Consider the following 264,757-nt stretch of genomic DNA (forward strand, 5'->3'; position numbering starts at 1 on the left):
CACTTCGAAATGAATGCTATTGAGTTGTATTTTCTTTTCATAAACAAATTCATGTACTTTATCATTAAAATAAAATGTCGACTAATACACATCGTGGAAGGCATCGGCAACGCACAGAGCCAACAATTTTGTGGCGGCATAATAATTAGTGTAGGGCAAAATTATAATAAAAGAGCTGCGAGTGAGCGAAGCGAATAATTATAGCCTTTCTAATAAAAATAAGTCGGTGACAGGTTTCTACATAATCATTCTCCTTCCCTCTTTTTAATTGGCCGTGGATCTTTTGGACGGGCAAGCCCTCAAATACTGTACACCAATGGACGGTATATAAGCTACCCATATTCTAAGGCCCTTTTACATCTAATTTTGTGATAGATTTGGGCATAATAGTATTCTTTTCCCTCCCTTTGTTGTAATTCACCGTGGTCCTGGAACTTTTCGGGTCCGATACCCCCCTCAAGCCCAAGACCCACATTTACTCTAGCGATTGCCTATCTCAGATAAGGAGTGAAAGGTGTCGGCCTCTTTGAAATAACAAAACGCTGCAATAAAGATACATAAAGAAGATCTCTCAAATCCATTGAGCACAATGACGTCATCATCACCTAAGGTGTACAGATACGTTAAGAAAATCGATAAGATATATATAAAAACGTTTTGTTTCGCGGAGTTCAGCAGCTTTTATTGGACTTCTGACACCTCAAGTGGTTTAGTGGTATATAATCGTCGATATTTTCGTTTGCAGTGTGGATTAGAGAGAATATGTGTGAGGATGAAAAAGGGATGTTGCCTACTTTTGGATTGGTTTATTGAAAGAAAACAAAGAACAAGAAGTTCTGGGTGTAAGCGACGAAGAGAAGCTTCTTTGATTGTATTTCATGTGAAGAGGTCCGTTCTGCGTACTGCATGGGGATCATCATGGAAACGGCAAACAATGTGATTGCCCTATATAGCAATTAACTCAGAAATAAACAAAACAATAAGGTCAATAGGGGGCGGTGTGCAGTTAGAAGAGGTACAGGAGAAAGTCGAATAAGAACCGTACAGGTACAGGTATATTGTAACCACATCAGGGATCACCCCCAATCGAAGGTTGTTTGGATGGGGCACAAATATTGAGGCCACTTCGTTGTGTCACTGGCTGTAGGTCAGTGATTCGGACTCGTATCACAAATATTTTCGCTGACAAATGTTACAAGCTACTGAAAATTTGTAATACGAATCGTTTCATGTATCATTGTTCCCCTGATGTAGAATCTAGACGTGTCCGTCGATAAAGGGGGGGGGGGGTGAAATCTAAACAGAATGCATGGGAACATAATAGTCCTTTCCCTGAGCACTGGGTAATGAAGCACAAAAATGTTGAGGGGTCTGAGCGTTGGGCTATATATAAGTACAATTATTTTTTAAATTAAATATTCGAGTAAGAAAAGGAGCAATTAAGCAGCCCCATAAAATATGTGAAAAATGCTGCGACTTTTATTTGACATGTAAAAGTCTCATCACTCAGGCATTTATGGAGATATTCTAAGAAAATGTTTATGGAGGAAAATTATTTTTAAAATGGAAGAGGGGGCTCCAGTGTCCGAAACTTACGCGTTCCTCTGAACTGATGATAATTTTCGAACTTTTGAAACTAACGACTAAAAAAATATCATGCATAAGGCTTATTATGGCCTTAAATGCACTTGAAGAAAAAAAACAATAATTGAGGATTTTCAGTCGTCAGGATATAGTTATATTTCCACATAAAGGAGAGTAATTATGATAAACAGAGTCATGAAAATGAAATTATCAACTTTTTAAAACAAATTTGCTTGCAAAAAAATGTTAACAAATAAATGAACATCAAGTAATTCTAGCAACACTTTATGAGTGAAAAGCAATTAGAGAGTAGAGCATATAAATACATATCATAATTATCATCCAAGACCCATTTCCTTACTTAAAGGCATTTTTCAGGATTTTTCAGTATTCTCTGGCTCGCCGCACCGGTGCTGTGGCGCGGATTCGCTTAATCTGTTGTTATGCGCATCTGCAGTGGTGTGGGCGTGCTATATAGAGAATGCTGAAAATTGGTGGAATTATATACTGATATTTTTGTACTGATTATTTATGTCTGTATTTTGTATGTATGTTGAATAAGTGTTGCCATGTAAATTTTAGTGCCAGCGGAGTCCGAATTTCTGTGTTTTTACAGACAATAAATATTTGAATCTTGAATCACAAAATTAAGATGTAAGAATTGTTAGTATTTGTTCATTTATCACACTTCCACTGACATGAACATAAGAGGAACATACTTTAAAATATAAAAATGTGGTCAGCTATCGTCGGATCTTCATAATTTTGTAAAAACACTTTTCTTGCTCGGCTAATTGGTAAATCATTCAACTGATCGAAACTCGCATTGTTAGATCGATCTCGATCGGACTTTCTTTGACTTTTTTTTCTAATGTGCTGTATGTATGCACAATGTTTGACAAACAAAATCAATCTGAAAATCGATATATCATGATTCGGAACATTAAATTCGACACAATGACTATCGTGTACAGTTGTTCCCACATTTAATTACTACGTGATGCATGCTGGGTAGAACTTGTGAGAAATGATGTCAGAATGACTTCAGGGGCGCCGCCAGGATAACTTGACGGAGGGTTGCGCCCCATTTTATCATTTGAATTATATAGGTAAATATGGAGTTACAAGACACATATACCTCTGTTTTTTATGTTTTTCTTTCTTCACATTTCTCTCTCCTATTTCCTTCCTCCCCCTTTCTCCTTTTGAAAAGTTGTTTCACTTCTTGATAAATCATGGGGAGGGTGGGTGGGGGGAGGGGGTTGCCTCTCCTGTCACCACTGTAGCGTGTGGCGCCGCCCCTGTCTGCCTTCATTTATTTTTCATACATTTCCTATTCAAACACATGCTAAATAAACAAGAATTATTGAAGATCGGAGAACAAATTCCAATGAATAAATTAATGATAGTAATGGATCTTCTATATTGCGTTTTCATTTTTTATTATCATATTATTATTAATGTGATAATACAGGATTACACGTCCCAAACTCAATGACATCCCCATTTTTTGATTCACCGGATTTCGTTTATCTTCTTAAAATTACGGGGGGGTGTCACACCTTGCCACTCTGTGGCAACGCCCCTTAGATTTTGTTGCAATTAAATTCAAATTCAATTCATACAAGCAGAAACAATTAACATTCATGGAAAGCGGGAGCACATCATTGCACGGGGGGGGGGGGGGGGGTGGGGATGTAACGACGAGTGAGCAAATCGAGTGAACAACACAAATTTAGAATTAAGAAAATTTAAATAAAATATTATGATTTACATTTTCCTTTGTATTCACTTTTTCTTCTTTCATTCCCTCCATTTTCTTGGGCCTGACACTTTTGGGTATATTGCACATAGTCCCCCTCTATACGCCAGTGATGGAAATGTAAAAGTGGGACCATCTGCAAGTAATATTGCCATGTAAACCATCGTTAAGTTAAAATATGGGCCTAAACTATTAAAATATTATTTTGTTTCGTTCTGCATGGGGTTCCCCTATAAAATTAAGATAAAATTGCCAAAATCGTTTAAATAGTTTTCATTGCCTTGTATATAAATGCTATATTATGTATACTAATTTTTCTACACTAATTGTGTTTGAAATTTATATAATGCTGAATATATTCCGCATGTACTAGGATGGGGGAGGGATGTCATAGCAGCATACAGACCTTCTAACATCATCCACATGCATTATGAATTTTTAGGGGTATCAAAGTAATTGCATAAAGTTAATAATTCAGCATCAGCAATATACGGAAGAGAAGATAGTCCTGTAAGTCTTTCGGTCGCTTAATTTATCTTGTTTGTTGATGTAAAATTTTAACTAGTGTTATTATATATTGTACTTTTCACCTTTGTGTACACTTATTGTTAAAACCAAATTTTTTTGCATGTGTACATTAACCAATAAAAGAATCTTAATGAATCTTAACGCAACGCAGGCTGCAGTTGCCGCCAGATCAAGTTTGATAATTTACGTGATTAATGTTTTAAATTTGAGAAAAGGAGAAAAAAAATGAAACATAGGCCCATGCTTTCTGTCGATTGAAAGTAAGATAGAAACAGCCGGGTCATATAGCCCATATACTGTAGGTCTATAGCCATGGAATCATATTTTTTAATGCATAGGCCTATTAATTATCAGACTGCTTCAGATAGACTGTAGTGTCTGTCATGCATGGAATATGAATTGCATATAATTATGATTCTGAATTACAATATGAGGCATCTTTGTGAAGCGAATACAAGAAGACTTAAACACTCAACCCCGGCACTCAACTGACCAAGACACTTTAGGAGTATTCGTTCACGGAATGAAAATCAACTTAGTAACATTTACGCACGGATTGTTTACTTTAGTCGTGTGGCCTGTATGCACATACCTCCGATTATAATCCAATAAAAGAAAACAATATTCACATCAGGTTAGCGATGATCAGTCTTCAATAATCCAGAAAATAATGTCAACTTTCACAACAGAATAAGTGGCTGTCTGTGAACCATCGTAAGATCTAGAATCCGGGTCTAGAATTATGAAGACGGTTGTCTTTTACGGACAGGAAATCAATGTACTCCGAAACATCAAACCACGGGCAATTAACTTTTCGAGAATGTCCAGGCCGCAATGTGACCTCTAGTCTCCCCCAGTTTTACAACGAATCCTCCTTTCAATGTCCTCCCAACAACCTATAAACCGACCTCTACATCTTCACGGGTAACGAAGTTCAATAATTAAAAACGTCAATCATTCCTAAAACAAATTTGATAGTGACAAAATGTGTTGGTCAGAGAGTCGACTCCACACGATAAATTTCTGTTTGCACTGAAAACTCAATAGCACTTGTATTATTTGTTCTGCCACAGGCTCTGTACTTGTTCTGAGCAATAGTTGGAATGCACTCAGGCGATAATCTTGTTTTTTGTTGTTATTGTATTATCTATTGAACTCATCGACTTGTCTATACAGCGTAATTCTTTTAGAATCCGTTTATTACTCACAGCCGACCTTAGAAACGAAAAGTATCTGCTGGAAAACACACAAAAGACGATCCGAGAGATAATTTGATATTTTGGGTATAAAACGGTCACCAAAACGCAATAATTTGTGAAGTTACATTGCAACAAACCTCTTTGAAAAGATATAAAGAAAACAAAATCGCAACTAGAAACATGAGAAATTGAAAATGCTTGCGTCATTAACCATGACAACGAGTTCAGCTATTGTATCACGTTTTAACAATCTAATAAGTGATATAAATATTCCGAAAAATCGATTTCGTCGATAAGTTATACATCAAAATAAGCTTTAGGAAAACATAATGCTGACATTTTATTCAGGTGTAGACTTAACCATGGTAACATCTTTAGATTTAGGAATAAAACTTATAGATTTTATCACTCCGAGGAGATTGCGCACATTTTGATTTCTTTATGATCACATTTCGATTGCATATATCTACTTTAGATGTCAACTTATCATGACTTTTAGTGGCGATTTACCTCGTTTTCTTTCACTTTTTTTCTTATTGTGTGTTTAACTAACGATCAGGTACTTATATCTGGAAGCTTATTATTTGAGTATTTTAATAGTAAAATATATATTTTTTCTATTAAACTCAGTTGACTTTTCCGTTTGCTTTTATATGATATTGGTAATTAAGTAATGGGTGTACATATAAAGTATTAGAAATGGATTAAAAATCCTTGAATCCGTTGCATATTTCATTTTAAACTATCCAGGTGCCTGCTAACCCTATATTGTGCATAGATTATTCATGTGAAAGAAATCTTATCAAGTTCACTTAATTTTTCTAGTTAATTAAGCTTATGATGATAATCAACTATAATTGCTCTTAAGTAAATTAATTATGATTATGAAATGTGATTACAGGTGAAAGAATTAGGGCATTCGACTTTGAGCATTATTGAACTGCGATTATTTTTCTTTTTAGTTAGCTCGTGTCAGTTATTCACCCCCTAGTTTATATCAAGGACGACGCTGAGATAATTTGATGGCGCGGAGGGGGGGGGCGTGGGTGAAGTCATTCTTAATTAGATTATAGAGGTATTATAATGGCTCAGGTGTCTCTTTTCATACTCTTAATTCTTTCCCCTTTATCTTCCCTTTCTCCATTTACGTTCCACCCGCACCCCTCTTTCTGGCGTATTTTTTTTTTACAAATAAGCGGGTGGGGTCGTCGTCCCTGCCCCCTCTGTGTAGCACCACCCCTAGTCTATATAACTGTGTATTGTTACAAACTGTAACAATTCTAATGAAAATGGTGAATTCAGTCTGCACCCAGCATGAACTGAAAATCTAAATTCGCCACTTCTCGACCGATCAGGATTCTAGAAGCTTAAAGTATCCATTCTGCTTTTGATGGGTGTCATTTCCTCGCGAGTTGCATTTCTTTTACGCTTCATCAGGAAAAAAATAATCCTCAGTGCTTACTGGTCGATAATGTAATCGGATTCGAACGTGATGTAGGTGAGCTCTAAAAACATGCCATTAAAATACATGCATGGCTGGTTCATCGATGTCCTTTGATTTTATATTGACCCACCCCCCAAAAAAAAAGATCGAATTTGAGAATCAGGATGGGAATATTGCTCAGTTCCACAAGACAGTGAAACAGACTCCAGACTGACAAAAGCGTTTTCCAATGGCATACCATCAATCGGATTGGAGTTGGTTTCATTAGTGGGAGTGTAGGACTGTAGCATAAAAGAGTGTGTACTGCAATGCCATCTCGTTGAGGGGGGGGGGGGGCTGAGTAATCGAAATGAAAGCCCTTAATTACCATACTTTACTGTCTGCCAAATGCTAAACCCAAACATAATATTGAAAGGATATTTCCTAAGATATGCTTCGCAAGTGGCTAGTTAGAGAAATATTACATCAGCTGTATTATATACACTGAATCGAACTCTGGGACAATAAATTCTACTTTGATATCAAACCTGGTGATTTTACAACCTATCCAGTGCGTCTCCATGACAACGCTCAGAGCGCCATTGTCGCGAGTACTTATTCCGGTACTAATATTATTGTACGATTTCAAGCCTTCATTCAGCTTTCCCTATTCATAGACACACTAATAGGCGCTGTCCAGAAAAGGAAAGACAACTTCTATTGTTAAAAGATCGATAAACACGTTCGAATGGATAGTTTGGCCCAAAGTTTGGTGGCCTTTAATAGATCCATTGGGAAGGATTGACCTGTTGTGTGTGGTGACTCGAAAAACTTTCTTTGTCTGCTGCCCCACGGGTACGTGTATTAAGGGTCCAATTAATGGAAGGTTAGAAAGTCACAGTAATCCTTAGTTATTATAAAGAGGATTTCATGGATAAGGGATCGACCGCCATGTTTCCGCTTAAGTTCATGAAAGGAAATGTTCAAGTGCACTTATCAGAACAAAGTATTTTTAATGGAAATTTCAACTGAAGGGATTGATCAGATGGTATAGTGGAAGAGCTCGCCAGAAACCTAAGAAGTGTGCATGGGAGATAAAAAAAATGAATGGGAAAGTGAGGGCGAGAGTAATGAGGGGGGGGGGGGGGGGGTAGTCTGCAGGCATAGACCCTGGTTGAAACTTTGATCAACAAGTGTGTCTCCACGCAAAGACTTAGCACATACAAAACTTGCTGAGGGAGAGGGCCTTCAGTACACAAGGCATGAGTAGGCTGCAGCAGAATGGGGGGGGGGGGGTAGAAGGAAGGAAAGATAGAGATGGATGGACTGAGAAATTGTGATTAATATATTCAATCAATCCACAAGCAGTTGGTCTATGGATAGTCTAACACTTGGGGTAAACCCATTTGTCCTACTATCGTTTCGTCTACACTTTACTCTTCTGAACATTATTTGGACGTTGCAAGAAACCAGCAGCGTCAACATCTAAAATGCACGTTCGTTCAAAATATCTTCTATGATGTATATTCATACATTCACTGTTCTCTTTGTTTTACAAAGGACATTGTGCAATATTCCTGTAGAAAAAATTATGACATTGATGGATTTCCATAGAGTTATGATTGATTAGATCAATCACAACTCTTTGTAAGACAGGACCCAGGTGGGCGTTTCACAAAGCTATTTGTAAATTATGATAGACTTTATGATTGACTGGTGATCCTTTCTTAGGAACTACATCAACACCAATGAAAATCAGGTGTATCATTTATCACAAGAAGAATCACCAGTTGTGTGTAAAGTTGCTTGTTACTTGCGAACCGTTTAATGAAACACCCATTAGGTATAGCCCAACTGGGAATTACACGAAACTAGACAAACTGGCTGTAGACGAATAAGGATTAGGCCATCAGGATTAAGACGAAATGGAAAGAAGACAAAGCTGGTCTTGACCAATCAGAATTTTACCCCTCCTTCACCACTTTTCTCGCTTTATTCTCATCTCTCTCTCCCTCCTTCCCTCTTATCCTAATCTTGCTCTTATTTTCCCCCTCACATGCCCCCTCCAATTAGCATATTTCAAATACTTATCAAATAGTTCACAATTTCTTTTACAATTTGATATCGAATGTATTATATACAGTTCAAGCGTTGGTGAGCAATAGGAGCTTGAAATTCCAATGTGAAAATCAAGTTTTGGCGAAATATTTGTCAATGTTTAGGATGTAATGGCTCATTAATATTTCTTATTTGTTATGTTTCTTAAACTGAATCTGTAAAATTAAATTCAAACTCAAGTTTATGCATGCTACGTTTTATCAGGTCTCAGTTTTAAATTGGTTTTAATCTGCTCTGCAAGATGAATCTACTTTATCTCAAACTAAACTTAAATTTATCTTTCAGTGGTAAAGAACCATTTTCAATATTTTAAATAAACCAAGAATTCAACCGAAAGAGAAGCTGTTTTGAAAGAGAAGCTGTTTTAAAAGAAAAATAGTACAGTATCAAATAGGTGAAAGTTTCAACAAAAATTGACCAAAATTAGTCAAGAGTTTTTGGAAATTTGTAACTACTCCAACAACGGGGGTTTGGTTGCAAATAAGCCATATAGGCAATGTAATTATTATGTCAAGTAGGGAGTACTCTTCTATTCACTCCAATACAGAAAAATGACTAGATTTCATTCTTCTTCAGAGTTTTCATTCAGAATTGTATTTTTCTTTTATGGGGACATACAACTATATGCTATCTATTTGATTACTTACTCTGAGGGAGATGCTTAATAGAAACAATCAGACTTTCCTGATGATTAAGTACATGGGACGTTAGTCCAAATTCCATATTCTCAATATATTTAATTCATTGCCCATATGAGAAGTGTTAATTAGTGATCTATTTTCTCAAAAAGCCATATTCCTTTCTTGCAAACTTTCACCATTCTGTTTCAAAAATTCTCCCCCTTTCAAACAAATCATTTTATTGCAAACTTTCACCATTCTGTTTCAAAAATTCTCCCCCTTTCAAACAAATTATTCTATGACCAAACTTCGATTCCCTCTTAACTTTACAAATTTCTTTATATTGAAATGCACAATCCCTGATTCATCATTATTCAAGGCACAGACAAGAAAAGCAAAGTACAAAACAGATGATTAAGAAATTTCAGTTGCAATTCTATTGCTAGAAAAAATGTCATAAAATAATTCTACATAGCTTAGAAAATAAATATACATGCATTCCGATAATCACACACATAATTGCACTCATAAATCTTGTTATGTATACATACATAATGTACTGAACATAATAGCAAGGATATTTGGTAGCAGAGAGCATATCAGTGCCCAAAGTTATGAGGTAATCTTAATGTCATCCTAATCCTTTCCTTTTATTTGTCTTGGTTAACATGAATTAAACAATACAAAATCTTATTTCATGGTCACAAATCATCTTCGGAATATCTTCAGAATATTTGAGCAAATAACAGACACTGAAAAAGCAATAGACATACATGTACAGGTGAGGAATTCCATCGCATTCAATATTGAAGTTTATGACTAATGATGGTCGCTAGAGAATAATTGGAATACAATTAATAGAAACTGTCTTGTATTTTCAAAATTCCACAAAAACCTCCATGCAATACATAATCTTAGAAATCAATGATGTAATCTAGTGAATTTTTCAGTACATGTAAAATAATTGAAATAGTGTATAATCTCAGCCCTACTTGCAAAAACATGAGAGAAAAATTGAATTTGTACCTGTCATCTTCAACAATTAGTTGAGTTATACATTATGCAAACAAGACATAAATGAAAAGCTGAGGAGTTTGGTTCACATATTGTGGTTAACTCAATTTGTAATACTCGACAATTTCTGAATATGAACTAACTAGTACTACATGTATATTCAGATTATCTAGTTATGATTGGTATTTTTTATTGGTGTCCATCATCCACAATCTGATTCCACATGTACAAATAAATGCCAGATATGGGGTGGAAACTTAGCACATTGCACAGCCTTCCTATTTGAAGCCATCAGGGGGGCGTTTCATGAAAGGACTTGTCTGACATTTTATCCGACAAGTACCAGTTTAGCTGACAGTTACCATGGGAACAGTGCCTCTCAGCCAATCAGAATCAAGGAAAGATGTCAGATCTGACAACTTGTCAAACAAAAATATTCATGAAACACCCCCAGGCCTCTTTGGCTACATTGCTAATTGAAGTTAGGGTATCGGCGGAAGTGCGACAATGGTTTGTGGCATGCCACAATGATGCACAATCACAATCTATGTTGTCTATTTTGATCATAAAAATTATCCTTCAGTGGCCAGTAAACGGAATCTAACATGTAACATCAATTGTTAGCTTAATATTTATTTTTTCATTTATTTTTTATTTCATCTCTGTGATTTTACTACTTTTGAACTGTTTTAAATAATTTTCAATTACCTGTAAATATTGTGATTAAATGTGATTTTGAATACCAATAAAACACAATTAAAAAAAAAAATTGTTAGCTTAATAAGAACCAAATCTCATTGAATCATTATTTTTTTTTTTTAGATGAATAAATACCTACGGATATTTAACCCTTCTGGACAAAATATTTATTACACAACATAATGAATAATAAGCAAAAGACCTTGGGTAATTCCACAAAGAATAAGTGCGACTTGCAGTCTAGCTTAAATTCCCAGTTGCGTGTGGTATAAAAGGCATTACCGCAATGGTAAAATCATACTAAACAGATGCGCCCAACTGCGTATTCATTAATAAGATGATGCATAACATACCATAGGTGCGTTGGCAGCTAAGCGTGACTATAAGTCACATTTTAAATCTTTGAGAACCATCCTGCACATATACCTTTCATAGACAAGGGTCTTTAGCATTATGTATGAAATAAATTCTTTAAAATTGATTATTAGATATGGAAAAATATGACTGTTCAATCCGAGTCAGAGCCACTGGAAGAGAGGTTTGGTCCATTCATCTGGACAGGCCTTCTCTTCAACAATGCTTTCCCTTTGTTTGCCCCTCCCCTCTTTCCTTTCCCCCCGCTGTGTACCACCACCTATCTTTGGTACTGCCCCGCCCCTTCCTTTACCCCTCCTCTCCTCCACAAAATCTCTATCCAAGCTAGAGTTATGAGATCCTGATTTTGGTTGAGAGCTGGAACTGTTGCTGATATTCCTAAGGTCATAGGTCACGTTATGACCACTTCTTGGTTCGTCCATCAACGCGGCCATCTCCATGTCCTCCGCGACGTCCAGGAGGACTTCATCAGGAATGTCCTCATCGTAGTCATCCATCATCGCGGCGTAATCCACCTGAGGAACTTGACGCTTTTCTCTTCCGTTCGAGTTGGTTTCAGCAGTCTTCCCGTTCTGCACCCTACTCTTTTTGCTTAACACTTTCTCCTTTTCACTCACAGGAGACTTTGGAGCATTCTTCGTCTGAACGCTGCCTTGATTCAGCTCTTGCATTGGCTCTTCATCCTCCTGGTTGAGTGCTACCTTTTTCTTCCGCTTAACTCTCTTCTTCACTTTCTGCTGAACTTCACCCATTCCTCCTTGCTGAGCACCTTGCGCGGGCTTCTTCTTTCTTTTCACTCTTTTCTTCCCAGCTTCGGAAGAAACCTTTTTCCTTTTCTTTGGTCTTCTCTCCTCCTCTTCTTCACTCTCGCTCTCCTCCTCGTCCTCTTCACTTGATGATCTCTCCATCTGCATCAGAGCATTCCTCATTCGCTTGCTGGCGATCTTCTTCCTGTTACCATGGTGAACGATGCCAAAGAATGATGTCATCTTGCTTTGAACCTTGAAAAAAAAATCAGGTATATCATTAAAGATCTTCTCATAATTGATCCAATTACAAATATTCTCATAATCTAAATAGGTCATAGCCTTGATAAAATGACCAATCTTCTATAATTCAAAGGCCTTGATACAATTTGTGTGTGTCATAATTCATACGTTCAAGTTGTGTCCTTCTACTGTGACATCATTCCTTCATGTTAATCCTAGGAGATTGGTTGACTGCAGTGTACTCAATACCATGCATTAATCACAGTCTTTCTCTTTCAATGTCATTACAAACCACATTTAACACTAAATATATCCTGGGCTCTCATTTTAAAGTTCAACTGATTGAACACAATTATTCACTGCATTTGGGATTTGTCGTTCAGTTGAATATTTCTTTACTTGTTGTTATTAACGCCCAAGTTCTCATTTTTTTAAACATTCGGTTCCAAGTTGATTCTGGGCTTTGTAACACAAAAGTTTGCGATTAATTGCAAATATGAAAGAACCACACTGATTGGTCCCTGGTCATTATTTTAAACCAAATGCGCGTGTAACTTTGATCTTGATTGGTCAGTTCATTTAGCGAATGCTCGCTAATCTTTGTGTTACGGAGACCTGGTGATCCTTCTTGGGTCTGGTCCCTTCTATTCTTATCTCTAACAATATTTTACAAGGTCTCACTGCCTTTCAACATGGCAAACGTCTTCAGATATTCTTTTCAAAGTCTCTCCCACTCTATGGATGTACATGCATCATCTCATTCTGCCTTGCCAGCTCACAATGCTTGTACTTCTCCACTCAATGGGGAGCATTCCTCTCTCTGTATATCTTACCTGTTTCTCATTGAGCCGCTTCAAGACTGGGAGGAGGTTTTCATCAACCTTAGTCCTCATCCAACCAAATCTCTCACGAGCATACGTATGACATACCAGTCAAGGAAGATAACATGCAATAATAGGTGCATTGTTTTAGCATGGATTAAGTTTCTATGTTACCTTTAATAGACTACCCTTTTCTCAAGTATCACTGCTCCAATCCACTTGGTCCACAACTACATGTACTCTGTTAACTTCCCATTTGGTCTCATCTAACATGGTCTAATCCCACATTCCCAGTTAGTCTACAGCCAGTTGGTCTACTGACCGTTTGTTCTAATTGCCATTTAGCCTATTTATCACTTTATCCAATTTCCAGTTATGTTATACCCGGTCCATCTAATACCCATTTGGTCCAACACCACTTTGTATAGATGATTGGATGAACTATTGTATGGACCAAATTTGATTTGACAAAGTACAAACCCATACTTCCTTATGCAGTATTACAAACTTCCTGGGGGCCATTTCATACAGCTGTACGCAAGTTAAGAGTGACTTTAAGAACAACTGGTGATCCTTTCTTAAGTGCTAAATAATCAATGAACATTTAATAGTGAATATCATTTACTATAAGAAAGGAACACCAGTCGCTCTTAAGTTACGATCAGCTTTATGAAACACCCACCCGGACAAAAAAAATTGTAGCATATTCACAAATATATGTAAGTGAGCATTTGTTTGTTTCCGCCTTTTTAGAAATATTTATTTTGTAAGTAAGTCTGAAAAGGATATTCTCTGAGTAGACCAAGATCAGGGGATCCCCATTGGAAGCCTTCATCAGATTCATCGATGACTGGATTCATGTAGGCCTTGGCAATTAGAGGATTTGGGAACTCATCCGGTAGGACCAGCTTGCACCATTTAGACCTGACAGCATTCATTCCTGATGGCAAGACCCGGTTCTGTGATCTGGTCCACCAAGATCTAATGATGAAAAGAAAGCATATAGAGGATTAAGGAACTCATTGGGTAGGACCAGCTTAACACTATTTATACCTAATGGCATTCATTTTCAAATGAACGATCAAGGGTAAAATCAATCACTTGATGTAAGATACATAAATCTATCTTCCATAAGTTGAAGTAATTTTAAAATCCAGATTATGCAAAACGCTTTGCTAGAACATACATTGAGAGAAGTTTTCAGTTGAAATTTTTGAAGTCGAACAGATTTTGTCCTGATACTATACACTTAGGTTTATGCACAAAGAGTTCGAGGAAAATTATTGGGATTTTAAAACAAAGACATGACAAATACACAATAACATTTAATTGGAATAAACAGTAATCAGATGTTGTTTGAAGGTTTGCAAGGTGGCGTATACAATCGCTGATGTGAAGACGGACAGTCAACCTGCCCGAAACGTCGAGTCTCTCTACTGCTTCCACTCATCAGCTCTACTCGCTGACTCGAGCCAGCATCACCTCATCCGCCCTACTACTCACGCTGTTTTCAACTCATCATCTCTCCTGGTTTGCAGTCCTTTTCAGGACTATTTTCAAGAAAGAATACTCTACTCTCAAAGCTTTACTTTCTCGCCTATCCATTTCCTTTCTCTTCTTCTATCCACAATTTCTATAACACTCCACATGGTGTACCGTAAACCACATCAGCGATTGAAACAGTAATCAATTGCAAAGTACACTCACTTGAAATCCTTGAGAGTCTTTATGCCTTGACCTTTGAACTCGCCCATGATCTCAATGGCGCCCACTGACCCGATGCCTTGGATACCAAGGGTGTAATCACTGCCCACAAGATAGGCAAGGTTGATCAGCTTCTTACGGTCCAGCACTGTAACAGTAAAGAATATAAAATGGGACATTTTTCGAAAATAGCATTTTAAAGGTAGAATTCATAGATTTCCAAACTTTTTTACATTTACTAATCAAAATCTATGTTGTTTATGATTTGAATAATGCCAATGGCAATAACCATTAGAAAATGTCAATAAAGAGTAAAAAAATAGTATGAAATCAATCTATCAATATGTAGGAAATTAATCTTGATAACTTGATTTTTTAGTAGTACATTTGCTAAGGCAACAAAGAGTGTGTTGAAAGAGAAAGTCATCGTATTGGGACCTTATTTCTTGATTTACAGTACAATTCTGTTGTCACGCATACATCAGTTAAATTCATCACAAAAATTAACTATACAATTTTTTGCAGATAATGTCTCGGGCTACACACATGCCCAGTCTACTTAGGATCAATGCTACAAAGCAATGACTGATTGGACATCAGTAGCAAACTACTCACAGAGATGCCTTTCAATGTCTCCAACCTTGAAGTACTCCGGGTCCTTCTTCTTGGAGAAGAAATGCCTGAAGACTCGCTGACCACCAAACAGCCAGATATCACTGTCATCTGTTATAGTACCTTCCGTCTGATTGGTCAGATCTAAGAAAGCACACTGAGCTTCAGCCTCCTGGGGACTCTCGATGTAAGGAATTCCAAAGCATCGAAGCATCTCCTGAAAAATACAAATTAGGATAGTAAAAAGGGCTGAAAAAAGCTGAAAATGAAAGATTTCTTGTATAATGTTGTACCGACGAAAGCTAAAATAATCTGAATTTAAGTTGCAAAAAAAAAAAAATAGCTGATGTGAGCTTAATTAATACAATCCCAAGTTCATTCAACCATAGTCGTGTTCATCATCATTATATTACTCAGTAGCATTAGGTGAGTGTTCATCAACATTTGCCATCTGATATGATTTCAGATCTGACAACCCTCCTTAATTTTGATTGGCTGAGGTGTCGGACTGTTCTTGCGGTAACTGTTGGATAAAACGATGACACAACATTGATACAGAGAGGCTAGATCAGTAGGTGCATGAATTCGCAAATACAGGCAAATCTGAATCTCTTTGACCTTCAGAAATCTTTTCAATTCAGACATAGTTCGCTTGGAATATATAGATAATAATGCATGCTTTGCAAGACAAGAGCCTCTAAACACATGGCAAAGCAGTGATAGAGTAAATTACTATGATCAATTGAATTGGATGAAAGTACAATCTATTTGTGACTTCTTGAGCTTGATTATGACTTGCTAACTTTCTAGAATCAACATAATAATAATAATAGGCATTTATTTAACACCATCTATCTAGAAATAATCTATTCCATGGCGCATCGTTTATTATCATTATTACACTGGCTTTAGCTCAGCTGCCTTTCAGTGCTCAGTGCATTCAAGGAATTAATCCTGCCGGGCACCCATTCACCTCTCTTGGGTTGAGTGCAGCACTGTGCAGTTAAATTTTTCTTGAAGGAAATTACGCCATAGCTGGGATTCGAAGCCACGACCCTCTGTTTCAAAGTCAGAAGACTTATCTACTGGGCCACAACGCTCCACAACATATATGGTGGCCATCTTTCCTATTTTATGTGCTATCCACGCAAACTTCATCAAGTTTCTCAGATCATCACGATCACTTCAATTTCCTACCTTACTTTCCGCATACATGGTGTCTGTAATGGAGTATGATTTCTTCTGATCTTTCCGCCTTGCTTTCTCGAGAGCAATTCTTTCAGCGTGGAGCTTCTTCTCCATCTCATTCATCTTATCCTGTCAAGAAAATCACCCAGAGCAGAAAAATCATTAGATCACTGAACAGATCCATCTGATTGGTGTGTAGACATGAGAAAACATTATTTTATCCACAATCATGAAATTTTACCTGTTGTTTGGTAAGCTATCATTTGTGAGGCTGCAAGCTTTGTCAGACCTTCCTTCTTCGTGCTGCTCCAGCAACAACACCAGCTACGACAAAGGAAGGTCTGATGAAGCTTTCAGTCTCGCAAGTGAAAGCATATCACACAGGTGAAATTTCGTAATTGTGGATTAAAAGAACATTTTTCCGAGAAAAAACATTGGATTGGAGAAAGACACAATGTAAGGTAGTCATAAAAGTTTTTATTTTCTTAAAGCAGTTGGTCTACTAGTTAACATGGACTTAATCTAATTAGGTCTCCTGTCAATTTGGTATAATTTCTGTTTGGTCTGCACCAACTTTGGCCTAATACACACTTAGTCTAATTCTCATTTGGTCTATTGCTCAGCAGAGAAGCCAAGATCAAAGACCGGGGCCCGTTTCATAAAGGACTTGCAACTGCTGTAACTTTGCCATAATGGAACTACCATGGTAACAGGGCTCAGCAGCCAATCAGAATCAAGGTTTCCAAGGTAGTTGCCATAATGGCAAAGTTTCAACAGTTGCAAGTCCTTTATGACACGGCCCCAAGACATGCATGTGATTTTATGAGACTCTGCATGAGATCACAAGCATCGGGTATAATGTATATGGGGATAGACTGTGATACCGGTGTGAGGAGATTTGGAGAGGATGAGTAAGAGTCCCAAGGGCTTGAGTAAGAGGCTTGATACAGTTGATCTAATGTCTACTTTGCTTATTATTCTTTACTTTGTCAAATAAAAACTTGGTTGATAAACAGAGAACACCAAGCAGGCTTGTGACTAGTCTGCTGTGCAAACCCTTCCCTCAGGTTACATGGTCCAAATAAACAGCCTTCACCGACTTGTATACTGAAGGCCCTCTCGCTCAAATTGAAACAGCAAGTTTTATATTTGCTAGTCTTTTGTTAAGACCAACTTGTTGATCAAAATTTTAATTCAGCATCTGTGCCTGAAAATTTCTCACAGGTGTTTCACAAAAATATAAGTACAGTATAGAGTTGCACTTAAATGCAGACACATACATGATATGCACCGCACAATCTCATTGATCAATATGCAGTAGTGCGCGTCCTCTTGGCATGATCTGACCAATACGGTCATGTCTTTTATACCCCACCCAACTAGGCATTTATATGTGCCATTAGGACATACTAAAATATTTGCGAACCTCCCCTTATGTATAAGAATAAAGAGTAAAATGATGGTGTACTCTTACCATGTACAATCCCTGCCATTCATCTATCTCAGGTTCCTGATCAGATTCTTGCATGCTGAAACAAAAACACCTTGAAATATGAGACTTTTTAAATAATTCTAAGCAGTGATATTAAAGGGGAATCCAACCCAAATAAAAACTTGTTTTTATAAGAAAAAGAAAAATCAGACAAGTTGATAGGTGAAGGTTTGAACAATATTGGACAAACAACAAGAAAGTTATGAATTTTTAAAAGTTGTAAATATTGGTGATCACTTTACCCATGGAGACTTCAAATTGGCCGCATATGTGATGTCATAGTGATGTAAGGCAAGGACTACTCTTCCATGGACTCCAATACATATTATGGCTAAAATGTCATTTTTCCCAAAAGTTTTATTTCAAATTATATTTTTCTTTCATGAGGACATAAAACAATATACTACCTGGGTTATATTCAGATTACTGCCCCGGGGGAATGGGTACTTAGGAGAAAACCACAAATCCCTGATAATAAAGTACATGGCCTATGGGAAAGTTGTCCTTGCCCCTTGTCATACCCAGTTGCCAATTTGGAATCTACATAGTATTAGTGATTTCAATTTTAAAGTAGCTATAACTTTCTTACTGCTTGGCCGATTTCTTTCAAACTTTCACCATTCTGTTTAATTTATTTTTCTCCTTCCCAACACAACTGTTCAAGGCCAAGGCTGGATTCCCCTTTAAGAAAACTTCAGCAGAATCTACTTCCTTCATTACTTTATCTTAGGGGGCGTCACAAGAAACTTACATCCTATTGCAAGTCTACTTTGCTTACTTAAAATCATCCATATGTTTTGCTAATAATTGGAAATTTGCACTTGACTGCTGCCCTGGTTCATTGGAAGAAGGTGCATGAATTGGTGTTCTTAGAATTGATCTATCAGTAAAATTTCTACAAATATGCGCAATTGATTGCAAACATTTTCTTGCAACACCCCTCCGTGCGCTACGCAAACCCTTTTGTTTGAGAAAAGAGGTCTTCTTTTGGAGCCTAAAGGCCATCACTGGGACTTGTATACTGAAGTCTTCCACCACCCAGGAATTGACAATTTGTATTTGTGCTAGACTTTTCTACAGACCCACTTGTTGCTAGAAGTTTCAATCAGGGTCTGGGCGAACAGATGTAAAAGTGTAAGCCTATGTATGCACAGTGACATATAGATGTTCTGAAGACCATGTCATGAAACACAATTTTCAGACCATTTAATGCTATAATCAGAACTGCTCAAACTGGATCAGAGCAATTCTGATTGAAAAATCACTGAATTTCTTTTTAGTATATTCAAGGCTCACCAGTTCTTCAAGGAAAAGTGTTTTTGCATTGTGCTCACAAGCTGAAATAAACAAGGATTACTCACTAGACACGCTGGACATCATCATCGCTATCCACTTGGTAAGGTGTTGATGTCCATTCTGAATCGAGTGAGGTTCTTGTCATAAATGAGAGATCTGATGAAACAGGACCGTCTGAATAAAAATCGATAAAACCAGAAAAGCATTTCATTGAACAATTAATGACTTTTTAAGAAGTATTGTTATAAGCTACAGAAACCCTTTCATCTGACTTGATAATTTTGTCACTGAAAATCACTATTTGTTTCATAAAACTCTCCCAAGATCCTGTTTCACAAAACCTGTTTTCAATATACAGGTACAAGTCGCTAAAAGTATGTATTGATATTTTTTGTTGTGTTAATATTCAGTTCTCTCTGCAACGAGACTCTGATTGCTCTATTTTTGCCTTCAAACTGGTAATCACAGCTAAATATTGTTTTGCAACCTAAAATTTGTCCCTATTTTTCTCTTGCTTTATATCCAAACATCATTCTTTTACATACCCTTTTCCATTTGTTTACTCTTCCCTTCCACTTTTTCTTTCTAGTTTGAAGAAATAATTATTTGTAATATTCTAATCATGATGGTTATAATTTTAATCTTCACAGAAAGATTTTAATATTGATCCTGCATCCTCAGATGTATTCTTGTGTGTCATGTCACTTACCAGAGTTCGCTTTTTGTCCAATCTCCTGCAAGGGCCTATCAAGCGTGATCTCAACAACAACCCTCTTTCCTGGATCAAGTTCTTCCTTCTTGTCGACTTCCGCGTTGGCACCAATTTTAGCAGTGACCCCTGCATCAGCACCAGGATCACTTGCAGTCTTTGCACTGGTGACATCAACTTGAACAGACCCTGCACCAGATGCAGTCTTTGCTCTTGTGTCTGCATCTGCTGAAAGAACTGTCTTTGGACCTACTTCTACTCCACTAGAAGGCTTTGCACTAGTGGTCACATCTAGAACTGCCTTTCCATCAACTGGAACTGGAACAGTTGTTGAGCCATTACTTTCTTTGACCTCATCCCCAAGAGAAACTCTATCAACACATGTAGAAATCGTTCTTCCAGTGTCATCACTTAACTTTAAAGGATTATCGGTTTCTTTGTCAATCCCTGGTGTAATTTTGTCATCAAATGCTAAATCATCATCAGGAACAATTGGAATGTCAAAGTCACTCATCCGACTCTCAAAGGCTTTTAGCATGTTCTTCATGTCCTCTTTCTTCTTCTGGAGTTGCTTCAGGATATCTTGCCTTTGGGTCGTAGCCGTATCGGCAACCCTGATTAGCTTGCCTGGACCAGCTATTGATGGATTAGTGATAGTCCTCTCTGCAGTCTTTGAAGCCAAGTCTACAGTGTTCCCTAATTCTTCCACAGGGTTAGTCCTATTCTTACCACTGTGCATTTCATATTTCTCTTTTATTGTCTGATGCATTTCCTCTGTGACTTCCTTCGTTCTATCACTCTTGGCTGCCTTTGACAGTTCTTGAGAAAGACGATCCTGGCCTGAAGGACCACAAATGTCAAGTTCTAAAGGCTCATCTTCTATTCTTTCCTGTCTTTCTTCCTTCAAAGTCAAATCAATCTTTGCAGAACTATCACTAACTATCTCAGGGATTTTTAATGTTCTTTCATCCTTGATGATTTTTGTTGACTCGGGTTGAGAACAGCTTTGTTCCTGTCCAGGTTGTACTGATATTTCTGGAGTTGAGGTAAATACGTTTTCAAAAGGCACTTCTTCATCAAGGTTATGTACTGTAGAACCGGCTTCCTGCTCCTTTACCTTTGTTGGTGATATCTTGGCATCAAGCTGATCAAAGAATTTCTTCAGTTCTGCTCTCAAAGCCTCATCCTTGCTTTCCTTATCTTCACACCTAGTCCTTTCCTTGTCTTCCTCACTCCCAATCACATCATCTCTCCTCTTTTTTCTTGCAGGGATGGAATCCTCATCAAGGACAACCTCAATGACATCTTTAGAAGATGCTGCTTTGGTTGCTGCGGTGGTTACAGCCCCTCGTTTTCTTGTTGCCTTTGCCATCTTGAGATCCATACTCGTTGAAAAGCCAGCCCTCTCGGCGTAGGACGCTACCACGATGTCATCATCGCTTTCATTCTCGGAATCTTCATCACGTTTGTTTCCCTTCCGCATCAGGATGTAGTGCTGGGTGTCTTCGGAGGCTACACGACCTGCATCTACCTACAAAAACATAAAAATGCAATGTACTCCTTCATAGGTGATTAATTTTCCATTGAAATAGGACTAATACTAAGAAGTTACAGACATTCATCAATAAAACTATTCTAGAGAATTACATGGATGTAGAATAAGACAAAATCTACAATAAATGGAATTAAGGATACAAGAAACTTTCATTCAAGGAAGACTTAGGGAAGTGAAAAAAATAGGATAGATAAAATAGAAAGGATATAATCAAAAGGAAAGGGAAAGAAGGAATAAAGATAGATACCAATATACATGTAGATAGAGGAGAGAGAATGGCACACACATAGGTAGAGAGAAAAAAAGAGATTGAAAATGAGAGTAATATTGAGAGGAACATAAGAGAGAGAGAGAGAAAACAAAAGAGAGAGAAAGGGATATATACATATATAAGTAGGTCTATGGAGAGATCATGAAAAAAAAACCCAGAAAGAGTTGATAGAGAAAGAGGGAGACAAAAATAGACAGAAATTAAGAGACAATTTCACAATTCTTAATTGCTATCACAGGAAAGAGAACAAATGCAATTGAAAAAGGGAGATAACCAAACGGAAACAATACAAGTTACCTGACTACTTTCATTCTGTGCATCCAGTAATGCGGTCATAGACAGTGACATCTTGGTTCTCATTTCCTTCCTGAGGTCATCGAGTCTCAAACTCAGCTTACTCTTGTTAAGAAGCTTCTTGACTTGGTACTGGGAGAAATCTTGAGATGCCTTGAATGGTGTAACAGAAAAGAACTGGTGATTGAATCAGTGACAATACTAAAGTAATAATACAATTGCACAAAAATGCATATAACAATGACGACAGATTTTGCAAAAAAAAGGTAAAGTAAAAGATACCCATGTAAAAGTCAAGCTAGCTTTTACAGTCTTGACTTGGTACTAAGAAAAATCTTGAGATGTCTTAAATGATATAATAAACATAAGCCTGATGATTAAAATGGTGACAATACTACATAGAAGCATATATCTGGAACTACAGACTCACGAAAAAAGAGTCGTACAATAGATGCAAAAGTCAATCTTGCTCTTAACTTATTGACTTTGTGGTGTCAAAACCCTGAGATACCTTGAAAGATATGTGTGTCAAGATGACACTTTTGGTGATAATGCTCATAAACAATATCCTGTTAATCAAGTAAGAAAGCAAACATGAGGGATTGACAAAGAAATTAACAAAATGCGCCTTTTCCATACAACACCAAAACATAATAAAAAGCTTGAAGAAGCAGAGTTCTGTATACCTTGGGTAACTGGTGCATCCTGGCCCAGGAATTCTTCTTGGAGGACTCCTGGATGTCACTGATCAGTTCATGTTGGACTTCGATGGGTAGAGCCTTGAAGGATTCTGACTCGATGTCCACCTCTCCCAAGTCTTGGTAGGTAGAAGCCATCTCAGCTTCATGGGCTGCCATGGCAACGGAAATACCACCATCTTCATCCCCATCCTCGGATCCACTGAAAATGTAAGAAAATAATAATAATCATAATGAGAATGATGAAAACAACAACAACAACAATAATAATACTGATAATAAATAATATGATAATAATGATAATAGTTGGATTTATATAGCACTTTTCCTACAGGATACTAAGTGCAACTATACAGTATTACTACCCTGGCAAAAGGAGAAGCTGCTGCTATATCAGCAGCTCTCAGTGCATTCAGAGAATTAATCCTACCCAGTGCCCTTTAACCTTACCTGGGTTGAGTGCAGCATAATGCAGATAAATATCTGGCTGAAGGCAATTATGATATATGAAAACATAAATGAATCATCTTTAATATAAACTGAATAAATATATTGAACGAATATACGATACAAGTGTGCAACTACATGTGAGCTATACTCTAAATATGACATTTCACTCTGCTGTATCTCTTGACATGAAAACTAAAGAGCACCTGGTTGAATACTTGAGTGCCTGTCTTTATGGGAGGTTGTGTGTTTAACCATTAAATCAGAAGTAAAGAATGTTCAGGCCTTCTATTTTCTAACCATGTGCTTGGTATATGAGAAAGGAGAATGGTAGCAATAGCATGGTGTGTTACACAGAGTCTAATGCAAGACCAAGTGGTTATATAAATCATCATGGAATTGTTGAAATAAAAATATGAAAAAAAGAAGGGAGAAGGCAAAAATGTCAACTTACCTATTCCTCTCTTGAAGATCAGTTGACAGCAATGGTGGAAGCTCAAATAAATCAGTTTCATTCTTTCTTGGGATATGCAGGGGAGGCAATTCCTTCGAGGTACCCTCACTGTATAGAGAAACAATGGAATATGATTTATGGACAGGGACTTGTTTCATGAATTTATTTATGTTAACACATGGACAATGTCTACAACAACTTTACTATCAGCCAATCAAATTGAAGGATTCAGTAGCTTTAAATTGTTATGGCTGATCTCTATTTATGATACATTTTGTGCAATGTGGTTCCCTTGTCCCACTACACAATAGACAGTTTTACACTATGTCACAACCTCTGTGCAGGAATGGGGCCAAGGCTGGCCTCAAGGTCAAACTTTGCCATCCAACAGTCCCAAAAAGGAGAACCAATGCATGGCGAACCGTTCACTACTTCTACGTTATCTGTACCACTATGTAAACCTAAAGTATTACCGGAAAGAGCATAAGAGAGGCTCCAAATGAACTTACCCACTTTCTTCAATTACAGCCTGGATGGCGTGTGATTTGAGGTAGTTAGTAACAAGTCTCTCCGTGGTCTTCTCTGTCCTAGCAGCAGCGAGATCCTTCCTTTGCCGTCTAGCAGCCTAAAGAATCAAAGAAAAAAAGTACCCATAGTATCATGGTGTATAATGAAGTTGTCACTGATCCTTGTCATAGATTTAAAGAGCTCTGCTTAAAATGTTGGAAATTTAAGCCAGCCAGTAAGGCAGCTATCTTGAAGAGGAAGAGTCAAGAACTGAATAGGCCCTAGGTAACAAAAGGTATACAGTGATACAATCAAGATACAGCATGCCTTAAAAATTTACACCTATTCAACTTTAATGGGGCTATCGTTACAGGATGCCTTATAGTGACATATATTCCACTAACCTAATACAAATAAATGAATTGAAACAAAATATTTTCCCATGGTTTTATTTTGGATTTTTTGTTAAAGCTCTTACCAATGTTTGTTTCTTGAGTTGAGGTGGGGCTCCATCAAAGACAAAGATTGGTTTGATCCGATAGAAGAGGAGCTTGCAGATGCGGTTGAACAGGACCTGAAGATGAGGATTAGTGATGCCGCTACCATGGACACCTAGAACAGCCTGGTTCAACCAAATACTTACATCTATCAAGAACAGTGTGTCAAGGACATATAACATTAAGTCGTTTTATTCCAAGGCCTTTGCACCTTCCACAAGTAACATAAAAAAATTCATACTTATTTTGAGACTGTACACTTAGGCCTACTATTGGGGAAAGCTAGAAAACTTCAGTTTCTCAGATCTTACTTCTTCATTTTACTAATGAATTATTGCCATGATAAACTCTAAAATATATTAATATTTTTGTCCTCTGTAGTTATTCTTTGCACATTTTTTTTCAGAAATGAAAAAGAACTTTCAGACCTTGAGAATGAAAAGGCAAAGTTCTTCTCTGAACTGCCAATTTTCAGTAATTGTGAAAATTTCCTGCAAATCACTAGCATAATAATTGATGGGCATGTTATAGTTGTATTAATCCTATCTAGCATGCAAAAAAATAAATGTATTGGGGGCTACTTTTCACCACCTACTGGGAAAATTTGCAACATAAAGCTTTAAAATCTACCAGAAGACCAATTTCTTATTACTATGCAATTTCTAATTTTTTCTCCATTATCTCTTGACATAAATCTTTCAAAATAAAAATAGAATGGTTGGATTATACAGGTAAACTTCCAGAGGTGGACCAACCAGAAGTGACAATTCAAATATTTGCCCAAGTCAAAAGAATTTTTTCACCAGATTATGCCTCTTCTGAGTCTAAATTCTTCCAAATTGAACAGATTTCTGTGGTCGACCTAGAAAAGTGAGCTGCCTGTTAAAATTTGAGTATTTTTATCAGATTCTGTAATCACTATCTGGAAGTCAAATCAAAGAATACATTTGCCCAAGTCAAAATAATTTTTTCACCAGTTATGCCTCTTCTGAATAAAAGTTGTTCCAAATTGAACAGATTTCTGTGGTCGACCTAGAAAAGTGAGCTGCCTGTTAAAATTTGAGTATTTTTAATTTTTATCAGATTCTGTAATCACAAAGGATACCAACAGCAAGCACTTTGCCTTCAAGTGATTCCAGATTGACAGGCCTTCCAGTTGATTCAACCAATTGCCACAATCCTTGAACTCCCATTGTGACCTACAATTGGCCTACTGCGAGAAGGAGAAGGCCGTTTCATTCATCCATCACTTTTCAGCTATCACAACAGATTTGGTTCCATGAGCTAAGAGCTTCTTTCCTTAAAAAAATAAAATACTTATGTTAGTGTAGATCAGATATCATACTATAGATTTAACACCAATTCTTTATGAAATTTAGTTCACTATTCTCTGCTTTGTTTCCCTCTTTCTTTCTTTCTCTCCTGCTTTCTTCCTTTCCTTCCTTCCTTTCTTTCTTTCCTTCATTCTTTCTTTCCATCTTAAATAGTCTAAAGGTAGACACTCAGAATATGTATTTATTCTTTACCCCCCACATCATCTGCTACTTAACCCATTAAACAACCAGGAAAATGAGCACCAAAACCAGTCAGCAGGTGCAGTATCATTCGCTCCCTCTTCAAGTCCAGTGACTCGCACCAAACTGTACACAAATGCAGCACGATTGCTCCGATCACCAGCCCGCCCGGGCAGCGGGAGAGGAGAGCTCCGAATGATGTAGGCTAACGAGCAGCGATGGTGACATTATACAATAAAAAAGACGTGCACATTATACCAATACAGCCATGGGTTAACATCACAGGAATCCCCTCCCAACAATGGTTTATGAAATATCAAAATTCAAGTGCTATCATAAACATCTTACCTGAAAAGAAAGCGGCAAATTCCCGGGCAGAATGCCAGCAGAAGCTTGATCGAGTCAACATGTACGTCAACCGGTCAAGCAAATTGCTGTAGCGCCCTCTTAGTTTACGAAAAAAATAAACCATATAGGGCACACATGAGTAATACAGACCCCCATTCACTCACGTGTTATATCATAGCTCATAAAAAAATCATTAAAAATCAATCCCTCGATAGATTTTGCTTTAATTCACTGACATTAGTAACAATTAACAGTGCATTAAGACTTGATATGTTAATCAGGTACTTGACCAGCTCAATCAAAAGTTAAATGGCCTGAAATAAGACTAACCATAATTTCGGCCAGTTCATCGCCAGAAAAACCAGAACTGCATTGTGGGTAATAATGATTAAAATGAAATACAAAAATGCAGTCTAGCCTTCCCAAACGCCTTGATTATGAAAGAGTATGAACATAGCATTATGTCTATCGTTTTTCTTTTGATATACAAACATTTGATCTATTTTTAATGAATTATTTTAATCAACAAAGTCATGTGATCTTTACTTACGCCTGTCCGGCATGCATTGCGCGCAGATGAATTACACTCGTGTGCCCTATACTGTGGGTCAAATGACGAAAAGTTGAAAATTTTGGTCTCAAAAGAAAGAGTGAGTTCTCCTGAAGAGATTGATACCTTGCATTTAATACCTAATCTGACTAAACGCGTAAAAGAAAAGAAAACGTCTCATTAGACACCCCTCAATTTAATGTAAAAATGCAGTGTTCCATTCATATATTTTGTGCGCTTCCTATGGTATTGCAGCTACAAGTTCTACTTGCTTGATGTCCATCAATTGGCTAAATATGTATTGTGTGGATTTACAACTTCTTGTGTACATGTTTAATTTCGTTCGAGGTGATTTATTACCTATGTATTCGCATAAGAATAAACAAAGTAAATAAAAGAAAATTGATAACAAACAAAGATTGTAAGCATTACTTTTGCTCATTCGCCACTCTTCCCTATTATAACCGTTAATTTGGAGGAAGAAGGGGGGGGGGGTGTTATAGGCATCAACCCCGCCCTGCTTTCAAGCCAGGAGGATGGGGGTATGTACCCCGACTCAGCACCCCCCCCCCCCTCTCCTGTAGCTTTCAACGAAGTGAATAGTATTCAAGTGCGCAATCTATGATGTATCTGACTGAGACAAGTTTATGTATTTTAATGTTTTGTTCATCTTTCTTTCTCTGCGTGCTCTAAATATTGAAAATAGGAATCCTGATGATAATTAGAAGTTATTCATCATTTTGAAGTTCCTACTAGTACTTGTTTCATTTCACACTCTCAAACCAACCAGATCTCCTATTGGCAGTAGAAACTCGCATTTCTGCATGATAAATGATAAGCATTGAATATACATTTGAAAGCGTCATTCCAGCATAGTAAGCGATAAATGCACTAAATGCCGAGTAATATACTTATCATCTGTTGTTAAACATAACCTATATCACTTGACATAAAACTGTTTGAAGCATTCTCACCACCGATTTCTAGCAGACGACGCCCAGCCATAGCAACGACAGTGTAGAAGTGTAGTCGCGATATACTGTGGGTCAAATGACGAAAAGTTGAAAATTTTGGTCTCAAAAGAAAGAGTGAGTTCTCCTGAAGAGATTGATACCTTGCATTTAATACCTAATCTGACTAAACGCGTAAAAGAAAAGAAAACGTCTCATTAGACACCCCTCAATTTAATGTAAAAATGCAGTGTTCCATTCATATATTTTGTGCGCTTCCTATGGTATTGCAGCTACAAGTTCTACTTGCTTGATGTCCATCAATTGGCTAAATATGTATTGTGTGGATTTACAACTTCTTGTGTACATGTTTAATTTCGTTCGAGGTGATTTATTACCTATGTATTCGCATAAGAATAAACAAAGTAAATAAAAGAAAATTGATAACAAACAAAGATTGTAAGCATTACTTTTGCTCATTCGCCACTCTTCCCTATTATAACCGTTAATTTGGAGGAAGAAGGGGGGGGGGGTGTTATAGGCATCAACCCCGCCCTGCTTTCAAGCCAGGAGGATGGGGGTATGTACCCCGACTCAGCACCCCCCCCCCCTCTCCTGTAGCTTTCAACGAAGTGAATAGTATTCAAGTGCGCAATCTATGATGTATCTGACTGAGACAAGTTTATGTATTTTAATGTTTTGTTCATCTTTCTTTCTCTGCGTGCTCTAAATATTGAAAATAGGAATCCTGATGATAATTAGAAGTTATTCATCATTTTGAAGTTCCTACTAGTACTTGTTTCATTTCACACTCTCAAACCAACCAGATCTCCTATTGGCAGTAGAAACTCGCATTTCTGCATGATAAATGATAAGCATTGAATATACATTTGAAAGCGTCATTCCAGCATAGTAAGCGATAAATGCACTAAATGCCGAGTAATATACTTATCATCTGTTGTTAAACATAACCTATATCACTTCACATAATACTGTTTGAAGCATTCTCACCACCGATTTCTAGCAGACGACGCCCAGCCATAGCAACGACAGTGTAGAAGTGTAGTCGCGATATAGGGCACACATGAGTAATACAGACCCCCATTCACTCACGTGTTATATCATAGCTCATCAAAAAATCATTAAAAATCAATCCCTCGATAGATTTTGCTTTAATTCACTGACATTAGTAACAATTAACAGTGCATTAAGACTTGATATGTTAATCAGGTACTTGACCAGCTCAATCAAAAGTTAAATGGCCTGAAATAAGACTAACCATAATTTCGGCCAGTTCATCGCCAGAAAAACCAGAACTGCATTGTGGGTAATAATGATTAAAATGAAATACAAAAATGCAGTCTAGCCTTCCCAAACGCCTTGATTATGAAAGAGTATGAACATAGCATTATGTCTATCGTTTTTCTTTTGATATACAAACATTTGATCTATTTTTAATGAATTATTTTAATCAACAAAGTCATGTGATCTTTACTTACGCCTGTCCGGCATGCATTGCGCGCAGATGAATTACACTCGTGTGCCCTATAGGGCAAACATGAGTAATACAGACCCCCATTCACTCACGTGTTATATCATAGCTCATCAAAAAATCATTAAAAATCAATCCCTCGATAGATTTTGCTTTAATTCACTGACATTAGTCACAATTAACAGTGCATTAAGACTTGATATGTTAATCAGGTACTTGCCCAGCTCAATCAAAAGTTAAATGGCCTGAAATAAGACTAACCATAATTTCGGCCAGTTCATCGCCAGAAAAACCAGAACTGCATTGTGGGTAATAATGATTAAAATGAAATACAAAAATGCAGTCTAGCCTTCCCAAACGCCTTGATTATGAAAGAGTATGAACGTAGCATTATGTCTATCGTTTTTCTTTTGATATACAAACATTTGATCTATTTTTAATGAATTATTTTAATCAATAAAGTCATGTGATCTTTACTTACGCCTGTCCGGCATGCTTTGCGCGCGGTTGAATTACTCTCATGTGCCCTATTATACTGTGGGTCAAATGACGAAAAGTTGAAAATTTTGGTCTCAAAAAAAAGAGTGGGTTCTCCTGAAGAGATTGATACCTTGCATTCAATACCTAATCTGATTAAACGTGTTAAAAGAAAAGAAAACGTCTCATTAGACACCCCTCATTTTAATGTAAAAATGCAGTGTTCCATTCATATATTTTGTGCGCTTCCTATGGTATTGCAGCTACAAGTTCTACTTGCTTGATGTCCATCAATGGGCTAAATATGTATAGTGTGGATTTACAACTTTTTGTTTACATGTTTAATTTCGTTCGAGGTGATTTATTACCTATGTATTCGCATAAGAATAAACAAAGTAAATAAAAGAAAATTGATAACAAACAAAGAGTGTAAGCATTTCTTTTGCTCATTTCGCCTCTCTTCCCTATTATAACCATTAATTTGAAGGAAGAAGGGGGGGGGGGTTATAGGCATCAACCCCACCCTGCTTACAAGCCAGGAGGATGGGGGTATGTACCCCGGCTCAGCACCCCCCCCCCTCCTGTAGCTTTCAACGAAGTGAATAGTATTCAAGTGCGCAATCTATGATGTTTTACATCTGACTGAGACAAGTTTATGTATTTTAATGTTTTGTTCATCTTTCTTTCTCTGCGTGCTCTAAATATTGAAAATAGGAATCCTGATGATAATAAGAAGTTCTTTATCATTTTGAAGTTCCTTCTAGTACTTGTTTCATTTCACACTCTCAAACCAACCAGATCTCCTATTGGCAGTAGAAACTCGCATTTCTGCATGATAAATGATAAGCATTGAATATACATTTGAAAGCATCATTTCAGCATCGTAGTAGACAAATGCACTAAATGCCGAGTTACATACTTATCAAATGTTGTTAAACATAACCTACCACTTTGCATGAAACTGTTTGAAACATTCTCACCACCGATTTCTAGCAGACTACGCCCAGCCATAGCAACGACAGTGTAGAAGTGTAGTCGCGATATAGGGCACACATGAGTATTACAGACCCCCATTCACTCACGTGTTATATCATAGCTCATCAAAAAATCATTAAAAATCAATCCCTCGATAGATTTTGCTTTAATTCACTGACATTAGTCACAATTAACAGTACATTAAGACTTGATATGTTAATCAGGTACTTGACCAGCTCAATCAAAAGTTAAATGGCCTGAAATAAGACTAACCATAATTTCGGCCAGTTCATTGCCACAAAAACCAGAACTGCATTGTGGGTAATAATAATTAAAATGAAATACAAAAATGCAGTCTAGCCTCCCCAAACGCCTTGATTATGAAAGAATATGAACGTAGCATTATGTCTATCGTTTTTCTTTTGATATACAAACATTTGATCTATTTTTAATGAATTATTTTAATCAACAAAGTCATGTGATCTTTACTTACGCCTGTCCGGCATGCATTGCGCGCAGATGAATTACACTCGTGTGCCCTATAGGGCACACATGAGTAATACAGACCCCCATTCACTCACGTGTTATATCATAGCTCATCAAAAAATCATTAAAAATCAATCCCTCGATAGATTTTGCTTTAATTCACTGACATTAGTCACAATTAACAGTGCATTAAGACTTGATATGTTAATCAGGTACTTGCCCAGCTCAATCAAAAGTTAAATGGCCTGAAATAAGACTAACCATAATTTCGGCCAGTTCATCGCCAGAAAAACCAGAACTGCATTGTGGGTAATAATGATTAAAATGAAATACAAAAATGCAGTCTAGCCTTCCCAAACGCCTTGATTATGAAAGAGTATGAACGTAGCATTATGTCTATCGTTTTTCTTTTGATATACAAACATTTGATCTATTTTTAATGAATTATTTTAATCAATAAAGTCATGTGATCTTTACTTACGCCTGTCCGGCATGCTTTGCGCGCGGTTGAATTACTCTCATGTGCCCTATTATACTGTGGGTCAAATGACGAAAAGTTGAAAATTTTGGTCTAAAAAAAAAGAGTGGGTTCTCCTGAAGAGATTGATACCTTGCATTCAATACCTAATCTGATTAAACGTGTTAAAAGAAAAGAAAACGTCTCATTAGACACCCCTCATTTTAATGTAAAAATGCAGTGTTCCATTCATATATTTTGTGCGCTTCCTATGGTATTGCAGCTACAAGTTCTACTTGCTTGATGTCCATCAATGGGCTAAATATGTATAGTGTGGATTTACAACTTTTTGTTTACATGTTTAATTTCGTTCGAGGTGATTTATTACCTATGTATTCGCAAAAGAATAAACAAAGTAAATAAAAGAAAATTGATAACAAACAAAGAGTGTAAGCATTTCTTTTGCTCATTTCGCCTCTCTTCCCTATTATAACCATTAATTTGAAGGAAGAAGGGGGGGGGGGGGGTTATAGGCATCAACCCCGCCCTGCTTACAAGCCAGGAGGATGGGGATATGTACCCCGGCTCAGCACCCCCCCCCCTCCTGTAGCTTTCAACGAAGTGAATAGTATTCAAGTGCGCAATCTATGATGTTTTACATCTGACTGAGACAAGTTTATGTATTTTAATGTTTTGTTCATCTTTCTTTCTCTGCGTGCTCTAAATATTGAAAATAGGAATCCTGATGATAATAAGAAGTTCTTTATCATTTTGAAGTTCCTTCTAGTACTTGTTTCATTTCACACTCTCAAACCAACCAGATCTCCTATTGGCAGTAGAAACTCGCATTTCTGCATGATAAATGATAAGCATTGAATATACATTTGAAAGCATCATTTCAGCATCGTAGTAGACAAATGCACTAAATGCCGAGTTACATACTTATCAAATGTTGTTAAACATAACCTACCACTTTGCATGAAACTGTTTGAAACATTCTCACCACCGATTTCTAGCAGACTACGCCCAGCCATAGCAACGACAGTGTAGAAGTGTAGTCGCGATATAGGGCACACATGAGTATTACAGACCCCCATTCACTCACGTGTTATATCATAGCTCATCAAGAAATCATTAAAAATCAATCCCTCGATAGATTTTGCTTTAATTCACTGACATTAGTCACAATTAACAGTACATTAAGACTTGATATGTTAATCAGGTACTTGACCAGCTCAATCAAAAGTTAAATGGCCTGAAATAAGACTAACCATAATTTCGGCCAGTTCATTGCCACAAAAACCAGAACTGCATTGTGGGTAATAATAATTAAAATGAAATACAAAAATGCAGTGTAGCCTCCCCAAACGCCTTGATTATGAAAGAATATGAACGTAGCATTATGTCTATCGTTTTTCTTTTGATATACAAACATTTGATCTATTTTTAATGAATTATTTTAATCAACAAAGTCATGTGATCTTTACTTACGCCTGTCCGGCATGCATTGCGCGCAGATGAATTACACTCGTGTGCCCTATAGGGCACACATGAGTATTACAGACCCCCATTCACTCACGTGTTATATCATAGCTCATCAAAAAATCATTAAAAATCAATCCCTCGATAGATTTTGCTTTAATTCACTGACATTAGTCACAATTAACAGTGCATTAAGACTTGATATGTTAATCAGGTACTTGCCTAGCTCAATCAAAAGTTAAATGGCCTGAAATAAGACTAACCATAATTTCGGCCAGTTCATCGCCAGAAAAACCAGAACTGCATTGTGGGTAATAATGATTAAAATGAAATACAAAAATGCAGTCTAGCCTTCCCAAACGCCTTGATTATGAAAGAGTATGAACGTAGCATTATGTCTATCGTTTTTCTTTTGATATACAAACATTTGATCTATTTTTAATGAATTATTTTAATCAATAAAGTCATGTGATCTTTACTTACGCCTGTCCGGCATGCTTTGCGCGCGGTTGAATTACTCTCATGTGCCCTATTATACTGTGGGTCAAATGACGAAAAGTTGAAAATTTTGGTCTCAAAAAAAAGAGTGGGTTCTCCTGAAGAGATTGATACCTTGCATTCAATACCTAATCTGATTAAACGTGTTAAAAGAAAAGAAAACGTCTCATTAGACACCCCTCATTTTAATGTAAAAATGCAGTGTTCCATTCATATATTTTGTGCGCTTCCTATGGTATTGCAGCTACAAGTTCTACTTGCTTGATGTCCATCAATGGGCTAAATATGTATAGTGTGGATTTACAACTTTTTGTTTACATGTTTAATTTCGTTCGAGGTGATTTATTACCTATGTATTCGCATAAGAATAAACAAAGTAAATAAAAGAAAATTGATAACAAACAAAGAGTGTAAGCATTTCTTTTGCTCATTTCGCCTCTCTTCCCTATTATAACCATTAATTTGAAGGAAGAAGGGGGGGGGGTTATAGGCATCAACCCCGCCCTGCTTACAAGCCAGGAGGATGGGGGTATGTACCCCGGCTCAGCACCCCCCCCCCCTCCTGTAGCTTTCAACGAAGTGAATAGTATTCAAGTGCGCAATCTATGATGTTTTACATCTGACTGAGACAAGTTTATGTATTTTAATGTTTTGTTCATCTTTCTTTCTCTGCGTGCTCTAAATATTGAAAATAGGAATCCTGATGATAATTAGAAGTTCTTTATCATTTTGAAGTTCCTTCTAGTACTTGTTTCATTTCACACTCTCAAACCAACCAGATCTCCTATTGGCAGTAGAAACTCGCATTTCTGCATGATAAATGATAAGCATTGAATATACATTTGAAAGCATCATTTCAGCATCGTAGTAGACAAATGCACTAAATGCCGAGTTACATACTTATCAAATGTTGATCAACATAACCTACCACTTTGCATGAAACTGTTTGAAACATTCTCACCACCGATTTCTAGCAGACGACGCCCAGCCATAGCAACGACAGTGTAGAAGTGTAGTCGCGATATAGGGCACACATGAGTATTACAGACCCCCATTCACTCACGTGTTATATCATAGCTCATCAAGAAATCATTAAAAATCAATCCCTCGATAGATTTTGCTTTAATTCACTGACATTAGTCACAATTAACAGTACATTAAGACTTGATATGTTAATCAGGTACTTGACCAGCTCAATCAAAAGTTAAATGGCCTGAAATAAGACTAACCATAATTTCGGCCAGTTCATTGCCACAAAAACCAGAACTGCATTGTGGGTAATAATAATTAAAATGAAATACAAAAATGCAGTCTAGCCTCCCCAAACGCCTTGATTATGAAAGAATATGAACGTAGCATTATGTCTATCGTTTTTCTTTTGATATACAAACATTTGATCTATTTTTAATGAATTATTTTAATCAATAAAGTCATGTGATCTTTACTTACGCCTGTCCGGCATGCATTGCGCGCAGATGAATTACACTCGTGTGCCCTATAGGGCACACATGAGTAATACAGACCCCCATTCACTCACGTGTTATATCATAGCTCATCAAAAAATCATTAAAAATCAATCCCTCGATAGATTTTGCTTTAATTCACTGACATTAGTCACAATTAACAGTACATTAAGACTTGATATGTTAATCAGGTACTTGACCAGCTCAATCAAAAGTTAAATGGCCTGAAATAAGACTAACCATAATTTCGGCCAGTTCATCGCCAGAAAAACCAGAACTGCATTGTGGGTAATAATGATTAAAATGAAATACAAAAATGCAGTCTAGCCTTCCCAAACGCCTTGATTATGAAAGAGTATGAACATAGCATTATGTCTATCGTTTTTCTTTTGATATACAAACATTTGATCTATTTTTAATGAATTATTTTAATCAATAAAGTCATGTGATCTTTACTTACGCCTGTCCGGCATGCTTTGCGCGCGGTTGAATTACTCTCATGTGCCCTATTATACTGTGGGTCAAATGACGAAAAGTTGAAAATTTTGGTCTCAAAAAAAAGAGTGGGTTCTCCTGAAGAGATTGATACCTTGCATTCAATACCTAATCTGATTAAACGTGTTAAAAGAAAAGAAAACGTCTCATTAGACACCCCTCATTTTAATGTAAAAATGCAGTGTTCCATTCATATATTTTGTGCGCTTCCTATGGTATTGCAGCTACAAGTTCTACTTGCTTGATGTCCATCAATGGGCTAAATATGTATAGTGTGGATTTACAACTTTTTGTTTACATGTTTAATTTCGTTCGAGGTGATTTATTACCTATGTATTCGCAAAAGAATAAACAAAGTAAATAAAAGAAAATTGATAACAAACAAAGAGTGTAAGCATTTCTTTTGCTCATTTCGCCTCTCTTCCCTATTATAACCATTAATTTGAAGGAAGAAGGGGGGGGGGGGGGTTATAGGCATCAACCCCGCCCTGCTTACAAGCCAGGAGGATGGGGATATGTACCCCGGCTCAGCACCCCCCCCCCTCCTGTAGCTTTCAACGAAGTGAATAGTATTCAAGTGCGCAATCTATGATGTTTTACATCTGACTGAGACAAGTTTATGTATTTTAATGTTTTGTTCATCTTTCTTTCTCTGCGTGCTCTAAATATTGAAAATAGGAATCCTGATGATAATAAGAAGTTCTTTATCATTTTGAAGTTCCTTCTAGTACTTGTTTCATTTCACACTCTCAAACCAACCAGATCTCCTATTGGCAGTAGAAACTCGCATTTCTGCATGATAAATGATAAGCATTGAATATACATTTGAAAGCATCATTTCAGCATCGTAGTAGACAAATGCACTAAATGCCGAGTTACATACTTATCAAATGTTGTTAAACATAACCTACCACTTTGCATGAAACTGTTTGAAACATTCTCACCACCGATTTCTAGCAGACTACGCCCAGCCATAGCAACGACAGTGTAGAAGTGTAGTCGCGATATAGGGCACACATGAGTATTACAGACCCCCATTCACTCACGTGTTATATCATAGCTCATCAAGAAATCATTAAAAATCAATCCCTCGATAGATTTTGCTTTAATTCACTGACATTAGTCACAATTAACAGTACATTAAGACTTGATATGTTAATCAGGTACTTGACCAGCTCAATCAAAAGTTAAATGGCCTGAAATAAGACTAACCATAATTTCGGCCAGTTCATTGCCACAAAAACCAGAACTGCATTGTGGGTAATAATAATTAAAATGAAATACAAAAATGCAGTCTAGCCTCCCCAAACGCCTTGATTATGAAAGAATATGAACGTAGCATTATGTCTATCGTTTTTCTTTTGATATACAAACATTTGATCTATTTTTAATGAATTATTTTAATCAACAAAGTCATGTGATCTTTACTTACGCCTGTCCGGCATGCATTGCGCACAGATAAATTACACTCGTGTGCCCTATAGGGCACACATGAGTAATACAGACCCCCATTCACTCACGTGTTATATCATAGCTCATCAAAAAATCATTAAAAATCAATCCCTCGATAGATTTTGCTTTAATTCACTGACATTAGTCACAATTAACAGTGCATTAAGACTTGATATGTTAATCAGGTACTTGACCAGCTCAATCAAAAGTTAAATGGCCTGAAATAAGACTAACCATAATTTCGGCCAGTTCATCGCCAGAAAAACCAGAACTGCATTGTGGGTAATAATGATTAAAATGAAATACAAAAATGCAGTCTAGCCTTCCCAAACGCCTTGATTATGAAAGAGTATGAACGTAGCATTATGTCTATCGTTTTTCTTTTGATATACAAACATTTGATCTATTTTTAATGAATTATTTTAATCAATAAAGTCATGTGATCTTTACTTACGCCTGTCCGGCATGCTTTGCGCGCGGTTGAATTACTCTCATGTGCCCTATTATACTGTGGGTCAAATGACGAAAAGTTGAAAATTTTGGTCTCAAAAAAAAGAGTGGGTTCTCCTGAAGAGATTGATACCTTGCATTCAATACCTAATCTGATTAAACGTGTTAAAAGAAAAGAAAACGTCTCATTAGACACCCCTCATTTTAATGTAAAAATGCAGTGTTCCATTCATATATTTTGTGCGCTTCCTATGGTATTGCAGCTACAAGTTCTACTTGCTTGATGTCCATCAATGGGCTAAATATGTATAGTGTGGATTTACAACTTTTTGTTTACATGTTTAATTTCGTTCGAGGTGATTTATTACCTATGTATTCGCAAAAGAATAAACAAAGTAAATAAAAGAAAATTGATAACAAACAAAGAGTGTAAGCATTTCTTTTGCTCATTTCGCCTCTCTTCCCTATTATAACCATTAATTTGAAGGAAGAAGGGGGGGGGGGTTATAGGCATCAACCCCGCCCTGCTTACAAGCCAGGAGGATGGGGATATGTACCCCGGCTCAGCACCCCCCCCCCTCCTGTAGCTTTCAACGAAGTGAATAGTATTCAAGTGCGCAATCTATGATGTTTTACATCTGACTGAGACAAGTTTATGTATTTTAATGTTTTGTTCATCTTTCTTTCTCTGCGTGCTCTAAATATTGAAAATAGGAATCCTGATGATAATAAGAAGTTCTTTATCATTTTGAAGTTCCTTCTAGTACTTGTTTCATTTCACACTCTCAAACCAACCAGATCTCCTATTGGCAGTAGAAACTCGCATTTCTGCATGATAAATGATAAGCATTGAATATACATTTGAAAGCATCATTTCAGCATCGTAGTAGACAAATGCACTAAATGCCGAGTTACATACTTATCAAATGTTGTTAAACATAACCTACCACTTTGCATGAAACTGTTTGAAACATTCTCACCACCGATTTCTAGCAGACTACGCCCAGCCATAGCAACGACAGTGTAGAAGTGTAGTCGCGATATAGGGCACACATGAGTATTACAGACCCCCATTCACTCACGTGTTATATCATAGCTCATCAAGAAATCATTAAAAATCAATCCCTCGATAGATTTTGCTTTAATTCACTGACATTAGTCACAATTAACAGTACATTAAGACTTGATATGTTAATCAGGTACTTGACCAGCTCAATCAAAAGTTAAATGGCCTGAAATAAGACTAACCATAATTTCGGCCAGTTCATTGCCACAAAAACCAGAACTGCATTGTGGGTAATAATAATTAAAATGAAATACAAAAATGCAGTCTAGCCTCCCCAAACGCCTTGATTATGAAAGAATATGAACGTAGCATTATGTCTATCGTTTTTCTTTTGATATACAAACATTTGATCTATTTTTAATGAATTATTTTAATCAACAAAGTCATGTGATCTTTACTTACGCCTGTCCGGCATGCATTGCGCGCAGATGAATTACACTCGTGTGCCCTATAGGGCACACATGAGTAATACAGACCCCCATTCACTCACGTGTTATATCATAGCTCATCAAAAAATCATTAAAAATCAATCCCTCGATAGATTTTGCTTTAATTCACTGACATTAGTCACAATTAACAGTGCATTAAGACTTGATATGTTAATCAGGTACTTGCCTAGCTCAATCAAAAGTTAAATGGCCTGAAATAAGACTAACCATAATTTCGGCCAGTTCATCGCCAGAAAAACCAGAACTGCATTGTGGGTAATAATGATTAAAATGAAATACAAAAATGCAGTCTAGCCTTCCCAAACGCCTTGATTATGAAAGAGTATGAACATAGCATTATGTCTATCGTTTTTCTTTTGATATACAAACATTTGATCTATTTTTAATGAATTATTTTAATCAATAAAGTCATGTGATCTTTACTTACGCCTGTCCGGCATGCTTTGCGCGCGGTTGAATTACTCTCATGTGCCCTATTATACTGTGGGTCAAATGACGAAAAGTTGAAAATTTTGGTCTCAAAAAAAAGAGTGGGTTCTCCTGAAGAGATTGATACCTTGCATTCAATACCTAATCTGATTAAACGTGTTAAAAGAAAAGAAAACGTCTCATTAGACACCCCTCATTTTAATGTAAAAATGCAGTGTTCCATTCATATATTTTGTGCGCTTCCTATGGTATTGCAGCTACAAGTTCTACTTGCTTGATGTCCATCAATGGGCTAAATATGTATAGTGTGGATTTACAACTTTTTGTTTACATGTTTAATTTCGTTCGAGGTGATTTATTACCTATGTATTCGCATAAGAATAAACAAAGTAAATAAAAGAAAATTGATAACAAACAAAGAGTGTAAGCATTTCTTTTGCTCATTTCGCCTCTCTTCCCTATTATAACCATTAATTTGAAGGAAGAAGGGGGGGGGGGGGTTATAGGCATCAACCCCGCCCTGCTTACAAGCCAGGAGGATGGGGATATGTACCCCGGCTCAGCACCCCCCCCCCTCCTGTAGCTTTCAACGAAGTGAATAGTATTCAAGTGCGCAATCTATGATGTTTTACATCTGACTGAGACAAGTTTATGTATTTTAATGTTTTGTTCATCTTTCTTTCTCTGCGTGCTCTAAATATTGAAAATAGGAATCCTGATGATAATAAGAAGTTCTTTATCATTTTGAAGTTCCTTCTAGTACTTGTTTCATTTCACACTCTCAAACCAACCAGATCTCCTATTGGCAGTAGAAACTCGCATTTCTGCATGATAAATGATAAGCATTGAATATACATTTGAAAGCATCATTTCAGCATCGTAGTAGACAAATGCACTAAATGCCGAGTTACATACTTATCAAATGTTGTTAAACATAACCTACCACTTTGCATGAAACTGTTTGAAACATTCTCACCACCGATTTCTAGCAGACTACGCCCAGCCATAGCAACGACAGTGTAGAAGTGTAGTCGCGATATAGGGCACACATGAGTATTACAGACCCCCATTCACTCACGTGTTATATCATAGCTCATCAAAAAATCATTAAAAATCAATCCCTCGATAGATTTTGCTTTAATTCACTGACATTAGTCACAATTAACAGTACATTAAGACTTGATATGTTAATCAGGTACTTGACCAGCTCAATCAAAAGTTAAATGGCCTGAAATAAGACTAACCATAATTTCGGCCAGTTCATTGCCACAAAAACCAGAACTGCATTGTGGGTAATAATAATTAAAATGAAATACAAAAATGCAGTCTAGCCTCCCCAAACGCCTTGATTATGAAAGAATATGAACGTAGCATTATGTCTATCGTTTTTCTTTTGATATACAAACATTTGATCTATTTTTAATGAATTATTTTAATCAACAAAGTCATGTGATCTTTACTTACGCCTGTCCGGCATGCATTGCGCACAGATGAATTACACTCGTGTGCCCTATAGGGCACACATGAGTAATACAGACCCCCATTCACTCACGTGTTATATCATAGCTCATCAAAAAATCATTAAAAATCAATCCCTCGATAGATTTTGCTTTAATTCACTGACATTAGTCACAATTAACAGTGCATTAAGACTTGATATGTTAATCAGGTACTTGACCAGCTCAATCAAAAGTTAAATGGCCTGAAATAAGACTAACCATAATTTCGGCCAGTTCATCGCCAGAAAAACCAGAACTGCATTGTGGGTAATAATGATTAAAATGAAATACAAAAATGCAGTCTAGCCTTCCCAAACGCCTTGATTATGAAAGAGTATGAACGTAGCATTATGTCTATCGTTTTTCTTTTGATATACAAACATTTGATCTATTTTTAATGAATTATTTTAATCAATAAAGTCATGTGATCTTTACTTACGCCTGTCCGGCATGCTTTGCGCGCGGTTGAATTACTCTCATGTGCCCTATTATACTGTGGGTCAAATGACGAAAAGTTGAAAATTTTGGTCTCAAAAAAAAGAGTGGGTTCTCCTGAAGAGATTGATACCTTGCATTCAATACCTAATCTGATTAAACGTGTTAAAAGAAAAGAAAACGTCTCATTAGACACCCCTCATTTTAATGTAAAAATGCAGTGTTCCATTCATATATTTTGTGCGCTTCCTATGGTATTGCAGCTACAAGTTCTACTTGCTTGATGTCCATCAATGGGCTAAATATGTATAGTGTGGATTTACAACTTTTTGTTTACATGTTTAATTTCGTTCGAGGTGATTTATTACCTATGTATTCGCAAAAGAATAAACAAAGTAAATAAAAGAAAATTGATAACAAACAAAGAGTGTAAGCATTTCTTTTGCTCATTTCGCCTCTCTTCCCTATTATAACCATTAATTTGAAGGAAGAAGGGGGGGGGGGGGGTTATAGGCATCAACCCCGCCCTGCTTACAAGCCAGGAGGATGGGGATATGTACCCCGGCTCAGCACCCCCCCCCTCCTGTAGCTTTCAACGAAGTGAATAGTATTCAAGTGCGCAATCTATGATGTTTTACATCTGACTGAGACAAGTTTATGTATTTTAATGTTTTGTTCATCTTTCTTTCTCTGCGTGCTCTAAATATTGAAAATAGGAATCCTGATGATAATAAGAAGTTCTTTATCATTTTGAAGTTCCTTCTAGTACTTGTTTCATTTCACACTCTCAAACCAACCAGATCTCCTATTGGCAGTAGAAACTCGCATTTCTGCATGATAAATGATAAGCATTGAATATACATTTGAAAGCATCATTTCAGCATCGTAGTAGACAAATGCACTAAATGCCGAGTTACATACTTATCAAATGTTGTTAAACATAACCTACCACTTTGCATGAAACTGTTTGAAACATTCTCACCACCGATTTCTAGCAGACTACGCCCAGCCATAGCAACGACAGTGTAGAAGTGTAGTCGCGATATAGGGCACACATGAGTATTACAGACCCCCATTCACTCACGTGTTATATCATAGCTCATCAAAAAATCATTAAAAATCAATCCCTCGATAGATTTTGCTTTAATTCACTGACATTAGTCACAATTAACAGTACATTAAGACTTGATATGTTAATCAGGTACTTGACCAGCTCAATCAAAAGTTAAATGGCCTGAAATAAGACTAACCATAATTTCGGCCAGTTCATTGCCACAAAAACCAGAACTGCATTGTGGGTAATAATAATTAAAATGAAATACAAAAATGCAGTCTAGCCTCCCCAAACGCCTTAATTATGAAAGAGTATGAACGTAGCATTATGTCTATCGTTTTTCTTTTGATATACAAACATTTGATCTATTTTTAATGAATTATTTTAATCAACAAAGTCATGTGATCTTTACTTACGCCTGTCCGGCATGCATTGCGCACAGATGAATTACACTCGTGTGCCCTATAGGGCACACATGAGTATTACAGACCCCCATTCACTCACGTGTTATATCATAGCTCATCAAAAAATCATTAAAAATCAATCCCTCGATAGATTTTGCTTTAATTCACTGACATTAGTCACAATTAACAGTGCATTAAGACTTGATATGTTAATCAGGTACTTGCCTAGCTCAATCAAAAGTTAAATGGCCTGAAATAAGACTAACCATAATTTCGGCCAGTTCATCGCCAGAAAAACCAGAACTGCATTGTGGGTAATAATGATTAAAATGAAATACAAAAATGCAGTCTAGCCTTCCCAAACGCCTTGATTATGAAAGAGTATGAACATAGCATTATGTCTATCGTTTTTCTTTTGATATACAAACATTTGATCTATTTTTAATGAATTATTTTAATCAATAAAGTCATGTGATCTTTACTTACGCCTGTCCGGCATGCTTTGCGCGCGGTTGAATTACTCTCATGTGCCCTATTATACTGTGGGTCAAATGACGAAAAGTTGAAAATTTTGGTCTCAAAAAAAAGAGTGGGTTCTCCTGAAGAGATTGATACCTTGCATTCAATACCTAATCTGATTAAACGTGTTAAAAGAAAAGAAAACGTCTCATTAGACACCCCTCATTTTAATGTAAAAATGCAGTGTTCCATTCATATATTTTGTGCGCTTCCTATGGTATTGCAGCTACAAGTTCTACTTGCTTGATGTCCATCAATGGGCTAAATATGTATAGTGTGGATTTACAACTTTTTGTTTACATGTTTAATTTCGTTCGAGGTGATTTATTACCTATGTATTCGCAAAAGAATAAACAAAGTAAATAAAAGAAAATTGATAACAAACAAAGAGTGTAAGCATTTCTTTTGCTCATTTCGCCTCTCTTCCCTATTATAACCATTAATTTGAAGGAAGAAGGGGGGGGGGTTATAGGCATCAACCCCGCCCTGCTTACAAGCCAGGAGGATGGGGATATGTACCCCGGCTCAGCACCCCCCCCCCTCCTGTAGCTTTCAACGAAGTGAATAGTATTCAAGTGCGCAATCTATGATGTTTTACATCTGACTGAGACAAGTTTATGTATTTTAATGTTTTGTTCATCTTTCTTTCTCTGCGTGCTCTAAATATTGAAAATAGGAATCCTGATGATAATAAGAAGTTCTTTATCATTTTGAAGTTCCTTCTAGTACTTGTTTCATTTCACACTCTCAAACCAACCAGATCTCCTATTGGCAGTAGAAACTCGCATTTCTGCATGATAAATGATAAGCATTGAATATACATTTGAAAGCATCATTTCAGCATCGTAGTAGACAAATGCACTAAATGCCGAGTTACATACTTATCAAATGTTGTTAAACATAACCTACCACTTTGCATGAAACTGTTTGAAACATTCTCACCACCGATTTCTAGCAGACTACGCCCAGCCATAGCAACGACAGTGTAGAAGTGTAGTCGCGATATAGGGCACACATGAGTATTACAGACCCCCATTCACTCACGTGTTATATCATAGCTCATCAAAAAATCATTAAAAATCAATCCCTCGATAGATTTTGCTTTAATTCACTGACATTAGTCACAATTAACAGTACATTAAGACTTGATATGTTAATCAGGTACTTGACCAGCTCAATCAAAAGTTAAATGGCCTGAAATAAGACTAACCATAATTTCGGCCAGTTCATTGCCACAAAAACCAGAACTGCATTGTGGGTAATAATAATTAAAATGAAATACAAAAATGCAGTCTAGCCTCCCCAAACGCCTTGATTATGAAAGAATATGAACGTAGCATTATGTCTATCGTTTTTCTTTTGATATACAAACATTTGATCTATTTTTAATGAATTATTTTAATCAACAAAGTCATGTGATCTTTACTTACGCCTGTCCGGCATGCATTGCGCACAGATGAATTACACTCGTGTGCCCTATAGGGCACACATGAGTAATACAGACCCCCATTCACTCACGTGTTATATCATAGCTCATCAAAAAATCATTAAAAATCAATCCCTCGATAGATTTTGCTTTAATTCACTGACATTAGTCACAATTAACAGTGCATTAAGACTTGATATGTTAATCAGGTACTTGCCCAGCTCAATCAAAAGTTAAATGGCCTGAAATAAGACTAACCATAATTTCGGCCAGTTCATCGCCAGAAAAACCAGAACTGCATTGTGGGTAATAATGATTAAAATGAAATACAAAAATGCAGTCTAGCCTTCCCAAACGCCTTGATTATGAAAGAGTATGAACATAGCATTATGTCTATCGTTTTTCTTTTGATATACAAACATTTGATCTATTTTTAATGAATTATTTTAATCAATAAAGTCATGTGATCTTTACTTACGCCTGTCCGGCATGCTTTGCGCGCGGTTGAATTACTCTCATGTGCCCTATTATACTGTGGGTCAAATGACGAAAAGTTGAAAATTTTGGTCTCAAAAAAAAGAGTGGGTTCTCCTGAAGAGATTGATACCTTGCATTCAATACCTAATCTGATTAAACGTGTTAAAAGAAAAGAAAACGTCTCATTAGACACCCCTCATTTTAATGTAAAAATGCAGTGTTCCATTCATATATTTTGTGCGCTTCCTATGGTATTGCAGCTACAAGTTCTACTTGCTTGATGTCCATCAATGGGCTAAATATGTATAGTGTGGATTTACAACTTTTTGTTTACATGTTTAATTTCGTTCGAGGTGATTTATTACCTATGTATTCGCATAAGAATAAACAAAGTAAATAAAAGAAAATTGATAACAAACAAAGAGTGTAAGCATTTCTTTTGCTCATTTCGCCTCTCTTCCCTATTATAACCATTAATTTGAAGGAAGAAGGGGGGGGGGGGTTATAGGCATCAACCCCGCCCTGCTTACAAGCCAGGAGGATGGGGGTATGTACCCCGGCTCAGCACCCCCCCCCCTCCTGTAGCTTTCAACGAAGTGAATAGTATTCAAGTGCGCAATCTATGATGTTTTACATCTGACTGAGACAAGTTTATGTATTTTAATGTTTTGTTCATCTTTCTTTCTCTGCGTGCTCTAAATATTGAAAATAGGAATCCTGATGATAATAAGAAGTTCTTTATCATTTTGAAGTTCCTTCTAGTACTTGTTTCATTTCACACTCTCAAACCAACCAGATCTCCTATTGGCAGTAGAAACTCGCATTTCTGCATGATAAATGATAAGCATTGAATATACATTTGAAAGCATCATTTCAGCATCGTAGTAGACAAATGCACTAAATGCCGAGTTACATACTTATCAAATGTTGTTAAACATAACCTACCACTTTGCATGAAACTGTTTGAAACATTCTCACCACCGATTTCTAGCAGACTACGCCCAGCCATAGCAACGACAGTGTAGAAGTGTAGTCGCGATATAGGGCACACATGAGTATTACAGACCCCCATTCACTCACGTGTTATATCATAGCTCATCAAAAAATCATTAAAAATCAATCCCTCGATAGATTTTGCTTTAATTCACTGACATTAGTCACAATTAACAGTACATTAAGACTTGATATGTTAATCAGGTACTTGACCAGCTCAATCAAAAGTTAAATGGCCTGAAATAAGACTAACCATAATTTCGGCCAGTTCATTGCCACAAAAACCAGAACTGCATTGTGGGTAATAATAATTAAAATGAAATACAAAAATGCAGTCTAGCCTCCCCAAACGCCTTGATTATGAAAGAATATGAACGTAGCATTATGTCTATCGTTTTTCTTTTGATATACAAACATTTGATCTATTTTTAATGAATTATTTTAATCAACAAAGTCATGTGATCTTTACTTACGCCTGTCCGGCATGCATTGCGCACAGATGAATTACACTCGTGTGCCCTATAGGGCACACATGAGTAATACAGACCCCCATTCACTCACGTATTATATCATAGCTCATCAAAAAATCATTAAAAATCAATCCCTCGATAGATTTTGCTTTAATTCACTGACATTAGTCACAATTAACAGTGCATTAAGACTTGATATGTTAATCAGGTACTTGCCTAGCTCAATCAAAAGTTAAATGGCCTGAAATAAGACTAACCATAATTTCGGCCAGTTCATCGCCAGAAAAACCAGAACTGCATTGTGGGTAATAATGATTAAAATGAAATACAAAAATGCAGTCTAGCCTTCCCAAACGCCTTGATTATGAAAGAGTATGAACGTAGCATTATGTCTATCGTTTTTCTTTTGATATACAAACATTTGATCTATTTTTAATGAATTATTTTAATCAATAAAGTCATGTGATCTTTACTTACGCCTGTCCGGCATGCTTTGCGCGCGGTTGAATTACTCTCATGTGCCCTATTATACTGTGGGTCAAATGACGAAAAGTTGAAAATTTTGGTCTAAAAAAAAAGAGTGGGTTCTCCTGAAGAGATTGATACCTTGCATTCAATACCTAATCTGATTAAACGTGTTAAAAGAAAAGAAAACGTCTCATTAGACACCCCTCATTTTAATGTAAAAATGCAGTGTTCCATTCATATATTTTGTGCGCTTCCTATGGTATTGCAGCTACAAGTTCTACTTGCTTGATGTCCATCAATGGGCTAAATATGTATAGTGTGGATTTACAACTTTTTGTTTACATGTTTAATTTCGTTCGAGGTGATTTATTACCTATGTATTCGCATAAGAATAAACAAAGTAAATAAAAGAAAATTGATAACAAACAAAGAGTGTAAGCATTTCTTTTGCTCATTTCGCCTCTCTTCCCTATTATAACCATTAATTTGGAGGAAGAAGGGGGGGGGGGGGTTATAGGCATCAACCCCGCCCTGCTTACAAGCCAGGAGGATGGGGATATGTACCCCGGCTCAGCACCCCCCCCCTCCTGTAGCTTTCAACGAAGTGAATAGTATTCAAGTGCGCAATCTATGATGTTTTACATCTGACTGAGACAAGTTTATGTATTTTAATGTTTTGTTCATCTTTCTTTCTCTGCGTGCTCTAAATATTGAAAATAGGAATCCTGATGATAATAAGAAGTTCTTTATCATTTTGAAGTTCCTTCTAGTACTTGTTTCATTTCACACTCTCAAACCAACCAGATCTCCTATTGGCAGTAGAAACTCGCATTTCTGCATGATAAATGATAAGCATTGAATATACATTTGAAAGCATCATTTCAGCATCGTAGTAGACAAATGCACTAAATGCCGAGTTACATACTTATCAAATGTTGTTAAACATAACCTACCACTTTGCATGAAACTGTTTGAAACATTCTCACCACCGATTTCTAGCAGACTACGCCCAGCCATAGCAACGACAGTGTAGAAGTGTAGTCGCGATATAGGGCACACATGAGTATTACAGACCCCCATTCACTCACGTGTTATATCATAGCTCATCAAAAAATCATTAAAAATCAATCCCTCGATAGATTTTGCTTTAATTCACTGACATTAGTCACAATTAACAGTACATTAAGACTTGATATGTTAATCAGGTACTTGACCAGCTCAATCAAAAGTTAAATGGCCTGAAATAAGACTAACCATAATTTCGGCCAGTTCATTGCCACAAAAACCAGAACTGCATTGTGGGTAATAATAATTAAAATGAAATACAAAAATGCAGTCTAGCCTCCCCAAACGCCTTGATTATGAAAGAATATGAACGTAGCATTATGTCTATCGTTTTTCTTTTGATATACAAACATTTGATCTATTTTTAATGAATTATTTTAATCAACAAAGTCATGTGATCTTTACTTACGCCTGTCCGGCATGCATTGCGCGCAGATAAATTACACTCGTGTGCCCTATAGGGCAAACATGAGTAATACAGACCCCCATTCACTCACGTGTTATATCATAGCTCATCAAAAAATCATTAAAAATCAATCCCTCGATAGATTTTGCTTTAATTCACTGACATTAGTCACAATTAACAGTGCATTAAGACTTGATATGTTAATCAGGTACTTGCCTAGCTCAATCAAAAGTTAAATGGCCTGAAATAAGACTAACCATAATTTCGGCCAGTTCATCGCCAGAAAAACCAGAACTGCATTGTGGGTAATAATGATTAAAATGAAATACAAAAATGCAGTCTAGCCTTCCCAAACGCCTTGATTATGAAAGAGTATGAACGTAGCATTATGTCTATCGTTTTTCTTTTGATATACAAACATTTGATCTATTTTTAATGAATTATTTTAATCAATAAAGTCATGTGATCTTTACTTACGCCTGTCCGGCATGCTTTGCGCGCGGTTGAATTACTCTCATGTGCCCTATTATACTGTGGGTCAAATGACGAAAAGTTGAAAATTTTGGTCTCAAAAAAAGAGTGGGTTCTCCTGAAGAGATTGATACCTTGCATTCAATACCTAATCTGATTAAACGTGTTAAAAGAAAAGAAAACGTCTCATTAGACACCCCTCATTTTAATGTAAAAATGCAGTGTTCCATTCATATATTTTGTGCGCTTCCTATGGTATTGCAGCTACAAGTTCTACTTGCTTGATGTCCATCAATGGGCTAAATATGTATAGTGTGGATTTACAACTTTTTGTTTACATGTTTAATTTCGTTCGAGGTGATTTATTACCTATGTATTCGCATAAGAATAAACAAAGTAAATAAAAGAAAATTGATAACAAACAAAGAGTGTAAGCATTTCTTTTGCTCATTTCGCCTCTCTTCCCTATTATAACCATTAATTTGAAGGAAGAAGGGGGGGGGGGGTTATAGGCATCAACCCCGCCCTGCTTACAAGCCAGGAGGATGGGGATATGTACCCCGGCTCAGCACCCCCCCCCCTCCTGTAGCTTTCAACGAAGTGAATAGTATTCAAGTGCGCAATCTATGATGTTTTACATCTGACTGAGACAAGTTTATGTATTTTAATGTTTTGTTCATCTTTCTTTCTCTGCGTGCTCTAAATATTGAAAATAGGAATCCTGATGATAATAAGAAGTTCTTTATCATTTTGAAGTTCCTTCTAGTACTTGTTTCATTTCACACTCTCAAACCAACCAGATCTCCTATTGGCAGTAGAAACTCGCATTTCTGCATGATAAATGATAAGCATTGAATATACATTTGAAAGCATCATTTCAGCATCGTAGTAGACAAATGCACTAAATGCCGAGTTACATACTTATCAAATGTTGTTAAACATAACCTACCACTTTGCATGAAACTGTTTGAAACATTCTCACCACCGATTTCTAGCAGACTACGCCCAGCCATAGCAACGACAGTGTAGAAGTGTAGTCGCGATATAGGGCACACATGAGTATTACAGACCCCCATTCACTCACGTGTTATATCATAGCTCATCAAAAAATCATTAAAAATCAATCCCTCGATAGATTTTGCTTTAATTCACTGACATTAGTCACAATTAACAGTACATTAAGACTTGATATGTTAATCAGGTACTTGACCAGCTCAATCAAAAGTTAAATGGCCTGAAATAAGACTAACCATAATTTCGGCCAGTTACTTCCCACAAAAACCAGAACTGCATTGTGGGTAATAATAATTAAAATGAAATACAAAAATGCAGTCTAGCCTTCCCAAACGCCTTGATTATGAAAGAGTATGAACATAGCATTATGTCTATCGTTTTTCTTTTGATATACAAACATTTGATCTATTTTTAATGAATTATTTTAATCAATAAAGTCATGTGATCTTTACTTACGCCTGTCCGGCATGCATTGCGCGCAGATGAATTACACTCGTGTGCCCTATAGGGCACACATGAGTAATACAGACCCCCATTCACTCACGTGTTATATCATAGCTCATCAAAAAATCATTAAAAATCAATCCCTCGATAGATTTTGCTTTAATTCACTGACATTAGTCACAATTAACAGTGCATTAAGACTTGATATGTTAATCAGGTACTTGCCTAGCTCAATCAAAAGTTAAATGGCCTGAAATAAGACTAACCATAATTTCGGCCAGTTCATCGCCAGAAAAACCAGAACTGCATTGTGGGTAATAATGATTAAAATGAAATACAAAAATGCAGTCTAGCCTTCCCAAACGCCTTGATTATGAAAGAGTATGAACATAGCATTATGTCTATCGTTTTTCTTTTGATATACAAACATTTGATCTATTTTTAATGAATTATTTTAATCAACAAAGTCATGTGATCTTTACTTACGCCTGTCCGGCATGCATTGCGCGCAGATGAATTACACTCGTGTGCCCAATAGATACTATAGTATTGCACAATGCAGCGCAATCTATTCAATTATAATCAAGGGAGTGTTTCATCAAGTTTCATCCAACAACTTTCCTTGATTTTGATTGGATGAGAAGCAGTTAATATGACAACGCAACTGTGCTGTCAGACTTGTCAGATAAACGTCCGACAAGTCCTTTCATCATGAAACGCTAAACGCTCCCCAAGGATCAATTACCGATCAACTTATAAAGTTATAGGAAGTGCATGGGCTTTTTGAATTTTGATTCATAACATGCATAATTATATTGACATTGTATTGTATAACTAGACAATGTGACTTCATGGGAGGCATGGGAGGGAAGGGTGGTGCATCATCCGGCCACTCACTCTGAAGGGGGGGGGGGGGGGGAGGGGTAGGGATGAACTAAGCTAGAGTTGGCATATAAGCCCAAATTTTGAATACTATACACTCTAAAAACAAATCAGTCAAAAATGACTGATTAATAGGGTCAGCTGGGAGCAACTGTTATTCTAGTCATATTTGACTATTTTCTAGTCATATTTTACTAGAACAGAGTTATTTCTGACTAGAATGTATGTCAGAAATGTGAATATCAGTGATTGCCATATCAGTTGCTCCCAGCTGACTACGGGTCTAGTCAATTTGACTGATTTGTTTTAAGAGTGTAGGGCCTTTGATGTATAGGGGAGAACTTAATTTAAATTGTTTGTACTTTTCACAAGTCCTAGTATCATGAGACAAAATATACACAATTTCCTGTTTACTATCGGCCTACCAATACGATGTAGGCCTACAATAATGAAGAAACAGTTGTTGTGTACGTATTGCGCAGCACCAAAAACACTGGAGTATAGGCCTATGTAGTAGAAACAAAATATGGAGTAAGGGTGAGATTATCACGGCAAAGGCGGAGCTTGATCACCCTGAAATTAATTTGTATTCGTATGATGATTCACAGAAAAAATACATAAATGAAAAATATGATAGGTCCATCATGTCTCCATGACTCTTTCTTTTACATATTTTTTGGGGATATCTTTCCAGGCTTTCTTCTTTAAATTTTAATTTTCATATCAATTTCTCTTTTTCAATTTCCCTTGAGAGAAAAAAAAAATCAATTTCCTGACAGCTCACCCCTACGATATCAGGGGGGGGGGGGGTATTGCTAAAAAGTCAGGTTTTTATAGAATTATATTAGAACAATAATGGGGGGGGGGGCGGGGTGATCTTTGTCTCATTATGGGTCTAGTCCTAGTTCGTCTACAATTAGCGTCAGGTCGGCCGCAGAGAGACGTTGTTAGCCTAACAGAGCGCTAACAGTAGGCCTAACCCCCATCATCTTTCGGATTGTCAAATCCAAACATTTATTTCAATGTGTAAGTAATGCATTGTTGTAGCATTAGGCATTGCTGTCACATTACCGGTTGTGAGATAATGCATTATTTAACTGGCAAAATACCACAAGCGGTGCACCTTTGGAATTGAATTAGGGACCGCAGAATATGGAGGGGGGAAGGGGGGGTGGTTGGGCTTCAGCCCCCACTTTTATTTCCAAAACCGTGTACAAAAACGTAAAAATTATTGTCTGATTGTGATTTTTTGCATGGTCAGCCCCGATTACTTTTGGCTCAGTCCCCCCTTCAAAACCATTCCGCGGTCCCCGTTGAATTAGATTTGAATTATATACGACCGATCGTATTTGGGGCCTGCTAGGGTCCTGCATGGTGACGATTTTTGGAGAAGGGGTTTTGGTTTTGAAAAATAAATTGACAAGCCCCTCCCCCCACAAAAAAAGTTTTTACTCCAAAATAAACGTGATTATGGTGAGAGAGAGAGGGAGAGAGAGAGAGAGAGAGTGAGAGAAAAAAGTTTTTGCTGGAAAATAGAGGCGATTTTGGTCACATATTATACATTTTGGTATACCAGCCTCATTTCTATAGGTGCTGCTTATGGTGTATAATACTACGGAGCACCCCCAGCACCACCACTTCCCAGGGCAATGTTCGGGGCAAGGGCTTTGAGTGCCTGATTCGGGGAAAACCCGATGATTTTATTATGCATCATATAAAACATTCGATATCAATCTTCCTTCTTTTCTTCCTTTTGGGTGCAAATATTTGTTCTTTGATCTACTTCAAACATTCTGCGCTATCTCCTACATTCTCCGTGTATTGACCCATCACCCGATAATTCGATCTGATTTTTAATATTGAGGATTTCCGAACTTGCTTTTCCTAAGACGATTAGAGATACTCTTGTTAAGATGAATTAAAAGCGCTTCAAGATATACAATTTCAAGATTCGGTTGTGTGTATGTGTGTGTATCACTGCATACTGCAGTCTGCATAGGCTTATATCCTATCAGGTTGACTTTTTAAATTTTGTCATTCGTAGTAAATGGAGTCTATAAACTTTAAATTACTTAAATTATTTAGATGTCATAATCATGAGCAGAATGCATCTAATAAGTTTGCAATAGTTAATGTTTCCATACCCGATCGAATAAATGCCGTATCTTGGTCAGGTCGACGCTTTACATACCCAACAGAATGATCATTGTCACTAGCTTTACTCAGACATTTGTACTGATTTATATCGGGGGGGGGGGGCTCCCCCCGAACCCCACCCCGATATCACCGACAACACTCTAAAAATATTGGGTAAAAGTGTTCCATGGGAGGTAATTATGTGTCCAACCAACATGGGGAATTTCTTTCGGGCACTTTTATTTATCCAGTGTAATGAAAATTTTGACCATTCTAAAGTAAATGCTGCTCACTATTTAGCTTTCTGGAAAATATGTTTCCCGCATTGGGTAAAATACTGCCCACAATTGGTTGGACACATAATTACCCTCGTGGTGGTAAAAAAAATTTGCTCAATATTTGTTTTTACAGTGAATGACTGGAGGAGATTGCTTTTTAACTTTCTTCAATCTGCACAGGCTTATTGCTGCATGCTTCTCTCTCAAAATGGCAAAACAGTGGTGTAGCTACGGGGGGCCCGGGGGGGGGGGGGGACGGGGAGCACGTGCCCCCCTGGGATTTGGTGTACCCCCAGGTGCCCCCCTGAAAAAATTGGCAGGGCAAAAAGGGGGGGGGAGAAAGAAATGAAAAAAAAAGAAGGGGAAAGATAGAAGAAAAAAGAATAGGAAAAGAAGAGGAAGATAAGTGAATAAAATAAGGTGAGGGGAAGAATAAAAAAAAAACTTTCATGACAGCCTTTTTCGCTCACGCTTTGCGCTCGCATTGCCTGTTCGATGATATTCATAATTTTGCTCAATATAGGCTGATATGGAGCTTAAAATATCAAGTTTTGAAATCAATATAGAAAAAAGTGTTTTAAGCTCGGATATCGAGCTTTCATTATTTTCTTTATTTACAAATTGTTTTTTCATGTGCTCTGTAAAATGTCCGCTTTATGGTAAACATTTTCAGCTCAGGCTGCGCGGTCGCATTATTTGATATGCCAAGTTCCCATTGTCTTCGTGTATTCCATACAGTTCTCAAAATATCCCTTTCAGATGTGATTGTCAAACCGTAGTGCTGCGCGCTGGCATTTTGATTGGTGACTTATTATAACTCTTTATCAATTCTATAACAAGCTACATAAAATCCGATTTTCATTACAGTTTATTAAAAAAAAATCGGATTCGCATTAATGTTAAAAATGTATTAACCCATGCATCCTATTCATTACTACAAAAAGCTTGGATGTTTTTTGAAGGTTTGCACGATGGCATGTACAATCGCTGATGTGGTTTACGGCACGCGAGGATCCATGGGGGGGGGGGCCGAGGGGGCCTCGGCCCCCCCCCTTCGGCTAAAAAAAGAGAGAAGGAAAGAAAGAGAAAAAGAGGGGAAGAGGGGAAAGAAAAGAAGAAAGGAAGAAGGGAAGAAAAAAAGAGAGGAAAAGGGGGGAAAGAAAAGAGGAAAGGAGAGAGAGGAGAGGGGAAAAGAAGAGGGGAAAAGAGAGAGGAAGAGGGGAAGGAGGAAGAGGGAAAAAAGAGAGAGGAAAGGGGGAAGAAAAGAAGAAAAAGGAAAGAGGGGGAAGGAAGGGAAGGAGAGAAAAAGGGGAAAGAAAGAGAAGGAAAAAGAGAGGGAAAGGAAAAGGAGAAAAAAAAGAGAGAGAGGAAAAAGAGGAAAGAAAAGGAGGAAGAGAAGAAAAGAAAGGGAGAGGGAGGAAAGAAGAGAAGAAAAAAGAGAGGGAAAAGAAGAAGGGAAAGAAAAAAGGAGAAGAAGAGGGGAAAGAAAGAGAAAAAAGAGGAAGAGGGGGAAGGAAGAGAAGAAAAAGGGAGGGGGGGAGAAGAAAAAAGAGGAAGAGGGGGAAAGAGAGAGGAAGAGGGGAAAAGGAAAAGGAGAAAAAAGGAAAGAGAGGAAGAGGGAAGAAAAAAGAGGAAAAAAGAGAGAGAAGGGGAAAAAAGGGGGAAAGGAAGAGAAGAAAAGGGGAAAGGAAGAGAAGAAAAGGGGAAAGAAAGAGAAGAAAAGGGAGGGGGAGAGGGGGAAGAAAAAAGAGGAAGAGGGGAAAGAAAAGGAGAAAGGGGAAGAGGGAGGAAAGAAAAAAAAGAGAGGGGAAAGAAAAGAAGAAAAAAGGGAAAAAGAAGAGGGGAAAGAAAGAGGAAGAGGGGAAGGAAGAGAAGAAAAGGGAGGGGAGGGGGAGAAAAAAAGAGGAAGAGGGGGGGGGGAAGAGAGAGGAAGAGGGGAAAAGGAGAAAAAAGAAGAAAGAGGAAGAGGGAAGAAAAGAGGGATGAAAAAAGAAAGAGAGAAATGGGGAAAGAAGAGAAGAAAAGGGGAGAGGAAGACGGGGAAAGAAAATGATGTTCGAACCAAAAGGGCGCTGAAATAATGTTCGAAGAAATGTCAAAATGCTGTTCGAACGGGGCAGAATTGATGTTTGAACGGGGGGGGGGGGCGTATTGATGTTCGACGTAGGGGCGCCAAATTGATGTTGGAACTAGGGGCGCCAGATTGATACTCGAGCTGGGGGGGGGGGGTGGCGAAATGGTATTCGAACTAGGGGCGCCAAATTGATGTTGGACCTACATGGAGGGGCGCCGAATCGATGCCAAAGGGATGCCAAAATGATGTTCGAACTGGGGGCCAAATTGATGTTCGAATGGGGGGGGGGGGCCAAAGTGATGATCGACCTACATGTAGGGGCGCCGAAATGATATTCGAACTAGGGGCGCCAAATTGATATTAGACCTACATGTAGGGGCGCCGACTTGATATGCGAACTAGGATGGCGCCGAAATAAAGTTCGAAGGGATGTTAAAATAATGTTCGAACTGGGGGCGCAAAATTAATACTCGAACTGGGGAGGGGGGGCCGAATCGATGTTCGAGCTAGGGGAGCGCCAATTGATACTAAAACTAGGGGGTCGCCGAATTGATGTTCGAACTAGGGGGGGGGGGGCGCAAAATTGATACTCGAGCTAGGGGGGGAATGATATTCGAACTAGGGAAGGCAAAGTGAGTTCGAAGGGATGCCAAAATGAAGTTCGAACTGGAGGCCTAATTTATGTTCGAACGGGGGGGGGGGGGGGCCGAATTGATGATCGACCTATATTTAGGGGCGCCGAATTGATATTCGAACTAGAAGGGCGCCAAAATGATGTTCGAAGGGATGCCAAAATGATGTTCGAACTGGGGGCCAAATTAATGTTCGAACGGGGGGGGGGGGGGGCACATTGATGATCGACTTACATGTAGGGGCGCCGCGCCGTACTGATATTTGAACTGCCGCCTTGTTGTTGGCTCATTGTTCCATATATTGAAAGTTTTTAAATGCCTTGGCCTTGAGGTTTTTAGGCCTTGGGGTTCCATGCCTTGGCCTTGGGGATTGAAGCCTTGGTCTTGGGTATTAAAGCCTTGGCCTTGGAGGTTTGAGCCTTGTCTACAACACTGATGGATATATTGATAGATATTATTTACAGAAAGTTTGAAGTTTACTTGCACACACTAAGAAATAAAGGTTTAGAATTGAACCCCAAAAGGCTGATGCAAAATCAGCACCCTATGGGTTCAAAAATTGAACCCCTGATTTGGGGTTCAAAAATTGAACCCTGCGGTTGGGGTTCATTTTTGCACCCTGCGGGTTCAAAACTGCACCCCTAGGGTTTCAATTTGAAATTTAGGGGTGCAGTTTTGAACCCGCAGGGTGCAAAAATCTTGGTGTGCAATATGTAAAAGAATAAATGAAACATTCATTGTAAAGGTGAAAGTTTCGGATGCGTGTTTTATTTTTTGACGAATCGTCAAATACTCAAATAACTGAAATAACTGTATGGTTTTTATCGTTCCTATATTGTTGTTTCATGTAGTAATGCGTAAAAGACAGCTATATACAGTTCATGATACGACACCTTTTCGTTTCCAACCTACAGTGGGAAATCACGTTTTATTATTTTTTAACGAATTCCACTGAAACTATACACAACAAAAAAGTAAGTCCCCCTTGAACAAACATCAATAATTTCCGAACCAATGCGAGTTTTTAATATATTTTTACATGAGCGTGTAAGTAATTTTATAAGCTTTCCTCTGAGTAAATGTTATGGACGTATTTTACGTCATGCTTTAGTGAGCACCGTCAGAAGGCAAAAATGTCACTTTTCAAAAGTCACAAGCCAAATATCATTACTTTGATTCCATTTTATTGGAGCTAATTCCACATTCTCATCATGAAAAATGGTCAGAAGGCTTGTAAAAGGTACTTTCTAAAAGATGATACAACTTTTTTGACTAAATTTTACGGTTGAATAAACACAAGTCCAAAATTACTATAATTGAATTTTGTACACATTTCTATCAATAAAAATGATAGAATATGATGACAGTTATTTTGGGGGAGAGCATCTTCAACAATAACCATCGTTTCACGGTTCAATGAATATTTATTGAAAACAAAAATACGATTTTATAAATATCATAGGCATGTATTGTTTCATTTTGGTAACTGAAAATTATCTTTTCTCAACTTTTTCGTTATGTTCATGACCAATTAACATGCTTCAATGATTCAAAGGCGTTTAATTACACATTCACGCTTGAATGAAAATGTGGAATGTGATCAGCTTGTTTTTACGTTATTAGAAAAATGCAATTTGTAACTATGTATATATTTCACAAACCTCCTTGCATAGTTCATTTGGTTTGATTCTTATGAAAATCCCGATGTTTAATGCATCAGTGAGCACACAATATTTGAAAATTATGCAAATGAGAAGAAAGTTCTAGGCCTTTGCCCCACTCTGTGCCGTATCGAATGATTCTTTTGGTGTGCGCAGCTTTTAGATAGTGTTACCTTGAAGCCATGTGCGAAGTTTCATGAAATATTTGTTGGCAGAAGTAACAAAAACCGTCCATGACACAAACCCTCATTTCATATTTGTTAAAATTTTGACTTCCTCTCTCATAGACTTGTGTACATTAAAGGTGCATATATTTAAGAATAAGTAAGCCCTTATTCAATATGGTGGAACTTTTTTCACGGCTGTCTTTAGCAATGTCACTTGGCAGTAATGTTTATCAACCTATGGGCAATCTTTCTGTGCAAAAATGAAATCGATTTGTATATTCATGGATGAGCGAGCACGCATCAAAGTGGGAAAATTTGTATTTTCAATGTCAAAGACTCATTTTAAAGGGTAATAAAGTGAATATTGGGGGCAAATTCGGTTTCAAATGTGACTTTAATTGCTGTTGTCTTATCATCCATCATTTCTATCACTACACACGTTCCGAACTTTAAATATTTTCATGGTTGAGCGAGCACATTCGAAAACTTAGGTATGAATACTCTTTATACTGCATAAATGCATACTTCCCTAACAATTTCTCATGATCAGTTTAATTTATGGACAAAATCAGTCCAGAATTTCGAAATGGGGGAGGGGCCTATAATCGGGGAAGACATCAACATTTCCAAATTTTAACATGATCTAACAAGTTTTAGAGGATACTACCATAAACCCCTATGATGATACGTCACAATACAGGGGCCGCGGAACGGTTTTGAAAGTGGGAAGGGGGCTGACCATCCAGAAAATCACAATCGTATGATCATTTTTACATTTGTGTACATGCTTTTGGAAAAAAGTGAGGGGCTGAAGCCCCCAGCACCCCCCCCGCGGCCCCTGCAATACACTGTGCTCACTCAACCATGAACATACAATATCAAAATTGTGTGTGGAGTGGCTAAATGGATAGTAAAACAGCATAACACCATGAAATTCACCTAAAAACATTTTTTGCCCAACTTTGCATATGCACAATCTAAAAATCGATTCTTTTCAAAAATAGTCATTTTCAATTCAATATTTAAATTAATCACTCATGCATGACACAACCGAACAATCTCATTTTCACCAGGAGTTGCTAAATGAGTGTAGAAAACCACCTACGAAATATCATATCTCAAAATAATTCTGTTCAAAAGTTACAGCAATTTGATTTAGGGGGGACTTACATTTTTTGTGTATTTACTCAGGCCTAAACTGCATTGCTATCATTTACATTTATTGTTACATCTTGAACTAGTTGATGTATACAAGATACATGGGACCTTGGAATTCATGTTTCGCTAGTATCGTATGAAAGAGAGAGATTAGAACTTATCGACAAAATGATGCGAACTTAAGAGCATTGTTTTCATATTTATAAAGACACTGATAATAAAGAATATTTTTACAGTATATTTATCTTTAGTATCTTATTTTCTATTTATATACACCGTTTACACGCATTCTGTTTCTTTTGAAAATCTATTTGGAGTATATAAAATTTGAGCAAGATTATAAGATACATAACCTTTTGATACTTTATATGATTTTTGCAAGAGCGGAAGAGCCAATGTTTGTTGATTAGGATTGACAAGACAACTCATTGTTTTGAATGGATTTCAAGCGAATAATGTATAATAAATCCAAACACAGATCTAAGTAGGCAATGCACTCCCAATTAGTAAATGCTGAGTGCTGACTACGGAGTCTACCTCAACTATATAATAAAAAGCATGTTAATTTATATCTTTTGAAGAATATCTTACCCAAAATAAAATATTAATTTTCTTTCATGCAGAATATGCAATTTAGTTATTGCACAACCAGTTTTCATACGTGGCGATACAGGGGTGTCATCCCCCTAAGATTTTTCAACCCTGAAACAAAAAGTAGAAAAAAAATGGGAGTACCCACAGGAACGAAGAATGCCTACAATGCAAGAGAGGTTTCTGTGAGAATTAACTGAACTAGACATTACCCATTCGGCAATGGGAGTCAATATTTCGGCACGATTATTACTTGACTTGAAATTAGGGCCCCCTAAGAAATCCTGGATCCGCGCCTGGCTCCTGCTCACATAATTCTAGCAGGGCCTACTCTGATGAGAAATTTAACGAAATTGAAAGCATCAAATGGTTAAAATACAAATCGCTCGAGTTTCCCGCTCGCATTGATTATTTTTATAAGTGATATTACATTTATTCATGAACACATCATTATAAATCCATTATTCATTTGCCTCTTCTTCATGCATAGGCGGATCCAGGTGGGGGCCCGAGGCGCCCGCGCCCCCCTATTGGTAGAGCAAAAAAAAGGGGAAGGAAAAAAAAAGGAAGGAAAAGAAAAGAGAGAAAAAAAAGGAGGAAGACGAATGAATAAAATAAGATGAGAGGAAGGCTTGGAAAAAATATTTCATGTCACTATATAAAATTTTCGCTCGCGCTTCGCGCTCGCATTGCCTGTTAAATGATCCACATATCTTGTTCAACGTGGAGCTTAAATATCAAGTTTGGAAGTCAGTATACAAAACATATTTCTCCTTGGAAATCGAACTTTCATTAATTTTTGTGATTTACATATTGAATTTTAAAACGTGCTCTGTAAAAATGTCAGTTTTATGGTCTGAATATTAACATTTTCCAATTGCGCTGTGCGTTCGCGAATTTGATTTATCAGGTACCTATTATTTTCATGTATTCCATAAAGTTTTCAAAATATCCCTTTTCAGGTCTGATTATCAAAACGCATCAGCTAGCGCCGCTATGTTTGCATTTATGATTGGCGGGTTATGTATGTCTCAATATTGATTGTATAACAAACTACCTAAAATCCCCTTTTCATGACAGTTTATCAAAAATTTCGGCTTGCGATTTGCGCTCGCATTAATGGTTAAAAATATATCAACTAATTAATGATGCATCCTATTCATAATAAAAAGGTGCTTGAATGTACAGTGTTCAGGCCATAATATCATCAGATTCCGCGCCCTCATTATGCATGTATAATAAGATATCAATTTAATAATTAAATTGTCCCTTTTTTAATCTCGCGCTTAGCAAGATGAATAGGAAGATATATAGTCATCATATTCATATGATAACATGTCCTATAAGGATGGCAAGGTCCTATGTCTCAAAATTAAAGTAATAATGAAACATATCCGCTCTTTATCAAGTGCGATTTATATCCACCTTACAAGTTTCCTATAAAGTGTTTGAAATATCAGATCGGAATATCAAATATTTTAAGCTCGCGCTTCGCGCTCGCTTTTATTTTCATGATAAAAGATTATGTAGAATGCCTAGATTATAGGTCTAAATCTGAAACACGCGCGCGCATTTTCATTCACTTATCCAGTGTCAGATCACAATATAAAAAAATTCCGCTCGCCCTTTGTGCTCGAATTATTAATGTAGGAAGATCCCCTTTCTCATCCCTTTCATGATTTAAACATGAATAGAGTATCCCGTTCAAGGTCGAAATCACGATTTTTTTTTACGCTCGCACTTTGCGCTCGCATTATTAATATAGGAAGATTCCATTTTATTCATCTTTTTCATGATTTAGGAAACAAATCTAGAATTTTTCCGCTCGCACTTCGCGCTCGCATCAATCGATTTGATTTGATTTATTGTTTTCTTCTGCATCCATAACATTCGTATAATACATTTTTCATAACATAATAAACATAATATTAGCATTTTTGGCATGAATCATAAATAAAGAGTACTAAAAAAATAATTCCAGACAAAATTATTAACTATATGATATTCACAATTTGCGGGAGAAGGATTGTCATCATAAGCAGATTGCTTGAAAAAATGACAATCCCAAACTTATACTAATTGAATTAATACATTTATAAAGCAGAATGGGCATATATTTTCAAATACGAAACATGAATTCATGCAATATCATAGTGTGAAGATGAAGATGATAAAGCTGAAGGTGACGGTGATATGATGATGTTGTTGTTGTTGTTGATGATGATGATGATGATGATGATGATGATGAAGGCCATGGAGATGATGGTGGTCATGATGAAGATATTGGTGATGACTAAATCGAAGGAGGAATAAATTCACGATAAAAAGGATACGACACAGAAATTTTACTTCAAATATTCTGATAATAACATAGATTTAACGTTAGCCTTAAATGAGTGAAGAGACGAAGATTGTTTTACAGACTCTGCTGGTAGAGAGTTCCACAAATCTGGACCATGGTGTCTGATGGATCTCTGCGCAATAGGCAGTTTGGGGTTGATTAAATGGAAATTTGAAGAGTAACGGGTAGGGTATGAATGAATAGATGTATTAAGAGTATAAAAATTGTGGAATGAAGGTGGGAGCATGTTATTTACGTACTTAAACATAAGTAGTAAACTTTGAAGTGTATTATGTCAAATACTGTTAGAGTCTTTAGTTTATGGGATAATGGATTTGTGTGTGATAAATATTGGGAATCAGTACAGATTCGAATTGCTTTTTTCTGTAATAAGTATATTGTATTAAAGTTTTCCATTCTTTATGTAGAAATGTCAAAAATTTTCAGCTCGCGCTTCGCGCTCGCATTATTTGATTGATGAAATATGTAATGTCTTCATGGCTAAATGCAAGCAGTCCTTAAAAGGCACCTTTCGATCAGTTCAAAACGTATACAAACATTTTCTGCTCGCGCTTTGCGCTCGCATTCTAGAATTCTCGCAAATCTAGAATTTTTCCGCCCGGACTTCGCTCTCGCATCAATTGTTAAGTAATACTGTATAGCTATCCTGTTCATGATTACAAAAAAAATTAAAAATTTTTATGTAGAAATGTCAAAAATTTTCAGCTCGCGTTTCGCGCTCGCATTATTTGATTGTTGAAATATATCACGTTTTCGTGGCTAACTGTATGCAGTCTTTAACAGGACTGGTAGGCCTACCTTTCCGATCAGTTCAAAACGTTTATCACAAATTTCTACTCGCGCTTCGCGTTCGCAGTAATTATTGCAGGCACATCTTTTTTTCAGAAAGTTCAAATTTTAGGAAAAAATTCATGCAATTTAAAAAAAAATTGCTCGCGCTTCGCACAGGCATTATGAAATAAGGATTATGATATTATACATTTATGTTGATTTAAAGAATAAAGCTAAGATGTGACTTGTAAGACTACCCCCTTCAAAGAAACAAACCCCAAAAAAATCTTCGAGCGGCCGATCGGGGAAAATATGGCTGAAAAAAAAAATTTGGGCCCCTTTATTGGCGAAAGCTGGATCCGCCCCTGATTCATGTGCCTATGAAATAAGATAATTTAACATGCATTTAAGGCACTTATGATTGCCTGGGGAGGGAGGGGCCGCCATTTTTCCGAAAAGTACACAGGGGCGCCAAAATCAGGTCGAATTTGGGCCCCCCTCCCTACGAAATCCTGGATCCGCGCCTGGTTTACGGTACGCCATTTGGAGTGTTATAGAAACAGTGGATAGAAGAAGAAGAAATTGATAGGTGATAAAGTGGAGATTTTGAGAGTAGAATATTCTTTCTTGAGAGATTGATGAGTTGAGAAGAGCTTGAGTAGTAGAGCTGATGAGGAGATGCTGGCTTGAGTCGGCGAGTAGAGATGATGAGTAGAAGCAGTAGAGAGACTCGACGTTTCGGGCAGGATGACTGTCCGTTTTCACTCCTGAAGACGGACAGTCAACCTGCCCGAAACGTCGAGTCTCTCTACTGCTTCTACTCATCATCTCTGCATCTTGTTCAGGATCACAAACATTGCCCAGAATGTTAAATTTTCAGGACAAAATGCATGAAAGTTAAACAAAAAATAGCCTTGCGCTTCGCACTCGCACTTTTTATATAGGGCTTATATGAGATTATAATCATAATAGAATAAAGCTAAGAAGTGACTGTCTAGTGTGAGGAATACCCCTTCAACTTTGAGGTGAAAGCTGGATCCGCCCCTGTGACACATACAAACTCAGAAAAAATTGTTGTCCCTCCCCATGAAAAAGCAAGGACCCCGCAGTGCCCCAAGGAAACTAATCCTTGCTACGCCACTGTGGCAAAATCAATTGATTTATTGCAAAACCTTTATAAAACTACATAGATGAAATTCATATGCAATCAATCACTTACACAATTATTGTTATAAAATGTTGTCAGGGATTTGCCAACATATTTTGATATCGACCACAATGTAGGTGTGTATAGAAAAGGATTTGTATTCCAATCTTATCAAAACATGAAACGACCGGAACCGGAAACAGTTGGCAAAGGTTTGGGGTGTCAATTGTCTGTAGGAAGCTGGAAGTAATAAATTGCTGCTTTTAAAAACACACCAATGTCCCACAAACATATGAAAATGTAACTATGTCAATCATACGATCATTTTCATCATCAGTGAGTGACTGAATATGTGTGTCAACCATAATAAAGAAAGAATGAAATTTCCTTTTTTTTCACCCTATGGAGATTTCAAACTATTGAGACATTTTTAAAAATTACTATATAAATTTCGCATCGGTTTCAGACATGGGAGTTATTCGGCACAAGTGAAGGCACTTTCTCCGGCATCCTATTGGCCTTTATTTTTAACATAAAGTTTTAAAAAATAATAAAATTACTAGTTTTGAGGGAGTTAGGATTGGAACTGAACATTGGGATTCTTTGAGGTTTAACAGAGGCTCAATTACTTGATTGTCCATTTTGCCCGACTTTCCGTGGGCTAACGTCAAACTCCCAGAAAAATTATTTTTCTTCATAACTGTGTATTAGTATCGTACTGTGCAAAGTTAGACTTAATTTGAAATGAATCCAAATTTCTAAAGGTTTTATAATTATCAACCATTTCTGCGAAATTCTGATTTTGGGGGAACTTTTTATATTTTTTGGTCTCATTCTGACCTGATCGACGGGGACCATGCGACAGGAGGTGCGTTTTCGAGGGGCGTTGTTATCTCTTTCCAACCTTCGAGCCCATCAACGTTTGATAAAGTGGTCAGCAATATTTCCAACACCTTCAGCAACTCGATATAATCTACTATAGATTTGTTAAAAAGGTACAGTTTAGGGCAGTCTCGCTATTAATCATAAGGGTTCACTACAAAATGGAAGTCATTTGGATTTATAATTCTCCATTTTTCGCACCATCAAGAATTCGAGGGGGTGCTGCCTACGGGAAATAATACACGCAGCACCCCCAAGGAAAATCTTGGGTGCTTGAGCACCCAAAGCCTTCAGTTCAGCATTCCCAGCACCCTCGCTTCCCAGGACCATGCTTCTGTTTAAAAAAAAATAGAGATGTGTTTCCGACACTTCGAAGTAAATTGTGGCCAAAATGATTATTGAGGTCCGGTGTATTTTGAAATTAATTTCTGGTTTTTTTTTTATAGTTATACAAGAGAGCTGTTGATGGCTTAGCTCTGTGAGCGTCTTTGTACGGTGTGAGCGCTCTACATATCTACCCAATTATTACTATTCAAAAAGGTTTGTTGTCAATCATATTAGTCCTAAAAAATAACATAATCTTGTATTATTAAGTTGTATCTAAAGCCATCGAAAATGATTCAAATCTCACTGGTCTGTCAAGTAAAATCATATTGATTCGTCACATTTACATGCAAACTTCACTTCATAAATTGTTTTGTGAAACGAACTCCGATATCGATTTCACATATTATTTTGAAAGCCGTGAAGAGTTCAAAGGCACTTCCTGGTTCTTGACAAGCACTGTTGCCCCGGGCGATTCCCTGCAAAAGTGATTATTAAAACCTGTTGCATATTTGATGTATTGTGTTCCATTATATATGTAATATAACAGTGTTTTGGTAGAGTCTAGCACGTCACCATTGTGTCAATAGCACGAATAGGGAGTCTTCGAAATCGCAATTGGGATGGATTCAAAAACATAGTTAATGTTTTGGAAACGCCCGTCAATTGACAAAAAAGAAAAAAAAACCAAGGGAGGTCTTTGTCGAAAATTGGTGAACCGGAACAACAGTTTCGTCCCAAGTTAATGAGATGACGAAAAATTGTAAATATGTCGTTTGTCCAGACTCCAGGACGAAACTTCTGTTTAGATTCACCAACTTTCGACAAAGACTTCTTGGATGTTCATTGTATTGAAGGGCATTTGGCAACGGTGTTTTTGAATTCTCCGTCTGTACGTCACTGTGCGAAAACCTCCTACTATAGTGTTATATATATAACAGTTGTAAGATCAATTACATTCATTTATTTAGTTATTTCCTCTTTAAGGATATTCAAAGCATATAGTGATCAAGGATATTCCAGAATGTCTCAGTAAAGCTTTGTTAGGCATGCCTATTTAATAGGCTTAGTAATTTTTGTTATTTCTGGAATGTACAAAGATAGACTGCTAAGCAATAGAGCCTGCCAGCAGTGGAAAATCACGATGGGATTAGCTATGTTGTTTACATTGCTAATTTCACTGAGGTCATTCAAGAGTCTTCTAGAATTTAACTGCTCTGGAAAGGAGAATGTTCTTTTTAAAGGCAATACTAGAAGCTTCCAGAATAGTAAAAAATTATATATAAGCTTGCAGTTTCTTCATGAGATCAGAATTCAGAGTTTCACACCAGACTCTCATCGAGATCATCAACCTATTTCAATGTACGCTTTTCAACCCATGGATTGCTGAAATTGACTGTTAATCATCATCACCATCGTCTTCACAGACATTTCAACTCGTTAAAGTAACTCTTATTACTCATCGTGTTTTAACATCAATTTTTATCGTCGCCAGCATTGTGGACATTCGTTTTAGGAACCTTTGCCAGCCAAGTTGGATATATATAAATATATCATTTGGAATATACATGCTAAGCAGAACTGACACTTCCAGAGATGTTAGATTGTTATTTTTGTTTTGTTTAGTGTACGATTGATCTATTTCCTGTAATAAAAAGGAAATCAAATTCAAAACTAAATTTCATTGTTATTTGTTGCAGTATCATAACAAGAGCTCAACGACAAGTTGTACTGTATTCGAAAGAACATGTGAAACCGAATTGCGTCATCTGGCTTCTGAAAATAGGAATCGGACACCATCATGATTAATGATTTGAAGAATAGTTTAATAGTGCAGAAAGTGCATAATAGCTCATGTTCATCAGACATTGCAAGATATTTTTATTTGCTGTATTAGGTATGCCCCTTTTAAAAATTAAGAAATTCAAAGAAAGTCTTATTCCTCCCAAGACGGAGCGAATCTTTGGCCTGAACGTATTAAACGGGGGTTGATCACAGTTATCAAGGCACATGTATATTTTCTTAGACAATGAACAAAAAATGAGATAAAAAATAAGTTTAAAACCAGGAAAACAATTGTATAAACAATAGAAAAAAATCCGGGCTAAAATTCAAATTAACAATCTCAGTGTGATACCAATAAAGCAAGAACTTGATTGATAACTCATACACAGAGGACCAGCATCAGGGTGTTTGGATGATGGGGGGGGGGGGAGGTTTGGCAAGACGTCCTGAAGGTTATGATTTTTTTCCTATGTTGAATAATACGGGTAAAATCTCCTTATAATATGCTCTTCTTTCTATTTTCTTTCCCTTTCTTTTATCCCTCCTCTTTTTCATATATTTTCAAGACTTGAAAAATGGGGGGGGGGGGGGTCAGTCATCCATGCCCAAACCCACCCGTGACACATCCTCTGCTCAGAACTTGCATATGGTTTCTGTTTGGTTAGGTCAGGGGAAATGTCAATAGATATGTCACCCCGGAAATTCCGCCAAGGCATTCAGATAAAGAAGTGCGACTCACTTTGAGCCGTGAATAGCGAGTTTTTGCACCACGATGCAGAGCGCTTTTAGGAACACAGAAAACCTATTGTAAAATGCCCTTCGTGACAATGAGTTCCGAATGAGTCTTTGTCCCAAATTGGTGAATCAAACTTCACTTTCGACCTGGACTCCGGATGAACGACTGATTTGCAATTTTTCGTCAGCTTCGAAATCTTAGGAAATCTGCTCTTCCGGTTAACCAGTTTACAAAAAAGACCTCTTAGTGGTTCATTGTGATTTTACTAATATTTCAATACGTAAACTGTGTTCTTGAACTCGTCCTGTATGGCGGTGCGAAAGCGCGCTATCAATAGGCCTTAAACTTTGGAAGTGAATAGTAGCTTGTACCTCAGTCACACCAACGATGTCGATTCCAAACCGACCGTTGATACGTCATTGAAAATAAGGCAATAGGTTGTTTGGTCGGACAGGAGTCAGTTCCGACGGTGAGACTGTAACTCTTGTGATAAAACGAAACAAATCATAAAATAACATATGATAGCTGTTAGTACAATATATTTTTACACATTCATTTTAATGAATTAACAGTACAAACAAGCAACAAAACACAACAACAACAAAACCAGACAAAAAAAGGGGGGGGAATTACTGGGCATTTTCTTAATGACTTTTTCTTTCAACAATGCATGAAGCTTCCATATCTGTAGTGGTACTTTCTTTGCATGATGTTATTGAGGGAATAGGTGTGGTAAACTCAACTAATGTTCACTTGAGTTCTGGGGAGCGTTTGATCAATATTTTCATCCGACAAGTTGTCAGATCTGACATCTTTCCTTGATTGTGATTGGCTGAGAGGTACTGTTACTATAGTACTGTCGGATGAACTGGTACTTGTCGAATAAAATGTCCGACAAGTCCTTTCATGAAACGCCCCCATAACTGACAGGAACTGTATTTCTTAGTTTTGATGGGTCGTGACAAATGTAACGTATCAAATATAATTGTATCGGTCTACATTTCAATGAAAATTGAAATTTTTGGACAGTTTTCACCGAAGAATTAAAATAATCAGCACTTGGTTAAGGTAATGGCAACAGACACTTCATGAAATTATTGTTGCTTTAGGTAAAAGAGACAGGTAAGGTTAAACTGAACCAACGCCATGATAGCACCAAGGTTGCAGATGAATTCAATATACATCATTGATAAAATTTACAGAAGTGTGGGAAAGATTAAAAAGAAAATTGTCCTTCCCGATACGTTTAGTTTCATCATATATGTCTTGATGGCAATCAAGTCCTGGGCTCCATAACATAAGGTTTGTAATCAATTTGTAAATGAACATGACCAATCAAGATCATTGTTTTATGCACACTCTGTCCAAAACACTGACAAGGATCCAATCAGAGAAATTCTTTCATATTTGCAATTCTTCCTAAACCACAATATTACTGTACTCGAAAAATGTGGTTATCTACTATACGACTTCATCCTTGTAATGCCCAAGTACACGCAATATGCGATAATAAAACATATTAAACAAGAATCACCAAACATTTCTTGATAGTTTATGTTTTGCAGAGCCGATTTCTCTAATATCAACCAGACTTTACAGAGTAACTGTCCCAAAATAATACGAAATTGCCACACATGGAAAATTTAGAAATATCAAACTTTTGATAAGCCATGTTTCGGAGAGTCCATTCCTCTATATCACTAAGACTTCACACAGTATTCGAGTCAATGCCATTGAAACTAGTCGATTCGGTCATCTTCGCTCTGCTCTCCCGAGTTCTCCGATGCCACTTTCCCTTCATCAACATGTTCATACCCTTCTTGAACTTTTGTAACCTGAGAGCGTAGATGAAGGGATTCACGCAACAGTTCAAGAACGCCAAGGTCACAGTGATATGATACCAGGCACCGGTAAAGTTCAGAGGTCCTCCAAAGTTGAACTGCAAGAATGTGATCTGGTTGGGCGCCCAGCAGAAGGTGTATACGGCGAAGAGGATGCACAGTGTCATGGTAATATTACTGGAGGGATGCACAATCTTGGAGGCTCCTCTGTTAGGCATCCTGGTAGGGGTGCTTGTTGCACTTGGTGGATCTACCAGCTTCTTCTTCTGTTGCAAGGCCATTTTCTTTTTCCTCATCTCCGTAATGATCTTGTAGTAGACAAAAGCCATGATACAGACAGGAAGGACAAACTCCCAGACAAACAAGACTAATCCCAGGACGATTCCTGCAGCTTTGGACCAAGATTCCTGGAAGGCACAGGAACCGGGACCACAGGTGTACTGGAAAATCGTTGGGACATACTGCATGATGGGAGCGATTAGCCATATCAAACCCATCATGATCATGGCGCGCCGCTTGCTGAAATTCCTGGAGTACGTCATCGGATGAAGGACTGCGAAGTACCGTTCAATCGACATCACCGTCAAGTTCCATGTCGAGATGGCAAAACATGCAAAGAGGAAGAACCGCGACCACCAGAATCGACACAAGAATTCCGCCGTCGACGGAGAAATGTAGAGGAAATGGCCCGTAATGCTGGAGGTGTTGGTGCCATTGCCGACATCGATATCCTTTTCATAAGCCATGATTTTCGGTCTGAACACGTTGACGACTCCGAACAGGATGAGCAACACGGAGGTGCACCCGTCAATGAGAGCCTGGTCGAATATGAACATATTCACCTGACTTTTCTTCTGTGTTAGCAATCCGAAGACTATCATCACAAGTGTGTTTCCGATGATACCGAACGTCCCAATGATCACGTACATGACGATGGAGACGATGTCGTTTGCGCTCAGGTTGTGTACCACCTCGATTGTCCCGTGAGTGACGGGTGTTGATACTGACACGTTATCCATGATCGTTTCAAGATCTATCAAATAATCCTGTTTTAAATATCCACACAACACAAATCCCTTCTTCTGTTCTGCTTAAGAAGTTCCAAATGTGACAAGGTTTGCAAACAGTTTATGAACCAATTTCACCGGGCTCCTTCACAGAGATATACTATTCCAGGAAACTGCACAGATGATATATAAATGTACCCAGCTTATGTTCGCAATGTATATTATTTTACATGCTCCGTTCATCTAATAAACACGTGTTGTCGAGCAATAAATAAAACTCGTGCACATTTTTCTTGGCATTAAGTCACTACTGATATCGAATCCAGTGATTGTGAGAGGTATATCTTCCGCGGGAGGCAAGTTAGAGAGTGACAAACGCAAACACCGATCAGTATCACTTTCTCCATCGATCAATGTCGTAAATGTCGTAAAATAAAATTACGAATGTATGTAATTTTCATATACACATACCACGATCAGGTCAAGAGCTATAAGCAGGTCGGGGGTAACTCGATACATGATATTTTGAAGAAAGTGGCGTGGTTCGTATAAATGCTCGGTGACGAGGAAAAATGCGGGCTTTTAAAGAATGCAGAACCTCTACGTGTGCGTCTGAGCAGCACCAAGCTCGCGTCACCCAATATCCTTCGTTCATGTCATTCTGGTTTATATGTCACATATTAAAAAAAGTCAATGACGGTCTTTCTTTTTTTTGGTAGGCCTAGGGACTGATGAACGCCCTTAATCCTTTTAGTGCTGTAGTAATGTTTCCGGATATACACATGGTGTTATCGTTATATATCAGGTGCTGGTGTCCGTTCTGGAACCATGCGGGTTAATCAGAGAAGATATAGGTCTGGAAGCGGTGGAAACCAAGGTTATATTATCCGGCCTAGCTCCTTCCGCTGCATCATGGGTTTGGTATAGTGTCAGGAAATGGTAGTGTTTTGAAGTGGAAGACATGCTCTGTGGATTAAACAAACGGTCACATCCATGGATAAGATCATTATACTAACTTTGACAGTTGACAGAAATGGGGGTTTTGTGTTTTAATATAAAATTAAACATATTCATGTACCACCATTAATGAATGAAACATCGGATATTGGCCACACCTTATTTTGAACTGGAGTTTAAAAGGAAATGATAACGATTTCTGCATGCATGGTTGTATAAGATTGAGCTCTTATATAGAAGCAGTATCAGATTATGGACATTGAATATTGAAAGTGACTAACGCAATAAATTAAAATTGTTTAATAATAACAATAATATACTAATTTATATAGCGCAGAAACTATGTGCATATATTCGACTGCGCTGCAATTTAGAGCTGGTGAAATGCTTGAAAAACAAAATTAGAAAAAGGGGGTAAAGAAATGTATGGGAGTTATTTGAACAGAGAGGTTTTCAATTTAAGTTTGAACGTTTCTATTGATGGACAGGATCTCACAACATACGGCAAACCATTCCATAACTTTGGGGCTGCACAGGCAAAAGCGCGATCTCCCAAAGTTATCTTTGTTTATATCTATATTTGAGAAATCAAGTTATAAAATGGATTTACAAAAATCAACGAAATAATAAAATGTTGATTCTACCATCCTGGAGTGATGCATATTATACAAAAAGTTGCTTTGTCGGGCAAGCCTCTTGTAGACTATACCATGTCTGTACATTCACCCCGAATACCTTCATGCTAATATCCACATTTGTTGATATGTCTACTATCTATTGATAAACCATCTAGTCTTTAAAGGTCAAGTCCACCTCAGAAAAATGTTGATTTCAATCAAAAGAGAAAAATCAGACAAGCACAATGCTGAAAATTTCATCAAAATCGGATGTAAAATAAGAAAGTTATGACATTTCAAAGTTTCGCTTATTTTTAACAAAATAGTTATATGAACGAGCCAGTTACATCCAAATGAGAGAGTCGATGATGTCACTCACTCATTATTTCTTTTGTTTTTTATTGTTTGAATTATTCAATATTTCAATTTTTACGAATTTGACGCATAGGACCTCCTTGCCTGAAGCACAAAATGTTAAAATAATGGAATTCCACGTGTTCAGGGAGGAATGAAACTTCATTTCACATGACAATGACGTGAAAATGAAAATATTTCATATTTCATATAATAAAATACAAAAGAAATAGTGAGTGAGTGATGTCATCAGTTCCTCATTTGCATACCGACCGAGATGTGCATATAACTGATTTGTGAAATGAAGCGAAACTTTAAAATGCCATAACTTTCTTATTTTACATCCGATTTTGATGAAATTTTCAGTGTTCTGCTTGTTGAATTTTTCACTTTTTATTCAAATCAAGTTTTCGTTGGGGTGGACTTGTCCTTTAATCAGATCCTACATGTGTAAATGCAAAATCCATTATTACAAAATAAAATAAATACTAATATTAAAAACTTTAGACTACAAGACGATATGATGATAAGTTGAAAATGAACACCCCCCCAAAAGTCAAGTTGATTGATTTCAAGTGAGTTTTTCTTTAAAAATTCAATACTCCAACTATTGTGTTTCCATACACGACTTATAAAACTGTATAAATCGTGATTCAATTGTTGATAATGACCCACTTAAAATGCCGTTACAAACAATAAATCACAACTGAGATAATTATAACGTCTGCTATATGAATGTGTTTAGGATATTTATATCAAAATGATGACTAATAGAAAGGAAGAAAACACAGAAATCTATGATCTGTTCTTAACGCTTGAAAAAGAGGATACAATAAGAAATTGCGCATGAGAAATTTTCAAAGAAATAAAAAACACAGACAGGGGATGTGAATACATAAATAGGTAGGTAAGTATCGGTCGATATTCAACTAGTTAGAGAGGGAGAGAGAGAGAGAAAGAGAGGGGGGGGGGGGGAGGGGGGAAAGGAAGAGTGCGGGAGGGAGTTATGAGTGAGGGTGTGTGGAATAAAGGGTCGATTTGGGAGGGAGGCTGTGTGAGATTGAAGTTCGAGTCGGGAGTAACGGTGTGTGAAATGGAGGGGTCGAGTCGGGAGGGAGGGTGTGTGTGAGAGGGAGTTAGTCAGGAGAGTGTGTGTGTGAAATGGAAGGTAAAGTCGGGATCGAGGGTGTGAGGGGGAAGGTGACAAGAGGGAGGAAAGGTGTGTGAGAGGGAGAAGTCAGGGTGGGTGAAATGGAGGGTCGAGTCGGGAGGGAGGGTGTGTGAGCGGGAGAAGTCAGGGTGGGTGAAATGGAGGGTCGAGTCGGGAGGGAGGGTGTGTGAGAGGGATGTGAGAGGGAGAAGTCAGGGTGGGTGAAATGGAGGGTCGAGTCGGGAGGGAGGGTGTGTGAGAGGGAGAAGTCAGGGTGGGTGAAATGGAGGGTCGAGTCGGGAGGGAGGGTGTGAGAGGGAGAAGTCAGGGTGGGTGAAATGGAGGGTCGAGTCGGGAGGGAGGGTGTGTGAAAGGGATGTGAGTGGGAGAAGTCAGGGTGGGTGAAATGGAGGGTCGAGTCGGGAGGGAGGGTGTGTGAGAGGGAGAAGTCAGGGTGGGTGAAATGGAGGGTCGAGTCGGGAGGGAGGGTGTGTGAGAGGGAGAAGTCAGGGTGGGTGAAATGGAGGGTCGAGTCGGGAGGGAGGGTGTGTGAGCGGGAGAAGTCAGGGTGGGTGAAATGGAGGGTCGAGTCGGGAGGGAGGGTGTGTGAGAGGGATGTGAGAGGGAGAAGTCAGGGTGGGTGAAATGGAGGGTCGAGTCGGGAGGGAGGGTGTGTGAGAGGGAGAAGTCAGGGTGGGTGAAATGGAGGGTCGAGTCGGGAGGGAGGGTGTGTGAGAGGGAGAAATCAGGGTGGGTGAAATGGAGGGTCGAGTCGGGAGGGAGGGTGTGTGAGAGGGATGTGAGAGGGAGAAGTCAGGGTGGGTGAAATGGAGGGTCGAGTCGGGAGGATGTGTAAGAGGGATGTGAGAGGGAGAAGTCAGGGTGGGTGAAATGGAGGGTCGAGTCGGGAGGGAGGGTGTGTGAGAGGGAGAAGTCAGGGTGGGTGAAATGGAGGGTCGAGTCGGGAGGGAGGGTGTGTGAGAGGAATGTGAGAGGGAGAAGTCAGGGTGGGTGAAATGGAGGGTCGAGTCGGGAGGGAGGGTGTGTGAGAGGAATGTGAGAGGGAGAAGTCAGGGTGGGTGAAATGGAGGGTCGAGTCGGGAGGGAGGGTGTGTGAGAGGGATGTGAGAGGGAGAAGTCAGGGTGGGTGAAATGGAGGGTCGAGTCGGGAGGGAGGGTGTGTGAGAGGGATGTGAGAGGGAGAAGTCAGGGTGGGTGAAATGGAGGGTCGAGTCGGGAGGGAGGGTGTGTGAGATGGATGTGAGAGGGAGAAGTCAGGGTGGGTGAAATGGAGGGTCGAGTCGGGAGGGAGGGTGTGTGAGATGGATGTGAGAGGGAGAAGTCAGGGTGGGTGAAATGGAGGGTCGAGTCGGGAGGGAGGGTGTGTGAGAGGGAGAAGTCAGGGTGGGTGAAATGGAGGGTCGAGTCGGGAGGGAGGGTGTGTGAGAGGAATGTGAGAGGGAGAAGTCAGGGTGGGTGAAATGGAGGGTCGAGTCGGGAGGGAGGGTGTGTGAGAGGAATGTGAGAGGGAGAAGTCAGGGTGGGTGAAATGGAGGGTCGAGTCGGGAGGGAGGGTGTGTGAGAGGAATGTGAGAGGGAGAAGTCAGGGTGGGTGAAATGGAGGGTCGAGTCGGGAGGGAGGGTGTGTGAGAGGGATGTGAGAGGGAGAAGTCAGGGTGGGTGAAATGGAGGGTCGAGTCGGGAGGGAGGGTGTGTGAGAGGGATGTGAGAGGGAGAAGTCAGGGTGGGTGAAATGGAGGGTCGAGTCGGGAGGGAGAGTGTGTGAGATGGATGTGAGAGGGAGAAGTCAGGGTGGGTGAAATGGAGGGTCGAGTCGGGAGGGAGGGTGTGCGAGATGGATGTGAGAGGGAGAAGTCAGGGTGGGTGAAATGGAGGGTCGAGTCGGGAGGGAGGGTGTGTGAGAGGGAGAAGTCAGGGTGGGTGAAATGGAGGGTCGAGTAGGGTGGAAAGTGTGAGAGAATCAGGAACAAGGGTGTGTAAAATTAAGGCTCAAGTTGGAACTGTATGTGAGATGAATAAGGAAAGAGAGAAAGGTAGAGAGATAGATGGAGACAGAGATGAAGAATGAAAGTGAGATGGAAAGTTTGTAAAATGGAGGGTCCTGAGAGAGAATATGCGTGTGTATAGGATAGAGAAAGTTAGAGAGAGGGAGAGAGAGAAAGAGAGAGTGAGAGAGATGGAGAGATAGTAAGAATAGGGTGGGGTAGGAAGAAATAGGACAGAATTGCAGATTCTCTTTAAAAATATTAACAAGAAATTTCCAGCTAATTTATAACTTCACGTGAACATGGTGAAGGCACAATGTCATAAACCATTTTTAATAAAAACACGACATTCGTCTATTGTGAGGGGGCGCGGGGAGCCTTTTCAATCTCAGTGAATCAGAGGAAGTCAAACGAGCTTGACACGAATGTTTTAGATTAAAAATTAATTAATGATCAGCGTGTGAGCTAGACATCTGTTTGAAGAGCTTTTCACTCCACTGGTCATGTATTCAGTGTGCTGATGTGACATGAATGCTCCAAAGATCCTTCTCTAATTAAAGGGAAAGTTCGCCCTGACAAAAGTTTATTGCAAAACTTGCAAGAAAAATAATAACACATAGTGCCGAATGTTTGAGAAAAATTAATCAAAGAATAAAAAAGTTATTAGAATCTTAATAATTTGATTTGTGACGTCATATACGAGCAGCTTCCCTTCATATCGTACAGTAAAAAAAATCAATGAAAAGTCACTGTCTCAGAAAATTGAAAATGCTTTTTATTGTACCTTCAGTATATCAATAGACAAATCATTTCACACCCGTTCCTAAAAAAAACAAAGCAAAATAAGTCCTCACGAACCATAAAAAAATGAAATTTATGCATTTTATATTATATTACATACGGGGCAGTTGCTCGTTTATGAAGTCACAAATCCAAAACTTAGAATTTTTAATCTTTTTCAATCTTAAATGGATTTTCTCGAAACTTCACCCATATTTTTCCATTATTTAAATACTTTTCAACAAACTTTTCTACAGGGACCCGTTGCATAAACCTTTTGCCATAAAAAAGTGCCAGAGTTTTTTAATGTGTAATTTTCAATGGCATACTTTTGTTTGCCAGATTTTCTCATGGCAAAAAGTTTTATGCAAGGGTGTCCAGGTTACAGTCCCACCAACGAAACCTACTCCAAACCGACCGATGGTGATCGGTAACTACCTGTTGTCGTGGTGTGTAATCAGCCTCGAAGGTCTGACTGCAGCAAAGTTTGTTCTTTTAATGTAAATAAATGAATATGAAAGAGTCTAGTAATGAAAAGGCCCTACTTTAATCAACTTATACTGTGTTGGTATACTATGCGTGACCATACATGTGTTGAAAAAAGCTCCTTGTAACTAAATTTAGTTCTGACCATTAGTCCAATCAACATAATTCAATAGAAACCAAGGGGTACAATGATTATGCCAATACAAAATAATCATGATAATGACACAAGCATTCTGAACGTGAATGGGCTTTATTTGCTTAGTTGCGTAATATATATATGTTTTCTTTATTTATTTATCTATCTATTTACCTATTTATTCATTTATATCATTATTATCATTATTAGTATCATTATTATTGTTATTATACTACACAGTAAAAACTGTGGTGTTAACCAGTGTACATAGAGGACCACACCAGTTATTTTACACCGGTGTTAAATTTGGTGGTGTTAGTTTTACACCTATAGGTGTTAATACAACACCATTTGTTGTTACATTTACACTTTTTGGTGTTATGTTTAATCTCTAGGGTGTAATTTTAACACCTCAGGGTGTGGTCCTCTATTAACACCAATTGGTGTCAGTTTTAACACCGCAGTTTTTACAGTGTAGTTATCGACAGAGAATTCGCTAATTAATGATGCCATACAGTTACATCAACGAAACCCGACTCCCAACACTTTTGCAAGTGTAAACTTTTTGTTGTCCTCCTTTTCTTACAATGATATTTCTTTATACGAATCTACAATTTGATGATGTTTTTATTATCAAGAATAAATTGAATTTGAACTGACTACTGGTACATCATTGCAAATAACGTAGATTTTGTATTTCTGGAGTCTGATTCACCGATTTGACTGCAACGCGGCATTACCAAGGAATATTTTGAAGAATATTTTTTTGTTTTGAAACAATTTTTTAAAATTTAAATATATTCATAATCGAACAAATCATATATGTATCACAAAACTATACGCATCCATTCGTTACTCTGAATCAACCTGTTCCTATTTCTGGAGATGAATTTCCAAGGTATTCCTCTCTTGTGCAATCTTATATTCCTCTTCCCTATATTTTCTACAATGTTTTAGTATGGTTCCAACAGATGAAAAAAAAACAGCTTCCTGCTTTGCAGAATAAATCTCTTTTTTAAAGGTCAAGTCCACCTCAGAAAAATGTTGATTTGAATCAATAGAGAAAACTCAAACAAGCACAATGGTGAAAATTTCATCAAAATCGGATGTATAATAAGAAAGTTATGACATTTCAAAGTTTTGCTTATTTTTAACAAAATAGTTATATAAACGAGCCAGTTACATCCAAATGAGAGATTCGATGATGTCACTCACTCACTATTTCTTTTGTTTTTCATTGTTTGAATTATACAATATTTCAATTTTTACGAATTTGATGATTAGGACCTCCTTGCCTGAAGCACAAAATGTTCAAATAATGGAATTCCACGTGTTCAGGGAGGAATGAAACTTCATTTCACATGACAATGACGAGAAAATAAAAATATTTCATATTTTATAAAATGAAATACAAAAGAAATAGGGAGGGAGTGAGTGATGTCATCAGTTCCCTCATTTGCATACCAACCGAGATGGGCATATAACTGTTTTGTGAAATGAAGTGAAACTTTAAAATGTCATAACTTTCTTATTTTACATCCGATTTTGATGAAATTTTCAGTGTTATGCTTGTTGATTTTTTCTCCTTTTATTCAAATCAACTTTTTGTTGGGGTGGACTTGTGGACTATCAAAATCGCTGTATTTAGACATTCTAAATGATTATAGTAGTGTGACACTTTTAGTCATGACATCTTCCGTGTGGTCCCCGTAGATTCCCCTTTTCATTAATACGGGGAAAGAATGACACCCGATATTACGATTCCCAATTATACCAGCTTATCAAATTTAAAAACATTGGACATGGTAACCTGCATTATTTATAGGGGTACACTTTAAATAACACTGGAGTGTAACATTACAATGTAAACCTTGAACACGTATGACTGTGAAAAGTACATTGGGAAATGCTTGCTAATGGTGATAATTTTATCCTAAATGCCATTAAATTGTGTTACAAAGTTTGCAAAGATTTTTGTTCTTGTTTGAGGATAAAATCAATAACAACAACAAAAAGTAATCCCCAATAAAATATTATACATCCATACATGGGCAACGTCAGCGTATTTTGATGGGGGGGGGGGGGGAGACGAAGAAAAGGGGACTTAATTTTTTTTCCCTCAATCGAATATAAAATAATGAGTTAAACGATGCAGATCTTATTGATATACTTCTGTATATATAAATTTATATATTTCCTTCCCTATTTTCTTTTTTCTCATTTTTTCCGAAATAAAAAAAAAAACCAAATGTGTGTGGGGGGGGGGGGGAAAGCAATTTTACTCCCTGTATGGTACCAAAAATGGTGATTTATCATTGAGACTTGTTGCCGTGTAAGTTAACTTGACAAGTAACAATAAAAAACCCACAAAAACATTGCTCTTACATCCACGAATTATACCTTAATTGCACGTTAATCATCCCGGTTAATCATACACCCCCTCTCTAGCTGAATCAGACACCTTCCGCGGAAGGAACTAGCTGAATCTATATCCGAAACCCGTCTCATCCCAATGACAATAAAACAAAAATCGACTCCTTATTCGGTGTAATACTTACCCAGCTAATTATGAAATGACGACGATTAGCTGAACAGGATTTAAAATGAACTGACAATCATAACCATGACCTTCCTATGAATTAAGATTAATAAGCAACGCGAGCCCGGACCAGTGCTATGAACTCAACCGGACCTAGATTTACATGATGCAACCCGATCCCTCAAGAAACAGAATATTAAAAGCAACTTGAACAGAAAATCATTTTATCCACAACGCTTGTGCCAGCTACAAATGATACTGCAGATTCAAGCAAACATTGAAATTTTACAAGCCTTAAGAAACCGTATACAGCTCCTATCATTAGAACACAAATTCGCACCCATTCAGTGCATGTTGAAATTTGATGCTTATTTTCGAGTACTTTGAACTCTATACGCACCCCAATCCCATTCAATCGCTTTTTATTTAAACAATCATTTTTGCTAGAGTAATGTGTCTTTCTAGATTTGTAAAGTTTGCTTCATAAAGACCCCCAAACCAGCTCTATTATCGACGCACAATCGTGTTTTGTCGCAATTTCGAAGTCGTCAACATCTATTGTATTTTTGATACCTACCAACAATTTTCAAAATGCGACCTTTGGCCATGAGGGTATTTTAGTTTAGTATTAAGTTTTTATTGCACATAATGTGAACGGATTTTGTTTCTGGTGCATTAAATCATGACAAATTTTTAGTTAGTTCAACTTATTCATTTTCAGTTTTAAACCACCGACCACGATCGTGCGAGGTGCTTATTATCAGAAGAGGTATAATGATACTTTGTTACGGGGTATGACGACCCATAGTGGATGTCCTATTTCCATTAAATGAATTATACATTTATACCATTCTTTCTGCCTTCTTCCCTTTCTCCATTTCCCCCCTCCATTCCCTCTTTTTACAGTACTAGAAAATCATGGCGGCACGGGCGGTCACCCCTGCCCCAACCCCATTATAACTGAAGTTTAAATTTGCAGACAACAATAATATTTTTGGCGAAATCCATTTAGTAACAGTGTGTTGGACCTAAAAGTGGCATGCCTGTGACTCACAGTCGTGCAATAAATATGTTATGCTCACAAATTGGTTTCGCATTGAAAAAAAAATTCAATCACAAAAATGCGGACGATGTTTAAGGATACATGCTAGCGAGCTTCTTTAAAATTTTGATTGAAGGAACTGGTCCTCACTATAAAGAACATATTGAAAATTGGTTCTGGCTCATGTAGGCCTATATAAACTTTACATTCATAATCGAACGAGTATGATGACGGACAATCTCTGTACCGCCTCTATCAAGAGGAATGATCGAGCGACCAGCATATACCCAAGTTGACCTTATTCACTGTAATTAATATTTACGACAAGATATCCTGTGCTTGATTTTGAATGCACATACAAGAAAGAAAAAGAAGCGCGCTCGAAAGCAATAATTGTCCTCGATATCTTTAACTTTTATTACTGTTTGAAAGCAATGCAGATCTGACTGAAAATATTGTACGCAGCGGCACTCTGATAACTCGCTAAAATTAATCGTTTCAAATCGCAAAAAATGTTCAGGTTAATTTTGAAATTTAATCAAAATTACACGAAAAAAGTGAAATGCAATTATTAAAAGCAGAATAAGTTGAACCTTGATTTTGTTGTTAATGTTCCATCATCGAAAGCTCATGTTTTGTTTCTAAATTATTTTCTAAAAACAAGGACCCCGTATTACGAATAGTGATTGATCAACCTCAACTATAGAAACCAGCAACCACGTACACATCTAGAATGTATATGGCAGTTCAAAGTGTTTTTTAGTATAATATTATATAGGCCTACTCATCATGACATGATAATTCACTAGAGAATTCCATGTGCACCGTTTGTGTTTTTAACGAGACGATGTGCAAACCTCCGGTACGCACATCGTTGAGGTCGATATGATTAATCGCAACTCTCGAGGTGTGTAGGCCTACCGTTGTTCAGGATGATTATAAACATGATATGAGGATATACAAATATTGAGATTAAAATTGCCACCAAACCCCAAAAACATCACGTACATATTTGTTTGTGTGAATGCGGATTAGTCATATCGCACGGGTATGTAGCCCTATAGTCCAGGTTACTTCCTCATTATTGGGTTTCCTGCAGAAATATCACCTTTAAAATCAAAATCATAACTTTGGTATAATATAAAAGTTATCGAGTTACATCGAGACTCCAAGTTCATCATGTTCATAGAGATCGAAGAACAATTTCTTATTTAAGATTGATTTGCTGTTTAAATTCCACTTGTCGACACTTATCACTTATCAGTCATTAAACATTTGAAGAGCCTTTTACTTAAGCTTTACATGTCAAGTCTCAAGTCTGTCATGTCTGTCAGGAATGATTTTTTCATCTGATCTTACAATATTTCGTTTTCGTATAATTTTCCGACTTTTGGTTTGTCTAACTCCCTTCATTATTCTATCTATCTGTATTTTCTAGCTCTCATGCATCTTTCTTTCTCCCTCCCTGCATCTGATTTGTGTCTCTTTTCGTGCCCCTCTCCTTCTGATCGGGGGGGGGGGGGTCCCATGCCCTCTCCCTCTCTCAAACTCCCTTTTCATACGATTTAAGTTAAATGTAGTAAATATCTTATTATTTAGATTTAATTCCTGCTGATAAGTGAACCAAACGAATATGTAACATCATATACAGTATTAATAAATGCTTGAAAGTAGATCAATAACCCGGAACAACGTCAAGGAGAGAAGATCCACCTCGGAAGATCTAACATCCTATGGTAAAGATTTAATTCCAAGATAAAAACGAAAATAAAGGAAATAAGATTCTATAATCACGATAAAAACAAATGGTAAGAAGAAACGTTGATCGAGTACTTTGTTGTGAGAAACAACGCCTTCTTGGTGCGATCGGAGATAAAAAATGAAGAAATAAATAGATTCGATAATCACAAATGGTTAAAATAAGATATCCCAAATCGTTTGAGGAAAATGTGACGCGTTAGTAAAAAAAAAAGGAAATTAACTTATGTGGTGTGCTTGCAGGAACAAAATTACCCGAAATGTTGTCGTTTGACCCTTGATAGTGCATTCTACATGTTCTATATAAAACCAAAAAATAATGAAAAAACATTAATCACAAATGGCCAGAAAAATGTACATCACTATATAGATCATGATTATTAAAATCTCTGTTTCTTAACATTCAATGAGGAAGTTACACAGAGAGAGAGAGAAAGAGAGAGAGAGAGAGAGAGGGGGATAGAGTGTGTGTGTGTGTGTGTAAGGGGGAGAAAGGGGGGAGTAGGAGGGAAAGAAAAGATAACAAAAATGAGGTGGGGGAGGACGAGGAGAAAAAAAAAATCGGTGAGATAGTGACAGGGGATGAAGGAGAGAGGGGAGAGATAGAAATACAATTATTTCCATGTGTAAATCTCTGTTTACATGTTTTTGATTGCTTTCAAACAATATTTGATTCGATTGTTAGCAAAAAGGGTTGTTTAAATGCCATGTTACGGTTGAGTGTCTAAATAGACCTGGCGAGTTCAAATATTGTTATTGGTAAAATTGGTGTGGTATTTTTTGCACTAACGATTGCAGATAGGCCCTGTTCATAAAGGATTTTAAATTTGTTTTAACCTTGCATTATCGCAACTACCATGGAAACAAGGCTCAGCAGCCAATCACAATTAAGGGTTCATTGCGGGCAGTTACAATAATGGCAAAGTTACAATAGTTGTAAGTAGTTATGAAACTGGCCCCCGAGGTGTCTAACTTTGCAACAGAAAGGGGAGGAAATTGACACTGAATTCATAATTTTATATGGGATGATGTACCAACTGAAGCTCTTCGGTCGGGCTTTGACTGCTAAAGAAATGAAAAACACAAAATCCTTGTAAGCAGGGGAGCGTTTCATGAAAGGACTTGTCAGACGTTTTATCCGACAAGTCCCATTTTATCCGACAGTTGCTATAGTAACAGTGCCTCTCAGCCAATCAGAATCAAGGAAAGATGTCAGATCTGACAACTTGTCAGACAGAAATGTTGATGAAATGGTCCCCAGGTCTTTCAGGCCTTTTGAATTGTGCTTCACAGATCAGGTTTAACTTAAACTCAGGTTTAAAGTTGTGGTTTAAATATGGATAGCCAATTGTTACATAAATCTCTAACGGTAGAGATATCACATTTCAGCTCATTTGGCTCTCAAATCATTCATAATTGTCTATCAAGTATAAATAGATTATTGTCTTCACCATCGATGAATCAGGAAAAGGCACAGTAAACATAAGAAACGTTCAACTTAACAAAAAAAAATTGATACTTTTGGCTTCCCATACTTTAACCACAACTTCAAACCCGAGTTTAAGTTAAACCTGACTTCAGAGTACGGGCCAATTAGTTTTCTTTGTTTGTTTCAGTAATTTGTCATTTGTTTATACATTAATGTTTCTAAGTATTATTTCAGGGATGAGATTCTTTGTCTACCAGTCCGTATATAATTTATGTATATAGCCATGATAACATTCAAAATTGTAATTTGTATTTATGTTGTTTATTTTGCCTATTTGGCTTGTGAAATTAAAGCTAAAGTTGAAATCGAAATGAACATACACAACATCGGCAGTTTGTTCCCTGCTTTTTTATGGGGCGATTCTTTGTGGTATCAGTGAGTATCTTTTCTGAACATTCAAAGGTTTCTTTGTAGGCCAATCCCTTCTATTTTGGAACCACCGCTGAAAAAAAGATATTTAAAAAAAATGAGAAGACTACAGATATTCATGGTAATTGCCTTCGCAGTGTAGAGATATATGTGTCGCCGAGGAAGTAATATACAACTAAAATCTACCCCATTAAAAGCCACGTCCTTCAACTAAAAACTGTCAATGGAATTTCCATATCAGGATTGTCAAAGCATCTCCGATGATCTCCCCCCATATTCTTTTCATTTGACAACCCCATTTTTTATTATCTTTTTGGTCGAGTACACTCGAGAGATGTGTCAACAATGCTGCTACCACATAATAGGCTGGTAGCATGTAATATCGTGTCGCAAATATAATGCCCAGTCACAACAGCCAAATTGAATCCAGATCGACTAAAGATATTACGTTATTTCCATTGATATATGATCGGTCTGTTAGGAGTCGGTTGCGTTGGTGTGACTGTAGCCATGAGCTGAATGAACAACGTGTCTAGATTTTTTTTGAATTCCCGTCCGATATTATGAGATGTATGCTAATGGCTAATGGACTATGATGGGGGTTTAGAAGTGATTTAAACCACACTGTGACGATTATCAAACCATGTTACGCTCCATTTATACAGTGGTGTTGTGTTGTATGGATTATCAATATTTACATGTTGCTGTAGAATTTTCTGGCATTTTTGTAAGCTGACATCATTTCGGCCAAAGCCATCGCGGAATTAGAAACCCTATCCGACAGAATGAAAGGTATATCACCAACCTTCGGTCAAAACCAAGATTTCACAGGAAAACCATATTGTAATTCAATCTTCTAATATTTCAGGTAAGATGTTATTGACATATTTTCATATCACAGTTGCACTTTGTCCAGGGAGTCAAAAAGGTCGTATTTTTACAAATATTAAAGAGAATGTTTGTAACTATAGAAAAGTGTATTATTACCACCGAATCCGACAAGGTAATGTGTCTAAATAGAGATCTCTGTCGGTAAAACATGGAAATCATATCACAGGAATGGCACAAATCCGGAGGGGGGGGGGGGTGGTATCCTCTCCCCGAAAATGTGCCCCCAACTTTCAAGAAAAAGAGTTTAAATTCTGATATCTCCAAATGAGTGAAATCACTGTTAAAACTGTGTTAGGCTTCCACTTCGAATACTGTTGTTTAATTATCAAATTAATTTCTAACATGCTCTGGCTTCGAGTTGGTCGCCAAAGCTTTAACATTTACATTTCGGAAACAAAATCATCAGTTAAAAAAAAACACAATTATTAATCAATTTAAAAAATGATATTCACTGCATCATGACAGTATTTTTGCCATTATCAAAGTTTTGATTGTGTAATTCTACCAACTTTTGCAATCATTAATTAAGCCTTTAATATTAAAAACACAACACATGTCTCTTTTACATTAGCGCAAACATAGAGAGTAGGATGGGGGGGGGGGTGTAAATTATACTGGTACATTCGAGGAGGGTGATTACCTGTACAAAAGTAATCCCATGCTTCAAGGTAAATTTATAGTCATAGTGTAATAGTATATAATTGTGAAGCATTGATAATTATACTGATAGTTATAGATTGAAATACCGAGAAACATATTAGTAATATCTTGATAATACAGGTACATGTATTAAAAAAACATCAATAATCGTAGCCAGATGGCTGAATTATCTATTTCTTTTTTATTTTTTCATCATTTGAAACATGTTATTTTCTCCACATTGTTTGTGAAAAAAAGTTTTGATCTACCCTAAACATGACTTTTGATGGAATTACCATTGTTTTAGCATGGTGTGGTTCAATGAAAACGATCCTTACTGTCATATTTGTAAAAACTGAAATGTTTTGTAATAAAAAAGCAAAGGAAACAGTGAGTGACACGTCGTTGGGTCGTACTTTGAACTATTTTTGCGAAAAATAAGAGAAAGTTTAAAAATGTCATAACTTCCTTATTTTAGTTCCGATTTTGGTGTTTGGTGAAGTTTTTTTTTTGCACTAGGCTTGTTTGATTTTCCTCTTTTTATTCAAATCTAATTTTAGTTGGGGGTGGACTTGAACATGAGGTACCCTAGATGGGATCCCCTTTTCTACTTCAAAGCAATGAGAATCACTCATGTGAGGAAAGCGGTAGTATTTTAGATGAGCATATTTGCAAACATTGCGCGGCCAAATATCCAGACATTAATTAAGATTTGACGAGCATGAGTAAATCAAAATGGGATTGATAGAGAGAGGGAAGTTTATTGAATGAAAACAGACTGTATGTTATGTGGAGGACGGAAATGAAAAAAATTAAGGGAGAGGAATAAAACAAAGAATAAGCAAGCAATTAAGAAAGAGGGCGAGAGTGTGATAGACCATTAGATAGATAGATAGATATGATCATAGATAGATAGACAGACAGATAGATAGACAGACAGACAGATGAATAGATAGATCGTTGGGTAGATAGATTGATAGAGAGAGAATACAAATCGAGTAAATATTTACAAAAGACAAAAAAGAAAAGACAAATGAAAGAAAAAGAGGATTTTTGGAAGACGGGATACAAAATATCAAATCAATGCAAGAGAAATGTAATAAAACCATTGACAAAGGAACAAGGAAAACCAGAATGTGAAATATTATTTACCAAGTGCAGCCAATTCAGCTCCAAAAACTGGTCTTCCAGCGGGCCCAGCTATTATTATTACCCCCGGCCTTTGCTCCGTTACCGAGGAGCTCAAGCATTCGAGGACTCTCTTCCTACTAGCGAGTACCATTCACCTCACCTGGGTTGAGTGTAGCACGATGTGGGTATATTTCTTGCTGACGGAAAAGATGCCTTGGCTGTATAGGAATCGAACCCATGTCCCTCAGATTGAAAGACGACTGTCAAATCAAACCATCACCGACTCAAAACCAACTGATGGTACATCATTGGAAATAACGTATGGTCTGTCTGAAATCAGTTTCGTTGATCAATAACGATTCAGGCAATCATCATTTCTAAAATTGGTGATCCATGCCTGCCGTCCTCGCTAATGAAAATCAAAACAGTCTTGATATTCATTCTCCTTATAATATATTCATGAAGTGTATCAAGGTTTCTAATTTAGTAAATAACTTTCTTCTACTCAGCAGATCTGCCCTATTTGATTAGCATCGTCTAATTATCGTCCATCTTCGTTTAATCATTGCCCGAATCATTGTCCTTTTCCATTAAGGCGTGAAGGGAACTAATTAGGCTCGGGAGAATTTGATAAATGACGTAGGGCTACGTACTCTTTGCTTCGATGGGTTCCGCACCGAAGAACACACTATTTTCTTCTTCACACAACATCATCATTATTGTCATCATTTTGATAATCATTGTCATTAATACAGCTACATAACAGGCGGTAATAATGGTAAGATACAAAAACAAAACTGAGGATATGGGCGTCGTACTATTGTACAATTGTGAAGTAAAAATTAGATATCTTGATAAATTATCATATTGTTACTGTTATCATTTTATGTTTTTGAAGGGGAATGCTTTCTTTATCATGTAGTCTTGAAATTCTTTTTTTTTTGGCTCTTGATAATTGCACACACGAAAATTAACTAATCCTAATGACAGACACATATTTTCTTAGCAATTTTTGTTCTTCCAGCGGGATGGTAATGGGGCATTTAACATATTAAATTCTACCATTTGCATACGAAATTGCTAAGTTAAAGTGCAATCCATTCGATAGACAATGAATAAATGAACAGCTGGACAATATTATGAATAAACAAATATCATAAATTCATGATAAAAATAATGATATAGGGTATTTATAGTGCGCACATATCCACCTTGTTAGGTGCTCAAGGCGCTCATATATTACCTGGCTAAGCTAGGCGTTCATAGCGCACACAGTTTTTCAAGGAATTACTTCCTACCGGTACCCATTTACCTCACCTGGGTTCAGTGCAGCACATTGTGGATCAGTTTATGTAGTAAGAAACACTACAGTCTCTTTGAAGTTATTCAAGGTTAACGAATCATGCTAATGTGCATTATTTTGATATGACACATACATACGATCTAAAAGTGTTTTAAATATCAATTCCAAATCAACGAGTGATCTGTCACTTCGATTTTTATAGGTCTATAAGTACTTCGATTTCTATAGGTCTATAAGTTGAATAAAATAGAGTGAAGTTTCATTAAATTTAACTGAAATTTCATTTGAATGCTGCGAGGGGTGTAGATTGATTTTAAAAGACATATAGTTATATTGAAGCATGATCTCTCTCTCTCTCGCTATAAGCATTTCAATTGTTGTTTTCGCTTTTAAATGCTCATTATTACACATGCACTGTACGTGATATGGAAGCAACTGAAGTAATAATGGTTTAAGTTTGATGATTACCTTCTTTATAAATTTGTAACCATGACAACGGAAAGCCGACGCTGCATCTAGGGCAGTAAGCGTGTTCATAATCTACACACATGCTTAAAGGACGAATATGCAATTTGCAGAGTGAATTAACCTGTTGCCTACCATGGCCAACAGGAACCGAGTATCCCATGTACATACTCAATGGAAATAAGAGAATTTGGTATTCAGGAGGTTAAGGTGAACAGAGGCCCGTTGCAGAAAAAGTTGCAATCAATCGCAACTCTAAAAATCATGTGTAACTTGATGTTCAACCAATTAGTGTCTCTCCAAGCGGCAGTGTAATTAAAAGAGCATGAAAATACATCTATGGTACGATAGTACGATATAATCCAGTACCCTCTTGCTTTTAAAGTCTCGCCTGCAATAGCAGAGCGAGACTATAGGTGCCGCTTTTCCAACGGCGACGGCGTCGTCAACATTGAAATCTTAACCAAGATTAAGTTTTTGAAATGTCATCATAACTTAGAAAGTATATGTACCTAGTTAATGAAACTTGAAAATAAGGGTAAACAAGTATAACTAAACATCCTGTCTGAGTTTCAGATCACATGACTAAGGCCAAAGGTCATCTAGGGTCAATGAACTTAGACCATGTTAGGGGAATCAACATCGGAATCTTAACCAAGGTTAAGTTTTTGAAATGTTATCATAACTTCGAAAGTATATAACCTAGTTCATAAAACTTATACATAAGGGTATTAGTGTACCATCTAAGATCTTGCCTAAGTTTCAGGTCACACAATTGAGGTCAAAGGTCACTTTGGAATAATGAACTTTGGCCATGCTGGGGTTATTTGAGGAATTGTCATCATATCTTAGAAATTTTATGGATCTAGTTCATGAAACTTGGACATAAGAGCAATGAAGTATCCTTGAACATCCTTTGCGAGTTTCAGGTCACATGGCCAAGGTCAAACGTCATTTAGGTTCAACAAACTTTTGTAATGTTGGGGGTATTTGTGGAATCGTCATCATACATTTAAAAGTTTGTGGTTCTAATTCATGAATCTTGGACATAAAAGCAGCAATGTATTCCTGAATATCCTGTGCGCGTTTAAGGAACATGGCTAAGATCAAAGGTCATTTAAAGGTCGATGAACTCTGGCCGTGTTGGGAGTATGTGTTGAATTGGCATCATAACTTAGTCAGTTTATGAATCTAGCTCACGAAACATCGACATAAGGAAATCAAGCATGCACATGTCTTAGGTCACATGATCATGGTCAAAGTCGGACACAATATCTTATTGTCATATGAGTATTTTCTTCTGTGAATAATTCATAAGCTGTTTGCAAAGGCAGCACTGCTGCTACATCGCATTGCCTAATGCAGGCGAGACTGCCAGACGCGTTCCTTTTGTTAAAGGTCAAGTCCACCCAAGAATATTGTTTTTCAGAATAAATAGAAAAAAATCAAACTAGCATAATGCTGAAAATTCCATCCAAATCGGATGTAAAATAAGAAAGTTATGGCATTTTATTGTGTCATGCAAATGAGACGGTCGTTGATGCCTCTGACTCACTATTTCTTTTGTTTTTTTTATTGTTTGAATTATAATATATTTCACTTCTTACAGATTTGACAATAAGGACCAACTTGACTGAACCATATAGCATTAAACAATGCGATTTCCGCATGTTCAGGGAGGGATTAATCGTTGTTTCACTTGACAATGAGGAGAAAATTAGAATATTTCATATTTCATACAGTAAAATACAAAAGAAATAGTGAGTGGATGACCTCTCCTCATTTGTATACCCACCAGGATGTGCATATAACTGTTTTGTGAAATTAAACGAAACTTTAAAATGTCATAACTTTCTTATTTTACAACCGATATTGATGAAATTTTCAGTATTCTGCTTGTTGAATTTTTCTCTTTATTCAAATCAACTTTCTGATGGGGTGGACTTGTCCTTCAATAATACATAACATAGCGTGGTTAGAATATTAGAATATAGAAATAATCCAAGCATTCGCATCTTATTTTCAAACATCTTTGTTATAATTATGTTGAAATCGATACCACAATCATTTTTAATCATTCCTTGCTTGAAAAATAATGTCTACAGGTTTGGACAAACGTAGGCTCATCGCACATTGACTATGAATGCAACTTCAAGGATGGCAACTACTATCGGGTTGAATGACTCTTACACGACAGACACTGTAATCAACCATTCCTGCACCTTCGTTTTTCTTGAAGACGAATGCGACCTGACTATTCTTCTTTCCACCATCATGTTTTTCGTCACGTTGTTCAACATCATCTTCGGGGTCATCGCCAACGTTCTCGTAATCGGTATCATTCTTGCGACGAAAGAAATGTGGACGATTCCGAGCATGTACCTTGCGAATCTTGCAGTTACCGATCTGATGGTGCTACTGTTTGTAGCAGGGCTTAATTGCTACGAGTATTATATCGGGGCTTTCCAACCAACGGAATACCACATCCCACAAGCTTTCGTATATTACATGGAATTGGTAAGATTAAAAAATAAAAGATTTCAACCTTTATTGACGAATATGAAAATGTCATCATCACTACTACAACTGTCATCATCATCGTCATCATCGCCCACGTCATTACCACCACCAGTCATCGCTATTATAATCGTCAATATTCTGCAATGTGGGGATAATTGTTCATTCCTAATTTTTTTTTGTTATACTCTTCATAATACCTTTGATGATTTTGTTCTTTATTTTCTTTTGGCAAAAGAGCCGGCCCAAAGTGAAACAAAATAGAATATATACTGACTTATTAATATCAGACATTTCTAAACATATTTTCACTTGGTCTGACAAACCCAGGATTTATTTTGTCAACCATACACTGTTCAAAACCACTGAAAGGAGAAAAAAGGAGATTTTGCAAAAAGCAATAACAATCATTCCGTAAATTCATAAAGCAGGATTTTCTTCAGCAATTTAACAGAACAGGTCTGTTTAAAAAGGGGATAAGGGTGTTTTATTAAAGGAAATTTGTAAGGTTCCATACACCAAATACCAATTTCCTGTAAGATTACGCAATCTGGTAAGATTACAGGTGTTCTCGAGACTGCTGCAGGAACTTCTTTTATTTTCAGCATAAATTTTCTAAAAGTGTATGATATGCATAACGAATTAACAGTGAAAACTGATTGGGTGAGTAGGGCATCTAACAAAAAAAAATATATAAACTGGACACGGAGAAACCCAACTAGATTATAATGTTCCAAAGTCACAAGCACTTAAGGTTTTTCATTAGATGATTGCAGATTTCATACCAAACAAATACCTAAAAATTTGATTTGGTAAATGTTTCATTTTACTTTTGGTTTCAGTACAGATAAAGCAATTCAGAGCTGTACACATTCTAAATAATGAATATAATATAAGTCGCATCATATTGTTTAGCTCTTTTTTGTAGGCCTACTTTCTTTAATGAAAGTACAAAAACTGCTGTAGCTCTCTTTGTAGAATATAAAACAACAGAAGAAGCTTTTCATATTGAAAAATATTTTGATATGAGTTATTTATTACACTACCGTAGATAATTAGTTGTATTTAGCCATTTTTATTGCCTTCACTAGTATTTACAGACTGATTTGCGTGAGTAATTGACATCATTTAAGAGAGGGATCAAAATAAAGGTACACTTTAAAAATACAACAAAGAGCAAACAAAATTGCAACAAAGGGAAGACGACAAGATATTTCAGAAATTATTGTATTGACATTGTAAAATTGAGGTGGCTATATACAGATCGAGTTCAAACTAATAATATAATTGTTTGCATTATAATTTTTCGGTATTGTTTTATAAACAGAATCGTCAATGAGGAGGAGGAAAGGATAATGATCATTTAAGTACTCAAGATCATCATCAACATCATATTCATCACCAGCATGGTTACATTTATCTTCATCTGATCATTATCATCACCATCATCGCATTTCCAATGCCACGATCATCATCATATTCATTATCGTCATCATTACCACTAACTTACTTATCCTTCTTTTCTCCACCACCATAATCATCATGCTCATCATCATCTTCAACATCATCATCATCATCATCATCATCATCCTCATCATCATCATGATCATCATCACCACCACCACCATTTCCATCATCACCATCATCACCATCATTTCCATCATTATCATCATCATCATCATCATCACGACATTAAAACTATAGTACTGGTGCCAGCAACTAACATAATATATATCACTTCCATAATTTATAAAAATGTGAAATGTATTACCATTTTCTATTAATCAATACAACAGCTTGACATCGTAAAAATTGTGAATACATTTCAATTCTTTAAAACTTGAATTGAATATTCTAATTCTATTGACTTATTCATTTTTTTCCAGGTGACTGCCTGTGCAACCGTTGTGATGATGATCGCCCTTACCATTGACAGATTCTTTGCTATTGTCTATCCTTTACGATCCAAGAAGTTTCGGACCAAGAAAACTGCTATCGTGGTTTGCGTTGTTGTCTGGATTTGTAAGATATTAAATTTCATTTCAATTTCGTTGCGTTTATTTAAATTTCCAATGATTACAATTATTATTGCGTAAAAGATTTACGGTACACCATGTGTAAAGTCCTGCTGGGTATTTGATAAAGTCAGGTGCTCGTAAAGCTACGCACAACTTTACGTACGACTGGAATATGTTCTTATGTCCTAAATGAATGACGTAGGGGTGTATCATCTAGCGCAGGAAGGGGTCACCAGTCGTGCGTAAGTCATTCGAATCTTACGGACAGCTTTATGAAACACCCACCTGGAAGGACTGAGATAAGAAAAGTGGATAGAATTGGAGAAGAATTGGAAAGGCGAGAAAGTGGAGGTTTGAAAGTAGAGTATTCTTTTGGAAATTAGTGTATAGTCCTTAAAATGACTGTAAACCAGAAGAGGAAAACCTAGTAGTAGGCAAGCATGAGTAGGTGAAAGAAGGCTGGCTTGAGTCGGCGAGTAGAGTGGTAGCAGGGGCGGGAGACTTGATGTTTCGGACAGGTTGACTGTCTGTCTTCATCCTGAAGACGGACAGTCAACCGCGATTGCTCGTACCACCATGAAAACCTTCAAATATCATCTAATTCAATTTTTCTATTTAGTTTATCTTGATATAAGCAATGAAACATATAGAACATTTCTTCGTAAAAAATATACTAAAGATTAACATACAAACAGGTAGGGAATTGAGGAGGCTGCTAAAAACGGAGCTCGTAGATTGCAGACTCCTATATTTTTTGTATTATAAATATTATAGATAAAACATACACCCACACACAAGTACAACAGTATGGCAACTTGAGCATACAACCGCTTAAATGGCACAGATAGGTGTGGTACTTGTGTGGGTGTGTGTGAGGATATCGGATTATGCCGTGTGTATGATTTGTGTGTATAGGAGAGTGCGAGTATGTGGAAATGTCCGGCGGGGGGGGGGGGCACTTCCATTGACGAATGGATACCAGGCGCGACCATGGGGGATCGAAAAGTACCATGAACAAGTATTTTCCATATTCTGAAAATGCATCTCTTAACAAGTATTGGCGTGTGAAACCCTACCCTCAACAAGTATTGGAATCAAACCCTTGACGATTATTCCCTGAATTGACCCCCTAAACAAGTACAGCGATATTTAATGCCATTTTTATGTCATGGACGTAGTCACGGACGTCGGCTATACCTTTACTTACATTGGCTTCAGTACCGCCCCCACCTCGCTCAAATCAGACTATAAACACGTAGTGTTGGGGGCGAAAAGTATGTCCTTTATACAGCATTTTTTATATCCTCGCAAAACACGTAGCTTTCCCTAGCGAAATACACACCCTTTTCAATATTTTTGACACTCTTATTACGTTACGTAGGTAACGTGCCCAATCTCGAAAGAGATCCTTTTTATGCATTTCTTCGTCAATGGATGTGCCCCTTGGATAAATTTAGACCGTGCGTGTGTGTGAGAGATGTGCGTATGATATACAATGTAGGTGAGTGCGTGTGTGTAAAACTGTGGATTGGAAACAAGTGGGTGGGTGGGGCTAAGGATTGAGTGTGTGAATATTTAATGTTGAGGGTGTGAATGACGATGTGTGGGATGTGTGTTTGTTAGAAGTGCCAACAATATTTCATGTAACATAGAATTACTTAGAATTAGAGTAACGTGTTTTAGTCGGTGTTCGCAAAATCAACGTCACTGATGTTTTGAGAAGAGAAAGCGCTCTCTATATACGCCTTTCCTCGTCATAATTGGGGAGCTTCTTGAAGACTTTTCATGATTCTGTATGAATTGCTGTTGTATATAAATTATTATGTCGTTTTCCTACTCTGAAGATTTTTTGTGATAACTTATCGAATTCAGATCTAATACGGGAATTTACGAATGCCACAGAAGAGTTGACGGACAGATCAATAGGTCGACATGACTTTACGAAAGACCTCTCGGCCTAAAATTACATCTAAAAAAATATGACGATACTGATGCGCTTACCCACAGTACGCCAAATTAACGCTTGATGCTATGGTTAAGCATCTTATTAAGGAATCCACTTTTCAAAACAGTGGACTCATGAATAAAATGGCGTACTCAACTAAGGCAACAAAAATGTGCTTTTAGAATTCGCTTTATTGTTGGACTACCAATCTATATGTGTATGTTCATATCTTCATTAGATTGAATATCATATACCTCTCTTATTTGGAAAAGCGCTAGGAATAGACAATAGCATTTTATGAATACTGATCATTATAAAAGCTATGATTATAATGATTGATGATGATAATAACTAGGATACAATAATACTACTACTACTACTACTAATAATAATAATGATAATAACAACAACAATAATGATAATAAATTATTAAGCTCGTTCAATAATTATGCAGATTTTAGAGTCAATTTGGCGCACTGTGACAAAGCACGCATCAGTAGTGGATTTTTTTTATTATACGAGGTATGTAAGCGTAATTTGTTTAAAAAATCTGCATAAACCATGGGTTCGACCAATGGTTTTCGAACACACCTTTGTAAATTCGGGCCAGTTATCTCAATTGAAGTTTCGTGTTTCTGTTTCCTTACATGTTTGCAGTTTCGTTCTGCTTTGGAGGGTTATACTTTGGTGTTCCATTTGGAGGTAACGCTCTTGAAGCGTGGAAGGAACCAAGAACAAGATATTTGATCCCATTTGGCTCTGTATTCATGTACGTCATCCCCCTACTCATCATCTTTGGTTGCTACACGGGAATACTTTACACAATTTGGAAAGAAAGGGTTGCAAACGAACGCGTATCTGACGCGACGCGCAAGATACGCACCAGACAAAAGCACGCCGTGCTACGCGCATCCGTGTTTGTTGTCTCCCTGTTCGCGATCATCCAGGGATTCTACATCGCTTCCTTGTTGTGGATCGCTTTCGGAGGGTCTCGTCTCGTGGAGCCATCCGTCGTCATCATCGAGTTCCACGTCGCGCAAGGTCTGTATCATCTAAACAGTCTCATCAATCCGTTCCTGTACGCTCTCTCGCACGAAAAGTTTTATCAATCTATCTGGCATGTTCTTTCCTGTGCAACTTCCCGCAGCAAGTGGAAGAAATCTATGGAAATTCACCAAGCTCAAACCAGGAAAACAAACCATCCAAACGGTGCAGGAAAACCATCTACACTTTCTGACGTCATTTTAACAGAAGACTGGAAGTCGCAAGGGGTCTATAATCTTGCTTATGATGTCACCAGGGCAGAAATCTCCACTAGATTGTAACGGAAATTTTCTTTGGACTATAATTAGGCTAGATTGACGGTATAAGTGACGGAAGTGGCGAATTGAAGATTTCAAAGCCATTAGCATACTGTAGTATGCGTTTAAGCACTCGCTTTGATATAGACCGACAAGTTTTATTCTTTATCATGGTTGATCTTCTATATATATTTAGGTAATCAGAATCCACAAATAGATCAGTTTTCTAGAACTCTTTCATTATAGGCCCCATGCCCATATCTAGAGTGTAGGCAATGTGTATTCAGGAATCATATGTATACCTCAGCAGGCTTTCAATGCAATTCTGGAGCAAGATCTACAGGGTGTTTTTAAAAAGGTAACCGAAATTCAACATGTTCAAAGGTCAGCTCTATCAAGGCTACATCACATATTCTTGATTTTTTTTATATTTTACATGACTGAGTAACTCACCATCTTTTATTTGACACCTTGCTTGTGTAACTGTTGTCACGGATCACAGAGATATGCTCTATCAAAGGTAGAGGGTACAAAACCTACTTTTTCCAAGTTATGGGTTTTGATGTATACATGCTCGAACCCCACTTTGTTGTACGGTTTTGGTTTCATCAGAGTTTTTCCCTTCAATTTAGAGAAATGCTATCCCATCTCTTAACTCTTTGTGTGTACTGGCACTGATATATCAACTGCCTGCCTTCAATCCCTGATGAACCCATTATTCCTCAAAAAAGCTTTTGCACCAACGCATTCAACGTTTCCACAGTACCTCCCCAGTCGACGTTGCATTTCTTTCATTGCTCTTCTTAACATTGTGGGATTGTGACGACGAATATCTCATGCTGAACATGAACCTGCAAGTCACAATAAGGATGTCACCAACCAAAGTTGCAGCGAGACACCAGTTATGTTACATTCACTTGCAAAACATATCAGAACGGTGACATTTCACTAAAATCTGCAGGGAAAAACTCCGATAAAACCAAAATCTGTATTTTAATACCCAAAACATGGTAAAAGTAGGTTTTGTACCCTTCGCATTTGATCGGCCATAACTCTGACCCGTGACAATTGTGAGGGAAACAAGGTGTCAAATTAAATTTGATGAATTAATTACGTGAAATATAAACCACGAGTGTAACATATGTATTCTTGATATAACCTACCATTGAACTCCTTTTTTTAAGAAACACCCTGTATACTATCATTTAATGCATCTGGTTTCATGGACTTCCTCTAATTAACCTGTACTTAAAGCCAATAAACAAGCCAACAAAATTTAACAATCATTTTTCTATCAGTTAAGTTCACGAAATTTATTATTCTAATTACATCAGGCAGATCCCTTGGTGCTTTCTATTTGTTGCAATAACAATTAAACGTGGCTTTTTTGAAGTTATACTTGGACGACATGGCCCTGGGAAGCGGGTGCTAAAGCACCCCCGCGATTTTTCTTGGGGGTGCTGCGTGCATCAGTTTCCATAGGCAGCACCCTCAGGAATTCTGGAGGGTGTGACAAAATGACCCGGGGGGCCACTTACAATGACGAGTGGATACCATGCGCGACCAAAAAACCACGTAAAAGGATGTCGATCTTTTCACGATAGGGCACGTTACATACGTAACGTGATAAGGGTGTCAAAAACACAAAAAAAATATTTCGCTAGGAAAATTACGTGTTTAGGGTCGAATTTGCGGGGATGATAAAACAAAATCAAATGTTTTATAAAGGATGCCCTTTTTGCCCCAGCACTACGTGTTAGAGTCCGATTTGCGCGAGGTGTAGAAGGTGGGGTCGTACTAAACCAAATAAGGTAAAGCCGACAACCAAAGGACCCGTAACAATAAAACATTCCTGTACTTGTTTAGGGGTTCATTTCAGGGAATATTTGCCAAGAGTATCGTTTTGTTTCTAAGACCTTTTCGAGACCCCATGGTCGCGCATGGTATCCACTCGTAAATGGAAGTGGCCCCCCCGGGCAAAATGACCTACATTTTTTTTTACAGAAACCCTTTTTTGCTTGTCAAATTGACATTAGCACCCCTAGTCAATAAATCGTTCCAAGGGCCCTGTTGGACGACCGGTATCATGCTGTTTCATTTGATAGTGAAGGTGGGAACAGTGATTTTGGTTTGCTTTGTGTATACGCGGGATGCCAATAAGAATCTTTCATTATTACTTGTATCAAATGTATGACAATGAAAGTTACTGCTTGAAAGTACGACTTAGCACGTCAGGTACGACCTCAAAAAAGGTTCTAATCACCTATGAGCACCACTGAACACCACTTTTAAAAAGTGTCGTAAAATAGCAGGTGCTTGAATCCCTTTACATATCGAGGAATAAGTGAGAGTGTGCCCGAGAAGAATAAACTTATACATTTGCCTTGTCAAGCTTACTTATAAATAATCAATTTATTCCTTCGAATTATTCTTAATATCTTCGAAGCAGATTTATTCAATGTTGTATGCTGTCACTTATTTTGTATTTTGACTCGGAATAGGCATTGGAGTTGTGTTTCTTTTTTTAATAGATTGGCAATAGAATATAGAAATGACTATGTAGAATGGAAACAGCGACATAAATGGGTCCATTTTCAGTGTCTGGACCCATACAACAGCACGTCACACTTAAGTATAGAGATTGGCTTGAACTCACATATCTATCAAGATTTTTCCACCTACAATATTTGCAGATACCAAAAGGTAACTTTTCGTGTTGTCTACTTCTGCACCATATAACATAGAAAATATCCATGACGAAATTCATAATAATAATGAGTCTAATAAATGGGGTTCTGTTGACTGACTGAACATCAAAATAAATCTGGAGTGTTAATATTTTCTTTTTGAAGACCTTTTTGTTTAAAAATTCCAAGATTTTTGCAAGCCCCTATATGCCCTGAAACCTCCCCTGAGCATGGCACAAGGAATTATAAACGATTAATTGCAGAAAATGCCACTCGAGAAGTCAATATCGCATGTAAATCAATACATTTCGATGAGCAAATAAGGTACAATTTGAAATCTACTTCACCAAAAGCCGCGGCCTCCATATCAAAATTGTCAATAGGACTTGAATATTAGGATTGTCAAAGAAAATCTCCCCTCACAGTTTGCTACATTTGACAACCACCGCTTAATGTTCAGTCGAGAGAAATCTACAGAAATGTCACCACAATCATGAAAATACAACGTCATTGGTACCGATCAGATCACATACAAGCTGTCAAGTGTAATTACGTTTTTGTAATAAAAAACGGATCAGTGTCTGTTTAGATTTTTCATTCCCCCGTCGAATATGATGAGATCTATTGGTTAATGGCTAAAGGACTGCGATTGGGATTTGAGAGTGATTCGCAAAATGACGATTATCAACCATCATGTCTAGGTTTCTCTCTTGATAGCGGGGTAGTGTTGCTGTATCGTTATCCATAATTCTGAAGAACACATTGGTTAACCGGAGATATACTGATGATTTAACAAAGAATTTTTTGCCGATTTCGAGGTATAGACAAATGCATTCAGGCTTCTGAACTTTCAGGTGAGTTTTTATTGATCTAATTTCATTTCATGATATTCGTGGAGACCCAGGTCTATTTTTTTTTAAAATGATGGAAATAAATGTTACGAGAATAGAACACCGTTACCATGACTACAATCAATGCCTAATTTGAACCCCAATGTTCCGGATTACAGTGCCAATGCAGCACCAACATCCTTTGGTGTAAAAGTCGCTGTCTACATTTGCCACTTTAAGAACAGGAAACAAATGCTTCTCTGTTACATCATGAAACAGAATGGTTAAAACTTATATTTTGATGAATGCTAAAATTGCTTAGGCCTATGTTACACCTTTGGTAACATTCGTGTGACGACTTTACTAATTTGATATTGCAGGATGTTAGTGGTCGCATTTTGTTTTTACCAACACTTATAACGACTGTACAGAATGTAAATGAAACATCAAATTCAGTACTAGTTCCTTTTTTATCAGACCTATAATATATTTCAATAAAAGGAATACTGACATCGCTATTTATGATACGAGTTAAAATTACTGACATCGCTATTTATGATACGAGTTAAAATTTTCATCTTTACAGGATTGGGCAAACATAGGCTCATCGCACATTTTCAATGAATGCAACTTCAAGGATGGCAACTACTCTCTGGTTAAACGAGTCTTATACGACAGACACTGTCGTCAACCATTCATGCACCTTCGTTTTACTTGAAGACGAATGCGACCTGACCATTCTCCTTTCCCTCATCATGTTCTTCGTCACGTTGTTCAACATTATCTTCGGGGTCATCGCCAACGTTCTCGTAATCGGTATCATTCTTGCGACTAAAGAACTGTGGACGATTCCAAGCATGTACCTTGCGAATCTGGCAGTCGCCGATCTGATGGTGCTACTGTTTATAGCAGTGTTAAATTGCTACGAGTATTATAATGGGGCTTTCCAACCGAAGGAATATCACAACCCACAGAAATTTGTATATTACATGGAGATGGTAAGATCAAATAAGAAAAGCTGACTAACATTGTCCTTATCATTGTCGTCATAATCACCATCATCAACAATATCAATATTTCCACCACCACCATCATCATCATCATCACAATCAACAAAAACCAACAAGCGATTAAACATGTTAAAATATCCTCCAGATTCTTACCCATCAGGCACTCGGGGCGAACCAATTTTATATTCTGCCATTAAAAGCTTGATTTTGATTAGTTGATGAATTCTGGTGCGATGGTACTCACCACAATTCTTTGAAAAAAGAACCCATTATGAATATATCATGACAGTTTTTTTCCATGATCGCAAGTTGGGCTGGTATGATCCCGAAATATAATTTATACTTATGAACTTCATTATTAGAGATTAATTATGCACTTTACAGTGCATAAGAACGAAGAATCATAAATGGAAATATTCGAGTATAATAATTTGAAATTACTTAGAAAAATATTTGAAGATCACTCTATTCAGCGCCACTGATATAACGGGTCTGTACGTTATTCCCAAAAGCCTAATGAACAATGTACACGTTTGTATATTTGTAGCCAGTTTTCAAAGTAAGAGTCGATTACTCTTTAACCTACTTAAATAATATAATATGTAATATAATTGTCTAATTTCTCCCTTTTCATTTTTATTTGAAGGTAACGTCTATGGCAACCGTAGCGATGATGATCGCCCTCAGCGTTGACCGATTCTTTGCTATCGTCTATCCTTTGCGATCCCAGAAGTATCGTTCAAAGAGAACGGCAAGAAGAGTTTGCGTGGCTGTCTGGATTTGTAAGTTAGGCCCAGTTAGGCCGTCTCAAGGGAAGTCCGCCCTCCTCATGTTAACATGATTGTTTTCATAAAATCAGATAATATACAAAGTCATGTCACATTGCAGGTTCTCCCCAAATGAACCAAAGAAACAGAATCTCTTTTTTTAAAAAAGCTTTTGATATTTTGACGTTGCCTGCAGGCAGCTATTTCTAGGGATTTATTCGTTTTTTTTTATCTTCATGTTCTCGCTTCCAGTTTAGAATTTGTTTGAAAACCATTTTCAGACTATTTTGAACGTTCATATTACTCTGCCTGATAAAGGTATGGGACTTTGCGTATACGCCTGGTGTTATTTCAACTTCTAAACAGAATTTTATTGACACATTCTGAAATAACTACTCTATTTATCTATATTATACAAAAGTTGTTCACTATTTTTTTTCTTTGGCAGTTTCGTTTTGTTTTGGAGGAATATACTTCTTATCTCCATTTGAAGACAACGTTCTTGAAGCGTGGAAAAAGCCTAATTCTGAATATCTGATCCCTTTTGGAGCTGTCTTAACATACGCAATTCCCCTAATAATCATCTTCGGGTGCTACACAGGAATAATATATACTATATGGAAGGAAAGGATTTCTCAAGAACGCACATCTGACTCGACACGCAGGAGACGCGTGAGACAAAAGCACGCCGTGCTACGCGCATCCGTGCTTGTAGTTGCCCTGTTCGCGCTCATACAAGGATTCTTCGTCGCTTCGTTCGTGTGGATCTCTTTCGGAGGATCTCATGTGGAGCCGTCCGTCATCATCATTGAGTTCCACGTCGCGCAAGGCCTGTATCATCTAAACAGTCTCATCAATCCGTTCCTGTACGCTCTCTCGCACGAGAAGTTTTATCAGTCTATCTGGCTTGTTCTTTCCTGTTCACCTTCCCGCAGCAGGAGGAAGAAATCCAAGGAAGTTCACCAAGCTCAAACTAGGAAAACAAACGGCGTAGGACGACCATCTACACTTTATGACGTCATTATTAGAGAAGACTACAAGTCGAAACGGGCCGATGATGTTACGGGGAAAGAAATTTCCACAAGATTGTAACGGAACTTATCTTTGGAAAAAAATACTTGAAAAATAGTTATTCTTAGTCTTTTAAATTATATCTATCTTCAAAGCAGAGTTCATTTTCGTCGCCAGCAGTGCTGACTTTGAATACTACTCTAACTCGCACAAGATGTTCAGTGATACATGGTTACTCTTATGTCCACTTTTTATGAACTAGACAATAAACTTACAGAGATATGATGGTTATTCAACAAAAAACCCCAACATGGCCAAAGTTCATTGACCTTACATGACCTTTGACCTTGATCATGTGACCTGAAACTCGCACAGGATGTTCAGTGATACTTGATTACTCTTATGTACAAGTTTCATGAATCAGATCCATAAACTTTCAAAGTTATGATGGTAATTCAACAGATACACCCAATTCGGCCGAAGTTCATTGACCTTTGACCTTGGTCATGTGACCTGAAACGCCCACAGGATGTTCAGTGATACTTGATTACTCTAATGTCCAAGTTTAATGAACTAGACCAATAAACTTTCAAAGTTATGATGGTAATTCAACAGATACCCCCGATTCGGCCAAAGTTCATTGACCCTAAATGACCTTTGACCTTAATCATGAGACCTGAAACTTGCACAAAATTTTCAGTGATGCTTGATTACTATTATGTCCAAGTTTCATGAATCAGATCCATAAACTTTCAAAGTTATGATGGGAATTCAACAGATATCCCCAATTCGGCCAAAGTTCATTGACCCTAAATGACCTTTGACCTTGGTCATGTGACGTGAAACTCATGCAGGATGTTCAGTGATACTTGATTAACCTTATGTCCAAGTTTCATGAACTAGGTCCATATATTTTCTAAGTTATGATGACATTTCAAAAACTTAACCTCAGGTTAAGATTTCGATGTTGATTCCTCCAACATGGTCTAAGTCCATTGACCCTAAATGACCTTTGACCTTGGTCATGTGACATGAGACTCTAATAGGATGTTCAGTAATACTTGATTAACCTTATGGCCAAGTTTTATTAACTAGGTCCATATACTTTCTAAGTTATGACGTCATTTCAAAAACTTAACCTCAGGTTAAGATTTGATGTTGACGCCGCCGTCGCCGCCGGAAAAGCGGCGCCTATAGTCTCACTTTGCTTCGCAGGTGAGACAATGAAAATAAAATGCGCATGCATATCAAATAAAAGTAGACATGCACCGATCTATTTACAGCAGGTCGGACCCCTAACCAAAAAACATCATCACAATTAAGTAATCTATATCAACTTGAACTCATATATTTTAATTAAAATTTTCCACTTACAATTATTGCAGATGACAAGGCATAACTCGTTGTGTTGTCTAATTTTGTACCAGATAAGATGAAGAACATCCATGATGAAAAACATGATACTAGTCTAATAAAAGGTGATCCTTAGAAGGACTGAACATTTGTATAGAAATCTGGAGTGGTTATCGTTTTTTATAGGTCTTTTAGTGTCAGATAATTAAATCTAAGTTTTTTTCTAAGTCATTTTCCCTTGAAACTCTGAGAATGGCACAAGGGATCATAAACGATTAATAGCAGAAAAGGCCACTTTACGCAACCAACTTCGTATGTAAATCAATACATTTGCATTTGCAAATAAGGCAGAATTGGAAATGTGCTTTACCAAATTAAAAACCGTGGTCTCCATATTGTCAATGGAACTTTAATATGAGGATTGTCAAAGAAAATATCCCCTTACAATTCGTTCAATTTGACAACCACCGCTTAATTTTGAGGAAAATAAATGTCACCACAATACAACGGTACCGGTCAGACGAGTTAATAAGCTGATAAGTGTAATTACGGTTTTTTGTAATAATAAACGAGATCAGTGTCTGTTTAGATTTTTCATTCCCCCGTCCAATATGATGAGATCTATTGGTTAATGGCTAATGGACTGCGATTGTGAATTGGGAGTGATTCGCAAAATGACGATTATCAACCATCATGTCCAGGTTGCTCTCGTGATAGCGGGATAGTGTGGCTGTGTCGTTTATCCACATTCTACGAAGAACATTGCTGAACCAGAGATATATTGATGGTTTAAAACAGAAATTTGTGTAGATTTCAGGGTATAGACAAACGCATTCAATCTGATCTGAACTTTCAGGTGAGTTTTTATTGATCTAATTTCATTTCCTGATAATCGTGGAGAACCAGGTCTCATTTTTTTTTTATAAATATGTGTAACAATAGAACACCGTAACCATGACTACAATTCCTTCACGTGTACATACCAATTTATCTATGACTCTCTTATTACGATGCTGTTTATAAATGAATTGTTTTAATTGTTATGTTATGTACACTCTCACACACTCTAAAAACGGATTGGTCAAAATGACCAATATGTTGGTTAATATGTGTCCGACCGATAAAATTGGTCAAAAGCAACCAAATGATTGGTTCAAATCGACCAAAATTTTGGTTGATATTGACCAATTTTATCGGTCGGACACATATTAACCAACTGATTGGTCATTTTGACCAATCTATTTTAAGAGTGCAGGGCCCCATGGGAGACCGACACATTGTTGAATGGGCTTCTATTCCCTGTTTTTTAAACAAATAAAAAAACTAATAATAAGTAAATAAATACAATCAATGCCTACTAATCCACAAGGTTCCGGATTACAGTACGCGCCACTGCAGCACCCACATACTTTGGTGTTAAAGTCGCTGTCTGCATTTGCCACTTCAAGAGCAGAAAACAAATGTTTTTTCTGCGTTACATCATACAACACAATGGTTAAAACTTATATTTTGATGAATGCTAAAATTGCATAGGCCTATGTAACACCTTTGGTAACATTCGTGTGACTACTTTGCCAACTTGATATGTCAGGATGTTAGTGGTTTCATGTTTTACAAACATTTATAACGACTGTACAGAATTTCAACAAAGCACATCAAATTCAGCACTAGTTTCTTTTTATATCGGACCTATAACATAATTCAATAAATATATAGGACCTACAGTCGTTACGGTAGTACCTAAATAATTTTGAAATTAAATCAACCAAGCTTTTAGATTTTAAAACGATATTGAAACATCAATCATTTTAAGATTACTGACATCGCTACTTATGATACGAGTTAAATATTTCATCTTCCTACAGGATTGGACACACGTAGGCTCATCGTACATTGACAATAAATGTAACTTCAAGAATGGCAACGACTGTCGGGTTAAACGACTCTTACACGACAGACACTGTAGTCAACCATTCATGCACCTTCGTTTTCCTTGAAGACGAATGCGAACTGACCATTCTTCTTTCCACCATCATGTTTTTCGTCACGTTGTTCAACATCATCTTCGGGGTTATCGCCAACGTTCTCGTAATCGGTATCATTCTTGCGACTAAAGAAATGTGGACGATTCCGAGCATGTACCTTGCGAATCTTGCAGTCACGGATGTACTGGTGCTACTGTTTGTAGCAGGGCTTAATTGCTACGAGTATTATGTCGGGGCTTTCCAACCGAAGGAATATTACAACCCACAGAAATATGTATATTACATGGAGATGGTAAGATCAAATGAGGAAAGCTGACCAACATTGTCCTTAACTTTGTCGTCATAATCACCATAATCAACAATATCATTATTACAGTCATCATCATTCATTCATTTTCACCATCATCATCAACATCATGATGATGCTCATCATCATCTTCATCATCTTGATAATCACCATCTTGATCATCATCATAATCATCTTCATCATCATCATGATCATCATGATCATCATCTTCATCATCATCATGATCATCATCTTCATCGTCCTCTTCATCCCCATCATCATCATGATCATGATCTTCATCATCATCATCATCATAATCATCTTGATCATCATATTGATCATCATCATCTTCATCATCATCATTCATCATCACCATCATCATCATCATCATGACCATCACCATCATCACCATAACCATCATCATCACCATCATCATCATCATCAGCGCAGGCACTTATCTGAGTTCCGCTGAGCGCGGTGGCTCGGAGAAAAGTAGGTAATTCAAGGCAAGTAACCGTACTTTGCCAGCTCAGCGCATAGATTTTGTTTATAAATTATTAAAAGTAGGATATAAAACAAATATATCAGGCGTTTTATTCGAAAGTATAGTGGGAATTATTCATCCTCGGTTGGACTGGCAAAACTACTATATTTAGTAATTGCCAGATCAACCTCGGATGAATAATTCCACTATACTTTCTCAAAGCCTGATATATTTGTTTATTGTAAAATACAGGGCAAAATGACCAATTGAAAATAGCATCAGATAAATGGATAGAAAAGTATATATACAAGTGAGGCAAGTAGAGAACGAGCGCTTAAACATGTTAACAGTTCCCCCAGATTCTTACCCATCAGGCACTCACGGCGAACCCATTTTATGTTCTACCATTTGAAGTTTGATTTTGATTTTGATTAGTTAATGAGCTCTGGTACCATGGCAGTCACCACAATCTTTGTGACAAAGAACCCCTTAACTACATAACATTTATGAATATATGATGACAGTTTTTGCCATGATCGCAATTTGGGCTGGTTTATGAAGAATACTTCTTCTTCAGGGTAGACCTATGTCCTCCACAATTGAAGATAATACAGGCGAATACATATGAACTTTATCATTCTTCGGGATTGGTTCCATGACTTTGATTTGGTTTAATTTACCGTATGAAAATCAAAACAATGCACACCTTATTTTAAGAACGAAGAATCGCAAATGATAATGTTAGAGTATAATAATTTATGATTACTTAGAAAGAAACATGACAGATCTCTCTATTCAGCATCACTGATAATAACGAGTCTATCTTCCTAGAGGCCTAATGAACAATGTTCATGGTTTGCAAATATTTGTAGCCATTCGTCAAAGTGTGGGTGGATTAATCTCTAACCTACTTTAATCTTCTAATTTCTCCATTTTCTTTTCTTTTTTTAAGGTGACGTCCATGGCAACCGTAGCGATGATGATCGCCCTCAGCGTTGACCGATTCTATGCTATCGTCTATCCTTTGCGATCCCAGAAGTATCGTTCAAAGAGAACGACAAGAAGAGTTTGCGTGGCTGTTTGGATTTGTAAGTTAGACTTCTTAAAGGCGAAGTCCGCCCTGACATTAATTTACAAGGTTGGTTTATGAATCACAAAAATCAGATAATATACATGTCGAATTGAAGGTTTCCCCCAAATCAACCAATGCTTCTAATATTTTGACGTGTACCTGCAAAGAGCTCTGTATAGATCTGTATTGAGTCCATACCTGTCATCCATTTCGCTTATTCATCTTCATGTTCTCGCTTCTAGTTTGGAATTTATTTGAGAAACATCTTCAGACAATTTTGAACATTTATTTATTTATTTTATTATCTATACATTGTAAATCTTTATCTGGAGTAGCCTGTTCAGCTTTATACCAAAAATGTATCAAATTACACAATATGTACAATGAAAATGTTCAATAAAAATCACTGGTCTTCAACAGGGCTCTGCATTATTATCTATTATATAATAAAACATATAATTCACAAAATAAAGAAAATGTTAAGACAGAGAGAGAGGGGGGGGGGGGAGAATGTGAGATACTGTATGTCGAGAGAGTCGAGAAGTGAAAACAAATTCTGTAACGTTCATATTACTCTCCTGATAATAATATGGGAATTTGCGTATACGCCTATTTAAGCTTCTAAATTGAATTTTGTGGACACTTTCTAAAATAACCATTCTCTATATCGTTCTATATATTTTTTCAGTTTCGTTTTGTTTTGGAGGAATATACTTCGGATCTCAATTTGAAGGCAACGTACTTGAAGTGTGGAAGGAGCCTAATTCTGAATATCTAATCGCTGTTGGAGCTGTCTTAATCTACGCCATTCCCCTAATCATCATCTTCGGTTGCTATACAGGAATAATATATACTATATGGAAGGAAAGGATTTCTCAAGAACGCACATCTGACTCGACAAACAGGAGACGCACGAGACAAAAACATGCCGTGCTACGCGCATCCGTGCTTGTGGTTGCCCTGTTCGCGCTCATACAAGGATTCGTCATCGCTTTGTTCATGTGGATCTCTTTCGGAGGATCTCATGTGGAGCCATCCGTCATCATCATCGAGTTCCACGTCGCGCAAGGCCTGTACCATCTAAACAGTCTCATCAATCCGTTCCTCTACGCACTCTCGCACGAGAAGTTTTATCAGTCTATCTGGCGTGTTCTTTACTGTTCACCTTCCCGCAGCAGGAGGAAGGAATCCAAGGGAGTTCACCAAGCTCAAACTAGGAAAACAAACGGCGTAGGACGACCATCTACACTTTCTGACGTCATTATTAGAGAAGACTACAAGTCGAAAGGGGCCGATGACGTTACTGGGAGAGATATTGCCACAAGATTGTAACTCACACGGAACTCACATTATCATAGGATTAGCAGAGGGCTTGGATAGGGGTAAGGTATACCATGTAAAAATGAGACCACGGTAAACATGGCAGATGCAAAAATGCAAGAGAACACATGACATGCATGAGAAGAGGTGAAAATCCGCAGAGACTAACATTCTTTATTTTGTGAGACTAGCACAATTGTGGTAGTAAAATACATGTATATTTAAAACTCTCAAATTAAAGGAATGGTCCGGGCTGAAAGTATGTATAGCTTAATAAATAGAGTAGAATTCACTGAGCAAAGTGCCAAAAATTTCATCGAAATTGGATAACAAATAACAAAGTTATTGAAGTTTAAAGTTTATAGCAATACTTTTTGAAAACAGTCGTCATGAATATTCATTAGGTGTGCTGATGATGTCACATCTCCACTTGTTCTTTGGTATTTTATTATATGAAATAAGGTCTATTCAATTTTTTCCCTCCAAGAACGAGAAAAATTTGATTGAAAACTGATCTAGTGTATTAGATTTTTTTTTGCTGCAACTTATTTCATAATAAGGGAGACATATTATTCATATAAGAAAGAATAAAAAAAAATGTTTCTTGTAATAACATAAGAAAACGGAAGTGGAGATGTGACATCATCAGCACACCTAATGAATATTCATGACAACTGTTTTCACAAAATATTGCTAAACTTTAAACTTCAATAACTTTATTATTAGTTATCCGATTTTGACGAAATTTTCGGCATTTTGCTCAGAGAATTCTTCTCTATGTATAAAGATATAAATATTTTCAGCCCGGACCATCCCTTTAATAACTTAAAAAACTCAATTTGAGATGACAGCGTCTCATTAAAGTTTTCATCCGATAGCTACCAATTTCTAAATATTTTTGTTGTAGATCATCAATCCAAGAGCATTCTTATAATATCGAAAGCAAAAGGAGATACGTCTATAGCAGCTCAATGGGAGAACAAACACGGGTCAAGTGCTTCAAGATTAAAGAGATAAATCAAAGAGAATACATGTATAAAGAATAGAAACTAAGGGCGGCGCCGTGGTACTTTGAACGAGGGGGGAGGGCGATGGGAGAGGTGCAAGAAGATCTAACGGATTCGCAGTTTATTTTAAGGAAATAGTTGGATTTATAATAGACCTGCATTTTGAAAACTCTTCTTCTTCTCAAGTTCATATTTTCCTTCAGGGGCCCCGTTGCAGAAAGAGTTGCAATCAAACGCAACTCTAAAAATCATGCGCAACTTGATATTCAACCAATCAACAGCGCGCATTTGGGACTTGCGATTGATTTTTTGACTTGCGTTTAAACGCAACTCTTTCTGCAACGGGCCCCAGAATCACTTGAGGCATATGGGGAGTTCGAAATTACCCCGTGCATTGTCATCCAGAAATAAACTAATATTTAATTGCAGGTTACTATCAAAGCAATAAATATGTTTTGTGTCAACATGCTTGATATAAAGTAAGAAGCAATATATGAAGAGTTTCGTACTGGAATGTGATTGGTAAATACAAAAATATCATAACAAAGATGGAATAATGTTAAAATAAAAAAATGGATTTGGTTTATTACATTCCTCTTTCTATATTAATTCTTTAACATTGGTTAACTTAAGGACACGTTGCACGTATTTTCATCTGGTAAAATCCCAAGTACTATTGAAAGTGAAATTTTACTTTCGATCACTGGATATGGAAGGACACGCATATATTTATGTCAACTTATCGTGATAGTGCACTTGCCCGTTCTAACAAATTGGGCTTCAGTCACACTGCAATTTTAAAAAGGTTCCCAAATTTACCTAAAACATCTCTGTTTTCGGCATGAAATGAAGAATATACACGTAAACGGTGATGTCATCCAACAATTTAAAACTGTACTTTTTCGTTTGATAAACAACCAATTGCGTAACTTTATATTTTGATAACCACATATTATGTTTAAAATCGAAAAAAAGAAAGAAAGCTAATATTCGATCATCAAATCCTTTCCACCTGTTTTTGAAACCAGAAAATATTATCCTCCTGAAACCGTGAGAAAAATGTAGACAAGACGCTTGAACTTTATGACAATCGAAAATATAAAACTTACAACAACAGTGTGACATGGGTTTGGAAAAACCATAGCGTGTAGTGTTATATACCACAGCCTTTCTTCGTTCTTCATATTTCTCTTTCGATCCTTCTCAAATACAAATCCATATCTTTTTGAAAGGTTGTATAGGCCGATATCTTAGTTTCAGCTTCGATATATCATTCAAAGGAGGTGATGTCCTTATTGACTGGATTTTGGTGTTGGAAATAACAGCACATGAGATATAGAACTTCTTGTAAGTTAAATATTCTAATAAAATGTAGCGTTTGAAAATCCTAGTATGTTGATTTACGTTGTGTAGTGATTTTACGCCTGATGTAGGTTAATCATTATCGCATAATACCTAAACTTAGTTATTCTATTAGCGACGATTATCGAAAAGCGTGTTATATATCGCAAGGGATGATAACGTCTGAATTAACCACCAACGGGTACGGATATCAGTCACGACAAAGTTTGAATCTTCCTGAACTATGAAATGATATGCAAACATTTCAAGCATAATATTTCCTGAAAATAAACGTACAACCACTAGTAGTCATAACCCACATCTGAAATACACCATTGTCTGTATGTAGTAATTTACAGAAGCATTGCACAGACAGTAACGTAACGCTGTAGAATTTTCATTTAAATTCTTGTCATTCTTCCGCAGATTTTTGCTTTTCCCTTCAACCACAGCTTGGCTACAATGGATATAATACATCAGCTATCTGCAAGTGTTTTAATGACATTGGTGGGGTTGCTTGTAACGGACGTTACCATGGCCTCATTCAGAAGGTGCTCTACGACCAATGAATCGATAAACTGCTATGGCAGGAACCTCAATCGCATACCAAGGATACCTTCTTCAGTGACGTTCGTGAACTTGGCAAATAACAATCTTGATAGTGTCCTGGGTGAGAGTTTTGAAGGGGCCGTTTCTCTGAAGGTACTGTCCCTCGACAACAACTCGATTCAGTATCTCCAAGCTGCCTGGGGGAGAGACGTCGGAAACCTTTTCCGACTGTCTTTGAACAACAATCTTCTGACTGCGATGCACAACGCAACGCTCCTTGGACTCGGTGACTTAACAAACATTCTTCTGTGTCACAACAAAATCAAAACCTTGTTTCGAGGATGGTGCGACGGCGCTGAAAATATCTCACGCATAGACTTGTCCGAAAACCAAATCTCTTCGATTGATTTCACAAATTGGTGCTCATTTTCGCGCCTAGAATACTTAAACCTTTCAAACAATAAAATTAAGCACTTACATAGCAATTGGACTGAAGGAATGGTTAATCTCGAGTATCTTGACCTGCAGAATAACAACCTTAAAGTATTAAGGTATGTTTCGTTCAGTTTCCTGACATCGCTCTTTGATCTGAGAATCCGTAACAACTCTATCGAGACGATAGAGGTTGGCTGGGGAAGGGACCTTGGGAAGCTGGCGACTCTACAACTTTCGAAAAATAAACTCAGGCGCCTCCAACCAAGTTCATTCTCTGGAATGACCAGCCTAACCCGAATCGATTTGCAATCAGCGAATGTAAGGACAATACAAAATTCCTTCAATCGTTTGGAAGGCCTTGAGGAACTGTCATTGCAGTATAATTCCATAGCTATCATCCATGAAGGAGATTTCTCTGATTTGAGGTCGGTGGAAACATTAAGTCTCCAATCCAATGCGATCTATCATCTTGAACCGAGATCGTTTCGGGGAATGGATTCTCTTGGTAGCCTCTACCTTAACAACAACAAAATAGTGACGCTGATGCCAGACACCTTCGCCGGACTTCGTATGCTAACACACCTATATCTCCAGAACAACAATATTGGTTATTTGTCTGACTGTTGGAATATTGACCTCGACAACGTGGTCTTCATTGACATGGGGAGGAATAACCTTACCAGCATAGATACCGAACTGTCAAACTGTAGCCATTCTACAACTCCAGGTATTGACACCATTTGGACTCTCACTTCTCTGGAGATACTGTATCTTTCCAGGACCCGAATAGAATCTCTCCTACATAGGGGAATCTTCCAAGGTTTAGTCGAGTTGCGTTCCTTGATATTATCATATTGCGATCTTCAATCTATCGAAGAAATTTTCTTTGAAGGCCTTCAATCCATGAAATACATCGATATATCAAACAACTATATTGTTCGGTTAGATTCGTTCGCATTTAGATCCGTTCCTTCGTTAATAGGAATAAATGCAAGATCAAACGAAATTTCTTCCATGGGGTCTTATACATTCAGCGGGAGACGGTTGTTATTTGTTGATCTACGAAAAAATGCCCTGCAAACACTCTCTCGGGATGTACTACCGAATAGGATTGGTGAATTCGAACTGCGTCTGTCTCAAAACCCCATTCAATGTGACTGCAGGGTAGAATGGTTACACAAACTAATAACAAACAATCGCATTCGAATGGTGGACATTTCTTTCTTATCGACGTTAGACCTTATTTTACCGCAGGGCAGGTCTGACGTCACGAACATAAAGTGTGTAAACTTTAAAAATAAGCGACTGACCTCAATTCCGATAAATTTCCTCCCTTGTGATCCATCATGGAAACTTAAGAGTAACGTAACCACGCCGTTGACATCTCATTTTGATGTCCTACCAAAGACTACATCCTCAAGGCAACTGCCGTTGACTAAACTGTTGACCCAAGGCAGCATGTCTACAAATGACCCAACAGTGCCATCTTTAGGTGATGTAATCAAAGGAACAGGGGAATTACCGAAAGGGGATAATGATGCATTCAATGTCAGAGGATCATCTCCATTAATATCTAATCTCACGATTTCCTTTCTTATTGTTGGACTGATTTTGGTAGTCGTCCTTAACGGAGTCAAACTTTCACCATGTGGACGAAACTGCAGAAAAATATCTATCAAGGCAAGATCAGTTATTTATCAAGATATCAACAACAGTCTGGTAACGGAACCTGTGACAGGGCCTCATGAGGATCTTGAAGATGACGATCATAGACAAATCAACAGAAACTTCCCTGTGTTAGGTCACATTCGTTTATCACAACGTGACATCAGACCCGATCATCCTCCACCTCCCATACCCCCACGGCCTGAAGACTTGGTGCAAGCATTCGACCGGAAACATTTTTCAGATCCAAATATTCTACAAGCGGACGATAATGTAGTTCTTAGCGAGATGGTGGTAAAACACACATATTTATGCAGAGGCAAAGGACATGTTGTAGGTAACCAAAGAAAAGACCGCTTGGTCACAGCCCATGATCAGGAGGCAGGAAGTCGCGCGTGTGAGACGTTGACTAAACCAATGATCCGCCACATTTATCATCGTAACCTCGTCCCAGCTGCAGAAAAATGTCCAGAAAGAAAGGGTATCCACATTAATGCAAATAATCGTGTCGTCACAGAGGCATTGATTCACGCTGAAGCCCCGGGCTCGAGATTCACCAGAAGTGAAACGACAAGATATCCACAAGAACTGTCTGGAGTGTTTGCTGCTGTTACCCATCAAGTTCTGGCAAAAAGACACAATTTCTTTGATCCACATCGAAGCTCATACGAAGCCTCAAATGAATCGTCATTTATACGGGCGGACGATTTTGAGAGAGACTGTGAAAGCCACGAAAACAGTTACGACGATGGCGACTCATCTGATGCGAGTATATATAATGCAAATCACGACGAATTGCATCGTCAAACCATTGATCCTTTACCTACTAATTCAAGTGAAGTCGATTGGAGTATTCCAACGATTGAAATAGACAATGACATTGATAGTGACTATGGCGAAGGGACATTTCAGATCCATGGTGAAGAATCAAGCAACGGGTGTTCGTTTGGTATGGTTGATAGAATTAGTGAGTTAGAGTTAGGCAATATCGATGAAATTATGTCCCGAGAAACACCTGTGTGAGGGGGGGGGGGGGGTGAGGTGAAATAAAAAGAACCCTCAATAAATGACCCTTCTAACATATCGAAAACTCTTCAGATGCACAATGAACATTAACGGGACTAATTAAGCAACATCTGATAGCATAGGAAAGTTGCCAATTAATCTTTGCTTTTCTTAGTTTTATAGTATACGGAATTTATAATTCGATAATTTGATATTGATTGGCGAAATATTGGTTTGTTGAATACCATACAAATCACATATCGCTGAGACGCAGCCGAGGTTGTACAAAATTTTTCAGTAGTACCGAGTTTCGAAAATGTTCGAGTGAAATGGTGTGTATTGACAATATTTTGTCTTCTATATTCTTCATGTCACTCTCCTCTTCACCACTTTCTCTTTTTCTCTCTACCTCACTCAATTTTCTCTATTTGGAGTTCATGCCCCCCTCTCTCCCCCTTTCTTTCCATTACTATATTTCTCTCTTCCTCTGTGCTCATATCTCTCTTCCTCAAACTTCTATTTATGAGATACATTTTTTAATTGGATTTTTAAAGGACAAGCCCAACAAAAAGTTTATTTGAATAAAAGGAGAAAATTCCAACAAACATAACACTGAAAATTTCATCAAAATCCGATGTAAAATAAGAAAGTTAGGACATTTTAAAGTTTAGCTTAATTTTAATCATGAAGTGATTTTTTCATATCAAGAATTAGAAATCAAGCAATAGGAATAATTATATCTTATTATAGTAAATAGTGGTAGTAAAATACGAGCTGTGATTGGCTGGATTTGTACCACGTGACCTCCCTTCAAAAAGTTATATTGTACATATGTACAATATAACTTTCGATTTTTGGATGGCAAAATCCATGATGGGGTCTTAGATTAAGGGATCTATTTACTATAATAAATAGTGAACGTTCTATCATACAATATTACTGGACTATATGAACTCCAAATATAAAATTATCCCTCGTGCAAGCCTATTTCACCTCGGCCTTCGGCCTCGGTGAAATAAATCTGCACTCGGGATAATTTTATATTTGTCGTACATATAATCCAGTATATTGTACAATAGATTGTACACTATTTATATAATATATACATTATATATATCACATATCGTGTCTCATTTATTCAATGAATTACGAATTCCACAATTTATGACAATGTAAAGACCCTTTTTATATGGTGCATGATTTGCGATATTTAAATCAGGTTCATGTCAAGAATAATAATTTTCAGACCGAAATTATGGCCACATTTGAACGAGTCGGTCGTAACAGCATAGGTTTATTGACCAAAATCAAGGATCCTTCAGGCACACGCATATGAATCAGTATTAGGACTAGCCTACTATGGATTCACCCCCCCCCCGTGGCGTACCTAGGATTTTTCACCGGGGGGAGGCAAATTCGTCAGCCCAAAAATTTTACAAGCAAAAAAAAAATTCTTCAACCACAAATATAAGATTTCGTAGCAGAAAAAAAATGCAAAGCCAAAAAAAGAAAGGTTTTCAAGCTCGTCAGAGGGGGGGGGGGGGGGGGTTGGGCAAGGACACGTCCCTTGCATGGGTTGTGACTCGTCAGGGGGGGGGGACAGACTGCCCCCCATAGGTACGGTGGTGCCCCCCCCCCCCCCCCCGATAGGAAGATTTGTCTACGCCACTATAACCTCCTCAAGAGTGACACGACTGGTAAAGCTGGTAATTCCACTAGTGTGTGGAATTTATATCGGAGCAATTATCGCCGGAGCAAATTTCATGGAACCGTCACAAGATTTGATATACATGTATAATAGGTGTATGTATTTCTGTGCTATTGTCTTTACTTTCACACCGTCCACAAGAAGATTCTTTCATTTCCCTAATTAGGGATACTTGAGAAACGTGCTTTTAAATCAGGTTTGTTCTGATAAATCAGACAATTAAGATGGCAATAAAAGACGAAAATTGATAAATATAGAGTTCTGATCATACATTCTAGGTGGTTTATCGTAAATCGATGGGGTTTTTTCACAAGAGTGTATCGAATAATGTGTCTATACCTCTTCAATGCAAACCTTATACCAGGTGCTGATCCAGCATCGCCCAAAATTGGGGTTGGGAAATGTGGGTTATCAATATTTCATTTCATTTATTTATTTTCAAGAAAAAAAACCGGTGAAGGACAATCATAAGAAGCCGATATCATAAACAATATACCAGGTCATTATTAAGTCGACTATGTGTAAAGGACAATATCTGTAATTTGTGAAAATTGAGGATCCCACTTTAACACCATGGTGGGGGGCACTTCCATTGACGAGTGGATACCATGCGTGACCATGGGGTTTCAAAAAGCACCCTAAACAAGTATTTTCCGTGTCTGAAAATGCACCCCTTAACAAGTATTTATGTATACCCTTAACATGTATTGGAAACAAAACAATAACCTTGACAAGTATTCCCTGAACTGACCCCATAAACAAGCTTTAAAACGATGTCTTAATTGTGTCACGGACATCGGTTTTACCTTCACTTTCATTAGGTTTAGTACCCACATCTCACTCAAATCAGACCCTAAACACGTAGTGTTGGGGCAGAAAGTACATCCTTTATAAAGTATTTTAGTCATTTTATACCCTCGCAAATTGGACCGTAACCCGTAGTTTTCCTAACGAAATGTATACCCTTTATTGACACCCTTGTACGTAACGTACGTGCCCTATCTTGAGAACAGGGGCTGTGGAACCGGGGGGGAGGGGGGCAGGGGGCACTTGCCCCCCCCCATTTCCCTACAGGAAAAAATTGCTCTTTTATCAAAATGGAAAGTGTTTTTTTTTTTAATGATATGTGCCCTTTTTCAAAATAAAATACCTTTTTTGAAGTAAAACATAACAAATTTTAGATTAGAAAATCACAAAATTTTTGGCTCCCAATTCGCGCTCGCATCAATTAATGTTTAGTAAGGTAGTCATTCTGTGTTTGGTTACAAAATGTGCTTAGAATGTCAAGTTATCAGATTGGAATATCACAAATTTTCAGCTCGCGTTTCGCGCTCGCATTATTCGATTGGGGAGATATGTATCTTACTCAATGCAGTCCTTACCAGCGCGACTATTCTCTAGTAAGATACACATCTTTTCATAACAAAAACTGCTAGGAATGAGCAATTTTCTTATTAGTTAATGAAATGTCCATAAGTTTGAGCTCGCGATTCACGCTCGCAACATCTTGCAAGGATGCCCTTTTAACAGTAATTTGCGGACCAAAAAGTGAGTTTCACAACTTCAGATTTTAATTTTTTTGTCAAACTGCTCGCTTGCCATACTCGCTCACGAAAAACAAAGCCTAAATATATATTTCCATCAATCAGAAATCACTTCAAAAGGCTTTACTCAACTACTTAACGCAGATGATAATCTCTTGGTCAAAATATCCCTTTGCTTTGAAATGCCCTTCTTCGGCTTTGCCCCCCCCCCCTAAACAAAACACGTTCCGCCGCCCCTGCTTCAGAAAGAGATAATTTTTACGTGTTAAGTGCCTCCCCCCTTCCCCGGGTTTAACATAAATCATGGTCGACTGATCAAGGAGCTAAAACCCAGATTATGGCTTAGGGGTAGGTAGTCATTATGGAAGACTCGAGTTTGAGCACTTTTTTATATTGCTTTATTTCAACGAACAAGATTCTGTATCTCAGATAAGCTTAAATAAGGAGGCTGCTAATCAAACGGGGTGGACCTGAACTTAATCGTTCCTCTAATCAACCAGAAGCATGATGTGCCAAATATTACATTTTGGCCCTGTCATATAAATGATCAATCGCAAAAATAATGTTTATTTAACGGTAAGTACATGTAAAATGTACAAAATATTCTTAACACTGATTGCATCTCACTTTGTTCCAGCTCCCGCGGCGAATTATATAGTCACAAAATATTTGAACATAACAGAAATCATTAAAGACACCAAAGCATTTAACATAATATAAACACAAACACATTCAAAGTAGAAATTCGGAGATCCGTTTTATTTTCACTTTACATTATTTATTCTGATATAACAAAAAAAAATCACATCTCAGAACAGATCGATTTTTCAAAAAGAAATCATGAATCAAATTGGTAATATTCAGAACTTTGACGTAACACAACCATCATTGGTACTGACACCTGTTTCACACAACTTGCGTCGATAACATATTTGTAATAACTGTTTAAAGCTACTGAAATCATTCAATTTGATTTGGTGACAGTCAACTTGTTCTAGAAATTTTGCACTTCTTATCTTAAAACAGCTCTTTGTGAATCTAGACCCTAATGTGTGTTGGGATCTGATTCTCAACATTTAAATAAATCTGAAGCAACTTAAGACCATAATTTATTGATGACCTCAGTGTTTCCTGAAATGGCCATTGACATTTTTGTGGCCTTATTATCCCCCTCCCCATTTGTGCTGTCATATAAAAACATGCTCTTTTGAGCAATATCCTTTCCCAATTACAATATTGAATTTTCAAATTGACCCCCCCCCCTATATCCTGGCCAGAAATAGCCCAGATAAATTAGGTTTAAAAGGAAAATAAATCACATCTTATAGAGAATTTATCTCCTAAATTTCACATACATTATTCATACCAATTCTATGAAAAAGAGCAGACTTCCGTTAATGAAGAAAATGTATCGAAAATCAATGACAACAATTCACAAAGGAAATTTGAAACTATTCTGTGAATGACTGTACCTAATTTTGTGGTCTAAAAACACTTGATATGAGTGTATGCACTTGGGTCTAATAATGAATGCGGAAGGGTGATTTTTTAGTGCAGGTTACTGCTGGGCTCAGCCGTTATGTTTGAATTAGACATTTATTTGCTCAATTACTTCTTGATCTAAAGTACCCCAACTGGACCTTAATCTCATGGTCAAGACCAATTGATCCAATCAACGTAACTGTATGGAAATCCATCAGTGTCATAATTTTTTCTACAGGAAATTCGCAAAATGTCCTTTGTAAACAAAGGATAACACATCAAATTGTCAAGAAATAAATTAATTCATGGCTATACAGTCATATCTAGAAAATTTGTTTGAACAATCATGCCATTATATGTTGACTTTGCTGGCTTTCCATAGTTGCCATTGATTGGATCAATCCTATTTGTAAGATGGGGCCCTGAAAAAACAAAATCAATATTCCCCCCCCAAAAAAAGAAACCTGGGGGCCGTTGCAGAAAGAGTTGCGTTTAAACGCAAGCCAAAAAATCGATCGCAAATCCCAAATTTGCGCTGTTGATTGGTTGAAAATCAGGTTGCGCATGATTTTTAGAGTTACGATTGATTGCAACTCTTTCAGCAACAGACCCCTGGCCAGCAAAAAGACGATCCCTGTAATGAATTTGTTGAGTTGACATCAGGGCCCTATCTTACAAAGAGTTACGATTAATCTAATCAATCACAACTACTTGTATGGAAAGCCAGCAACGTCAACATCTAAAATTCATGTTTGTTCAAACATTTTATAGAAAGGATGTCTATTCAAACATAGTTTTCTTGAAAAATTAGTGGGCTTCTTTTTGTTTTCAAAGGACAGATTTTGCAAATGGAAAAAAAATGAAGTTAATGGATTTCCATATCCTTGAGGTTGATCGGATCTATTGTAACTCTTTGTGAGAAGGGGGCCTGATAACATGGTGAGCATGCGAACCACACACACACACACAAGTTCATCCACGTGCGTGTACCACTTATTTCATGTCTGGTGTTTCTTGTATTAGAGCGAGACATGCAGAGCATTTCATCGTTGAAAATCTGACAACTTTACCCTATTTTGATAATAATAGTACAACGTTGCTTGTATAGCGTATATCACTACCCATGGGCGTCTCTATGCGCATAATAGAAAAATAGACAAAGAAGAGAGAGGATTAAAGCTATTTGTAGACTGTCTCAATCATAGAACCGCTTAAACAAATAAGTTTTAAGGCGACTTTTGAATGCAGAGCATGTAAATGCCTTCTTTAATGGAAGAAGGGATCGTATTCCGAAGTTTAGGGGCCGCATGACAAAATGATCTCTCCCCATAGAACTTGGTCTGAACAACTGGACACTTAAGCAGATATCTCTGTGAAGATCTCAGATTACGTGAAGGCTTAGAAGCACTCTTACTGTGGTAACTGTCAGATAACACATTAGACAAATCATTTCATGAAACACGTCCCTGCAGTATGGCAGGGGCGTCCTATTCACCAAAGTTGCTTTGAGTCAGCTCACAATCTAATTGAATCACCTTAAAAATGAATTGAGAATAAATTGTACACTCTGACGTACACATACAGGCAAGCCAAGATTCAATGACAGGGGATACAATTTATCTGCAAAGCCCTATGTAAATTGGAAGAGTACTATCATTACATGTATTACAAATGTTCTCATTATTTCAGGGATGCCAGTTAGTTTGACTCACTGGGCCCGAAAAGGAGCCAGACCATGTTTAAGCCCAATATGTGCTGGACAATATAAAGCCTGGAAAAATACCTAACCCTGAAATAGCAAGTTCTCAAGGCATGATATCAGGTAAAATGCCTGAAATGGGCATCTCAGATTATTTGATCTTTCAAATTAGGTGCAATTGGCTCACATAAGCAGCAGAAATGTGAAGAAAAGTTATATGGAGGTTCTGACAAGATAGAAGTTGAAATCAATCATGTAGAAGTGACTAAAAAGCTAAACCGTTATATGTGTTCCTTTCTTGTTAGGGTCCATGTATACTTTGATAGGTGGGAGGGGCTTAATCTTACGGCCGGCCCATCCTCCTTTCCTCTGCCATAGACCACTGCTCGGTCGTCTCCCAAACCAACGATTCCTACCAGCCTTGCCTGTAATATGGAAAAAAAAATACAAAGAGAGAAAACAATAAAAATGTGGAAGGAAATGATGATGGAATATATAACATATATGAAACAGAAGAAATGTGATCATTATCATTTTTTTTCCTTGAATTGATACTCAAATCCTATAAAACCCCCATCCCTCCATCTCAAAAGTGCGATGTCTGCATTGCAAAAAAAAAAATTACATATCGAAAGGCCAGGCACTGAGTATTGGGTGGTGTAGAAGAATTGGGGAGTTAAATGGGCTTCAGAGCATAATATAATAACTGATTAATCAAATCATTATTGCTTTCTCATATAATTTACAATCATTCAGCATGACTACTGATTTTGCCACAGCTGTAAGCAAGAGAGTAAATAATTTAAATCCAATACGATCAAAATTATAGAAGTAGGCAGCGAGTTAATGTAATCCGGGCCCCGTCTTACAAAGAGTTACGATTGATCCAATCAATTGTACCTCTATGGAAATCTACATGTATCAGTGTCATAATTTCCTCAAAACAAAGAGAATCACACTGAATCTTCAAGAGAAAGATAAATGTATGAATGTACATCGTATCTAGAAAATATTTTGAGCAAATTTGCATTTTTAAACGTTGACGTTGCTGGCCGTCCATAGTTGTGATTGATCGGATCGATCGTCACTCTTTGTGTGACGGGGCTGAAAACATTAAGGAGGAGGAGAAGTATATTGTCACGTTATAATTGCCACTTGGTCTACACCAACTTAGGCTTCTTTCTGTTTGGTCTAATCCCATCTAGACTAGTTCTAGTTTCTCCAACCTGGGGCCCGTTGCAGAAAGAGTTGCAATCAATCGCAACCCTAAAAATCATGCGCAACTTGATTTTCAACCAATCAACAGCGCGCATTTGGGACTTGTGATTGATTTTTTTTTACTTGCGTTCAAACGCAACTCTTTCTCCAATGGACCCCAGTTCAGTTACTGACCAATCAGTCAATTGCCATTCAGCCCATTTACAATTTTGTCTAATTCCAGTTGGGCTGTGCCCATTTCATCAACATGGTCTAATACCACATGACCTCTACTCTACAAATTCAACATTTATGAACCAAATTTAATTTTGACAACAAGTAACAAGCTGAAAATGCAACAAGGGGGATTAATAATGAAGGGTAGATATCAACCCTCACCTATGAACATTCTATTATGTTGGTCTCCCGATGCCCTGCCGACGGTTGCCATGCATCTCTCGCTGACGCTGACCTGCAGTTTGGACGGCAGCTGGAGGATGACCTGCCCGCCAACCTTTCTCAGGATCTGAGCCGACGTTCCTCCCGCCCTGACCCGAATGGCGCCCTCTCCAGGATAGAGCTCTACACAGTGCACCAACGACCCGATGGGGAGCGCTCCCAGGGGGTACGCATCACCCTCATTAGCCACCACTGGGGAATTTGCGAAAAAAACATATTTGACTTAAAATATGATTCAAGACAACATGGTGTCAGTTAAGAACAAGGAGTCAGTTGGCGCTAGGTCAGGCAGTCTGTTTCACACAATCAAAACACCGACACATTTTTAACACCTACATGAAACAACCAATGTTTACCTACATGTTATCACATCAATATATCCTGGAATCCTAGTTTTACATGAGCTGTCTTGAAGAGTGTCTTGAAGTCTTGACTCACACAATTAAAACAGACACTGACACCGACACCAACACCAAACAAGAAGCACCCAAAGTGGCTCACCTGTCATCCTGCCAATGTGCCCTGAAGTCTTGATGATATCCCCTGGCTCCATATTAGCTGATGCAATGATGTATCGCTTCCTGTTGCCTCCAGCTACGATGGCAATGTTTGCTGTCCTGTTTGGATCATACCTACGCAGAGACAAAAATACATGGAAACAGAGTGAGGTTGACCTCTAACAATTTCTGTGATTTCAAGAAATGAAAGACAACATAAACCATAATTTGAGGAAATCTAATTAAACCAAACTTTCAGGTTGAGAAATTTTAGTCGCTGAACTGAATCCAGACAACCTGAGGACCACTGAACATGTGAGACAAAACTTTGACAAAGCCTGGTTGCAGGCATATTGTACAATCATTTAAGTTTTCTTCTGAATGAATTTTTGGCATGTTGCATAAAAAGTCGAGTCGTCTTATTTTGGGATTATTTGCGAGGGATAGGAAAATAGTTCACAAAGGCGGGTGGGGGGATCTGAGATCTGAAAAACGGTCAACATGGAGATACCTTGGTTGAGTGGTTTAACATGCCTGACCCAAGACATGAAAGTCATGGGTTCAATCCAGCACATGGTACCTACATGTCGTACTCCTAACCTTGAGCAAAGGCATTCATTTAAACGTACATCAAATAAGTGAAAATACAGTAGACCCTGAATAAGTGGACAATCCAAAAGCCAAATAGCCTTACTTGAAGTATCATTTCAGAACCATTGGGGTGATTCACAAAGATTTTAAGTATGACTTATATGCAAAATCATCAATATTCATGAGCTGTGTGATAGTCCAGGGTTAAGGCGTTAACCCCGGCTAAACAAATAGTATGGGGTCAAGGAAATGCAGTGTGAAAAGCATATTAGAGTCGCAGTTAAATGCCGAATTGCATTCAGTATAAAAGACAAGACTGCATTGCACTAGCGTACCTACGGGGGGCAGGACGGCATACATCCGTAATTCCGAAGCTTCGTAATTCCGAAGGTTCGGTTATTCCGAAGGTTCGTATTTCCGAAGGTTCGTAATTCCGAAGGTTCGTAATTCCGAAGGTTCGTCAATCCGAAAACGAAATAAGGTTCGTAATTCCGAAGGTTCGTTAATCCGAAAACGAAATAAGGTTCGTAATTCCGAAGGTTCGTTAATCCGAAAACAAAATAAGGTTCGTAATTCCGAAGGTTCGTTAATCCGAAAACGAAATAAGGTTCGTAATTCCGAAGGTACGTTAATCCGAAAACGAAATAAGGTTCGTTAATCCGAAAACGAAATAAGGTTCGTTAATCCGAAAACGAAATAAGGTTCGTTAATCCGAAAATTAAATAACGTTCGTATTTCCGAAAATGAAAATAATTCATTTTGGTAACAAAAACGATGTTGTCATTACAAGATTACACGATATTATGCAATGATAGTAATAATGAACGATGATGTGTGTTGGGGCCAAAGCATGTATTTCATTAAGAATGGCGCCCTGATCAAGCATAGGCTAATTTCGATTTTATCTGAGCAATTGCTGCCTATAAGCAAATGGTTTAATTAAAGATGCAGGGGATCAAGTGTGTTGGAAGCGTGCGAGCAACCTCTAGATAATAGGATTTGTATTGGAGGGGATGTCATTTTTAATAACAGCTTCTGCTGGTAATAAAAATAAAAATAATACTAATAATGATCCTTGTGAGATGTTGAAAGCGCGAATCGCAAGCTCAAACTAGTAGACATTTCATGTAACAAGACGTGAAGTGAGCATTCGGAGCATTTTTTGTAATCGTGAGAAAGATGTGTATCTTTCTAAAGAATTAATGCGAGGGCGAGTTGTAATTTGTTTATATACTGACCTGGGGCCCGTTGCATGAAACTTTTTACCTGAGAAAACTCAGGTTGTTTTTACAGGAGTTTTTGCCCTGTGCTTAAGTAATTGGCGGAAATCAGACTAACCTTAGTTTTCAGTTTTTACCGGAGTTTTCTCAGGTAAAAAGTTTTATGCAACAGGCTTCAGAAAGTAATCTTTTAAGGACTGCATTTAGTGACTCATGAATAGAATATATATCTCATGAACTAAATAATGAGAGCGCGAACCGCAAGCTTAAAATTTGTGATATTCCAACCTGAAAACTGGACATTTCATACTTCTTTTTTGTAACCAGGAATAGAATGAGTTCCTCAATAAACAATACTTGATGCGAGCGAGAAACGTGAGCCAAATTTTTCCGATTTTCCAACCTGAAAACTGGACATTCTATAGCATTCTTGTAAAAAAAAAAATAATAGCTGGGAGAATAGTTTTCAGAACTGAAGTGGCTTCCCTGGGTAAATGATATCTTTATCAATATCATCATTCTAGGCCCACATGAAATTTCCAAAAGTTTGAGCACGTGATTCGCTCGCAAGGATGCCCTTTTCACAGTATTGACCAAAAAGGTGAATTTTACATCTTCAGATTTCACTTTTTCCCCCAAACCGCTTGCTCTCTACGCTCGCAGAAATGAAACGTAAATATATAACTTTAGCATGTTTAGTGATCACTTAAAAAATTGTGCTCAATTTAGTTGTACTACAAAAACACACAACCTCTTTACACAGATGATAATCTAATGGTGAAAATATCCGTTTGCACCAAATTGCCCCTATTGGCCCCCTTTTTTTTTTACTTTGCCCCCCCCCCCCAAAAAAAAACGTTCCGCCGCCATTGGCTAAAACACGACCGTCTTCATGGCTAACTGCAAAAAGTTCTTAAAATGTCCCCTTTAGATCAGATCAGAGCTTATATATTTAAAAATTCTGTTCGCGCTTCTTGCTAGCAGTTATTATCTAAATTTAGTTACATAGGCATCTCGCTTTGAAGATCACAAACATATTGCCCATCATATTAACAAAAATATAGCTCGCGCTCACATTATTTAAAAAGGGTTTATCATGTTATTACATATTTACTTTATTTTATAAGGATAAAGCTAATTATTGACTGTTAGAACTACCCTTTCAAAGAAACAAACAAAAATCAACTTTAAACTGCCGATCAAGGAAAATATGGCTAAAAAAAGGTTCCCCCCCCTCTATTTGACGAAAGTTGGATCCGCCGGGAGGGAGGCAGGGGGCATCAAAAATGGAATAAAAAACAGGGGAATTAATATTTTCCAAAATGGGAAAGTTCCTTTTTCAAAAATAAATATGCCGTTTTTCATGTTTTTTCGAAATAAAATACTCTTTTTAAAGTATACAAGTTAAGTTAAGTTTTCAGGCTGGAATATTGAAAAATTTCAGCTTGCGCTTCGCACTCTCATTCGATTGGTGAAATATGCATCCTAAAGAGGTCACTAAATGCTTTCTTTAACAGGTTCCTTTTCTGGTCAGTATGTTTAAGCTCGCGTTTTGCGCTCGTGTTAATTCTTTAGTTAGATGCACATCTTTTTAATGACAGCAGAAATCTGCTCCGATTTTTAAAAACTAATTTTCATTTTTTATTGAAATAACCTAAAGTTTAGCTTGTGATTCACGCTCGCAACACCTCGCAATAATGCCATTTTAAGAATAACTGACCACAAAAAACGTTATACAACTTCACCTTTGAATTTGTTTTACCAAGCCGCTCGCTCATTATACTCTCTCCCGAAAAATAAAGCCTAAATATACATTTTGCCATGATAAGAAGTCACTTCAAAAAAGTTATTCTCTACTTAATCACATTCAAACAGACAATGACTTCAAGCAGATGATAATCTTAAGGTGAAAATATCACCACAGTCCCAATTTTGACGTATGAGTTTCATTTTTTGGCTTTACCCCCAACGAAAATTCGTTCGGCCGCCCTTGCCTTCCCATCCTCATATGATAATTGAACGGCAACAGTGTCCCCCGCCCCCCTCCCCTTGCCTCTGCTTTCCCGGTTTTCATTTTTCGGATTAACGAACCTTATTTTGTTTTCGGATTAACGAACCTTATTTTGTTTTCGGATTAACGAACCTTATTTCGTTTTCGGATTAACGAACCTTCGGAAAAACGAACCTTATTTTGTTTTCGGATTAACGAACCTTATTTCGTTTTCGGATTAACGAACCTTCGGAAAAACGAACCTTATTTCGTTTTCGGATCAACGAACCTTCGGAATAACGAACCTTTTTTCGTTTTCGGATTAACGAACCTTCGGAACAACGAACCTTATTTCGTTTTCGGATTAACGAACCTTCGGAACAACGAACCTTATTTCGTTTTCGGATTATCGAACCTTCGGAATAACGAATCGTCGGAATTACGCCACAAATGTTCGGATTAACGAACCCTTTTTCGTTTTCGGATTAACGAACATCGAGGTATAGGCAATTTACGTGTTTCGGAATTACGAACCTTCGGAATAAAGAACCTTCGGAATTACGAAGCTTCGGAAATACGAAGTGTAACCGGGCAGGACTGCCCCCCTGACGAGTCACAACCCATGCAAAGGAAGTATGCCCCCCCCCTGACGAGCTAGAAAGACCTTTTTTTTTGCTCCCCCCCCTCCGACGAGCTTGAATACCTTTTTTTTCTGGCACAATATCCTATATTTGTGATTGAAGACCTTTTTTCTTTGCTTGTCAATTTTTTTGGCAGTTTTGCCCCCCTGTGGAAAATCCTAGGTACGCCACTGCTGCATTGGTCTGATCATACCAAGAGGATAAGATTGTGTGTTACACACCACATGCCCGTCACATTTAAGCATGACTTTAAGTCACACGATAATAACTCTTTTTGAAACACCCCCCAATACACTGGCATACAGATATGGGGGGGGGGAGGTTTCACGACCAAGAAAAAAAAGAGAAAAAGGAAAGAAGTGGGAAGGTGTAAGAATGAAATATGATATAATTTTCTGAAAATTATGTCAAAATCTAGCACAAACTTGGATTTTAGATGATACGCAATCTTTACACAGTGCGCGTCCTCTTGGCATGATCTGAGTCATCTGACCAATGCGGTCATGACTTTTATAATGCACACATATAGGCATTTAAGTGTGATTCTACGTCATACCTAAATCATTGTGAAACACCCCCTCTACTATTGAAAAAGATACTAGTACTTGTTCAAAAACAGAGTATAACAAAGAACAACAAAACAGAATTCACTATTACCTTACTTCTAGAACCTTTTCCTCCAAAGGCGGTCCCTCAGCTGGTCCAACTCGTTTGAAATCCACCATACGATAGTTTCGCTTTGCGCCCCCTCCTCTTCTACCCGACACTATCCTCCCTGTTCAACAAGATGAGGGGGGAGGGGGGTGGTTAAAATATGTGGAAAACATCTTTCCTACTTCATTCTGCATTAAAATTGGCATAATTTAGAACTTTGACTACAGCTCAGAAAAGCTGTATATCAGAATACTGGCAATGGTGGCAGCCGTATATTGTCAGATTATAATTGAAGAATTGTCACCACAGTGAGTTGTACGTCCATTTTTAAAATAAAAATTCTCATGTATTGCACATGAACGAATGACAAGATTTTACATCAGTTTGGCCTCCTAATTCTTGTAGGAAACACTTTCTTGGCAAAAGAAGCTAGCCACTTGTGTCATCATTATTAGGTTTCAACAGCACACCAAAATTATACACAGGAGTAATTTATGTGTGATATGAATCCACTAAATGACCATAGCGTTGAAATACATATTGTAACTTCAATGGAGTATGTAATGAAATTGAGAAATTAGGGCATAAATCCATTTACATGCACATTCAGTTTCTTCATAACCTTGTACATAGCATCTACATGTAGCTGGGTTTTTTTCTCTTCATTTTATTATCAATATCTTACTGATTCCTGAAGAAGTCTCCATAAGTTTAGACAGCTATATGGATAAGGGAGGATTCTGAATACGTAATATACACAATCCATGTTGATACAAAAAAGGACATTTAACCCAACACGAAGCAGGGAAAATACAAAAAATAAGTAGATCCTGATAATTGTAACTTAACCTAACCTGTGTGATCCCGGCTGGTAATCCTCTTCTTTCCAAGTGGTCTAATTGTGTACTCAGGTGTATTCTTCCAGGGTTTGAATTTTTCTAGCACTGGGCTTGTGTGGAACTCTCTATGACGTTCCCTTTCCACAACAACTAAAGTCCTTAAGGTAGATGCTCTGAGTAACAGAGCGGAAAATGACAACTTCTGGCTCAAGGTGGTGGAGTTATCACTGGAAAGGAGGGATGAACATCGAGTGGGGAGACCGCTTTGAAGACGCACATTTTTACATGAAGAGATGGTTATAGTCCGGAAGATGTTACACAGTTGTAAGATTGAGTGTTTTGTGTTCATCATCCCTGGTTATCTATCCTCTCATTTATGTTCTTTATACAGCAGAATTGCGAGGATGCTCATCTGAAAGAAATGAAAATTGACAATACCATGATTAGCAAACCATGAAATCCAAATACTTCTCTGTCTTGTCCCTACACCTGATCCAATCCTACCTGACTGTGCTAATAGATACTTAAAGGCCAGGGCCTACTGGCCGACGGATACAAAACATATTCATAAAGGACACAGAGGACAAAAAAAATTTTGCGAGTGGCTCCATGGATCCATTTTCAACAGACTGGAACCTCAAAAAAATGAAGCTGATTTTCAGATCACGTGATATGCGTAGTCTTCACCTGATCGGTCGGTTATCCTTTTTGAAAGACGTCAATGATTATAAATTTTATTACGAAATTTATATAGGATAAAAATTTGTTAGTTGTCCCTTTCGGCATGATATTTTATATATCTCTACAAGTACAATTAAAAAATACTCTGTGATATTTAACAAAATATGTATAAAAAAAACACCTTGAACACAGTGCAAACACCTAACGATTTGGCCCGCGTTGTTATTAACAACTATTGTAAGGGGCTCTCCATTTATAAATAAAGTTGAACGTGTAGTTGTCTACCGCGATACCGTTTGTCACAAGACTTTCGTTAGAAACGTGAGAAATTGTCATAAAATTAAACGAAAGAACCAGTGCGGCGCGGTATCGATTTTAATAAAAATATTATCAGTAGAGGCACACAGGCAATATGGGAGACTCTATCCAATATGGGAGACAATCTCCCATATTGGAGACTTGCTTTGCGAAAGGACAAAAAAAGTAACACCAACAAAAGCATGATTTTTCCACCCAAAATTTTGTCTTGAGTAAGAAGCACATTTGTTTTGTATGTGATCGACAACCAAGGTGACCAGACGTCCCGTATTTCCCGGGATTGTCCCGTATTTTGCTCCTGTGTCCCGGCGTCCCGACAAACCCTTCCCGGGACGCCTATTTGTCCCGTATTTCAGAATATTGAACAAAATGTAGTTAATACATTTAAAAGTGACGAACTTTCATTAAATAACCAACAGCTGACGAAGCAGGGACAACAATTAAATCGATATTTACCATGTTTACTGTAAACTTTTGCAAGTTCTGCGGTGATTTCTTGCTAACCCAATACATCATGTACATTGCAAACGAACTGGCCTGCTGCCTGTGTGTGGCAGGCTACTATAGCTAGGCATGTAGGATCGAAGCAAATTCTCAATGGTGAAAACAATCTCACATGATAAACAGTTTTTCCACCAAAATAATCACAAAATCGGCGGGAAATTCTTATAATTATGCTATGGATTCTCAGATTAATGATTTGGAGATGTAATCGGAGGAACAAGTTATTGACTTTTTATAGATCTAGTTGTTTCAGCTTTCGTTTTGAGTCTTGGTGTGCCGCGGTGTAGTTTTAAGTTTAACAATATAAAAAAACAATATAAAAAAATATATGTTTCAATTTGAAATTTTATTCATTTCTAAAATTTTAAATTTTAAAAATACATTTAAAAAACACCAAATGAAATTATGAGTTTTATTACATGATTGGATTTTTTTTGTTTACTTGAAGTTTGAACATTTTTTCCTTTTTCTTTCTTTTATATATAGCCTATCCTTTCTGCTTGCCCTTTTTTGTTCCATCTATCATTATTTCCAATACCATACTTTATCCGTATTATTTATTTTGTAATTATCTGTGTTATTGTTTGAATATTTTTTGTGTCTTTATTAATTATGAATACATCGCACTTCGGCCTTAGCCGCGATGATGTCTTGATTTTTATTAATAAACCATTTATCTATCTATTTCCTATCTTTCCTAGACATTTTCTTTTCTCTCTCTATTCGTTTTTCTTTCTTTCCTTCTTTCTCTTATTTTCCTTCTTTATCAAATATCCTTTTTTATTTCCTTCATTCTTTCTTTCCTTATAATTACCTTGGCTTCCTTCTCTCTTCGTCTCCTGTTTCTTTTCGTTCTTTCTCTCCTTCCATTATTTTCTCTCTTTTTTCGTTCTCGCCTCCCTTCATTCTTCCCTTCCACTCTTTCTTCCTATCTTTATTTTTTCCCTTCTTATTCTTTTCCTTTATTCTTTCTTTTTATCTTTCCCTTCCTTCCAGGTTTCTTTTTTCTTTTAAAGAATGAAGAAAACATATTTATTTCCTTCATTATTTCTTTCCTCCTTCTTTTTCTTATCCTTTTCCCCCTTTAATTCTCTCCTTTATTGCGTCTTTCAGACATTTATTCATCTCCCCTTCCTTTCTTTTTTTTTCTTTCTTTCTTTCTGTCTTTCTATATTCATTTCAAAGAATGACGGAAACCTTTTTTTATCTCTTTTATTATTTCTTTCATCCTTCTTTTATTCTAACTTTCTGTTATTTTTTTCTGTTTTTCTTTATTTTCTTTCCTTCTCAATCATCTCTTTTCTTTCTCTCCTTCATTCTTTCGTTCTCCTTCCCATCCAGTTCTTTATATTTTTTCACAAGTCTAACACTTTGTGTGGGCTTCTTTGTTGATCTTCGTTTGTCAATTGTCCCGTATTTCATTTTGTGAAATCTGGTCACCCTGTCGACAACATAAATCCTTATCAAAACAAAAGTAGCCACAGGCTGAATGGTGAAAAGGGGAAATTTTTCATGAAGAATCTGCTTATCACATTTTTATTTGCCGCCAAGGTAATCCTTTTGCAGCAAACGTAAACAAAGGAAATTGGTCTCAAAAACTGGAGACTGTCTCTGAAATTTGATACCCAAATTCTTTACAAAAGTCTCTGATATTGGAGATGATCTCCCACATTGCCATATTTGGAGACAGTCTCCAATATATATTGGCCGTGCGCCTCTACTGATTAGGCCATGAGAAGTAATGTATTAGATTTGCATCCAATAAATGTTCAAATGACATGAGACTTTTTTTCATTATTCATTATTTACATGACGTCATCCAGCCACTGTCGAGAGCCAGTTTATGAATGAAAATATAGTAAGCATGCGCATTGCAATCCTTCCATAGTCCCACTGCACACAGTAGACCACCAAAACAAGTGTGCAATTCTCTATCACTTCGTACCAAAATCGACCTAGAATTTCACTTTCCTATATTTTATATGAATTACGAAAGGTATTCTCGGAGGATCTATTTTCTCACCGATACTGCACAGGTAAGTGAATTTTGATTACTTCTTGCTTTTCGGTCAAAATCTTATGAATTAGCGTTGATATGGCATCGTGTTCGTTGGAATTTGTAGAGTCTATCGCAATGTGTACAAAGTCAATTGATTTCCGGGTTTCAGAGCGTCACGTGAATATGCATGAAATTGCCAAATCTTGATAATTTTCGATCGATACTGGAGCCATCTGATTGCGAACCAAGACCATTTCCCGCGTAGACAATGTGACCGGATATTATTATTGCTATCGATACTTTCGTACGCAGTCCGAAGGAATTATTTTGGCGACACGTAGTCATGACGTGATCTGCGCGATTGGCCAATCAGTGATCTCCAATTCGCTGAGCCGAGACGGTCTATCCGTTGTACAAAGTCTATTGACAATTTGCCACTGTGCGAAGATCGAAGGTGCGCTGCAGTTACCATATCATATGCACGTAGTAAGTGCATAAATATAACCTTTTCCTGCCCTGCGATGATTTGGAACTCGTAAATTCGTGAAGTAATACAATTTTTTTTGAAATAATGAATTTTTCATGCGGGCGGTTTGGAGCATGCGGGCGGTGGACACAAATCTAAAACTTTCATTCTCTTGGCCTGGTTAATTTATTCAATAGAATAAATTAGGCCTAACCTTAACGTCGTCAGACATGGTAGAATAACAATTTCTAGATATTAATGCTTAATTCTAAGCTAGCCTAGGGCGACCCAAATGCGCATGAACCGAGTCCCAGTTTTTTAACACGGTCTTATAGGGGTGTCGCCCGGGCCAAGAGTGGGAACAATTATGGTTAGTTCCCCCATGTCTGCACGGTCTCCAAACAAAGTCTATGCACCCGCGTATCTGTGCGATTCTAGTAAAAGAATATACGCAACGAGCACGAACTTTAGTCTTACACATGCAACACATACAGAGAGGTATTCATAAAAATTCAAAATAATGGAAAAATAATTAATTTAGGGCATTTCATGTGACGGCCTCTACATGTAAGTGCACCCTTTTTCATCAAAATCCCTGAATCGTGTGCAAAGTGAATGAGTGCGCAGACATGGTGGGGTAGAATCTACATGTACCTTTTTTTTCAATCTGAAAATGACTGCCCAAGCCAAGGTTTTTTCAAGAATATCTTACATTTTCTTTTATTTTTTATGAGAAACTTAGTACACTTACTCTTAATAATATGAGGAACACTAATAACCAAAAGATTTTGTGAAATAAGAAATTCATGTTGAATCTTAACTCAAATTGTTTGGGGCGCAGACTTGGGGCCCACCCACCCATGGTTTCAAATCATCCTGCATGCGAAGGATTCATATGCACCTGTAGACCAAAAGCTTCAGTCTCTGTATTTTGGTTGTTCCTCTGAACTACGTTGGCTCCACTCACCATACATAGACTGAAGAGCTTAGGGGCCCGTGGTTACAGACAACGTATAGTGAACTAGCGTTTTATAGATCGCGATTTAAAACTGTGTTTTTGAGCGAAATTTACAGTTTCATGGTTTCCATTATCATTGAAATATAAATAACTTAAGTAATTGCATTATTTGCATACCTTGGACCGGAGTTATTGAAAAAAAATCCACTGGATGATTGAGAAATCTGTCATCTAAGACATTTTCTCCTGACCCGATGGTTTTTCTTGCAATTTGCCATCTTGAATGACGTCATTATCGTTAATGTCTCAATATATCGCGATTATAACTAGTATCGTTTGTCTTCGTGTAGTGTATCGTATCGTATTATTGTATTCGTAAATTGCCTTGTAGGTGTGCTGGTGGAATGCTGGAATATCGATATCACATTCGTAAATTGTTGACGCCCTCTCCGTTCGTTTGTAAATATTTCATAGTTTGGCTGCCAATTTGATCGATTTCGCTGTGCTTTTCCCAACTAAACATGGGTGAAGTATAATTTTCATGCATTTTCATCTATATCTTTTAAAGTATTTTTATGTTTAATAGTTCTATATTTTTAATTTGTAGTTTATATATCCTTAGAGTGTAACTTCGATGTGTAATATAGCCCAAAAGTTTGGACTCTGGATTGAAAAAAGTGCTGGTGTTATAACAAATGCGAGCCCACACGGACACTTTACCGTCGGTGAATGGGGATTACAGTAAAATGTCAGAAATTGTTGAATAAATCCCCAGAAACGACGGTTATTCCTGTCTTATGCACCTGGTGCACGCGAATCTTTCACACCCTTTTTACTAAAATAACTATGACTTTACATCATAGCTAAGAATTCTAATTGTGCTATGACACTTACCGCACCATATGGATCGTTTGTTGACTTCTCTTTGCTGTTTTTTAAAATAAAATAAGAGCATTTTTCGTGATCTTCACGTAGATACATGTACCGTACCTCCTGCTCAGCATGGATATAAATTTTTGCCTAAAGAGGGCGCGCGATATTATTCACAAGCCGGTTTGTTTACGGTTTTTGCAACTTGTACTGCTAGCTGCATTCCAGGCGATCAGCATTATTTTCTTGCTCGTTCAATCCACTTTCATCATCATCTTGTCAAAAGATGGTGTACTTTACCAATAAGTATATAGGCCTACATGATGACGAGATGCAACCTGTTGATTTTTGGTACAATTTCCTATTATGCGCTGATGACTTGAATCGAGAATGTTCGATAGGAAAAATTGCTTTTCGATTGTTGTTTGCGTACTTTCCACCGCAGTATCAAGGATAAGCAAGGACAGATCGAACGGAGTATCCTGGTTGAGACTTGGAGGTAAGCGATAAAAACACTTTTATAAATAATTTTTAATTCCTTTTTAATTTAAAACAAACTTAAATCATTCAATAAAGATTACCATAGTGGAGAAATACTGAAAAGTTTGGCGTGTTTTATTCCCTCACATTCGTGTGATGAATGAAAACGTCAAAGTCCACTATGAAATCACATGCGTTGTGCGAGGTTAGTATAGTGAGTGATTGTATTACCGACCGGCCTTGTATTACCGAACGCGCGCATCAGATGCGTCTGGATCTGGATGTAGTACAGTGCAGGACCGTTAGGTATAATGCACCGGGTTAGGAGAGGGCGCAAATGAGTTTAGTCGAAACGTAGGTGGCTTTCCTCGATCTTGGCTTTAAACACCTCTGGTGATGTACTGCTGACAATTTCGTTAGGGAGTTGATTCCAGGCCAACGTTGTATTCACAAAAAAAGAAAACTGCTCTGTGTTACAATGTCTTATTGAGAAACACTTAGAATTATTTGTAACTTGTTTCTCTACCACATTAGTAGCATCAAAGTTTACAAATTTCTTAGCTTTGATATTACGTTTGGGTCTTGCTTTAATAAGAAATTTATCAACAGGAAGGGCAGGAACCAACCCCTCGACCACTTTGAAGTAGGATGTAAGTTTCAGGACTTGGCGTCTTGAGGCAAGAGTAGGCAGGTTGAGATTCTCTCTCATCTTGGTAATCGAGCCTGGTTCTCGAGAGCTGTAGTCGCCACAGATGAACCGTACTGCTCTACGCTGTGTTTTCTCCAGACATTGAATGTCCTTCTGAAGATAGGGATCCCAGACACATGCACCATATTCCAGGATAGATCTGACTAGTGCAATGTATGCTGTGCGTTTACAATTCTCTGGGCAGAAACTTAGATTCCTTCTGAGTAAAGCAAGGACAGAGTTTGCCTTCCTCACAGCTTTGTTGATCTGGGGTGACCATTTCAGATTGTCGGCTAGTGTTTACTCCAAGATATGAATGTTGAGATACATGTTTGAGTATACTGTCATTTATGGTGTAGAAGTATGAGGTTTTGGCATTTATACTCATAACTTGGCACTTGTTAGCATTGAACCTCATTCCCCAGGTGGATGCCCAGCTTTCTAATGCAGTAAGGTCCTGCTGCAGCGTCATAAAATAATCAAATACGCTCAAACCTTTGCAACTTCCTTCCAAAGGGAACTTAAATAGAAAAATTATCAAAAACACAATTTCGAAGTCTTTATATACTCAAAACAATAAAAAATGGTCAAAATAGCTCATCAGTGACTTTGTTGTTTTCCCAACTTTTCCCATAGAAAACACACGTTCGGTAATACAATACCTTTTCAAGTGACCAAAATATTTCACTTGCGAAGAGGGGTCCGATTCGATTGGAAGCTGATGTCGTAAAAAGGACAAACAATTTCGGCAAAATTTCTGCATATTTATATTTTGTAGGTATTTGTGTATTTATGGTGAAAGTTTGGTGAATTTTATTGGAATAATGTGTTTGATATGATCAAATTCATGAAAAGTGTTCAGTAATACGATCCACTACCATACTAACCTCGCCTCGCATGTTGTGTGAGTGGTAGACCAAAAGCTTCGGTCTCTGTTTTGTTGGTTGTTCAGCTGAACTTCGTTGGCTTCACTCACCAGGAGAAATATTTTTTAAAAATGTTAAAAAACTCCTCGAAACAGACGGCTGCCAGCTGTCTATGTGAGTGGGGCCCACCATCATACTAGAAAACACAAATCTTATCGTATGGGACCGTGCAATTTTTGAAAAGTTTTTCAACTCGTCGAGCCCCCGTGTATACATATACACGTGCAAGTATAAGGTTAGATCTACAGGTCTCCCTCAGATATTCACAAATCGATATTCAGTCAAGAGGTTTCAAATGATAAAAACTTACCAGATCAGATTAATCACAGACAGCGGACAAAAATTAATTCCGTGCTGGGTCAGATAGTGTCAGATCGGTATAGCTAGAGCGCAGTAGAGCAAAAGAGGGCAGGCTTGTGAACTTCATTTTCGACACTACCTACACAAAGGGTACCAGCAGTACCAATGAACTTAAAGTCAAGTCCACCCCCCCCTTTTTTTTAAACATGTGCACACCTAGTTACCATCAATGCATACAGCATTTCCATTTATTTGAAAGCAGGATAAAAGAGCATCGCAGATTAAATGCCTTGCTCATGGGCATAGGTGCCACGGCCGGGATCGAACCCCGGACTTTCCATGTATAGCCAGGCGCCTTAGACCACTCGGCCACGGCACCTCCACTTTTTTTGTATTGAGTAGTTTTTATTGACAACTTCAATAAATTCATATACAAAATGAAATATATATAACAAATAGAACTTTGAAACATACTATTTTCATGAATGTTACAAAAAACCCAATGTCAGACATCTTCCAAATATAAATAACATTGATGATAATTATATGCATCAACAAGAAACTTCTACAGAAAATTCCAACATATTGATTTTTTTTTCCAGTGTCAAATAAAAAACATAAGAGAAATTTTCCAAATACAAAAATAAATAAATAAATCCTCAATAAAACCTAAACGAATTGAAGCCATCAGCATATATATTTTTGACCCATCACCTCGGCCTCTTCACCCAAATAAATTCAAACACAAACTCAGCCCTTGTCATTACCCCCCACCCTCCCTTGAACACCCCCATCCCCTATCCGGTGGAGAACTGGCTCTGGGCTCCAATACATGGTCTATATTTAAGTTTTCCCATTTAGAGAAATGGATTGTAAGAGTCTCCCTCTTTGTTGCTAATTTCTTTTCTTCTCTTTGATCCCCCATAATACTATTTTTTATTTCAATCAATGAAGGAGGTTTTTTTAATTCTCGGTTTTTGTAAATAAGATATTTAACTAATATCAAGACATGATTAATTAATTGATATTAACCTTTACTTTTCTCCTGCTTCCCGAAAAGCATTTCCTGCCAACTAAATTTATTTATTTCAAAATTTAAACTTCTTACATGCACATAGATCCCAAAGTGATTTTGAAAATAAACAAGTATAAAATAGATGTTCATACGTTTCTTCTTCCTTTTCACAAAATGAGCATAAACTGGTCGAAATAAGACCAAAACGGAAAAGGTGGTGGTTAGTGTATAAAATATTATGCAAGAGTTTATACTGGAACTCCTTTAATCGACTATTCAGTGTGCAATATCTTAGTCTTAAAAATATATTTTCTATTTCCTTATTGGTAATATCATAATTCGTTCTAATTCTGTCATAAATAGAAGGTTTGTTGATTTGAATCGATAGAGAAAAATTGACAGATTGCTCGTAGTATATTCTTTGTCTGGGTGCGCTGAGTGGGCGAGATTGGGTGTGAGGCAGTCCGCTGTACCCACCTGGTTGGGTCTGTTGCAGAGAGGAACTGAGGAGATGGAGGGGGGGGGCGGGTGTTGCTTGTGTTGGTGGTTTTGAGATGGAGTGTTCGTGTGTGAGGGGGGGGGGGTGCAGCGGATTGTCTCATTCTTGGCCTGGCCCATCAACCATCTTATGGTATAATTTTTTCTTGCGCCGATGAGACGTTTTTGCTTTTCTCCTTTCCCGGGAGCCCAACAAGCTTTTAAGATTTTGAAACAATTCGTTCTCGAGGTTTTTGCTTCACAGGTTGATTCATTTTAGATAAACTGTTGTTTATTCTATATGTACTCTGCCTTGCTTTTATTGTTATAATGACTTTTTTGTTTTTTTTTTCTAATAATTTCAATCACGTGTATATATTTAATTCTCATTGATCTGTTTTATTTCCAAACCTTGGAGAGTTGTTTATATATTGTGTATTACATGTTATGCATTGATTTTAATAAATACATAAATAAAAAAAAAGATTTGGGAAATTTTCTGATATACATTAAAATGAAACGGCTACCCGGCCTATGACAAATTTATCCTTAAAATAAAAGAAGATCCTGCAGCAGAGTCTCGAGAACACCTGTAATCTAGACTTTGCGTATATTTCTTACATTATCATGTAAAATTACAGGATATTGGTATTTGGTGTACATAGAACCTTTCAAATTTCCTTTAATAAAACACCCTTTTCCCCTATTTAAAGGACAAGTCCACCCCAACAAAAACTTGAGTTGAATAAAAAGAGAAAAATTAAACAAGCATAACACTGAAAATTTCATAAAAATCGGATGTAAACTAAGAAAGTTATGGCATTTTAAAGTTTCGCTTATTTTCAACAAAATAGTTACATGAACGAGCCAGTTACATCCAAATGAGAAAGTTGATGACATCACTCACTCACTATTTCTTTTGTATTTTATTATATGAAATATGAAATATTTTGATTCTCTCGTCATTGTCATGTGAAATGAAGTTTCATTCCTTCCTGAACACATGGAATTCCATTATTTTAACATTTTGTGCTTCAGGCAAGGAGGTCCTAATCGTCAAATTCATAAAAATTGAAATATTGTATAATTCAAACAATAAAAATCAAGAGAAATAGTGAGTGAGTGACATCATCGACTCTCTCATTTGGATGTAACTGGCTCGTTCATAAAACTATTTTGTTGAAAATAAGCGAAACTTTGAAACGTCATAACTTTCTTATTTTACATCCGATTTTGATGAAATTTTCAGCATTGTGCTTGTCTGATTTTTCTCTATTGATTCAAATCAACATTTTTCTCAGGTGGACTTGACCTTTAAATAGACATTGCTAAATTGCAGAAAAAATCATGTTTTGTGAATTTACAGAATGATTCTATTATTGCTTTCTGCAAAATCAGGTTTTTTTTAACAGTGTATACGCCCGGTGTATACGTGGCCCCTAGCAGATAAATTGTCATCACATATATTATTATTATCATGTATCAAAGCGACGAACGTCTATTGAAAGAAGTTTGTCTTATACATAACCGAAACTTGAAACTTTTAGAAGCCACAAGTGGCACTTACTGTCATTGCACGGATTATCCCTTTGCTCATCAGTTCAACCTCGAATCGGTGCAAATTAAAGGGGGTAATCAAGGCTGACAATATTTTATGATTTGAACAGATGAAATGAAATAAAAAAAAAATTCATCAAAATCGGTTCAGGGATAATTTTTTTATAAACCTTTCCGGGGGGGGGGGGGCAGTCAAATATATTGCTTTACACACGCGTGACCAAGGAATTTCCAAACACCCCCTAAACAAGTTTTTCTCTGTGTGCAAAATAACCCCTAAACAAGTTTTTCACGGGCCTTATTTATTTACACATTTTGGCCTTTAAACAAGTTGCCGCCAAAATATGACCTCGTTGAAAAAGCTTCGGAAAAAACATACCCTAAACACGTTTGGCTAGTCTTTAAAAAAAAGTTTTGGGAAAGAACATACGTAAATAAGTTTGACCCCGCGATTAATTGTTATTTGACCGGTCTTTCAAAACCACATTTTTTCTGAAAATCGGTTTTTGATACCCTTAATGCCCACGTAAGCGCGGACCGCGTCCAAAACTGAAAAAAACCCAGGACCAAAATCAAATTGAAACCAGTTGGATTTCCAACTGGTTTCAATTGGTTTTAACTGGAATTTAACAATTTCCAGTTGAAACAAATTGAAACCATCGCTAGAGGGTATTCATTTGTCACGCAATCTACTCTGGTCAACAAGGAAATTCGTGATCACTCTCGCAAAAACTGTTCACTAGCTTACAAGTTCACGAGCTTTCGAGTGCCACTGCAACTCTTTATCAAGTGAGTTTTATTCATGAAAATTGCAGGATGTGTATATCTCCCTTAAAACGACCAATGAAAACTCTATTGACTTGAACACTGGATTTTGATGTCCCATATGTGCGCGTAGCGCGAGTGTTGAAACTAGTTGGGAAATTGGAAATCCTAACTGGAACCAGTTGGGCAACTGGAAATCCTAACTGGAACCAGTTGGGTAAATGGATATGACTTCCAACTGGAAATGATTTCTAACTGGAACCAGTTGGGTAACTGGAAATCCTAACTGGAACCAGTTGGGTAACTGGAAATGACTTCCAACTGGATATGATTTCTAAAAATGGAACCAGTTGGGTAACTGGAAATCCTAAATGGAACCAATTGGTTAACTGGAGATGAATTCTAACTGGAAAGATGGGTAACTGAATTCTAATTGGAACCAGTTGGGTAACTGGAAATAAAATTGGAACCAGTTGGGTAACTGGAAATCCTAACTGGATCCAGTTGGGTAACTGGAAATTATTTCCAATTGGTTTCCAATTGGAAATTTTCCAGTTACCCAACTGGATCCAATTGAAACCAGTTAATTTGCATATTTTTTGCCAGTGTGCACATATTGATGTTTTATGAGATTCATCATAATTTACAATGTATCTATTTAATTTTTTTCAATTTGAAGTTTCACACTTTTTTCAGATATGTGTTTCCAATACTTAGCAGTGAAAACCATGTTCATAAATGTTATCGATTTTAATTAAAACAAATTCAAAGATAATTAGTACACCACTAACTGTTACCAAATTACATCGAATAAAAATACATATATTTGAAGAACTTCAATATGAATATATACGTCTGAAAGTCTGTATTTTATTAATGCCCTTTACATTGGTATTAATAGACAAATAACATTGCTTCTGTGTTGGCATGAGCAATAGTTCAACTGGTTTCACTTGGTTTTGCTCTAATTGGTTTCAACTGGATTTTGGTCCTGGGCCACACCCCTTTAAACGCGTTTTTTTTGGTCACGCGTGTGTACATCGTTATATTTGACCCCCCCCCCCCCGGAAGCCTTTATGTTTATTATGTCAGTGAACGGTTTTCCCAGTATTAAAGGCCCTATAGGAGAACCATGGAATTTTGAACAGGCATCGTGGATCAGTGGTCAGTAGAGCGCGTGCCTCATAAACGGAAGGTCATGGGTTCTGATCTGGATCTGGACTCGAGAAGGGTAGAATGCCCTGTTCGAGCAGTTTCCCAAGTGTATATATCATGTATATCCCGGGCATAAGTATTATAATCATCATCATCATCACCCTCATCATCATCATTATAATTATTATGGTTATTATCATTGTTGTTGTCATAACTATTATCATTATAATTATTGTAATTATTATTATCCTGCTATCACAAGAGTTCGCCCGGATTGGCGGCAAACTTGCGCGTTCCAAAACCACATGGGCGATCGATCACCAGACCGTCACCAGGCCAATGGCCCGCTTTAATAAATTGTGGTCACTAATTATTATCGTCACATTTTCGAGATGAAATTTAAAAAATAGTTTTTTTTTCAATGATTTATCTTAGCTCACACGATATGCTGCAAGTTTGGATTGTGCTGATCGACTTTTCAAAACCGATTCAATTTTACTAAAACTTAAAAAGGGTCTGTGTCGACAGACTAGCAGAGTGATGCAGCGTTATGGGAGGGGCTATCGCCTCAAAAAACTGATGAGGCGTGCGATCGAATAACAGTAGTGGAATAAAACCCATGCATGCATGTTCGGTTACGATTCAGGGTCGTGTATATCACTCTCTACGCGTAGGATCACACGTCGCTCATATCATCTATTATATTTAAACCAAAATATTCTTAAACATACTAGCTGACCTGGCTACAATTACATACACACCACACGATGTCAACGGATCGAGAAAAATGGAGCTGGAAACTAGATTTCTTAGCGACGAATATCGGATTTGTAGCCTGTTTCGAAAATATGTTTCGCTTGCCTTACCTCTGCTATAGGAACGGTGGATGTAAGTATATATTTCGTTATTATACAGGTCCTATATCTGGTTATAGTGGTATATATTAGTAGACTAGCCCAGTACTAACGTGTATGCATGATAAATTCTATCTCAGTGGGTAGAAAAGACCCGGGGAAAAGATGATCCAGCGGAATTCCCAAACTTCCCGTGTTTGTTTCATGACGCTACGATAGTCCTACTCCTATTTGTATTACTAGTTTTAGGGTGTGTATTAAAAAGGGTGGAATAATTTTATACATTCCTAGAGTTGTTTCAAGGGGGGGGGGGGGTGGTTGTAGCTTCGAATTTTGCGGTCCCAAATTATGGAATAGTTCCGGGTGCGCGTTTCCGTTGACGCTAAGTGGATACCATGCATGGGGTTTCGATAAGCACCATAAACAAGTATTTTCCATGTTCTGAAAATGCACCCCTTGAAGGTCAAATCCACCGAAGAAAATTGTCGATTTGAATCAATAGAGAAAAAATCTAATAAACATAAAGCTGAAACTTTCATAAAAATTGGATGTAAAATAAGAAAGTTATGACATTTTAAAGTAATTTTTCTCAAAACAACCCAGTGGTATGCAAATGAGTAGATGATGCCGAGATGATGTCACTCACTAGCTATTTCTTTTTTTTCGAATTATAAAATATTTCAATTTTTACGGATTTGATAATTATGACCTCCTTGCTTGAACCACAAAACATTGGAATTCCACGTGCTCAGGGAGGAATGATACTTCGTTTCACATGCACATGACAATGACGAGAAAATAAAAATATTTCATATAATTAAATACAAAAGAAATAGTGAGTGGTGATGTCACCGGTCCCCTCATCTGCACACCGAACAGGATGTGCTATAACTGTTTTTTTATATCAAACAAAACTTTAAATATAACTTTCTTATTTTACATCCGAAATTTGAGGAAATTTTCAGCTTGTTCGAATTTTCTCTCTCTATTCAATTTTTTTTTTGTTGGTGTGGACTTGTCCTTTAACTTTTGCCCCTTTCATAATAAACGCTCTGTGCACAGAGGCGTCGATCCGGAATTTGAGGAAATTTTCAGCTTGTTCGAATTTTCTCTTTCTATTCAAATCGGTTTTTTTTTGTTGGTGTGGACTTGTCCTTTAACTTTTGCCCCTTTCATAATAAACGCTCTGTGAACAGAGGCGTCGATCCGGGGGGGGGGGGCGATCGGCCCACCAATTAAAATATTTGGGGGCAAACATATTGTTTTGCCCCACCCCCAATAATTCCGCAGGTGCAAAAATTAAAATGAGATTGTAATGGTACACGGAAATCAGCAAGCGGGATTGAGATACCAACTCGTTCTTTATTTAAAATCGTGCTCAAAATGTCCGCTTTTCAGAGGAATATACAAACTTTCAGCTCGCGCTCGCATCATTTCAGCAAAAACCCATACTTTTCATGATTAGATATAGGTGAATAGAATGTCCCGTTCTCAGTTCTAAACCTCAAAAGAACTCCCGCTTCGATTTGCAATAATCTTTTGTTGGATATATCTTGTTCTGTATTAAAAACGTCCATTAAACCGTCTTTTCCCAGATGGAATATAAACATTTTCAGCTCGCGCTTCTCGTTCGCATCTATTTTTCTTTTAGATACCCATCTTAACCATTGGTACCAAGAATGCTTAGAATGACAAGCTTTCAGGTCAGAATACAAATAATTTCAGCTCGCTGCCGGCACTCGCATTATGATAGTGAGATACATGTATCTATCCTCATGAGTTACTACAAACAGTCCTAAACAGGTACCTTTTTTCTGTTTTCATGTCAGTATACTAAAAAAATTTAACTCGCGCTTCGCGCTCGCATTAATATTTTGTTGAGATATGTGTCTCTTTCTCGTGAGTCATATAATATATATATATATATACATACAATATAGATCTAGGCCTAAGTGTGTGTGGGTGTGTTTGTGGGTGAGTTGTTCCTTTTATGTGATCGAGTGCCTTTAGAACGTTGATTCATAATTTTGCCCCCCCATCTGAAAAATGGATCGACGCCCGTGTCTGCGCAATCTGGTGTATATGCACATGTACAATTCGATGAGAAGCATATAATAAGTTACATAAGTATCTAGATATACATCAGAAATAAATATATTACACACACACCCACACCAACTCCTGCTCACACACACGCGCGCACACGGTGCACGGATTGCCAAGATTTTACAGGGATGGTCCAGGCTGGAAATATTTATATCTCAATAAATACAGTAAAATTCACAGAGCAAAATGCTGAAAATATGATAAAAATCGGATAACAAATTTATTGAACTTTAAAGATTTGCAGTATTCCGGTGAAACCGTTCTAAGCATGTTTTCATGCATATTCATTAGGTGAGCTGATAATGTCATATCCCCACTTTGTTCTTTTGTATTTTATTATATGAAATTAGTTTTACTCAAAAATTTTCTACCAAGAACTAAAACAATTAGTGGATTAACAACTGTTTAAGTGCATTAGTTATTTATTGCCACAACTTATTTCATGATGGAGACACGTCATTTACACATGTATGAAAAGATAAAAAAAACATGATTTCATGTAATAATATATGAAAAAAGGAAAGTGGGACTATGACATCATCAGCCCACCTAATGAATATTCATGACGATGTTCACAAAATATCGATAAACATTAAAATTCAATAACTCCGTTATTTGTTATCCGAATTTGATGAATTATTCAGCATTTTGCTCTGTGAATTTTACTCTATCTATTTAAATATAATTTTTTTTTAGCCCGGACCATCCCTTTAATACGCTTATTTTCAGACATTTTCATGTTTTACTTCCGCTCAAGGAAACGGAATTTCCTGCGTCATTGATTTGACAAGTTCCCAGCACATTGTAGGACCCAGATATACAATAATGTATCTCATTTCAACATTTTTTATCACTATAAATCACTTGATTTAAGCTACGCCTACCATTGTTCTCTTCATCCATTTCTTACAATATTTAAATAAAAAGAGTTGCCAAAAGCTGTTGTACATGTATAACTTTACACATTTATATATATATATATATATATATATATATATATTCTGTTCTTTTGAACATTAATCTAAGCACCGTATATTGTACATAATACCTCTCGCAAATACGTTTTTCAAAATTTAATGCAAAATATATAAAATTGGCCAATACATATACCTCTTGCAAAAGTGCTTAGAGTACTGTTCAAAAGATCTTCCCCGATTATAAATTGATTATTATTGTTCCAGAATACAACGATATTTAAACCTTGTATTGAATTTATAATAAGATTAAATTATATTAATTTAATCTTATAATTTCATTATTTTCTCGTTTTCATACAGGTCTAATAATAAAACACACAAAATAAATGTTATCTCCAGATGTTATCTCTTTTACCAGACCCCACAGGTCTCGTTGAATTCAAACAAAGGGGAAGTTCACCCTGACAGAAAAATTATTAAAATTATTGGCAAAGGTTTGAGGAAAATCCATCGAAGAATAATAAAGTTATTAGAATTTGAATTATCTGATTTGTGACGTCACATGCGAGCAACATTTATACATATAGCGAAAAATTAATGAAATGTCATTTTCTCAGAAAATTGAGAATGTTTTTTACTGTACCTTTTGTATATCAATAGACAAATCATTTCACATGTGATCATGAAAAGAAAACAAATATAAGTCATCGGAAACTATTAAAAAGTGAAATTCATACATAACACTTTGCGCAGCAGCTGACTTCACAAATATCCTAAACTTTAAATTTGAATAACTTTCGTTATCTTTAACGGATTCTACGCAAACCTTCGACAATATTTTTTATTATTACAAAATGTTCTTCAGGCTGAACTAATTGCCCTTTAACATTTACACATCAATGTCCCATTCGTTATATCTATATTCAATGATATGCTGTCTAATCAGCATATTTAACGTTTTGATATATACCCATCAAGTTGATTAGTTGCAGTGATTTAGCGATCGAGTTATGTGATGAGAATTACACTGCATTAACAGAAGAGGCAAAGGAGAGCGAGGCCGACTAAATGGAGGTAATTCTTGCTATGTAGTGAATATTTACCTCGAATTTGAAGGTGAATCGACATTTTTTTTCATCATTATCACCTTTCTTCCTCTAGTTATTTTCTTCATCCCATACCTACTGGCTGTGACGTTAATTACGATCCCTCTTATGTTCTTGGAGATGGTTGTTGGTCAATATACATCATCTGGATCCATCAGGGCCTGGAAGATTTGCCCACTGTTCAGAGGTAATCACAATTTCATGAGATAAACGTGTTTTCACCGGTTTCCCACAGAAGCTTTCGCATTGTGAACAAAAGATTTAATGCATGGCTGATCGTCAACAAAACTCGAGTGAGTTTGAAAGCCAGCCTGGAGAACCTCTTCATTTTATGAAATTATTGAAATTTAAGCCTTATTTCAAATGACCAGAACTTTGTTATTTCTTGACCATTTTCTGTAATTTAGGTACCAAATTAAAGAGCAGATATTGAACTTTTCAGAAATGTGGTTTTCTTTTTTGAAACCCAGATAACCCCCGCCAAATGAGTTTTTGGTATCCTTTCTTCAAATTGTTTTTGCTCACTCATGCGTGAATAAGAAATAATCTAAGTAATATCAGATAAATGCTTTAAATTGGTAGGTCATTTGTCTATTCTATTTATGATCAAGTTATGATAAATGATCGCTAAATCTCGGTTTCGTTTTTTTTCTGGGACGCACTGTATACTTTTGTTCGGATTCAGTTATGTCCTCATATCCAGTTGGCACAAAAAAGGGTAAAGTTGTGCTGACTAACTTAAAATTTCAATTTGGGTGGCAATCAAATCATACAATATTGCCAGTGGCAATATTGTTACAAAATGCTTGAATGTATCCGTTTTATTTCAATTGACTAAAAGTGCAAAGAAAATGTATGAGAAATGTTTCGCAGGGTAAGTTTGATTTCACCCTTTCCTCTTGACACAGCATGAAAAGGAGCATTTCTGCGCAAACAGATTTATGCGAGCTTTACAAAAATGGACAGTACTCACTCAAGTGTAACATTCTGTCAAAACATTTATTTTCATTAGATAGATGAGACCCAAATCCAAGAATATAATGTGAAAAAATTACCCATATGTTGTATATTTTTTAATTCACAAGGCTTTTGCAAAGTGTAAACTTTTTTTGATACGCATTGTATAACCGCTGTTCATCATACGTCGAGTGGATGAATACATAATTACTATTATATATCTATATTAGCTGATCCTGCTTTCGGATTCATTTCATCAGCAAATTCAACATTTTGCAATTTGTTTTTTCTTTGCGTGAATGGTCTAATAATGGGTACTGCATTTTATGTACAGTGTATTCATTTTATCTGTCATTATTTCATGCATTTGATTATGAACCGTTTATGATGAGCGTAATATTATTTTAATGAAACCGAATTGAATTCGAACTTGAATTTGAAAAAGTGGGAGGGATAGGGGCCTTCTGTAATGTATGTGTATTCATGTAGGATTTTTTTTATTTTACTTTTATCTTTTCTAGGTGTTGGTGTAGCTTCCACTGTGGCGTTATTTTGGCGTAACATCTACTATAACGTCATCTTGGCCTACAGCTTATACTATCTCTACAGCTCTTGCATTGGCGATGAGCTTCCATGGAAGAGCTGCGGTCATGAATGGAACACGCCCACCTGCCTTGATTATGACGTACGTTTACATGGATTACCCCCCCCCCCCGCCCCGACATATTTACACCCTCATGTAGAATTAGAAATAGATTTAATTCATAAAAGTTGTTCACTGGCATTTTCCTTGAAATTTGATTTAAATCGTGGATAGGAAAATGTCGAAAAACATGCTGCTAAACGTTCAATGCGATACCTACTAGCAGGGGATGTTTGCTATGGAAGCTTAAAAATGCCACCGAGATGTTGAGATAATTATCTCGGGAAGTCGACATCTTGATAGCAAAAGATAAGATGACGAGATCCTGGATCTCATCATGTCGACATCTTTTAGAAGAGATGATGAGATGACAAGATCCTGGATCTCATCATGTCAACATCTTTTAGAAGAGATGATGAGATGACAAGATCCCGGATCTCATCATGTCAACATCTTTTAGAAGAGATGTTGAGATGACAAGATCCCGGATCTCATCATGTTGACATCTTTTAGAAGAGATGATGAGATGACAAGATCCTGGATCTCATCATGTTGACATCTTTTGGAAGAGATGATGAGATGACAAGATCCCGGATCTTATCATGTTGACTTCTTGTAGAAGAGATGATGAGATGACAAGATCCTGGATCTCATCATGTTGACATCTTGTAGAAGAGATGATGAGATGACAAGATCCTGGATCTCATCATGTCAACATCTTTAGAAGAGATGTTGAGATGACAAGATCATCTCATCATCTCATCATCTCTTCTACAAGATGTCAACATGATGAGATCCAGGATCTTGTCATCTCATCATCTCTTCCAAAAGATGTCAACATGATGAGATCCAGGATCTTGTCATCTCATCATCTCTTCTACAAGATGTCAACATGATGAGATCCGGGATCTTGTCATCTCAACATCTCTTCTAAAAGATGTTGACATGATGAGATCCGGGATCTTGTCATCTCATCATCTCTTCTAAAAGATGTTGACATGATGAGATCCAGGATCTTGTCATCTCACCATCTCTTCTAAAAGATGTCGACATGATGAGATCCAGGATCTCGTCATCTCAACATCTCTTCTAAAAGATGTTGACATGATGAGATCCAGGATCTTGTCATCTCATCATCTCTTCTAAAAGATGTCGACATGATGAGATCCAGGATCTCGTCATCTTATCTTTTGCTATCAAGATGTCGACTTCCCGAGATAATTATCTCAACATCTCGGTGGCACTTTTAAGCTTCCATAGTTTGCAGTGATTCGTGAAGATGATTCTAGCGCGAAGCGCGAGCTGAAAAATATGATATTCCGTCCTGTTGATTGGCCTTTCCAGCTCTTTTTGCAACCATGACCAGGATGTATTCCTAACTAAGCAACTAATGCCATCGCAAAGTGCGAGCTTTCTTTTCTATCTCACCTGTAAACTGGAGCACTTATCTTAATCTCGAACAGAATAAAAAAAAAATAACAGGCGAAGCAAATATAATATTCCGACCTGAAATCTGGACAGTTAAGCTAGCGCGTAATAAAAATATTGAAGTACATAACAGACTTTAAACAGGACATTCTAAGTGTTTTCTGTATTCATCAAGAGGATGGATAACTAATTAAACAATCGAGGCGAGCGTGAGCGCAAGTTCCTTTCCTTCTCTTTCGTATTATTTTCCCTTTTGGGGCATGGGGAGAAGTGCCACCCCCAAAAGGAGCCGTGGCCACTTCGACGCCTCCCTTGGATTTGCTTATGGTAATTGTCAAAAAGTGACAACTTTTCTTACACAATCGATCCCCAAGATTCAGATATTGTTTTCAGATGATGATGAAGATGGCTATTGGTGATGAAAGTAATAATATGTAAAGTAACAAAAATTCTGTTATTTTTTTATGATGATGATGATGATAATGTTGATGATTATGATGCTGATGGTGGTGAAGAGAGTAATACAAGCATTCAAAACAAAATGGTAATGATATTAAATGATATGATGATGAAAAAGATGTTAGAAAAATAAAAATGGTATATGTTGAATACATTTTAGTCCGAATGGGTTTGCATCAATGGAACATACCTCGCCGTCAAGAAGAGTGATATACCACAGCTTCCAACCAACCAACCAACATCCGAATATGTGTGGGATGTGAGATCAGTACCTTCCTTTGATGACTACGACCGATGCGGTGTTAGGCCTTACAAAACAGTACCGTCGCAAGAATTTTGGAAGTAAGATGATTTAGCAATGACAATAATGATCAGAGGCGACGCATATACGAACAAATTACATGACGTATGGACGTTGCTGATAATTATAGACCACAATTTATTTGATTTTAGAATTTCATATGTATTTCTATGTGTTTTCATCTTTTGTTTTTCATTATTTTATCAATGGTAATTATTACAGACCATTTAACAACTAAATTAAACTCGAAATCAAGTAAGCAGACCAATTAGAATGAAAAATAATAACATACTTTGTACACAAAGTATAAAAACTATATTCGGCATGACATATTGTCTCGTAAAAAGTCTATATCCGTATGTCACGAATTTTGTCTAAAAATTTGCGAGATTTAAAAGAAAAAAGTCGAAAGCATTTTCGGCGCTATCTTTTTGCGTTTTGGAAATATCGCGCGAAACGTCCTTCAGGGTTAATGCACAGAGACGGGTTAGTGCTAAGGGTGGATCCGAGTTACAAATCGCTAGTCTTTTTCACTGCTAATATGGTCGGCAACTTCATGGTTCGCAATGAGGATTTTAATATCATTTGAATATGTCATTATATTGTAAATTTGTATTTCATTAGTAATTTTAGCTTTTCTGCCCTCCATACATTTTGTGCTTATTATTGCATGATTTTTAAGACAATTGACGATGAAATTTTGCTCAAATAGATAATTAATTTCCTATTCTAGGCACAAAGTGCGCGGTCAACCTGAAGTGTCAAGAGGAATGTTCGACGTTGGAGGAGTTGTTTGGCATCTGGCCTTATGTCTTTTCCTCGCTTGGACACTCGTATACTTTGGCCTGTGGAAGGGCGTCAAGTGGATGGCCAAGGTAACATTTATCAATTTTTGCTTTCCCGTTTGTCATTTTGTAAGACCCTAGCTGAAAATGAGTGTGTACATTCGTTTGAATTTGTATTGCTTTTATTGTTTTTTGCCCTAAATTTCTCTTTTATTAAATCATTTCACACTCACTGAATTGAGCTGAAGAAATATGGATAGAATTTTGATTATCGAGAGAGGGCACAATACATCCCTCAAATGTAAAAGTCGAATTGTTTAATATTTGCATGTTTGATGATAAACAATATCATAATTCGCTGTTTTTCTGATAATTTTGCAGGTGTTCTATTTCAACGTTCCCTTCATATACGTCGTCCTCTTTGCGTTGCTGATCCGTGGGGTAACATTACCCGGAGCTTTTGATGGATTGCTGTTTTTTATCTTTCCAAACGTGCACAGACTCGGAGTTATTGATGTAATTTTTTCCATCTTATGCATCTTCCTTTCTCTATCTATCCATGTATAATGTTCTGAATGACAGGAATTCTCATAGCATAGGTATCAGAATTCTAACCCAAATAGTCAATTCCTATTTTTAAAAATATTCTTTTCAGTCCGAAGTGAGAGGGCATTATGTCCCTTTAATATCGACCAAAGATCGCGGCAAAATGTTGCATCATGGTAGAAAAAAAACATGGTTACATCGCTATATTGAACAAACTATTTTTTTTATTTTGTTTACTTTCAAACAATGATGATTGAAATTAGATATTGTCTGTGAATCTATAAGCCCTTGACCTGGTAAGATACGTTCACAGACTGTCGATCTTTTATGAACGCGACGATTTATTTAAACAAGTGCACACCTAATAATGCATATAGTATTTCCATTAATTTAGATGCATGATAAAAGGGCATTGTAGATTAAATGCCGTGCTCACGGGCATTGGTTCCGCGGCCGGGGATCGAACCCCTGACTTCCATGTATAGCCAGGCACCTTAGACCACCCGGCCACGATTGACCTTTCGTAACTGATCGCGAAATTTTTCGAGCCGTTCAAACTTTTTCTACGATCTATACGATTGTCACGACTGATCTGATAATTATAAATCTGAGTACGATCTGATACGATGATCACTATGACTGGGCCTACTCCACGATTAAGTCCACCATTAAACTCGTGGCGCAAGTTATGACAGTACGACTAGGTATTACTCCTTGGGGCCAGGATCGTGATCAAATGCACTGTTATGAAAAAATCTGTATCGAAATGTTTACTTATTTATTTCATTGCTTTTTCATTTTACTTTGGATTTCACTAACAATATGAAATTAATTGACGTTGATCAGTAAAAAGAGGCTACATTTATGAAATATGGCTAAACAAAATTCACAACATTTGCTTTGTGCATGAAATCATTAAAACAATTTTTTCTTACATGCACTTACATGATGTTGTGTAATTTCGAACACTTTACCCAGGCGTCGAAAATTGTGGTCTAAAAAGTTGCGCGAGACTTGAAAACAAATATGAACCAAATTATTTTAATGAATAGAAAAAAGCTAGATAACATAGTCCTATAACTCACATTCATTTGGTTGTGCATTATTTTTTTCATTAATTTTGAATAAAGAAGATGAAATCTAGCAATATATAGAAGTTAATGGTAAACTTTATCATTCCTTTATATTACTAATCTATAATCATCATCAACATATTAGTGTTTTATATCATGTTTATCAAGGTATGGATAGCTGCTGGAAAAGAGGCTTTTTATTCCTTTTCGATTGGACTTGGTGCCTTCACAGCACTTGGGAGTTTTAACAAGTTCCACTACAATTTTTATAGGTTTGTTGCGATCGACTTCTAGTTCAATAATACATTTACAGTCATAATAATTAAAGAATAAATATATCCCTGTGGTAGTTTCACATTGCTTCTCATTGATATTTGCAAGACTTGACAAAGAACTAGATTATGAGGTATCAACGAGAGACAATAAGAAGCTTCTCTGGAGTTTTGGATATTTTCTTATTAATTTTGTTTGAATTATGGGGGCGAAATTGAATTAGCAATACCGGAGTATATGGATGATATACACCAGTTATTTTACTCCGGTGTTAAGTCTACAGTTTTAGTTGAACAACATGGGTGTTATTACATCACCTTTGGTTTTAATCTTTGGTGTTATGAAATGACTGTAATGTGTCTTTCCACACCTCAGGATGTTTTACCCTGGGGACATCAAGTGATGTCGGTTTTAACACCCTAGTCTCAATGTCTTAGGGTGCGTTTATCCGCCACTTTTTTACCCTAGAATCATGATCTGAATCATGATTCAAATCACGATTCTGCAGAATCACGATTGTGTTTAGTCGAAATTGAATATAATCATGATTAGAATCACAAACATGACACACTAAAAAGGGGCGTTCGGAAAGACGTTTCTGCAGAATCACGTACGAAAATGTTCGAATAAACGATATCGTGATTACAATCATGATTCTATGACCTCACTGTTGTGTCGGGCTACTTTCGGTTTGACTCTTGCCAAGCTCAAGACGCTCTACTATGCCCATTGTATGTTCATGATTATGTACTATGCGTGCATTTCTTGTCATGTTCAAGTTCTGTGTTGGTCATCGCATCGTCCACTACTTTTCATTTTTTTGGTCATGTCTTCAACTTCAAGTTCTAGTTAATGAATTAACTGGACAGACAGTTATCTCAGTTGCTGTTGAGTATACATGCAGTATCAATATTAAATTGGACCTACGCTGAAAGTTACTTCCGAATACCGTGCATATGGACCCTATGATAGAAGTAAACAAAATGAGATTCAGCTCCCTTTATGATCTCGGTCGTCGATCGCGCGATCGCAACAAAAATTGGCACGCGCATGACCCATGGCATAATATTCAAAACTATAAGATCAAATTCAGCGAAAAATCTCATTGTTAATTAATCATACTATGCGTAAAATCAAGACCTTGCTTTAATTAACTAAATAATGCCCCTAGAATGCTAATTTTTGGTCCACGGACTCTTTATTGGAATCTGATCAAATGTATTTGTAAAGATTTCAACGTGATGTTTATTTTCTTATGTGTATTTTATATATTTTCTAAATTTCTTATTTATTTCTTGGTTTTCGACTTTTTATTGTTTTTTTTAATAAAAAATTGTATATTGACCATAATAAAGCTGAAATTATTTTATATCAATCAGTAAAAGGAAAAGTGATGACTCATTTATGAATTTTGGCTAAAACACTATTTGCATCGGATTTGTACACGAATCCACTTTTATTTTTATTTTTTTTTTTAGCAATTTCAGGTCTGCATATGCACCTACGAAAGGTTGCGTAATTTCGGAACTGCGTACCCGAGGGTCACAATTTTGGTCTTTAGGCCACCGCAAACCTTACGACTTATCGCGATCCGATTTTGGAACAAATCACATTTCGCTTATTTTCTGAAAATGTGAATGGAACATATCATTTTATCTGAGGTTAAAATTAATTGACAAAATACTAATATAACCATTTTGAAAGATTGCAATCCTTTATTTTGGAGTAAATGCAAAATAAGTTTCAAATCGTAGCCAATCGTACGACTGCTGTGACGTCATTACGACTAGATATTGAATTTGCTTTTACTCTAAGAAGGATGATAGCATAGTAACAGATTTGAACGGAAGTATTCGTACGATGGTTTAGAACATTACACAGGAAGATATTCCATGCCTCAATATTAGCATCAAATTCTACTAGGTTTTATTAAAAAATAGGGTCGCATGACCAATCGTTAGGTGTGCGGTCGACTTTTAACGTTGCGCGAGACTTGAAGGTAAAAAGTTAGCGAGCGACGCGTTGAAAAAAATTGCGCGGCGGATTTATCGCGAAAATGTGGGTTATGAGTGTATGTTTACAATAAGAATACTGTTTCGCCTGACGGCAATCTTTTTTTCTCTCTCTCTTTTTGTATTTGAATCGAGTTGAAAACAGAAATACAAAAACTGTGTTAGCCTTTTTGAAGTCATTAAAATAGGTCTTTTCTCTGGTAAGCATGGTAAGAGGATGGAGACGAAAAAGTCGTAGGGAACACTTTCTTTTACTTTAAATGACTTCTATCATACAAATACAGTGAAAATATATTTATAATAGTTAAGATACTATTGGCAATATTGATGCAGTCACAGTGCGTGGGGGAAGTTTAATTAGAATATGAGGGAAACAGGATTTCTGTTTACAATTTTAATCCATAGATAGGTATAATTTTTACCTTGTTTTCATGATTTATTTCAGGGACTGTATGATCGTATCTTATTTGAAGGTGATTACGAGTATGTACTGTGGTGTCGTGGTTTTCTCCTTCATTGGCTTCGTAGCGTACACCGAGGGAATCCAAGTAAATAGTGCTGTAGAATTAGGTAAGTCATACCTGAACGTAAACACCTGGACATACACAGCTGAACGTTTACACCTGAACGTAATCACCTGGACGTACACAGTTGAACGTTTACACCTGTACGTAAACACCTGGACATACACAGCTGAACATTTACACCTAAACGTATAAACACCTGAACGTAAACACCTATTGCATGAAACTTTTTCCATAAAAAAACACTCTGGCAAATAAACAAAAAAAACTCAGGCAAAATGAATGATGCCATTGAAATTTACACATTAAAGACTATGGCAAAAAAATGCCAGAGTTTTTTTTTTATGGCAAAAGTTTTATGCAACAGGTCCCTGAACCTTTACACCTGAACAAACACACTTTAATGTACACATCTGAACGTTCATTCTTAAAGATTCACACTATGTGGCCCGTTTCATGAAAGTTGTCTTTCTTCGACAGTTACCATAGCAACAGTCAGAGGCCAGTGCTTCTTAGCCAATCAAAACTAAGGATTTCACTGAAATAGTCAGCACTGACCATTTAGTCAGCGCTGACAACTTTGATGAAACACCCCCAGAACATTTACACCTGGACATACACAGCTGAACGTGTACACCTCAATGTAGCCTCCACACCTTAGCATTCACACCGCAGGGGCGGATCCAGGATTTTGAAATAGGGGGGGCGCCAGCGGCGAGGGAGCGAAGCGACCGAGCGGGGGGAGGGTGTGGGAGGGGGGATACCCCCCTCCCACGGCAAGGACTTTTTCAAAAAATCATGTCCAAAAGTCGTATTTTGAGAGCACCTTTAGAAGAAAAATGCACACTTAAATCACTGTAACTTCATGAATAAAAGACACATACTGACTCATTTAGGAGCTGGTTTCCAGTCACACACCGTATAAGCGGTCATTCAAAACATACATTTGGCAAAGGCTCTTCACTTGCTTGCATCGTGTGATTGAAACGTCAAATTTAAATGATACGAAACTGAGACTTGTAATCGATATATTGTAATCAGCAAACCTATAGATTATCAAACATTAAAAATGGGGTAAGGGGGGGGGTTAATGTCACAATTTCTACTTTTTAACAATACACAATGTGTCCTCGGGACGTTTTTCCCCAGCACGAAAGTATTTTTATTCTCCCCCAACCCCCACCCCCCCCCCCCGTCACATAAAATCTTCGCTCCTTACGCTGACATATAGCTGCCTATACACAGCAAACGCGGAGTGGGGTCGACTGGTGATTGAGAATATACAATTTTGCTCCTTGATAATAATTCGTTGGAATGATTGCTTCGGCGAAACTTAGTTGGGGCGCCCTGGATAATATGCCTCTGAATCTACCAGAAAGTGTAAAAGTTAGTTTACATTAAATACAAATATGTCTGACCTATACAGTGGCGTACCGTGGGTCACGGCATTGGGGGGGCACCAGCAAAAATTTTGAGTCACTTCGTGAGCGCGCGAAGCGCGCCCAGTTGCCAGGTATACTGACCTAACAGAGACATTTTAAGGACAGTGCCATTAAACGGATATTCAGACCTAAATAGGGACATTATAATCAGTCTTTTGTAACCATAATACGTACCTGTCTCGCTAAATAATGCGAGCGCGAAGCGCGAGCTGAAATTTTTTTAAATATTGACTCTCCAAACAGGAAGATTTTAAGGACTATATTTTAGGAATCCATTAAGAGTATACACATCTCACCATAGTCATCTAATGCGATTGCCCATAAGCGCTTGCTTATTTTGTTAGAATTACATCTAAACATGCTTTATGTGCATAATTAAAGCACTTGTAATCATGATTAACATACACATCTCACTAATCAAATCTTGCGAGCGCGAAGCGCAAACTGAAAATTTAGGGAATTCAGACCTGAAGGGGGGCATTTTAAGGCTTATTATTTTGTAGGAATTCACGAAGACCATACGTAGTTCACTAACCAAATGATGCGAGTGCGAAGCGCGAGCTGAAAATTTTTGATATTCAGATCAGAAAAAGGGACATTTTAAGGACTGATTCTACGAATTCATGGAGAGCAGACATATTACACAAAGCCACTACTGCGAACGTAAGCACGGACAGGAAATGATTTATATTAAGACCTTAAATGGGGCCATCACTTTTAAGTAGTCATGAAAAAGAAGCACACTATTGTACATAAAACAATAATAACTCGAAGTGCGAGGAAATACATTTGGCAGTTTGTTGTATATTTACTTGAAAACGGGAGGTTTTATAGTATAACAGGATTATATATCTCGGTAAACAGACAATGCGAGCACCAGGAACAATGAAGACATAGGCCCTATGCAAATTATGTTTCATAAAGTTGTGAAAAGAAATGTTTCTTATGTAATATAACATAATTATGATATAATATAACATTATAATGAACAATAATGTCTTCTTTTCCATTACGTTTCTCTCCCTTTCTTCCTCTTTTTCTCCTTTTCCCCGGTTTTTTTTTTTTGGTCAGCCGATTGGGGGGGGGGGGGGGGGCACGTGCCCCCCATGCCCCCCGTAGTTACGCCACTGGACCTATACATTTCAGTGAAAACCCCGGGGAGGCCACTTCCATTCACGAGTGGATACCATGCGCGACCATGGGGCCTCGAAAAGCACCCTAAACACGTATCTTCCATATTCTGAAAATGCACCCCTTATTAATATTGATGTGTGAAACCCTATCCTTAACAAGTATTGGAATTTTGGAAACAAAACGATACTCTTGGCAAATATTCCCTGAAATGAACCCCTAAACAAGAACAGGAATGTTTTATTGTTATGGGTCCTTCGGTCGTCGGCTTTACCTTATTTGGTTTAGTGCGACCCCTAAACATGTAATTTTCCTAGCGAAATAGATACCCTTTTTTCATTATTTTTGTATTTTTGACACCCTTTTCACGCCCTATCGTGAAAAGGACATCCTTTTTACGTGTTTTTTGGTCGCGCATGGTATCCACTCGTCAATGTAAGTGCCCCCCCCCCCGGGGTGAAAACGTACATGACCATGGCAGAATGATAATGCTGCGCACGTGGCGCCCGATATAGGGCTTCATCTTTGAGTGAAGAATAATCTCGGGGATAGACATTATCATTCGCATCGTTGACACTTTTTCTCGCGATCTGTTACTTACAATTTACATGTATTTGCCATAAAGACGGACAAACGCATGTTACAAAAAACACAAAATTTCGGGAAAAAATGATATCCAATCCAACATCTTCACACTGGTCACTGCACTGCAACTCCCGATTACAAGTGGTGCAACTTTCCAACCAATCGACTTGCGCGCCCTGGAATTCCGGAATTTACATATTGCAATACAGTATGACAGAGGTGCATTTGTGCGAACACAAAGGCCATGAGCGTAAGTTAAAATATAGTTTTGACTAGATCTAGCCCTTGAAATTGACTACATTGTACCAATCCAGTAAATATAACCATCAAAAAAAAAAAAAAAAAAAAAAATCCGGCGAAAATAGGGGGGGGGGGGGGGGGGGGCGCGCGCCCGGGGCGCCCCCCTCTGGATCCGCCACTGACACCTGAACATACACAAATGAACGTTCACACCAGAACGTCTGCACCTGATATACATACGTATACAACAGTACTGGGGAGCGTTTCATCAATATTTTCACCTGACAAGTGGTCAGATCTGACATCTTTCCATGAATTTGATTGGCTGAGAGGCGCTGTTCCTATGGTAACTGTCGGGTAAAATGGGACTTGTCTGATAAAACGTCCGACAAGTTCTTTCATGAAACGCCCCCCCAGAACGTCATATTGATGTTCCCACCTGACTGTACACACCCGAACTATTTTGCAATCTCGTTTCTTGCATGATATGTTAAAGGACAAGTCCACCCCAACAAAAACTTGATTTGAATAAAAAGAGAAAAATTAAACAAGAATAACACTGAAAATTTCATCAAAATCGGATGTAAAATAAGAAAGTTATGGCATTTTGAAGTTTCGCTTATTTTCAACAAAATAGTTATATGAACGAGCCAGTTACATCCAAATGAGAGAATTGATGACATCACTCACTATTTCTTTTGTATTTTATTATATGAAATATTTTTATTTTCTCGTCAGTATCATGTCAAATGAAGTTTCATTCCTCCCTGAACACGTGGAATTCCATTATTTTAACATTTTGTGCTTCAGGTAAGGAGGTCCTAATCGTCAAATTCATAAAAATTGAAATATTGTATAATTCAAACAATAAAAAACAAAAGAAATAGTGAGTGAGTGACATCATCGACTCTCTCATTTGGATGTAACTGGCTCGTTCATATAACTATTTTGTTGAAAATAAGCGGAACTTTGAAATAACTTATTTTACTTCCGATTTTGATGAAATTTTCAGCATTGTGCTTGTCTAATTTTTCTCTATTGATTCAAATCAACATTTTTCTGAGGTGGACTTGACCTTTAAAGAAAAAAAATAGTCTACTGGGATGTGTAATATTTTTTTTTTTTGGCCTCTATTAGAGGATTTATTAATATCAAAATCAGGGTTTACACAATAAGTCACATTCAAATCAAAGGTTACACAATCATAAATCATGAAAAATATAAGTATTATTACAATAATTACAAAGTCATATCTACGTTACATAGGTTTTCTTACATGAATCGTAACAAGCTCTTGGGCAGTTCATCTCTTTTTTTGGTCTTTTTACTAGCAATGTTGTACATTTCTATCCGTTTTTTAATTTCTTTTATAAATACATGTTTCAAAACAAAATTTCTTTTTTCGATTCCTGATTTGTTTCTATCCAAAATAACTTTATATATTGACCAAAATGCAATAGTTACAAAGGTATTTGTTTTACTATCACTTTCAACTTTAAGTAACTGCTTGATGTTTGCTTCCACTTTTACATTGTAAACTTCTCGCAAAATAATTTTGATATATTTGAAAAAGGATTTATTTACTTCACAGTCAATAAAAGCATGTATAATATCTTCTTTAACCTTGCATGTTGGACACAAATCATCTGTTGCAAAATTCCATTTGAACAGGTTACTTCTTACTGGTAAGAGATTATATAATAACTTAAGATTGAACTCTCGTAATTTATTTTCTCTAACTTGAATAAGATTATTTTTGAATACATTTGCCCAATTTACATTAATATCAAGTTTGTTCTCCCAATGTAAACAGCATTTATTGGTGAAAGTATTTTTTGAGGGAAACAGGTTATATATAGTATTACTACTCAGATCACTGATGCATTTCAAACTTTTTCCAATCATTACCTGGGGAGCAATAAAACCATGAGGTCGGATAGTGATGCCACTATTATCGCTCAAACTTTTTATTCAAATTGCTGGTATTGCCTTTTTTAATTTTGTAGAGTCGAAAATAACAGTATTTTTACTTCTTTTTATATCGATCTTTCTCTGAATGTTTTCCATTGGTATGTAACCATTTCTACCAATAATATCTGTTAAGTAAACTTATACCACTTCTATACCAGTCTTTATAAAATAAAGATTGGTTATCAAATATTATATGTTTATTATGCCAAAGTATTTGATTTCGAATATCATTACAGTTAGGGTTAGACATACACGCATCTTTCAATGTGGTAACAGTTCTAAAAATTTCCCAGGCCTCCAATATTTCTTTGTAAAAAGTTGGTATTTTCCTTTCGTTTATAATTTTCAGTGTTTTAATATTGAAATTACAATTTAAAAGGAACGAGATACCAATATGAACACATTTTTTTCCATATTTCTGTTTTGTCATGTGTAATATTAACATCCGTGAGCGGTATAGCCCCATGATGATTTTGAAGTCACCCGACCATTTACCATATCCCCTCATCAAATTATGATGGCGTCACCCTTATAATGAAGGAGGGTAGCAGAGTGTGGGTTTTAAATATTAACTGATTTTCAACATTTTCAAAGATGCTGCTTAAAAGCTCACATGCACGCAGACGAAAATAAATGGACCTTATCTGCGTGAAGTATTATATCCTTCTAAATGCGCTCTACAGTGCGTCCCAGAAAAAAACAAAACGAGGTTTATCATGATTTATTATAACTTAATCAAAAATACAATAGATAAATGACCTACATTGTAAAGTTTAGAATCTCCACTTTCATCTGAAATTACTTAGATTATTTCTCATTCACACATGAGTGAGCAAAACAATTTGAAGAGTGGATACCAAAAAGTCATCTGGCGGGCTGTATCTGGCTTTCAAAAAGAAAACCACATTTTCAAAAAGTTCAATATCTGCTCTTTAATTTGATACCTTAATTACAGAAAATGGTCAGGAAATAAAAAAGTTCTGGTTATTTGAAATAAGGCTTGAATTTCAATAATTTCATAAAATGAAGAGGTTTTACAGGCAAGCGTTCAAACTCACTCGACACTCCGTTTTGTTGACGATCAGCCATGCATTTAGTCTTTTGTTAACCATGCGATAGTTTTTGTGGGAAACCGATAAAAACACGTTTATTTAATGAAATTATGGAAATACAAGCATTGTTTCGAGGGAACATAACTTTTTTACTTCTTTACCATTTTTGTGCTTAAGGTATCAAATAAAAGAGCAGATATTGAACTTTTTAGACATGTGATTTCCTTTTTGAAATTCAGATACCACCCGCCAAATAAGTTTTTGGTATCTTTTTTTCAAATTGTTTTTGCTCACTCACGTGTGAATGAGGAATAATCTAAGTAATATCAGATGAAAGAGGAGATTCTAAGCTTTACATTGGTAGCAGGGGCCGCGGAACCCAAAACCGTGTACAAAAACGTAAAAATGACCATATGATTGTGATTTTTAGCATGGTCAGCCCCCCCCCCCCCCCCCCCCACTTTGGCTCAGCCTTCCCACTTTGAAACCGTTCCGCGGCCCCTGGGTAGGTCATTTGTCTATTGTATTTGTGATTAAATTCTGATAAATCGTCGCTTAATCTCGGTTTCGTTTTTTTCTGGGACGCACTTTATATTTACTCTTCCTTTTAATGTCCATTCCCAAAAAAAGATATTATGGACGTCATAATTTAAGACATTACCTTTTTGTATGTTATATTTGGCCCTATATTATTAAGTATTTCAGAGTAGAAAAATTAATATCTCTCGTTGAATTAATTTGGTTTAATTCAATTAAGCATGAAACATAATTCATATTTTTCTCTCATCAAACTTCGATCTGTAAACTATGTCATGGATGTACTTTATTTGATATCATATTTTAATCTCACCTTGTTTTTCTCTTACTGAAGGTGTCAACCTGATGTTCTCGGTCTTTCCTCATGCCTTTTCTCATATTGCTTCGTCACGAGTCTGGTCATTTTTATTCTTTCTTGTTCTTCTGAACATTGGTCTAAACATACAGGTACGTAAGACACAGTCAAGATATTTCAGGATTTATCACAATTTATTTCATTTCCAACAAGAAAACCGAATAAATTTTACAGAGAAAATTATGCAAAGGCCCGCAAAAGTATTTGTGCAGATAGTTTTATATAAATAGGAAATTACATCATAACAGAGGAGAAGATGATATTAGCAGCCAACAGGATCTTGAACAGTGTTAACCCTAAACTGACCGGGGGGGTGTTGAATCAACCCCCCCCCCACATTTTCTACGATCATTCCGACGCGCGATTTTTTTTACTGCGCCACTCACAGGCCCGTATTTAAAGTTGTGGTTTAAGTATGGCAAGCCGATTGTTACATAAACTACTAACCGTAGAGATATCATACTTTAGCTCATTTTGCTCTCAAATCATTCATAATTGTCTAGGAAGTATAAAAAGATTATTGTCTTCACCATCGATGAATCAGGAAAGAGCACAGTAAACATAAGAAACATACAACTTAATAAAAAAAAAAATGATACTTTTGGCTTCCTATACTTAAACCATAACTTTAAACCTGAGTTTAAGTTAAACCCGACTTCAGAATACAGGCCACAGAGTTTATACTTTAAAGTCTCGCGCATCTTTTGAGACCAAATTAACGACGCTCGGGACCTCGGGTACGCGGTTCCGAAATTATGCAACATTTTGTAAGTGCATGTCAGACCAAAATGTGTTCCAAAAGGTGGTTTTGTGTACAAAGTCAAAGCAAATTGAGTTTTCTCATCTTATTCATAAAAATATGATTATTTGTACTTTAAACAGCTGAAATCTATTGATTTTAGCATGATTATGCTTCAAAAAGGTTGTGCAATAAATCTGGTGAAAAACAAAGAAAAACAAAAGGTTGAAAAACAAGGAAATACATAAGAAATTTATAAAACAATAAAATACATAGGAAATTGATTTCCAAACCGAAGATTTTTTCAATAGCGGTTGTTAAATAAGAATGCTACAAAGAATGTTTTTTACCAAAAATTAGCATTATAGGAGCTTTATTTAGTGAATTAGAGCAAAGAGTATGATTTATGCATAAATAAGCATAATTAATTTATATAAAATAAAATCTCATTATTTTGGAAAATTTTACCATACAGCCTTGTAGATTAGATCGCACACTACCAGCATGCAAATTTTTGCGGCGCTCGCGCGATCTGCGGCCGAAATCTCGGGGGGGGGGGGGGGTTGAATCAACCCCCCCCCCACCTGGCCACAGAACAGCCAAAAAAGCCCAGGCTAGTTCGGGTTAAAACTGACACCAATTGGTGTTTCTGGAAGACCACACCGTGACGTGTTAGAATTACACCGTTGAGATTAAACATAACGCCAAGAGTATATAAAGTATAAACAACCAAAAGGGTTGAACTAACGAAAAAATAAAAGAACACCGGGGTAAAAATGTAAAATGTATAGTGTCGCCGTGGTCGGTCCTTTATCACAACCACTTGTACACCGAGGAAGCGTTTCATGAAAGACTTGTAGGACGTTTTATCTGACAGTTACCATAGGAACAGTGCCTCTCGGCCAATCGAAATCAAGGAAAGGGGTCAGATTTGACAACTCGTCCGACAAACATGTTTATGAAACACCCCGGGTGTTGGAAAAGGCAAGGATGAAAATGAATACTATGACAGCTTTGTATATTCTAATCTTTCTGCGCTTCTTATTCCAGCTCGTCACAGTCAAAGCATTCGTTGCCTCTCTCACTGATATTGTCCCTGTCTGGATGCGGATACGGTATTACAGAGAACTGCTTGTTTTAGGGGTCTGCGTAATTAATTTCTTGATCGGCCTCGCTCTTGTGACGAAGGTAAGATTTCCTGAATGAAAAGAGGTGGGGTATTCTTGATTGGAAGGCTCACAAATTACTACAAAATAATTTTCATTTTCTATTTAAGGGCATGGATACGTGGTAACCTGGTGATTCTGCCCAATGCCACCAGAGTTTGCCGGCAAAAAATGAAAAATATATAAAATGAGTTATTGAAAATAGATTATTGAATTTTTTATCATGTTTTATTTTATTTTAAATCTGACTCCAACATTAATATCTATTATATGTCACAAGCCCATACGAGGTTTTTCTCTTTATAAGAGGGTTCCTATTTGTTTATTTTTTTTTTACAGAAAGTTATGTCCTAAAGATTCCGAGCATGGGAAAGAATGGGAAAATGAAATCTCTCAAAGTGTGATAGTGATCTTAAAAAGCTATCACATTTTTAAATTTCTCCTTCTTTAGAGCTACTTTTTTTAAGGGGTGTCGGATATGAACCCCACCCCTTTGTACAGGCTGGGAAGCCAAAGTTGAGTTTATAAATTATGGAACCCATGCGGCTAAATTGTCATGTTGTATCATTTTGAGCAAAAGTAATAAAGTTGGCCTGGTGGGTGTTTCATAAAGCTGTGTGTAAATATATAGAGCGATTTTAAAAACGATTGGTTTTCTTTTCTTGTAGTAAATGGTAACAGGTATTATTTAATTTGCGATGGTTCCAGGTTCACCAGACGTTCTTAAAATCGCTCTTGACATACGAATAGCTTTAGGAAAGGCCCCCTGGTGGTGCTGAATACAATATCTAGGTCCGGTTATATTCAGTGATTTCTCATCTTTAAGGGGTGTGAATTATGTTTGCACCACATGAAAATCCACACTCCTTGACCATGTTTTGATATCTTTGTATCTTTCTACAGGGAGGTTGGCATGTCTTTGTATTCTTCGACTTTCATGGGTCTGGCCTACTGACCCTCACTTGGATCTGTCTTTACGAGAGCATTGCAATTGGATGGTTCTATGGTAAAAACTGTTCCCTAAAATTGTGTTAAGACTGTCTTGAAATTTCATCAGTCTTCAAGCGCAGACACTTTTCACATAATGCATAAGGGTGTGTGTGGGGGGGGGGGGTCTGATGAACGATATAAGATTCACTCATCATATGGCTGCTTCTTTACGCTACTATTTTTTTTTTTTTGGGGGGGGGCTTACTCAGTTGTCTGCACAATAGTCTACTCTTAACCCTTTGGTATCATTTGTTACCTGTACAATTTGAGTCTGTGCTTGCAGAGCGAAGCGAACAAATAAAAAGAATCATTTAAAAAATAAATGTTTAGATTTAGACAAATAAAATCATATTTCACCGTGTCCCCTTTTTTCCCCTTTTTTCTATTGTCGGGAAACTTTTTTAAGGGGGTGGGGGTGATGCCCCATCCTCAATCTATACGCCTGACTGAATGTGCTTCTACCAAATATATTCTGTTAAATGGGCGATTCCATACCTGTCATACGGGGCATTTTGACAACAATTTCTAGTTTCCTAGCCGAGTGCTTGAGCAATATTCTTTTTGGTCAATGATGAAGCTATAGTGGGTAGTCATGTGAAAAACTAATAACCAACACACACAAAAAAAATGATTATGGTTAAATCATAGGTGAAAATGTTGTGTGTCGTACGGGACGCAGAGATGTCCCGTACGACACGCAACATTTTAAGCTCTAATTCACCTATGGACATATTTTTTGTTGGTTGTCTTTTTTTGCATGTGTACCAAGTAGTACTTTGATATTACCACAAAGGAAATTGAAGTTCTTCGTTTGTTTGGACAGCAGGTTGAAAAATGTGAAAATTGCTGATTTTTCTAGCATGGAATCGCCCAAATGACATTTTTGTTTATCGTTTTCGTCACTTAATTGTTTCTAGGATTTAGGCGTATTTCGTCAAACATTGCTGAAATGCTGAAATGGCGGCAGATTGAATGGTACCTAGTAGGGTGGCTAGTTACCTGCCCAATCCTTACCCTGGTAAGTGACCCGGGGGCCCACTTCCATTGACCAGTGGATACCATGCGCGACCAAAGATACGCGTAAAAAGGAGTTCTTTTTCAAAATTGGGCATGTTACGTACGTAAGGGTGTCAAAACGGCAAAATAGTGAAAAAGTCATATATTTCTCTGGGAAATCTATTTGTTTACGGTTAAATTTGCGAGGGTATAAAAAGACTAAAATGTTTTATAAGGAAGTAAGCCTTCTTTTTCCCCAACACTACGTGTTTAGCGTCAAATTTGCGCGAGGTGTGGGCCGTATACTAAATCCAAGATAGGTAAAGGTATTACCGACGACCGGCGTCCGTGACATAACAATTGAAATATGGCTGTACTTGTGTAGGTGGTCAATTCAGGGAATACTGCCAAGGGTACCGTTTTGTTTTTCATACTTGTCAAGGGTAGGGTTTCACACGCCAATACTTGTGAAGGGGTGCATTTTCAGAATATGGAAAATACTTGTTTCGGCTTCTTTTCGAGACCACATTGTCGCGCATGGTATCCACTCGTCAATGAAAGTGGCCTCGGTTAAATTCACTCATGTTTGTATGCAAGGTTACCATAGTTACACACATTCACCGACTAGGCCCTGACATTGTCATCTATCAAATTGAGTGTTATCGTCTAACGATAATACGAACAATAAATATAGAGAACGGAAATATTTGTTTCGCAAATTCTTTTTTTTTCTGGTGACGATGAGATTATGATGATGATGATGATGACGATAGTTATGATGATGATGATGATGACGATAGTTATGATGGTGATGACGATAGTGAGATTGGCTCAGTGGTAGAGCGCCTGCCTCATAAGCGGGAGGTCGTTGGTGCGGACCCCAAAATTCACGAGTTACTGGAAGCGGTATTAAACAACCTTATTTGCACCACTAAGTCTTGGTGCTCACTCAGTACCAAAAACATATTGGATCTTGATTGCAAGGCCAATTGCTGTGAACACTATAATGACCATTATAATCAATCACCTAACTCTGATATTGATCCCAGTAGTTGGTTTGATGAAGAAGTTAATGGCGACTTTTCCGTTTTAACCTATGTTTACCTCTATTAATAGCTTCTTTGGATTGCTGCAATATTTGATCTGGCGGAGCTCCGGTTCTACCAACCCCCTTGGGCCATTGCTATAGGCGTCTTCATTGATATCTCAACTATGGTTTGGATCCACGGTGCCATGCTCTATGCCATTATCTATCAGTTGATCAAAGGTGATGGATCCATTTGGACGGTAAGATCACGGTTTTCTTCTAAACTCCTCTTAATTCTAAGGTCAGCACGTCGATCGTGTACTCCACTGAATTAGAAAATACGAATTTCTAGTTGAGTGTCATATTCGTTTAGCCCCTTGCGACTTACACAAGGAGTTTTTTGATAAATTTTTTTTCTGCCTCCTTTATTTCATTAAATTAGTCATGAAGCATTTCCTCCTGTTTCATTATATAGGTTAAGGTGTCGACTTCAAACTAGGCCCCATGATGTATGCATTCGGAGGGGCAATGATCTAATCAATATTTATTTATTATTATTATTTTTTTTTTTTTTGGGGGGGGGGTCATGAGGTCGAATATTGGTCACAGAGGTCATATATACTTCAAATGTCGGTTCTTGATCGCGATAACCAAAGAGCTGTTTGTGGGGTTCTGATTTTATTTTGATCCCTAAGTTTTCAAAGGTGAATGTCACAGAGGTCTTTGCGTTTAACAACCGTTTAACAACCATCAAACCAAATGACTTTGAGGGAACAAATTTTCACTTGCTTATGGAGGCCTATTAGATTTTAGGGTCACAATGTCAAAGGTATGTAGACACAGAGGTCATATGAAAATGTACGAATTTGGATGGGTAATATTCTTGATCTGGCAAAGGCGGGGTCATTAATGTCGAGTCGAAGGTAGTCGAGAATCCATTAACATTATCATCAATTCATCCGAGCTATTTTATTTTTTTATCTACATTTAGTTTCTTTCCTTCTTCATATTCATATACTGTCTGATGGTTGTTGATTGTACTTTTTAATTTGATCCCGAACAACGTCTATGTAATAAAATATAACTGTTTTAATTTGTTAGGTTATTATTTTTTTTATCTCGAAAAAGGAAATTAGATATAAAAGGGGATAGAAGCTGAATGTTACTCTCTATATATTTTCTATTCTCCCCACCAGAGACTGAAACTGACTGTTCAACCAGCGATCACCCCTCTTCGCGAAGAAGAAGAAGAACCAGCTCAAATAGAAATGATGTAAAGGCAAAAACGAGTACAACTTTCAATACAAAGTGATTATTATAAGTAGGCCTACGTGTATATGTTTCAACTATGTGGCCTTTCACAAGACACATGCGCGATGCGACTCCATCCTATACCAAATATATTATGTTATTTCCAATGACATATCATCTGTTGGTTTGGAGTCGGATTCGTTGGTATGACTGTAGCAAAAGCCTTAATCAACTTCTAAACAGGTTGAAAACCGTCGATTGACGATAATAGACCAGTTCGTAGTTACTTCATGGACAATTTTGGTCAAATGACCTTTCATTTCTTCCATTATGATAGGCAGATTTCAAAGCAAGATATTACGTAAGCTTGCCTTACATAGCAGGATAAAGAAATTGAATAGACCAGGTGACTACAATAGCACACCAATGAACACTTCATGAAGGTATTTGTTGCATTCCTGTTTTGAATGCATACCATAGCATGTCGCACAATGTACTTGGCAAACTGTGAAATACCAGTCGTTCGTGGACGCATTGTTGTTTTTTTTTGGATGTAAATGAAAATCACAATTCAAAAGAATATATGAATAATCAAGACATCAAAGTTGGTGCTTATCTCATTAGATTTTAAACCACCATGTCACTTTAGTACAAATGACCTTCTTCTGATCATGCGTAGAATATTTTGATCATGCACAGAAAGGAACTACGAACTGGCTTATAGGTGATTTTAGCATTGCGTCACACAACGGATTCAGTAAATGTGATGAAAATGCCTATGTCAAATGACAAAGAACAGCTGGGAGGCCTTTGTAGAAAGTTGGTGAACCGAAACAGCATGCAGTTTCGTCCAAAGTTACGGAGCCACCGAACAATATTGCAAATAATGTCGTTTGTCCAGAGTCCGGGACGAAATTACACTGTAAAAATAAGTTCGCCAAGCAGTCCGATAAATTGGCCAAATTGACCAATTTGGCTTAGTAATGTGTTTTGACTAACTATATTTGTACCGTTACTAATTTACGTGTTCCAATGACTTATTCAGTTAGTCATTCACTTGAATAACATTAATCAAATTGACCAATTGGTAATATATTTTGACTCACTTTGGTTTGACCCTGTACTAATTTAACGTTTCCGTTGACTTATTCAGATGGTACTGTCATGAACTTTCGACATGCAGACTTCTAGTTTGGTCATTGTCAAGAAGGGCAATTGACAATACATTTTCTATGTTCTTGGATCGGTCGTGGGCCCCGTAACACAAAGGTTTGCGATTAATTGCAAAAATGGAATGGCCTATCAAGACCATCGTGGCATGCGCATTTCGCTCAGTAGATTGACGAGGAACCAATCACAGTTTTCCTTTCATATTAGCGATTAATCGCAAACTTTTGTGTTACGGGGTCCTGGAGTGAAGACTCGCCAATAAGGATGTGAACGAAACGGATGGTTTATGAATGTGATGTGTTAAAGGCGTTATGGCTCAGTGGTTGATGTCTTCGGACTTCGAACAACAGGGTCAAGGGTTCAAATCCTTTGGTATTCAATCTACATTTACCCCTCTCCATGCCATCTAAAGTAGTAAATGGGTACCAGTAAAGAAGTAATGCCTTTAATGCTCGAGCACCTTATCTAAACCGGGGTAACAGAATACAGCGCTGTAAAGATGCTAGGTACCATTGAGACTATTGAGACATAATTGTAGTGTTTTAAACCTAAGAAAGTAAACTAAAGTGTATCATTTGATAAATATATTTGTATAGTACACATTGAATAATTTTGATATGTATCATTATAAGGCCAAATGCCTTTGATTATTGATTACTATTGTGCTTTTTAGTATATAGTCTTCCCGTAAATCTTAATTTTGCACGTATGTATGATGATTTTACTTGTACTAAAAACAGACACTTTGAATTTGTAGAGACTTAAGATAATGTGAATGAGACCAAACAAAATGGCTGATGCCGCAGGAAACCGGCTCGGATACCGGTTCAGTACTAAATCCGATTTCCTGTATCATCACAATTAGCAGGGCCGTGGAACTGGGCACCTTTTTCTAAGCTTTTAAGAAAACGACTATCTGATTGTGATTTTTTTTGCGTGGTCATCCCCCAACCCCCCCCCCTGCCCAAAGTGGTCCGCCGCCCCTGATTAGTAAGGGGGGGGGGGGCGTTTCAGCAACATTTTTGTCCGACAAGTTGTCAGATCTGATAACTTTGCTGGATTTTGGTTGGCTGTGAAGCATTCTCACTATAATGGTAACTGTAAGATAAAATGGGACTTGTCGGATAAAATGTCTGACAAGTCCTTTCATGAAACGCTCCCCCGTACGTCATATGTTGACCTTCAAAATGAAAATTGTGTGAAATCTCAAAAGTTATAGTCTCAAAGTATCAAAAGAATGACAAGATAAATCAATTTTCATTTTCATGCCAATAGGAACTATGTACCTCCTGAAGCAAATATTCAACCCTATTTTCAGTCATTTAAAAATTACCGGTGCTAATTAAAGCATTGAACTAAAGCATAAAGCTAAAGCATAACTTGGAATCGACCCGGGGCCGATTGCACGAAAGGGTCTTTCCAAGGACCGTCTTTCGTGTCGCCCATCTTTTATGATGCGCTGTATGCGGGATATTTCTGAAATGTATGATAAACAAATAAAATTTGTTAGCTAGCATTTAAATCAACTTGTATACAATTTCATGATATATCACATCATTTTATACACAGAAATTTTGTTTACTATGACGGATTAATAAAAAATGTTTGCAGGTAATTTATTTAAAATGCGTTTCACATGGCGCATCATAATAAATGGGCGACACGAAAGACGATTCTTGCAAAGACCCTTTCGTGCAATCGGCCCCTGGCGTAGATAATCTACATAGATCGAAAAGCTCTAACAGCTCCAACACCAACCATCAATGGAACCAGTAACCCACTTATTTCCAAGATTGCTCAGTCTTTAGGTGTCATAAATCATTATGCAAAAGATTAATTGGCCTACCCATGAGATTGTATCTAAAAAAAAAAAGAATACTATGTTATTTCATTTGATTATGATTCGTGTTTTCTTGCCTCTATTTGGTAATTGCTATTGTTATCTAGGCCTGTTAATGTTACCAGTCTGTTTTATATAAACTTTTTTATATACTAAATGCCTTTAAATATATAATGTAACCATGTTTGGTCTCGAACTTCTTATTGTCTCACTCTGCATGAATACATGTACTTTGTATTATTTGGATTACTTTTTTTATTCCAGGAATAAAGTGCGAAAAAAACTATTGTAAGTCTGATCCTGTGAAGCATTTTAGATGGATATGAAAAATCTTGTATCATAGTGTTGTGATTGGGTGATTCCGATTCTTGGGCTTGAACAATGGTAGTCCTTCTTTCCAAATGTAAAATGCTTTTCAGAAGCAACAGAAGCAGGGTTGATATTAGTTCCATCTGGTATTTTCCTAGTCCTGAAATGAATAATAATGACAATGATGATGATGATAATAATAACAATACTAATGATGATGATGGTAATCATAATGATATCAATAATGATAATGATAGTAATAATAATAATGATGATGATGATGGTGATAATGATAATAATAAATGGTGATGATGATAATGATGATGATAATGATAACGATGATGATGATAATGATGATGATGATAATCATAATGATATTATTAATAATAATGATAATGTTGGTGATGATAATGATTATTCAAGAAATAAAATAACGGACTTGATCCTGATCAGATCCTGGTGAAAGAAAAAATAAGAATAATAATATAATGATAATAATAATAACAATAATAATGATGATGATGGTGATAATGATAATAATAAATGATGATGATGATAATGATGGTGCTGATGGTGATGATGATAATGATGATGATAATGATGATGATGATAATGATGATAATGATGATTATGATGATGATGATATAATCATAATTATATTAATAATAATAATGATAATGTTGGTGATGATAATGATTATTCAAGAAACAAAATAACGGACTTGATCCTGATCAGATCCTGGTCAAAGAAATAATAAGAATAATAATATAATGATAATAATAATAACAATAATAATAATAATGATGATTATGATGATAATGATAATAATAAATGATGATGATGATAATGATGATGATGATGGTGCTGATGGTGATGATGATAATGATGATGATGATGATGATAATTATGATGATAATGATGATGATGATGATAATCATAATTATATTAATAATGATAATGTTAGTGATGATAATGATTATTCAAGAAACAAAATAACGGACTTGATCCCGATCAGATCTTGGTCAAAGAAATAATAAGAATAATAATATGATAATAATAACAATAATAATGATGATTATGGTGATAATGATGGTAATAAGGATAATAACAAATGATGATGATGATAATGATGATGATGATAATGATGATGATGATAATGATGATGAACGTGATGATGATAATGATGATGATGATAATGATGATGATGATAATGTTGATGATGAACGTGATGATGATGATGATGATGATGAAGATGATGTAGATGATGATGTTTGTTGTGCTGGTGATTATTCAAGAAAAAAAAGCGGACTTTATATTTTTTCAAAAGGGACATTGACTGAAAACAGAATTATGCAACTTGTTACATTTTTCCACTTGATTCCCGCCATGTTTCACCAGAATTGATTTGCTGCATTTAAAAGATATATCTGTATGCAATAACCAAAAATGAAATACTAATGTTAAACAAATTTACTTGCTTTGATCAGAAACTACATCATTACTATACATGTGCAATTGATTGCAGCTGCGTATTCTCCAAATAATTTTATCAAATTCAGTATAGTGCTATAAATGTAATTTTGCTACTTCTGTATACAATAATCTTATTTGTAATAACAATAATCAGAAACAATATTTCCCTAAAACAGTTATTGGCTTGATAAAGACACTCAAACTAGAAAATTTTCACTTGATTATCGTAGTGATCCCTGTCTTTTCACCGTAGTTAATCTAATGTGTATACAAAGTATACCACCTATACAAGTATGACAAAAATGTAAAATATTGCAAGTTTTTCTGTTTGATAGGATAACTAATCCACATTATTACAAGTGGCGCGATGAGTCAACAACTTTGAAAGGTAAAATATGGTGTATATGGAGCAGAATTTCTGAAAAGTGGTAAAACAATAACATTTTGAAAACACTGATGCGACTTCTTACGAAAAGGGAATTGATACATTTTTAAAATATCATTTCCATCCATTTCCTTTCCTTTACTTCTCTGTGTGTTTTAAGGTAGATGCTGCTTCGCGAACTTGAGCGCGAAGGTTTTGTCTCATCCAAGTCAAATTCAGATGAAATAATAGAACCTTTATCAGCTCAAATTCAATTTGAAATGTTGTGATTAAAAAATTTAAAATTAAAAAATAATATGGAGGAATTTGAATTGATTTATCTTCCCGCCCGAAGAGCGAAAGCCAAAACATTTTGCAAAACTTTGAGAAAAGAAAAAAGGGCATTCTTGGAGTGGTATGAAAAATAATATCTTGGTCAGATCAGATTTGATGGTAAAAAGATTAAAACAGAGTAGAAGACATATGCAAGAAGAGAATATTCCTTTTCGCGAATAGCGTTGAAGCTCTGAATTCTTTCTTTTCTGTATACCTTCACTTGCTCTAATTTATTTCATTTTATAAAACTTGATTAAGAGGAAAATATAGCTCAAAATAGGAAAGGAATGTAAGGAAGGCAAATTTTCCACTATCACGTAAAGCACAGAAACATCTGTTATTTATTTAGAAAAAAAGAGCGAGTGGCGTAGTAGCGGGAGGGGGGCGGGGGCACTCCCCCTGAGATTTGGTGTGCCCTCCTGAAAAAAAAATTGGCAGAGCATAAACAAAAAAGGGGGGAGAAAAAAAAATAAGAAGGGAAAGATAAAAGGAAAAAGAAGGGGAAAATAAAGAGGAGAAAGACCATTGAATGAAATAAGGTGAGGGGAAGACCTCAGTGCAAAAAAAAATCTTTGTCACTGTATAAAACTTTCGCTCGTGCTTCGCGCTTGCATGGCCTGTTCGATGAGATTTATATTCTGCTCATAGGCTAATATGGAGCTTAAAATATCAAGTTTGACGTCAATATATAAAGCATATTTCATCTCGGACATTGAGCTTTCATTACTTCTTTTCGTTTACAAAACGGTCCGTTTTATGGTCTAAATATCAAAATTTTCAGCTTACGCTGCGTGGTCGCGTTACTTGATTTGCCAATCTCCAATCGTTTTCGTGTATTCCATAAGGTTATCAAAATATCCCTTTTCAGATGTGATTGTCAAAAGGTAGGCCTATAAGTAAGTGCTGCACGCTCGCATTTTGATTGGTGAGTTATTTACTCTCAATCAATTTTTTTAACAAGCTACTTCAAGTTACGTGAGTTTATATAAAAAAAAATCGGCTCGCGAATTGCACTTGCATTATTTGTTAATGTATTAACCAATGCATTCATAAAATACTTAAAATGTCCACTGGCAGTTTTCAGTAAATAAATTCCACGCTCTCATTAAGTATATTAATAAATAAGACAATAAATTTTTCATGAATTCCGAAATTGACCCTTTCTCAGAATAGAATATCGTCCACCCCCCTGCATATGCTATTAATATACCATATTCATGGGTAACTGCAAACAGTACTTAAAGGGGAATCCAGCCTTGGCCATAAAATGTGTTGGGAAGGAGAAAACAAATTAAACAGAATGGTGAAAGTTTGAAAGAAATTGGACAAGCAATAAGAAAGTTATAGCTGCTTTAAAATTGAGATCACTAATACTATGTAGATTTCAAATTGGCAACTGGGTAAGTAAATTATGACAAGGGGCAAGGACAACTTTCCCATAGGCCATGTACTTTATTATCAGGGATTTGTGGTTTTTTTCCTAAGTACCCATTCCCCTGTGGCAGTAATTTAAATATAACCCATGTAGTATATTGTATTATGTCCTCATGAAAGAAAAATATAATTTGAAATAAAACTTTTGGAGAAAATGACATTTTAGCCATAATATGTATTGGAGTACATGGAAGAGTAGTCCTTGCCTTACATCACTATGACATCCCATATGCGGCCAATTTGAAATCTCCATGGGTATAGTGATTACCAATATTTACAAATTTTAAAAATTCAATCTTTCTTGTTGTTTGTCCAATATTGTTCAAACTTTCAGCTATCAACTTTTCTTATTTTTCTTTTCCTTATAAAACAAGTTTTTATTTGGGTTGGATTCCCCTTTAACAGGTCTCTTTTCGATCAGGCCAGAACGTTTATTAATTATCTAGTTACATACGCATTGATCTTGTTCAGGATAAAAAAAATGCCCTTGCAGAATGTTAAATTTTCAGGACAATAAAAATACATACAAGTAAAAAAAAATAGCCCGCGCTTCTCGCTCGCATTTTTCACATAGGGCATATGAGATCACTTCATATTTATGTTGTTTTATAAGAATAATGCTGAGAAAATGACTGTGAGGACTATATACCCTTAAAAAAAATAACTAATTTGAGCGGCTGATCTGGGAAAATATGGGTGAAAATAATTTCGGGCCCCACCTCATATTGGCAAAAGCTGGATCCGCCCCTGTGACACATACACACACAGAAAAAAACTGTTCCCCCATCAAAGCAAGGACCCCAGTGCCCCTCCCCCAGGAAAAAACCCTAGCCAAGCCACGAAATATGTATAATTTTATACGCAGTGGCGTAATAAGCCAAACATTTTGAGGGGCGAGGCACTAGCGTACCTACGGGGGGGGGGGGCAGAGGGGGAAGTTTGCCCCCCCCCTGACGAGTCACAACCCATACAAAAGACATATCCCTGCCCCCCTGACGACCTTGAGTACCTATTTTGCCCCCCTGACGTGCTTGAAGACCTTTTTTTTTTTTTTTTTTGCTTGTCAAATTTTTTCGACTGGTTTTGCCCCCCTTGGAAAATCCCAGGTACGCCCACTGGGGCGAGGTGTAGCGTATCGGACAAAATCTATGAGAAGTTGTGAGTGCAGTAGGCGAGCAAAAATTTCGACATTTTTTATTACAAAATTTAATTTTGTGATAGATGTTTGCATACTGTGTAGTAAATAATATCATATTTCACCCTTCTGTTTTTCTCTTTCTTTCCTTTTTGTTTTCTTGGCAGTATTTTATCTATTTGGTTGGGGGAGGGGGGGGGGGGGGGGGTTCCATGCAAGCGCCCCAATCTCCCCATGCATCAGTACGCCAGGGGTATATAGACAACTGGATGTAATTTTGATACTTTTCCCGCTCGATGCGCGGAAGAATTTTTTTTCATAAAAAAGGAAAACCCAGAAAGATTAATTTACCTTATTTTCCTCGGGCTATACTACCCTTCTTCTGTAGGGATATGTAGGCTTCATCACCATGAGCAATTATCTTGATATATCAAGAAACCTCAGAATTGGAAAAAAATATATAAATTTATAGGCATAGCCCTCAATAGGCCAAAAGCATCAGTCTCTACAGTAGCAGAAATCTGACCATTGGTTATTTCCCGGTTATTTCCCCTCCAAAATACAACAGTCTTCTTTGATGAGAATTATGTAGAGCTTAACTTGAAACTAAATTGCAAAAAGATATTGATGGGCTAGTACCTTCTGAAATAGGTCCGATCCCGCATTGAGTAAAACGTCTGAGTAAATGAGCCCGAAATGAGCTTTCTCGAAAATATAGAGACCTCGAGCCCCCAAAGGAGGGTGTGGGGGGGGGGGTCAAATTGCCTGGTTGACCTAATAATGATCAAGGTTGTGCATGATGTATTTGTGACGAATGGGGGGGGTATTAGGTCCAAGCAATTGCCATATAACCATGAATGTATCTCCCCATTCAAACCGTACTTAGCAAAGGAAAGGCTGCAATCCGTGAGATTATCAGATTGAATTCATATTTTTTGCTGACAATCTGCCATAAAAAGGGTGATTATATATACTTCGTCATTTTTTGAGCCGAAAGTAGTGTATATTTTCTTTTGTTAGATAAATTTGCCAGAGAGATTCATAGATTATTCAAATACCAGTCCCACATGTAGCGTTTTGTGTTAGTACGATCGCCAACAAGCGAATATCAGACTTTGTCTTTGACAGACCGTGATCAACAGATTTTCTTATTCCCTTCGCATTTTAAAGAGACACTTAAAACTTTTTCACATAGGTATTGATATCGAAAACAAGAATGATCGCTACACGTGATCTTGAACATGATGAAATAGTTTTTAAAGTTGACTAGATCAACATGATCAACATTTTATTTGTTTGTGACAATTGATGTGTTGCTTGTTCTTCTTCTTCCAGGCTGGTACAGTCCGCCACTGCACTGGCGTATTATCGTACCTTATCGTACCGTATCATACCTTGTTTTATTAGAAGAGGTGACAGCTATCTTAACATTAGGGTTGACTTCTCCCTCTTTGATGGGTCATTTTTGCTATTGGCATGTTTGAATCTTATCTGCATCCTTTAGTTACTTACAGCAGGTTTAAGTGATATGACAGATTAAATTAGGTCAAAGAATCTACTTAGGTTTAGCTAAATTTTTATTCCACATGTATCTGTTGAAAAAAAGAAAATTAAAACAATACGGATACGGTACTCAAAGCCCCCAACAGTCGTGACTGTTAAATAATGAGTTTAATCTGGTGTTTTAATTTCAATTTTAATTTGGTGTTTTCATATGCTATTTGACATGGTGAGTTGATAATTATTAAACTGATGAATTTCACCAGCTGAATTTCACACCATTTCCTCTTCATTGCTGTGTTGGTGTTGGTGGTTCACAGTTGTAACTTGTAGATCACAGTTGTAACTTGTTGTAACTTGTCGAAGCCAACAATAAATGATGTAAATCATGTATTTTGGATACTATTAATTTGTAACTTGTTGAAACATAACTTTCAATTCATCACTGTAATTTAAATGTATCTTTTATTGATTTAAGGTTTAATATTGTCCGATAGAAATTCATCATCATCATCATCATAAGTTAAAGTACAGTCCACCAGGTTGGTGTATAATCGTACTTGTAGAATTGTGCAGGAGTTAGTATAATCCACTCATTCAATGAACAAGGTTATGATATAACCTTGTTCTCAGTTTTACCTATATGCAGGGCTCGACATTAGCAGTGGCCCGGTGGCCCGGGGCAACCAAAAATGAGAGTCGGGCCACCAAAATTTTATAAAAGCCAACACTTGGTGGCCCAATTGGGCTACCAAAGTTTTGATAAATTGTAATGTTTTCTCTTGTTTTAGGGCCACCAAAAATATGAAATTGATGATTTTGGTAGATTGTTTGGGCCACCAAGAAAAAAAGTTAGTGTGGAGCCTTGCTATATGTGTGGCAAAATAAGGGTGGCAATGTTTGGCTTATTTTCTCTTTTTCTTTGGGACAAATGCTTGATTTTTTTACACTGACAGTTTCCATTACACCTATTCATCATACAACTTGGCTCTTAAGTAAATTTGATTCTTTATTTCATTTTTTTCTTAATTAAAAATAGAGATCAAAAAATAAAATTTTTTTTGCCATATTACTTTCTACCAATAGAGGGCGTACACAAAAATATGCCCAAAATTCAAGTTTTTGAGCGCTCTGGTGAATACAATAATTATCCCCAAGTTACTAATGAAAAATAAATTGCAACTGTATGGAAATTAGTAATTTTGGTCACAAAAATGATATTTTAATGATTTTTTAAAGTGTGTGCTCAATACAGCATTGGCATGCCATAGTCCTACCTGTAGATTCTCCACAGGCAGGATGGTAGCAGTGAACAAGTGGTATAATCTGGAAATCATATAACTGCTCTACACATAGTAGAACAAATATTTTGGAATATATCAGTCAGTAGCATGACAGGAACAGAGATTTTCCATTCAAAATTGGTAATCCTGTTTCCACACGTAATATAAAATTGATCCTGTTTTTTTTTTCAGAGGAAGTGTACACAGCAAATTCTGTTAAATAGCAAAAGTAAATTTAATGAATATCAGATGCAATTTAAGAACGAAAAAAGATTTTCTGTAATGATTCATCGGTAAATGGAAAATCACTGTCTCTTTTATGAAATTTGAAATATATTGGGGTAAATTTTATAGTCTTGGGGGTCTTTGGGGAAGAACGTTTATACCGGTAATTAAAAGATGTGCAGTTAAAGTGTACCCTCTACAGTCAGAGGAATTGTACAGGTCATTGGTCAGTCAATATTCCAAGAGACTAATGTTATTTCTTCTTTCAAACAATATTAGTAATCTTGAAGATAATTTTTCATGTTTTATCAGAGCCTTGTCAAAATCCATCTTTCTTGAAAAATGATCTGTTTTAAAAAAGAAAGAAAAAGAAATTTACTTCTTCGGAAGAAGTAAAATTGATAGGCGAGAAATTGGAAGATTGAGAGTAGGTCCTAGAGTAATATATGACGACCTCGAGGTGTTATGGTTTCTGGGCTTGACAGCTATGACATAGATTCCATAATGTTGCTCGAGTAACTAGCGTTCACGCGCATTAGTGATATCGGGTCCCGTCTGAGCGTTTCTGGATGACCGCGCGTTGTTAGCCGACACAGCCGGCATACATTGGTGAACCACTTTTAATTTGCCATTCGGTTTTAGTCTGAAATGTATTCATTAAAAGGTTAAACGTTATCACACTAATAAATGGAAAAGGGACTTATCAAAGGTATGTTTTCACAGAGGGACATGTTCGTCAAAAAACGCGAGGCTTACTATGATGTAATTGCCCTGTCGGGCGAAATTTTTTCATTTTTTACAATGGAAATGATAATTTTTAGACAGAAAAGTGCCTTCATCGTTTACTTTTGTCCTAAAATAATTTATCATTTTTCTACTTTTAGTGGGGCACATGGAATCGGGGGGAAATCTCGTTTTGCCCCCCCCCCCAATTTTTTTTTCCGGCGCCCTTGCTTGGGATGAATGTACATCCACTGTTGTGATATCAGCCAAACTTATGTTAGATGAAACTTTGGTTTCTTTATGTAATTGTGTCATTGGAGGTCATGTGGTAAGGTCAGTCATTTCAGGTCATTCTTTAAAATATACCTGCTATACATTCTCTCCATAAATATACAGATGTTGAGCTCAACTGAACTTGATGACATGTACTTTGGGTATAATCATGCTATCATGCCTTTAGAGGTCACATGATTAGGACATTTGAGGTCATATTTTCAATTGTTAGTATTTACCAATTTTCTTTCAATAATATTTATATAAATTGAAAAAATATATAATGCTCATCAATATCAACTTCGTCATATTTTTATTTTCTCCCCCCTCCCTTGCTTGTATCTCTTTTTTGCAGGATATTCAAAAGCTTCTCGAGAAAAGTTCTGACCATGTGAAAATTCAACTTGTTTGTATCTGGCAAAGTGTCATTAGGAGCTTGATGAAAGTCTGGAATTTATATTTTCTTCTGGGACATTTTATTAATACTACATGCACATGATACCAAATTAAAGGGGTTATTTTTTAATAATCTTTTGGATTTTCCGAACTGAAACATTCATGGAAGTTACAAGCCAAGATCTTTTTGGTAAAACCACTCACTAAGCGTGAATTTTGAGGGAGCGAATTATGATCGAGGCATGAATTCCTGTTCCTGAGTAAGCTCTTCTACGCCATTCCTTGGATAGTGCTGTGGATGACGAAAATTTGATGTCTGGCCTGGTATAGAACCCGCCATACTTTTTTTTTATTGAGAAGGTTGGAGGCATCGTCCATTTTTTGAGCTGGATTGGGCGGAGGGAGTCCACCTTGGTCTTATAGCTGCATGGCCAGATGAAGAGATGGCTGCCGCTCATAGTGAAGCAAACAGCGGCTCGGATTCTCCCGAAGAGAATCGCATGGACGTGGGTCGTCCCGCCACGCCTAGCCCCATCAGCGTGAGGGAAGAGGGTACGCTACGTAGGTCCAACAGCGCACCCATGTTCAATGGACCAAATATGACGTAAGTATGCTGTATGCTTATAGGCAATACCCCATCTTAGTCTAGTTTTAAGTTTATGAAGGCAATCCCGCATCTGATTTCATTTATACTAGATCAGGAAATCAATTTGCTCCACATATTTGAAAGACTGCTATGCATAAAGTCTTTTGTATAGCATATTTTTACATAGGACTGTACATTGCTTAGTTAAGAGCTTTTCTCTTATGACCAAAACGCTATTCAAATTTGTAATGAAAAATTATTCCCTGTAGATAATAAGTACTGTTTGATTTGAATCATATTTCTTTAATAAAACATTTTTTACTTATGATTTTTTAATTTTTTTTTATTCATTATGTAAAACATGGTTTAATTCTTCCAAGAACACATGATTTAATCTATTGTGTTTCAATCAGGAGTTTCCCTTTGGTCAAATCTGTAAAAAAAAGAAGAAGATATACTCTATATTTTATGTGGTAAAATCATGAAAAAAAATAGTGCATGATATCGATGCATCTACTTTAATTTTCATTTACATTGAAACTAATCTAATTTAACGTGCCTTGAATATCTACATTTAGACATATCTGTACTTTCCATATTTTCACAATATGGATATACACAGGCAAGCACCACAAAGTTATTAAAAAGACAAAAGGTGGACAAAAATTGAAAACATCATAAATTTTTTATTTGGATTTTGATGAAATTTTCAGTGTTTTATTTTCTATATTTTATTCAACTTGTTTTTGGGGTGAACATAACCTTTAACTCTAATAAGACAGGTTTATTTTGAAGGCTGGAACCTTTTGCCTTGTAAAAAGATATTGACCCTGTGTGAATCACAGACTTCAGTAGTAAATGTTTTGATATTAATATAGTGATTCATGGTCTCTACAAGTTGTCTCCTCATTGTTTTGATGTATAATCTATGCCAATAATCCTAATGTCATTTCTGATTTTGTTTGTTCTTTATGACAGCGATGATTCCCCAGTTTTTCAACCAATCAGAGAAAAGCCTCGGGTGCGGAGAATGAGCGCTCAAACAAGCAATGGAGCGAAGCCAGTGAGTGGAATTTCAATACTTTTGTGCTGCATTTATATGTAAATGTAGCTTTATAATTGTGCCTAATGCTGAAAATAACTTATTTTTGTATGTTGGTGTAAGATTTGATGAACCCATCTTTTGATTTGATTAGGAGATAGTGAAAGGCTGGAAGGTTATTAAAGGAAACAAAAACCCCTAAAGAGAGGCAATCTTATCGGAAAGAGTAACTTTCTGAAGGTGATAAGATGGATTCTTTAACATCTGCCCCATGCTTGCTACTAGTTAAAGATTAAGATGATGTAGGATTATTCTGTTTGCATCCTATGCAAAATGTTCAAGTGCCAGTGAGAATGAATAGATCCATTATCAATGTTTTTTTTTTTGTGTGAAGATGTCTGTTCCTGTGAGGATACCATCAAGGGTTACTCAGATCAAACAAGAAGAAAGCTTAGATATCAGAAGCAAGGAAGCAGAGCATGAGAGGTAAGATTTAAAGTCATCTACGTTTAGAATCGGCTATGATTTGAGGAAGGAGCTTTATTCTTCCTTCTCTTCTGTTTTTTTTTTAAGATCTTATTAGATCTAGATCTTCTTGTTATTTTTGTTGTTTTTGTTCTTGTTCTTCGTGCTCGTGTTCATCTTCGTGTTCTTCTTGCTCATGTTCTTTTTTTTCTTATCTTTTTCTTGAACTTGTGCTTGTTCTTCTAGTTCCATTCTTCCATTTTTCACTAAATCATATCTTACATTCTACTTTCAATCCGAGACCAAATCTTGAAACATCTGCCATGTTGCCATCTTCCCTGTTTATATTTATTATTATTACTATTATTATTATCATTATTATTGTTATCATTGTTGGTGTTGTTTTTGTTGTTGTTCTTGTTGTTGTTATTGTTATTATTGTTATTCAATTCAATAATTGTTATTTTATTTTCAGGGAGGTCCGGTCAGCATTTAGGATGAGCCAGTCTTGGGATGATCTCCACTTGGTAAGTCCCTCTTTCATTCCGAACATCTATCAATAATCCTTTGTAGGTAGTTGTGATCATGAATTCAATTAAATAAATATCACTCACCTCCAAATGGCACTACAATACAAGCTTTGACAAAGTAACTTCTTGAAACCACCTTTATTGCTACCTTTTTTCTTATGATTTTATTTTGACATATACCCTTTATCCCTTCTATGTTTTATTTTATGAAAAATTCTTACTTATTCTATTATGTTTAGCAGGTTTATACAGGTGGAATTTAAATTTTGGTTTACTACATTTTTTCTTCTTCAAAGCATCAGGTGGGAGAGGTATGCCTTGGGGTTATTCACATGTATAACACCGCAGCAATCAATAACTTTGTGCTGTGTTTTTGTTTCCATTCGTAGGATGAAAGTATCAAAGCATTACGATCAGAACCTCGGTCCGAGTTAAGATCCTGTATATCAGAACCACTGAGTATTGTCACACCCACGTTACCGTTTGTAGCCTCATCCCCTTCACCGACAAGACCGGGCAAGGTAAGGCTGCCATTATGATGGCAGTGATTGATGTTGGGGTTGCGATGGTGGTGGAGATAGTGATGTTGACGATGATGTTGATGATGATGGTGGTGGTGGAGATATTGTTCGATGATGATGATGTTGATGATTATGATGATGATGATGATGATGATAATTGATGATTATGATGATGGTGATGATGATGAAGATGATGATTATGATGATGGTGATGATGAAGAAGATGATGATGATGACGATGATGATGAAGATGATAATGATGATGATGATGATAATGATTATGATGATGGTGATGAAGATGATGATGATAATGATGATCATGATTATGATGATGATGATGGTGGTGATGATGCATGAATGATGGTGTTGAATAGATGATAGTGATGCTGATAAGGCATGAGCATACAGATCCATTACATTGCAAGCAAGCTTTTTGTCCATTATTTTGATGAGAGATTATATTGTTTTATTCATTGATTGATTCAACACTCATTTTTATCTTCTCTCTTTTATCAGCAATGTTTTTCACCTCAGATATCAATGCGAAGTCCTTGTATGTCACCAAGCCCTAACCCTAGTCCTACCAGGTCGACTTTCACAAAACGTAGTATGAGCCCTGTCCTCAGACCAAGCTCTCTGGCATCGTCACTGAAACGCAAATGTAAGTTTCTTTTATAACCGTTTATCACTGGTATTGAATGTTCTTTAATTCAAATTCCTTGTAAAACTCATAATATCACTTGCTATTGGATGTTCTTTTATTCAAGTTCCTTTTAAATCTCATAAACCGTTTATCACTTGCTATTGAATGTTCTTTTATTCAAGTTCCTTTTAAATCTCATAAACCGTTTATCACTGGCATTGAATGTTCTTTTATTCAAGTTCCTTTTAAATCTCATAAACCGTTTATCACTTGCTATTGAAAATGTTCTTTTATTCAAGTTCCTTTTAAATCTCATAAACCGTTTATCACTTGCTATTGAATGTTCTTTTATTCAAGTTCCTTTTAAATCTCATAAACCGTTTATCACTGGTATTGAATGTTCTTTAAATCAAGTTCATATTATGCTGCTGCTACTACTTACACTAACTGTTACACTAACCACTACCACTACCACTACTACTACTCCTACTACTCCTACTACTACTACTACTCCTACTACTCCTACTACTACTACTACTACTACTACTACTACTGCTACTGCTACAACTACTACTACTACCATTTCTTATACTACTACTACTACTACTACTACTACTACTACTACTACTACTACTACTACTACTACTACTACTACTACTACTACTACTACTACTACTACTTCTACTACTACTACTACTACTACTACTACTACTGCTGCTGCTACTATATCTTCTTCTAGTAGTACTACTGCTGCTACTACCAAGTAATAATTAGACTACCGGTAATTGTGCATGAGACTAAATGATAATTAGACTAAGTGGTGTTGACGAAAGAGGATTTAGACCAAAATGATAGTAGACCAAATGATTTTATCCGATGTGCTATCTGAGAAGAAGACCAACTGTAGATCGGGTGAATATAAAGCCTTGGGGTAGTCGTTCACTGACCGTTTTTATTGTGTGTTTGATTTCCAGATGACAGTGATGGTGAATGCACACCTTCAAAGAGGCAGCTCCTAGGCTCTCCAATCCACCCTAGCTCACTCAGGTGTGTGTTTAAAGGTCAAGTCTACCTCAGAAAAATGTTGATTTGAATCAATAGAGAAAAATCAGACAAGCACAATGCTGAAGATTTCATCAAAATCGGATGTAAAATAAGAAAGTTCAAAGTTTCGCTTATTTTTAACAAAATAGTTATATGAACGAGCCAGTTACATCCAAATGAGAGAGTTGATGATGTCACTCACTCACTATTTCTTTTGTTTTTTATTGTTTGAATTATACAATATTTCAATTTTTACGAATTTGGCGATTAGGACCTCCTTGCCTGAAGCACAAAATGTTAAAATAATGGAATTCCACGTGTTCAGGGAGGAATGAAACTTCATTTCACATGACAATGACGAGAAAATCAAAATATTTCATATTTCAAACAATAAAAAACAAAAGAAATAGTGAGTGAATGACATCATCGACTCTCTCATTTGGATGTAGCTGGCTTGTTCATATTACTGTTTTTGTGAAATGAAGCGAAATTTTGAAATGTCATAACTTTCTTATTTTACATCCGATTTTGATGAAATTTTCAGTGTTATGCTTGTTGAATTTTTCTCTTTTTATTCAAATCAAGTTTTTGTTGGGGTGGACTTGTCCTTTAATTATCTCAAGTCCATTGGCGTACAGATTTTTTTTTGGGGGGTTCTTGCCCCCCCCCGAAAAAGAAAAAAATAGGGATAATTGTGAAATATATTATTATCTTAATATAATTTTCTTTATATCAAAATCTATTACAAGCTTGGATTTATGTCATAAAAATGTCACAATTTTTGCTTGCTCGCTTGGCTCACTTGAAACTTTTTATCAATTTTACGCGACACGCCACATTGAGCCCTCTCAAAATTTTTTGACTCGTTATGCCACTGCTGAAGTCAGTTTATAGAATAGAATAAAATGCAATAAAATGAAAAAAAAAATGAAAATCCATAATTTATTGTTCGAAATAGACATGAAATGAAATACTCCGAAAATTTGCTTTGCCCAATTGATCGTGGGCCCGGCAGCCACCGTGCAGAGCCAGATGGCTGCCAATGTATCAATTTAAATATATTTTGAATGATTTAGGTAGAAAGTATGTAATTGCTGGGAAATTAGCAACAAAAGTTTAATGTTCCAGCCAGATGTAGTTTTTTTTCCAAGCAATAGTATTACACTGTCCCACATGTGCTTTTCTCTGTTGGTGACCTTCAGCATGACAGGTTTCAGCCATAGAGATATATACTAATAACTAGTAATATATCTCTTTGGTTTCAGCTTAGATACCATGACTTGATATACTGGCAGGTTCATGTAAATGTAGGAGATCTACATCCAGGTCATATGATGACAATTAACCTTCATTTTTAAGACTTTCTCATGAAGTTATTGTTTTACAAATTATGTATAAAATTTATATGTTTATATTCTTATTATCTGTTGTTTACATTTTATGTTTTTATTCACAGTATGTCAAGTATGAGTTCAGATGAGACGAGCCCACCACAGCGCATCTTGGCCACACATGCTTCAACGTTTCTCCCAAATGCATTTGCTCCTGCGACGACCTATGCTCCACCCACGACAACGACCTTTGACACGGTCTCAAACTCGTCATCATCCTGCTTTACCTTCTCTACCAACTCTCACGTATGAAATGAAAAGGAAATATACATTAACCCAAATCAGTTTGTTTCACTTTCTGTTTGAATTTCAAACCATTGATCGCTTCCACGCTATGTAAAAGCCTGTCACATCGTTCCGTGCGAGCCTTGCATGTGACTATTTTTGCTACCTCAGAGCTGCCAACCAGAACGTTTTTGGCATATTGAGTACGTTTTTGCAACCAAAAAACAACAGTACCTTTTTTCTTTAAAAACTATGATTTTGTATAAAAAAAACAAAAAAAATAGAAAAATAACACAAATATGGTTATTGGATCAGTGTAATTTCAGGTAATTTTTTTTTTCAATCATTTTGTTAAAACCAGTGCGCATTATAGCTTGCATGCAGCTTGAGCGCCGCGATGAGCGTGCGCGCATCGCATTTTATTATGAAATACATTTTTTAGGGAAAAATGCATTTTTTTAATTACAGAATACAATTTTTTCATTCCCAGAGGTTGGCAGGTCTGCTAGCTGCAGGTGGTTCGCATTGACAGTATCTCGCATGCAGTTGCCCGCAGAAGCGAACGCAAGTCTGATTTGCACACATGAAAGTTTTCAACATGCTCAAAAGATTGTTGCGGGTGAGTTGCGGGCAATCACCCATAACTCACCTGCAAGGCTTGCACGGACCGATATGACTGACAGGGCCTGAACCTCATGTTGGGTCAATATTTCATCCATAATCTATGATAGTCAATTTTAGGTCCATTAGTCCACAATCTGTTGTAGAGCGAGGTCTTGGTCCACAAATATGGAGTCTTGCCATGGTCCAATCCCTGTTAAAGAGTCAGGTTTGTGCCATTGTCTATATTAGTGTCAGTTCTTGAGCCTTGATCTTGCAGATTTAGGTCGTGGTCCAAAATGTGTTCTGGAGTCCCAAGTCTTGGTCCATGCCCTGTCGTAGGGTCAGGCCTTTGCCCGTGATCTGTCTTAGTATCACTTTTTGAGCCATGATCTAATGCAGAGTTGGATCTTGGTCCAAAATGTGTTATGGAGTCCAAGTCGTGGTCCATGCCCTGTTATAGAGTCAGGTCTTTGCCATAAATCTTGATATACACTAGATCTCAGGCCATGGTTTTCTGTAGAGTCAGCTCTTGTTCCAAAGTGTCGTATGGAATCGGGTCTTGGACCATGCCCAGCTATAGACTCTGGTCTAGGTCTGTACTCTCCTGAAAGAGTCAGTTTCTTGCATATGTTCTGTTGTAGACCCATGTTAGGGCCCATAGTCAGTAAGTAAGATCTTGGTCCAAAATATCCACAGACACAAGGTCTTGGTCCATAAATTGTTGAACCATATTTCATTCTGTTGGCCTTATTGTTTGGCTGAAACCTCATACTTCGCCTTTTATTTATAGATATTTATAGAATAGGAACACTGGAAGTTAATTATGCATCTACCTTTATGATCATGACACTGTAGATGTCTTGAAGTTTATGTACATGTATTGTCTTTAGTTTGATACCAGTATCAACAATAACGGCTAATGGAGGTGGAACAATATTTTGTGTGTGGGTTATTTTTTTTTGGATTTAGACTTCACCCGAAGATTGGATTTACATTATGGAGAAGAAAAATGTTATAAAACCAAGATTGTTACACCTCTCAGTGAAATAATTGACTTGATAAATGATTACTTATGCAGAGTCAGATCCAGGATTTGGTTTTAGAGGGAGTGCATGCTGCAAATTTATCAGAAATGCATGTTTAGTTAATTCAATGGATAATTTCAAAGAATAAGAGGGGTGCATGCCTCTTCCACCCTGCCTAAGAAATCAGCAAATTCATATCGAGTAATACATTTATGTGATCGGATGTCGTGGTCTGCTGGGCCAGTATTCAATACCATGATTTAGATTGAGAGAAGCATTTGCTCATTATTTTTCTTGGAATCATGATGACATGATAATGGAATCATTTTGGAGTTGCAAGGTTGTCCGCGTACTTTTGGACCTTTTTTTTGTCGTGAAGAGTATAATGCACGAATGCTAGCATAATTGTGGCATTTTGCCTCACCATATCTGAACATTATTGAAAATGTTGCTAAGCTTTGTTTCATCATATTTGAACAAGGCTTAACATGTAGGTCAGGAATAAGATATAGACCCTGTTTTGTATTTTTACCCAAATTGGATCTGTGCAAGAGGGAATGGATAAAAAAGAAAACGGCAGAAGTATTTTAAGGGGTGCAGATTTAGGTGCTTTGAATATTATATAAAAGTCTGTGTAAACTCCTATTGAAGCAAGGCTTTGGAAAGTCAACAAAAGAGGGGGTCAGGGGAAGAGAAAGAGAGAGAATGAAGAGTGGGAAGGGAGTGAGAGAGAGTATGAGAGCTAGAGGGGGACGGGAGAATGAAGAAGTCGAAGATAGATTGTATTTTTTAATATTGTGATGTGCAACTCTTTAATATTTATTTATGATTATTAGTAAAGAAAAAAGTGAGAGAGAAAAAAATAGATCAAAGCTTGTAAATAGATGTAAATATGATTTTTGTAGTTTATTCTTATCAACTATATTGTTGGATGTACAGTGAAGAAAGTTTGTCTTAAGTTAAGAAAATCCAAGAGAACAAAATATTGATTATGCTATAGAAAAAATGTAATGTTCCGAGTTATGATTTATATACATAAGTCATACCAGCATAGGAGATGTTAAAAGACGTCAAATGTAGAAAGCTGCAAATATTTCTCTTTCTTATGTGAATGAAGATGTGAAGAGATCACAAATGTTTTGATGTTATTTGCCAAGCAGGAGGCCATTAAGATGAGACCTGTTGAATGAATTGGTACCTTGTGCAAAATCTTAACCAATAGCAATTTAAGTTATTGTGATGTGTCGGCTTTGGTGTCGTGTGCAAATTGTACATCCACAATAATTTACGTGATACTGCTCTACTTGTGGTAGCTTCTTTGGAATTCCTTGCATTGTCTCGAATGTTAAAATGACTGTAGCCGAATCAAGAGTGAAATTCACCATCACCATCTTAGCAGTGCAGTGTGCAAAATGCAGCCATGAACATGTAATCTTTTGCTCCTTTGGTGCCTTGTGCAAATCCTAAGTAATTAAAGTTAAATTCAGTGTCATCGTATTGTGCAGTGTGCAAAATGCAGCCATCATAGTACATTTCACTGCTTTGGAAGGTGTTGTGGCCTAGTGGTTACCGCTCGAAATTGCACACCCTAAGATACAAGGTTCCAAACCTGCTGCAGATGTGATCATGTCTTTTTGCATGACATTTGTCAACATTTTCTATACTTGCTCCTAGTGAAGTGAACTGGTATCAGTGGGAGTTAATTCTCACATCTTATTATCAGCTATGCTATAGCAAAATAATAACTGTGGAATGCCAGGAGTGTCAAATATAGTGTTATTTGGAGCCCAGTACAAACAAGAATTCAATGGATATTGATACAATAATCATCTCAATAGTGCAGTGTGCAAAATGAAGTCAAGGTAGATTTCATTTCTTGGTGCCTTGTGCAAATCATAAATCATTGCATATGGACATGCATGTAACAAAAGGGAAATTCTCTATCATCACCTTAATAGTGCAGTGTGCAAAAGGCAGCCATGATGGTACATTTTGCTACTTTTGGTGCCATGTGCAAAACATTTATACCAAGTCGGATATTGCCAGCTCTCATCTATATTGCATCATGGAAAATATGAATCAAAATTACACAATGGTTTTTTTTAATAAATATTAGAGAAATGTTTTTTTTTAAAAGCTGCTGGTCAGCTTGCTTTAGGTGTAAAACAGTTTCATGTTTTATTTTCATCCTTTTATTGCTCTGATATTATTAGTAATCATCTTTATTCTTTACATGTACATGTATGTAATGGAGGAATATTGTATAAGTAGGTATACAAATCTGTAGAGGGTTAAGTGTATAAAGACAGTTTCAGGCTGTATATTCTTTTCCTCTCTTTTTACTTAGTTATATGTAGTTAAATGTTATTATAATCACTGCATGTGAATCCCAACTTATGCGAAAGGGCCCACTTTGCCAGATGACCAACTTACCCTGACATATCTGAAAGTTTCCCCCAACATAAAGAAAATTGTTTTAAGTAGGGAAAGAATGAATAAAGTATGAAAATTAGATTGGTGAGACTAATCCATGCCTCATAGTAAAGGTATCAAAAATTCATACATTAAATGATTGAAAATATTATTAAAATCAATGCCCCATAATTTGTATTTTATGAAAAAAGAGTATCTTTCTTTATCCTTCCTCTTTGAAGAGTACATGTATATTCTTTGTTACTTTTGTAACGTGTTGTTTACAATTCTTTCAGTTTCTATGTAATTTCTAAATTCAAAGAAAGTAAATCTATGATGTTTGTCTGTTTGATGCCTGTTACAGTTTATATTTCATCTCACCAGTGCTAAAATGCCGCATATTTTTTTTTGTGTATTGCGTCAGCATGAAAAGCGTCTTATTTTCGCACATCTCTTTGATGCAATACGCCTTTTCATGTTCAGTGCCTGAATATCTGGCCCTTAGAATGTTTCGGCATCGATGCGATGTGCGAAAATGAGCTGAAGGCCTTTCCATGCTCATGCGACTACCGCTATTTGTTCAGTTTCATGTGATGGAGTCTGCTATGCTGTTGTTCAGTGCCATCATTTGCAGGTGTTATGAATTCAACATGCTCTAGTTCTATTTATTTGTGTTGATGGCATTTTCTTTGTTGTTGATCAAACTGTCACTTGACATACACGTACCAAGACACAATTTTCTTGTTAAGAGTTTCTTGTTTCTTTAGCTTTCTCTATGAACATGTTCAGTAAATGTTGATGTGTTTCATGTTAGGGATTTTTTGATTGTGTTTCTACCGTTTTTGAAAGAAATCTTGATGAAAATTGTTTACAATCAGCTAACATACAGGTATGGATAGGGGTGGATTTATTATTACTCTGCGCAGTGAAATATTTTACTCACAATTACTTGGGATATTTAAGTCCATTGTCGCCAATAAAGCAATTGTATACTGCTAATCGTTTGACAAAATTCCTCCGGTTTTACTACCTTACTCTCACAAATGAGAGCAAGTAATCGTGTAATTTGCTTTTGCTGGAGCAAGAAACCAAAATGTGTACGTCATTTACAGACACCAATTCATAAGCTTGATGATAAACCAGCTGTATCCCAACAGGTTTAGTCATAGTAGGAGAAACAGTTTGTAAAATTTAAACACATTTTTGTCAAATGTTGGGCAGTTTATTGGGCTGTATTGGCTATTTTTTACAGGATGCAGGAGATAAATTTGTTATTCATTTTCAAAGATGAAACATTAATAGAATGGAGAAGGTGATTTATTTCGAATTCTTACTGGTTGGAAAATCAGACCCAAATAAGACCTTTTTAATGTATCTTTTGAATGCATTATCATTATTCTGGTCTAAGTGAACATGAAAGTGACATAAACATATCCATGTACATACAGTACAGTAATAGCCATGAATGTATTAAAATGTATTTCAAACTTGCCAGACTTGTTATGTCAATCTCGCTGTAGGTCCCCAGATTTTAAGTGTTAAGATGCTTTCTGTTTCTTTCACATTGTTTAGTTAGGAATATTGTAAATTTGCTTACAAGACTGTTATCAAGATTGCAACTTTAAATTTCCTAGCATACCGCTATTTATCTCCTCAATAATGTGAAATGACTATGCGAACATAAATTCTAATGATAGTTTGTTATTAATGGGTTACATGTAGGCCTCCAAATAAACATTGAAGATTACATTCATAGAAATATCTAGTTTGGATGTAAACTATTAAAACCCCAAAGAAAGGTAGATTATGTAGTAAGATATAGAGTACAATTCATAATTGATGCTGTACAACTGCATATGGATGTTTCACAATGAAGTAACAAATATGTAAAGCTCTATATAATTAGATTGCACAAATTTCTCCTTTAGATATCCAAGGCATTTAACTGATTGGTAACAACTTAATTTAACTTCTAAAAGGCTGTCTGCTGTTATTGGAAGCAAGGTCATTAAAAAAAGAACAAATTAATTTCAAAAAGTAGGTTTTTACATAACAAATTTATTGATTGCGATTTCCAAGTTAATTTTATTGTGAAATTTTCAGTCAACGACTGTTTTCATTTTGATATTAATGATCAACTTTTATTTTTGTGGATATGATTCGGCATATTCCGTAATATTTGAATGATATTTTTGTTCATAGCCTTACCTAATACAATACGTGGATGCCTCGAGTTAACACAATTTTATACTTCCTTCTGTAAGGCTTATCACTTGCTTCATCAGAATGCTCTGAGTGCCTGACGGTAATACAGCCTGATGCCAATGTTATGTAACAAGACACTCTATAGGCCCGTATTCTGTCGGGTTTAACTTAAACTCAGGTTTAAAGTTGTGGTTTAAGTGTGGCGAGCCGATTGTTACATAAATTACTAACAGAAGAGATATCATACTTCAGCTCATTTTGCTCTCAAATCATTCATAATTGTCTAGGAAGTATAAAAAGATTATTGTCTTCACCATCGATGAATCAGGAATGAGCACAGTAAACATAAGAAACATACAACTTAATAAAAAAATGATACTTTTGGCTTCCCATACTTTAACCACAACTTTAAACCTGAGTTTAAGTTAAACCCGACTTCAGAATACGGGCCTATATCAAGATCCGTTTTTTTTTAACCTGCAACACTTACTCTTATTAATATGATACTGCTAAAGGGGGCCGGGCAGTCCCTTTCTGTGTTACACCTATCCATGTACATTAGGGGATATGAGATTGAATAGTATATGTACATATGTAAATATGATATATTTTAAGATATAATAGGCTAGGTCAGTGATTGGCTCAGTGAATCCTCAGAGTAGGCTGGCGGTATGTTGGGCAAGCCAGGTATCAAAGGTCGCAATGTAAAGCTTGTACATATTGGACTGACTAGGTCTTAGATGGGATATGATATAAAGATATTGAGGTATATATCCATGTATCAGCTTAGATGATGATTTAATACCATAATTCTTGAAGTAGTGTTATCTTTGAAGTAGTGTTAATTATTTCTCAGGCTAAAAGTGACGAAATTTAGTTTTATTTTCATAATTAATGTCCAGTCACTAGCGATAATGATGTAATAATCAAGAAAGAATGAATCATTTGTATAACTTCGAGTAGGTGCATTTCTTATTTGAAAATGTTTTAGGATAGGTTCAAGGTAATCTCGAAGCTGAAGTCTGCTAGTAAATGATTGCAGTATTTGGTAAAAGATTGAAGTAGGATTATCAAAATATTTTGGTCAACGATTTCAGTTAGAATGTAGACATGTAAATTATTAAATGTATATATAAACTCTTGCAATAAATACATCTAGCTTACATTAGTCCCCAGGAGGGGATGTAAAGTCATAAGTCTCATTTAGCTCTCCATGAGGGAGAGTGTACCTTATTTTCTTTTCATAACAACATCAAGGAAATATTGTAGGTGCATGCAAATGTGGTATCTTAAAATCTTTTTTGGCCTACCCATTGAAATTCATTGTTTGGTGGAATCATGCCAATGGCATTAAAAATGTATTGTTTTATAAGGGCATCTTGGTTCCTCTTAGTTTTATTTAAAAATACACTAAAACGTTGAAATGCAATACACGTACATGTAGTCCATGTGTCATCAGATTAATCGTTTTGGGGTGAGATTTGATCATCCAGTAAATTAGTAATGCTCTGGACATGACTGTATAAGTACAAGTATACACATTTTTTCTTCAATTTCTTGACATTCATATCAGCTTTTGTTCTTGAGTTTTTTGTGATCGTACAGCATTAAGAGGTCACTGCAGTTATAAATAACCTGTCTTGTATATTCCCATTACCATGTTGTAAATAAAGCTTGCTATAATAGCAATCATACTAGAAATGGAAGACTTAAAAGTTTAATTTGTGTGCGTTTGTGTTTCAGCTCCGGATATACATGTAAAAGCTCAGCAATACATGTATCTTCCATTGGATATTTTTTTTTTTTGGGGGGGGGATGGGGAGATGATTGGGCTGTCATGTGGGTGAAATCACCCTTTGTCCTTGATGAATTCCCTATTTAAGAAAACTGAAACCCTTGAGACTAATTGTATAAAAAGAGAAATATAAAACAAACAGTATTTGAGAAAAAGTGAATGAATAATAAAGTTTGGAGCATTTAAATGTTGAAACCACTAAAATATGTACTTAGAGCATCCTCCCATTGGCAATGTGACCAAGATCCGTGATGTCACACATGGACGACCTCCTTTACTTTTGTACATATTGCACTTAAATTGTCTTGTTTATCTTGCGGCCGTTTCATAAAGCTGTTCGTAAGTTAAGAACGACTGGTGATCCTTTCTTACGCGCTAAACCATCGCCAATTCAATATACCGCTTTCCGCAAGAAGGGATCACCAGTCATTCTTAAAGTCGCTCTTAACTTACGAACAGATGAAACACCCACTGGGTCTAGCAGTAGAGCAGGCTAGGGAAGCGTTTCATCAACATTTTTGTCTGACAAGAAGATGTCGGATCTGACAACTTTCCTTGATGTTGATTGGCTGAGAAAACAGTTCCTCATGGTAACTGTCGGATAAAACTGAATTTCATGAAACGCTCCCCAGGAATGTAATACAGGTTTCACGCAATCACTGTATATCATGAATGAATTCACTTTTACTAGCATTAGAATGAGGAAAAGGAGATGTTTCAGGGTATAGTATCAATATCAGTGACCAAAAGGAGAACTGGGGAGCATTTCATGAAAGGACATGTCAGACTTTTTATCCGACAAGTCCCATTTTATCCGACAGTTACCATAGTTACAGTGCTTCTCAGCCAATCAAAATCAAGGAAAGATGTCAGATCTGACAAGTTGTCGGACAAAAATGTTGATGAAACGCCCCCCTGATCATGTGGCATCTCACATCTTAAAAGTTGCATTGCCAATTGGAGGATCTCCCGTAGTTTTAGTGATTACAACATTCAAACCACAGTATACATATAATTCACAGATGTGAGTGCATCGGTAGGTTTTGTGAGCATAAGGTAACTATTGAACTGTCAAAACCCACTAGGTACGGTCGAGTGGATTTAGACTAGTTACCATGGTTAAAGCATGCTCACTAGTCCTATCGATGCACAAACAAACCTGTGTATCATTTGTTTTATACATGTAGAATTAGTGGAATTTTTGGGCTCAAAATCATTTTTTTTACAACCATGCATAAGTACATGTAGATGATGTGGAAGAGGTTCATCGTGGTGAAGGATTGAGTAGAAGAAATAACCAGTTGTCTCACGATGTATCAAACGTACGTAAGTAATTACCGATGCACGGCTGGTCATGCGTTGGCAATTACTTATGCATGATACCCATTCTACATGTACATCTATAAAACACTCTTATACTGTTTGTTCAGATCATATTCTTTGATTTTTATGTTAACTTGTTGCAAGGGTTTATTGAAGTTTGATAAATGGAAGTCTTGACATGTTTGAACTGGTAGGCATTTCCTTTCTTCTGATAAGCACTCTACAAATACCTGGGTTGTAATGGATTGGGTACCTTTTAGAGAATACACAAACATATAAATGCACATCCAAAGACTTTATCTAACATGCATATATTTAATGGTCATATGGTTATTTCAAAATTGTCAACATTATTAAAGATAATAATAAAGAGTACATACTTAAGTTCAATAAAAACAGGGATTGAGATATAAACTGTACACATTATTATCAACATGTTAATTCAGTATACAAGGTCAATTTTTAAATTGGATAATATCATAACATGTGTAATGTATAAAATAACCAGCATATTGAATACATTGTATATCATGTTACATGATGGTACAATATACATTTTTATCATTGTATAGATACTAGTTGAATACAATCATAGAAATAAATGTTAATAGGGAGGGATGGAGGGATGGGGGGGGGGGGGTAGGGGGAAGAAAGGAATGAAGGCAAGGAATTCAAAGAAGTGCATCATTCAGATTTTTTTCTTCTTCTGTAGGAATAATAGGTCATCTTTTGACAATTTCCCCTAAAAAATGACCAGCCAACAACAAAATTCAACTCGTATTTGATTAAACAAGTGTAGCTGGAATACAGAAATTCAATGAAATATTTGCACACATGATGAAACAATGTGTAGGGCACCACATGAAAATTATCACCAAATATTGAAAATTATCAATTTTAAATATTATTATAATGCTCAACATTCTTATAATGCTCAACATTCGTTTTGCAGATTGGAAGTACTTATATGAATTTAAAAAACAATACATAGGCCTGTATAGGATTCCGGAGTACAATAACAAAAAGATCCTCAAAATTGAACCTCATATATATAGCTATATAGTACATTGTATAGCACTTTTGAGTTGGGATTAAAGAAAAGTGAAACAAAAGCATTATAACCACATTATAGCCCTAATCAACATTAAATATACAATGAACAATAATGTTAAATTGTTTCATAGGACTGTAACACCTAAACCTTTTAGCCAGCCCCGTCTTACAAAGAGTTATGATTGATCTGATCAACCTTGACTGTATGGAAATCTATCAATGTTTCTTCTACAGGAAATTTGCTAAATGTCCTTTCTAAACAAAGAGAAAGACACCGGTATGTTGGCTCAGTTGGTAGAGCGTCCGTCTCACAACCGGGAGGTCGTGGGTTCAAATCCCAGCCGCGTCAGACCAAAAGACGTAAAATGATGGGAGTTGCTGCCCCCCGTTTGGCGTTCAACGATTATTAAAGGGATAGAGCCACGTCGATCTGGCGCCGCACAGCGGCTGCGGGCCCCACGATTAATTGGGTAAAGCAAATTTTCAGAGTTTTTCATTTCATGTCTATTTCGAACAATAAAATATGGATTTTTTTCATACAGAATTTTCAAGAATACAATGAATGTATGTATATACATGTATGTATGAAATATTTTGAATGAACATGTATTTTAGATTATGACGTTGCTGGCTTTCCATAGTTGTGGCTGATACATGTAGGATCAATTGTAACTCATTGCAAGATGGGGCCCTGAATGTTGTAGCATACCTATGCTGATGTACATATAACAAGCCTGTTCATCAATTGTGATATCTCCACTGTTGGTAGTACTGTACACTATCCATGACATTGGGTGATTTCAAGTACGGTGTTGGCCTTGGTGTTGAAATTTGGATTGCTTCCCCTAGCTCCAAAACGTATTCTGAGTATGTAAAACTGATCCAGATCACATCATTGACATCTCAACAACTAGTGAGCGACTTTTCGGGACCATCTTCATTCTGTTTGGTGTTTTAATCATGTAACAATAGACCTAACACCAACACTAAAAGGTCAGCACTGAACTTGAAATCACCCATTGGTATCACAAATTGCCTTTGTTAACATTTGAATTCTTCTTATTTTACGTGTTAACAAAATGCATTTCTCAATACCAAAAATGTAATGCTTGATATCAAGAAATAGCATTAAACAATGGAGAATATGGCTTGCCCTATGAACACGTATGCTGAAGTACGTATGGCAAGCCACTTAGCCATTCACTGGCTACAAGGTTTAGGTGTGAGAGCCTCTAACATTTTTTGTTTAAATTACAATGGAGTGAATTTCAGACTGGAGAAAGTATACTTGGAAGAACAAGTTTTTTTTTTCATCATTTGGCAATACATTTATAGCTAATTTTTTCGTTGTTTCAAGGTTTCAATGAAAATTTCGTTGTATCAAACATTTGTGCAAGGTGCAAATTGTGATCTGTATGTCAAGTTTTTATCTCTGAAAGCACAATTTTATTTGCACAATTTTTTTTATACATTTACATGAAACACATGACAAATTAAAATACTTGCTATTATTCTGCGTGGAAATTGTGCTTTCCTTATAGTGTCTTTACAGTACATCACATGGTCTATTAATGGTTAATGATATATATTTTTGCAACAAAGCTACATGTATGCAGCATTAAAAAAATACCCATTTTATTCAGCCAATTCATCAATTAAAGAAACATTAAAAGTGTTCATATCAAAGTGAAATATTAGTGGAGTATTTGTATACATGTACATTCTGTGGCTATAAATTGGTCTATAGTAATTGATTTCATACTGCTGTTGTTATGAACAGACTAATGAATATATTAAAAGAGAACGAATACAAATCTTTTACATAATCCAATCTGATCTATATGTATAACTTCTGAATACTGACTCATTTTAAAGCTTTGCTATATATCTATATTGAATACACATTTCATTAATGTCTCATGCTTAACACAAAAAGGCATCAAGCTTTGGTTAAGTCGCTGCCCGGAAAGCAGTAGATGGCAGGTTCGAATCCCACTGGTTCCAATTTCTGACTTATGATTTTCATTAAAGATCGAGCATGCGATCTTAATACATAAAAGTAATGCCGAAAATTTGTTTACAAATCAAAATACCACATTTGTGGGTTTGTTTCATACAGGCTGTCAATCCTGAAAGTGTATTATTAGATTGCCAAAAGTTAAATATTGTTGCGATGACATCAAACATCTATCAAGTTATGATATTCAAATACTGACTCGTTTTAAAGCTATTCTATCATTTGAACCTCGAATACATTTTGCAATGGATGGAGTAGTGATTCAGATTACTTGTCAATTCACCTATTTTGATAAACTATCTTGAAAACAAAGTTTTACAGTGTTCTTTTATGCACAAATGCATACATCATCATTATACTGTTTAATACATACGTGTACATGTAGGTCTATTTGTATACATGTTCATGGATAATAAGTTTAAAGTAGCTATAGCTTTGTATATAAGTGTACTATATTGTATCTATAAGATCAGAATTCATATCAAAGAATGATCATGGAATATAATATCCATTCTTGAAAGTACATTAATGTATCAAAGTTAGTAGGTACATGTACATGTAAAACAGGGTAGGAATTAATTTATATTTTTTATGGGCTATCTTTTTATTGACATTGGGATGATGGCAGAATTTTGTGGACCACTTATTTCATTTTAAGGGCTACTTTTTAGGGGCAACAAGCAATTACGCAGTAGACCTTACATGCAAATACCATTCTGCCATAATCTTGAATATTGTTTGCGACAGATCTTGGGGCGACTCAAAGAAGAATGGTTGCCTTAAACTATGCTTTTTGGAGGAAATTTAGGGGCTAGTTGGGCTCTGATGAGGAGGAAATCACCTGTTGCCCTCTGCCTGATGTATATACATGATAGAAAGTTGAAAACTCATTCATGGGGATGAATTAACAAGACAATTTCAACATTCTTCTTCCTTATCAAAACCAAATGAATGTTACAAATTCTAGAATAAGTCATAAATTGATGATTTTCCCTACCTGTATGTATATCTTAGGCCAATATCAAATCATTCTGTATAGATAGTGGTGAAACAAGTTCATGAGTTTCAGAAAGTTAACATCATTTGGGGTCTGTTTCCAAAGCTTACATGTAGCTATTGATTGTAGTTGATTTTTACAATTGACTGCATTGATTATTGTGTGCAATCAGTTGTAAAAATCAGCCTTAAGATCAATCACTAGGCTTTGTGTAACATGCTCCTGATCATTGGCTTATATAGTTTACTATATATTGAAGTAAGTTTTCACAAATGGTCACTGCATAATAAAAATCTGTGCATAAAGCACAGGGGTCAAACCCAGTCAAAAGATCTGCAGGGGGGGGGGGGGGGGGGGGGGTGAAATCACGACATAATATGCACTGATTACTTCTTAATTTTCCATTCTCAAAACACAAATAAATATCTTCTAATGTATAACAACTCTAAATACTGATCAAGACAAGCTAATAATTTTCCTATAGCCAATGATATCATACACTCGTAGAAAGCCTGTACACAAATAAATAATTGCATTATACAAAGCAAAAATATATTACATGTTTTACATCATACCAATGCAAATAGGTTACGTTTTTACATACATATATTGTGCTAGTAGCATTATTGTAGTACTATATAGAGCATAGAATTTTGTACACAAACATTTTCAAACTAAAGTAAATTCTATGCTTGATAAAACTCTATTCATATTCACTACACGCATATATACCCTACATCTATGACCTTGTTTTGTTCATTTATACATGCATTGATTTTTAATACCATTTTTAAAGAATTAAGCCTCGGAAATTAATGGAGTTTAGTAACCCACCTGAATACATGAAACATAGCAAAGTATTTTTACTGTTTAATATGCATTTTTTAATGAATTGATATATGAATGTATTTTATGAATGAAATAATAAACCTTCTCTATGAAAGAGTTTTTTTCTGCCAATCACGCATACCACTGATAAATGTTATCCTCATTATTTGTATTACCGGTAATAATGGAAGAAATCTATCAATATTTTCATAAAGAGAACTCGTCAAAATGAGAAACTAAACAAGTTTGAGTTATTTCAATACGCACTTTGCATAATCATTCATGACTGAATCTACATACAGTGAAGAGGCAATGCACACACAGACGTGAGTGAGGTTTCCTTAAAATTGTGCGAATTTACTTTGATGCTATCATTGCTCCTCCTATGGGATATGCACAAGCGTTGCATGAAGCGCCATCTATAAATCAGTTCTTTAAATCAGTATTTTATAAATATCATACCCATAAATGTCCAATATCATTCACATTATATTTGAAAAAAATGATAGCATTTTCTTCATGGTCGCACCCGATGCTTTGCAGAGAGGTACTGCATGTACTTATAAATTGTGATATGTTTATTACTTTTTGTACTCCTACAACTTTGAATTCACTTGGCAATGATTTGTATGTATCACAAAAAAGTCCTCAACCTGTTTATATATCTATTTGTATTATACTACCAACAGACAACAGTACTATAAAAACTTTGCGCATTATTACCATTGAGATTTACAGATGTACATGTGCTTGTATAACACTTCTACAATGACTGCTTTTTTTTATCATAATAAGAAAACACTTTAGTATTACAAAATCAGCATTATTTACAGGTGTCATGATGACAAATAATCCAAGTTTTTCTATCACAAAGAAATAAGTACTCTACCCTGTTTAATATTGATTCATACTGTGTTAATTTGCTTCAGTTTTTTTTTAAGTATTCTAAAGTTTTTGGTAAAGGGTTAATAATGTCAGTCATAATGAATTATCTAACAATCCAATTCTACAAAATAGTATTTCATGTACAAGTAGTACTACAATATTATACATGTACATGCATTTACTGCATATATAAAGCAAGGTCAGTGGAAACACATTACAATAATAGCAAAAAAATAAAACATAAGGAAATTAAAGCACCAAAAGAATTATCACAATATTTACAAACAAATTAACTGCACAGTGAAGGAAAGACAGACATTCCCTTTGTAACAAACAAATATCCACACGGTCCTTTTCTAAAACCGTTGTGGACTATTTAGATTAAGAATATAAAATGCATAGAGGGAGAAATGACGTCAAAAAGCACAGATAATTTCAACTAACCTTAAATGAAAAAATATATTCACCAGGCCATGATTTTAACTTTTAGATTTGACTTTAAAATCTTAAACGTATAAACAAACAATCCTGAGAATAATGAAATTTAGAAAAATTTAGAGTTTTGAAAATACATTATACTGTAGGGCAAGGGCAAGTATTGTATGAAAAAAAAAACAGTACTGACATTTTTCTAGTAAAATATGATAGTTAGCATGAATTTCCCATTTGGCTTTACACATATCATTAACATTTTTAAAATCAACATTTAATTTGAATACAAGCATAAATGATTTGTTAAATCAAATATTCCCATTCATGACAAATTATTAAGATGAATAATCTCTACCCTTTATATATATAAAAAAAATCACATTTCATTATCATCAAGTATGTTTTGTGAATGAATTCGAAAGGGCAATAGGAATTGAAGACGGATAAAAACATGCAATAAGCAATAGAAGCAAGTACATTGTAAAGTTGTCTTTCTATTCTATCCACACAATAATGAAAACGATAGTCTATGTTGCAGTTAATAGCAATTATCAAGACATTCTGTGACTCAATACCGTTTGCATTTATATTGTTGTAGTTATAACATGAAAATACAAAGAGTTGTCGCTGAATACAAATAGATGATCAGACTTTGGTCTACACATAGCTATACATGAATGTCTCTCTTTCTACAACATGTTAATGACAGCAGAGAAATACTTGAAGCGGTCAAATGCTATCTTGTCTACTGCGCACGGAACAACAGACCATTTGCATACACTACTCTCATTTTACAAGCATCACTAGAAGCTCTGCACACATAGAAGTTACTGGAAGGGATCCACCTTAGGATCTACATTCTATAATGCTCTGTTCAGACACTGCACGGCAATCCTTTGTAATGTACGAATAAAACATTAGTGCATTCAGACATCATCCTGTGTGCTGTTGAAACCTTGCATCTTGAAATTCAAACACTTTGAGAACAGGTCAGAAAAATCTGCAATTTAGAATTATGACAAAGGCGGTAACCTCACAATGTCTGAAAACAGTCTCTTAATATCTCCAGAGATTTTTTTCTGGAAAAAAGGGGTGACATACTAAGGTCACAACTCTACAATCAAGCTTTTTTTTTAGCTCTCTTCTATCTAAATTTTTAGAAACAAGGTTTAAACAGCCAATAGGCCACATGTCTTTACAAACTCTCAAGTTGGCACAAACTTTCTTAAAATTGATGCACAATTCAAATAGCCAGTTAAGAAGAAAATGCTTCTTTAATCTGCAACTTTGTTTTGGTCATTTCACGGATGAATGGCTTTGCACACCTTGTGCGTTGCAACTTCCTAAGATGATTGGTCCACAATGATAAAACCCAGGCAAGAAGAGTTGTTCCCTTGTCTCCGCAAATTTGTTGGAATACTCACAGATCAAACGCTTTGTATACATGTACCAGGATTGTTGCGTTGATAGTGCCACGTCTGAACAATGCTTCAGAGTTCCGACGAGAGGCAGCTGGGATGCTTAGATGTAGATGCCGAGGGTGCGATGGAAGTCTGTAAGGGCAGCGCACAGCTGACTGAACTTTGGTCTGTCCTGAGGCATGAGAGCCCAGCAACAGGCCATCAGATTGAAGCTACAAAGGAAAGGAACAAAAATGAGGATGATATTTCATTGGTGAGATTAAACCTTTATACAATGGCCAGTATTCTGAACTCAGGTTTAAATCAAACCCTGGTTTAAAGTTGCAGTTGTTACAAAAGCCTCTAACAGTAGAGGTTCAATGCATCAGCTCATTTGACTCCCAAAACATTATTAACTGCCTGGGAAGGATAAGTATGACAGTTGCCTTCACCATTAAAGAATCAGTAAAGACCACAGTAAACATGAGAAGCAATCACTGTAAACAAAATTTTGAAACGTTTGGCTTCCCGTAACATTAGCACACAGAGTTAGACCATGGTCTAAGTTAAACCTGACTTCAGAATATGGGCCAATGAGTAAGACCTCTAGTCTCTGCGACAGTCTGTCTATTGTTTGGAAGCTTTGACAATTATCAATGATTTTAACCATCAGAGGAGGAGGACCATTTGACATCCTCTTATTGATTTTCTCACTGGTGAACAATACTAGAGTCAGTTCATTTGTCAATACTTTCGTCAAGAGCAAAATCACTAGTTTTCAAACATAAACTCCACAGACTGATTTGTAACAAATTTAACAAAATATGTGAAATGAGAAATATGAAGCAAGATAAGGGGGGGGGGTGCACTTCTACTCACTCTACTCAAAGGGTGTGCCTTTCTTCCTGCAAAGCTAAGTACCAACATATTCAAAATATTTCTATATATTATGGCATTTTTTCTGATAGCTGATAGGAAGGAGGGTATACAACAACTCACTCTGGGCACAAGCTAAAACTCCATTAGTAGCATTCTCTCTTGGGCCATTGACCCTCAGGAGAAGGATACTATTAATGTTGCTATGGTGTATTTTTGGCCAAATCCTAGAGAATCATGATATATTTATATAATATTGACTGGCCTTGAGGGGAACATCAAATATATTGCCAGCAAAAGAATCATATTGGCCCGAGTCTTTAGACGAGGGCAATATGGGTCTTTTAAGGGCAATATATTTGATGTTCCCCGAAAGAAGAGCCAGTCAATATTTTTATTATCATCCAAATCAGATATCTAGAGCAAAAATCATGATAATGGGGATATTTCTTTTAAAAATAGAGTTCCATTGTGTCATGTTAATATCGGTCTAGGCTCTGCACTTTACCATTATGACGTACTTGCAAGCTCTCGGATCCAGCGTTGTCTTTATTATGACGTATATTGTTGGTGCGCGGATCCTTATGAAGCGTATCTCTTTATACGCATCCACAAATGCCCGGATGTGAGACCAGGGAAAATACAAAGGTATATTTTGCGTCGTCTCTGCATGCAAAGTAAATGCGCACATTGAGACCGAGGAAAATACAAACAATATACCTATATACCCTTCCCGATATTAAGAAAATGTAGGGCAATACGGTTTTGTAAATGACCAGCTCAGATGTCTGATACGGGTGATAATACATAATATCACATGCCTAGGAAGGCAATATATATTTACTACTGAATGGCTGTGTTCATACTCACAGTTCATCAGGACAGCTTGGTGGCTGAGGCATGCGGTAACCGCTCTTCAAGAAAGTGGCCATCTCAAAGGGGTCAAGGTCCATGTACGGCGTCTGACCCAAGGTGACCAGCTCCCAAAGGGTCACTCCAAATGACCACTGTCAGGAGAGGAGAGATAGGTAAAGGAAAAGGAGGGAGATATAATGGAAAAAGATGAGAGGAAGAATTTTATATGGCAATTCTATTAAGCGAATTATAATACAATAGTTCCTTTGCTCAATCAATTCATCATTATAATCATTATCAAAGTATGAACGTCCGACCCCACCCCCTATATGAGGGACCTACAATGACCTTTCTTTGTGTCATAAATAATATGCATACTTCTTCAGGAAAAAGGTGTTACAACCGGTAACCCAGCATTTTTGTGGCCCGGTCAATATCTACTGAAAATCTGACCTTGCATGTCCCTGCATCAACTACAATGCACAGAACCACAAAAAAGGTGGAAAGTTGATCACCCAGAATTTTTTATTCATTTCTGCTAAGAGGAATTATTTCACGTCAGCTATAATGACTTTTTTTTTGTTGGTAAAAGTTGAATAACTCAAGTTTATGGTAGTTCTATTCATTATCAAGATCTCTTTACTACTTACCACATCACTAGCATGTGAAAAGTTCTTATGAACTAGAGATTCTACAGCCATCCACTTAACGGGCCTGTTCTCATTATCTCCCAAACAATGATAGTCACTCGGAAAGAGATCTCTTGCCAAAGCATTGTCCGTGATCTTCAAGTTATAATCCTCATCAATTCTAGAATAGAAGGAAAAAAAAAAGAAAAACAAATAAAATCAACCAATAGCCCATTGTTGACCCCAAACCATAATACCCTACTATGATAAAAAGAAGAGATATCTTAACCAAAATGAAGTTTAGATTTTACAAATCGATATGAAATATTATACAACTACACCAAGGATTTTAAAAAGTATAGAGGGAATTATTCATCCACGGTTGGAATGGCAAATTTTTTGCCAGTTCAACAAAGAATGAAATATCCTCTCTACATTTTCACAATGAATGCCAGGTGGGTGTTTAACAAAGCTATTCATAAGATACGAATGACTTGTGCACGACTGGTGAGCCTTTCTTGTCCTATGTGATATCCCTATGTAATTGATTTATGACCTAAGAACATATTCCAGTCGTGCGTAAAGTTGTTGGTAACTTTACGAGCAGCTTTATGAAACTATCACCTGGTATGTTTGATTAATATCCTAATTCAAATGAGTTAGAATGATCAAAGATCTTGATTATTTAGTACTAGTTGATTAATCCCCTGTCTAGACCAAACTTTAAATCTACTGCTGAGCTTTCTACTCCATGCGTGTACTAATCTCTCCTTCGTTCAGTGGAATCTGATAAGTGTCTGCGCTGTTGCATCAAGAGACTTGCTCGGTGAAAACATCTTGCTTTCTGATGTGCCTAGGTGATTGTATGATGTGTTACATCAGCAATAGAATAGTGCACTATCACCGACATTACAGCATAGCGCTGTTTTGCTCTAGGGCATTTTGTGTTCACCGCATAGCTGGATTATGTTTAGTCCCATGATGCTATTTGAACCAATCACTTGAATTCATGTAGGATATAATGCTTAGTTATACCTTGGTCACATTTGTTCTACGGCGGCCTTACGTCGAGTCGAAAACGATTGTTTTCATTTTTTTTTGTACCAGCTACATATAGGTAGTTTGTATGAAAATGAATAAAACAACTGTTTTTTTACTTGCCGTATGGCCACCGTAGAGCAAATGTGACCAAGGTATTCACTGTGATGCTAATGCATTGTCAATAACACCCTCCTGCCTGACGAACAGGAACAGAAACTGATGAACCGGTACCCTTAAATCCTTATACCTTTAAATCAGCCAGGCAACAACCTCCTCCATCAATTATTATTTAAGTTAAAACAGCGTTAGGTCTCTTAAAAAAATGTATGACTGCTTTACATACTGCAGTCTTTGCTAAAAGCAATAGAAAGCCTTCAATGACATAATAAGGTTTACTTACACACAATTCCTAGTAGCGAGGTCTTTATGAACGAGTCTCTTTTTACCCAGGTACATCATACCATGTGTGATCTGAATGGCAAGGTGAACTAGATCCCGAGTTGATATTGCCTGTAATTAAACATGAAAGTAATTTTTGTTAACGATCTCAAAATAACATGTAGAACAGAATCCAATAAAGTGACCATTCAAGTATTTGTATACACAAAGACATAGTATCTTTTTTCCATATCTAAGAATGAATGAAATCATTTTGCATACCAATGTAAAACAATTTTTCTTTAAATTCTTGAGAAAATCACATTTATGGAATTAATATCACATGACATATGGGGGAGCTGCTGGCATGCAACATCCTACAATCAATAGTTTGAAAATCAAGAACTTGTTTATCATTTGGCGTATGTTTGGGTTTTATGCTCTTATAAAAACAAACAGTAGGGTGAACATCCCCTTTGAAAGGTGTTAACTGGTGCTTGTCTCCTGGGCCGATATGTCCATCCTTGAGAACCTGCTTCAGGTTTCCAAGCTTCAAACATATTATAGGACACCAAGATGTAAGTACGATTTAAATATAGGATCGATTAAAGGACTAAACCTTGAGAAATAATACCTGGTGTTTGTCTCCTGGGCCGATACGTCCATCCTTGAGAAACTGCTTCAGGTTTCCAAGCTTCAAACATATTATAGGACACCAAGATGGAAGGAGGGTTTGATTATAGGATCGATTAAAGGTTGGACTAGACCTTGAGAAATATTACCTGGTGTTTGTCTCCTGGGCCGATACGTCCATCCTTGAGAAACTGCTTCAGGTTTCCAAGTTTCATATAGGACACCAGGATGAAAGGAGGGTTTGATTATAGGACTGATTAAGGATTAGAGTAAACCTTGAGAAATATTACCTGGTGTTTGTCTCCAGCGCTGATACGTCCAATCTTGAGAAACTGCTTCTGGTTTCCAAGCTTCAAACATATTATAGGATACCAAGATGAAAGGAGGGTTTGATTATAGGACTGATTAAAGGTTGGACTAAACCTTGAGAAATGTTACCTGGTGTTTGTCTCCTGGGCCGATACGTCCATCCTTGAGAAACTGCTTCAGGTTTCCAAGCTTCATAAACGACTCCAGGATGAAGGGAGGATCGGAGAAACACACATGAAGCAGCGGTAAGATGTTCTTATGACTTAGACCCTGCAGGAGACAGCTCTCTTTCACCAACAGGTGGCGCTGTTCCTCTGACGAATCATCTAGTGATAACGAGGAAAATCCAATATCCGAAACTTCAATATCAAATCAAAGGGTATCCTCATCAGATGTTTTGAGTACAGAATTTTTAATCTACAAGCAAATTCAGGTTGAGTATCATTTTAGTAGTTAAAACCAAACTGAAATCCCACTTCTTTCAAGAGCGTTTTTAATAAAGAAGTCACTTTTTCATGTTTTTGGTTATGTATTTTGTAGAAATAATTAATCTTTACTTATTTTCTTCGATTAATTTAGCGAACTTAATTTTACTTTTAAAATGTTTGCGTATCCTGTTAATAATTGTTTTTCTGCTTATCTGTTATGTATTGTAATGCGCAGTTGAGTATATCCAAATAGGAATTGCGCAATAGAAATTTACAATTATTATTATAAATAGAAAGAAATGATCGACACTGACTATTATCTCATTCATACTTTCCTCATGTATTTCTTTATGCATAGATTTATTTAAATTATCACTCATTGGTTAACAATATACATGTTAAGTATTAGATCTACTTTGTAGCGGGTTAATCTGACTAATAACAAATGACCGGGGTAACAAAAAAATAGTACGTTCTTCAATACATGTTTGTTCAATATACAATAAGTCTTTAGCACGATATACATGTCACGCCTCTTACAAATGAGTAAACGCTAAGAGTATTTAATATTGCTTCAAACTTGCCATACTGTTTTTTTTCTCGTCCAAACTGAACATTATTTATATAGATAACACTCACCTGTTACTGTCTTGATGAAAACATCCTTTTCTGAGTCTCCTGCTGGACTGATTAAGACACCCTGGTGAACGCGACCGAATGTCCCTAAAACGAATCATTAGCAGGTACCAACTATCAATGTCTCAATAGATCTCAATTTAATTGAATCAAGTTAATTCCAGTTATGTACAATTTGAAACTTCCTTAACACCAATTTTGCCAACTGCTGATGGTTACAACAGATTTTCAGATTTGGCACAATATTCAGATCTCATGCTTGAACAAACCTCCAACTTGCAATGTCAATGAATTGATATTATGTGAAAAGGAATACATGCATAGTATGCTATCCTCAAGGACATACAAGACATGTATGACAATATATTCCAACCTTAAAAAAGGGGAGGCAACCCAGTTCAGATGGCTATTCAATGAAATCGCCTTCATCGCCTTGGGTTAGGATTACCGTTTAATTTGTACAAAAACAGTCATAATTTCATGTTACTTTTGATGAATTATTGTGAGCTTTGAGGTGGGCATTCACATACGATATTTTCATTCTATTTTTATTTAAAACGGTTTATTGCAACAAAGGTATATATAGCAGGTGAAAAGCAGAATCGCATAACCCTTAATACAAACATTTACATAAAATACATCAACATCAAATAAAAAAGCTCAATTTACACGAATTCTACATCATAAGAAACATTAATACACATACATGTAGGAAGGTTGTTTATCATGTTGGGGACACATGTATGAAATTTGACATGCATCACCATCATGACAAACCAAAATTGAAAATAATGAAACTGATATACATATGGAGATAAGTGTACATTTACGTACCTTCTTGCAAAACTTCACCAAGAGTGATTCTACTTCTCTCAATGGCATACGGAGCTAATTTCAATCTCAAGTCTTCTGCTTCTGCTACTGAAGGACAGATCTGATATTGAAGTGAGTTGTAACCTACAAAGATCAATTACAAATCAACTTGTTGATCGCAGAAGGTAAGTTATAGGGGACAAAATACGGTCAAACTCTCAGCAAGAAAAGCCGAGTCAGGAGATTTCCATCAAGCAATGAGCAGCTCAGAATATAGATGAATGGAACATTTCTACAGAATATTATTCTACGAAACATGTCATAGGTTACATGTCCTTTCCAAAGCTATACATACATGTTCCCCTAGTGCCGTGCGTATAGATCTGTCTTCGAGATCTCCAGTGTTCTAGCTTTTCTGCATGTATTTCATAGTTTCAAAGGTTTAGTTTGTGTATTAAGCATACAAGAAGAGCTTTGATGATATGTTAACAATTAACTTTGATGTTAAGTCTCTTCATGAAAATTGCTGGCTGCAACAACACAATTTTGGCTAAATTATTGAAAGCATTTAGAATGATTGAAACAGTAATTGATTATGAAAATTTGGCAAACTCTAGTACGCTACTTCCAATGTAAGGCAATTTAGGGCAAGCAAAGAACAAAAAATTTGCCACGTCATGATCGATTGAAATTGACACTGACCAGATTCGGAATGGATGTTTTGAACTTACCATTTCCATTGGAAAGTCCGTTGACCTTTGGCTCCTGTATCTTGGGGAAATTGGGGTGCTCCGGTTGCCTGCCTCCGTTGATCAATCCAGTACTACTCGCGTCACTACTGTTATGACATTAAAAAACAAAGAACAATATCAAAATCAAGCATTGCTGCATCCTGTATGCAGCAATAATTACAATCTACTACATGTAAAACTCCTTGGGATAGTTTCAGTGTGACTAGATCTGCCCTTAAATCAAGTTGCTACTGCTACTACTGCTGCTGCTGCTACTACTACTACTACTACTACTGCTACTACTACTACTACTACTACTACTACTACTACTACTACTACTACTACTACTACTACTACTACTACTACTACTACTACTACTACTACTACTACTACTACTACTACTACTACTACTACTGCTGCTGCTGCTACTACTACTACTACTACTACTACTACTACTACTACTACTACTACTGCTACTTTTACTGCTGCTGCTGCTGCTGCTACTACTACTATTACTACTGCTGCTGCTGCTGCTGCTGCTGCTGCTGCTGCTGCTGCTGCTGCTGCTGCTGCTGCTGCTGCTACTACTACTACTACTACTACTACTACTACTACTACTACTACTACTACTACTACTACTACTACTACTACTACTACTACTACTACTGCTGCTGCTGCTGCTACTATTACATATACTACTGCTGCTGCTACTAGTACTTCTACTACTTCTACTACTTGACTAACCTTGCTGGATCAGATGATCTCATTGTTTTGACGTGGATGAGTGCTACCACCAACACAAACAGCATGATGATACCGCACACCACTCCTACTGCTATGTAGAACACACTGGTAGATGTGACAGCTTTCACCTTTGACTCGGCTGTGAAAACAATATTAATTGATAACTGTCAATGTGATATCTTGCATTTGATGATAATGACCAAGGTGATGATGATGATGTTGTTCATAATGTTAATGATGATGAAAACCAAACTAATAGCAACAATAACAACAATTTAATAATAACAATAGTGATAAATAATGATAATAAAGATACAAAAAATGATGGGCATAATGATAACAGTGATGATGATGATGTTGATGTTGACAATGGTATTGATGATGATAATGATTGAAACCAAAATAATAGCAACAATAACAAAAATTGTAATAATAATGATAAATAACAATAATAACGATCAAAAAAATGATGACCATGATGTTAATAACAGTGATGATGATGTTGAAGATTATGGTGATGATGATGATGATAATAACAGTGATGATGATGGTTATAATAACATACACCACACAAATTGAAAACATTATGCTTCTGGAAACCATCTCCAGTAGGTTGAGGCATGAAAATGGCTATGACTTTAGACTGTCTGCCTCGTTTGAGTTAAATTTTGACTATAGCACTAATACTTACTGACTAAATGTGAGTTGTTAGTCATTGGTCTGTGATCCTCTCTCTCAATGGGATCTCTGGGTCGAATTGGAACACTTCCTGGAACTGATCAGGTGAAAATGAAAGACTTCATTATTTCACAGTCATATCTCAAATGATGATTGTTTAATACATACAGAATATTGCTAATCATTTCTAGTTTTATTCTGATGGATACATGTACCAGCCATTAAAGGTGAAATAATGTAGTTGCATCAAACAATTATTTCATGAGCCATTAATATTAAATTATAGAACTACACCATCTAGATGTGGTACATTTGCGCAAACATATCTTTTTAAAATCATCAAATCTTACATGTGGCTGAAAACTGACAATTCCAATTACATGTATCACTTACTGTAGACAGAAAAGCATATATGCAGGACAGTGGATTGATATTTTTTGCAACATTTTATGGAAATCTGTGCTTATTTTACTTATTTCTCAGTTTTTCGTCCAGAGCCATTTGGCAAATATTTTTATACAAACACTTGGGTAGTCATTTTATTGGATTCTGTTCAATATCATTTTGAGATCGTTACTACAACTGGCATTTATCTTTAATAAGCGAATATAAATGATTTCAAGTGAATACAAATTGCTGCTTGTACCAATAAACTGTTGATGAACCTTGAATCCTCATTATAATTTCGAATGTTGATTAAAAAACAATCCGAAGGTAGTATTATTTATTTATGTGCTATTCCCTATCTATTTTCAGGGGGGATAAACACAAAACCCGTTCTTATATTTATAATGTTTAACATGTAGTAACATATTCATTTGATCAATAAAACTCCAAAATTATACAGAGTAAAAAACATATGGGGAAACATACCATTCAAGTTTATGTGATAATGTAAACTATTTTTTCGAGCTCATTGCTTGTTACAATTGTAAGTGAAATATTAGTGGAACAGAATAAATAAGTGGTTAAATTTATAACATCAATAAACAATCTTATGTGCTTATTCTTAAAGAAGAAGATGAGGACAACCACTTCAAAAGAAGAACAGTAATAGAACAGAGGAGAGAGAGAAAAAAGGAGATGGAGGAAGACAGATAGAAAAAGAGAGAAAGGGAGAGAGAGAGGGGATTGGGTAGGAGTAAATAAAGATAGTGGGTCAAGAACTACCAATAGTAAGAATGCAAGCCAATACCAACTACATGAGTAACTTATACATGGCACCAACAACAGTAACCATGGAAACAGAACAAACATGTAACCAATCTCCTCCGAATCACTGGCTTTACATGTATACTATAACTCCTCTATATCGCTGGCTTTACATTCTAACTCCTCTGAATCACTGGCTTTAAATTCTAACTCCTCCAAACGCTGAGAATATTTTCTAACAATACTCACTTCCTTGGCACAATTTGGTTCTAATGGTATTGAGTGTGGTGATATTGCTGGCTGAGTATAACGTAAGGTTGACTTGAAGTTCGATGATTGCTTCGCCTCCTTCATGGCCTGTGCATTCTAGTTGCATCTCAAACACTATGTGGTTTGGAAAAGAAAATATATTTATAAATGAATACAAACGGCTAGATAATTCTAACTGGATCACAAAAACCAAAGAAAAGAGCACTTGCTACATACATTTCTTTTCATTGTACGTATAATGTAATTAAATTGTGCAATATTCATTGAACGCATGCACTAACATTGTCTACTGGTATAATTCTTTCATACTCTGTAAAACAAATACAAATACTGCTGTTCAATTAATAGCACATAGGTCCAACTGCACCATATTTTGATATCAAAACAATAACAAGTATAGCAGTAAAGATGAAGGGCCATATTCTGATTCAGTATACCAAGTTTTAACCCTAGTCTAAACTAGAATTTTAACCCACAGTTCTGTGAAATGCTGGGCTTTAAAATATATTTTTCTATATTTGCGGCAATTATAACATATCAATGAATTCATTAAAATCTGTAATATCTTTATGTACTTTCCAATTATTCCCATTTCATGTCTCAAATAAAATTTTGATAACTGTTTGTGGCAGGATAAGAATAATTTTATTTGGTGAATGAATTGAACTGGCACTCCATGAAAGAGTGGCCTATTAAGTTAACCCAGGATTAACAAAACCCTGGCTACCAGAATGTCACCCAAAGAGTGTCAATATAACTACCGGTATTCGCTATTCTGGATTCAGAATTCAGGGAGTTTTTCTCAGGTACAAAATCTAAGCACTATAAGAGGGAGTTGTACAGGGGGCTTAAATGTCAATATTTTTAAAGCTAGGCCACTTTTACACCATATAGATAACGTTTCTGTATTACAGGGGCATTTTGATTTTTCAAGATCAAGGAAAGGAGCACTGAGGTCAATCTATGAGGCATCTAAGGCCGTCACCTAAGTAAGCATTGGTGTACAGGTAGAAAAAAGGGACATTTTTACACAAACAAATAATTCAAGACAACAGAAATTTGGCAGCCCTGCAATGATGGTTAATAATAATAATGCTACATGGTTATAATTGCAAATTACCTGTTTTTATGACAGGAACTTTCCCATCCTTTGTGATGTTCAAGCTTGGATGATATAAAATCCTTGGATTCTTGGACTTCACAGACATTGAATAATAAACCTGGAAAGGGAAAAAAAACATACATTAGGTCACTCTAATTAACAACGCATGTCAATTTCATCTCTTCTCATCCATTCTGTAGTACTATTCCTAGTGACAAATTTAAGTCCAAAATGAGAAGAAAAAAGTAAACATACAATTATTTCAAGAATTATCCATTCCTGCTCTTTTATTCTCTGGATATAAACTTAATTGTTATACTGCATTATATATTATTTTCTAAATAACTGATTGAATATCATTGTAACTTGATATGAAATGCAATAAAAGTTCACCCCCCCCTTGGGAAAAAAAAGAAAATCAACTCACCTGCCTCTCACTGTACCATGTGTAATATAGTTTATTTATTCCTGTTGGGACTGCTAAAGGATAGTTTGTGGCTGCACGGTTGATCTTCCCTTCTCGGATATAATACAGCTCTGCTGAAACACCTGCAGGTGACAACATAAAACATGAAATGCACAGGTACATGTATCTCAAATCATAAAAGGACTACGGCCTCTCAGTAGCGAGAGATGACCTATATGTATGTATTACAAAAAGAGGCTACAACTTTCGATATGATACTACAATTACACACAGAAATTTTTTTTCTTGGCTTTGAATTTGAATCAAGTCAAGGAAAATAAAAAAGAAATTAGCATATTCCTTTTTGGGGGGAGGGGGGTGGGGGTACATGACAGCCCACCCAGTGAGCTCGGCATGGGACATAAAAAATAACCTTCCCCAAAAGTTGCTACTTAAAATTTTGCAATCATAACTTTACATCCATGGAATGCCCATTTATTATCTATATTTTCCTTTTTATCATTTTAATTTATTTGGAAACTACTGTACCAAAAAAATGAAGAATATCCACATTCTTTCTTGATTCTGAAAGATCGATTTCTAGGACATCTAGTTGATATTTGACTGCAAATATCAATGTCTACATGAGGGACATGTCCGTAAACATTGTCACTATAATATTCAGTCACTAAAAATCTGCCATTCTTAGATACAATGCTTCCAAGAACAAGTTATTTTGAACTCGTTTATGCTTTGGAGCTCCATTTCTCAGCTTGAAATATATGTATTGTACCATCTCAAAGATGGATTCATTGTGAAAGAAGATACATGCATTTTGATATCTTCTACGAGTCTACAAAAGAAAAATGACAGATAGTATCACCACTTGATTTGCTTGAAAATGACATTTCAGACATGTAAAAGTGAAATCACACCCGTAGCACTTGATGTTAAGGCCTGGTCACACTGCCCGAGCGTTGATGGAGCGGTCATGGAGAGGATTGAATTTCGCTCACAAAATTGAAAACAAAAAAAAAAACAATCTAAATCGAAAATGGTGAATGGTAGCGAGCAACATTACCCGACGCACGCGTCTGTAACGTTGACGAAGAACAATAGGAAACAAGATGGCGACGTAAACATCGGGCAAGTCTCTTCCGTCTTTTCACAATATTTTTCTCATTTTTTTTGATGAATTCTTGTTAAAAAATAACGAGGGCGTAGAAATGTCGGAAATGAAGTTTTATCCCATGTGCATGATTTAGGGCTAGATCTTTTAGAAGGAAAGTAGAAATCTCGGGGGTGAAAGTTTCAGGTTTTGGCTTCCGTCAATTGTGTGGGTCAATCTCAATGAGAACTAGAGAAGGAACACTTGTTCACTGCTACCATCCTGCCTGTGGGGAATCTACAGGTAGGACTATGGTATGCCAATGTTGTATAGAGCACACACTTTAAAAAATCATTAAAATATCACTTTTGTGACCAAAATTACTAATTTCCATACAGTTGCAATTTATTTTTCATTAGTAACTTGGGAATAATTTTTTGTATTCACCAGAGCGCTCAAAAACTTGAATTTTGGGCATATTTTTGGTACGCCCTCTATTGGTGGAAAGTAATATGGCAAGAAAATTTTCATTTTTTGATCTCTATTTTTAATTAAGAAAAAAATGACTTAAAGAATCAAATTTAAATAAGAGCCAAGTTGTATGAATAATAGGTGTAATGAAAACTGTCAGTGTAAAAAAATAAAGCATTTGCCCAAAAGGAAAAGGGAAAATAAGCCAAACATTGCCACCCTTATTTTGCCACACATTTGGAGATATAACTGAGAACAAGGTTATATCATAACCTTGTTCATTGAATGAGTGAGAAGGAAGACCTGGGCCCTGGCTTCGTATGAGAAACCTTACCAAATGATTTTTACTCTCTAGAAGCCGCCTGGCTAAGGGGAACTTGCCATACTACTAAGCTACACTTCTAAATAAATAATGAACAAAACTGACATGATTGAATCAAAACAATACTGAGTGACAACATTATGCACTGCCCCACTGCATTTGTACACACACATACTACAGGCACAGCTCAGACTCACTCATCACATATCATCACACACACAGTCAACACTGCACAGGCTCTGAAGTCGAATTGCCGAAGCTGAGCCGAGGCATTCTCATCTTCACTTCGCGACTTTTTGCGTCTCCAAATACTCACCAACTAATCTTTTAACTTCGGCTGGACTGATGAACAGGTTCATATATCCGTGTACACAGTACACACAAGAAAATAAAACAACACATTTAAGCAGAATTATATATATTATCCTTGTAGCCATTTCGTCTTTTTCTTCTGACTTCACACACAGTAGCAAATGTAATGTCAATGACCCAAATATAGCACTCCTTAACCTTTGACCCATTAAGGATTTCGGATAGAAGACTGTGCTCGTTTCTCATACAAAATTGTGCGAGAGCTTCATAGAGATTGTATTACTCTCTATGGAGAGCTTCGTTCTGCTCTTTGCTGTTACAGGAGTGCATTCCCATATATCAACTTGAGCAGCGGCTGTTTCAAAAGAATGTCATTTTGAAAATGTAAACATTCATAAACATATCTTCCTTTTGAAACACAAGCTGAGCCTGAGGATAAGATGGCTCATAAAGATATTTCAAGCCTAATAAGTGAACTGGATACCGACGTCACTGGGGAAATAAGCACATCTTTAGCGACGGATATTTCATTTTCTGCGGGAGATGAAACTGACGAGAATCGTCAGCGGAAGTCGAGGCATTCTGACCGGAGACAATCCGGGAAGATCACCCGTCAGCTGATCGAAAGGAAGCAGCTGCTACACGACTTGCAACTGGTGAAAATTGAATTGTCCCAGAAGAATTTGATTATCGACAACTTGAAAGCTGAACAATTAGCGAGAGTTGAAGAACTTGAAGAAAAATTAGGCGATGCCTCTCACACCAAGCAGATTTTGCAGGTGATTTTTAACTTTTTTTTTTTCAAATTTAATGTTAATAATATTGAGTTTGAAATTTAATTTTATAATTAATTTAATGTTAATAATATTGAGTTTGAAAAGATGAGAGAGAATCTCAACCTGCCTACTCTTGCCTCAAGACGCCAAGTCCTGAAACTTACATCCTACTTCAAAGTGGTCGAGGGGTTGGTTCCTGCCCTTCCTGTTGATAAATTTCTTATTAAAGCAAGACCCAAACGTAATATCAAAGCTAAGAAATTTGTAAACTTTGATGCTACTAATGTGGTAGAGAAACAAGTTACAAATAATTCCAAGTGTTTCTCAATAAGACATTGTAACACAGCAGTTAAGAAATTCTTTTTTTGTGAATACAACGTTGGCCTGGAATCAACTCCCTAACGAAGTTGTCAGCAGTACATCACCAGAGGTGTTTAAAGCCAAGATCAAGGAAAGCCACCTACGTTTCGACTAAACTCATTTGCGCCCTCTCCTAACCCGGTGCATTATACCTAACGGTCCTGCACTGTACTACATCCCACTCATTCAATGAACAAGGTTATAATATAACCTTGTTCTCAGTTATATCTCCATGTGTGACAAAATAAGGGTGGCAATCTTTGGCTTATTTTCTCTTTTTCTTTGGGGCAAATGCTTGATTTTTTTACACTGACAGCTTCCATTAGACCTGTTAATTCATACTGCTTGGCTCTTATTAAATTTGATTCTTTATATCATTTATTCTTAATTAAAAATAGAGATAAAAAAATGAAAATTTTCTTGCTATATTACTTTCCACCAATAGAGGGCGTACACAAAAATATGCCCAAAATTCAAGTTTTTGAGCGCTCTGGTGAATACAAAAATTTATTTCCACATTACTAATGATAAATAAATTGCAACTGTATGGAAATTAGTAATTTTGGTCACAAAAGTGATATTTTAATGATTTTTTAAAGTGTGTGCTCTATACAGCATTGGCATACCATAGTCCTACCTGTAGATTCTCCACAGGCCAGATGGTAGCAGTGAACAAGTGCTACATCCAGATCCAGAAATTGATCATCTCTAAGTACATAAAACATTAACAAAAAAACAGATCGACTAATCAATTGCCAGCTGAGTTGATCCTGCTGCGCTGCTAAAGTGCTCTGCTGTCTGTGCTGAGTTGAGTGATCATGCAGATTTATTCATCAATTGAAAATGAGCATGATCAGTAGAGGCGCACGGCCAATATGGGAGACTCTAGCTCTCTCCAATATAAGGGAGACAATCTCCCATATCTCCCATATCTCCCATATTGGAGACTTGCTTTGCAAAAGGACAAAAGAAACAACACCAACAAAAGCATGATTTTTTCCACCCAAACTTTTGTCCCACTGAGGTCAGAAGCCCATTTGTTTTGTGTGTGGATGACAACAAAAATCCTTATAAAAACAAAATTAGACGGTGAATTTTCAAAGTAGACGGTGAAAAGGGGTAATATTTCATGAGGAATCTACCTATCACATTTTTATCTGCCGCCAAGGTAATCCTTTTTAAGCAAATGTAAACGAAGAAAATTGGTCTCCAAAACTGGAGGCTGTCTCTGAAATTGGATACCCAAATTCTTAAGTTAAAGTCTCTGATATTGGAGATAATCTCATGGGAGACATTCTCCAATATTGGCCGTGCTCCTCTACTGATGATGAAGAATTAAAATGATGATTGAAGACAATGAATTAGACTAGAGTCTATTTCTTCCCTTTCATGTATTTACTTTAGTGACTGATGAATGATGATGGTGAGCTGAACTTGACGATGCTGGGAAATTGGGAATGCAATTTTGTGATGATGATCAGATCATGACATGGTCACAAATTTGTAAATCTTCATGTTCTTAGTAATTAATCTCGATAATTAAATTTGCTGATATGATAATGTCTGTGTCCTGCATGGTTTGGATAAAATTTGATGTTAAGACTTAAGTGAGTACTATAGATCTAGAAAGTCTTTGTAGATCTACTAAGCACATGTACTATTATACTCTTCCTCCTCCTTCTTCCCCCCCCCCCCCCTGAGGGCCTCAATCTCCTCTTCTCCCTCCTCCTCCCCTCCTCTTCTTTTCCTTTGTAACTTTCATCATCTTGGCTGTGTATGTTTCACATTGTACATGTAGGTTACAGAGTACCAGTACTGTGTTTTATGCTACATAAATTCAAGATACATGTAGTCTTATTCTGAAAGGACTAGGTGTATGCATGCATGTACATGTATCTTTGCTCCTTAAAGTCATTAGTCTATTCAATAGAATTGACAAACTGTAGACAAGGGTTTTTTTTTAAGTTGATAATTGATTTCAGATCACTTTCTGAAATTGCAAGGTACTTGTGATGGGTAAGACATTGACAAACAGCATAAATAGAAAATAATACCGTGTCTGATTCACCAAAAGATAATTGTTACATCAAAGATGTCCAGTTGAGAAATAAATCAGATATTTTGTTTGACCAGTTATTATAAACACTTATGTAATATCTTCTGTCCATGACAGGCCAGACTTGAAGCACAACTGAATGTAAACAAAGAAGAGGCCCGCCATTTACAGCAGAAACTCCAAGCTGACTTGCACACAATCACAGAAAAACAGCGCCATCTGGAGGCCACAAATGCAGAGTTACAACGACGAGCTGGTGATGTCCGGAGGGCATTGCATAACTTAGATCTGACGGATGACCAGTACGGTTCATTGAAGAGAGCAAGAGAGGAAGAACTCACTCTAAGGGATGTCATAGCGGTAAGTAAGCCTGTGAATGCGTATTGCCATGTTCAATTTAAGTGTGTTAGAAAAGCTCATCACCAATTAGAAATATGATATCACTTGTTCCACTATTTTGAATTCTCATCCTTTAATAGTGATTTTGATCTTCAAATAAGTAAAGAAATTACATGTGTAGTATATATATTTTGACGCTTTTGTCTGATCAGGCAACATAATATTCATGATGGCACTCTATAAAAAAAACAACCAATAATAGTTGCAATGGGAATTTTAGTGTAAAGAGCAAACTAGGAGAGAAAGATCAATCAGTTTTTGTTTTATCTATTTTCTGGATACATGTAATACAATTGATCTTTTAATGAATTTTCAGGGTTGTATATGGTTTAGAACTTGCATTTTCCAAGGTTTGAAAACAATGTAAAACATGAATTACATGTATAAGCTAGAAACTCATACAATATTAGCCATCATTAGATAGGTTTTAAATAGCAGATCACAACTTAATGGAAGGTTTGGTGAGACTTTGTAAGTACATGTAGGAAGGCTTGCAGCTCAATCTGTTAACTCTTATAATGCCTTAAATTTATCAAGCCTATACTGTGCTCTCGACATGGATTAAGCTCAGGTCTGCATCATGCTTCAAATGGTGGATTCACTGTTTCACACTCAATTTCTCTCTCATTTTAGTAATTCTGACCCTCTGCTATTTTATTGGATTTTCAATTTCATCATCAATTAACCCTTTGAACCCGATAGGCCGGAATACCGGCCTACAGCCATGTGACTTCAAAAACATGGATTCTAAATGTCAGGTGATCTTTAAAAATGACGCCATCTTTCTAGTACGTGTTGGAATATTTAGTAGTCAAGATCGGCAATGATTTCGGGAGGATTTAGCATAAAAAATGGCCAAAATATGCCACTTTTTTGTGGTTGCTCGTGTCGTATGTGCGGTAACACACAATGTAATATGCGGCGAGTCACATACTTACTGTCTATGGGGAAGCAATTGGTATATCTGACTTTGGTGAAAACAGTGATTTTGAGCCCAAAATAGACACTAAATTTGATATTTCTGTTTGTAGACTAGGTCTACGAGAAGCTAAACAACTTCAGCCGGCTCGGTCCGGGTACTAGCGGGGGGAAGATGATGTAGGGTCTTGAATCATGGGAGTTTATGAATGTGGTCGATACATGCAAATAATTCAGGGTATAGGTCACGGCCGCCCCAAATAATCCAGGGTTCAAAGGGTTAAAGCCTATTTTATTGTGAGTTTTGTGACATGCATTGATCAATCTGAATTGCGCTCTCTCAGGTGAAATTCTATGAAGAGAAACATCCTCTGCAGTTGAAGCTGACTGATCTTGAAGGCTGGAAGGACACCTTAGAAACAGAGCTGAAGAGGAGTAGAGAGGAACAGTTTAGATTGCATGAGGCAAGTACAATCATGGGCTGTTTTACAAAGCAGTCATATTCAAATAACAACACTCATGTTATCTAGTCATTTCATTGATTTGTTTTATATTTTTTAATAATATATCTGTAAAGCGCTAAGACACGTCGTTCCGATGGATTGAGCGCTATATAAAAGCGGATTATTATTATATATTTTTTAATTGATATTGATTGCAACACTATCTTGATCATTCGAAAGATGACATTCATTGATTTAAATTCAGTAAATTCAGATAAACTCTCCATTCATTAATATTGGCTAGATATTGAATATTGATAATGGAAATATATAGATAGCTTCATGTCATTTGTATATTCTTAGGCACTGGAGAAAGAACAACGGCTGAAAAGTGACGCGGAAGGGAAATGTCAGAGGTTGACCCTTGACCTTGCCAATTTGAAGTCAACACACAATCAGAATGACTACAAGCGAGAGAACTACGATAGAGTCAAGAGGTCAGTTTCGAAATTGAAAAATTGCATGTAACTGAAAGTTCCGCTGAAACTGAACAAATTGGCTTTGAGCAAATTGCAGAGGTGTTTCTGCACTTGTTGACCTCTGTACAAATATTAAAAGGCAAAATAAAAGCAATATTGAATCTTCAAAGTTTACTGAGACTTTTTTTATGTAATGTTAAAAGTGAAGTTTAGCAACTTATGTCAGCTCAGTGGCATGTAAAATTTGGAGGCCACACCTTCTGGAAGAATACTTAAGAGTATGGTACATGTAGCAGCACTTTCATTAAAGGTAAATGCTAGTTTTGGTAACGATATCAAAATGAGTTCGTACAGAATCCAATGAAATGACCACCAAAGTGTCCGTTTGTATAAAATAAAACGCATGTGCCAAAGGATTCTGGAAGAAAATGTGTAATTGCTGAGAAATCAGCAAATAATCACATGTAGCAGCACTTTCATTAAAGGTAAATGCTAGTTTTGGTAATGATATCAAAATGAGTTCGTACAGAATCCAATGAAATGACCACCAAAGTGTCTGTTTGTATAAATAAAACGCATGTGCCAAAGGATTCTGGAAGAAATTGTGTAATTGCTGAGAAATCAGCAAATAAGCACAGGATTTGGGTAGAGCGTCGGGCCCGACGCTCTAAGCAATAATTATACATTGTCCCACGTGCGCTTATCTGTGTTGGGGATCTTCGGTGTGAACATTTTTCAGCGTAGATTTCAAGATTTCACAAAGTTCAGTTAATGTAACTGTACCAGATCTAGATCCTCGATGATATACTGACAATTAAGCCTTTCTCATGAAATCAGTGTTTACTGCAACTACTGGAATTTCTCTTTAAAGTGTAGATACCCTGATGAATTACTGAGACTACTTTGCTTATAAGACACTGTCCATTCCTGTTTGGCCTAGATTATTGTAATTATGATTGAACTTGCAGCTAAATGCTTGATTTTAATTTCCAATCCTGGACAATCTAACAACCGTTAAACATGAAAAGAAGTACAAATTCAGTTAAACATTTATCAAATGCAAGTTGTAGTTTTGTGGCTTTATTTTGCAGTGAGAGGGATAATTATGAACAGCAGCTTGATGATCTGGAGAAGCAACATACGTATCTCAATGTCACCTTCAAAGCAGTGGCCGAAGAAAGGGATCAACTTGTCAAAGAGGTACAAAGGGATCTTGATAATCTGGGGTGTTTCATAGAGTTACCCCCCCCTCAACACTTTCTGTGACCATTCCGCTGCATGAATTTTTTTACCATGCCAATTTCATCAGCTGAAACTAATTGATTTTAGCATACATGTTATTATTCTGCAAAAAAGTTTATGCAATAAATTTCATGAATAAAAAAAACAACTTTAAAAACCAAAGAAACACGTGGGAAATTCATAAACATTAAAACACATAAGAAACTGAATATGAAACAATTTTTTGAAACACCTGTGTTAGGAATGCTGCAAAAAAAGATCCACATAAAATCAACATTCTAGGAGCTTTATTTAGTGAATTTTAACACAAAGTATGATTTATACATAAATTAACTAATTAATTCAAATAAAATCTTATTATTTTAGAAAATTTAACTTTGTTGCCGTATACATGTAGATTACATTGCACATTATCAAGGTGCCTGTTATCTCACCTTGGTATAAACATAGTTGTGTATATTCAAAATCTTTCCATTTTGATTGTCACAATAAGTGTGACATGTTTGTCTAGACATATTAGTCCGTCACCTTTGTACTTCACCCCCCCCTCATCCCATAGCTCGCCGATAAGAAACAAGAGCTGCTTCTCCTTGACCAAGACAAGGGGTACTTCTCAAAGCAGTTCAGCGATGTCAGCAACAAACTTGCCCATGCTGAAGAACGTCTGTTGTCTGCCCAGGCTGACGTGGACCATGCCAAGCGATCCAGGGAAGAACTCTACGAGAAGTACATTGAATCCAGGTCAGTTGAATTCTATTCTAGAAATAACTTGAAAGTTTAATCATTTACTTGAAATGAAATGTAGTACTTGAAAAGAATCCATTCACACTTGATGAAAAGTGCATTGGATCCAGATGGTTGAGGTGCATTCCATTCTAGAAAAACAAATTCTTGGAAATTTGAAGTGTTGTCCAAATCGAAATATACTACTTGAAAGGACCCGTACATACATGTATTATGAGGAAAGTACATTGAATCCAGGCAAGTTGCATTCCATTCTTGAAAATATAAATTATTGTACATGTAAATTTAAAACTTTGATAATTTACACGAATTGAAATACTACTTGAAAGGACCCTTACATATTTTTATATGAAAAGTACATTGAGTCCTGGTGGGCTGTCCATAAATAATCACAGCTTATTTTCAGAGGGGCTTATCAATGCAAGCTTTGCTTTTTAATAATTCCATCATTTTCATTTTCTTATGTTAACTATGACCTGTAATTCTCAATAATTCAATTATCAAAATGTGTTTACAAAACTACAACTTTTACTGATCACTTTTGGATATTATGTATCTTTATATGTTTGTTATGTTTATTATTTGAAAATGAAAATTAAATAAACTGAACTGAATTTGAAAATTGATTTTTTTTTTGCACAACTGGAACATGTTCTTAAGTACTAAGTCAGCTGCACAAGGATCATATAGCTTGAGAATGTGTCACTAGTGTCCTGCAAAAAGTTCACCATAACTTCAAAACAGCTTTATGAAACACTCAGTAATATTCCATTCTAGAAAACAATTCTTGTAAATTTCCAGTGTAATTCATCATTTACGAAAATTTAAATGTAGTTACTTAAGGCTCACACATAGTGATACATGGTGATATTATAACTGTAAACTGTGCATGTTTTTTGTTTTTTTTACAACAGGGATCAGTGTAAGGTGGAGTATGAGACTCGACTAAGAGAAGAGCTGGAGTCAATCCGACTAAGGACAGAAACTGAGATTGATAAACTGAAGAGTACCATGAGGGATACCTTTGAAAGAGAGAACAGGTGAGTCAGGCTATAACCGATACAACTTAGTCGAATTTGAGCCATAAATGAACAGGCAACATAAACGTCACAAACACCAATATGATTTTCATTTTGAGGTGATCAAATGTTGTTTCAGTCATTAACGGTTAAATTTCAGTCATTATGAATATGTTGAAACTTCTCAATGTTCAGCAATGCTAAATCACTGCACAGTCTGATCTGAATAGCATGATATGCACATGAGGACTGAATGCATACTGCATACAGATTTGCCTCAGTGTTGGCATAGATCATGCAGAGACTTTCAATGTTCATATTGGTTCGCTCTAGTCTGTCTCCGTGAGACTCTTCTAAACAATGCCTGCATCTTCTTTGTTCATCGCTCTTGGCTTCAAGGATTCGATTTGGTTACAGATGCTGTTGTGGCCTCCGACTTAGAGCATTTGCTTTGCTTTGCTCACTTCAGAAGCTTGTAGACCTCAACATGGCCATTGCTGGATGAATGGCATAGCGAGGCTCTTGCAGATGGTCCACCCATAGTAAAAGGGAGTTGATCTTCCTTGGATCTTCTCCATTGTCCATAGCATAGATTGTGGCACTGCTAACATGGCAGATGTCGGGTGTCGATATGGAATTGCTGCCCACCTATTTGATTTCATCTTGGTTGTGTAGCTCTGTGCTTTCTGGTCTGTTATATCTGTCCTTCCTTTTGTGTAGTCGTATAACTTGTATACGGCTGTTTTTTTTTCTTTCTATCGTCCTTTATTTGACCAAGTTGTGGGCTCGGAGGGGTCAGGAGGAGGACATTTCCAGGGCCAGACTACGACATAGGAATAGAGACTCATTTTCCTATTTTCTTGGTTCCAGACCACTTGACAGGACAAATTCCTCCCTCTGAAGTTGTCTTTGTATCGGCGAGGATTCCCTTCCTGTTAGCCTGCATGGTACTAATGATCGTTATCCCCTTCCTCAGCATCCACTCGGTGAGAGGAACAGACCTGTATAGTCCAAATTCTTATGTTTTAATTTTCTTACATAATGGCAAGGGTACAATCGATACCCCTTCAACATTTCATGTGACATGCCCCCATGTGCTAACATGCTGCTGGGACAATATTGAAGCAACTTATTATTTCTTCATTTTGTAGGAGTTTGCGGGATGCGAGAGACAATGCAGTGTTGGAGAAAGACAGAGCTTTAGCATCGGACCAGGAAGGAAAGACTAAATATGAGGAGCTCTTTGCAAAGTAAGTCCCTGTTCATTCTCATCATTTCTCAACTCTGAACTAAGGCTTGTCATTAAAAAAAATAAAATAAAATAATAAATAAACATATGTTTGAGGGCCCATTGCAGAAATTCTTGGTTTAAACTTGACTTCATAAAGATCAAGCACAAATCCCAAATGCATGAATTTGATCGGTTGGAAATCAAGTTACATTTGATTTAAGTTGTGTTTGATCACCATTCTTTCTGAAGCAGGCTCTTGGTCTTTGAGGTTAGATGATGATTAGGCCCCCTTTCTGGGCCCCATTGCATAAAATGTACTATCATAATAACTTTGCCATCTAGTGGTAACTTTCATGGTAACAATGCTCAGCCAATAAAAATCAAGGACTTAATGAAAGATGGCAAATTTAATGAAAGATGGCAAATTTACCACAATAGTGTCTTGTGCAACGGGCCCCTGGGCCCCATCTTACAAAGAGTATGATTGATCCAATCAATTGTAACTCATAATTTTTTCTATAGGAAATTTGCACAAAGACCTTGGTAAACAGAGAGAAGCGCAGTGAATTTTCAAGAAAACAATGAATGCATGAATATACATCATAGTTAGAAAATGTTTTGAACAAAATGAATAGTGCATGTTGACGTTGCTGGTTGTCCATAGTTAAAATTGATCACATCAATCAAGTCTTTGTAAGATGGGGCCCTGGTCGAGCTCCTGCTACCATTCCTACCAACATATCTTTTAAAAGGAGGCGCGATAGCTCAGTCGGTAGAGCGGGGGATTCGTATTCCGGTGACCCGGGTTCGATTCCCACTTGGTGCGCGAGTGCCCTTTGATAAGGCATTAATCCTCAGTACCAGGTCCTTCAGAGAGGACCTTAAGCCGTCGGTCCTCTGGTTGCTTGCTTACAAGCATTCATGCTTTCTTAGCAGTCAGGTAAAAAAATCACCACCACCACCACCAAAAAATGCTTTGCATCCGCTGTACAATACAGGCTTTCAGAAAAATGAAACAATCATTAACCAATTCACTCAATCCGACCCGTCATTTCCCAGGTACCGAGAGCTGCAGTCCACCTCTGATGCCAGAACCATGGAGTTGAGCAGTGAAGCCAAGCTGAAGACCTTTGAAGCGGAAAGATCCAATATGATTCAGGAGGAGACTCAACGGAACCTCAAACAGGCCCAGGTGGACTGCGACAAACTCCAAAAGAAATTAGAGGTAAACTGTGCTGGATAATAATGATGGATAGTTTGATAGCGCTATCGATCCAGAAGTACTGTCAGTCCTGAGGTGCAATATTATTACCCCAACTTAAAGATATATACCAGTTGTGGTAACAATCTCAAAATGAGTTCGAACAGAAACCGATTTAATGACCAACCAAGTGTTTTATGCATAAATTTAAAAGATCTGTTGCAAATGGCTCTGGAAAAAAATGTGCAATTTCTGAGAAATGGGCAAAATAACCAGGGAATTCCCATGGTGCAATATTATTACCCCAGCTTAAAGATATATACCAGTTATGGTCATGATCTCAAAATGAGTTCGAACAGAAACCGATTTAATGACCAACCAAGTGTTTTATGCATAAATTAAAAGATCTGTTGCAAATGGCTCTGGAAAAAAATGTGCAATTTCTGAGAAATGGGCAAAACAACCATGGAATTCCATAAAATGTCAGGTATTTTTCTAAAGATTATTAAAGGGATCGTTTAACTTTGTGAGAAGCTGATTTAAAAAATTCTCAAACTAAGATGAAATATGTTTATGAGTTTATGTATTTGTTCCAAGAAACCCTAGAAATCATCTTTATTTCGGATGAAAAGTTGTTAGTATGTGGGAATATGTGATTATATTGGATCGCGTCTACTAGACGATTTTTCAAATCACTGAGACTTCGCCAATTTGAAATAAATTGTACGACTCCCTCTGCCGTTGAGATCGTACTAGTATTAACGGCTACGCAAGCGAGAACTGTCAATCAACCAACAGTGAATAGTGGGGGGGGGGGAGGGCCTCTACGGCCGGTGTCGGCGGCTGCACTGAGAATTGTAAACATTACATGCAGCGCATGTTCCGCTGGCCCGTGCCGTGTAATGTAGCGCCTTGCCGGTTCTTGGGTGTCGAAGCAGAGAAATTCACTTTCAAAGAAGAGAAACAGAATCTGAGCGCAATACAAGATACGTACAGACCCTTTTAGATAAGAAAAATTGCGGACTTACTGATTCCTCGCCGGGATGATAGTAACGTGGCAAATTTGGGTCGATGTATTACTTGAAGATAAATCTAAAGTGTAGCATAAGAATATGTGCGATCCAAAACATATCATACATGTACTTGCGAATGGAATAAGGACATGTGGTCTCTCGAGCTCTGTGTAGTATGTCGTGAACTGAGGGGAGGATCCGGGGCCGGGGGGAGAATGCCTTCATCCCATGCATGAACGTTTCATAGTTGATGTGGGTATGCAAATTACTTGGTATTACGTAAGACTCTTCTCATATCGCTCGAAAAATGAACATAATGCAGGACATAATGTTTTCATTTCTAATGCATGTGCAGTCATATGATTATAATATTTCATATATTTAAGACTGAGCTCTGATGGGCCGAGCACAACTGCGCTGGCTGGTCAAGGAGGGGAGGGGGGGGGGGGGCAAATCCGACTTGCACCCCCTTTTTGAGAGTAGTAATCAAAACTTGTGAGGTAAATATGCCATACATTTTTCCCACGTGTGCACCACCCACCCCCCCCCCCCCACCCTTTGAACGGGAGGTCCTTTCCTCTTCTTTTTTTTGCTTGACAAATTTTTGGCGAAATACCTTTTAGATGAAAACCTTTTTTATTTTTTTTGCCGTGTCAAAATTTTCTCAGGAAATGGTGCCCCCTCCCTTTAGAAAGTCCTGGATCCACCCCTGCACAACATAAAGCTGTTTATCTCCCCCTCCAACACATAACTGCACACAGCCAAACAGCCAATGTAATGTGATTCCTAAAAAGAGTTAGTAAAAAGAGTTTGTGCAGTATAATATATATATATATATAAAGGTATATCTTGGGCATAAAAAGGACATAAAAATAATTGCATTCTGCGGCCGGCGGCGAAAGTATAAAAATATTAGATTCTGGATTGGCAGCGTTGAAGCATAATCTTCCGCCGCCAGTGCCAGAATGTATATTTTTAGGTCCTTCGGGGATGGTAAGAAATATTTCCATCCACGTTTCACATCAGCAGATACAATACTTATTATCATTTAGGAGGGATGTCCCATGCAACTAAAGTCTGATTTTTTAAGTACATCGTAGCTTTATTTTTATAATCATGGACCTACTATGGCCTAAATTAATGATGCGAGCGCGAAGCGCAAGTTAATGTTCACTCTTATATTTCGATTTGAAAGGAAATATAGGAGCGCGAACTGTTTTATGTACATGTACATCTTAAACGGGTCATTCTACTCTTGGTAATCAAGCAGGGTATGGATATCTTAAACATTTTGATTTATGTTCTCGCGTATAACATTGTTTAAAATTTTGGCATGAATCATAGAGTGTAATTAAAACCCACACACACACCAAATTATCCATATCCAACTATTACGATAAATTAAAAATTAGCAAGATCGAGGATTGTCATATTGTAAGCATATTGCTTTTAAAAAAATGACTGAAAGCCGAGATTCAAACTATTTAATTTGCATTGATTATACAACAGAATGGTGCGAGCGCGGAGCACGATGCACAAGTTGAAAATTGTTAATATTTTGACATGAAGAGCTGAATCGGGTCATTCTAAAATACGGTCTTATGGTAAGTGTAAAGATTATACGCTAAGCGAGCTGAAATTTGCTGAACATTGGATAAACTGTTCTGTAATATTGCATATTTTCCTAAATAATGATAAGAGCGCATGTAGAACGCAAGCTGATTTTTTTTTTATATATTCGCGATTGAATTTTTTTGTATAATGATTTCTATTTTTCTGTCTTTCAAATCGTTCCTCTTTCCTTATTTCATTCACATTTATTCTTCTTCTTCTTATATCCTTTCTTATTGATCCTCTCTGTTTCCCCTTGCTCTATATAGGCATAGGTAGAAAAGCCCAAGAAACTCCAGAATCCTGAGACGTCAAGATTGTATTTTGTACCAAAAAGTATGAAGTCATGCACCAACCTAAAAATATCAATTCAATCGGATTTTTAAAAAAATGTGGAAAGACACATAGTGTTCGGCGACAGGGCATATAAAGTTAAAGAATAAAATAAAGAAATGCTAGTAAACGCAGAGAGTTGAGTTTTAAAAGTTCCTCGATCTTATATTCAAACCCTATATTTTTATTTCAATAGCATTTTCGTGAAATTCCTTATATAAAATTGCATTATAAAGGGTTATACATGTATAAAGCTATTCCCGGGATGCACGGTTTCAAATCTCCCGAAATTTTCGGAATTTCGGGAGATTTGACCTTTTCCAGGAAGAGTTCTGAATGAAACAAATCAAGGAAATTTCGGGAAATCCAAAGATTACAAGTAAACAATAATTAAACATAGCAACTATCAACATTCATGTTATATGTTTTTAAATTGTTTGCTGAAAATTTTCTGTTCGCGCTAACGGATTTCGTAATTATGTTGATCTTTCAAAAAAGGGCATGAATAAACGGGTTTTAAGTCCTTAATTTTGTTTCGGCTGGCTACATTATTTGTACGATTTTTTTTTAAATATCAAACTTGAAATCCCAGGAAATGTCTATAAATTCGAGAAGTTTGTTTTGGATCTGTGGAAACACCGATGCACATGACCCTGGGAAGCGGTGGTGCTAAATCACGTCCAAGATTTATATGGGGGTACAATGCTATAATGTACTGGTTTGATCCAAACACCTTCATTTCGGAGGGGATTTTTTTTAATATATTTTTGATTGTATGATTATTTTGCTTTAAATTTTAATTGTTTTCCTTTGTCAAAACTGCTAGTTTGGTATCATTAGTAAATCGTAATATTCAACTTTTTCTTATTTTATTTCCATATTTATTCTTTCTTTTCTTTTTTTTTCTTTCCCTCTTCCTTTTTAAGGGGGAACTGCCCCACTTATTTAAATTCAGGAGGGCGTCCCCCCCCTCGCTTCCATTTATCGATACCTTTCCCATTCCCTTCGTTGGTCTGCAAATCTTATTTCGACGTCAAAGTGTACACTATTATACAACACATGAAAGAGAGAAAAATGGGAGAGATACGTAAAATGAAAGGACAAAAACGATAGTGTGACGTGGTTGAATTCTCTAATTATTCACAAAGTGCAACCCTGGACATGGAGGAATGGGGGGGGGTCTGAACATGTCGTGATTTTTGAAATCTTGAAATGAATATCATTACATCATTATGGGATATAAACAGGGGGAAAAGACACACAAGAACATAGCAGACATTTTCGTTTCTAAAATCAAAATGTGCTTTGTTTTTTTCTCCTTCTTCAATTTCTTGTCTTGTCCGAGGTTGGAGGTTGGTTGCCAGCGACCCCCTCTCTTCACGCCAGCACATTTACACACTGACGAAGCGGATCGGAGAGATGAAATCGTATATCTCCAGAATGGTCGATGAAAAAATTAAAATTATTGAAAGGGGTAGCGGGAACGGAACGCTACAGATTAAGCCAACCCGCGGCCCCCTGAAAAAAAATGGAGACGAGGGAATTGGAAGGGGCAAGTAGCGTATTTGTTCTAAATAATGATAATGATAGTAATAAAATAATATCAGATTTATATAACACACGTGTCCATCTTGTTAGGTGCTCAAGGTGCCAATGTATCATTTTACTGCTTGATTCGTGTGATCAAAACGAACATACCTATAATCCTTTATTTGAGCCCCTCGCCCGCGCAAACGAAAAACACTCTACGAACTTCCACAACCATGCAATAGAGAGAGAGAGAGGGGGGAGGGGGGGAGGGAGTGGTGTTCATTTTCAAAAGTGATTATTTTATTTTATTTCTTTATTCATTTATAGTTTTGCTTACGAGCTACACTCCATCGTAAATGTTCAAAATGTTTGTCGGTATAGCCCTTGATTCTACAAACGTATACTACCGGTACCGACGTCAGACGACCATGAGTCTTGGAAGTGTTCGACACTCTCAGTCACATTTTCTTTCGCCATACCAAGGCCCAAGGGGCATTACCAGCTTTCTCAGTTTTGGCATTATTCATTATTCATTTCATTTATTTATCTGTTATATATTGGAGGGCTTGACGTACTACTAAGGATCGAAGTTCTAATACAGTCTTATCTTACCATATCTCATAAGGTCTAAATATATCACATTTCAGCTCATTTTATTGTATACTTTTTATTTAGAACTGAGAGTTGAATATTCTGGGCAGTTATTGTAGTCATGAACAAGATGCGTATCTATGATTCATGCATGCGAGCGCGAAACACAGAAGTAATTTTTTAACATACTCACCTACAAAAGTATCCATTTTGCAGTGACTCATGAATAAATATGTCATACAAATCTCACCAATCAATAAAATGCGAGCGCGAGTTGTACATTTTAAAAACCTCGGACATAAAAATGTATATTCGAATCACATTTTCAACCAAAAATTGGATGGATATATTATAAGCATAACTTTATGATGCGAGCGTGAAGCGCGAACTGAAATTCTAATTTTCCGCCCAAACTCGGACATTCTAAGCACTTTTTCTGTCATGTACAATAATTTTTTATGAGTATTATTGAGAACTGAACATATTAACCACGTTTTTTGAAGTCATTAATAGGATGAGTAAGCAATCAATCAATGTGAGCGCGAAGCGCGAGCTGATTTCCCCCACCCCCCCTCTCTCTCTCTATATATATGTAACTCGACAATCGATGCGAGCGCAGAGCGCAAGCTGATATTTTTTCCGACATGAAAAGTGGACTTTCTTACATGGCGTATCTAGCAGGGGCGGCAAGGGAGGCACGTGCCCCGGGAGCCACTTTCAGTGGTGCAAAATGGAAAGAGGGATGCTAAGAAAAAAAAAAGAAAACAAAAAATGAAGAGAAAAGACAAAGGAATTAAGACGCAGAAAAGGAATACCGCTGACGGTGTGATTAATACCCCCGTCCTATGCACCTTTAATGATCTTGCATGTCCTTACCCAGAGATGAATATTCGTGACAACTTTTGATTAGTGATCTACTTATATTCTCTCCTTGAATTCTAACAAACACTCCTTATAAAAATAAAATCCTTTTTCAAACGCAAATGTCATAACTTTTAATCTATAGCTACGAGTTTGCATAATTTTTTTTTTATACCTTTTCATTAATTCTTGCAAACAGTTCGGAAGTATATTTTTTCTGGTTTGTCAAAAGGGAGATAAAAACTCTCCATTAGTTTTACAAACGATAATTAAAAGGACATTTTTAGGTGAGGATATACATGTTTGTGTAAAACAATAATCAGCTCGCGCTTCGCGCTCACATTAGGGCCTACCCCAATGAGATACGTATCCTTTTCATGAATTCCTACAAAAGTCCTAAAAATTATCATGTTTTGATTTCCATTCGTTTAGATTTATCAAACTCATTGTTCTGTAACCTCCCACAAAAAGATTCGACGAAACTTTAACGTCTACAAAACTCTGCTGCCCGTCTCCTAACGTACACTGAAACGTATGACTCCATCTCGCCAATCCTTCAGTCCTTACATTGGCTGCCTGTTGATAAACGAATCACCTTCAAAATTCTTTTACTTATACATCATTCAATCTATATTCTCTCTTCCCCATATATCTCCGAAGCTCTATCTCAAAATATTAGCATTCATGTAGCTCTGATCATCATCTTTATATTGTTGGTGTGTGTTGTGTTTATTTTTTTTTGAAGCGCCATGAGCACCGAAAGGTGGACCTGTGAGCTATATAAGCCACCATTATTATTATTATTATGAATTATTATTATTGTTAGTATTATAATTATTATTATTATTAAAATTTCCCCTCAATATATTTTTTCAGCTCACCCTCGTGCTTGCATGAGTTGCTTAATTATAGATACGCATCGTGAAAAATGTCCCGATTGTAGGTCTCAATATCAATTTTCGGCTCGCGCTTCGCGCTTGCTTTCATTGTCTGGATATGCATTATGTTAATCATTACAAAAATTGCTTAGAATATTCCTTTATACGATCTTAATAGGCACGTGCTTAGCGCTCGCATACATTGTTTACGCTAGATACGCATCATTTGCATGATTAAAAGAAACGGACTAAACTATTATTTTGTTTTGACTGGTCAACTGCCGAGTATATATATAATAGACCTACAATTTGAAAGGGGTGCGATTTTAGCACTTGCCTGGGCTTCGTTTGTTCTAGATACGTCACTGCTGACATGGGGGATATTCATTGAAACAATGCAAGCGAATAGCGCGAGCTGAAGTTTTCTATATTATGACCCGACAACTAAACATTCTAAGTAGGTTATTCTTTAAATGTAAATATCAAATTCGATGTACCTCAATAAAAAATCATTGCAAGCGCGAAACACAACAAGCTATTTTATCTACACGTATATACGAAGGTTATCATCTCAACAATATATTTTGTGATATAAATACTTGATCACGACTGGACGTTGTACAACAATAAAGAAAAAGCTGTCTATATTGCGAACTAAATTTACTGATCTGAAAGGGACTATTTTAAAAGTGCTGCCCAACACGTATATAAGAATTTTGTGAATATATTGAATACTCTAATTGAATGACAATTTTCGCGACTGGGACCTACGGCCGGGCAATTTTAATCACTGTACGTAAAAAATGATGGGCTTAATTTTAAGGGATTTAGACATAAAACCTATACACTCAAAGCATTTTATTAGAACAGCCCTGTGTGCCTACATTACACTGATGGTATTTAGCCTATATACATGGAGTAGAGGAACATTCCTTCGTGACAATCAGTTCTATCATTTTTCCAGTAGGCGTCAGTCCGACAACCTCTTTTCTTTTAATTTTCCCCCTTTTCCACTTTTCTTCTTTCTCTTCTTCCCCACCCTTTTCCCTTCTATTTTCCCTCTCTTCCCTTATCCCGACAGTCACGCATATTAACCGACGATAAAATATCCAGAGTGGTGGTGGGGGGGTCTTACCGTGTTAGAGATGGCCTTTCAATATTGACGGAAATACAATTATGCTCATTCACAAGCATTTGTTTTAAAATACACGAATTCAAGTGTACTGTTACTTGATGGCTGTGGTGATGATGGACTAATTATTCCATGGAATCTAAAAATTACAGTGATTGGATCGAGCAGAAACGGGAACTTTCGTGATTGACGGTGTGACTAGTTTTGTTTAAAATTCTGACTCAAACTAAGATTTTTACATTGTTTCATTTTTCATTATTTTCCTAAAATGAACATGATATGATGATATATATAAACAATGCCAGATTGAAGGTAAAGGATGCTTCATAATACGCTGAAATAATGAGGGGTTTATAAAAAAATTGTATAAAGAAAATCAATAACCAATTTACAGGTTTTCAGGTATTACGAGCTAGAAAAGAACACAAAAAACTATCTTCACGTAAGGTTCATAGGATTGTGTAACAAAAATCAGATTGCGTCTTTATACTGTAAAGAATTTACGGAAGGAAGAGCGAAGGGAAGCAGAAAAGAATAAAATAGCGGAAAAGAAATGGAAATTGAAAAAGAAATGTGATATGATTTGAAAGGTGTCATGAGCGGATTATATGGCGGAGAAATGTAAAGAATTATTGACCCCAATCATGGATAAAATTAAATACGGCTACCCCTTCCAAAAAAACACACTGTCATACATGCAAATCAAATACACAAAACAAACAAACTTATGCATAATAATTTGTAGGTCTTATACAGTCATGATATTCCAGGGTCTCGGGAGTTGAGATGTTTGGGTTTGCAAATTACTACCCTATATCTAACACGTTCCAAAATAGTCTAAAACGGATAGGCCCCGATCGATCGGAGGGGGGGGGGAAGCAACAGGACCCGGGAGTTTCTCCCAAGTATCTTACGTGAAGATATGCCTATACCGAAGATTGTTGATGGGAACATAGGCGGCGGAAGCGGGGGGGGGGGGGGGGGGCCGGCCCCCCTAAATTTTTTTGTTGATAATCTTTTTCTTTTTTTTCTTAATTGTCAATTTTTTTTCCTGCGTGATCCCCCCTAAATTCACGTGGACCCCCCTGAAACGTGTGTTGCCCCCCCCCCTAAAATTTAGGTTGATGACCTTTTTTTTTCCTTGTCAAAAATTTTAGGTAAGCAACTCCTAAAATTTAGGTTGATAACCCTTTTTTGTGGGCGCTTGTCAAATTTTTTACCTGTGTCCATGAAAATTCAGGTGGACACCCCCTAAATTTTTTGGCTTCCGCCGCCAATGGATGGGATGATCTTTGTTGGGGGAGCTCGTGGAGAACGTAAACACACAAACACGATGGTGGATGATGAAGTTTCCATGTCAGGGGCACGGGGGGGGGGGGTGGAGGAGGGGAGGTCACTGCCTTTCGGGCTGCCTTTATTCCCAGCTATGTTCCGTGCATGTAAACATGCACATCGACATATCATGACAAGAGTTGCGCTCGGATACATACATGGAGCTATATTCAGTGCATTCGCCTCTTTTATCGTCCATATCAGTTTATCTCGATCGAACCAGTCGACGGACGTTTGCTATATCGTGACCAGGTAAAAGAGAATAATCAAGAACCACAAGGACGTATTGTAGTTTATGCAAAGGTAAAGCAAAGAACAGAAAGGTAATTTTGGGGGGAGGGGCACAATATAGCTTCTGGAAAATCACACTCCATCCCTCCATGATCCACATAACCAAAAAAAAAAAAAAAAAAATCCCTACTCAACACTGTACGCAGCTCTGGGATTCTTCATGTATTTGTAGACCTGGCCGTTATTTAGCGTTATTTTCTGTTGCCGTTTTATTTGCTACTAATTTATGTCGCCAAAATATAAATTCATCAAAATCCCATGGTCTATCCATAGAGCTATTGGTCTATCATTCGAGGCATACATGTGGCTTGACCCAGGCTATAGCATATACAAAATGTACAGACCAAAGGCGGAATGGACACTCACGAGTTCGACACCTGACAGTACATTAGATTCCCCAATGAAATGCAAGCGATACACACACAACTAAACCCTTTCACCATAGAGCTATTACAGACTTCAAGGCACATGCGCTTATCACACAGAGCGGACACCGAGAGAACACAGACCCCCCCCCAACAAACTTCGAACACAACAGATCACGGAGAACTGAATTCCGCCGTGGTAAGCTCCGCCTACTTTCTTACATACATCACAAGGTGGCGCTATATAATATCGATTTAAATTGGACACAGAATCATGAATCAACCGTCGAGAAGTGCATTTTTCTCTTCAAACATTGCCTCAGATTTTCAGTTTTTAAAAACACTTCCGAATATGTTATGATCCCAAACTTTCACATGGGTATTTTTGAGTTGTTAGTCGAATGTTCATAACATTTTCAAAGAGCAATATGATAATTTTTTAAATTGCTCACAAAGTTAAATATTCCCTTTAATACACTGTCGCACATATGCCTGTTTGTATTAGTGATTATCAGAATCAGTTTTTAGCTAAGATTTCATGATTTCACAGAGAAAAGGTTATTTCAGTGTACCAGTACTAGATCTATGACAATATGGTGGCATTTAACCTTGATTTTAATGACTTTCTCATGAAGTAATTGCTGCAACTATTTTCTTTTACCTTTAAGCTTGATCTGTGCATTAAATGTAACAATGATAAAGAGATTATTTATTTGCCAATTTGAAGATTAAGATAATGCTTAGATAATTTATTATTCAAGAATTTTGATAACTTCATGCTTACATGTAAATGATCAATCTATTTGTTTTTGTTTAGGTTTTGACGAAAGAATATTACACCATGCAGTCTTCGGGGGAGAGAAGGGCTACTGAATTAGAAGCACAGTTATCTGAATTGAAATCAAAGCTAGAGACGTATGAGAAACTAGAGAAAGAACTTGATGATGTAGTAATGCAGGCTGCCGAATGTAAGTACAGATTACTTAAAATATTACTGCATTTGCTTTATGCATAACGTGCTAAATCATCAGGTAGGATAACTCATTTTGATAAGATTCCCCCATGAACATTCTCATAAGATTTTTGTTTCCATGAGGGGTATCAAGTCGAAGCAGCAGGTTTGGTGTTTGGCGAGACATTAAATTTTTTTTTTGACCATTTAGAATTTAAGACAGCTTTTCTATCAAAGACTTTCGCATAAAGTATCACGATCAAGACATGATAAAATCAGTATTTGATTAAAAACTTCATGCAAGTGGACAAAATAATGGTAATATCTTGACTCTTTCATTCGTGGCAAGACTCAATCTCTTTCTCGACTTAAGAGCTGCATAATGAGCAGAATGTAGGGATGAAAATACACATGCAGTTAATTTGTTGCTGATTTATTGGAACAATCGCAAACTCCATAGCCAGTGGTATATCAAGGAAGAAACACATCTAGGCCATGCCCCCCTCCCCTTTAAGAGGTATAACAAATATTGGCTAGGGGAATATGTGATGCATACGCAACTGAGGACCTTTTTCTTTTTCTTTCCTTTTTTTTTTCTTGTCAAATTTTTCCTGACCTAAATCACCATTAATTGGGAGTGAAGACTTCCATTTGGGGGGGGGGGGGGCTTATTAATATTTTTTCTGTACAAATATGCCCCCTCTTAAAAATTTTGGATTTGCCCCTGACTATAGTATTTGTTTAGTTCACACAATCACATTGTAGATCAGAAACATTGTATTTTTTGTTGTTTATTTGATTTGATTTGATTTATTCATCACAGATGACCAATCTGATGAGGCTGAGAAGGTTCTGTTTTCATATGGCTATGGAGCAAATGTGCCCTCTACAGCAAAAAGGAGATTACAGCACAGGTATGACTGATTATTTTTTTAGTTGTTATTATTATAATTATTATTGTTATCATTATTATTATTAGAAGTAGTAGTAGTAGGAGTAGTAGAAGTAGTAGTAGTAGTAGCAGTAGTAGTTGTTGTTGTAGAAGTAGTTGTATAAGTAGTTGTATATAATATTTCTTATTTTATTTTATATACCTGTTTATTCATTTATTTTATTTATTTAATTATTTATTCATTCATTCATTTCATTTCATTTTTTATTTTATTTTTGAGGGGGTTAATTAGCTGGGAGTACAGTATTCTCTGATTTCACAATGTATAGCAGTTTTTAATTATATCAAGATGAATCATTTGAACATTAATAGGAGCTAATGCAAACCATACTCATTGGACTTCCTTCACATCCTATTTACTGATATTAATGAATATTATTTTGTATGTCAAAGTGCATTATCCAGAGTTCTTAAAGCTGTACCCCTCAGAAGACCAAGGAAAATACAAAGGATGAAATGTCAGCTATGTACCTGGCTTTGTAGAGCTATGTTTCATCATCGGTCTTTATTACCTTCTCTCATATTTATTATTATTTCTCTCTTTACTAGTGTTCATCTGGCGAGGAGAGTTCTTAGCTTAGAAAGGATTAATACATCACTGAAGAAGGATATTGAGAGAAGAGAGACAAAGATACAACAACTAGGAGAGGAGGTGATTTAGAACATGATGATGATGAGGAGGAGGATGAGGATTATGATTGTGATGGTGATGATGAGGAGGAGAAGGAGGATAATGGTGACAATGATGATAATGGTGATGGTGGTGATGATGATGTTGATCGTGATAATGATGATGATAATAGTGATAATGATGGGTATGATGATGATGATGATCATCATCGTCATGATGGAGATGATGATGGTGATGATGATGGTACTGATGGTAGTGGTGGTGGTTGTGATGATGATAATGATGATTATGGTGATGATGATGGTGATGGTGGTAATGGTGATGATGATACGGATGTTAGTGATAATGATCATAATAACAATAAATAACAACCATAATGTTAACCCTATCTAGGCCGGGGTATTTTGGGAGTTCCTATGGGCCTCCCAGGCCCCCCCTAAGATCTCGGCCGTCGACCGCGCGATCGCGCCGAAAATTGGCACGCGGGTTACCTGGGACATAATCTACAAGATTATATAGTAATTTATTTCATGCGAATCGCTATTAAGTGATTATGCTAATTTATGCGTAATTAGTATGCGAAATCATACTTTTTCCTCTAACTCCCTAAATAAAGCTCCAAATGTACTAATTTTTGGTATAGAAACTCTTTGTGGTGTCCTTAGCAAGTGTACATGAAAAAAATTGTGATATCAAATCATTTTCTTATGTATTATATTGTTTTTTGCAATTTCTTATGTATTTCTTTGTTTTTTGACTTTTTTTCATTGTTTTTTCAATGAAATTTGTTGGGGACTCTTCTGTGATCATAAAAAGCATAAAATGAATACATTTAGACTAGCAAAACTAAAAATAATCATACATTTATGAATTTTGGTTGAAAGCACAATTTGCATTGACTTTGTACACGAAATCACGTTTTTGAGCCATTTTCGGTCTGACATGCACTTACTCAATGTTACGTAATTTCGGAACCACGTACCCGGGTGACGCAAAATTGGTCTCAAAAGTTGCGCAAGACTTGAAAGTAAAAAGTCAGCGAGCGGCGCGGTCAAAAAATTTCGCACGGCGAAAAATATCGCGCGATTCGTTGAGGGGGGGCCTCCGAGGCCCCCCCCCCGGCCTAGATAGGGTTAATGATGATAATGAATATAATGTTAATGATGATAGAAACAATGATAGTAATAACAATTACTTTACTGATATACAACCAATAGCAACAACCACTTTACTGATATAATTTACTACAAAATGTTGCTCATTCTCCTGAAGACGGCAATAACAAACTTGTAAAACCTTCGAGTCAGGATGGTCCTTTTCAGAATCAACATTTGCCCATGGAAGATGCATGGTGTTTCGTGAAACCCACTACAAAATCATAATGATAATGATGATAATAGTATTCATAATGATGGTGATGATGAAATAATGATATTAATAATGATGATAGCAATAATGTAATAATTCGAAAATACAAAACCACAGCTAGTGTATACTCTACTGTGCTGGGATGTATGTAATGATGCTGAATTTAAAGTTCTATTTAACCAGGTTCATGTTCATTACCACTTTACTGATATCATTTACTGTATTTGTTTTGACATTCTAGCTCTCCAAGGCTACCGGTCTATTGGATCAAGCCCAGCAGCCCTATAATTATTTGATTGATAGTATCAGGTCTAAAGACCAACAGATCAGCAAACACAAAGACCACATCACAAGTGCCTCCGAAGATATCAGGTAGGTTACCCATTACATCAGCGGATGATGATAGATGGGATGATAAGGATACAATGATGGATGATGATGATGAGGAGGACGATGATGATGATAGTGGTGGTGGTGGTGATGATGATATGATGATGTGAATGAGGAGGACGATGACAATGATGATGGTGATGATAATGGTGGTGGTGGCGATGATGATGATGATGATAAATGGGAACAGAGCTGCCAAGTAGTACTGATTTGCAGTATTAAGTACTGAAAAGTGAGAAGAATACTGATAGTTTCATGTAGAATACTGATTTCTAAAGTTTCAGTTGTATGTGTGGTTCTATGATATTTTTAAAAATACTGATTTCCTCACCGAAATAGTGATTTTCAGCTTCAAAAATACTGAAATGCTCATTTTCAGGCTGGCAGCTCTGTGGGATGGTAGTGATACAGTGATAAGGAAGGATGATGAGGAGGAGACAAATGAAATGAAAATGATTCAAATGATGATGACATGGAGAAGGAGGAGGATGGAAAAGATGAGTAGGAGGCTGATTCACCAGTCTCTGATTCTTTAAAGTTAACCCTTACTTTGTTTTTGAAGGAAACTGAAAGAAGAACGAGACACTTTGATGAGGGATAAGAATCAACTGGCTGCCGATCTTGAGAGGCTTCTTAACCAGAAAGAGGTAAATGACGGTTTGTGTTCACTTGTTCTAATTGCAAATGGTCTTACCATCATGGTCTACTATCATATTGGTACAATTATTACATAATCCATTTTCTCTTTCTTACTCCCATCAAGTCTAATGCCCAAAATGGTGGAATATCTGCCTTCATCTACTTGCCTTTTCCCTTTAAAAAAATTTAATATTTAGTTCATAAAGAGTTCATCTTTTCATGTAGACCAAGTAGTTAATGGACGAAATGAGTTTAGCCTAACTGGAAATTAGTCAGACAAAGAGGTCATAGATGTCTGAGGGTAGGATACGACCATATGGAATGAGACCAGGTAGGTGTTTCATAAAGCTGTTCGTAAGTTAAGAGCAACTTTAAGAATGACTGGTGATCCTTGTGGTAAATGGTATATTTATTAATAATGGTTAAGCCCGTAAGAAAGAATCACCAGTCGTTCTTAAAGTCGCTCTTAACTTACGAACAGCTTTATGAAACACCCACCAGACCCTAAGTAGACAAAAGGATGCAGACCAAATGGGATGAGACCAAACCCTAAGTAGACAAAAGGATGCAGACCAAATGGGATGAGACCAGACCCTAAGTAGACAAAAGGATGCAGACCAAATGGGATGAGACCAGACCCTAAGTAGACAAAAGGATGCAGACCAAATGGGATGAGACCAGACCCTAAGTAGACAAGAGGATGCAGACCAAATGGGAAGAGACCAGACCTTAAGTAGACAAAAGGATGCAGACCAAATGGGATGAGACCAGACCCTAAGTAGACAAAAGGATGCAGACCAAATGGGATGAGACCAGACCCTAAGTAGACAAAAGGATGCAGACCAAATGGGATGAGACCAGACCCCGAGTAGACAAAAGGATGCAGACCAAATGGGATGAGACCAGACCCTAAGTAGACAAAAGGATGCAGATGAAATGGGATGAGACCAGACCCTAAGTAGACAAAAGGATGCAGACCAAATGGGATGAGACCAGACCCTAAGTAGACAAAAGGATGCAGACCAAATGGGATGAGACCAGACCCTAAGTAGACAAAAGGATGCAGACCAAATGGTTGTGGCTTCCCAAATTCATGTTGTCAAAATTCAGTGGCATCTCTTATTGACCTGAAGTTTTTAGCTGATTTTATGATCTATCAGCAAGAAAGATAAGCTGCCTTCATATTATATCTTCATCATACATTATCAATTTTTAATTTGTATATGATACTTGAAAAAGCAAAAGTGTGCGTGTGTGTGTTTGGGGAAGGCATGAGGTCAATCTAGCTAGAGCTTTTGAACTGTTATTATCCGCAAACTTTTTTATATTTATGTCATAAATTATTTGGGTTATACCTGAATAAGGCTTTGTATTATATCAATGAACTAAAACATTACTTTTTTTTAACTTTACTTTGTGATTCTTCTAATTTTTTTTCGTGGCAGCAAATGGCTCTGATGAAACAAGTTGTTATGAAGCTCAGCCAGCGCGGCAACAAGGAAACACTGCATTACCATGGCAACAAGGAATCCCTGCATCACCATGGCAACAAGGAGTCCCATCACAGTCCAGTCCTTCATGAGAGATTGAGTCGTGACCAGCATCCCGTGTCCAAGAAGATGACCGTTGGTCTGGATGCGGGTGACCTGCCACGACCTACTGTCTTTGTGAGTGATTTATGAAGACGTTATTAAATCCATTGCACAATGCAATATAAATTCAAGTTGTGCTCACAATTTCAAAATGAGTTCATACAGAATCCAATAAGTTGATCACCCAATGACCTGTAGGCATAAATTGAAAAAAAATGTAACTAAGAATTCTGCAAGAAATTGTGTCATTACTGATAAATTAACAAAATGAGGATGACATTTCCAGAGAATTGTTGGGTCTTTTCCAAAGCAGTAATAATACCCTGTCCCACATGTGCTTATCTGTGTTGCCAATTTCCATTGTGATTGTTTTTCAGCTTATATTCCATGATTTCACAAAGTTTAGTTTATGCAAATGAACCAGATATAGATCTATGATGACAAAGTGACCATTTATTCATGAAATCAGTGTGAATTATATCTACTTTCTTTACGCACCTTTGATAATGATATAATGTATATAAAATTTATACAGCGCTTTATACGTAAGTTTCAAAGTGCTAAGAGAGAAGGGGGGACAAGAATGCAAGATATCTCAGTAAATTAAGAACAACAAAGGAGCTGAAAATGAAAATGCCATTACGAAATATTAATTATACGTACAAATAAAGAGATAATCGGTGAATACACAACTTAAATATAATTGGTCGATAATCATGTATGTAAATCAAAATAATCCTAATAACGAAGCTTACAATCCGACTTAAAAAAAATCTGAACACAATATAAAATGCAAATTAACTAAGGGGATAATTTCATACAGAACACAAAAGAAGCGAAAAATAGGCAAGTGAAACTTATTAAAAGAGGTGGGATCTCATCTGTGTTGCCAATTTGATGTACAACATATGTAGCACATGGGAATATATGTTATAACTATTACCTGAAAGAGGCATTCTCGATATAAGGTATAAATTTGTATTCTACCTGTGTCTAATTGATTAACTGAACACACAATTTGTCACAATGGCCCAGTCGGGGTTCAGCTGTATGGCTAGGGACCATAACATTCATACACCCCTCCTCCACAAAATATGTCGTTTTCCTATTGTGCCTCTGTACTAAAAAATTATCATCCACAATTGATACCCATATTATCATAACTGATCAAACCCAAGCGCAAGATTGTGTATGCGTTAAGTGTGCATGGTGCGTTCCTGCTTGTTAACAATTTATGTCGCAATTACTTAGCAAGGATTACAGTACTCTATCAGGATCATGAAAAACCACAAATGCATGGGGGTCGATCCGCTCACGCTTTCTATTCATTAGGGGAAGATGGCGCTTTGTATCATTACGTAATATCCCGCCAAATGAATAAAACTTTCTGTGGATCGACCCCCATGCATGAATCAGTAGTACCGACAGGAAAACAGGCATATCAACTGCTCAAAATAATAACCTGAATTACACATGATGCAGCTGTAGGTGAATGTGATGATAATATTGACTTTAATGATATGGAATTTTTGGGAGAGACCACACTCTCTCCATAGACACATACATGTATTGCCCTCTCCAAGACTCGGGGGTAATATGAGACTACTTTTGGTGTTAATAGTGTCTCACTCAAAGCCAGTCAATGTTATACATATTAAGTGTTATAACATGGATAACCAGTGACCTATGTGCAATTAAAAGTAATTTGAAAAGTGAGAAATAGTGGAGAACCAATTTTGTGTGAGAGATGATGCATTTTTAATATTCCATGTTGATTTTCTCAATATATAAGTGACAAAGTAATTAATAATCATGTTTATTCAATTAATTTTTGTTTATTCTAATAGACGAAGAGCCAAGACTCACAGTGGTATGATAAGCTGAAAGAACGCAACACCAACAGAGGAACTCGTAAAAATACGTGGAAAGAAGGAACGTGACAGAGAAGTATGATCAGAAGCTATCAGAAAGATTTCATGGAAAATTTTGTTGGTGGTTGTCTGAACATCATGTCAATGAATACGACATTCCAAAACTGATTTCAAGAAAATCAAGTCTGAACTTTACCTTTTATTCCACTGTGGAAAGCTATATTAGGAATTCATTTCTTGAAATGTACATGACAGGAATAACCAAGATCTATTTTTAAAAGTTGTATCTTTATCTTTACTCAAAATCAAGGATTTAGGAGATATAGCAACAGATACATATAGCAATGTACATGCTTGAAATTTTGGTTTGAGTGACTTAGATTTCCTCTGTACAAAATGCCATAGGGAATGAATGATGACGAAATGATGGTATTGTTACTGATAATGCACAGGATTCTAATGGCTCCATATTTGCTTAAAGCCTGTATGAAGCTTTGGTTAATGTGCAATAATGTGAATTATTTGAATTTCACCTTTGAGGATACTTGGCACCCTCTCTGTGCTGTTTTTATTTTTTTCTTTCAAGAAGGAGCCATTTCAACATGTATTAAATTTAGAAGTAAATTTACCAATCAGAGAGTTACAAGCAAGAATGGTTATTCCAGAGCTGCCAAGTAGTACTGATTTTCCGTATTTAGTACTGAAAATAGAGAAGAATACTGATGGTTTCTTGCAAAATACTGATTTCTTAAGTTTCAGTTTGTGTGTTGTCCTATGGTATTCCTGTGAAAATACTAATTTCCTCACTAAAATACTGATTTCCAGCCTTGAAAATACTGAAATGTTCATGTTCAGGTTGGCAGCTCTGTTATTCCCTGAAATATGCCCATGCCATTCCATGCTTGGCATCCGAAAAGCAAGTGGCTTGTATGAGAATTGATCATGCAAATGGAGAAAGGCGTGACAGTTGATGATACCTACTATGCCATGGAAGTTACCCCTAATTCATCACCATGGGGTTTTTGTGGGGGGGGGGCTTTTCTTTTCAAGAATGTACCGCATTGCACAGCTCATGGCAAGTACAGAAAAAAAGGTACCTGTGCAGGTACTATGTGAGAAGTATGCAGGACAGACTCATAGATGAGTTTTATTTCAACATTATTGCTCTATCTCTCTCTCTCTCTTCTCACCCCCCCCCCCCCTGCTTAGACCCATAGTTGGTCAGGCCAGTTTCGCAAAGCCTTGTTATAATAACAAATGCAAAATTCTATAACAAGCTTCTTATCAGCCAATCAAATTGAAGAATTTCAGTAGCCTTAAACCATTGTTGCGAATTTGTTATTGTAACAAGTTTTGTTGAACAGGCCTCTGCATAAATGAAATAAAATGAAATGTGATTGTCATACAGTAAATAGGATAAGTTGGTTAATGACTTATCAGGAGAGCACTGGTGTGTACTTGGGGATTTGGGGTCACTTTAAAAAAGCTTAACATTGATATCAGGGGGTAGTGAAAATATTGAGTGAATGGAGGGAAAATACCTTTGTATTTAAAAGCTTTGATAGCATTAATAGTGAAAATTAAAAGCAAAAATGATAACGAATGTTATTGACTTTTATTCAGATATACTTATGATCTTTCTGAAATACACCCTTGTGCCTTGTTACACAAAAATAAGAAATTATTTACTGATGTAATTGATCATTCTACAATGATCTTGGGCCCCGTCTTACAAAGAGTTGTGATCGATCTGATCAACCTCAGCTATGAAAAGCCAGCAACGCCCATATCTAAAATGCATGTTTGTTCAAAAATATTTCCAGATATTCATAAATTCATTTTTTTCTTGACAGTTCAGGTGTGTTCGCTTTTGTTTAAAAAGCACATTTTGCAAATTTCCTGTAGAAAAAATTATGACACTGATGGACTTCCATAGAGTTACGATTGATTGGATCAATCATAACTCTTTGTAATACGGGGCCATGATAGGCCATCGTCATTTTGAAATTGATTGCAGAACCTCAGTAATACAACACCATGATGTCCATGAATGAGGGTTTTTTTTTTGGGGGGGGGATGAGTTGAGCTCATGGTTCATTTTCATTTGGTGCAAAGCTAATTCGTCCAATTGTCAACTTGTCAACTATTATTTGGTCTACCATCAGTTCGTCCAATATCCACATGGTCTAATTGGCATTTTGTGCACTGACCATTTCGTTTAATAACCAGTTGGTCTAATAGCCATTTAGTCCATATACCATTTGGTCTAATAATTGGGCAAAGTGAATGAAAAAAACCCAGATATTATTAGACCAACTGGTTATGAGACGAAATGGTCAGAGACGAACTGGTGATTAGACGAAATAATGATTGGACCAAATAGTTGTGAGACAAAATGTTGATGGATGGAATGGCATTAGATTAAATGAATGTAGACCGTCTGGTGAATGGACGAGTTGGCAGTGGACAAATTTGCATTTTACCAAGCTCACATATAGCAGATAGGCAAAATTGTTTTTACGAATTTTGAAGCAATATATGAAATGTCCAGTATTTGCATATTTCAATAACAGTGTTAGTTAAATGCAGCCTTCCAATTAGGGTAGGAAATATATATGTATATATTTTTATTTTTTTCACACATGGGGCAATTGCCGAGGGGGGGAGGTGATTTGTTTTATTTTAAGGGCTTGTTTGTGCAATGTGCAATTGTGCTGTAACCATTTCTACTTCAATAGAGGACAAGTCCACTCCAACAAAAAGTTGATTTGAATAAAAGAAAAATCCAACAAGCATAACACTGAAAATTTCATCAAAATCGGATGTAAAATAAGAAAGTTTTGACATTTAAAGTTTTGCTTAATTTCACAAAAAAAGTTACATGCACATCCTGGTCAGTATGCAAATGAGGGGACTATGATGTCATCCACTCATTATTTCTTTTGTATTTTATTATATGAAATATTCTAATTTTCTCCTCATTGTCAAGTGATATAACGATTAATTCCTCCCTGAACATGTGGAAATAGCATTGTTTAATACTATATGGTTCAGTCAAGTTGGTCCTGATTGTCAAAAAGATTAAAAAATAGTGTAATAGTGTATAATTCAAATAATAAAAAACAAAAGAAATAGTGATGGACATCGACTGACTTACCTAGTTGTGCATATCACTGTTTTGTGAAAAATAAGGGAAACTTTGAAATGTCATAACTTTTTTATTTTACATCCGATTTTGATGAAATTTTCAGCACTATTCTAGTTTGATTTTTCTCTATTTATTCAAGTCAGCATTTTCCTGGGGTGGACTTGACCTTTAAGGTAAATATTATTATTATTTCTTGAGTATTGTTTGTGCTTATAGCAGATCTTAGGGCAACTTTCCAGAATATGGTTGCCCCTAAGCATTCAATTTGGGGCATATTAGGGGCAATTTGAGCTATCATGAATCATCCATTACCCTCATGTATTTCATACGCTGCCTCATTTCAAGGACAAATCCACCCCAATTTGAATTAATTTGAATAAAAATATGAAAAATCAGACAAGCATACCACTGATCAAATTTGGATATAAAATAAAAAAAGTTATGACATTTTAAAACTTTGCTTAATTTCACATAACAGTCATGTCCACATCCAGGTTGGTATAGTACAAACGAGGGGACTGATGACATCACCCACTCACTATATTTATATTTCATTGTATGAAATACATGTATTTTCATTGTCTTGTGAACAAAATTTTATTCCTCCCTAACATTTGGAATTACGATTGTTTAAACATTTTGTTGTTCAGTCAAGAGGTCGTTATTGTCAGATTTATAAAAGTTGAAATATTGTATAATTTAAACAATAAAACAAAATAATAGTCAGTGAGGGACATCATCGACTCTCTCATTTTCATATGATTGACTTGTGCATATAACTGTTTTGTGAAAAAATAAGAAAAATTTGAAAATGTCATTACTTTCTTATTTGACATCAGATTTTTTTTCTATTGATTCAAATCAACACTTTTCTGGGGTGGACTTCACATTTAATTTAGATTGAACTGCCATCTTGGTTGTAGAGGAGGGGGGGGGGGAGGAGGGGCTTTTCATCCCCTGTTTCCACCAAACCTTCCAAAATAGAAATTCAGTCATATCCCCATTTTTCCGCTTAACCCTAGCAAGGTCGGGTTATTTGGTGAGATCATTCATGGGGGATACAATACAAATGTAAAACCTACACAAAAAAAATTATAGTGCAATTAGGATGGAGCTGTGCTGAAATGTCACAATATGAGCCTCATCTTCATGAAAAGACTCACATACAAAAGGCAATGTACCTGATAATGCATATCTTGGAAAACACATACTCAAATTTGGTCGTACAAGATTTCGGAGAAAGAGGGTCATGAAACAGAGCTTATCACGTTGTGAACATATTGTTTGGGGAAACGTGAGGAGGAGGGCTCCGAGATGAGGGTGAAAAATGTGCCCTTTAATTAAAGCATTTAGATTCCAACATGGGCCTCAAAATCAGTGATTCAAGATGAACTGTCAATTATTTTTACAAAGTTATTGTTTTAGAATTAACCATTACTGAAATTCAGAATTTTGTTTGAAATGCAAAGTGACTATACAATGTAAAGAACTTTGTTTACATTTCACATACATGATTCATTTTTGTCTCACCTGCGAAGCAAAGTGAGACTATAGGCGCCGCTTTTCCGACGGCGGCGGCGGCGGCGGCGGCGTCAACATCAAATCTTAACCTGAGGTTAAGTTTTTGAAATGACGTCATAACTTAGAAAGTATATGGACCTAGTTAATAAAACTTTGCCATAAGGTTAATCAAGTATTACTGAACATCCTATTAGAGTTTCATGTCACATGACCAAGGTCAAAGGTCATTTAGGGTCAATGAACTTAGACCATGTTGGAGGATTCAACATCGAAATCTTAACCTGAGGTTAAGTTTTTGAAATGTCATCATAACTTAGAAAATATATGGACCTAGTTCATGAAACTTGGACATAAGGTTAATCAAGTATCACTGAACATCCTGCATGAGTTTCACGTCACATGACCAAGGTCAAAGGTCATTTAGGGTCAATGAACTTTGGCCGAATTGGGGATATCTGTTGAATTCCCATCATAACTTTGAAAGTTTATGGATCTGATTCATGAAACTTGTACATAAGAGTAATCAAGTATCACTGAACATCCTGTTCGAGTTTCAGGTCACGTGATCAAGGTCAAAGGTCATTTAGGGTCAATGAACTTTGGCCGAATCGGGGGTATCTGTTGAATTACCATCATAACTTTGAAAGTTTATTGGTCTAGTTCGTTAAACTTGGACATTAGAGTAATCAAGTATCACTGAACATCCTGTGCGCATTTCAGGCCACATGACCAAGGTCAAAGGTCAATGAACTTTGGCCGAATTGGGTGTATCTGTTGAATAACCATCATATCTCTGTAAGTTTATTGGTCTAGTTCATAAAAAGTGGACATAAGAGTAACCATGTATCACTGAACATCTTGTGCGAGTTAGAGTAGTATTCAAAGTCAGCACTGCTGCTATATTGAACCGCGTGATGCAGGTGAGACGGCCAGAGGCATTCCACTTGTTATGATTTTAATGTCTATTTTTTTTTTTTTTTCAACTTGTGTTTTGACAGTTCAGCTGAAACACATTCCACAGGTAAGGTTATCATATAAACTGATAAATTGAGTCCGACATTAAAGCAATACAAGCAATGCATCCATATTTTCATAGGGTCAATTTTTTTGGACAGTTGTTTTATTATCTAATCATATTTATTACAGGTTTTTATTGCTTTTGTTGTGTACATGTACCATAAAACAACCAGACTGCATAATATTTAATTGAAAATATATAACTTCAATGAATATACTCGTAGTACTATGTTTTATGCTTGAAACTAATACACCTACCTTATAAAATAGCCTTATGACATAATTATTATTCATGGTATAGGTTTCAGAACAGGAAGTGAAATGAAATCCTGACAGAAGGAAGGAAAAAGAAGAGAAAGACAGAGAGAGTGAGGGAAGGGGATGCAAGATAGGATGACAGAGAACTGTAGGATATCATTTCAATAAAAAATTCAGTCATCAGCTCCAAGTTGTTTTCCTTTTTTTCACATTATAACTGGCATAACCCTAATTTTCAGACCAGACCACTGATATACGGGGGGGGGGGGTCAAATTGACCCCCCCCCGATCTCAGCCACTGATTGCAGGATCACTAGAGCCGGATGTAACCTACAAGATTATAGTGTAAAACTTTCAGCAAAAAAAACTATCGCTTATATTTTTATTAATTATGCAAATAATTGTATGAACTTTATGATTTCTGTGTGTGTGTTTTTGCCTTTTATTCACTTTTCATAGCTAGTAAGATGCTTTTTGGGGGTGAAAAAATTAATTTTTATGTTTTATAACATCTCTCTATAAAGAAATCACCCAAAATAATTATTTCCTATGTATGTTATTTTTTTATTATGTATTTCTTTCTTTTTTCAAACAATTATTTTTATTGGGATTTTTCGATGAACTTTGTTGAGGACCCGTTTGGGACTATAAATAGCATGAAATAAATCAATTTAAACCAATAAAAGTAAAAATGATTTTTTGTTGAAAAACACAATAAGGTTTAATTCTAATGGGAAGAGGGAGGCATGGTGTCTTGTGGGTTATGTTGAAAGGAATGTGCCTGTCAGATTTCAGCGCGATCAAGCAAACTGCATTAGGTTATCTACGGGGGGGCGGAGGGTGTTGCAGAGGGTGCACACTGCCCCCCTGACGAGTCACAACCCATGCAAGGGACGTATCCCTGCTCCCCCCCCCCCCCCGACGAGTACCAACTGATCCCTGACGAGCCACAAGTGGCCTGCTCCTTTGAACTTGAAGCTTGAAGACTCTTTCTTTTGCTTGTCAATTTTTTTAATTTTTGTCTGGTACAAAATCCTTTATTTGCGGTTGAAGACCTTTTTTGGCTCGTCCTCAATACACTTAAACGTATGGTCCAGGCTGAAGATATTTTTGTCTCAATAAATGGAGTAAAATTCACATAGCAAAATGCTGAAAATTTGATCAAAATCGGATAACAAATTTGCATTATTCCGGTGAAACAGTTCTAGGCATGTCTTTATGAATATTCATTAGATGGGCTGATGATGTTATATCCCCACTTGCTCTTTTGTATTTTATTATATGAAATCAGGTTTATTCCAAAATGTTTATACCAAGAACTAAAACAATCAGCTTGACAACATTTATGATTTAATGTAATAACATACGAAAAAAGAAAGTGGGGATGTGACCTCATTAGCTCACCTAATGAATATTTATGACGATGCGCATTTAACTGTTTCACAAACCATTGATAAAGTTTGAAATTCAATAACTTCGTTAGTATTTTGTTATCCGATTTTGATGAAATCTTCGGCATTTTGCTCTGTGAATTTTACTCTATTTATTTAGATATAAATATTTTCAGCCCGGACCATCCCTTTAAAATTTTTAGTCCTATATTATATAACAATTCTCCATGGTCTTGATTGACATCATTCCAGAATTATTGCTTTATGGGATTACTCATGTTTCGCAATATTATCCCCTTATCCTTGTTGCAAGGCCATAAACCATGAAATGATTGACTTGTTGTGCATTAACTGACATGAAAGTAGATAATCTTTTTCTTTTTTAGGCTGGCTCCTAATAGAGAGTTTTCGGAACCACGGCGCGGGGACATTGGATCCGCGGTACGTGTGAAAATCTCCGATCCGGGATGATTTTTTTTTGCAACCAATTCAATTTATTTTCCTCAGTATAAAAACAATATAAATAGTACAAACATGAAATAAATCAGACATATACATAAATGAAGTATTATACTGAAAGGGTAGCAGCCAAAAAGAAGTTAACCTTATGTACGGCCGACCCAAAGAAAATAACACATTATTTGAACAATTAAAGTAGGAAAGGGGAAAGAATAACCTAACTAACCGAAACAAACAATCAGAATAATCGAGAGCCACATAGGCGTCGACGTCAAGCTTGAGATGGAAGCAATAGCCAATCAGGTCGCCTGCAGATAGATTCTTATATTCTTACACTCTGTACAGGCAACCTACGCTTTTTTAAATAAAAAAAATATAGGTCTATAAACATGGATTCAAATTTTGAAAATAAATAATAATAATTATAAACAGTTTTTGTATAGCGCATGTCACAATTATGAATAATGTCTCTATGCGCTTCCAAAGGACTTGGATATTATTACCCCAGCTGTAGCTTGGCTGCCGTAATTACTATGATTACAGCGCACACGCATTTCAAGGAATAAATTCCTGCCAGGTACCCATTCACCTCACCTGGGTTGAGTGCAGCACAATGTGGATAAATTTCTTGCTGAAGGAAATTACACCATGGCTGGGATTAATAAATAATATTAATAAATAGAATCTACATATTCGGTACAATTTCCTAACAATGTAAGAATAATTTGAAACCTAATTCCCCATTGTAGGGGGGGGGGGGGATAAAACACTTCAGTCTTCTAAAAAAAACCTGGCGTTGCAGAAGTCTGCTTAAACTTCTTTTACCTTCGAATTTTCCTTCATAAGTAAGAAAAGAAGATCTTTTGTCAACCCAAGCAAGAAGATTTGCATTATTAATTGGGAAAACTTGTAATTATTCAAATCCTTTTATGTGAAACAAATTATGTTATGGTACCTTTAAAAGACATGAATCAATTTTCAAGGGGTTATTGATTCCTTGACCAAGTTTAATTACATGCTTGACAGGACAAATGGGATTGTCTTTCAATTGTGTTATGAGTCAATTTTGAAGGAGCTAGATATGGCAGACTGGGTAAAATGTACTGAAAAGTTGTGAGCGAAGCGAGTACGCAAATATATTTCCACTTTTTTATTACAATATCAGATTTTGTGAAGATTTTGACAGGCCGTAATCAGAAAATAATATCATATTTTACTTTCTTTCCTTTTATTTCCGTTCCACTTTTTTTTCTTGGCAATTATTTTTTTTTTAATTGAGGGGGGGGGGGCCTGAGCCCCCGCCAATCTGTATACCTTTTGTAGCACACTGTGAGAGGATTTGAAAAAAAAATACACGCTCTCCCATACTTCGGTGGTAAAAAAAATGTTTTTGCTTGAAGAAGGAATATTCAAAGCTAAAAAGGAGCATATTAAAAAGAAACAACAGAACAATTCAAACACATAAATAGATTTTAAAATGAATTTTGACCGCATAATTTGAAAATTATGGCAAAGATAATGAAAATATTAAGAGGAAGTCCGATCATCATATCATTTTATGCCGTTTCTCCGTTCGCTCAAGCATTAACGAAACTATTTTTTTTATGGCATTTGAAAGATAAGACTTCAGGGGAGCGTTTCATCAATATTCTCATCCGACAAGTTGTCAGATCTGACATCTTTCCATGATTTTGATTGGCTGAGAGGCACTGTTCCTATGGTAACTGTCGGATAAAATGGGACTTGTCGGATAAAACGTCCGACAAGTCCTTTCATGAAATGCCCCCCAGAGCACCTATATAGCACCAAAACATAGACATCATAATTTGAAACAAAATTTTATAGACCTTTCAACTCTGTCCAGTTTTTTTTACTCGCGCTGTATATCGACTCAGCACTATCTTTCTAGCAAATTGATCTGTTTATTATTTTCACTTTCCTGGCATGTATTAGGACATATTTAGAATATATTACTAGTTCTATTTAAAAGTGATTTTTTTTGCAACTACCCTCCATTATTCAGTTTCAGATTATTACTCATTAACGATTTTTCTCAGATCTTACCAGCGCTATGTATTATTGTGAATCTATATTTCTTTTGTTATATGTGAACCTTTTGTAAACATGCCCATATTTCTCAGCGTTTGGCTGTCACATGTGTATTGTTGTTTCTGAAATAAATAAACCATGAATATAAGTTCAATTTATTATCATTATTAGAATTATTATTATTACCAGTAGTTTTAAAAAGTGCAAGATCAATTCCAAGTGGTGCTATTTAACTGGTCACCACCCTTTGGATAATCATCATCACCATCACCAACATAATCATCACCAACATCATCATCACCAACATCATCATCACCGTCATCATCATTACTATCATCACCATCATCACCATCAACATCATCACCAACATTTTTACCATCTTCCCCATCATCATCTTCAACATAATCTCCAACAGAATCATCATCACCATCATCATCTCCAACATAATCATCATCATCTCCAACATAATCATCATCATCACCATAATCATCATCATCATCATCAGCATCATTACTATCATCACCATCATCATCACCATCAACATCATCACCATCATCATCACCAATATTATCACCATCAACATCATTACTATCATTACCATCATCACCATCAACATCATCACCAACATAATCATCACCAACAGTATCACCATCATCATCTTCACCATCATCATCATCACCATCATCATCACCAACATCATCATCACCAACATTATCACCATCATCATCTTCACCATCATCATCATCTTCATCACCACCACCATCGTCATAATCACCAACACCACTACCACTATCATCATCACTGTTGTTATCAACATCTTCATCCTCCTCATAATCATCATCACCACCACAGTTACCACCATCATTATCACCACCACCATCACTACCACCACTGCCACCATCATTATGCTCATGATCATTATCATAATGATGTGATGATGGTGGTCATCATCCTCATCATCGGCATCATTGATTTGCATTTGATACTCGTCATCATTAATATCAGTATTAACATTACTTTGTTACACATGACTGTGTAAGGCAAAAATTGATTGTATCCCGGAAAAACCTCTCCCCATGATGATCTCCTTTGTTATCCAAATCGAACCCTGAATTAATATTTTTCTTTTACAGGTATTTTAAAAAATCAATTTCAATGTTCAATTTATTGCGGGGGGGGGGGGGGGGTTAATGCAGTACACAAACATTGAACTTTCCCCTACTAAAAACTTTAGCCTCTATGATGCGCTGCCCCACAAAAATGAAATACATGTATATAAAAACCAATGAAGATTGAAACTGCATAATGCCTGTGGTGAATTTAATAAGTACAAGATCATTTTGACAATTAATGGGTCTGGAAATAGCACTATATTAAAGCAGATGTCTTGAATTTTAAGCATTTTTTGAAGATGTTAAAAACAAACTTCTTTTAACTCCTCCATTCAGCCTTATATACAACGTTTATTGTAATACCTTATATGGCATTGACAATATAGTCAGGCAGCATATGTCATGATTTACCGGCTACTTCGACAAATTGGCTAAGTCTGATTTTTCACTTTTATGTGATTGGTGACATCACAAGGATCAACTTTCAACTTGGTGACAAATTTCTAATGGTCATCTTGACCATGTGAGGGGTCGAAAGGGGTCAATTTTTGGAATTGCCCCGATTGTGTCGAGTTATACATCGAATTGTTTGTCTGGTTATACTGAACAAAAAAGTGTACACAATTATATACTCTTGACCTCCCGTAAAAAAGTTATGACCGGAAATAGCAAAAGGTCAACGAACTTTCGTTACATTGTATATATGGCAAATTACACTGAAGGTGTTAAGAAAGCTATTTTCCGGGGATTCTTTCTTTTCTTTTTCATGTTTGTACTTTTTTATTTTCGATTTTAATAAGTTCACCTTCAGAGGTCCTTATCCAGAAGATATTAGGGTCAAGACAAGGTCAGGGAAAGGTCAAAAGGTCAACATGTAGCTAAAATACACTAAAAGCTACTAGAATCGTAGAAGTCTCATTTTTATGGGTTCTTTATTTTGAAAAGTCTGTATCTATAACATCAAAATAAATTAAGATGCTTATTTAGGAACAAAATAGATTAACAGAAATAGACGTCGAATGCGTTTAGTGTGGTATCATGGTATTGCAGGAATACCTTGAAACAACTTGACAAACCCTTATGCCCTTAAAATCTTATCATCTTCATGATGTAATAAGTGCAACCAGCTCTTTCCGAGTTTCTTGTTTAAGGAAATCAATTTAAGTTTAATTCATTTTCAATTTAGTCTTTGATATGTAAAGAAACATTTCCTTCATTGCTTTGTCAGAATATTTCAATCAACAGAAATTATTGTATTGTAGTAGGGTATAAGAGTGTAATACTATGTTAACAGAATAAACATCGATTGACCAGTGCCCCATGCAGCTCCTAAGAAAGATGCATAACATTTCATTTGGATAAATTTAAGAATAAGATTATGAGGTTTGGATTGAGGATGATATTTTAAGTTGGGCTCCAATTGCTCCTTAATTAATTCAAAATGTGTGACGGTTATATTATTTCTGACAAAGAGGCAAAATCATGCAGGCATGCGTATTGTAGAAGTGTATGTCAATTATTATGCTGATGTGATATATTCTGACCATTACTCGATCTCTGGAGCCAAGAAAGACTACACAATTCTGGTGTTGTGCTGTTCTGAGCTAATCATCGGGGCCGCTTTTGCATATTGTAAAGAGAAATTTATAGATTTCGTGCATACTTTGGTCAATTATTATGTATCTTTCAGTAAAAAAAATATGCAAGTTTTCACAATTTCTGGGGGCCGCTGCCACGTACCTCCGCCCGCTGCGGCATGCTGGCCGTGCTTTACTTCAATGAAATTTGATGTGATTATTCTTTCTGGCAACATCCAGGTAGTTCACAAAGTAGGAGAAAAACACGACAAAAGAACAATCAGCATCTTTGCATATCACTATCGTGAGAACAGGTATTAAGTTTAGAAGCACGTTGTATGCTCTGGAAAAAAAAACTTGATAAACACTTGATAAAATAGTGGGCCTAAAAGCCGTGTTAATGACAGCACAATCAGAAATATTGTGCAGTCCTTTTTGGCTCCATAAATGGGCAAGATATATCACATCAGCATAATGGACACTAACGACTACAATAAGCATGCCTGAAAAATGTTGCCTCTTTGTTAGAAATAATATAACCGTCACTCGTTCCAATTAATCAAGGAACAATTGGAGTCCAACTTATCATATCATCCTCAATCCTAACCTCATTATCTTATTCGTAAGTTAAGTCAAATAAGATGTTGGGCATCTTTTTTTGGAGTTGGGAGCACTGATCAATCGATGTGTTTATTAGCATAGTATTACACATATACCCCAGTACATTACAATATTTTCTGTTGATTAAAATATTCTGTACAAAGCGAATGGATGAAATGTTTCTTTACATATCAAAGACCGGTAAATTGGAAATGAAAAGAACTTGAATTGAGTTCCTAAATCAAGCAACTCGAAAAGAGCTGGTTGCACTTATAACGTCATGAAGATATTACGATTTTTATAGGTTTTGTCAAGTCGTTTCAAGGTATTCCTGCAATAAACCATGATACCACACTCAAACTATTCGACGTCTATCACTGTTTATCTATTTTGTTCCTAAATGACCACATTTTACTCCCTTTTTATTTAATGGATAATGTCTTCTTAGAGACTTTTCAAAATGAAGAACCTACTTCTAAATTCAAACCGCTTTTATAGTGTATTTTGGCTACCAATGAACTGATGAAAGTTTGTTGACCTCTTGACCTTCCCTGACCTTGTCTTGACCCTTGATATCTTCTGGATGACGACTTCTGAAGATGAACTTATGAAAATAAAAAATAAAAAAGTACACACATGCAAAACAGAAAAAAAAACGAAAATATTAGCTTTTTATCACCTTCAGTGTAATTTGCCATATAATATACAATGTAACGAAAGTTCGCTGACCTCTTGACATTTCCGGGCATAACTTTTTAATGGGAGGTCAAGAGTATATGATTGTGTACACTTTTTTGTTCAGTATAGCCAGACAAACAATTTTATATATGACTCAACACAATCGGGGCAATTCCAAAAATTGACCCCTATTGACCCAATTTTGACCCCTCACATGGTCAAGATGACCATTAGAAATTTGTCACCAAGTTGGAAGTTGTTCCTTATGATGTCACCAATCACATAAAAGTGAAAAATCAGACTTAGCCAATTTTTCGAAGTAGATGACATAATTATGCTGCCTGACTAATATGTTGTCGGATAGGAAATCCCTCTCAATTTCATCCGATACAGTATACACACATTGAACTTTTCTTTATTGGAGGTTTGTAGCAATATGCTATGCCAAATTAATATTTACGAATAATCTGTATATCAGAGTATTGTTGGACAGGTGATTAAATAGAAAAAAAACCCAGATCTCTGATCTTCTTGCAGTTCAGTGGCGTAATGAGCCGAAAATTCTGAGGGGCCACATATGGCGTATCGGGCAGAATTTGTAAAAAGTTGTGAGCGATCGAAGCGAGAGAGCAAACATTCTGACATCTTTTAATTAC

The 264,757-nt window shown here is 36.7% G+C and overlaps 12 protein-coding genes across 15 annotated transcripts in view; 7 read left to right on the plus strand and 5 right to left on the minus strand.

The window, feature by feature from the left end:
• Positions 1 to 4,921, minus strand: part of LOC121429706 (myosin-9-like) — a 28,244-nt gene extending 23,323 nt beyond the window's left edge. Inside the window, exon 1 of the mRNA XM_041626877.1 lies at positions 4,467 to 4,921. The gene's annotated coding sequence lies outside the window, so the exon portion shown is untranslated. The remainder of the gene's footprint in view (positions 1 to 4,466) is intronic.
• A 6,534-nt stretch (positions 4,922 to 11,455) lies between these two features.
• Positions 11,456 to 26,800, minus strand: LOC121430206 (DNA repair protein complementing XP-G cells-like). The gene is given in 17 exon segments (XM_041627485.1): positions 11,456 to 11,563; positions 11,565 to 12,323; positions 13,145 to 13,229; positions 13,922 to 14,113; positions 14,840 to 14,984; positions 15,452 to 15,665; positions 16,646 to 16,765; positions 18,111 to 18,165; positions 19,490 to 19,598; positions 20,134 to 21,664; positions 22,257 to 22,406; positions 22,940 to 23,153; positions 23,853 to 23,960; positions 24,362 to 24,477; positions 24,838 to 25,004; positions 25,962 to 26,155; positions 26,719 to 26,800. Coding segments are annotated over 16 exon segments (4,161 nt in total). The 5' UTR covers positions 26,050 to 26,155; positions 26,719 to 26,800.
• Positions 26,801 to 67,904: 41,104 nt separating this feature from the next.
• LOC121429839 (galanin receptor type 1-like) lies at positions 67,905 to 80,701 on the minus strand. Its single transcript, XM_041627084.1, has 2 exons — positions 80,513 to 80,701; positions 67,905 to 72,434 (listed from the first exon to the last, which is right to left on the minus strand). Exon 2 carries the CDS (start codon positions 71,478 to 71,480, stop codon positions 70,329 to 70,331), a length of 1,152 nt encoding a protein of 383 aa, XP_041483018.1. The 5' UTR covers positions 71,481 to 72,434; positions 80,513 to 80,701; the 3' UTR covers positions 67,905 to 70,328.
• Positions 80,702 to 85,713: 5,012 nt separating this feature from the next.
• LOC121429471 (somatostatin receptor type 5-like) lies at positions 85,714 to 98,162 on the plus strand. Its single transcript, XM_041626491.1, has 4 exons — positions 85,714 to 86,019; positions 91,686 to 92,097; positions 93,984 to 94,119; positions 96,718 to 98,162. The coding sequence occupies exons 2-4, from the start codon at positions 91,720 to 91,722 to the stop codon at positions 97,383 to 97,385; spliced, it is 1,182 nt and encodes a 393-aa protein (XP_041482425.1). The 5' UTR covers positions 85,714 to 86,019; positions 91,686 to 91,719; the 3' UTR covers positions 97,386 to 98,162.
• A 3,336-nt stretch (positions 98,163 to 101,498) lies between these two features.
• Positions 101,499 to 103,869, plus strand: LOC121429473 (somatostatin receptor type 5-like). The gene is made up of 3 exons (XM_041626492.1): positions 101,499 to 101,876; positions 102,535 to 102,670; positions 103,104 to 103,869. The coding sequence occupies exons 1-3, from the start codon at positions 101,499 to 101,501 to the stop codon at positions 103,745 to 103,747; spliced, it is 1,158 nt and encodes a 385-aa protein (XP_041482426.1). The 3' UTR covers positions 103,748 to 103,869.
• A 2,962-nt stretch (positions 103,870 to 106,831) lies between these two features.
• Positions 106,832 to 110,394, plus strand: LOC121429475 (kiSS-1 receptor-like). Its single transcript, XM_041626494.1, has 3 exons — positions 106,832 to 107,296; positions 108,727 to 108,862; positions 109,535 to 110,394. The coding sequence occupies exons 1-3, from the start codon at positions 106,937 to 106,939 to the stop codon at positions 110,176 to 110,178; spliced, it is 1,140 nt and encodes a 379-aa protein (XP_041482428.1). The 5' UTR covers positions 106,832 to 106,936; the 3' UTR covers positions 110,179 to 110,394.
• Positions 110,395 to 112,319: 1,925 nt separating this feature from the next.
• LOC121429474 (probable leucine-rich repeat receptor-like protein kinase At1g35710) lies at positions 112,320 to 116,752 on the plus strand. Its single transcript, XM_041626493.1, has 2 exons — positions 112,320 to 112,520; positions 112,941 to 116,752. The coding sequence occupies exon 2, from the start codon at positions 112,977 to 112,979 to the stop codon at positions 116,184 to 116,186; it is 3,210 nt and encodes a 1,069-aa protein (XP_041482427.1). The 5' UTR covers positions 112,320 to 112,520; positions 112,941 to 112,976; the 3' UTR covers positions 116,187 to 116,752.
• Positions 116,753 to 121,485: 4,733 nt separating this feature from the next.
• On the minus strand, positions 121,486 to 138,973 carry LOC121429476 (39S ribosomal protein L2, mitochondrial-like). Of its 2 annotated transcripts, none has more exons than XM_041626496.1 (6): positions 138,890 to 138,973; positions 130,705 to 131,101; positions 129,854 to 129,971; positions 124,759 to 124,889; positions 124,198 to 124,449; positions 121,486 to 123,026 (listed from the first exon to the last, which is right to left on the minus strand). In XM_041626496.1, exons 2-6 carry the CDS (start codon positions 131,039 to 131,041, stop codon positions 122,875 to 122,877), a joined length of 990 nt encoding a protein of 329 aa, XP_041482430.1. In that variant the 5' UTR covers positions 131,042 to 131,101; positions 138,890 to 138,973; the 3' UTR covers positions 121,486 to 122,874. The 2 variants fall into 2 exon arrangements, with proteins under 2 accessions (XP_041482430.1, XP_041482431.1); XM_041626497.1 differs by lacking the exon at positions 138,890 to 138,973 and adding an exon at positions 134,216 to 134,322.
• Positions 138,974 to 144,473: 5,500 nt separating this feature from the next.
• On the plus strand, positions 144,474 to 171,525 carry LOC121429628 (sodium- and chloride-dependent betaine transporter-like). The gene is made up of 14 exons (XM_041626765.1): positions 144,474 to 144,736; positions 148,887 to 149,018; positions 150,310 to 150,473; positions 152,479 to 152,660; positions 153,353 to 153,494; positions 153,786 to 153,920; positions 155,192 to 155,295; positions 157,754 to 157,878; positions 165,125 to 165,237; positions 166,935 to 167,072; positions 167,954 to 168,056; positions 168,958 to 169,058; positions 170,153 to 170,323; positions 171,260 to 171,525. The coding sequence occupies exons 1-14, from the start codon at positions 144,616 to 144,618 to the stop codon at positions 171,338 to 171,340; spliced, it is 1,812 nt and encodes a 603-aa protein (XP_041482699.1). The 5' UTR covers positions 144,474 to 144,615; the 3' UTR covers positions 171,341 to 171,525.
• An 8,686-nt stretch (positions 171,526 to 180,211) lies between these two features.
• On the plus strand, positions 180,212 to 190,492 carry LOC121430146 (P2R1A-PPP2R2A-interacting phosphatase regulator 1-like). Its single transcript, XM_041627425.1, has 9 exons — positions 180,212 to 180,335; positions 183,735 to 184,379; positions 185,340 to 185,424; positions 185,798 to 185,889; positions 186,344 to 186,395; positions 186,788 to 186,919; positions 187,436 to 187,580; positions 188,537 to 188,609; positions 190,063 to 190,492. The coding sequence occupies exons 2-9, from the start codon at positions 184,219 to 184,221 to the stop codon at positions 190,247 to 190,249; spliced, it is 927 nt and encodes a 308-aa protein (XP_041483359.1). The 5' UTR covers positions 180,212 to 180,335; positions 183,735 to 184,218; the 3' UTR covers positions 190,250 to 190,492.
• Positions 190,493 to 204,455: 13,963 nt separating this feature from the next.
• LOC121429981 (tyrosine-protein kinase RYK-like) lies at positions 204,456 to 221,290 on the minus strand. 3 transcript variants are annotated; one of them, XM_041627251.1, is made up of 15 exons: positions 221,096 to 221,289; positions 218,900 to 219,021; positions 218,491 to 218,590; positions 217,350 to 217,484; positions 215,962 to 216,045; positions 215,271 to 215,409; positions 214,527 to 214,633; positions 213,817 to 213,939; positions 212,986 to 213,069; positions 212,081 to 212,244; positions 211,611 to 211,643; positions 210,999 to 211,108; positions 209,579 to 209,738; positions 208,944 to 209,080; positions 204,456 to 207,430 (listed from the first exon to the last, which is right to left on the minus strand). In XM_041627251.1, the coding sequence occupies exons 1-15, from the start codon at positions 221,214 to 221,216 to the stop codon at positions 207,319 to 207,321; spliced, it is 1,731 nt and encodes a 576-aa protein (XP_041483185.1). In that variant the 5' UTR covers positions 221,217 to 221,289; the 3' UTR covers positions 204,456 to 207,318. The 3 variants fall into 3 exon arrangements, with proteins under 3 accessions (XP_041483185.1, XP_041483186.1, XP_041483184.1); XM_041627252.1 differs by lacking the exon at positions 211,611 to 211,643 and having other exon boundaries at positions 212,048 to 212,244; positions 214,527 to 214,630; positions 221,096 to 221,290; XM_041627250.1 differs by lacking the exon at positions 211,611 to 211,643 and having other exon boundaries at positions 212,048 to 212,244.
• Positions 221,291 to 221,372: 82 nt separating this feature from the next.
• On the plus strand, positions 221,373 to 250,807 carry LOC121429980 (progesterone-induced-blocking factor 1-like). The gene is made up of 16 exons (XM_041627249.1): positions 221,373 to 221,870; positions 224,401 to 224,643; positions 225,945 to 226,064; positions 226,407 to 226,540; positions 227,614 to 227,722; positions 228,324 to 228,505; positions 229,423 to 229,548; positions 230,679 to 230,777; positions 231,818 to 231,983; positions 242,714 to 242,864; positions 243,672 to 243,762; positions 244,350 to 244,452; positions 246,041 to 246,171; positions 246,752 to 246,836; positions 248,274 to 248,495; positions 250,268 to 250,807. Exons 1-16 carry the CDS (start codon positions 221,532 to 221,534, stop codon positions 250,358 to 250,360), a joined length of 2,394 nt encoding a protein of 797 aa, XP_041483183.1. The 5' UTR covers positions 221,373 to 221,531; the 3' UTR covers positions 250,361 to 250,807.
• The last annotated feature ends 13,950 nt before the right edge of the window (positions 250,808 to 264,757 follow it).

Source organism: Lytechinus variegatus, chromosome 16 (assembly GCF_018143015.1).
Source record: "Lytechinus variegatus isolate NC3 chromosome 16, Lvar_3.0, whole genome shotgun sequence".
Lineage (NCBI taxonomy): Eukaryota > Metazoa > Echinodermata > Echinoidea > Temnopleuroida > Toxopneustidae > Lytechinus > Lytechinus variegatus.

What these genes read in the sequence shown, in the direction of transcription:
- LOC121429471 (XM_041626491.1), top strand. Translation starts at nt 91,720, where the DNA reads ATGAATGCAACTTCAAGGATGGCAACTACTATCGGGTTGAATGACTCT. An exon ending in TCGTATATTACATGGAATTG is followed by an intron (nt 92,098 to 93,983) that starts GTAAGATTAAAA and finishes ATTTTTTTCCAG; the next exon opens with GTGACTGCCTGTGCAACCGT. An exon ending in TTGCGTTGTTGTCTGGATTT is followed by an intron (nt 94,120 to 96,717) that starts GTAAGATATTAA and finishes ACATGTTTGCAG; the next exon opens with TTTCGTTCTGCTTTGGAGGG.
- LOC121429476 (XM_041626496.1), bottom strand. Translation starts at nt 131,041, where the DNA reads ATGATGAACACAAAACACTCAATCTTACAACTGTGTAACATCTTCCGG. An exon ending in GCACATTGGCAGGATGACAG is followed by an intron (nt 124,450 to 124,758) that starts GTGAGCCACTTT and finishes CAAATTCCCCAG; the next exon opens with TGGTGGCTAATGAGGGTGAT. An exon ending in ACATAATAGAATGTTCATAG is followed by an intron (nt 123,027 to 124,197) that starts GTGAGGGTTGAT and finishes TCCATATTACAG; the next exon opens with GCAAGGCTGGTAGGAATCGT.
- LOC121429628 (XM_041626765.1), top strand. Translation starts at nt 144,616, where the DNA reads ATGTCAACGGATCGAGAAAAATGGAGCTGGAAACTAGATTTCTTAGCG. An exon ending in CTGCTATAGGAACGGTGGAT is followed by an intron (nt 144,737 to 148,886) that starts GTAAGTATATAT and finishes TTCTTCCTCTAG; the next exon opens with TTATTTTCTTCATCCCATAC. An exon ending in ACAGACTCGGAGTTATTGAT is followed by an intron (nt 153,921 to 155,191) that starts GTAATTTTTTCC and finishes ATGTTTATCAAG; the next exon opens with GTATGGATAGCTGCTGGAAA.
- LOC121429474 (XM_041626493.1), top strand. Translation starts at nt 112,977, where the DNA reads ATGGATATAATACATCAGCTATCTGCAAGTGTTTTAATGACATTGGTG.
- LOC121429475 (XM_041626494.1), top strand. Translation starts at nt 106,937, where the DNA reads ATGGCAACGACTGTCGGGTTAAACGACTCTTACACGACAGACACTGTA. An exon ending in ATGTATATTACATGGAGATG is followed by an intron (nt 107,297 to 108,726) that starts GTAAGATCAAAT and finishes TCTTTTTTTAAG; the next exon opens with GTGACGTCCATGGCAACCGT. An exon ending in TTGCGTGGCTGTTTGGATTT is followed by an intron (nt 108,863 to 109,534) that starts GTAAGTTAGACT and finishes ATATTTTTTCAG; the next exon opens with TTTCGTTTTGTTTTGGAGGA.
- LOC121429981 (XM_041627251.1), bottom strand. Translation starts at nt 221,216, where the DNA reads ATGGCTACAAGGATAATATATATAATTCTGCTTAAATGTGTTGTTTTA. An exon ending in CGAAGTTAAAAGATTAGTTG is followed by an intron (nt 219,022 to 221,095) that starts GTGAGTATTTGG and finishes TGTCACCTGCAG; the next exon opens with GTGTTTCAGCAGAGCTGTAT. An exon ending in ACCTGAAGCAGTTTCTCAAG is followed by an intron (nt 211,644 to 212,080) that starts GATGGACGTATC and finishes CAGTTTCTCAAG; the next exon opens with GATGGACGTATCGGCCCAGG.
- LOC121429980 (XM_041627249.1), top strand. Translation starts at nt 221,532, where the DNA reads ATGGCTCATAAAGATATTTCAAGCCTAATAAGTGAACTGGATACCGAC. An exon ending in TATGAGGAGCTCTTTGCAAA is followed by an intron (nt 230,778 to 231,817) that starts GTAAGTCCCTGT and finishes GTCATTTCCCAG; the next exon opens with GTACCGAGAGCTGCAGTCCA. An exon ending in TACAACAACTAGGAGAGGAG is followed by an intron (nt 244,453 to 246,040) that starts GTGATTTAGAAC and finishes TTGACATTCTAG; the next exon opens with CTCTCCAAGGCTACCGGTCT.
- LOC121429839 (XM_041627084.1), bottom strand. Translation starts at nt 71,480, where the DNA reads ATGGATAACGTGTCAGTATCAACACCCGTCACTCACGGGACAATCGAG.
- LOC121429473 (XM_041626492.1), top strand. Translation starts at nt 101,499, where the DNA reads ATGAATGCAACTTCAAGGATGGCAACTACTCTCTGGTTAAACGAGTCT. An exon ending in TTGTATATTACATGGAGATG is followed by an intron (nt 101,877 to 102,534) that starts GTAAGATCAAAT and finishes TTTTATTTGAAG; the next exon opens with GTAACGTCTATGGCAACCGT. An exon ending in TTGCGTGGCTGTCTGGATTT is followed by an intron (nt 102,671 to 103,103) that starts GTAAGTTAGGCC and finishes TTTCTTTGGCAG; the next exon opens with TTTCGTTTTGTTTTGGAGGA.
- LOC121430146 (XM_041627425.1), top strand. Translation starts at nt 184,219, where the DNA reads ATGGCTGCCGCTCATAGTGAAGCAAACAGCGGCTCGGATTCTCCCGAA. An exon ending in AAGGAAGCAGAGCATGAGAG is followed by an intron (nt 185,890 to 186,343) that starts GTAAGATTTAAA and finishes TTTTATTTTCAG; the next exon opens with GGAGGTCCGGTCAGCATTTA. An exon ending in ATCGTCACTGAAACGCAAAT is followed by an intron (nt 187,581 to 188,536) that starts GTAAGTTTCTTT and finishes TTTGATTTCCAG; the next exon opens with ATGACAGTGATGGTGAATGC.